The following is a 288,358-nucleotide window of genomic DNA, read 5'->3' as shown; positions in this document are numbered from 1 at the left end:
AGAATCATCATTGGTAATCCCAAGGGTAATAAAAGGCTAGCAAACAAAACTCAAAAATTTTATGTCTACAAGTTAGATAAATCAGAGAAATGGAACAGTTCCTTTAAAAACAAATCTAACAAAACTCACACAAGAATAAATAGGTAATCTGAATAGCCTTATATTTACTAAACAAATTAAATAATTATTAAACTTTCAAAGAGTAAAATACCAGACCCAGATGAATTTACTGATGCATCCCACTAAATGTTTAAGGAACAAATAATAGCAGTGCTACAAAACAAACTCTTACAGAAAATTCAAGCAGAGGAAAGACTTTCTGTAGGATACTTCATCATGCTGGGAACTCAAGCAGAATTTCTGTTACAGTACTGAGGCAGAGATTCTTTTCTGGGAAGCTTCAGTGCTTGTGCCCTTAGGTTTTCAACTGATTGGATGAGGCCCACCAGGATATGGAGGATAATATGTTTTACTTGAAGTCAATTTAACTGGTGTGTAATTGGACTTCCAGAAGGAAAGATAACGGGAATTTAGCAGCAAAAAATTTAAATAAATAATAGCCAAATATCTTTCAAATATAGTATATTAAGTAGTTCAGTGAAGCCAAGCATAATGGTGCATGCCTGTGATCTCGGAACTGGGGAAGTAGGGCAGAATGATCACAAGTCTGAAGACAGCCTGGACTAAGCAGCAAGACCCAAAAGAAAGAGAAAGAAAGGAGGGAAGGGAGGGAAGGAAGAGGAGGGGGAAGCAGGGGAAGGGAGGGAAAAGGAAGTGAGGAAATTCCTTCCAGGAAATTAAACCTCAAAAATTAAGGTAGAATAAGTATATTTACACATAAATGAGTGCAATAAATGAGTCTCTGGTGCACTTGTGCTGTAAGAAATAGCAGTCAATTCTTCATGTTGAAGGATAAGGGCAACTATCCTAACAAAGAAAGATTATCAGAAATGGTAAAAAGATATTTAATTTTTTTCTGATTTCCTTTAAAAGACACATTTGTTTCAAACATTTATTGATATCTAGGTTTTACAATGTGAGCACAAACTCTTTCATCTTCCAACCTTATTACTAAATGACTAACTGTGAAGAATCAATCTTAAACTTGAAAGTATAGCCTCATTACCTACTTATTTTCTTTATTAAATATTAAATTCTATCTTGCAAAGACAAGCATGAATAGTATAAAAACATGAAAATAAAGTCCACTGTATTTTTAATGTAGTTATATTAACATTTTTCTACAAATTCATAATTAAGATTATGGAATAAAGAAACAGCACATGGACTCTGAGTCCTAAGAAAAACCCTGGGGTTTGAAAAAAGAAGCTATACTATGTGTGAGCACTTTCTAAAATCACTTGAATTTAATAGTTAGATTCTTTTATGGTTTTTTAATGCATTGCCACATATCAACTTTAGAATATACTAAGGCCCAAAATATTGTGGAAAACATTGATTTAAATGTATTACATATTTAACTTGTGGTATTTTATTCATTACTGCTATAGTTTGTTATAGGATTGAATAATTCAGAAACAAATAGCAGTGTGCTCAAGTCCTTGAATCTGTTTCTCTATGCACATGCTTTGAATCGTTACTGAAAATGCTCATAAATTTAAAAAATTTACCAAGCCCAATTTCTGGGAACCATAAAAGTCTCTGATACAGGAGTTGCTGTCCTAGAAGAATTATGTTCCTTCCAGCACTCTCAGAAAGGCTGTACTTTCTCTACCAATTCCTGGAATTCCTTGAGAGATAAATAGCAATTCTTCATAGGAATGAGAATTGAAACAGGATGACAGACAAAAAAGTTAAGGGCATGTTCAAGAAAAGGAGGAAAGTAACAAGTAAGCAAAGGAAGAAGGGAGAAGGAAAAGGAAAACAATAGGGAATCTGACTGCAGTTTTTTACTTGCCTGCTCATTCTCTTCTGCCCCTTAACTGGACAAACTGATAAAAAAGAAAGTCCTGGGAACCAGCTGAATGGTCAAACTGTACAAGCCCCTTCCCACCCCAAGGAACACTCATCCCTGCCCACCATCTACTATAACAACCCCTACCTTATCCCTTCTCCTGTCCTTGTCCCTGTTCTCAAACCATTTTCAGGTCAACTCTCTGTATAAATCTTTTATCTAAGTAATAATTATTTTTCAACCCTCTCAGTATATGTGATGTCATCAGTTGACATTAAAACCAAATTATGGTTAGAGGTCCATCTTGTTCCTGTGGAATGACTACAACAGAAAGGAAATAAAGAATGAAAAAAGAAACCATGAAATAGAGAAGGAGACAAAAAACTTGTGTTTTCTGAATAAACTTTCTTATCTCAGGCAACAGAATGGTCCCAACCATCTTCTGTCCCAAAATATAAGACTTCACCTCAGCCCTACCCATAAGAGCCAAATGAGAAACATGGAAAGTAACTTTTAAATAGTAATAGTATGGAATGTAATGAGTCATACAAAACTAGGCTAAAAGGTAGATAAACTTATATTTGTTATCTTGAGTTTTTATGACCTAAAAGAAACTCAAGTTATGAAATTATCGCATATGTTAGATTTAACTGAGTAAGTTTAATATAATTATTTCCAAAGTAGACATTGCTATTATGGGAGCAAAGTAAATTTCTCCATCCCCTTCTTTTTTTTTTATTGTTTTATTATTCATATGTGCATACAAGGCTTGGGTCATTTCTCCCTCCTGCCCCCACTCCCTCCCTTACCACCCACAACACCCTCTCCCTCTTCTCCCCACCCCCTCAATACCCAGCAGAAACTATTTTGCCCTTATCTCTAATTTTGTTGAAGAGAGAGTATAAGCAATAGTAGGAAGGAACAAGAGTTTTTGCTGGTTGAGATAAGGATAGCCAAACAGGGAGTTGACTCACATTCATTTCCTGTGCGTGTATGTTACCTTCTAGGTTAATTCTTTTTGATCTAACCTTTTCTCTAGTTGCTGGTCCCCTTTTCCTATTGGCCTCAGTTGCTTTTAAGGTATCTGCTTTAGTTTCTCTGCGTTAAGGGCAACAAATGCTAGCTAATTTTTTAGGTGTCTTACCTATCCTCAGCCCTCCCTTGTGTGCTGTCACTTTTATCATGTGCTCAAAGTCCAGTCCCCTTGTGTTTGCCCTTGATCTAATGTCCACATATGAGGGAGAACATATGATTTTTGGTCTTTTGGGACAGGCTAACCTCACCCAGAATGATGTTCTCCAATTCCATCCATTTACTGGCAAATGATAACATTTTGTTCTTCTTCATGGCTGCATAAAATTCCATTGTGTATAGATACCACATTTTCTTAATCCATTTGTCAGTGGTGGGGCATCTTGGCTGTTTCCATAACTTGGCTATTGTGAATAGTGCCGCAATAAACATGGGTGTGCAGGTACCTGGAGTAACCTGTGTCACAGTCTTTTGGGTATATCCCCATGAGTGGTATTGCTGGATCAAATGGTAGATCAATATTTAGCTTTTTAAGTATCCTCCAAATTTTTTTCCAGAGTGGTTGTACTAGTTTACATTCCCACCAACAGTGTAAGAGGGTTCCTTTTTCCCCGCATCCTCACCAACACCTGTTGTTCGTGTCTCCATCTCCTTCTGAAGGTTTAAGTCTTCAAGTCTGCTGAAATAAACTGACAATAGACAAATTAATAGGACAAAAAGCATACAAATGTATTTGTGTGCATTGGGGGCATCACAGAAAGGTGATATATCCTTCTTCAGGAAACTTATTTGTCCTTCTTCAGGAAAGAAAGAGAAATGCAAGGTGTATGTAGGCAATTGAGAGAGGTAAAAAATGATTTTTAAGGTAATTAAACAGACCCTAAGAATAGATAATGGCCTAGAGCAAAGTTCTCTGAAATTTAAGTGTGGTGCTTAATTTCCTCTGTAGTTTGAATTGAATCTTTCTTGGTGAATGAAATTCCCTCAAGAAGACTGAAGGCAATTGTTTCCTCTTTGGTGGATATGGTCTTTAAGTTTAGGAAAAGGAACTTCAGAGAAAAGCCTCCTCCAGTATCTACTGATCCCCAAGTTCCTGAATTTAAAACAATCAGCATACCAAGATGCCACATGTTGGGTTATTGCTTTCTGAACCCCAACTCTATTTTATCTTTATGATACTTTTGGGTATTTTTAAGTAAGCTTTTCCATTAAAAGTTCCCAATTAAAAGCTGGGCACCAATGGTCCATGCCTGTAATCCTAGCTACTTGGGAGGCTGAGATAGGAAGATCATGGTTCTAGGGGAGAACAGGCAACTAGTTCACAAGACTCACATCTCCAAAACAACTAGAGCAAAATAGACTACAGGTGTAGCTCAAGGGGTAGAGTACTTGCTTTGCAAGCATGAAGCCTTGAGTTCCAACCCCAGTTCCACAAAAGAAAAATTACCCATTAAAAATTCCATCAGTGTGTTGGAGGTATCTGATAATATATATATTTTGATTACACAGAATTGATACCTAAATGGAAATAAGCAAAGTTGCTTGTAACATTGTCTCAATCTTTGCCTTTGCAAATAGCAAATAAATCTTTCTCTGCAATGTCTATCATAATGCCTTGCACTTTTGGAATTAAGTGTATTTGTTGAAATGATCACTCATTGTTCTCTGTAAATTTTCTTTCAACTTTGACTACATTGTCTCAGTAACCCCACAAGCTCCTGAAACAAATCTTGTTCAATTTTATTTTGATTTTAATATAGTTTAAGCTTTTATCATAGTTCATAGGAAATAGTCAAAAAAACAGAAGATTCTTAAAATCAACTGTTATAAATAAACAATTTTCTAGTATCTAAATTAGAAGTATATATATATATAATACATTAATTTACATTTTCATTCATTGAGTATTTCTGGAGCACCTATTTACTGTTTCCTTCATCCTTGGAAAATTTAGTATAAAATCCTCTACACAGCTGACCTTCTGTGGAGTCAACCAACCAGTGAACAAAAATATTCAAAAAAAGAACAAAAACGAATACAATAAAATAATGCAAATTAAAAATATAGTATATAATATAACAACTGTTTACATAATGCTTACATTGTATTAGTTATTCTTATGACATGGAGATGATTTAAAGTGTATGGGAAGATATGCATAGTTCATATAAAAATGCTATGCCACTCTATCTAAGAGACTTAGCACCTGTGGAATTCGGGTTCTGTGAGTAATCCTGGATATTAATGAACAACTGTTTGTTGATGGGTTTTACAATGCCAGTTCTCTCCCTTCTTTGGAATTGGTAGAAGAGGAAGAAAGAGAAGGTTAGTGTGAAAGAAAGGGAAGGGAGAAAGAAGAAATAAAAAAATGGTAAAGTTAACATCACCTCATTAGGAGAAATACAAAGGTAATAATAAATGGTCCTAACACGTGTTTAATTCATTTACATACTAGAGCTGAATTTGTCTTCTGCCATTTATACTGTAAGGTAGCTGAAGCACTGAAGAATTAAACTTGGGGTAGAAACATGCTACATCATTGATTCATAGATTAAAGGGAGCCTCAAAGAACCAAATTTAAGAAAGAACTCAACACTCTCTTCCAAGAGAAAAGATCTAAATACTTAGAAACTTAAAACTTCTTATAATCGAGTAACCTTCAGCTTGACTGGCAAATGAAATGTAAGATTTAATATACTGCCATGATATGAGTGGCTGGAAAATTAAATAATGTCCACATTTGCATAACAAAATTTATTATCTGTAATTAACTAACCTCTTGAAAATTTATTTTTAATTTCCTCCTGTCCACATATCTGGAAAATGCCACATTAGCAAGTGTTAGCATAAAAGCAACTACATTAATATAGATACTATGGCAAGCATTGGATGGATGAAGCAGTCAGGTCCTAAGTTAATTAAAGAGATGTCATTCTATCACAATGTTCAATTGAAAACATATGGAGAAATACTTTATATCATTGTTAAGTGACAACAAGATCATAAGACACCATTTTGTATACACTAATCAGCTGAAGCAATCTATTAATCAACTCTGTTTACTTGTAATTATTTTACATTTTATAACACTGATTCAGACTATAGCAAAATATAAATCTGAAAATACAGTTGCTTTGATGCTAATTGTTTGAATGCCTGTCCCAATAATAATTCTTGATAGTACATAATTTTTCCTGTTTCACTAGTGTGATTGTTTCTCTGCAACTTTCATTTATAAAGGTTTAAATAAAAACTTTAGGTAAATGATAGAAACTGATGTAATATGTATATATTTCCATGTAATTTGTACATATTCTGTTATTGACGTTCAAAAGCAATAATTTTGCAGTAATTTTTAAAATTTTCAATGATATTGTAGAAATTCATACTTACCTCATACCATTCCTCATATAAGAATTGATACTAGAGAAACAAGACATATATTCAGCTCCACAAAATCTGGTTTCTTAGTCCTCAAGAAATAAAGACAGCAATGATAAATAGATAGATGATAGATAGATAGATAGATAGATAGATAGGTTGTTTTACTCAATATACCACAATTTTAGCCACAAAGCCTTCTGTTTTCCCTAGAGTTTACCAAGTTCTGCTAAATGCTTTATCTAGTCATTACAATTCATAGAAAGAATAGCAGTAGGTGGTACTGCAAATTTAAATTAGATCCAATGTGCAGAAGGACAGCAGAAGTTCTTCTATACCAGTTTCCGGAATGCATGAAACCAGAAATCTTATGTTTGCTGAACTAGTCAGTCTATTAGTATTCTACAATTTTTCCATTTCAGTGGAGTGCTTTATTTCCCTTAAGATGCTAGTGTGTTCACTCATCAGACATAAGAAATCTGGAGTATTGATGATGAGGGATGTAAAGTGAAACTAAGTAAAACACATGATGTTTAAGTCTTGTTAGAAGGGCAAGCCATCTTATGACATCCACATATAGAGAGGGACCCCTGTTTCAAAAAATATACATTATAGAGGAAAACAGGACCAGAACCAATTTTTATATAGTACTGGCAATTATACTTAGGGCCTCACACACTACTTGAGCCACCCTCCTAGTCATTTAAATTTTAGTATATTTCCCATAAGGTTTTGGTAACTTTGCCTAAGCCAGCCTTGAACCACAGTTCTCCTACCTCTGCCTCAGAGTAGCCACCAGACCTGGCCCAGGAATAATTCTTTATATCATATAATTTTTCCTGTTTCACTAGTGTGATATTTCTCCTGTTTCATTAGTGTGATTCTTTCTTACCCAGCAGCTTTCACTTATGAAAGTTTTAAGCAAAATGATAGAAACTGATGAAATACTTTCTAATATGCATAATCAGGATTTATCTCTGCTTTCCCTGCTGATTTCTTTTTCCTAATACCTCATCCATTTGGTGGTAGCACTAACAAAAGGACATTATGGCCAATTAATGTTATTAAAGACTGCTATAGACTCAATGTTTATAACTCACAAAATTGATATGTTGAAATATAATTCCCAGAGCAGGATTTACCCTTGCTTACCATTTTCCTAGAGTTTCTGCAAAGTAATATATAAAAGAATATGAAACAATTTTTGGAAAGTAGAGAGAAATTAGTACCATTCATAATATTTTGATTTTATAACTAAAAATCTAGAGAAACATCAAATGTAAAAGCAAGAAAGGTTGAACCCAGCAATGATCAAGGTGTTAGATATTTATGAAGAAAACTATATAATTTTGTAACACATGAAAACTAAAAACAGGCATGTATTAAACCTAAAAAGATCAGTTGCTTTTAAATTAATAAAAAGTTTCAATATAAACATATCAGAATATAATTTCATGAGGTTTTATCTTTCTGTCTCCTTTATTTATTTCAGAATGTGAATATTTAATATAAAAGACTGGATCATCTTATATAGTACAGTCTAAGACACTAGGGACAATAATACAGGAGAATATTTTTCCTCAACCAAAGTGGTCCAGTAACAAAATAAAGACAATTAAGCAGAAATTAAAGTGAGCCCAAAGATAGAAATACCCATGTATGTACATATGCATGTGTAGTTATAGATTCCTTTTTTCAAATAACAGTAAGAAAAGGTGAACAAAAGCATGACAACTTGAAAAGTACCTAAGATGTGTTTTTAAAAAGATTCAAAAGAAACTTTTTTTTTAAATTTTTTATTTTTTTTTCATTTTTTTTTATTATTCATATGTGCATACAAGGCTTGGTTCATTTCTCCCCCCCGCCCCCACCCCCTCCCTTACCACCCACTCCACCACCTCCCTCTCCCCCCCACCATACCCAGCAGAAACTATTTTGCCCTTATTTCTAATTTTGTTGTAGAGAGAGTATAAGCAATAATAGGAAGGAACAAGGGTTTTTGCTGGTTGAGATAAGGGTAGCTATACAGGGCATTGACTCACATTGATTTCCTGTGCGTGGGTGTTACCTTCTAGGTTAATTCTTTTTGATCTAACCTTTTCTCTAGTTCCTGGTCCCCTTTTTCTATTGGCCTCAGTTGCTTTAAGGTATCTGCTTTAGTTTCTCTGCATTAAGGGCAACAAATGCTAGCTAGTTTCTTAGGTGTCTTACCTATCCTCACCCCTCCCTTGTGTGCTCTTGCTTTTATCATGTGCTCATAGTCCAATCCCCTTGTTGTGTTTGCCCTTGATCTAATGTCCACATATGAGGGAGAACATACAATTTTTGGTCTTTTGGGCCAGGCTAACCTCACTCAGAATGATGTTCTCCAATTCCATCCATTTACCAGCGAATGATAACATTTCGTTCTTCTTCATGGCTGCATAAAATTCCATTGTGTATAGATACCACATTTTCTTAATCCATTCGTCAGTGCTGGGGCATCTTGGCTGTTTCCATAACTTGGCTATTGTGAATAGTGCCGCAATAAACATGGATGTACAGGTGCCTCTGGAGTAACAGTCTTTTGGGTATATCCCCAAGAGTGGTATTGCTGGATCAAATGGTAGATCGATGTCCAGCTTTTTAAGTAGCCTCCAAATTTTTTTCCAGAGTGGTTGTACTAGTCTACATTCCCACCAACAGTGTAAGAGGGTTCCTTTTTCCCCGCATCCTCGCCAACACCTGTTGTTGGTGGTGTTGCTGATGATGGCTATTCTAACAGGGGTGAGGTGGAATCTTAGTGTGGTTTTAATTTGCATTTCCTTTATTGCTAGAGATGGTGAGCATTTTTTCATGTGTTTTCTGTCCATTTGAATTTCTTCTTTTGAGAAAGTTCTGTTTAGTTCACATGCCCATTTCTTTATTGGCTCATTAGTTTTGGGAGAATTTAGTTTTTTAAGTTCCCTGTATATTCTGGTTATCAGTCCTTTGTCTGATGTATAATTGGCAAATATTTTCTCCCACTCTGTGGGTGTTCTCTTCAGTTTAGAGACCATTTCTTTTGATGAACAGAAGCTTTTTAGTTTTATGAGGTCCCATTTATCTATGCTATCTCTTAGTTGCTGTTCTGCTGGGGTTTCATTGAGAAAGTTCTTACCTATACCTACTAACTCCAGAGTATTTCCTACTCTTTCTTGTATCAACTTAAGAGTTTGGGGTCTGATATTAAGATCCTTGATCCATTTTGAGTTAATCTTGGTATAGGGTGATATACATGGATCTAGTTTCAGTTTTTTGCAGACTGCTAACCAGTTTTCCCAGCAGTTTTTGTTGAAGAGGCTGCTATTTCTCCATCGTATATTTTTAGCTCCTTTGTCAAAGATAAGTTGCTCATAGTTGTGTGGCTTCATATCTGGATCCTCTATTCTGTTCCACTGGTCTTCATGTCTGTTTTTGTGCCAGTACCATGCTGTTTTTATTGTTATTGCTTTGTAATATAGTTTGAAGTCAGGTATTGTGATACCTCCTGCATTGTTCTTTTGACTGAGTATTGCCTTGGCTATTCGTGGCCTCTTGTGTTTCCATATAAATTTCACAATAGATTTTTCAATCTCTTTAATGAATGTCATTGGAATTTTGATGGGAATTGCATTAAACATGTAGATTACTTTTGGGAGTATCGACATTTTTACTATGTTGATTCTACCAATCCATGAGCATGGGAGATCTCTCCACTTTCTATAGTCTTCCTCAATCTCTTTCTTCAGAAGTGTATAGTTTTCCTTGTAGAGGTCTTTCACATCTTTTGTTAGGTTTACACCTAGGTATTTGATTTTGTTTGAGGCTATTGTAAATGGAATTGTTTTCATACATTCTTTTTCCGTTTGCTCATTGTTAGTGTATAGAAATGCTAATGATTTTTCTATGTTGATTTTATATCCTGCTACCTTGCTATAGCTATTGATGATGTCTAGAAGCTTCTCAGTAGAGTTTTTTGGGTCTTTAAGGTATAGCATCATGTCGTCTGCAAATAGGGATATTTTGACAGTTTCTTTACCTATTTGTATTCCTTTTATTCCTTCTTCTTGCCTAATTGCTCTGGCTAGGAATTCCAGTACTATGTTGAATAGGAGTGGAGATAGTGGGCATCCTTGTCTGGTTCCTGATTTTAGAGGGAATGGTTTTAATTTTTCTCCGTTAAGTATAATGCTGGCTGTAGGTTTGTCATATATAGCTTTTATAATGTTGAGGAACTTTCCTTCTATTCCTAGTTTTCTTAGAGCTTTTATCATGAAATGATGTTGGATCTTATCAAAGGCTTTTTCTGCATCTATTGAGATGATCAAGTGGTTTTTGTCTTTGCTTCTGTTAATGTGGTTTATTACGTTTATTGATTTTTGTATGTTGAACCACCCCTGCACTCCTGGGATGAAGCCTACTTGGTCGTGGTGAATAATCTTTTTGATGTGTTGCTGAATTCGGTTTGCCATTATTTTGTTGAGGATTTTTGCATCAATGTTCATTAAGGAGATTGGCCTATAGTTCTCCTTTTTGGAGGTGTCTTTGCCTGGTTTTGGGATAAGTGTAATACTGGCTTCATAAAATGTGTTTGGCAGTTTTCCTTCCCTTTCTATTTCATGGAACAGTTTAAGAAGGGTTGGTATCAGTTCTTCTTTAAAGGTCTGATAGAATTCAGCAGAGAATCCATCAGGTCCTGGACTTTTCTTTTTGGGGAGACTCTTGATTGCTGCTTCAATTTCATTTTGTGTTATAGGTCTATTCAGGTGATTAATTTCCTCTTGGTTCAGTTTTGGATGATCATATGTATCTAGAAATCTGTCCATTTCTTTAAGATTTTCAAATTTATTTGAATATAGGTTCTCAAAGTAGTCTCTGATGATTTCCTGGACTTCCATGGTGTTTGTTGTTATCTCCCCTTTTGCATTCCTAATTCTACTAATTTGGGTTTTTTCTCTCCTCATTTTAGTCAGGTTTGCCAGGGGTCTATCGATCTTGTTTATTTTTTCAAAGAACCAACTTTTTGTTTCATTAATTCTTTGTATGGTTTTTTTGGTTTCTATTTCGTTGATTTCAGCTCTTATTTTTATTATTTCTCTCCTTCTATTTGTTCTGGGATTTGCTTGTTCTTGTTTTTCTAGGAGTTTGAGATGTATCATTAGGTCATTGATTTGGGATCTTTCAATCTTTTTAATATATGCACTCATGGCTATAAACTTTCCTCTCAAGACTGCCTTAACTGTGTCCCATAGGTTCCGATAGGTTGTGTTTTCATTTTCATTGACTTCTAGGAACTTTTTAATTTCCTCTTTTATTGCATCGATGATCCTTTCTTCATTAAGTAATGAGTTATTTAGTTTCCAGCTGTTTGCATGTTTTTTGTCTTTACTTTTGTTGTTGAGTTCTACTTTTACTGCATTGTGGTCAGATAGTATGCATGGTATTATTTCTATTTTCTTATATTTGCTGAGGCTTGCTTTGTGTCCTAGGATATGATCTATTTTGGAGAACTTTCCATGGGCTGCTGAGAAGAATGTAGATTGTGTAGAGGTTGGATGAAATGTTCTGTAGACATATACTAGGTCCACTTGATCTATTGCATATTTTAGATCTTGGATTTCTTTATTGAGTTTTTGTTTGGATGACCTATCTATTGATGATAATGGAGTGTTAAAGTCTCCCACAACCACTGTGTTGGTGTTTATATATGCTTTTAGGTCTTTCAGGGTATGTTTGATGAAATTGGGTGCGTTGACATTGGGTGCGTACAGATTGATGATTATTATTTCCTTTTGGTCTATTTCCCCTTTTATTAGTATGGAATGTCCTTCTTTATCTCGTTTGATCAATGTAGGTTTGAAGTCTACTTTGTCAGAGATAAGTATTGCTACTCCTGCTTGTTTTTGGGGGCCATTGGCTTGGTAAATCTTCTTCCAGCCTTTCATCCTAAGCATATGCTTATTTCTGTTAGTGAGATGAGTCTCCTGTAAGCAACAAATTGTTGGATCTTCTTTTTTAATCCATTTTGTCAAACGGTGTCTTTTGATGGGTGAATTAAGTCCATTAACATTAAGTGTTAGTACTGAGAGGTATGTGGTGATTCCTGCCATTTAGTTATCTTAGTTGTTTGAAGGTTTGATTGTGTGTACCTAACTTGATGTTACTCTCTACTGTCTTGCTTTTTCTTATCCTGTGGTTTGGTGCTGCCTGCCTTTTCATAGTTAAGTTGGGTGTCACTTTCTGTGTGCAGGATCCCTTGAAGAATCTTTTGTAATGGTGGCTTTGTGGTCACATATTGTTTTAGTTTCTGCTTATCATGGAAGACTTTTATTGCTCCATCTATTTTGAATGATAGCTTTGCTGGGTAGAGTATCCTGGGGTTGAAGTTATTTTCATTCAGTGCCCGGAAGATCTCACCCCATGCTCTTCTTGCTTTTAACGTTTCTGTTGAGGAGTCTGCTGTTATTTTGATGGGTTTACCTTGTATGTTACTTGTTTTTTCTCTCTTATAGCCTTCAATATTCTTTCCTTAGTTTCTGAACTTGTTGTTTTAATGATGATATGTCGTGGAGTAGTTCTATTTTGATCTGGTCTGTTTGGTGTCCTGGAGGCCTCTTGCATTTGTATGGGAATATCTTTCTCTAGATTTGGGAAATTTTCCGTTATTATTTTGTTGAATATATTACGCATTCCCTTCGCTTGCACCTCTTCTCCTTCTTCGATGCCCATGATTCTCAAGTTTGGTCTTTTGATGGAGTCAGTGAGTTCTTGCATTTTCTTTTCACAGGTCTTGAGTTGTTTAATTAATAGTTCTTCAGTTTTTCCTTTAATTACCATTTCATCTTCAAGTTCTGAGATTCTGCCTTCTGTTTGTTCTATTCTGCTGGATTGGCCTTCCGTTTTGTTTTGCAGTTCTGTTTTGTTCTTTTTTCTGAGGTTTTCCATATCCTGGCTGTTTTCTTCTTTATTGTTGTCTATTTTTGTCCTGAGTTCATTTATCCATTTATTCATTGTGTTCTCTCTTTCACTTTGGTGTTTATACAGTGCTTCTATGGTTTCCTTTATTTCTTCTTTTGCTTTTTCAAATTCTCTATTTTTATTGTCTTGGAATTTCTTGAGTGTCTCCTGTACATTTTGGTTGACCCTATCCAGTATCATCTCTATAAAATTCTCATTGAGTACTTGTAGTATGTCTTCTTTTAAATTATTCTTGTGGGCTTCATTGGGTCCTTTGGCATAGTTTATCTTCATTTTGTTGGAGTCTGGATCTGAGTTTCTGTTCTCTTCATTCCCCTCTGGTTCCTGTACTAATTTTTTGCTGTGGGGAGACTGGTTTCCCTGTTTTTTCTGTCTTCCCGTCATTGTCCTTGGTGTTGTTACTGTCCCTGTACTGTGTGTAATTAAGTATTTTCTAGCTTGTAATAATAACAATGGTAATATTGAGAATGGAAGAGTGAGCTGAGATGGAAAGCAAGAAGTTAAAGAAAAGGGGAAAACAAATATACAGACAAGAGGGAGAAAGCAGAACAAGGTATCAGACAAGAGAGTTTCAAAGGTATAAACAGGGAGTGTTAGTGTACTAATCGACAGTAAGCTGAACAGACATTAGAGAGACAGAGAGAGGATTGAAAATCAAAGATAAAAAAAAAGTAAATGAAAGTAATACCTATATATAAAAATGAATTAAAATAAAATGGAAAATAGAAAATTAAAAAAAAAAAAAACCAAAAAACTTCCAAGTTTATATGCAATGCAGTTTCAGTCTTAATAATTTGGGTTTCCGTCTCAATCTCCAGTCCTGGAGTCGGTGCCTCAATGTTGTTCTGTAGTTGTCTCATCAAAGGGGATGCATAAAGTAGAACAAAACTACACACTCACACACACACACACACACACACACACACACACACACACAAAAGCCCCACCAAGTGTCCCCAGTTCAAATGCAATACAGTTTCAGTAAGTTTTTCAGCTTGCAGGTGTAATTCGGTTGTTCTCTCATCAAAGGTAGGGAGAAAAAGAAAAAAAAGCGTCTGGAGGCAGTTCTGAGAGTGGTATCTGCAACTGTGGCTTGCCTGCCTGCTGCTCTCAGCCTGTAGCTGGCGGCGTTATTTATGCAGATCTCTGGGGTGAGCTTAGCACTCACCTGGTCCCACAGGCTTTGTTTGCTCAGAGTTCTCCTGTGCAGGAGCCTCTGCTACAGGCTTTCCCCTTTCCAAGCACTGGGAAAGGTGACACTGCCCCCGCGTTGTCAGGCCTGCGTGTTTATTTACAGTTCATGTGGGAGGTGGGTCTTCCCCCTCTCCTCTGAAGTTTTCCTCCCACTGCCACTTTCAGAAGCTTTCCTGCTCCTGCTTACTGGGCGGTGCTGCTGCTCCTGCCGGCCGCCATGCTTGTTTACAGTTCACATGGGAAGTGGGTCTTCCCTCCTTCACTCTCACAAGCTTCCCTGCTCCTGGTTGCTGGGCACGTGCCCCGCTCCCGCCAGAGCCTCTCCGGCCCGCCTGGCTTGTTTATTTACAGTCCCGGGAAGGATTACCTTCCCCCAATCTTCAGCGCTCAGGGCGCCCCACCCTCTTTCCAGCATGTCTTAACTGTTCTTATTGCTTATTACTCAGTTTCTCTTTTTTTTTCCCCGGGTGGAGGTCGGTCTGTCCAGGGGGCTATGCTGCTCTGGCCCAGGCTTGTCTGTGGGGGTACCGCGGTACTGCGAAGCTCACCTGGTCCGCATCTTCCCAAGCCATATGGGCGCCGGCCACTGGCGGCCCGGGGGCCCTCCTCGGTTCTCCGTTTAATGTGAAGTGGAGATTCTCTGCACCGGCTGGAGATGTGGAGGGGTCAAAGTTATGCCTTTTCTCGGTGATTATGCCTGCAAAGTGTGTCTCTCCAAGATTTCACTGTAGGAGGGTCGCTTTCTGCTTCCTACCTCTAGCCACCATCTTGGAATCCTCCTCAAAAGAAACTTGACAAACTGTTTCTAAATATCCAACCTGGAAAAAAGGCAAAAATAGGTAGAAAATGGTTGAAAAGAAAAGGAAAGCCTGTGATGAATCATTGACAGTGTCATATATAAAAGATATGGATATATCCTTATGGTACCAATGCTATGCTTGCTTCCTGTGAAGAACTAAAATCCTTGGAAGAAACATATACCTTAGTCTTTGAGAACACAAAAGAAGGAAGTCTAGAAGTGACCTATAAGCTGCGATGGCAGGTATATGTAAAATATTCAGCAGGAGAAATTTTTCTATAGAGAATTCTAGACACAGGAAATGAAATGGACACAAACTCAGAGAGGAGTCAGGGGGTAGCTCAGTGCTAAAATGCTTGCTTAGAATATGCAAAACCCTGGGATCAATCCCCAGTACCCCCAAAAAAGCCCAGAGATAGAGAAAGCCTGATGCATTGGGAAACTGAAAATCATTCCAAATGAATGAAGCATAGTATGGGAATATGGAAAGATAAGACTGGAGAGTCAAGCTGGAACAGCATCTGAAGGTCATTCTAAATGCAATGAACTGAATTGTGTTCTCAAAATTGACACATTGAAATTCTAATCTCGAAAAAAAAAAAAGAAAAGAAATTCTAATCTCAAAGTGATGGTATTTGGAGGTGGGGACTTTCGGTGGTAATCAGGTCATGAGGCCATGACCTCATGAATAGGATTCATGCCCTTGGAAAAAGAGGACAGAGGATCTCTAGCTCTAATTCTATCATATGAAGAGACAGTGGGAAGTCCCCAGTTTGCAACTTGGAGAAAGGCCTTCATCATATACATCTGCCAACACCTTGATCTTGGACTTCCAAGCCTCCAGAACCATAAGAAATAAACTTCCAGTGTTTATAATCCACCAGTCTATGGTAATTATGGCAGCCTTAAATGACAATATACTAAGACATTCTGGTGTTTACCCTGAAGGCAAGGAATCACGGAATTATCTGAAGTCTAGACAGTATCAAATTAAGTTTTTCTTTTGAAAGATTCCACTTTTTTTTCAATGCTAAGGATTGAACCCAAGACTTTAAGCGTGGTAGGCTAGTCTCCAGCCCAAGATTGTCATTTTTTAAATTTATTGTTTGATGGAATATTTTGAATATGTTTAATTATTAACTGACATGAATCTGCAAACAGGAAAGATTAACCGTAGAAGGTAAATGACGAAATCTCCAACTGTGGAATGTAATACCAGATGATGGGCTTAAGTTTAGAAGAAATACTCTATCTACAATATTGTTAATACACTTGAAGAGAATTTCTGTGTCCCCTTGAGATCTGATTAAACAAAATTTTAAAAAAAAAAGAAAGTCACTTGGGTTATTAAGGACCTAGCAAGCTCCATACATTGCTGCTTTATGATCATTGTCACAGTGACTAAGGAAATTATCCAGGGAATTATGTGGTATTTGCAAGAGCAGAAAGGTATGATACCTTTTCTTACCCCCATGAGACTCATGTGCTGAAGCTGCTATGACAAAAATTGATTATCAAGATGAAAGCATAACAAATTTATGTAAAGTTTTATGTGACATAGGAGACTTCAGAAATTAAGAACCGAAGACTCAGAGAACACTGTCTGTTATATTCTTAGATTTAATGAAACATGAATAGATTTAATGCAGAAATGTGACTGAAGATAAGAGTATAATCTAATACTGAGTGGGGAAACCAGACTGAGTTGGGAAATCAGCAAGTCCTGTCTGTTTGGATACTTCTTGACCTCTATATATAAATGTTAGAACCTGTTTGAAATGAGGGTCTTGTGACATACTATCAGACCAAGTAGGTCAGAGAATTTCTACATAGACAGCTCCTACAGAGAAAGTCAGGGAGGACATAGAAGTTTCTAAATTGCTATGACTCATCCTAAGGAAGAGGAATTCTGGTCTCTGACTGTTACGGAGAGAAATACAGAAAAGAGACAGGAAGGCAAGAGGGCATAGACTTACTGTGCTCACAAGCAAATGAGGCCTTCCAAGCTCCTTTAAAATTTGGCATGCCAAAACACCATATTATAGGATATCATTTTCTAAAGTCCAAAATATGCTATACTTTAAATTTCATTAATGTCCTTACAAAACCCAAGAGTCTATAAGAATGTATTGCCAGCATACATTGCACAGAAAGTTGACAGGACAATTGTTCAGTAACTTGCTTCTTTTCTATCTCTATCTGGCATTTTCCAACGGATTTTGTCTCACTACCATTATCCAAGATGGCCAGTAAGCTGGATTCAAGCATTATAGAGATAAATGGTCCCAGACCACTTCATTCAAACAATATTTAGTAGGACTATTCCCTAATCATCCCACACTCTGGTCAGCTATTTCTTATCCTTTCTTCCAAAAGAAGCTTTGCTATAATATATTACATCTTAGTAAGATATAATGCCAGTGTGACGTCATAGGTAGTGTAGAGTTGTTCACCATCTCTCCTCCATCTGCAGCTTCCATTTCACTAACTCCTCACTCTAGCTGCTATCTGGATTCCTCAGACTCCAATATTTTCTCCAAGATAACCTTTGCTTATCTGTCTGTGCACTTTCATAATCAGTATATTTTCAGATGTTTATTTCACACTCTATACTGCAAATTCCAGGCATCATGACTATGTCATATTCTTTTATTTCTAAGGATTTGTGCTTAGAAATTTGAGCTTAGTTAAATATTGAATAAATCCATAAATTACCACTTCGTGTCACTTTTGACACAAAAGAAATTGTACTAAAGTTGCTTACAATTTCTTTTCTTAATTAAAATTGAATGCAATTATAAACACAACTAACATGTATTTTTTTAATTCTTTAGGGATATAAGATGTTGTATTTTACCTTCCCAAAACAAATATGTAGTAACTTTTCCAATATCAATTTCCACTATTCTCACATTAACTGGGTGACCAATAATTCAATTCAATTCTGACACTAAGTACCCAGAATTCACAGTAGCTCCCACAGATTAAGTACTCAGTTGCTCAACATTGCACCTACTACACGTCAGTCATAAATGGAGGCACACAGGCTGCCATGTTTCCACCCAGGTGATGGCTAATTTCAGATTTCTCAGAATCCCCCTTACTATAATTTTGACCTGGAATGCCACTCCTTCACAAAAAAAAGCCCATGTGTAATTTGGTCCACAGTCTGTGGTGCTATTGGGAGGTGCTAGAAGTTTTCAGAGGTGGAGGCTGTAAGGAGAAACTCAGGGCATATTGGAACTCTAATCCTTTCAGTCTGTTTGCTTCCTGCCTTCCATATTCTAACCACAATGTAATGCCTCACCACAGGCCAAAAGGCAATGGGGTCAATGGACTAAAAATTCCAGAACTATGAGCCAAATAAATACTCCAACACTTTGATGTGTTCACCAACCTAAAAGCTTCCTGAGTCCTATCCTTTAGGAATTTTGTGGGGGCTTCATCAAGTAAGCATGATTGATTAAATCATTGGCCATTAAAGATTCAGTTCAATCTTCAGTATCTATGCCCCACTTCCTGGAGGTAAAGCAGAGGAAGCAGAGACTAAAAATTCCTGTAATCATGACTGGTCTTTCTGATGATAATTTCCCATTCTTATGCTTTCTAGGGACCTGCCATAAGTTACCTCAATACTATTAATTTAGTATGGTTGAAAGGATCTCATTATAAATGAAAAAGATATTCCTGTTACTTAGGAAACTTCAACATGTTTAGGTGCTTTGTAAAAGGAACTTGAGACAGAGACTACTGCAGATATAAAAATCTCTTTCACACAAAATTCCCTCTATCCAGGTTCTTTTATTGTTATGATTCCCCACTTTTGTTTTCTATGTTTCTTCTTCCTTATTCCATATTTTTCCTCCTTTGTAGTTATAACTCCTAAAAGATAAATAATTATGTCATAACAGATACGTGGAAGACTTATAGGTAAAGTTTTTAAAAGAAAAATAAATCTATGAAATGATTATGTTCATAGATCAAATTATTGTTTTTGATTAACTATCTTGAATGGTCATGGTTCTTTAATAAAGTGCTAAAACAGCATTAAAAAGAGAGTTGAGGCTAGGACAAAATAAATGTAATGTGAATGTCAGCTAACTGTGGAGGCTGTTTTATCAAGAATTTATGTATAGTACATACCAAAGGCCATGGTATAAAAAATAGTTCTGGGTCATTTAATGATGGGGATATAGTCTGTGAATTATGTTTTCATGCAGTTTCATTGTTGTGTGAACATTAATGTGTGCTATCACAAACCTAGATGGCACATATCAATCACTCAATATGACGTCTTGATGCAAACAAGAGAGGTGGTAAACAGGAGCCTACTGCCAGCTTAACACAGAACATTGTTTTAGAGTCAAATTTTATTAAGTAGAAGTAGTATATTCTAAAATAACAATAAAATGTGCAGTATAGATAATACATTAACCAGTAACAAAATTGTTTATTATTGAGTAGTATTTGTACTGTACATAATTGTATTCCTACACCTGTATATGACTGGCAGTGCAGTATGTTTGTGTACACCAACATCACCATAAACAGCACGAGTAGTACACTGTCATATTATGATGACAGTAACGTCACTAGGCAACAGGAATTTTTCAACGTCATTCTAATCTTGTGGATGACTACTGCATATGCAGTCCACCATTGACTAAAATATTGTGTTGCACTTAATAAATGCTAATAAAATAAATGAATGCATTTAAATCTTAAGCAAACTTTTAAATATGTTTATATCATTTAGATCCAAATGTTCTGCATTTCTATTTTTTTAGGCATATGGGAAAGTTCCATTTCTGTGTAGTTGGTGTTATCTCAAGACCATATGATTAAATAGATATTCATAGAGTATGGGCAAACATGGCAAGCATCATCTCTAGGCCTGGCCTCTTAAAAGTTTCCCATGGTCTTCCATTATCTACTTTTGCACCAGGCTCAGTGACTGAAAACTGAGAATTTAAAGACAATAGAGACTTATGATCAGAAAGCACCAGATCCTTGAGTCACTTCACGGAGGTAGGAAAACTTAAGAAAGTTCCATGACCTGCCTCAGAACATGACTCCCAAGAAATATGTGCATTGTATTAACCATGGCACTAAGGTACCTGGTTGGATGATAACACATAACTTAATAAATACTGATTAAATAAATAAATGTATTTCAAATTTAAGCATATTTTTAAATATAATTACATAATTTAGCTATAACTGTTCTCCGTAATCATTTCCTAGGCTTATGGGAAAGTTCCTTGACTTTCCTGAGCAACGGCCAATAGGATCAAAGAGATTATAAACACAGAAAAAGACACCTAACACTATCCAGGAACGGTTTAGTTGAAAACGCATTTATGCATTCATATTTCCCCTTAAGAAGGTTTCATTGTTGTTCTGTAGGAATCCTTAATATGTAAATTCTTAGTATTTAAGAGTCTCAGAGTTTATGTTGCTTAGTCACTATCTCTGCAGCAATCACCTCTGTAGCATTCTGGTATGTGGCCATCCAAATGCAATAATGCAACTCAAAATTCATTGAACACAGCAATTTTCTATCTGTGTATTCTAATAGGCCTGCTGGTAGCCATTAAAGAAAAGAGATATAGTTGATACATGATAGGTAAATAGACAGATAGATAGGCAGATTGATATAGACAGATGATAGATATAGAGAGATAGATGATAGATGATAGATAGATGATAGATAATCTAAGAGAAAAGTTGTTAAACAGATAACTCACAAACATTACAAATTTTTATCTCTAAGTGTTAAGATTATGTAAAATCTTGTAATGTCATGTTTTACATTTCAGTTTTTTATTTCCTGCATTTGGTAGCTATATACATACATATTTCCCATAAGAACAAAAATCTATACTCACAGTTATGAAAATATAACAATGAAATCCCTTTCTATAATTAACATATACTAATAAAAATATAAAAAAATAATTTTCTGGAAAAATAGAAATTGATCAAAATATTTTTTTAATTACATACATTATTCCCCAGGAACAAAAGATAGAATCTGAGTCTATTATCTGTATGAAGAGTCTACTAATATTAAGGTATAACAATTATTGCATAGCCCCTTAGATTTCTATTCAAGTTAATTGTGATGTTTTCCTTGTCTATCTATACATTGGTTTACAGAGGGAATTTTGATATGACATGACATGAAATGGCCAGGATTGTCTTATGGGCTACTCATCAACTCTTTGGAAAACACTGAGTGTGTGTGTGTGTGTGTGTGTGTGTGTGTGTGTGTGTGTGTGTGCGTGTGCACGCGTGTGTTTAAAATACAAGGATTAAAGCATAAAATCCAAATAAATTATCCATGATTACACATTTTTACAATGTAAATGGCCTGGTTCTTAGTTAGGTATTTAATTTTGCTCATGATTATTGGCAGAGATATTTAATAGAAAAGAACAACTGATAGATATAACTATTTCTATAAATGTGGTTTTCAAGGTAAGATTTCAAAGGTAAAATAAAGAGAAACAATTAACCTAGTCATTAAAAAGGGCCTTGATTTGACAATTTGAGAAAAGACACTTATTTCCTATAATATATTCTCACTCAAAAAAATTTTATGAAGGGCTAGTGAATTGTCTTAAGTGGTAGAGCTACTAGCAAGTATGAGGCCCTGATTCAAACTCCAGTACCACTTAAAAATATTTTGTAAAAACATAGAAGAAATCTACATCCTTGTAAGTGTACAAATAATAAAGTTCACAAATTCATGTGAAACTCAATGACACGTCTTCCTGTAAATAATACAACTGAGGCATAAATGAGCAACAGAGTTTGGTTTTGATCATAAAAAATATACTATTGGCTGTAATTAATAAATATGACACTATTTAACTAACTGGAAAGTAGTTGTTTGAGATATCTGGCACAGCCATTGACACTGAAAGAGATTACCAAGATACTGCATGTTATTACTTAACGTACTGCTGTCTAATGTAGTATGGCAAGCCAGTGTAACCTTCTTCTTTGAAAATGGACTGTCTTTGTGTATATGTGAATTATTTCTTATTTATTCTTGTATTTACTTAGTTCATATGACAGAGTTGATTTGCAGTATTTTTCTTGTCACTAAATTAAATCTGCCCAGATGAGAAAGAATCAGAGAAGCTACAGCTAATGAATAGCTAATGCTGTTTACCATGCAATTATCTTGCCTGAAATAACAAGGTTGTGTACAGAAGTTGATAAGATAATTTATCAGATATTATCCCTCTTTTTAAAGATTTCATTTGAAATCATGCAAAATACACTCTGACAGCATCTTTAAGTTTCTAATTAATTTACAAAGAACTTTTGAAATATCTTTTCTCATACATCACTTTACCATATTTTCCTCCAATTGCTATTTGCTTCTTTTCTTCTTAAAACACGGTGTTAATTATCTTAAATTTTTTTTGAAAATTACTTAGATTGAGGAAACTTTAGTTATATGCAAGAATAAGACATGGTGAAGCACATCTCATATGGCTTCTCCTGTTCCTATGTATTCAGACTATGTGTAAAAATTCGACTAAAAAGTTACCTACTAATACTAATAAAAATATTCTTGCTGTTCACATTTTTATACATTTTGTTCACATTTCCTGAGTCTTCATTTGGACTTCATTCTGTTCCATGCTTTTAACATTGATTACTTTTTATATTGATTTAATTACAAATCAATTATCTAGCAGAATATCTGGTTTGAAATGATTTGATATAATACAATTAAACACCTTTCAGTGCTTAAGACAACCAAATAAGATTGCTAACCTGGAGGGAAGTTTCAATACTTGAACAAATTACCACTTTAAAGGAGTACTAGAAATACTGAGCTACTTATGGCACAAATCTGAAGGTAAAGGAGTAGCATATTGTTCCTTTTACTTTAAAGAATTTATTTACATATTATTTTAGATCGGATCCTTAAAATACCAGTGTAGGCTCCTCAGTAACATTAATTAATTTGTGCAAGCTGTAATTTCTCCTTGTTTCTGAAAACTCTATTCATTACCAATATGTACAAAATAATACACATTCAAAATAAGATTAGGGCACAGGGACTCATTCTGAATGATATGACGCAGGTTTGCTTACCCAGAAAACTCCCCCAGTGCTTGTTTTTGCTTTTTATCAGTTAAGATTTTGTTAATGCATTAAGCCTGTTCAATTTTTCATCCCTGTTCCTAAGCAGTCAGAGGACAATAGAAGGGAGAAGGAGCACATCAGCAAAACATGTGCATCTAAAGGAAACACTTGTTTCTGTATCTTATAAAATAATAGCTCAGAGCTATGATGAGAACTGCTCAGAGCAAGCTGAACACCTTGATTTGTTTGACCTCCCAAGGAATCAGAATATTTTCTTTTATACTTGGAGGAAATGAATCACTAGAAATACATTTATAAAGATGCAGCAAGAAGTTTTCTTTACAATTTTTTCTAAAACTTTTTGCTGTGCTTTTCCCCTCTACTAGAAAATATATCAAAATGTATCATTTATTGAGCCTAAAATCTTAAGCAATTAAGAACTCCACTATAAGTGGCACATATGTTAGTAAACTTTCCAAAATACTGTCATTATTTTAAAATTACTTTGGCCCATGTATTTCCATAAGATTTCATCTCATAATCTCATCCTTCTTTAGTTTACTGTGACTTCAATTTTCCTTCACAGTTGATAGTCATTCTTCTCAAGAAGAGAAATGATTTGGGAAATGATGTGGAATAAGTTTCCCCTGCTGCTTTCAATCCAGAAGATGCTATGGGGTGAAACCCATCTGGGGGTCCCTGCTGATCTGAACTGTTCCATCAACATTACCAAAATGTTGCTCTTAACTAGCAGTCTTATCTATTTTTTCTCTATATAGGAAATATGATTATTGTCTCAAGGTGAGATTTTCATAGTATTCTATGAATTAAGACTATACCCTAGACTTTCTGAAAATCATGATTAAGAAATTCATTAATTCTTATACACTCACACATATGGAGAAGTATAAATACAATTATCATGACTTTACTAGGACCTGTATTAAAATGGCAACAATGATTTTTAATGAGACTGACTACTTTCACAGAACACTGAAAATGTGATTTTAGCTACTATGGTTGTAATAGTTCATACTCAATTTGGAATGGACATAAGATTAATGGCCAAATCAAAGGCTACATCAAACACATTGCATTCAACCTATTTTTTGAAATTCTATCTTGCCTTTGGAGCAAGTCTGCTTCTTTTCATTGACAGTACATATTAACATATTTTAAGAAACCATTGCATAAAAATTACATGTTAGCATATATATTTAGCGATGCTGAGATATTACTTTTAATTTCTAATGGTTTCTGCATGTGTTAAGTAAAGTGAAGAAATTTTTTTTTACCACTGCTTCTTCCCTTCATTTCAATTTTTCCCAGACTCCCCTTGTCATCAACATTCCCCACATTATTTGACAATTATTTTATATTAATTTGAACTTAGTTATTAATGCTAGTGTATTTTGCTTTATTGAAGTACTTGCATTTTAAAAAAGAGATTCCTAATGGAAAATCAAGATATATGGCACCTTTTAGGGTCAATATTTCAGAGAAAGAACAATATTTCAAATAGGTCACAAGAAATTACTTGTCCCACCCACAGCAAGCTAATAGTAAGACTAATGTAAGCAAGTCTCTGCATAAAAGCAAATGAGCTCATAAAGAAATGATTGCACGCATGAAGGACACATCACTCAATGAGAAAACGGAAGGCAAATAATTCTGGCCCTAATTGACTGAGCCTTAGAGTAAGTCCAATTTTGTCTAGCTCTCTCATCGCAAACAATTAAGTCTCTTTCCTCAGTTTTCTCACATAGCTGCCAACTGTAGACCAAAATCCAAATTTTAGACACCACCTGTTAGTAAATAAAAAGTTTTATTAGAGCACAAACATATTCACACATATGTCTTCTCTATAACTTCTCATATGCTACAATGACATGGTTGAGTAGTTACAGCAGGTAAGACCTATAACATTTCCTGTTGGGTGCTTTACAAGAGAAGTTTGCTCAGCTCAACTGGAGAAAGTGCCAAATCCAGAGAGAATTTCTCTGTTCTCACATAACTTGCCCTCCTTTTAACAAATTATGTTATTAATCACTGCCTACATTTGTAGTTTTTCATTTGGTTCTTCGATTCTACTGGATCCTGCACACTTGGTGTCTTTCTTAAGGACTTCTTTTAGTTCTCTCCCTATATTTAAAAAAAATGGTCATCTCTAAAATTTAATGATAGTATTTTCTGATTTTCAATTTCTCATTTGTATATATAATTTCTTTTACCTCTTAACCTTAGAACAATCCTTGACTGACTTACATACATCATTCTTCTCTCAGGATACTCAATATATTGCAAACAATGATACTGAGATTTTTTAAGCCTTTTCCCCACTTATCTGTATTCCTAGTACATGATCTACAACCCAATGTTCATGAAGCATTTTTGGAACAAGTAAAGTTGATTCTCACTCTCAGACACCCTGTTGGAATTTATTAGACTTCTCTTTCTTCCAATTTTGAGTGGTTATTAGTGTTGAGTACCATAAGACAAATTAAAATATCCTAAATGAACTAAGCTCCCAACACACTGGAACTATGAGTATATTAAGGGTCTTTTTCATTAGGAAAATAAATATAGCAGTGATACCAATATATCATACCAAAGTGAAGTTAAAATATCATAAGAACAAAAGAAGAAATAGAGAGATCACCATGCAGTAGCAGAAGTGAAGAAATATGCTATCTGGATCATGGAAAGGAAGAAACATTAACCAAAACAAGTTAGACCTCTGCCCCTCTTCTTCAACAAGGAAAACTACACAATTCTCATAGTGATGATTGGAAGCTGCTTTGATAGAAATAAACTATCGAATACATAGTAATGAGATACTTCAATTTCCACCCTCCTTCTGCAATATATACATGACCATAGGTCTACATATTTCCTTTCTGAAGAATCCTCTACTTCCTGAAACCATAAAAATTATGTTTCTTGTTATACAAAAAACAGCTTCCTGACAAAAATCTCTCAAGAATGATTGCCAAATGTCTGAAAGACCTTCTGGCAATGGTGAAGAGACTAAACACTTTTTGGAGAGGATCAGGAGGAAGGAGGTTTTTTGTTTGTTTTTGTTTTGTTTATTTTATTAGCATGTAATATTTGTACAAGGGAATACATTGTGATAACTACATATGTGTTTGCAGCATATATTAGTTAGATTTACCTCCTACATTATTCTCTCTCTTCCCCCCACCTTCTTAGAACCATTTCAACAGTCTCCATTCTTCTATTTTCATATATGATACAAAATACATCTACCATATTCACCCTTTCTTTATGTCCACCCTCCTCCCACTCGCACCCACTCCTAGAAGAGACCTATTTTACCTTTATGCCCTTTATTTTTTAAGTGTATACTGATAGTTCAAGGGGGTTTCACTTTAGTACTTCAGGTATGTATATTATGTGCTTTAATCAAATTAGCCAACCCCTGTTACTCATTCTCTATTACCATGCTTCCCTAATATTCAACAGCCTACTGTACAGTGCATTCATATATAGATGATTTGTTTCAATATTGTTCTCACTATGTTTATAGTATGCATGTACATATGTATATGATCATATGTTTATCTATATATTTGCATTTAACTTATAGGTCTACCTTCCACATATGAGGGAAAACATGTGACCTTTGGTTGAGCCTGGCTTACTTAACATGAAGTTCTCTGGTTCCATCCATTTACCTGTAAATAACATAATTTCATTTTTCTTTATGACTGAATAAAACTCCATTGTGTATATATGCCACATTTTCTTAATCCATTCATCAGTTGTGGAGTATCAGGGCTGCTTCCAAAGCTTGGCTACTGCAAATAATGCTACAGTAAACATGTATGTAAAAGTGTCCCTGTCTATCACATCCTGGAGTATATTCCTTTGGATATAGGCCTAGGAGTGGTATCGCTGGATTGTATGGTAGTTTCATTTTTAGTTTTTTGAGGGACTTCTGCATTGATTTCCATTGATTTCCATTCCCACCAACAGTGTAGAAGGTTCCTTTTTCCCCACATCTTCACCGCATTTGTTGTTGTTTGTGTTACTGATGATAGCCATTTTGAGTGGGATGAGATGGAATCTCAATGTCGTTTAGTCTTGCATTTCCATTTATGGTCTAAGATGCTGAGCATTTGTCATATGTTTATTGGCCATTTGTACTTCTGCTTTTGAGAATTGTCTGTTCAGTTCATTTGCCCATTTATTCAGTGGGTTGTTGTTTGAAAGGTTGGTTTTTTGAGTTCTCCATATATTGTGGGTATTAATTCCTTAGCACATGTATAGCTGGCAAAGAAGGAAACTAAATCTGAGGTATGGATCAAGATTGCAGCCAGAATTTGAAATAAAGTTACGTTTTTTTGCTTTCCTTTTTATTGAATAAATTCACAGAGCCTGGATTATGAGTGATATGCCTGTCTTGGAAACATCAGCTAACTTGGAATTACAGCTTGTACTGCTGGGTTTCTTTGCAAATAAAATAAAAGCAAGGATGAAAGCAGAGACATAATTATGAAAGACACTAGAATGGGGGAAAGAGATTAAACCTTATTAAAATATCATTCCTAGGCATTAGCAACACTTCTATAATTAATAATATAACAGTTGACTGCACTAAGCACCATAACAGAAATTAAATTTTCATTTATGATCAGTAATAATGAGGTAATATAAAAAAGATTGGGTTTGGATTTTTCTGCTATTGAAGATTAATAATTGCCTAAGGTCTACATGCAGAATTAAGACACACATTTGGTTGTACAGAAGATAACTCACTGGATGTGCAAATATCCTTTAACCCTAGACTGCAGGCCTGACATGAAAGGATGCATTTTTCCATTTCATCATTGTTGAAGTCAGACATTCTACAATTGTCTATATCATTAAGACTGCTAGAGAGAGGTAGAACTGTCTTTTTCAGGAAAATAATGCAACATAAATGAACAAAAATTCAAAAGATGCTTTTTAAATAGAAGCCATTGGCAACACAAATATCCAATATATTGTTTTTATGGCAGCTGATGACTGATGTTAACATTTATAAGGGAATTTAGGGTTTTTTTTAAATAATGACAACCAAGAATAAGCAACATATGTGAAATTTCTTTTAGAAACTATTCAAGGATTGCTGCAATGCTTTCCTTTGTCTTATTTTGCAACCATTTTTATATGAAATTTTAGTACTTGAATTCTGTATATGCAAACTAGATATACTTATATTACTATTCACATAGCTTATCACATCCATGCACAAAAATTTGAGAAAGCTATAAAAAAGTTGTTTACATTATAATTACAGTGTTTATAAAATAAAGCAAATTTGCTAATTATATAAAAGTTTGAGAATAGAAATTACAATTTTATCAAATCTTCATTAGTAAGTTCCTGAATGCTGCTTGCTAGAATTCTATAAACTTGTTTATCTATTTTGGGTAAATGACTCAATAAGTCAAGGAACAGACAGGAATTGTCATTTCATGTCAAATATTCAGCAAACTCCTCGATGGAATATCTATTTCTATATTTTGGATATTTTCATTTCCTGTTTATAGGTGAAGAAAGCCAATTCAAATGAAATTTAGTATAAAAAGAATTTGATCCAGGTGCTGGTGGCTCACGCCTGTAATCCTAACAACTCAGGAGGCAGAGATCAGGAGGATCATGGTTCAAAGCCAGCCTGGACAAATAGTTCACAAGAGACCCTATCTTGAAAAAACCCATCACAAAAAAGGGGCTGGTAGAGTGACTTGAGGTATAGGCACTGTGTTCAAGCCTCAGTAATGCAAAAAAAAAAAGAATTTTTGGAGATCTTTTGCAATGCACACACACACACACACGCATCCTAGACCCTAGCATATTGAGGAATATATGGCAATTATATTTTATTATAATTATTATATATCTTAGTTCATTTTGTGCTGCTATAACAAAATATTTTATAGACAACAGAGCTTTATTTTCATAGTTCTGCAAATTAGGAAGCATAATACCAAGGCACAGTCAGATTAGGACCCAGATTTTCTGTTTTCAGCAAGGCACCTGAATGAATCATACTTTTTGTCACTTTGATGAAATACCTGAGAAAAACAACTAAAGGGAGGAAAGATTTATTTTGGCTCATGTTTCAGAGGTTCCAGTCCTTCATGGTGAAGAGGCAGTTGTGAAGCAAAGCAGCTCAAATTATGCCAGTCAGCAGAAAGAATGCCTATAAAGGGATAGCAGAGTCCGATCAATTCCTGCAGTACCCTCAAGACATCTTTCCTATTGCCTCAATGTAAAGTATTTTGCTTCCTTAGTCCCAACTTCACATAGGCTTTTCTGATCAACTGCATGTTTTTCCAGTCCTTCTGCTGTACTTTTCGCTCCTGATTCTTACTCTAAATCTGACTAAACGCAGCTAGCAAAAACCATGCATAGCCTGAATGCTGGGCTGCCTTGAAATTTCCTCAACCAGGTTAATTAGTCCATCAGTTTTCCTCAAAGTCCCAGAACATGGCCCAGTCTTTTGCCAGCATATATTATAAATTGCTTCTTGTTCAACTCCCAATACAGCCCTCATTTGTATCTGAAACCTCATTTACCCTTTGAATTCTAATCAACATTCTGATCTTCTGAGCTCCCTCAAGAATTGTCCATTAAGCTCTGCTTACAGCATTCTAAGCTTTCTCTAGTGCACTTCTCCAACCTTTTTCCAAATTCCTCCCTCAAACAGTTCCAGAGGCTTAAAAACCTCATAATTATGTTTAACTACAGCAATGTCCCTACTTTAAGTGCCAATTTCTTGTATTAAGAAGACTTTTAATCACTGTGACACAATACCTGACAGAAATAGCTTAAGGGAGGAAGAATTTATTTTGCTCATAGTTTCAGAGGCTTTAGTCCAGTGTGGTGGAGATGGTGTGGCAGAGCAGAATAGCTCACATATTGGTGGCCAGGAAGTAGAGAGAGAGAACATCTGCACTCCAGATTTTTACTTTTTTTCTTTGTATTCTTTCCAGGGCCTCGGTCAATGGGGTGGTGCTTCCCACAATCAGGGTAGATCTTGCCTCCTTAGTGAGTCCTCTCTGGAAACACCCTCACAGTCACACCCAGAAGGATCTTTCACTAATTTCATAGGTGCTTCAAAATCCAATTAAGTTGACAATCAAGATTAACCATCAGAGTGCCTCAGACACTATGTTGTCTAGAGAGCACACAAGGCAAACTAGGAGAGAGAGGGAAAGAAAGAAAGAACGAGAGAGAGCCACTCCCACTCCCAAGATATCTTTAATAACAGCAGTAATCCACCCAAGACAACAGAGTTCTTGAGACCTAAATGCCTCCCATTGGGCCTCATCTCCCAATACTGTTGCATTGGAAATTAAGTTTCCAATACCTGGATTTGGAACACACACATCCAAACCACAGAATTTTGAATTAGCATCTTAGAGACCTTGATGGAAGGAAATATGGATGCTCTACTGGCCAGTTCTATTTCCTCCTAGTCCCTGTCCTAAAATAACTTTACTTGAGATCATTTAGTACGAACTCTTAAAAACTCCTGGGAAAAGGCCACCTTGGAAGATAGAATGCTGTAACCTAATTGTTTAGTATGTTATTTTCAACTAATTTAACTTTTTCTTTCTTACCTTTCATCTTGTCTTTTTGAAATTCATGATGCCCTCAATTTCTGAATTTGCCAGGTCTTTAAGATGAATAATCAAGGTATTTTTTGTCATCCCTTCTGAAGACAGTGAGATTTCCATGCCTTCCACTCTGCCAAATCCGGTTTCAGCATTTTCTCATCAATGTCTGACCCCAAAAAGCTGATTCATGTTCTTTGTTACTATTATTTTATGATTTATAAAATTTCTTCTACTGTCATTTTAACTTTGTCTAAAAAGGAAATGAAGTTAAATACATGTATTTAAGCTATTATGTGTGAATCACTCTGCTCTTCTATCTATATTACTATTGCTTTTTTCCCTCTGAATCTTGGTATTGTATTAGCCATATCAAAATACATGAGAGAATCAATTTACAAAAAGATTTGTTTTGTCTCACAGTTTCAAAGGTTTCAGTTCATGGTCACTTGACCTCATTGACTTTAGGCCTGTGGCAAAGAGGTACACCATGACAGGAGCACATGATAGAGAAAAGTGCTACATCACAGATGATGAAACATGAAAGAGTTGGAAGGACCAGGGTCACAATATCTTCCTAAAAAGAAAGCCCCTCTCCAATGACTTCCTTCTAATATGCCCCAAATTCTAAAGGTTCCACCATCTCCCCTACAGACTAGGTATTAAGCCTGAAATATATGGGCTTTTCAGGGACTAAAGGTCCAAACTATAACACTTACCAAGGTCATCAGCAAATTCCATGCTGCTAAAAGTACTGTGTATATTTCTATCCTCACCTTACTTACCTTCTGATTCAGTGTAATTTATTACTGCCTTTATCTTAAGAGATGTCTGTCTTTGAAATTTAGTAGAACCACACTGTTCAAGTTTTTCTCTCACATCTCTAGCTGCTCCTTCTCATTCTCCCTGCTGGATCCACAATGAAGAAGAATCAGCAAACATAATAATCAGAAAATGCTCCAGACTGAAAAACTCAAGAGAAACTAGTTATGTTTTAAATGATGAAAAATATAGAAGTAAAAAAAAAAAGCAATCTGTAAACTTTTTAGTTGGTAAATAAAAAGTAGGACATGGTTGTTTAAAATTCTGCAATTGTTAACTGACCTTTTGTTAATCGTTTCACATATTTTATTTCCTGATTCCTTTATTAGCATTTTTACTTAGTCCCTTAGTAATAATTTTTAGTCTTTGTTTATCTGAAAATGTCTTTATATCACTTACTTAAAAGCGATAGTTTAGCTGGAAGAACAATGTGTTATTTTCCCCAAAGCTGTTAATTCTTAATTCACTGGCTTCTATTTTTTTTAAAGACAATGACAATTTCAATTTTTTTCTATTCTAATTAAAATACCTGTTTTCTCATGGCCATAAGATACTGCCTTTGTCTTTGATGACTAGAAAATGAAGGTACATGTCATAATCCATAAAAAGTTTGACTACAATGCTTTAGACTGTGTGTGAATTACTCATTCTCCCATTTGTTTATCATGCACTTGTGCACCAGCATCCAAGCCATGAGTGATGGAGGAGAGTAAGGAAAAGCACATGGTCCTGACTTGTCAGTTCCTAATTGTCCCAATCTGGACTTTCAGTATTTTTAAAAGGTTAATTGAGCCTGCCTTTCAAAGGAAATTTGTAAGGCTTGAAAATGATATCCAAGTCCCAGACAAGGAAGCTATAATTAAAATAAAGGTCATCAAAAATTGTCTCTTTTCTTCAACAAAACTAGTGATACAGACAGAACAGGACCTGCCTGGAACTGAGGGGGGAAGCAGGGAGAGGGTGGGAGAGGGGGGCAGGAGGGAGAAATGACCCAAACAATGTATGTACATGTGAATAAAAGAATAAAAATAAATAAATAAATAAAATCAGAAAAAAATAATGATGCATATTAATTCTTTTTATTTTCCAATTTTCATATATCAATAATATGAAGGAATTTCATTGTGATAATTCCATACATATATACAATGTACCTTGAACAGGCTCACTTCCTCCACTATATTGCCATTCTCCCCCAACCTCTTCTCTCCTTTTCAAACAGCGTTTGGTGGGTTTCATTGTGCTGCATTCGTATTTATATCTGCAGTATACTTCTATCCTCATCACCACTCAGTATCCTTTTCATTCCCTTTCCACTTCCTTCTTCCCACTGATCCCTTCCCATGCGATCTCCCATATACATTCATGTCCTATTATCATCATCAACAACATCCTTTTTAGGTCCAGATTACACAAAGGAGCAAGAACATGCAATATTTGAGCTTCGCTTATCTCAATGAGTTCCATCCATTTTCCTGAAAATTACATAAGTTCATTTTTCCTTATGGCTGAGTAATATTCCACGAATATGTATATATGTATATATGAACACACACACACATATACAGAGAGCTGTAAACAAACATGGGTGTGCAGGTATCTCTCCTGTATATTATTTTACACTCCTTCAGATATACGTCTAACAGTAGTATGGCAGAGTCATAAGTAAGATTATTTTTAGTTTTTTGAGGAACTTCCATACCGATTTCCATAAAGGTTTTACTAGATTACATTCCCATTAACAGTGCGTGATTTCACATTTTTCCTGCATCTACACTAACATTTGGTGTTGTTTGTTTTCTTGATAATTGCCAATCAGACTGGGATGAGATGGAATCTTAGTGTAGTTTTGACTTGCATTTCCTTTATGCCTAAAGATGTTTAGCATTTCTTCATGTATATATTGGCCATTTGGATTTCTTCTTCTGCGAACTGTTTGTTCAATTTGTTTGCCCATTTATTATTGGGTTATTTGTTATTTTCCTGTTTAGTTTTTTGAGATCTTTGTACATTCAGCATATTAATCTCTTATCTGTTGAATAGCTAGCATAGACTTTCTCTAATTCTGTATATTATCTCTTGATTCTGACAACTGTTTCATTTGATGTGCAGAATCTTTTAAATTTGATGCAGTCCCATTTGTCAATTGTTGCTTTTATTTCCTGGGCAATTGAAGTTCTATTTAATAAAGCAATTACCTATGTCTTCTATTCTGTTCCATTCATCTTCATGTCTGTTTTTGTGCCAGTACCATGCTGCTTTTCTTACTATGGCTTTGTAGTATAATCTCAAATTTGGAACTGTGATACCGCCAGTGTTGCTCTTTTTCCTCAGGATTGTTTTGCTATTTGTGGTCTTCTATGTTTTCATATAAATTTTTATATTAATTTTTCTAATGTCATTGGACCATTGATGGGCATTGCATTGAATCTGTAGATATCTTTCAGATTATAGCCATTTTGTGGTATTAATTCTTTCTTTCCATAAACATGGAAGGTCTTTCCAACTTCTAGTGTCTTCTTAAATTGCTTTCTTCAAGGTTTTATAGTTTTCATTATAAGAGGTCTGTCACCTCCTTGGTTAAGTTTATGTGCAGCTATTTTTTCTTTTCTCCTTTTGAGGATATTGAGAATGGGGTTGTTCTCCCGATTTCTTATTCATTGTTGGTATATTAAAAAACTACTAATTTTTATATGCTAATTTTTAAATCTTTGTATGCTGATTCTATATTGTATTACATTGCCAAAAGTATTTATCAGCTCTTAGTGTTTTGGGGCTTTTTTAAGTAAAGAGTTATATTATCTGCAAATAGGGATAATATTATTTTTTCTTTCCTATTTGAATCTTGATTTCTTGCTCAAGGTAAGAGTTTTACTACTATATTGAGTAAGAATGGGGAAAGTAAACACTTGTCTCATTCCTCACTTTAAAGGAAATGATTTCAATTTTTCCCTATTATTATGGTGCTGGCTATAGATTTGTTATATATAGCTTTTATTATGTCAAGGTACATTCCTTCTATTCCTAGTTTCTTCCAGATATTTTATCATGAAAGGATGTTGAATTTTGCCAAGGACTTTTTCTGCATCTGTGGAGATGACTATGTGATTTTTGTCCTTCATTCTGTTTATATTCTGTATTTCACTTACTGATTTACATATACTGAACCATTTTTACATCCCTGGAATGAAACCAACTGATGATAGTACATAATCTCTTTAATGTGTGTTGAATTCAATTTGCATGATTTTATTGAAAATTTCTGCATCTATATTCATTAAAGAATTTGGTCTATAATTCTCTTTTTTGTTGTGTCCTTGTCTTATTTTGGAATGAGTGTAATCCTGGCTTCATAGAATGAGTTTAGGGAATGTACCTTCCCTTTCTATTTCAATAGAAAAGTTTGAAAAGTGTTAGTGTTAGTTCTTTTTTAAAGATCTAATTACTGCTAGTGAGTCTCTTGGGCCCTGGGCTTTTCTTTCTTGGGAGACTCATTATTATTGCTTTGATATCATTGCTTGCTATTGCTCTATTTAAATGATTTATATCTTCTTGATTCAATTTTGGTAGGTCAAATGCATTTGGAAATTTATCCATTTCTTCTAGATTTTTCAGTTTGTTTGAATATAGGTTTTCAAAATATTACCATATTATCCTCTGGATTTTGTTATTATTTGTTGTAATTTCCTCCCTTTTCATCTGTTTTCTCCTTTTAGTCAGATTGTCTAAAGGTATATCAATCTTATTTATCTTTTCAAAGGACCAACTTTATGTTTCATTGATGCTTTGTATGATTTTTTGGTCCTTATTTAATTTCTGCCCTAGTTTTTTATTGTTTCTTCCCATCTGGTAATTTGGAATTTGGCCTGTTTTTGTTTTTGTGGGAGACTGCAGTATATCATTAGGCTACTTATTTGAGATTGCTGTCTTTTTTTTATGTTAGTGCTTGTACCTATCAGGTTTCCTATTAAGAGCGCCTTTGTTGAATCCCACTGATTCCATTAGGCTGTTTTCATGTTCACTAGAATCTAGGAATTTTTGGATTTCCTCCTTTATGTATCTTGAATGACTGATTATTTGGTTTGAACATTTTTTGTATTTTACTTTGCTGTTAAGTTCAAGTTTTATTCCATATGGACTGATAGAATACAGGGAGTTATTACAATTTTCTTATATCGGCTAAGACTTGCTTTGGTTCCTAAGATAAGATCTATTTTGATGAAAGTTTCATGGACTACTGAGAAAAATGTGCATTATGCAACTGCTAGATGAAATACTATGTAGATAATCTGTGAATCTGTTTGGTCTACAATGCTGTTTAATTCTCCTTTTTGTTTATTTGTTTGTTTTTGTTTTTGTTTTAGTCTGGATGACCTATGTATTGGTGAGAGTGGGATATTGAGACTCCTATTCGCTTTGTGTTGAGGTCTATCTGTGCTTTTAAGTACAGTAGTATTCGTTTAAAGAAGTTGGGTGCCCTGACATTTGGCACATATATTACCAATTGCTATTCCCTCTTGACTGGTTGTTCCCTTTATTAATTTAAAGTGACTTTCTTTATTAATATAAAGTATCTCTTTTACCTAATTTTGGTTCAAAGTCCACTTTATTGGATATGTGAATAACTACTCTTGACTGTTTTCAGGGTCCATTTGCTTTGAAGATCTTTCTCCACCATTTAACACTATGCCAATGTTTGTTTTTGTCAGTGAGATGTGTTTCTTGCAGGCAACAAATGATTGGGTCTTGCTTTTTGATCCAATAACTACTCTTTGTCTTTTGTTTGGAGAATTGAGACAGCTAACATTCAGTGTTAATATAGAAATATGTGTCGTAATTCTTACCATTTTGCTTCTTTTGTAGTGTCTTATTGATTAATATTTTTATTTGCTTATGTACTCATCTGGTATGACTTTTTTCCCCATAATTTCGTGGTTACATTTATCTACTCTTCTGTGTGTAGTATTCCTTTGAGTATCTCCTGCAGTTCTGGTTTAGTGGACATAAGTTGCTTTAGTTTTCTTTTTTTTTTTTTTTTTTTGTCATGGGAATGTTTTATTTCCCCCCTCAATTTTGAATGAAAATTTGGCTGGGTAGAGTAATCTAGGTTGGCAGTTATTTTCTATCAGTGCCTAAAATACATATTTTCATGATCTTCTTGCTTTTAAGGTTTAAAACCTTATTCTGATGGGTGTGCCTTTATATGTAACTTGTCACTTCTATCTTACAGCTTTCAATATTCTTTCCCTGTGCTGACACTTAACACTTTAATTATATATGTCTTGGAGTGATTCTTTTCTAGTCTTGTCTACAGGATTTCTTAAAAGCCTCCTGTTCCTGACTGGCTGTCTTTTTCTCAGAATTGGTGAATGTGCTCTGATTATTCTATTGAATATGTACTCTATAGAATTTGCATCTCTTCTCTTTCTTCTGTGTGCATAGTTCATAGGTTTGATCTTTTTAAATGTCCCTGATGTCTTGCATGTTCTATTGGTACTTCTTCATTTATTTTTCCTTTTCTTCAACTGACTGTTCTAATTCATATATCTGTCTTCAAGCCCTCATATTCCGTCTTCAATTTAATCCCCTTTGCTGGAGAGAGTTTCCATTGAATTTTTAACTTAACTTTTTGAACTTTTCATTTCCAGAAATTCAGTTTGCTTCTTTTTTCAAAATTTCTGTATCCTTATTGAATTCCTCATTTATGTCTTACTTCTGTTTTCCTAATTTCATTTGGCAGTTTATTTATATTCTCTTTAGTTCCTTTACCTGCTTATTTGTGTCTTCTTTGAATTCATTCATCTTTTTACACATGCCTTCTTTTATTTTATCATTCTTATAACCATACTTTTGAGCTCCGACCTTTCTTCCTCTTCACTATCCTTTGTGTCTATTATTTAGAGTTGTTTACCTTTGGAAATGTCAGGTTGCTTTTTTTGTTTTCTCACTTTTTATTTTTGCATTGATATTTATGTATCTGAGGCCAAATTCATTTGTTGGAAGTCCTAATCACCAACTAGGTCTGTGGTCTTGCAGTTGAAGTATTCTCAGTGTTCAGGCAGCACTGCGCAGTGGGAGGATTATAGTGTAGTTTCTCAGCACTGACCTCAGGATAGCTCGATTGGCAAGCTTTTGCCCACATGTCCAAGTCACCATGCCTGGTCCCCAGCACCATACTGATAGAGATGGAACTGGAAACTCCCATATTTCCTTGTGAATGGATTGGTATTATATGTGGGTTGAAAGCAGGACTGGTCAAGGACCATTTGTCCACTTCCATGCTATTTCTACCTAAAAAGTTTCCTTTTTTTGTGCACTGAAAATCACTCTTGGCCACTTGGCATTTTTTAATCTACAAACCTAACAAGTTCCCACTTGTACACAGGTCCCTCCATTTATGATCCCTGTGACAATATATGTGCAACTCTCAGAATGTCTCCTACATGTGCCTGATGGTTGGGGGCAAGAAATAGTATACTGAGCTCCCTTGGTGGAGAACAGAGGGATTTAGTTACTCTGTATGCTGGTCTCAGTTCTTTCATACCATAACCAGCAGTTTGCCACCTTGTGGAAGAGATGAGACTCAGAAATATTGCATAAGTCTAGGGTTCTGTGCTCAGAAGTCTCAGCAACGGGGCAACAAACCCCCAAAGCTCCCACATAGTCCCTGGTTGCTAAGCACTGAGCCAGCATGGGCTCAGTGCTGTTTCTGCAGTGATCCTTTGGTTTGTTTTAGCCAGGGAGGACAGAGTCACCGGATTCTTAACTGCCTGAACACCTCAAGCCGCTTTAATTTCTCAGCTCATCCATGTCAGAGCCCCTCCCTTTCATCAACCGCTTGTCATGCCTGTCTCTCTCTCAGAGATACCTGTGACCAGGTATCCCAAAACTCTTTTCCCCTGGCTGACTCGGTCTCAAAACCCACTTGGTCACCAGCAACTTGTGGAGCTTCTGTAACCTGAAATCTCTGCCAATGGAGGCTAGGTGCTTTGATTTTGAAATTGCTCTCAGACAATGGATCTACTCTTTCTGGGCAGGGCTGGGCTACCAACATCTGGGCCTTTAGCTGCTTCACAAGCTCATGCCAGAAGCTCTCAACTTGCTCTAGTCAAAACCTCTCTCTCTTTCTACATCTGCCTCTGGTGGAAGTCTCCCACCTGAACACTGTGGCTGGGAGTCCTAGAACTCTCTGAGCTGAGATTTTTCAAATCTCACAGGTTGCTTAGTCTCAAAGCTTGCCTGCCTGTAGGTTATTCGTAGGCAGCTTCTCTAACCTGAGCTACTGCAAACAGAGGCTAGGTGCTTTCTTTTTCAGATGGTTCACAGGCAGTGGAACTACTTTCATTGGATAAAGCCAACCATTGCATCTTTCCCTTTCCAAGATCCCTTTAACATCTCAGCTTGCCCTTAGTAGAAGCCTCTCCCTCTCCACTAGCCCCTCATAGCTGTTTCCTCTCTTGCCAGGTGTCTCAAGATGCTCTGAGCTGCAATTACTTCTTGTTTTCAAAACCACCACCACACCAGTAACTCAGTCTCAAGCAGATGGCCCTTGCTGCCTTGCCACAGCTGTCTGAGGTATGGCGAATAAAAGTTGTCTTGTCTAATGTTGGCCTGTTATGCTCAGGAAGTCACTCCCCCCCATCAAATTCCAGGACTCCATTGTTTATTCTTATGATCTATTCTACACACAGTACCTACAATTATCCTTTAATTGCCAATCTGACCACTTTATTCTCTCTGTTCTAAACTCCCCAATGATTTTCCTCTAAGTCAAAGCTAAAGTACTATTTTAATTCCTACATGATGTTCATTGCTGCTGTTCAACCTCTCCTTCCTCACTGCTATAATCATCAATTTTCTGAACTCTCTTTCCATTCTTCACATCTTTTCTGCCCCAACCTTTCTGGCTACCAGCATGCTTGCAGAAACTCAAGCATTTTAAGTACATAGGTCCCATGCAAGCTTTGTATTTTCAGTCCCTCTCCTGGATACATTTTCCCTATTATTTGTATGGTTTGTTCCCAGATTTCCTTTGTGTCCTTGCTCAAGAGGATTTTCCTGTCTGCTCTACAGAAGACTCTGGTCCTGCTATTTACACTCTCCAGTACCATCTCTCTTGTCCTGCTGTATTTTTCTCTGCAATTCTAATTCAGGATTATGTGACATGTTTATATAATTTTGTTTATTGTTACTCTTCCATTTATCATGAAATAGAGACTTCTTAGGATCATGTAAGTTATTGTTTTCACTGTGACAATCAAATAATGTTTTTAAATGAGATCTAGCCTTCATTAGCTTATTACTAAATGTTCACCTGGAAGATTGTGGAGTAGTAGACGATTTCTCCAACAGTCTACGAGAAAGAGAAGTGTCTGCATAACAATGGAGAGACTATATGAGAAGAGCAAAAGAGAGGAAGTACATGAAGAACTATGAAATAAGGGCAAGACAGTTTTAAAAAATGCTGCAAAACAGAAAGGTGACATAATAAGTTAAGGAACAGTTTACAGCACCAACCCTGTTTTCTCCAGGGGGAGGGAAAGCCAAAGCCTCCAGCACAAGTTAAGCCAGGAGGTTCTTCAGCAGACTGGCAGAATGTAAGGGGATAAGTCTGTGATCATCCAGGTTGATTTGGCATAGAAACATCAATTCTTTTTTTTATATGTATATATATATATACATTATACTTTCTTCAACCTTCACTACCGAAGTTGGAATTGACACAATAGCTAAGAAGAGTGAAGACAGAGGATAGAAGAACGGTCAACTTCATTGAGTCAGAACTAGAAAGCTACTAGGTAAAAAGGCCTGGAAACCATCCTATCATAGAGGGTAATCCATTTATAGTTAGCTATATACTAGTTAGAATAGATTTATTCCAGTATGATTTCAGGGATCCACAAAAGAATATCTCATCAACAGCTAAAGTTTTAAAAAAATTGTTTCTAACTTTCATATAAAATTTTCCCTTTACTCTGAAGTCTATTTACAAATTAAATATGCAAGAGTAGAGTAGAATAAAGCTGCCTAACTGAATGTATTTTTTCAGCAAGAGAGGAGATTTATAAAGAACTTTTGAAATCAATGATAAGATAAACCAATTTGAAAACAGGTAATAGATTTAACAACTATTTCACCATGGAAGGTATATGGATAGCATATAAACACAGGAAAAGGTGCTCAGAACCACTCGTCGTAATGAAAGTATCAGTTAAAGCCACAGACAGATAGTATTCCATACCTAGTAGAATTCCTAAACTTAAAAGGAATGCTCACACAAACTGTTAATGAGCATGTGGATGAACTGGAACTCTCATATACTGATAATTGGAATGTATAGTGGAAAAACTACTTGGGAAACCAAATTGGAATTTTCTCAAAATTTATTTAAAATGGGGTGGGGGAAGTGATGGGGAAAGGAAGTAGGAGGGTGAATATGAAACAAAAAAAGGTGTACACATGTGTACAAACGCAAAAAATATACCTGTTGAAGCCATTCCAGGAATGAGGGGAGGGGAAATAAAGGAGAGTGTATAATATATTTGATACATTGTAAGAACTTTTATAAATGCCACAATGTACCCCCACCCAGCACAACAATAAAAAAAAGTTATTTTCCAAAGAGAAAAGAAAACATTTGTTCATAGCAGTTATGAATCTTGTAAAAAAAAACTCGTAATAAAAAAAATCAGAAACAACCCAAATGTACATCAGCAGGGGAATGGATAAACAAATCATGGTTTATCCTCACAATGGAATACTACACAGCAATAAAAATAAATGAAATCACAAAGGGCCATATAATGAATTATTTCATTTATGTTAAATTTGCAGAACAAACAAATTCATGGATACAAAAGATGTATTATCGGTAATTATAATCTGGAGGAAGGGGGAATGGAAGATGACTATGAGAATGTGGTGATGAAAATGTTCTAAATCTGATACTGTTAACAACTATACAACAGTATAAAAATGCTATAGAATCCTGAAATGTACACTTTGAAAACCCGATCTCCAAAATAACTAGAGTAAAACGGACTGGAGGTGTGGATCAAGCTGTAGAGCACCTGCTGTGCAAGTGTGAAGCCCTTAATTCAATGTCCAGTCCCATCAAAAACTAAAAAAGAATTATTCAGCTAAGACTTGCTTGCGGAAGATGGAAGCAGACAGGGGCTAGAGGAAAGATTGTGAGGGGGAAAAAAGAAATTTACAGGCATATGGACATGTTCCTTACCCTGGTTACAGTGATGGCTTATGAGGGTCCACCTGAATCAAAGCAATCACAGAATGCAATTTAAATATGTTTATTTTTGATATGTCAATCACATTTAAACAACTGTGTTTCCACACAGTTGAAGTAAGTCAAATTCAACTTTATCTGTTTCACAATTTTGCCAAATACTGGTCAGAAAAGCAGTGATTGATTTTGATTGATCAAAAGTCAAATGGACCATTTTTTTCCTTTCTTGTTGTGCTGGGTAGAGGAACTTTGTGGCATTTACACAGGTTCTTACAATGTATCAAACATATCATATATGAATTTATCTCCTCAACCATTCTCCTTCATCTCCCCCTCCTGATTCCTGGAGTAGTTTCAACAGGTATCATTTTTGCATTTACTCACGTGTATACATTTTTTTTGCACTGTATTCGCCCTCCTACCCCTCTCCCCTACACCCCCCCATTCCAACTGCTGCCAACCCTCCCCTCTGGTCAGAATTTGTTCTGATTTCTTGTTCTCTGATTTTGTGGAAGAAAAAAAAGAAAAAGCAAAAAACAAAAACATGACATTTTAGCTTGTTTGGGATAAAGATAGCTACACAGGGAGTTTCCTTGTGATATTTCTATGTCTGTATGTGTTATAACCCCAATTGGTTTATCTCCTCTAATTTTCTTCATTCTACCTTATTCCCATTCTTATTGTAATTTTAGTCAATTTAAGATTTCTATATTTATTCTTGCATAGTGAGTATATCAATCCTATTCAAGATCTTAAGTTTCCTTACCCTCCTCATGCATGACTTTCCAATAGTGAGAGCAGTGTTTCATAACATTCCTATATTCAACAAATGAGAGAAAACATGCAGCTTTTGGCCTTCTGAACCTGGCTAACTTCACTTAAGATGATGTTCTCCAGTTCCATCCATTTACCTGCGAATGACAAAATTTCATTCTTCTTTTCACCTGGGTAAAATTCCATACTGTTTTCCACAGTGATTGTACTAGCTTACATTCCCACCAGCAGTCTATGAGAGTTCCCTTTCCCTCACATCCTTGCCAACATTTGTTGTCATTTGTGTTCTTCATGGTAGCAATTCTAACAGGAGTGAGGTAGAATCTTAGTACGATTTTGATTTCCATTTCCTTTATGGCCAGGGATGGTGAGCATTTTTTCATGTGGCTTTTAGCCATTTGAACTTCCTCCTTTGAAAAGCCTCTATTCAGCTCATTTGCCTATTTCTTCATTGTGTCATTGATTTTGGGGGGAGTTTAGCTTTTTGAGCTCCCTGAATATTCTGGTTATCAACCCCCTGTCAGATGTGTAGCTAGCAAAGATATTCTTCCATTCTGTGGATAGCCTCTTCAATTTAGAGATCATTTATTTTGTTGTGAAGAAGATTTTTATTTTCATATAGTCCCGTTTGTCAATCTTTTCTCTTAGTTGCTGAGCCACTTGAGTTCTTCTAAGGAATGCCTTGCCTATGCCTATTGCAGTGTATTTCCTGCTCTTTCCTATATTAGCTTCAAGTTTTCAGGTCTTATATTAAGGTCCTTAATCCTCTTTGAGTTGATACTTGTACAAGGTGATAAACATGGATCAAGTTTCAGTTTTCTGCAGACAAGTAACCAGTTTTCCCAGGAACATTTGTTGAACAGGATGTCTTTTCTCCATTGCATGTTTTTGGCACCTTTGTCAAAAGTTGGGTGAACATAGCTGCATGGATTTATAGTTGGGTCTTCTATACCATTCCACTGGTCTTCATATCTGTTTTTGTGCCAGTACCATGCTGTTTGTATTGCTATGGCTCTGTAATAGAGTTTGAATTCAGGTATTGTGATACCTCCAGCATTGCTCTTTTTGCTCAATATTGCCTTGGCAATTCACAGTCTTTTTTGCTTCCAGATGAACTTTAGGGTTGATTTTTCGATCTCTGGGATGAATGTCATTGGGGAATGTCATTCCCCAATGATGGGAATTACGTTAAACATGTAAATTGGTTTTGGTAATATAGCCATTTTTACTATGTTAACAAATGGACAGATTTTATCTATAAATCTGGCTTAGGGTAGCAAATGGAAATTTGTCTTAAAAATACCTACAGTGAAAGTACAAAATATTTTAACAGAGTTTTGCCAAAGAATAAAAACAGCCAATTTTCATCAAGAACTGTGTCACTGAATTTATAAGCATTTTCTATATATTTGATCAGTTAACCTTCCCAATGACCTTATGGGGTGCAGTTCTGAATTTATATATGTGGAAACAGAGGACCAGGACTCTTCAGTAACTTTTACAAGTTTACTCAGGTGGTAGGTGAGAAAATCAGGAGTTAAATCTAATATCAGAGCTTATTGTGCAATACACTGTATTATCTACCACTCAGCAGAGAAGCCATAGACCACATGTGACTACTGAGCACTCAGAGTGGTGAATGAGCTGGGTGTCATGCCTATAATCCTAGGGATTTGGGAGGCTGAGATTGGGGGATTGAAGTTCAAGTCTGTCCCTTGGCAAAAATCTTTGTTTGGCCCTATTTCAGTGGAAAAAAGCTAGTGTGATGGCACACACCTGTCATCCCAGTGACAGTGTGAAGCATAAAATAGGGTGATCATGATCCAAGCTGACCCAGGCAAAAAATTTTGACCTTATCTCCAAAATAACCAGAGCAAAAAGGCTAGAGGCATGATTCAAGGGGTAGAGTGCCTACCTAGTAAGTGCAAAGCCCTGAAATTCACAAAATATGTCACACAAAAACAAGAACTACCTAATGAGACTAAGAAGCTGAACTTTGACTTTGAACTTTAAATTTTAAATTTTTTTAGCTTATAATTTAAAAAATAAAAATATATGATTATGAGTATGCCAAGAGCACAGAGTAGCATAGGGACCAACTGAAAGTACCTCCCAAAGGTCAAAGTTGGAACACTTTGAAAAAAATGAAAAGAATTGATGGCAATCCAGAGCATAAAAGAGATGTTTATTAGTCTATAACTGATGTAATTCACAAATGAAGAAAAAATTCCTTTGCAGAAGATTCCCAATAATTTAGACAGGTAATTCTCTGCCAAAGAATGGGAGCGTTATCCCTCACATCTTAAGTGTGGGCTACTACATGTAGTGTACTTCCAAAGAGTACAGTGTGAAAAGGAGGAGAAAGGAATAATTTTACAGTAGATGGTATAATTGGATCTTTTACTGAAGTCTTGGTCCCCTACACATAGCACTATTAAGAACTATAGGAAGCCTTAGGAAGTGGAGTCTAGTGGAAAGAAGTTAGGACATTTGGAACACATCCTTGAAAGGGATATTGAGAACCAGTCTCTTTTCTTTCTCTGCATCTGCTTCCTGGCCATCACTAGGTTACCAGTTTCTTCTGCCACACGCTCCCACTACGATGTAGTGCCTCAAAGACCTAAAATGAACAGGCAAATCAACAATGGACTGAAACCTCCAGAATTCTGAGCCAAAGTAAAACTTTTCCTCTTATAATTTGGTTATCTGATAGGTATTTTATCACAGTGATGGAAAACTGACTAATGACTTTTACAGTGAAGAAACCTGGCAAGCCTTGCCTTAACAAAGTGGTCAAAATTAAAATCTGCAATAATGTCAAATTACTAACTATATTCTTGACATGACAGGAAATTTGATCTCAGTAGTCTTCCTTCCAAAGAATAAACATAACAATCATATAATAACTAGAAAAAACATCAGGCAAATTCCAATTGGAATATTCTACAAAATCAATATTTGTGAAGATAATCAAAAACAAAGAAAGTTGGAAAAATTTTCAGAACCAGGAAGAATTTATGGAGGCATGATGACAGAACTCAATGTGATATACTGGATGAAATAGTGAAAGAAAGTCCCATAGGTAAAACTAGCCAAATCTGACTAACATATTTGCTTAATAACAATATTGATTCACTACTTTTGACCAATAACATACATTAATGTAAAATGTTGAAAGAGGAAACAATGTGAGTTACATGAGTTATAGAATGTTTACTCTATACTATCTTTGCAACTTCTCTGTTAATCAAATCTCTTCAAAAAGAATTTATTTGAAATGTCTAAGCAATTGTCCAAACTGAGCTCCCAACACCAGGTAATCAGTCTTCTCCTTCAGTGGCACTCAGGATGCTCCAGTTTCAAAAAGCTCTTCATAGAATCTAATAAACACCCTGGTTTGAGACCAATTGTTTAAAAGAAGGGATTCTTTTATTACCAAATGATGTAAATGTTAAATGTTAGTATAAAATATTAAAAACCAGTACCTAAACATTTTAGCATTTTGGAGCAATGTGGATAAGAGGAATCTAATCTCATCTAAATTTTATGAAATCTAAATTTAGTATTCAAATTGAGATATACTGTAAGTATAATGAACACGCCACATTTTGAATACTTTGCATGGAAAAATACTTTGTGTGAAAAATGTTAGGGTTGGGGATATGGCTCCTATGGTAGAGCACTTGCCTAGCAAAGCCCTGAGTTCAAATCCCACTGCTACAAAAAAAGATAAAAACAAATAAACATAAATATAGTATCTTATTAAGAATTATTCATGTTGAAATTATATCTTGGATATACACTTTTTAAAAATTTATTATGAAAATAATTTCACCTATTTCTTTCTACTTTTTTAATATGACACTAGAAAACATTAAATTGCATATGCAGCTTACTGTATGTTTTAATTGGCCATTGTTGGTCTAAACTACTATGTTGTGTGACATAAGGTGAAAACCATAACTAATTGTTGCCGGCAATTACTGGAACTTTCTATTTCCTGCTGACACATTAATTATCCAGATAAAATTTTAAATAACCCTATAAAAATCATAAATATAAAATGTTCCCAGCTCCTTCTAACTCCCAGGAATCAGTGAAAGGAAAACTTTATCATACCTTTTAGAAATGAACCTGTAATTTCAAACTTCATCAACATTGGAAATGACCCAGTGCAAAGAAAAAAGAGCATGTGTCTTTGAAGAAAGCTAATGGTATTTGTCTAACTACCTAAGCTCTATGCCTTTAAGAAGCCTTATTCTCTCATTCACATTGTCTTCAATCATTAAATTGGAATAATAATACCTATCTTGTGTTATTGTATAAAATATAAGTAATACATATAAATAACCTGGTACTTTATAACAAACAATGATAATTATTTTTACCAAGTTTAAATAAATATTTACTCTATGCAAACTGTTTTTTGTTTTTTACAGTGCTGGTGACTAATTCCAGGACTCTGAGTGTGCCAGGTGAGTGCTAAACAACTAAGACATACCTTTAGCTATGAACTGCTTTTCAGGTGAAACTGATACCCTTTGGAACCAGATGTTTAAATTCCTAATTTTGTTCACTAATGATAGATGGCAAGTTTTCATGTGTTACTGTTCCTTGTGAGAGCCTAAATATTAGTTTGATAATTTTTGGCTCTCCTATACAATGGAGAAATGAGCAACTAGCCTGAATAGTGTACTGCCTTTATAGCTCATTCAGCTCCTTTCATCTATAATAGACCACATGGAAAACAACACAGAACCACTGAAATCCCTAAATGATGACTACACAGATGACTCTCAATAACTCTTTTTGTACTATAAATACCACATAAAATAATTACACTGTTACTTTAATATATTCAATTGTTGAATGAAAGCAGGATCAGGCTCTAAGAGAAATGAATTTCTTGGCAGTTAGAGTCTACATTATCAAACTCAAAATTAAAAAGCAATTTTCCTACAAGCCAATCGCACATTAGGGAGACCATCACTGTTATAAATTATGTAACAGGGACAGAAAAAAGTGCTTCCAAGAAGGTTCTAACTGCTTCATTTGAAATAAAAGTTGAAAATCACTTGAATTTTAAGTGGTTGATATAGACTTGGAAGATAACAAAATAGTTCTAAAGTTCTGATCACACATAACTGTTGTTACCTAAATGTTTGACTTGGGAAATAGAAGAGTGAAATGAAGTTCTACCATTGTTTTTATTTAAATCTACCATATTCATTTCACAATAGTGACTTCACTGCCATCATTTGCATTTATTTCTGCTTTAAAATTCAAAAGTAGCAACCATGTTCTCTTTTTATGATTAACATCAACTTCTGTATGAGATTATGATAATCCATACCTTTTGTAGGAATGAATGCATTACACACTGTTAGCTTAGTACTTACCCAGTAGAGTAAGGAACAATGCAACAAGTGCCAAGTTTATATCTAAAGACACCGTATAGATGTATAGAATGGGATGAAGTAAATAATCTTTTGTGAAATCGACCCTGTTGGCATAATTTAAACTTTTTTTCCTAATTGAATATTTTGCATAAACCTTTAATAAGCTGTATTTGATATACTGTAAGAACTTTTATAAATGTCACAATGTTCCCCCAGCACAGCAATAAAAATAATTAATTAATTTAAAAAGAAGCTATGACTATTTGATTACTGACTTATAAAATCAAAAGAGTGGAGATTCATAAAGTTTTTGTGGTTTTTTGCATCTATAAGAAATTAAACCTTAATTACTAACCAGTGAAGTTAAGCTTAACATTTCTGTCAAACCTGCATAATTTGATTTTTAATAGAATTCAATCTAGACCCCAATGTTGAAATTATGAGATTTACTTTGGTTTTCTTGTTAGTTTTTACTTTTGCTATTTTTTTCACTTTGATTTTCTGCTGTCTCTTCCCTAAATAATAAATTTCTGACGTTTTAAAGGAAGGTCACACATATTTGCAAGTTTCTTGAACAGTCTTTGTGAAATGCATACTTCACAAGCCTTTTACAATTTTTCATTTGTAATTGTAAAACAGATTACAATTAACCATCTCCCAGCTTGCTCAACCATGAAAATGCTTGTTATTTTTGTTGATTATATAAAACAGACTTTTTATTGTTTTGACAAACAAGATACAGAGACTATAAACTAAGCACCAGAATGTGCCATAACATTCTCCTGTTAAATCAAACCCCATTGCTGGTGTGAGAATAAACATACAATGTAGATTAGATATGTTTTTGAAAATATGATACCAATTTCAATGCATTTTCTTTCCTTTAATAAAAAGTATGTGCCAGATATATGGAATTCAACCTATAACTAATAGCCATTGCCAACCAGACTTCATTCAATGTGCCCTTCAGGTCAATGGAGCAGCATGTAACAAGTCTTCAACAAACAAAACTTTCTAATATTTTACCAAGAAATTTTCACCAGCTTCATCCAGCACTTGCTATGGTTAGGTAAATAATACTAATGGAAATATCACTGATCAAGAAAATGTATCTATGTAGATAGCAGAGTTAAATAAATCAGGATAAATCTAATTTATTTAAACTATTTATTGACTAGATGAGAAAAATTGCCTAGTTTGTCAAATATTTCTTAACCACTAGCAAATTTCAATCATTAGACTTGAATCATCAAGTTCACTGTTTCTATGGACAAAATAATGGAGAGATATTTGGAGGTTAAATTTTCTAATTTAGAAGTTAATTCTGATTGTATTATTTCCTATCATTCTACTCCCTTTGATTTGTGTTGACCAAGACTTAATTCCTCTTAGCTGCTTTATGTTGGATGATAGGAAAATTAACTTAAAAGCAGTGATTGTTGCCATGCCAGTGCCCCAACTGCCATTCAGAAAGTTCCAGACCAATTTTACCTAAGAACAAAAATGCTATTAAGCACAACCTTATATGAATAAGCCAGGTAAACATTTACCATCTTTTGATGACTGATGTAATTTGACTTACATAGCACATGGCGGAAAAGATATAAACATCATGAGCATAATATATATTTTATTTCTACTTGGACATTAGTTGTCATAGCAATTTTTAAGGTGTGGTGCTTTCTATCTTAGCAGATGAACTGTTGCAGCATATTCAAGCAGAGAAATGGGGAACCAAGACTTTTCGGGAAATAATAGTTATTAGCGTGCCAGCAGCAGCTCAATGGATTCACATTCAAAGGCTGAATCCTGAGTACAAAGGGGCCTTGCCTTACATATCCTTCCAAACAGGTTACAGAAGTGAGAAGCAAAGTTTAACCCATATATGGTTACTTGTAATTTCATAAGCTACTTCATCCTCAGTGCTACATGACCATTTTCAGGTACAGTTTCTTTAAGTTTCAGTTTCCTGCCATGTCTTCCCCTCCTCCCAACTGCATCATTTCCCCCTTTGATGCTCAGATCCATCTAGGGCCAAAGAGCATCATCCTGATTTAGGGGTTTGTATTTTCACAGCTTCATTACATAGGCTGCTGTTTTCTTTTCTATAGTGGCCCCCATGATGGTCCTGATAGACCGCAAAACCAAGGGAACCCGGCAGGATAACATCAAATAGGCTCCCAAGACAAGAGACATTACCCCTATCAAGGTCTTGAATTTACCCAAGGCAAAGAACCAACCTCCAAACAGACTGTTTGGGTACCACCCTTTCCATACCTGCATAGGTACATGTGTCATCTTTCTAATATTGGTGGCAATTTCCGTTACTGCTTGACCGTTGTCATCTATGTGGAGGCAGCAGTCTGATCAGTTGAACTTGCCACTTTGCCACATACTCCCCCTTCCTCAGCTAAAAGATAGTCCAAGGTCAGGTGATTTTGATATATAGTGGCTTGCATTTGGGTCTGGTACTTGGCCGGTAGCTCCAGGGCAAAGGCAGTCTGGTTGGTAGTAATTTCTATGAATTCCTGTAACCTAATGATTCTGTTAAGCATATAAATAGGGGTCTGGTAGCCCTAGCTCCAATCTTGTGCCCAGGTGGCTGATCCACAAGTCTCGATGATCCTCTAGGGAGGCCATTCATCTTCTTTCCATCTCTGTTGAACCCCCACCTCAAGTCCCTTTTTATTCTAGGCCTCAGAATTTCAAAAAGGGGGACCCCCAGCTATTTCCCTTAGTGGTTGGGCAAAAGGAAAAGCCTGGGCTGTATAATTCCTGTAGTACAGCTTCCCTTCCAAGTCCCAGGGAGTTTGGTATAAGCTCACTTCCCACATATCCAGAATAACCCATCCAGTGCCCTCCACCACCCTGGATCAGTATTGGTGATGTTATCCCAATATTTGCCAATCTCAGCGATGCCTCAAAATGTGTTTGCCTTGCCAATAGTAGAACAATTTAAGAGGCTGCCATTGGGTGGAGAATCATGACATTGGGAACCGTTTTCCAATGGAGGCAATGTCCAATACCATTTAGGTTCATCAGGCCATCAGGTTACATTAGTTCCATTCCAAGAGAGTACCCTTTTACAAGGGGTCTCCCCCACCCACTTTTCATATTCTGGCCCAATTCTTTTGATATATTCTTTCCCAACTACCTCTGATATGAGAGCCCAGATCTGAGGTGGGCTACTCTTTTGTCTAGTTATAGATTGATTCTACAATAAAAGTTGGTAAGCATTTAAATTGGTCCCTTTCCAAGGCCATTCCTCACTCATGAGGGCGCCTCTGCACATCAAGCAATTTGAGACATCTAGTTCTTTGACAATTCTTTCTGCTATGTCTACAAAAAGATTTTTTCCTATTGTTGGGAGGTCTAATCTTCTGCCTAATTCACTTCTTATCTCATTACACAGTGGCCCAGTGCCTTCATTGGCAGCCAGCCTTGGTCTGGGTGAGAGTACCTCTGACACTTGTGTGCTGTCTCTCTAACAAGTTGTTCCCAAACTAGGTGCTGAACTCCCCAACCATCAGAACTTTCCCAGTGTCCCAAATAAGTCCAACAGACCCAACTCTTCTCACTTTCCATTGCAAATGTAGCCTGCATTGTTGCCCTTACTCCAGGAATTCTAATATCGTTTATCGGCAACCTCACAAACCTGAGGAGTATATGAGCCAATGTAACAACTGACCTGTTGGTGAGTGTATGATACTAAGTATGTCTGTGCGGAAGTCCCAAATCTCTTATAACTTTCAGCACATGGGGGACACTTTGCAAGAGTCAACCCAAAATGGAAGACTCAGAAGTATGTAGAGGAGAGCAAGGGTGTGTCCCATGTTCGAGCTACTGCCATGCATAGACTTGTCAGCTTCCAGAGTGACCAAAGCAGGGCTGTTGTCCTGTTGCTTGTGGTCCCCTGTTCTTTCCCAGGAAGCAGGTTCCTGCCAAGGAAGGGTGCAGGCATTCCGGAGGGTGATCTTGCACTGTGAGGCTGTGTCAGGGATGCACTCCCACTCAAGAAAGGCTGGCTTCACTTTCACTGTGGTGGACCCAAAGAGTAATTTCTTCTACCTTAACTGCAGTGGGGGTAGACAAAATAACAACAAAAGGGCCCCTCCAATGGGATTTTAAAAGTTGGGCATTCAATTCCTTTCTTCAGATAGCATCCCTTGGTTTGTAAGGATGTGTAAGGCCATGTTTGGCATCTCTTTCGGCTCTCAGACTAACAGGAAGTCTCTCCCAGAGCCAGTCATTGATTTTCGGGAGAGTCCACCCAAAAGCCTGCATCTCTTGTCTCAAGGTGAGGTCACCTATTTCTTTGAGGTCCCCTCATATACCCTTGATTAAGTGGGATGAGTATCCATAAAGAACTTCAAAGGCAAAAGCCCTGTCCACTTCATGGGGCTTGACTTGATCCTTACTAATGATATAGGTAGTAACTGATCCCACTATATGGGTCTCTTGACATAGTTTTCCCAGCTGTAATTTCAGGGTTCTATTCATATGTTCCACTTTTCCTGAACTTTGGGGGCAATAGGCCAAGTGCAACTTCCAGGTGATCCCTAAGCCCTTAGCTACCAGTTGCACCACCTCGGCCACAAAGGCTGGCCCATTATCCAACCCAATAGACATAGATATCCCAAACTGAGGAATGATCTCTTTTATCAAGCATCAGGCCACCTTCTGGGACTTCTCAGTTCATGTGAGGAAGGCTTCTCCCACCCTGAGAAGGTACAGACAAACAGCAGTAGAAACTTGTATCCTTGAGCTCCTGGCATTTCTTTGAAGTCCAGGATCAAGTTTTCAAGAGGAGTTCTGCCAATGCTCTACACTATGGTGGCACCCTTGGCCCTTGCCAGGAGTTGTTTTTGGCAAGTAGGCTACATCTTTCACACACTGCTTTGCTTATGCTGGAGAGCTTGGAGACATAGAAATGCTGGGCAAAGGTGACCTTGAGGGTTGTTCACCCAGAATGGGTTCCTCCATGGAGCTGCTTGACAAATGTGGGAGCCAGTGACCCAGGAAAGGCAATGAAATCATTGGCAAACTTCCACCATCCTTATTGCAGAAAGTTTCCCTTCTCAGTCTTGAACCAGGCCTGTTCTAATGGTGTGTCCCATGGGTCCCATTCAGCCAAGGGACACAGGAAAAGGCAGCTGTCAGAGCAGTTGAGGCCTGTCCCCTCATGAGGGCTGCATGTTTGGCCTCTCTGTCAGCTCTCCAGTTTCCTCAAGCAATTGTTGCATCTCCCTTTTGGTGCCCTCAGCAGTGTTTAACTGCTACCCATTTAGGGGCCCATACAGCATCTAGCAGTTTGAGGATCTCTTACCCATACTTAATACTTTTTCCTCCTGAGTTAATGAGTGTCCTCTCTTTATCTAAGGCCATATGGACATGAATAGTTGTGAAAAGCACATTTAGAGTCAGTGTAGATGTTTATCCATACTGCTGCAGCAAGCTGGAGCACCCATGTAAGGGTGACAGGTTTAGACTTATGCAGAGTTTAGCCTTAAGCACAGAAGTTCCAACCAGTAGTAGGCGTGCTTCAGTGGTCCAGAGTTACCACTGCATACCCAGCAAAGCACGTGCCATCCTGAACAAAGCTGCTGCCATCTGTGAAACATTCAATGTCCGGGTGGCCCACAGGCCGATGGGTTAGATTTGGTCAGCTTGAGAAAACTTATCAATAACCTCTAAGCAATCATGTTCCAGGGGACCCGATTCAACCAGCAATAGGGTAGCCAGATTCAGAGTCTTAACAACCTCCAGCTGAATGTGAGGGTTTTTGCATGGCATACTCTGGTTTGACCACCTGTGAGTTGGTCAGCCAATAATTTCCCTTATATTCCATAAGAGTCAAGACAGAGTGGGGAACCTGGACAGTGAGTTCTTGATCTAGGGTCTGCTTCTACTACTAGGTCTGTGGTGGCTGCCAGGGCACACAAGCAAGATGGCCAGCCTTGGGAAATGGCATCAAGTTGTTTTGAAAAGTAAGTTACTGAACAATGCCAGGAACCTAGTAACTGGGTCAGGACCCTAACAGCTGTCCCGTTTCACTCATGGACATACAAGAAAAAGGTCTTCATCACATCCAGCAGGCCTGGAGCAGAAGCATTTGTGAGTGCCCTCTTAATTTCTCTAAAGGTTTTCCCTTGTTCCTCTCCCCTAACAAGGGTTCCCGTTCTCCCTGCTTTGTGACTTCACAAAGAGGGGCTTAACCAAAAGAGAGTAGTGAGGGATCCAGATTCAGCATAAACCCATGGCTCTCAAAAACTCTGATTTGTCAATGGGTCTTGGGGGCCAGAATTGAACAGAGAGCTTGTTTTCTCCCAGGGTCGAGCCTGTGTTGTCCCTGTGACAGGTGAAAGCCAAGGTATTTGATGGTGTTTTGGCAAATCTGGGCCTTCTTCCAAGACACTTTGTACCTGCCTCCCATAAAAGAGAAAGAAATAGACAAGTCCCTTTCATACAGTCCTCCCAAGTTGGTCCAACTAACAGGAGGTCATCCATGTACTGGAGGAGTGCACAGCCATACTGGTCAGCTGAGAAAACTTTGAGATCAGATGCCAAGGCAGTTCGGAAGATAGTCGGGGACTTTTTGAAGTGTTATGGCAATAGAGTCCAAGTATTGGGATTTTCCCACTGGATGGCAAAACTAGGCTGGCTCTGTGGGGCTAGGCAGATACAGAAAAATGTGTCCCTAAGATCTAGATAGGTAAAAAACTTTACCTCAGCTGGGACAAGGCCTAAGAGCATGTAGGGATTCAGGACCACGGAGTGCAGCACGAAAGTTTCTGAGTGGTAAAGGGGTGTTCCAGCATGACTGGCATGGTTGAAGGATCCCATACTTTAAGAGTCTGTCAAGGTGTTTTTGAATTCCAACCTGGGCCTTGAGGGGAATGAAGTAATGCTTTTGGCTAACAGGGGTGGCCCCTGGCTTTAATTCCACCACTACTGGGGGCATGTTTCAGGCCTGCCCTGGGGGCTTATCTTCAGGTCATACACTTGGAATCTTGAGGGGAATCTTAGGAGGCTGTCTCTCGGAGGCAGAGTCACCATTCCTCTTCTTGTGTGATCACAAGAGTTAGAGTCTTTGCCTCAGGTCCTCTCAGTTTTAAGGCTGCCGTGCCATCAGATCCCTGAGGTTATATAATAAGTCCCTGCCTGTCAGGGCCACAGGACAATTGGGGAGATAGAGGAATTCATACCTTACTTCATGGTTCCCAAAATTGCTAGACACTAAGAAGGGGCATTGGGCCCAATTCCCTGTAGCTCTGATAACAGTTGTACACTTTTATGAAATGTGGTCCACTGGTTGGGTTACAACTGAGTGTTCTGTGCCCCTGTCTACCATGAGGTTGATGGGATGGGCACCTATCCTCATTCAAAAACAGGCTCCCAGGGGCCTAGTAAAATGTCTTATTCCTCCTCATAGACTTCCTGAGCTGCCAGTCTGACAATGTTTACCTCCCAGGGTCTGGCTCCCCTGCTGGTGAGCTGATACTTTCCCTCAATAACTTGGCCTCTGCCTCTGGTATGGGGAGCCTTTTGGGAGTCCCTGTCCTATTGAGGACATTCATTCTTCCAGTGCCCGTCCTGGTGACAATAGGCATATTGGTCTCACCCTAGTTCCTCCCTGGAGCAGGGGCATCCTGAGGGCACTGATCACGGTCTTCAGTGATTGCCCCTGCCTCTGCTCTGACCAGTCCATCAGGGTCAGACCAACAAAAGCAGTATTAATCATCCACTGGTTTTCAGCAGCTTCCAGGTCAAAAGAGGTGTATGGGCAGAAAACCTCATACAAATGCCACAGAACTGGCTGGGACTCTCATCTGGTCCTTGGAGGACTTCTGTTGTTTTGCTCATGTTCATGAACTTTTTCCATCCTTCCTTCATGCCTCCCAATAATGCCCCCTGTTATAATTCAAGCTGTTGGGGTCCCAATGGGGTCTTCCTCAGGGACCTGAGCCTGAGCATAGACTTGGGCATTTAAGGTGCCTGCAGGAACATGATCTTCCAACCACTTTAGAGCCACCAACATGGCACTGTTCTTCAGTATTGAGTAGAGTCAGAAGAAGCTGTCAGCAGTCTGCCCAGGTGGATTTATTAGTTGGGATGATGGATTGTATTAAATCAATCAGAGCTTGAGGTTTTTCCATGAAGGAGGGAGTATGTTTCCAATTTAGGAGGTCTGTGGTGGTAAAGGGCTGGTAGATGAATGTCCGTCCTCCTCCTTTTATTTGACCATTCTGGTCATAATACATTGGGCCTTGGACCTCCCTCAAGGGCATCTGCAGGGCAGTGGGAGTCTAAAGACAGGAAGGGTCCTTGCAGAGATTGGTTGAATGCCCCTGATTGAATGGGAGATATGGAGTGAGAACTGGTGGACTCAGAGTGGGTTGGGGATCCACAGGACTCAGGGAAGTCAGGAGTGTTGAGGCCCCAGAAGCTTCCAGTCCAGATTTTACAGGTGTGATTCTCAAGCTTCCCCATCTGATGTCAAAGGTGAGAGTGCAGAACTGGGTGCTGGTGGCAGGGGTAGATAAAGCAGCACATAGGGTGGTGGCATTTCCTAGTGCTCCTTGGCCAGTACAGGCTCCTTTGATTTCTCCCTACACTTGGAAGTTGTGGCCACTTTAGCTACCATTATCCTACAGGTCTCTTCTAGGCAAGGTTTTAGTCATGCAGGCCAGCTGAGAACAGCATCCTGCCAGCAATCAATGTAGGGAAACTGATCTGGGTGCCCAGGATTCTCTACAATTACCCTATAAACTGCATTGACTACAATTTTGTCTATCAACCCTTCTGGGGGCCACCCTATACCAAAAGTAGTCCAGTCTAATTCACAAAGGATCCTAAGCTTGTTAGGAGTTAACTTGACTCCATAGTATCCATTAAATCCCTTTTTAAAGTTTTTAAGCATACACTCCAAGGGGGTGCCTTTACTTTGATTTCCACCCATTTCCTCCTGTTACCAGATGTCAAGATAGACACAGAGGGGTAGGGGTTTTGGAGGAGAGGTAAGGGGTCGACTTCTCAGACACACAGGGAAGAAAAATATGTGCCCCTTATCAATGACCTGGACATGGTCACCTGGCCAGGAACTGCACCTACACAGGGTTCATAGCAAGGCTGCATCTCAGACTCACACTCATACACACAATTCTGCCCTGCTCCCTTAACCAGAGAGACATGGTTTCACCTGGGATAGGACTACTTGGATGTCTCTGGGAGGTGATCAGTCTTCCCTTCTGTCTCCCAAAGGCAGGCCTCATATTTGAACCTAGGTTCTTACCAATGTGACAGGCAGGGCTCCCAATTGGTTCCCAAAACTCCTCCACGTTCTTTTGTGCAACCAAGACTCATGCTCTAGTTCACTGGGAGAGGCAAGTCCCTCTGTCAGATCAACAGTTCCACTGGCACCTGGCAAGATGCTCTCCTGACAGGCCAGGGATGCCAAGTCCCAGTGACAAGGAGGTGAAAACCCATCTCTGAATCCTGGACTGAGCCCTCAGAAATATTGAGGGATATTCAAGTAGGGAAACTGGGCACCAAGGGTTTTCAGGAAGTAATATTTATTAGCATGCTGGCAGTGGCTCAGCAGAGTCACATCCAAACGCTAAGCCAGAGAACAAAGGGGCCTTGCTTTATATAACCTTTCAAGCAGGTTGTAGAAGTGAAAAACAAAGTTTAACCCATGTATGGTTACATGAAATTTCATTGGCTACTTCATCCTCGGTGCTACTGACCATTTTCAGGTTTCGTTTCTTTAAATTTCAGTTTCCTGCCATGTCTTCCCCTCCTCCACACTACAGAACTTCACCTACTCCACCCATTGGAATTGTATTTCGATTTACTTTTGTTGTAAGGACAACAAATTCTGAATTTACTCCTTGGCAAATAGAAGGATATAGAAATGTGGTTAGTGGCTAGAGAATATTAAATCCCCTTCTATGATAACCATACAAACTTCTTTGCAACCTGATTGAGGACTGGGGATAACAGAGGATTATGACTAGACTTAAAAATCTGTATGATCTATAATCATACATTATATCTACATTTAAAAGTCTATACTATATCTCTTATTACTTCCAGAAATTGTTGAAGAGAAATATAACTCCTGATAAGCCTTTGTACAAGCATCAATGAAACTGGTTTTTGATTTTGGCAAAACAGTGTATCTGGTCACAAAATTTTAAGAAATATAGAGTACTTTTTGGAGTTTGTCTGAAAATAGAAGGAAGAAAAACAAAAAATGCTATTTCCTTCAGCCTAGAAATGTCCTAGAATATAAAATTATATCCAATGGATAACTAATTATTTCCCTAAATCTATAATTAAATCATACTGACTCATATTAATGCTGTTGCATGAGAGAGAGAATGTTATTTGTTGCCACAAATAACAGAGGGACAGTTTAAGGAAAGAAATACTTATTCTGGCTCATGGCTTCAGACATTTCAATTCACAGTCTGTTCACTCCATTTTTCTGGGTCATGGAGAGACAGAGCACCATGGTGGAGTGGGAATAGTGAATCAGAACTTCTCACATAATGGCAACCAGAAAACAGACGTAATAGGAAAAGGCTAGAGCCAAGATATACCCTTCAAAGATCTATTCCCAGGAATTGACTTTCTCCAACTAGTCCCCACCTTATCACCTCCCAATAGTCTTTTCAAGTTTTAAAACCAAAAATTGGTGAAAGTATTGATTAAATTAGAGCTTTCATGATCTAACTACATCTGAAAATATCTTCAGAGACACATCCAAAGGTGTGTTTTATTAATCTCCTAAGTGTTTCACAATCCAATCAAGTTGACCCTCAAGGTTACCTGATAAAGAAAGAAAAAGAGGCAAAGAGAGTTTTCTATGATTTACATGCTAGATACTTACCAGCACAAAGACAAGACATCTGTATCCTGGAAAAGTAGCCAATTGCTGATAGAACTTTAATTTAAATGAGTTTAGAAATCCCCCACAGTTTCATTGTCAACAGAGCTGTCCTCTCTGAAATGTCACTTTCCTGTGCTATTTTGGCTATTTTTATTTTAAATTGACATTGTGTCAAGAAGAAATGGATAAGATGAAATTACATCCTATCAGTAACAGGTAGGAATCATCAAAAGGAGTTGGAGATTTCCCTTTTATGGTTGGAAGAATGAGAGGGAAGACGTTGAAGCGTGCAAATAAAATTAGGTTTCGTGTGTGTGTGTGTGTGTGTGTGTGCTCATGTGTGTACTTTTTCCTTAGACTACCAAAACATGTATGATCTCATGTTTTCCTCCAGTTTCAAAATTTTATCTTCCCATAAGCCTTCAGTCAAGTGTACTATGCAGCTATAATGCCTGTGTTGTTGGAAATGTGAACCCTTTGGTAGTGAGATGGGACATAGAGTTTTGATACAAGTGTCCTGGTAATGGCACCTTGTGAAGTGAACAACTCAGAGCCATAAGCAGTCATCAGCAAAAAAGATAAAGAATTGAACACAAGATGAGAGCAGTAATTAAATAACTCAGGACTATAAGTAAAAAATATCCTCTGGAGCAAGAAGGTCTTGGAGGCTTGTTCAGTAATGGCAACCCATGAGAAAGATAGAGCTACTGGCACAAACTGTACATAAGGAACAGTGCCTAAAGGAGAGGGCAGATATCTTTTCAAATGCTCTCTTATTCTTTTCCAGATTCCCAGATTAATCTACTTTGGATACTGTCAAATAGAGAAATTGGAAAACATGGCTGTAAATCACTGTTTGCTGTAGGTTTCTTCACTTCCTTCACATGCTAATCATGAGGATTACTCAAAGATTTATCTACTTCAAGGTGTACCCAGTGCCTTAAGACTAGGAGGCTTTCTTGGTGAAATTAAGTTGCACTTTCTTCATATAATCTTTCTTCATGTTGCTTATTGGCTAATGGGTTAGCAAAATGCTGCAATGATGAGATATCAATATTCATTTATGAATCTCAGTGAGATGCCTTGAATGAACACAAGCAGCAGAAAACAATTTGTATTTAGAATGCTTATTGCCTAATCAGACTCATAAATATGGCTGAACTTTTAATCAATGAGATTTGCTTAATTCATGAGACATTTAAAAGTTTGTCTTATGATATAAAATGCAGAATAAATAATAGTTCATAGTTAGGAATTTTCCAAATAAACTCACAGTGAAAATTTGTTACACTTAAAAGGGAACATGAATCTAATGAAAAGCAATATAGTGAGACATATTCTATTTCTAAACACATTTTTCCAATATTATAAATTATAAGATGATGTGTAAAAGATAATGAACTGTGCTACTCCTAGTAAAGACATTCACATTTTATCATTTCTGTCCAGTAGAAGGTGGCCATTGCAACTGAATTTCCTAATTAATGCACTGTACACACATTTGATTAAAATGCAATGAGTGTAAGTATTCTGTGAAACATTTATATGACTGATCTAATTGGCCACTTGTGTATCAATTAAATGCAGCTTAATATTCTTGGAATAATTATAGCAAATATAGCTTTTAATGGATTTCTAACTTTAGTGGAAATAACAGACTTTATCAAAGGGATACAACAAACTACTTGGCTAATAAAAGAGTAAGAAACATAAAGATGAAAGAAAAGTGTCACTAGGGGACCAGAAGTGGTTGTAAGATATGATTAAAAAAATAAGCCAGAGACAAAATAAATGTTCAGGGTCTTTCTCAGATACTTACATTAAACCAAGACTACTGAAAGAAGCCAACCAGATCCCAGGAGAACAGAGGTTCTAGCTCTAGCAGACAGACTCAAATGCTTCTTGGATGAAGAAGTTGCACTTTTGTTTCTCAAAATTTCCACAAATTATATACAGTTAAATGTATGCATATGTATATAAACATATGTTATATTTATGTGATTATATATACATGACATATGAGGATGTATGTATGTCAAACACACAAGGGAATAAAATTCAATGAATGATAATCAGAAAGGAAAAAAAAAGACTACAAACTTAACATTTCCCAGGCCTTGAACAATAGACTATAAAATTACTATGTATAACATATTCAAAGGGATAAAGGATGACATTATAAAATAAAGGATTATCAATATTGGCTAGGTTGCTTAAAATTTTCACAATTATAACCTGGATGTGATGGCTAAATTATGCCTGTAATCCTAGCTATTTGGAGAGAAAAATTAGATCATGGTTTGAGGCCAGTCCAGGCAAAAACAAATTTATGAGCTCTGGCCAAAAAAAAAAAAAAAAAAAAAAGTGTAGGAGACCCCCATCTCAATGGAAAAAATCTGGACATGGTGTGGGCACCTGTCAATCTAGCAATGATGGGAAATATAAAATAAAAGGATTATGATCCAGGCCCACCTGGGTAAAGAGTCGGACTCTATTTCCAGAATAGCCAGAGCAAAAAGGGCTATAGGGATAGCTCAAGTGGTATAGTGCATGCCTGGCAAGCATTAAGACCTGAGTTCAAACCCCAGTACCACCAAAAAAATTAAAAACTTTGTGAGACCCCATCTCAATCAATAAAAACCTGAGCATGGTGTCAAGTGCCTGTCATCCCAGGTAGGTGGGAAGTATAAATAAGAGGATCTAGGTCCAGGATAGCTTGGGCATAAATGTAGTATTTGAAAATAACTAATGCAAAAAATGGCTGGAGGCATAGCTCAAGTAGTAGAGTGTCTTTCTAGCAAGGGCAAGACTCTAAATTCAAACACAAATTCCACCAAAACATTTTTTAAATTCACAACTATAAAAGAAGAATTTTTAGACATGAAAAAGTTATTGACAGTGAGTGCGCTAAACACACATCAGCTAAAGATAAAAATTATAAATTGGGGGCTTAGGATGTGACTCAAGTGGTAGAGCACTTTCCTAGCAAGCACGAGGCCATGAATTCACAACCCAGTACTGCCAAAACAAGAAAGAAAAAATATATATATATATATAAATTTGAAAGGATTTAAAGAAATCACAAGAAATTCACACAGATAATAAAAGGTTACCCCTTGCTTTAATACAAATAATATAAATCTTCATACGAACAATAGAGATAAAAAATCTTAATACAAATAATGTATAAAATCCTACAGAATCACATGAAAATGGTGAAAGTTTAGACACACACTTTCTAAGGTCAGGGACATAATAAGGACATTATTTATCACTGTATTCAACACTGAATAGGAAATTCTCCACTGTGAGATGGAGAAGAAATAAAAAGTGTGTAGAATTGAATATAAACACTTTGCAGATGAGAACTTGGTACAAGAAAATCTGAAAACTTTATAGATATGCAGACAAGTTATTAGAATTAATATAAAACACAGGAAGGTGTCTCAATAAAAGCAATTTTTATAAAATAAATTTCATTTTCACTTATCAGACTTAAATATTTGTAAAGTGGTGTCCAAAAGTATGCCATCTACAAAAGCAAAAAAGTAACAGAATATATTCATTTTTAATAATATGATTAAAAATTCCTCAGTACCCATTGAAGAAAATAAAGAAAAATGAAATCCAAGTATCTACATATAATTTCTTTAGGAAACATGGCATGTCAAGACACTTTCAGTATAGGTTATGATAACCAATAAAAGCTTCAATAGCTAATTTATTTGAAGCTTAACATGGTACTTACTAATGAAGAAAAAGTTAGACAAGCAGATCCATAAGCGATAGCCTGTAAACCTTTCCTTTAGAGATTAAAATGTTTTAATCTCAGGTTCTATTTCAAATGCACCAGTTTATTCAGGTGTATCCCTCTCCTCTTCATTTGCAATTCTCACCTTCATTTCTAAGCTTATGCACAAATTTTATTACTACTTCACCAAGGGATTTGGCTTCACAACCCCTTTAATTTACTCAGATCCCATCCCTCTAGACTCTCAAAGGTCAATCCTTTCATTTCCATCCCTTGATTATATTCTACGTCCACCCCAGGTCTAGTACTGAAATAGCTATTTCCATAACCTTACCACAGGCCTTGAATGCAGCATTATGCTTTCTTCTTTTAAAACCATTGATTGCTTCTGTTCTACGTAGTTTCTGCCTTCCCAGTATGTATCAGGATATTTCCTAATGAATTTGCTAGCTAGTCCTTTGAATTCTATTCTTGCAGGATGGCAATATGCCTCAGGTGGTAGACTACGTCCCTAGCAAGTGTGAGTTCCTGAGTTCAATGCCCAGCACTGCCAAAAAAATAAAAAAAGAGAATTATACTCTTACTTCCTGGTCCATTTAGCTTCTCTCCCAGTCACTATTTCTGCAGTTCTGCAATGACAGCCCCTCAAATTTTAGGACTTCGCTTCTTCATTTTTTAAACTAACATGTGCATGCATAATTGGCACAAAATAAGCATTCAATATTTGCCTATTGAGTGGATGAATGAATTTCCTGCCTCCCAAAGGTATAGACTGGAAGTCAGAAACCAATTATATTTTTCATGCATTTTTCTTTGCAACTAGCACAGTGCTAAATATAAAAGATATGTCAGTATAAATTATTAGAATAAATGAATGTGTGAATTTTTGTGTAGAAAGGTGAATATATTTGTAAAAGAGAGTTTATGTGAGAGAGACAAAAATAAAGACAGGAGGAATTGTTCACTTTTGAAAACATCAATACAGTGTTCAAAATTATAAGTTTTCTTCTAGAATATGCAATACCAACATATTTAACTTATTTCTTTTTTCTGCGCTACTTAGATGAAAGTTAGTATTTCACTTACAAAAGTTGCTTTATATTTAACTTTTGAACATTGATTTCCTTGACTTTTTCAAGATGTGTAGTTCAGAACAACTCTCACAAAGTTTGAGAATTGATGTTTTTATTGTCTGAAAATTAAACCTCAATGTACAAAATTGTATCCAAACAATTTCATGGTTTTTTATGTAAGTGACGTAGACATTTCTATAGGATAAAGCTATCCTCAGAGAAATTATTGCAATGCACAAAGTAAAAGCATGTCACAAATGATCTATCAGAGGTATATTACCTCTGCAGCTTTTAAGAAGTGTGTAAAGGTGCCTCACCCTTGTCCTCTGTAGCAGTGGCAATGATGATTTCTTTTGTCCAAGTTAGACAACATACAAGTTCCCTGCTGTACCATGTATGCACAGGTGTCTTACCTCATTAGATGGGTACTCCTGTGCCATCACTGAGTGGCTACTCCCATGTCATCACTAAGTGGTCCCTGGGAGAACACCTGGACCTCTCCTCTTCACTTTCCTCTCTGTGTCAAAACAGAACTTGAGAATTTCAAAGCCCAGATTTTCCTTGGCAAACTCACCCTGACCAGGAAACTCCCAGAACTATATGGTTTTCCAAGAAATGATGGTGCCCTGTGATAGAGCTAAGAATAAAAGAGATGACAACCATAGACAAGTGACAAGGGAAAGGAAGATGTTTCCTTGTTAGTCATTTGCTAGCTTTGGCATGCACTGATGTGTGGCATACAATAGATGCACCCATGCATTTGTTAGATGAATGAAGACCTTGCATGAGGTAGAACTTTGAATATGATGCATATGCAAATAGTCTTGGGGAAGTATTTGGTAAGAAGAGGGAATAATTAATCAGTTAGTGCCCCTTATTTTTCCAAGATCTATGGTATAGTAAATGACAGTGTACAATTGCTAAACTAAACAAGAACATGCAAACATAAAGAGTTACTATTTTGATATAAACTTCGTATTACTTTTTAGTTGGTTAGTCAAATGCCCTACAACTCTTTTCTTAACATCTTCTTGACCACATTGTATTTTTCACCTTTAATAGTGTCAAGATGTTTCACAGTAGGGTTATACTTGATTTTGGCACACAATGGACAATTCTTAAGGCAACCTATAATTCCAATCCATTAGGCTGATGGATTGCAGCTGTTGTCAGCAGTGAGCATGCCATCTTTTGGTGATAAAGTCTAGTAAGACATGAAGTATAAAAATAAATAAACTGAAAAAATGACCACATTTAACTAACAGATGGTTATTTTCTTTTTATCCTTCTGAAAATGTACTATTTGGGCAGAGTCGATAGAAGTTTTAGAAATTCATATGAATACACGTGAATAATTGCCTTGTAAAATACTGAAAAAATTCTGAGTGATATATTTTGGTTGGAGAAGTCTTGGTTAATCAATATTCTTTATTTCCTTTCAGTTTTTTATTTTTAAAAACCCATTATTATTACATGACTTTGCTTATTTATTACACCATTTGTCATTATAGATTTTTCAAGTGGATATTATTAAACTGCATTCTAGAGGATTTCTTAATATAAGGACCTACTCATGTGGGAAGCAGAAGTGCCATGGAAGAAGATAAAGCATCACTGGAGAGAGCTGGTATTTTTAATTTTAATTTCTCTGAATTATTCTTCTGAATTTCATGAAAACAAATGTCTCATTAAATCAATTTCAAAAAATTTAAAAAGGAAACTTTATGCTCTTAAGACACACCTGGTATCTCAGAACACTAAAATTCTATCTCTTGCCAAAGGCAGGGAGAAAATGTGGAATCCAAAGCCCGCCTGGTCTATCTAACTAATGAGTTATTCCTTTAGTAACTAAACATCTATGCTTTGTTTGTGTCATCTGCATTAGAACCTAAATTCCTTCAAAGAAATGCTCATTCTCCTGTTCCTATATTTTAAAAAACAGTGCTGATAAAATATATTACATATTGATAATATCTATAAATCTCTTCATGATGAATAAATGTGAAAGATTATTTCTGATGTTTATTCAGAAAGGTTTCACCATAAAAGTAATTTTCTTTGTGCTTCATCCATGTTGGTATATACTTTGCTTTGTTTAAGGAAGAAGTAGAGGTTTTAAATAGAATATGGGGGTAGAATAAAGGGGAAAAGGATTAAAGAGAAGAGAAGAAAAGAAGACAAAACAGAGGATATATGAGGAGAAGGGATGGAAGAAGGGGATAAGATGGAAGAGGAGAGAGAGGATGAGACAAAAGGTAAAGGGTGAGTAGAGAGGGAAGGCGAGAACAGAGAAAATGAGAGGAGATGACAGGAGGGAGGAAAGGAGACAAGGAGAGGACAGGAAAGAAGAAATTGCTTTCCTAAGGAAGGACTAGTGGAAGTCATGATTTTGACACAAGACTCATTTGCATATTAAATCCCAGTTTAGAGTAGTGGGGAATTATATAAGAAACTAGAATTAAAGAAGCCTTAGGATTGAAGCCTTAGCTGCATGAGTCTTCAGTTAAAGGATGGAGAGGCAGTCATCATTACAAAGTCAATGTGAGTAGGATGTATTCATGAAGTGAACAAAGATGTTGAGACATCATGAGTCTAATTAGCTTTCCTCTTGAGACCAAGTTAAGGATATGCATTTTCATAAAATGTTTGCTCCAAGCCAGTTCTAAGCAAGGCTCATGGGGGGCAAGAGGACAGTTGAAATGCCTCCTCCACCACCATACCAAGTGGGCAAGAACTTAGAAAAGGGTTCCTATGCCTTCAGGTACTGCAAGGCATCACTGGCGACTTCCCTTCTCAGGCAGCCACTGAGTAGCCCACACATGTGTTGGACTTTTGTTAGTTCCACGTGAAAGAGGTTAAGCAACTTGGGGAGGTAAGCCCAGATGAAGACCATTTGGTTAGCTTCCTGGTTAAAGAGTGCAAGTAACCCACACAGAGAACTTTGCCTGCCTCAGCTCTTGGGTGTGAAGGGGACTGGCCGTTGCACTCTGTAGGCAAGAGGTCAGAAATAAACCTGCCCTTGGAATACAGTTTCCTGATAGGGAAATCAATGAAGAGGGTTCTTATGTATACTTTCTCGTTCATATAAGAGAAGACAAACTTCCAAGTGGCAAAGCAGAAAAGACTTAAAGACTGCTGCTAACTTCTTTCAAGGAAAAATGGCCTAAAGGCACAGGTGAAAGTTATGGGTACTTAAAATGGAAGGATTTAAGTCTAGATTTTTTTTTCTTTTTTCTTTTATTATTCATATGTGCATACAAGGCTTGGTTCATTTCTCCCCCCTGCCCCCACCCCCTCCCTTACCACCCACTCCACCCCCTCCCTCTGCCCCCCCTCAATACCCAGCAGAAACTATTTTGCCCTTATCTCTAATTTTGTTGTAGAGAGAGTATAAGCAATAATAGGAAGGAACAAGGGTTTTTGCTGGTTGAGATAAGGATAGCTATACAGGGCATTGACTCACATTGATTTCCTGTGCATGGGTGTTACCTTCTAGGTTAATTCTTTTTGATCTCACCTTTTCTCTAGTACCTGTTCCCCTTTTCCTATTGGCCTCAGTTGCTTTAAGGTATCTGCTTTAGTTTCTCTGCGTTAAGGGCAACAAATGCTAGCTAGTTTTTTAGGTGTCTTACCTATCCTCACCCCTCCCTTGTGTGTCTGGCCCTCCTTAGTCTAAGGAGCAATGTGAAGTTACTTGGAGCAGGTACGTGGTCACTGGCAGCAATGTCTGATGAAGTAGCTCAGATGCCACCCAGATCTAGGGATGGTATCAGCTTCTCAGGGCCGGTGAGCATATGGATAGGATGGGTAGAGTGCATATTCAACTGAACAGCATTGTTTAGCCCCTGAAACTTCTGATTAGGGCTCTGTTGGAATCATAGCATGGTTCTAAGAGCTCTTTAGGGAATTTAAAACAATGTATATCTGGAACACGTTTTTCTCTCAATGAGCCAGTGCTGTCACAACGCATAAAATCAAAAGAAAATAGACTGGATTGTTACTCTTCCATTAAATGTTTTGACAACTTAGAGAAATACTGTCAATCATTAACCACCCCTTCTTTCAAATTCTCCTCACTATTGCAAATAAAGAATATTTTTCATTCAGTGGGCCTCTGAGAGAAGCTATTTCTCATACTAGAAATTGAAAATTGATGACTATATCTGTATGCAGCAGCTAACTTTCCCTAAATGCGTTTACCTTAATGTAGTAATATTCATAACTTTTTACATAATCCCTAAAATAGCATAAGCATTTCAAGGAAGGTTGAATTTTAACACTCTACCTGATCCAATTATCTTTTGAAGTCTATGTGTAGCACAAAAAAAAATTGCCACAGCAGCACTGAATCTGATAAAATTACAAATCCTTGAAAACTTTTAGATTTTAGTAATGGCTCTTCACTTATATATTTAATAAAATTATAATAGGATCCTTCATCATATGTCTAGTTATAGGGTACTGTTAAGTTAGTTTGAAATGACTTTATTCAAAATTTGAAAATCATTTATTCAAATTTAAAGTGATTAAAGTCACTTTTACATACTACATATTAAATTTTAGTTGTGTTGTCATCATATTCCTTTTAATGATAATAGAATCCAATAGAAAATACTGTATATTTCAAGTATGCTACAATTTTTACAGAAAACTTTGATCTTTTTAATATATTATTTTTAGATAATATATAATCATTAATAAGCTAATGACTTTTAGAGCAATGAAACTAAATTTTAAAATGTTTTATGGCTGGGCTTGGACATCAGTGATATTGCTCTTGCCTACCATTCAGAAGGTCTTGAGTTTAATTTCTAATACTGCAAAAAAATAAATAAAATAAAAAGCTAAAAAGAATTTTTCAACCAGCACGAATTTATAAAATGACCTAAATCTTCAGTGAAGCTTTCTAAAAGTATACAACTTAAAAATCATCTTACACTATTGAATAGTCAATTGACATGGGAGTCTTTTAACAATTTCAAAAGTGCCTTTAAAATAGGTGCTAAAATCATCTCTACTGAGAAAAACTGGTTAGAGAATGGTGAAGCCATCACTTATGCTTAAAAATACTAATGAAACTGCTTTGAAAACACTTGGCATTCACTAAAATCCTCTGTTCTTAAAACTGGGAAATGTGCATTCCATTTGATGTCATGTCTCAGTGGTGCTTTGTGGATAAACAAAAGACATAAGCTATTATAGTCGCTAAATATTTCACAAATTGAATTGATCATGTCTAATAAACTTAGAATAAGATCTTCATGAAAGCACAATTAAACAAATCTAAATTTAAATATACACCACTACAAGCATTTCACCTGCTTTTCAGTGAATTTAATTTCACTTTCTTTCACTTTATTCATCTTTGTGGGCTCCCTACTCCTACTTTTCTCTTTTCAGTTAATATGTGTTCTACAAATTCAACAATTCAAGAACTAGTGCATAGTATAAAATCAACTGGTAAATTTCAACTATAAATTTCATTTCTGGCATCTTTTTAAGGCACATCTACCCAAGCTATAATGGGCTGTCTTTAGAAAATGACAATATGGTGTAGACTAAAACATTCCACATGGGCATGACTGTCCTCCACCCCCATTCTAATAATAGAAGATTACAGGTACATATAATGTGTAGCTGCATAAATACCCCACTTTAACTGAAATTCAAGTGCCTGAGAAGAAAGCTATAAGATTAATTCTTAGAATCTTTGCAAATCCATTTATTGATAGCCAACATTTAAAATGTCCTCTATTAATTAGGACAAAAATGGAGATACACCTTGTCAATGTGAAATATTTTGTTGTGTATATACACAAAAGTGTTTCTTTTGGAATTATATCCTAGCAGAAATTATTTGTAATTAAAATATGCCTGACTTGAAAATAAACACTTTTAAAATGCAAATTTTTTTGCAGCCTCTAGCTCTGACAATTCATGTAGAGCTATTAAAACAATCCAGTCTTCTCCAAACATAGTCATCCATTATGTTGAGGGAGGACAGCACCTTCTAGTGGAATGTATAAACAAATGTTTTTCTTGGGCTTGTATCTAAGATAATGTAACATTTTAAAATGTCTTCATCCCCAGCTACCATGCCAATGGGATGCTCCCTGCTGTTAGAAGCTATCATGACTCCCACCTCCTTTCATAAGTTATCAGGCAGACTTGGCATGAAGGTGACAACTTAAGCTAAAAATCTGTCAAAACAAAGAATAATAGCTAACAGGCATCTCTAAGGCTGATGTAAAAATGGAACATGTGCCAACTAGAATGATATATGCTATATAGATGCTTGTTCAGAAAATAGGAATATTTGTGTTTATTGAACTGAACACATATTTCTGTGCAACCACTTATTTTCCAGGGACAGAGCAATGTTCTTTGGATCTATAAATGAAGACATTCCCTTTCTTTAAGGACAAAAGGTAAGAATGGCTAAGATTATGTTTCTCTCAGTGTCCTGTGAACTTTTCCAAATGTTTTCATATTCCACAGTCCATCTACAGTGTGTATGTGCCAAGATCCTCCAAATATACAAGGTTTTCCCTATGCATATGCACATATAAAGTTGAAGTTATATTTGGGTACAGTAAGATGGTAACAGCAATAATAAAATTGAATAGTTTATAGCCATGAACTATAACGTAAGTTATATGAATATGGTCTCTCTCTCAAAATTTACTACCCTGTATTCATCCTTGTTGGCTACATTATGAGTTGAGGTGAGATGAATAACATAGGCATTGCAGTATAACATTTGGCTTCTCCTTAAGAGTTACTTGAATGCAAGCCCTTCAATTCCATTGATACCTTGCCAATCAATCTAATAACCAAGATGGGCACTAGGTGACTAATAATAAATAGTTTATACAGCATATATATGCTGAACAATCAGAGAGTTAAATCTTTGATAAGATGGAGATTTCATCATGCTATTAGAATGGTGCATTTTTAACTAATGAATTGTCTATTTATAAAATTATCCATTTAGTTTTTCAGACTGTGTAAATTGTCCACAGGTAACTGAAACCATGGAAAATAAAACAGCTGGATAAGAGGAAAACATTATATTAACTATTATCAACATAATTCTCAGAACAATACTATATGAGAGGTGAATAATTTCACACTCATATAGATGAGAAACTGAGATATAGAAAGTTAAAGAAACTTTCCCAGATCTCACAGATAGCATAGTAGGAGGTGGACCAGGTCTCAGCTGCAGCTAACTAAACCACAGTTTCCACTCTTATCTAGTCTCCGGTACTGTCTCTTTGGTGATATTTTTAGGGAAACACACATGTAAGTGTGTAATTCCAATACGGTGACATCATTGTTAATTAATTGTGAAAAAAAGAGTATTTGCAGTTGTGGTGCAGAGTGAATATGGAGATGAATGCATCAAGAGCATGAAAAAAAAGATTATGATATAACACACTGTACTGTAAGTTGGTGAATATTAGGGGAGCATAGTGATAGAGAATAAATAATGGGGGGATTAATTCGATTAAAGCATAATATATACTGGTCCTTAGTATCAAGGCAAAACTCCCTTGGACTATCAGTATACACTTAAAAATGAGGGGCAAAAAGGAAAAATAGGACTTTTCAAAGGATGGTTACCAGTGGAAGGTGGGTAGGCACAAGGAAAGGGGGAATGGGGGTGAATATGGTGGATGTATTTTGTATCCATTTATAAACGTAGAAGAATAAAACCTGTTAAATTTTCTAAGGGAGGGGGAACAAGGGAGAACAATGCAGGGGATAAATCTAACCAAGATGTATTATAAGCACATGTGTAAATATCACGATGTCCCCCTGTACAACTATTATATGCTAATAAAATAATTTTTAAAAGAAAAGATTCTCATAGATACAGTTTTGGGTTTTTGTTTTGGGGTTTTTTTGGTGGTGCTGGAGTTTAATCTCAGAGCTTAATATTTGCTAGGCAGGTGCTCTACTACTTAAGCCATACCTTGAGGTTTTGTTTCAGCAAAACCTTGAATGAGCTGAGTTTACTTAACCCATAAAACAGGAAAGCACATGCATCCCAGAACAGAAGAGTATCTGCAATGGTGTTGAATATTTTGCAAATCAAAACACGCCCTAAACTAACTGTTCTTGAGATTTCACTCATTCTAGAAAAACAGTAAGCTGGGCAGTTTAAACATCATTGTTGCAGTTTATACTTTATTGAATGTACTGCAAGATGAATTAGTCTACATGAGGTGGTGATTAAAATTTGTCTCATATCTTGGCCACAGCTATAAATAAGTCAAATCTTAATGACTCTCTATTTTAAAATGTCATCGAGCTATTTTCTATCACCTAGATTCAATGCATAGGAATGTAAGTCGTCCACCATGATTGTATTTTGGCAGCTTTTTCCAGTAAATGTCACTTGAATGAGGGATTTATTTTGACCATGGTAAGAGGTAATTTATTATTTTGTGTCATAAATAGATAGCCAAAGAGGGGGTTAAAATGAAAATTTACTGAAAGCCAGGTGGTAGCTTTTTGCAATTCAGACAGATGGAAGACCTACAGCAAAGTTATCTTTTGTCCTGTTAAAAAAACCGAAGTATGACATGTTCTTTTTTCTGCCTGATTTCTGCTTTGTGTACAATTAAGTACTAAAAAACTATTTTTCTGTTGGATAAAATTCAGCATTGTGTGTATCGATTTCCTTTGAAGTCACTGCAATTGCCTAAGCTATTTCAAGTTTTTATAGCACCATAATGTCCATTTTAAATGACCAAAAGAGAGTAAGGATCCTAGGCAAATATAATTATAAAGGTTTATACCAATAATATAATAAACTTTTCCTTTAGGAGAATTTTCTAAAATTGCCTTTCTATATATACTACAGGCAACATAAATGCCATAACAATGATATTAATTTCCCTAGGACATTTCAGCCTATTTGCCTGGAATTTTATGGTTGACCATGTTGCTAAATATTCACTAGGAGGAGTCTTTGCTCTGGTATCTCCCAAATTTACTCTTCTAAGTGGCTCATTACTGCCTATTTTGTTAGCTTTTGCCTGTATACCCTGCAGTGATAGTTGAGAAAAGATAAATAAATGAAAGCAATAGAGAGTCTTGGTTCATATATTTTAATTATTTGAGTTGTAAGCTACAGCTGCCCTTACAATTTTATAGAAATAGAGAATCTCAGTACTGTAAAGGAACTTCAAATAAATATCAAGAGGAATTCAAATGTTGTACTTTCACTAATTCCAAAATGCAACGTCTCTGTTGACTTCCTGCCTTCTAACACTGAATAGTTACCACATATCCCCAACCCTATATCCTGCACAGGTCACGGTAGTAGTGGCAGGACTGGCATTTGATCAGGAGCAGCCTGTGTGGGCCCTAGTACAGTCCCAGCCCATGTGGCAGAAAGGGATCCATGTAATGCTGTGACCGGAGATCTTTTAAGGAGCCAAAGTCATCTTGAAGTATACTGCTCTTTTTTTAACCTATAAAACTTTTAAAAATGGATTTCCAGAGGCTGGGAATGTGGCTTAAGAGAGAGAGAGCACCTGCCTGGCAAGCACAAGGCCCTGAGATCAAAGCTCAATGCTGCCAAAAACAGTGGGTTTCCAGGTATACTATAAGACATTTGTGTATATTTCTTAACACTGATCTTTCTTTTCCCCTCTGCGGTTCTAATATCGAGATACAGTAGTTTGGTAGGATACTCAAACAATTCACTCTTCTAACTCCTTGGGAAATGGCAAATTAATGTTTTTCATAAGTAAACAGTAGCTTTATGTGAACAGCAAAAGCATAATTCATCTCCAAGCTTTATTCAACATATATTCTCTTATTTCCTATCTCTTTAACCACTGGAAAGCAGACTATAATCTGTATAACCTGATATAATGAACTTTATTACCAGTCTTATATTAGAGTTTATGCAAATTTAGAATATCAAATCCTCAAATTGGGACTCCTCATCTGCATTATACATATTAAAAATAAGTTTTATAATTTTTAAAGTTATTTTATAAAACAAATATAGGACTTTGCCTCAATTGAGCTTTATCCTTAGCTAAATTTATGTTTAGAAGATGAAAGTCAAGTCACTTTCTTTTTGCATTTTTCCTGCTTTATTTTATAATGAAACTTACCTTGCTTTACCCATCTACTCAGAGTCTAACATATTTCCCTTTTAAAAGATTCATAATAAAATTCTAGAACGTCATCCTGATTCATCATGAGGTTAAGATTCAAAAGTAATGTTGCCTTGGGGGAAATTTCTGCCTTCCTTTTTAAAATGGAGCATTATCCAACGAGAGAGAAGAGCATTCTTGAAAAAATACCCATCAAAGCTTTTCCAGCAAAACCTTTTCCCCTGCTGTGTCTTTATTGATCTTTTTAAGCCTCACATCTTTGTTCGATATATCTGTAGATATTAATGAGAAAGAACATGCAGCCCAAAAGAGTTACACATTTTTAAGAAGTCTTAAGCTAATCAATTCACTAAATAGAGAAATGTTATATTTCTAAAATGGCTTTACATGAAATAAGACATTTAAGAAGTATTATTAAGACGTGCACACTCAAAAAGGTTAATATATCTTTTTAAAAGTTGAATGCTACCTGAGATATATTTTTATTAATTGTAATTTGAAATATATCTCTCTTCAATACAAGAACATGTGAAATGAAATCTAAGAGGTTTAATAGAGAGGAGATAAATAATTTTTAACAAGGAGAATATATGTGATTGAATAAAATATAATGACTACCTTCTATGGGAAATTGTAGGGCATTTGACAATTCATACAAGATTTCAAATTGGGAAACAAAATAAAACTAATTATTGTGCTTCTCCTCTCTGGACCTTTTCACTTGGAATTTCCTTGAAAATTATGTGCTCTGTACACATATGAACATGGTATGAAAAAAACATAATAAGAAGTATATCCACAAAGAAGAGTTTAAATAAGCTAGGCAACATATCAGAAATAATCAATAAAAATCTTCACACTCAGCTATCAACCTTCAGCATTGACTTTAAGATGTGAGTAGGAAGCTAAGAATCCAGGTTCTCATTGTGGAGGGCTGCTGCAAGGAGACTAGAAAACTAAGGGAGAGCTTTGGCAGAAACATGGTAGGTAGGGCGAACTGTAAAGATGCACTTAGGAGATAAAAAATACATAAGGAGACTCACATGCTGCACTCTGTATAGTAACCAATAAAAATAGTAAGAAAGCACATAACTAACAAGTTAATACAGAGGAAAAATGGAATAATGAAAAGATGTGCAACTTTCCTTTTTTTAAAAATGGGACAGCAGAGATTTATTTACCATAGGAAGACAAAGCAGGGTGCAAGGAAAGAGGGAGAAAAAACTAGCGGTATTCTCTGACAGCTGTCAGAAGGTGAGAGCCTTTGCTGTGCAATTTTCTACGTAAGCATTACATTGAAATAAGGAATTAACTGTTCAAAAAATAAAAATAAAATAACATCATACATTATCACAAATGTATCTTATATGGGTTATACATTTGTACATCAAAATAAAGTGATAAATGTAAAAGAAGGTAATGTTGTTGAATATTTATATATTATGAAGGAGCTTCTGCGCAAGAGAATGAAGTTATTCTAAATTTTTATTTAATAAAATCTTTAAACTTCCTTTTACAAATTGATATTTAAATGTCTACAAAGCAAATCAGAAATTTGTTAAACTGTGATGGAAAGAAAACAAGACAGGTTATACAAAAATTTATTGAGAATATTGTTAAGTCTTTTACTAGAGGATAGATAGATATGGCTAATAAGATTTCAATTTATTATTCTAAAAATAAATATTGAATGAATAGACACCAGTTATTATATATCCAATCATGAAATACAGAGAATTGATAATAGACATGAGGTAGAGGGTTTTTGTAAGACTATGGGGAACTTATAAAATTACTGGAGAACTATAAAAGGGCACCAGTTTTCTGGAAACCAATTTGATATTATAGATCTGAAATTAGAAATTCTGTTTATCTTAAGGGCATAATAGGACATATACCCAAGATGACATAAAAATTGATTATAATAATGAAAAATTGGAAACTCCAATAATTAATATAATAGTATTAGGAAAACTATCATATATCTTTCCAATGAAATATTACATAAGAATGTAACCATATTAACCTAGAAAGACAATTTGTTGTTTATTGGGAACCTTCATTAACAGTTTTGGAGCCAAAGTCTATTTTGAACAAGAGTGTTTACATGTCTAATTGCATATACATACACACATACACATTTTTAAATGTCAGGGAATCTATACATTACATGGTAACTAAAGAAATACAGCCAGTGGAAATTTTGTCATTTTTTTGCTTATATATTTTTTATATTTTTCTCATAAGTATGCATTATGTATATAATAAATAATGAAAATGTTACTCTCCATCCCAGGGTAGAAGAACTACAGAATTCAGTTCACCTATCCAAGGTTCTTTCTTCTCTGAATGTGGCCTGCCAGGTGTCCACAGTTTTCAGTCCATGATTTCTCTAGCTTATGTGGCTTCTCTAATGCATTTCCTTCAGCAAAATAAATCAAGCTCTAATTGTATAGAATTTTCATTGACCCTATTTTTAGAAATCTACCTACTGTATCCATGGAGTATTGGGTTTTATAAAATGTTTGTTATTCTTCAGTAACCTCTATGACATGACTATCCTACTCTGCAGTATGACAGTGATATATTGCAAAACTGGTCTCCCAACCCTGTCCTTTCCTGTATTTCTCTAATCAGCCTTCTGTCTCCCTGATCCCCCAATTAACATGTTTTTAAAGTGCTTAGCTATTGCTCAGGAGAATATAGCTAACAGTTTTAGAACTACATCATTGTTCATAAACTCTTACTTGTCCACTTCATTGTGATCCTAGCATTTCCTCTAGCTTCCGTGCACAACATGATCTGCCAGAATAACAAGGCAGTATCACAAGACAAACCTCACCATTAAGTCTTTAGTTAGGACCAGAGCTTAGTGATTTTCAGGTTTTGCCATCATTTTTTAATGAACCCATCTTAGAGATTTACTTGAATCACTCAAATGAATAAAAGGAAATTGAGTTGTAATACAAAAAGCAAAGAAATCTGGTTTGCAAATGCATGCTATAATATTTTGCTACTTCACAGAAGATAAAAGTTCTCCAACATGTTTAGCTGTTATTAACCATGAAACCTTTCATCATAGAGAAAGCTTACTTAGAAATTTGATGAATAATGGGTGGTAAGAAGGCTAAGAGCTAAAGCTGTTATGAATAATCCATAGATAACTAGAAATTCCATAAATATGCCATTACCATCATGTGATTTTAAATTTACTTCTGAACAACAGGAGATGTTTATTGGAAAAATATCTTATGACAAACTAAACTGTAACTCACATTTGAAATATAAGTTTTCAATTTTAAAACATGCATAAAATTTTATGAAAATCATTGAATTTCCTCTACTTTAGCATAGAATAGTAATGAGAAGTAAAATTCCAGGGGAGCAAAGTGAAACAATATTTTGGTTCATTTTACTACCTGAAATTTTGCATTTAGGAAAAGTTTTAAAATATTTATATAATTGCAAACATATCGTTGGCATGTTGTTGGTCTTATAAAATTTTGACATTTGGTCATCATCATGACTCAACATCAATGAGAAGATAAAAAAGTTTTCTCTGAGAAGACATGCATTCAGAAAAGAGAACAGATAGCTCCTGTTAGCAGAAAACAGACTCAGAAATGAAAAGAATGAAAAGAATGGTTTAATTGCAGAAAGCCTAAGCTTTGGAAGGTGGATTTGGTCAGAAATACAAACATGAGTAATTAACAGGACAACTAATACTAGTGGAGGGATTTGTTGTTGTTTTGATGCAGGATCTTACTCTGCAGCTGGCCTTAAACTGGTGATTCTAAAGCCTCAACTTCCCATGTGCTGGGCTAACAGGTATGCACTGCCATATCTGTTATTGGTGGATTTTTGAAGAAGCACTAAAGGTATCTGAAAATTGAACAAAAGCAAGAAAAGAGAAATTCTGAAAAATCAACTTCAAATACAATTAAAACTTTGGAGAGATAAATTAATAAAATGTGTTTTAATTTTCGTCTACATCATGCAATGTTTATCTTTGCACTTCACATTTGGCTACAACCATCTATGTATTGCCTTGATGCTTATATGGATTTCTTTTTAAAGGATCTTATGCTGAGATGAACCAGAGTGGCTCGCCTTTAATACATTTGTCATTGATATTTACAGCAGATATATAAAAATAAATTGCATAATCATTTAATACCAACAGATTCCACATAGACAGACACCATACATAGTCAATGAAAACACGTGATGTGAAAACATTTCAAGTTGTTTAATGTGGATTGTTCAATACCATTAAATAAACTGAAAATTGTTGGTTTAATGACAACCACATCATCAATGTATGCATTTTTTGTTTTGATACAATAAATAATTTTTAATTTAATTTTTATACTGAGTGAAGGAACTGCAGAAAATACAAAGGTAATTATTATGCAAAAATGTGTAAAAAGGATAACTAAAAACCATGAAATTGTATACTGTACACTGTTTATTTTGTAGCTTAGGTATTTTAAGAAATTGAACCTTATTATTTTGGGAGGTCAATAAGAAAAGACAACAAAAATAAAATAATAACATGCAAAAATTAAGCTAAATGTTATGATATTAATAACATATATAATTGACATTGACTACACAGAAAATGAGGCATTCATCCCATAAGCCATACAGGACATAATATATTTTTATATCAACCAAAAAAATCAGTAAATTAAAACAAGTTGTAATTAAGTAGGTCATATATTTCCAATCAATTTAATTGCCATTTATTTATTCATTCATTTATGCCATTTATATATGATTTATACACATTAGATAGATGGTTTCTGCATAAGCTTGGGGGAGGGAAGAGAGAGAGAGAAGATATTTCCTACTACCAGGTGCTGGACAATGTGATAATACCTAATGACTGCAATTATCACCCAAATTGGTAAAAAGTCATGTTCAGATACTGGACAAAGGAAAGACTTTTCAAGGTCATTAGAAAGGTGAAAAACCTCAAGAGTAGGAATAATATATGCAGTGACAAAATGTGTTTTATCACATCTTGAGAAGTTGAAGAATACCATATTTATTCACAAAATATGTAATGTAATAACTCACATATTTCCTAAAAGAGGAAGAAAGAAGGAAGGGAGGGAGGGAGGGAAAGAGGGAAGGAGGGAGAGAGGTTGGGAGAGAAAGGAGGGAGTGAAGGAGGGGAAGGGAGTGAGGAAGAACGAGAGTGAGGAAGGAAGGAAGGAAGGGTGGGAGGGAGGTAGGGAGGGAAGGAGAGAGGGAGATTGTTAATCCCAAACAAGCAAATAGAGCACAGATGTCAACACTGTGTTCCAAATGGCAAGAGAAAGCCATTACTTCCTAAACTCCATCCCAACTACCACTAGTGGTCTCCCAGGATTAAGCAATTGATTTTTAACCCATTGGAGGATGAGTACTGGGTGACTCCAGGCAGAGGTGGTTGAGGTTAATTCAAGAGTGGAGAAAAACAACATTGAGGACACTGAAGGTGGGGGATATGGTGTGAGTAGTAGAGACCTAAGCCCTATCAATCTTCTGTGCTCCAGAAGGGGGTCTAGAAGGTAAGTTAGGCACTGCACAAAGCTTAGAAGACAACAGCCAGGATCTCTGTTAGGATAGCTGAGCTCAGGAATGAACTGCCAGAAATAAAGCCCACTTTGTCCACCAAAGCAGAATATGCCACTCAGCAATGATGTCTAGTAGTCAAGAAGATAAAAGCATAAGGAGCAATTGCTCTGTCCAAGCCTACATAGACTTTACTATCTGTGTGAGTCCCTGGGTTCTGTGTTTGATAATTCAAGAGAAGATGATTCAAATAATTATCTCTAGTCCTAAATATACTATTTATTTTAAATATACTCTTTCATTTTGATTGGGTTAAACTATTGCCATTAAAATTATTTTTCTAGAATTCTTTAATATGTTCTTATTAAAAATAAAGTTGTTGAGTTTGTGTCTAGCTATCCACATACAAAATTAATTTACCTTAAGAAAAACTATAGCCAAATTATATTTCAAGTGGTTTAGTTACACATTAATGGGCTATAAATAAAAATGCACTGAATGTTTTTATTCATAGAAAGTTCATTTTGTATCACACAATTACATACAAAGTTATTGTACATAATTCATCTAAGAAAAATGTTTACACCCATGAATCTGGAGATTAAATCTCATTCAAAGACTTGGAACATTGCAGGAATGTGCTATAAGGGCCAGGCTCATGCTCTGTGGTGAGATAAACAAATTGTGACTTTATAGACTCACTTGGAGTGGGAAGGAGCCATTCAGGGCATTTGATGTTAAATCCCCTCTCAAGTACCCTATAACACTCCTGCCGATGCAAGAATTAGAATGATTATATCCCAGGGGAAGTCAGAATTGTCTTTAAAGAAGTTTCATTAGTACAAAAATATTCCTTACATTAATCTAAAATAATTCTCTTGGAATTTTCCTCTCTGATTTTCATTCTAAACTAAAACTAACAATCCATAAGGAAAAAATTGCATATCTTTTTTTATAGGAAAACTCTTGGTTTATACAAATTCCTCTGTAGGCTTTACTTCAGTAGATTAAAGTCTCAATTCCTTTGAGACAGCCTCATCTGCTGTGATTTCAATTTCCTTTACATTTCTGGCCCCCTCATCTCTGAACATCTTCCAGTTTATCAATACCGCTTTTAAAGTCTAATGGTAAACAAAATGTCTAAGACAAGATGCAACCAAATAAGAAGAAAACAGAACCATCACTTTCCTTATTCTATGCATTGGTTCATGTAGCCAAGACATGATTCACTATATACATGTCAGTATTTTTCAGAATAGCTTTAAAACTGAAGGAAGAAGTGATACCATTTATTTTTCCTTAAGCCTTCAAATACAGAAATAAATCCTTGCCATGCTATTTGGAAAGGCTGAAATTTCCAGAAGGAAAATGCACAGTCTTTAAAATATCCCACCATCTACTGGGACTCATATAGTCACCTTGTCTCAGTGCAAAAGAAAAAGAGCAGCTCTAAGGCTTACCAAATATACAATTCAAACACATGCTGCAGAGAAGAGAGCTAGCATGAAAGTTGGCACTGAGAAACACTGCATCTCCTCCTTTCTTGGTTGTCTCCCTAATAGGTCCAGCACATCATGATTACCATCTGCAAAAGTGTTGAGCACTAGATATCAAAATGTTTTTTCTATAAATTACCCAAAATTCAACTTCATAAGTCAGATATTCTTGGAAAATGATGTTCATTTTACTATTCAGGTATCACTCCCAGAGTCATTTGAATGCCAGATGTTTTTTCACAAACAGGATTTTAAAAGAGTGACATAAATAGAATCTTAAAAGCTAAGCTACTGGGGGCTTCAAGCAGGATGGCAACTGAGTAAGATTCTCTAGTGGGGCTGGGTGTGGTAGTGTATGAATATAATCTAAGTTACCCCAGCACAGGTAAGAGTATCATGATCAGAGACTGAGTAGTGAAAAAACATTCAGACCTATCTAAAAAACAACTAAAAGCAAAAGGACTGGTGGCATAGATCAAGTGAGAACACATGCTCAGCATACACAAGGCCCTGAGATCAATTCCCAGTATTGAAAAAAAGAAAATCCACTAATGATCATCTCCCTAGAGACACATCAGTTTGAATATTCACATACTGACCTACTTTCACAAGAGTTAAGGAAACTAAATGATAAGCTAAGGAAACTAAATGATAAGCTATAGTGCCTGGTTGGGGGGGTGGGCAGTATATGATAAAAATGCATTGAAACCAACAGGAAGAAAGTAGTGCCCATGCCACACACCACATTAAGATGCATAACTTAAAGAAGAGCTTCTCTCATTGGGGAGGAAAAAGAAATTAAGTCCAGATCTCATACTTGCCACCCAGTACAAGGCCCACCATGGTGAATGCTGGTGCCAGGCAGAGCCCCACAGCCCCTACCCCAGAGCAATAATCATGGACTGAGCTGTTGGGACCGCATCAGCCAGGTAGGCTGCCTACATCATCCTCCTCCAGCCTTGGGAATCAAAGGGGTGAGCAAGAATCCACCTTCTGGGAGAGGACTCAAAAGCTATCAGCTTGCTTAGAATTTATGAAGACAGGCACAAAGAAAGTCACATGATGAAGATGAAAATAAGCACCTAATCTTTTGATGCCCACATGACATCATACAACATTAATCAAAAGCTTTCAGGAAGCCATGACCTCATGTGTTAGCCAAATAAGACATGAGAGGAGATCCAAAATGGTGGCTAGGATTGGTAATCAGAAATCCTAAACTCTGTGACCCCAGAAACCTCCTTGAGACGTCAGAGCTACACTTGGGTAATTCTGATTGCTTCTAGCCAAAATAATAACCACCATCACATTAAGTGCAGATAAAATTCAAAGACTGACTCTTAAATCTGCCTTTAATTGAACCTAATGGCCACAAAATTCTGGTGTAGCACAGTCAGCAAGGTATATCCAGCCCTGGAGAAAAAGCCCCCTGGCTGTTTCTCTTTTCTGTTTTCTGTTTTGTTTCTTTCTCCAACAAGCAGAAGTCAGAGCATCAATCAGAATCAAACTCCATTCCATCCTGAACACCTAGCCCATGGAAAGCTTCCCTATGCCACGCCACACTGAAAAAAAAAAGCAGAGCCAATTCTCCCCACCAGCTGGTTCCAAAGCTGCTTGTATTAAACTGCATGTGCCAAGTGCCACTCCCCTACCCACTCCCCAGGAAAATATTCCAGCAGAGCCCCTGGGCAGACAGAAACCTCCCCCCAGCCAAACTGAAAAAGGTAATCTAACACTGACAGAGGAGGTGGGAGTGGAGTGCTGAACCTGCCCGGGAGAATGGGGATGGGACAAGGAACCAAACTCTCAGTACTGAACTCTCAGTGAGCAAATGCTGGTAAAACAGCAAAAGCTGAGATCAGGAGCAGGGGACAAGCCAATCTCCCAGAGCAGCCACAGGCACCCAGCAGAGATTGGAAGAGGCATAAAGGCTGAGAGCAGGAGTGGGATGACAACCCAACCTCCCAAAGTCGCTGCTAGCACCCAGCAGAGATTGGAAAAGGCACAAAGGCTAAAAGTGGGGGTGGAGCAACAGGCTAACCTCCCAAAACAGGGCAGAGGTGGATCCCAGAGCCAGTCTCTGGGACAGAGGGCAGCATTCAAAACTGAATTGCCCTTCCTTGCTATGGGAGGAGCTGACCAAAGAGAGCTGCAGCGGAAGGGCATCACAGCTGCTGCCTGGTGAAACAGCAGCTCTGACCACCCTGCATGAGCTGGCAGTCTTACCTTATTTCACAATTCTAACTAATCTTGTGGACAGAAGGAACCAAATACTACTCACAAGCCAGTCACCTGGTGAGACCACATCAGAGCTTCTGCTTGAACGCGAATACAAGAATTGAACACCTAAGGAATAACTCCAGAACTTTTACCAAAAGACTGAACTTTCTGTGGTTCCTGAACCTGGTGTTTTTTATTGTGCTTTTTTTTTAATTTTTATTATTCCTGTATTACTAACTTCACCATCACTATTCTCTTATCCCTGTTCTTACCCTCTTCACTTTCCATACTTCTCCTGTGCTACAGTCCATTGCTTTCCCTCCCAAATCCTCTTTATGCACCTTCCAATCCACTCTTTCCCCCATCTTCACCATCCTTCCTATCCTCCCCCAACCTGTCACCACACTACACCTCCCTCCTACACACTCACCACCTGCTAACTAGTCTACTGTACCAACTGTACACAATCTCAGCCCTTGGCAATCCCTGACATAAGCACTTTCCACTACACCAACAGAACTATACCCAAACATACACAAGGGTCACAAAACCCAGAAACTCCCTTAACTCTTTCCCAACATACCCACCTCTTTTCCCATCCTCCCTTTTAGTGCCACCTTTACCAATTCCCCAAAATCTATAACTAGCCTAGTAACAATTACCTGTCGCAATTGAAACTGTTTACAGATATTATTTTCAAGGGGTTTACATATTTTCTTAATATGTAAACAACTAGTCTGGCATTGAACCTGTGAATTTGTTATTGCTAAATTATACCTCCAGGCCAGGGACAGAAAGGGCACATTAACCTAGCTAACAACCAAGTCATTCACAACATAAAAATTAAATCAGGGAAAAAAAATCAGGTAATCAAAACCACGAACTAGCCTATCAAAAACATAGTTGCACAGCACCAAGTAGAGCAATGGGAAAAAGAAAAAGGGATGAAAACCACTCTCTTCAAAAAAATATTCAATAGAGGAATCATTGGGAAATGAAGAAAATGGATACCTAGTTCCTGACCTCAAAAAAAAAATGATAAATGTCACTAAGGAGCCCAGTGACATCCAAATAAAAACCTTCAAAGAAATTTTGGAAGATATCACCAAGAAATTCATGGAGAAGATACTAGACATGGTTAATCAGAATGAACAAGATACACTCAAGAAATTTCAAGACACCAAAAATAAAGAACATGAGAAGACATAGAAACAAATAAAGGAACTCAGAGAGGACTTCAACAAACACCAAAATAAAACAAAGGAAACTACAAAAAGAGAAATATATGAATTAAAGATGACAACACAAAATATTAATGAGGAGCTGAACAAAGATATGGAAAATCTCACAAAAAAGAATCAATCAGAAATCCTGAAAATAAAAAGTTCCTTTAGCAAACAAAAAACACAGTGGAAGGCTACCCCAGCAGATTAGAACAAGTGAAAGACAGAATCTCAGAACTTGAGGATAAAATAGAAATTACAGAAGAAAACTTAGTCAAACAACTCAAGAGCTGTGAAAAAAATATGGATATCCATATTTCTATGGATCTATCCATCTTTGATGGATATCCATCAAAAAAACCTGAGAGTCATGGGCATTGAACAAGGAGAAGATGTGCAAGAAAAGGGATATATAATATATTCAACAAAATAATAACAGAAATGTTCCCAAATCTCAAGAAAGTTTGCCCATTCAGGTACAGGAAGCCTCCAGGACACCAAACAGACTTGACCAAAAATAGAACCTCCCCATGGCCACATCACCATTAAAACAATGAACACAGAGAATGGAGAAAGAATATTGAAGGGTGTAAAAGAGAAAAAACAAATAATACATAAAGGTTAACCCATGAAAATAACAACAGGTTTCTGTACAGAAACATTAAAAGCAAGAAGGTCATGGAGTGAGATATTTCAGACACTGAATGAAAGTAACTTCAGCCCTTGGATACTCTACCCAGAAAAACTATCATTCAAAAATTGATGAAGCAATAAAAATCTTCCACGATAAACAGAAACTAAAACAATACATGATCACCAAGCCACCACTACAGAAGATTCTCCAAGGAATTCTATACACAGAATATGAAAGCAAAAAAAAAACCAAACAAACAAACAAAAAAAACCGAGAGGACAGGAAGTATCAAACCACAGGAAAACAAAAGACAAGTAATCAGAAGTAGCATTGATTCAACTACACACAATCAAATCCTAAACAACAAAAACAACTGAATGGCAGGAATCACCACACACCTATCAATATTAACACTGAATTTCAATGAACTCAACTCCCCATCAAAAGACACTGTTTGGTAAATGGTATTAAAAAGGAAGATCCAACAATCTGTTGTTTACATGAGACCCATCTTATTGACAGAAATAAGCACTGGCTTAGGTTGAAAGGCTAGAAGAAGATTTACCAAGCCAATGGCCCCCCAAAACAGGCAGGAGTAGCAGTACTTATATCAGACAAAGTAGACTTCAAACCTACATTGGTCAAATGAGATAAAAAAGACACTTCATACTCATAAAAGGGACAATACATCAAAAGGAAATAACATTATCAACCTATATGTACCTAATGTCAGTGCACCCAATTTCATCAAACATACACTAAAGGACTTAAAAGCACATATAGACTCCAACACAGTGGTAGTAAGAGGTTTTACTACCCTCCTATCACCAATAGGTAGGTCATCCAAACAAAAAAATCAACAAAGAAATCCAAGAACTAAATAACAACACAAATCAAATGGACCTAACTGATGTCTACAGAATATTTTATCTAAAAGCAAAACAATATACATTCTTCTCAGAAGCCTATGGAACTTTCTACAAAATAGATCATATCTTAGGGCACAAAGCAAGTCTCAACAAATATAAGAAAATAGAAATAACTCCCTGAATTCTATCTGATCACCATGGAATAAAACTAGAACTCAACAATAAAAGCAACAGAGGAAAATAAGCAAATAATTAGATGCTGAACACCATATTGCTGAATGATCAGTGAGTCACAGAAGAAATGAGAGAGGAAATCAAAAGGTTCCTGGAAGCTAATGAAAAGGAAAACACCATCTACCACAGTCTATGGTAGAAGAGACCACTCACAGAGTGGGAGAAAATATTTGCTAGCTATACATCAGACAAAGTACTGATAACTAGAACATATAGGGAGTTCAAAAAACTAAACTCCTCCAAAACCAATGAACCAATAAAGAAGTATGCAATGAACTAAACAGAACTTTTTCAAAGGAAGACGTCCAAGTGGCCAAAGAACACATGAAAAAATGCTCACCATCCCTGGCCATAAAGGAAATGCAAATCAAAACAATACTAAGATTCCACCTCACTGCTGTTAGAATAGCTATCATCAAGAACACCACCAACAAAAAATATTGGTGAGGCTGCTGGGGAAAAAGGAACCCTCATACACTGCTGGTGGGAAGGTAAGCTAGTATAACCACTTTGGAAAAACAATATGGAGACTTCTTTAAAAACTAAACATAGATCTGACATATGATCCAGCAATACTACTCCTAGGGATATATCTGAGGGAATGTGACTCAAGATATTACAAAGGCACCTGCACACCCATGTTTATTGCAGCACTATCTACAATAGCCAAGCTATGGAAATAGCCATGATGCCCCACTACCAACAAATGGATTAAGAAAATGTGGTACTTATTCACAATGGAATTTTGCCCTGCCACAAAGAAGAATGAAATTTTGTCATTCACAAGTAAATGGATGGAACTAGACAACATCATCTTAAGTGAAGTTAGCCAGGCTCAGAAAGCCAAAAATCACATGTTCTTCCACATATGTGGATTATAGACCCAAAACAAATGCAGTAATATTATTGGACATGGGTCACACACTAAGGGGATAGGCATGGGAGAAACAAGGAAAGGGAAGGAAACCTAAAACTTGAATGTGGTTGATATGCTCACTGTACAGGAGCAAATAAAGTAATCTTAAACTGCAGAGGCCACTAAGGGAAGGGGCCTGAAAGTAGTGTAGAGGTCTGGTAAAGATGAACAAATGTGGGTTGCAATACACACGTGCATGGAAGCAAAGCTAGGAATCTCTCTGTATAGCTATCTTTATTTCCAACTCTCAAAAATACTATGTCTTTCTCATTATTTCCTATATTTTCTCTTCAACTAAATTAGAGAACAAGAGGGCGAACAATTTCTTCCTGGAAGTGGTGGGGTGGGGGGCAGTAGAGGTGGCAAGAGGAGTGAGGAGTTGGCCCAAACAATGTATTCATATGTAAGTAAATGTAAAAGTGACAAAAGAAAGAAAAACAAAGATGTTTCATAACCTACCTTTTGTCTTAACCATTACCATACAAAATAGACAACAGATGGATACCGGTTGCCATCTTTGTAAAAGCCATTAATTTACTATACTGTTTCTATGGATGACAGGTGTTTTATGATTCTTCTTTTTTTGTTTATGATTCTTCTTAAAAAAGAAGAATCATACATAAAAAGCATTTTTCTACTTAAAAAAAAATGACATGAAAAACCCTAACAGTAGACAATGTAACTGATCTCTTGCATAGAAAACTTAAAACAGCTATTTTAAAGAAATTCAATGAGCTTTCAGAAAACACAGAGAAATAATTTAATAATTAAACAAATTTTACTGTGAGGTGGAAGTCGTTTCAAAATTAAACAGAAATCCTTAATTGAAAAATACATTAAGCAAGATTTAAAATATGGTAAAAGACATAAAAAGCAGGATTGACTAAAAAAGATTAATTAGCTCAAAGATAGACTATTTGAGGAGAGACTGTTAGTGGAGAAAACAACAAAAAAGAATGAAAAAGCATACAGGAACTTTGGAACAGCATTAAGCAAGTAAGTATTTGTGTTGTTGGGGTTCAAGAGAGTCTTGAGAACACCAAAGGGATAGAAAGCTTATTTATAAAGAGATAACAGAAAACAGGAAAACCTAGATGATACAAATATCCAGGTATATAAGGTCAAAAGTAAGCAGTAAAATTTAACTTAACCAAATATACCTTAAGATATCATGTAATGAAGCTCTCAAATAAAAAGAAGATTCTCAGGGGGAAAAATGAAATAACACATGAGGTTATCCAAACTTACCTGCTATCACATTTCCCTATAGAAACCTTGCAGATCAGGAGACTGTAGCCATGGGATTTTTTATAATACTGAAGAAATTTTTTTAAACAGCCAATTGACCTTATCAGGAAAACTACTTTTTAGAAATGAAAGGGAAATGAATAGATCTCAAACAAATAAAAGCTGAGAGAATACATCTCTACCAGGCCTATCCTACCAAAAAAAAAAAATGCTAAATGGAGTTTTTCAAACTGAAAAAAAAATGTTAACAATTAAGAAGAAAATCCAAAGCTTACTAATATGAATAACTCTATAGATAAAGTCAAAATATTCTAATATCATAAATATGGTATATAAGCTATTCCTATCTTAAACATGAAAACAAGAAAAACAATTAAAAACAGTAATAACTAAATTAATATGTTAAGAGAAAGACAATGTAGAAAGATGCAAAATGAGACATCAAAACTTAAAAATGTGGGAGACATGTTCTACAAGTGTAATTTTTATTATTATGTGCTCTGCTTTTGTTCTTATCTTTACTATCATGTTAAGTTTCTATCATTTCAAAAGAGTTTGTTATAATAAAATATTTTTGTAAGTCTCATGTTAACCACCAAGCGAAAAATTTTGATAAACTAACAAAAAACTATAAAAAATTACAGTGTTTTAGTCCTAACCACAAAGGAAGAATTCAAGAGAGGGTGGGAAAAAAAGAAGCTGCAGTAAGAGTAGAAAGCAAGTTATAAAATAACTACAATGACACCTAACCTCTTAGTAACTATCTTTTTTTTCATGGAATCTTTTTTTTTTCTTTTATTATTCATATGTGCATACAAGGCTTGGTTCATTTCTCCCCCCTGCCCCCACCCCCTCCCTTACCACCCACTCCACCCCCTCCCGCTCCCCCCCTCAATACCCAGCAGAAACTATTTTCCCCTTATCTCTAATTTTGTTGTAGAGACAGTATAAGCATTAATAGGAAGGAACAAGGGGTTTTGCTGGTTGAGATAAGGATAGCTATACAGGGCATTGACTCACATTGATTTCCTGTGTCTTAGTAACTATCTTGAATGCACATGGATTTAATTCTCCAATTAAAAGATATAAAGAGATTAAAAAATAAGGTTCAACTATATGTTGCTTACAAAACTTTACCTCAACTTCAAGGACATGCATAGACGAAGTAAGGAAATAGAATAATATATTCCATGCAAATAGAAGTCAAAAGAAAGCAGGAGTATCCACCCTTATGTCAGATAAAATAGACTCTAAATCAATCCCTGTAACAAGAAATAGAATGTCATTATGTAATATTACAGGGATCAATTCAACAAGAAGAAATAACCATTCTATTTATTCTATTTATTTGTGTGCCAGAGCACACAAATATGTAAAACAAACTTTAATATACCAAACAGGAGTGACAGACTTCTATACAATAACAGCAGGAGGTTGTAACACACCACTTTCAGCAGTAGATAGATGATACAGGGAGAAAATCAGTGAAGAAACAGCAGAGTCAAAATTGTACCCCGGGCCAAATGGACTTAACAGATACCTACAGAACAATCCATTCAAGAGCTGCAGCATATACATTCCTCTCAGCACATGGAGCATTCTCACAGACAGCTCATACAATAGGCCACAAAACAAAACAGAACAAATTTTTTAAAAATTGAAAACATATCGAGTGTGTTTTTCTAACAGCAAGGCAAAACTGAAAATCAATAGGAAAAACTTCTGAAATATAAAAATACAAAGAAGTTAACCATCTTAATCTTGAATAACTAATAGATAAAGGAATAAAAGTAGAAGAAAATTCAACATTTTCTTGAAATAAATGAAAATGTAGACAAAATATACCAAAACCTATGGAACACTGAAAAAGCAGTAGTAAGAGGAAAGTTCATAGCAAATAATACCCACATCAAAAAAAAAAAAAAAGCAGATAGATCTGAAATAAAAAGCCTATCACTGCATCTTGAAAAGCAAGAACAAACCAAACCAAACCATAAATTTGTGGAAGGAAAGAAATAATAATCAGAATAGAAATAAATAAATCACACACACACACACATAAATGAAAGAACTGAAGGGCTGTTCTTTTTGTTCAAAAAGATGAACAAAAATGACAAATCCTAAACTAGACTAACTTTAAAAAGTAAGAAAATACTAGAAGGCTCAAATAAATAAAATCAGGGATAACATGGGAGAGGTTACAACTGCCACCACAGAAACATGAAGGAACTTTATAGACCAGTATGAATAGATATATGCCAAGAAATTTGATAACCTAGAATAAATAGAAAACTTCCGGAAGCATACAACTTACCAAGATTGAATCATGTAGAAGTAGGAGATTTCAACTGACCAATAACTAGTAAAAACAATGAGTCAGTAAAAATGATTTCCCATCAAAGAAAAGCCCAGGACCAAATAGGTTCATTAATGAGTTCTATCAAATAATTCCTCTGAAATTATTCTAAAAACTAGAAGAGGAAGAAATTCTTCCAAACACATTCTAAGAAGCTAACATTACTCTAATAGCAAAGTCAAAGAAGGGCACAACAATAAAGAAAATTACACACCAATATCTTGAAAATATCCTCAACAACAGATTAGCTAACTGAATACAACTGTGCATTAACAAAAATCATTCCCCATGACCAAGTGTGGTTCATACTAGAGATTGAGGATAGTTGAACATATCTACCTCAATATGCATTATATACCACATCAAGAGAATGAATCACAAAGCCATGTGATTATCTCAATTGATTCAGAAATGGCATTTAAAAAATTCAACATCAGTTCCTAATGTACCTCAACACAATAAAGTCCATTGATAATAAACCAGCAGCTAATATCATGTTGAACAGAGAAAAACTGAAAGTTTTCTTCCTAAGATTTGGAACAGAAAAAGAAGGCCCACTCTCACCATTTATTCAACATCCTACTGGAAATCCTAGCTAGAGCCATCAGGCACAAGAAAGAAAGAAAATCCAAATTAGAAAAGAGGAAGTCAAATTGTCACTTTTTGTAGAAGACATGATTGTAGATACAGAAAACCCCAAAAGGCTCTACCAAGAAAAGGATAATGTGAGTTTAACAAAGTTGGAGAATACAAACCATACAAAACAAATATCAGAAGCACTGATAGACATTAATAGTGAATGAATCCCATATATAATAGCTACCAAAAAATGAATATAGTTAACTAAAAATGTATCTATAATGAAAATTATAAAACACTGATTAAATAAATTGGACACAAAGGAACAGAAAACTGTTCTGTGTTCATGAACTGGAAGAAATAATAGTGTGAAAATGCCTACTCCCTAAAAGGACCTACCTATGCAATGTAAGCACCATCAAAATACCATGACATTTTTCACAGAACTAGAAAAAATAATCCTAAAACTTATATAGAACTTCGGAAAATACTCAATAACCAAAGCCACCTTAAAAGCCAAAAGAACAAAGCAAGAGAAATCAAACTACCTGATTTCAAAATACACTACAAAGCAGTAGTAATAAATACAGAATGTTCTTGGCATAAAACATACATACAGACCAACGGAACAAATAAGGAGCCAGTCTATAGACATCTGAAAATGTCTGGTTTTTTCTGTATAGAATTTACTTAAATATTCTCATAATTCAGCACTCCACCCTTTTCTCTACAATCTATATTTTCTTCTTCTAATTAAACGATAGAGTTTTTTTCCCTGAACATTTTACCAGTTGTCACAAATCTAACTCCTGAAATGTCCCTTCTCCCATGTCTACTTTCCTTTTGAACCTATATCTTTTCTTTTTAATTTTATTGTTGTGCTGGGTAGAGATACATTGTGGCATTTACAAAGGTTCTGAATTCAAGTACAATATATTTGATATATTGTAAGAACCTTTGTAACCTGTATTTTAATTTATCATTTTCAAAATTATCAATAATACACTGTTCATCTCATTTTGTACTAACTCCAACTTAATAAATAAATTTGCTAATTTCTGTTTTTTCAAAATCCAAATGCTGACCATATTTTCCTTTTTCTTTTTAATATATTATTTTAGTTTTCCTTTTCTTTTTGGAGTTTTCGGGGGAAGTTACTGGGGTTTGAACTCAGTGCCTTATGCATACTAGGCAAGTAGTCTACCATTTAAGCCCCACTCCCAGGCCTTTCTTTTCCTTTTTTAATGCTTTCCTCTTGATTTTACCTTAAAATTGTATTCCATAAAATGAAATAAGAAAGAATATACTTTATACATGTTATGACACAAACTTACCCTAAATTGTAATCCCATATTTTCAAATATATATATTTCCTGCCCATCTCAAGCTGTTATCAGGATACCTGTGCTTGACAATGAAATGAACATAAGGGTAAATCTATGACACTGTTCTTAAACACAGGTACATAGAATTCATAACTGATGTCTATATCTTTCCCAAATAAAATACATTCAACAGTGAACATCTAAACATGTTTACTATGTCATTTTTTCCATCATTATGACAAAATTATCTGAGAAAAACAACTTAAAGGAGGAAGGATTTATTTTGGCTCACAGTTTCAGGGGTTTCAGTCCATGGTCAATTGGCTTTATTGTTTTTAGGCACATGGCAAGGCAGAAACATCATAGTGAAAGGATCTGGAGGGAGGGCATGGTAAAGCTGCTCATCTAATGACAGTCAGGAAGTACAGAGAGAGTATGACAATAAGGGGCTAGTGACAAGATACACCCTTTAAAGTCAGGCCTCCAGTGATCTACTTACTCTAACCAGCCCCATCTCCTAATAGCCCATTCAGTGCGAATTCCTCAACAGATAATCCCATTGATAAAGTTAGCATTCTCATGATCTAATCACCTCTCAATAGCATCACCAGCTGGGGACCAAGTCATCAATACATGATCCTTTTGGAGTGAGACTTCATATTGAAACTGTATCACCTACTAAAATATGATAGGACCCTATGGCTAAGAAAAGATTCTATGTTATCAGCAGATATGAGTTTGACTGTTGAGGTATGCAATTCTTAATTACATAAAAATCTAAAATTTAGTATGCAAAGAAAACTCTCACCTAATGTTTTTCATGCAGACTTTTCAAAAGTTTTAAGGTTTATTTTTTTAAGGTTACATGGTATCAAATTAGTCTTTCCTTTGTCACATTTATCCTCACCAAACTGAGTTGAACACACTGGGTCATATTTTCTTAGGGGAGTTGTAACACTACAAGAAGTGAGCATATAGATGGAAGAATTTCTGGTATGACTCACACTGTATCATGGTGAATAGTTATGTTAATGTGCAGTAGAATTCAATTAGCTACTCTGTTGTTGAAGATTTTAACATCTATGTTTATTTAAGATATTGACCTGTAGTTTTCCTTCTTGTTGTATCCTTTTTTGGATTTGGTATTAGAGTAATGTTAGCTTCATAGAATGTGTTTAAAAGAATTCTTTCCCCTTTCTTGACTTCATCCCACACCAACATATATGGCCCAAGCCCATGAACCTGAAATTTCACTTGCTCAATCACTTCCCTACAAACGGATTCCTTCTGGAAAGATTTTTGGCCTTTGAATGCAATTTGCTGATATGGGTCACCCTTAAGAAGACTGACTAGAGAAGCAGCCAGTGCAGGGGCTTAAAGCTGGATCAAGTCAATTTGGATAGGGAATGCAGGATGCTATGACTAACACAAAGCCTAGGATGGAATCACAGAGGTTCCAGGTAGGCACTCACACCTGGTTACAGGCACTCCTCACCAATCAGAAGGTGAGGAGAAGGAGAAGCGGATCAGAGTACGATAAAGTTAGCTGTCTTACTTGGGACTGAGAAGGGTAATGGTGTATAAAAAGGATTTAAAGAGTAAAAGTATGTTAGTCCTCTTTCTGCTACTGAAACAAATACTTGAGGTAAATTGACTTAGAGAAAAAAGTGGCTTATTTTGGCTCATATTTTTGAGATTACAGTCTATGATTGTGTAAAAACATTGTTTTGAGTGTTGGACGGGAGGTGAGGAGGTTAGAATATTACAACAGTAGCACTGGGAAGAACAAAGTGATCTAAAGGCTGGGATATGAAAGGGGAGAAGAAACCAGGGTTACTTATTCCCCTTCAAGTACATGCCCCTAATGACTAAAAACTTCCCACTAACCCCCCTTCCCATTCCTAAAGGGCCTATCTTCTCCCAATAGATGGACTAGGAACCAAGCCTTTGACACAGGGGCCTTTGGGAGATATTCCAGGTGTAAACTATAGCAAGAAAACTATGAGAATTTAAATTAAATCCCTAAATAAATAAAGGGACCTATGAAATGTATACTTAAGACATCAGCTTGCTGAAATGAAAGAAAGATTAAAATTAAGTTTAAGGCAAGTCAGGACACTGAATAAGGTTATCCTGCAGACAAATCAACTTTGGGAAACTGAAGTGTCCAAGATAAGAGCCAGAGATAGTATAAACAAGACCTTCAAAAATCAAGTGCCAAAGATTTATTTTTATTTTTTATTGTATTGTTTTTCACTTACTCACATGTGTATACATTGTTTGGGTCACCTCCCCCCTCCCCTGCTTCTGGGAAAAACCTGTTCCACCCTCTTGTTCTTTCATTTTGTTGAAGAGAAAACATAAGAGGTAATAAGAAAGACAGAGCATTTTACTAGTTTGAGATAAAAATAGCTATGCAGAGAGATTCCTAGAGTTGTGTCCATGCACATGTATATTGCAACCCATATTGGTTCATCTCTACCAGATATCTTCACTACCTCCCATAGTGGCCTCTGCCGGTTAAGATTCTATATTCACTCCTCTACAGTGTGCACTTCAACCACATTCAAGTTTTAGGTTTCCTTCCCTTTCCCTATTCCTCCTGTGTGTGTTCTCCCCTTACTGTATGAACCATGTCCAATAATATTAGTGCATTTGTTTGGGGTCTATAATCCGCATATGAGGGAGAACATGTGATTTTTGGCTTTCTGAGCCTGGCTAACTTCACTTAAGATGATGTTCTCCAGTTCCATCCATTTACTTTCGAATGACAAAATTTCATTCTTCTTTGTGGCTAGGTAAAATTCCATTGTGGGTAAATATCAAATTTTCTTAATCCATTTGTCAGCAGTGGGGCATCTTGGCTGTTTCCATAGCCTGGCTATTGTGAATAGTGCCACAATAAACATGAGTATGCAGGTGCCTATGGAGTAACCTGAGTCTCATTCCTTTGGGTATATCCCTGGGAGTGATATTGCTGGCTCATATGGCAGATCTATGTTTAGTTTTTTAAGAAGCATCCAAGATTTTGATGAAAAAACTTAATCATGAAGTTCAAAATAGGGTATAAAAAACAAGAAGCACTGCAGAGTATAGCCAAATGGAAGACTTTTGCATTGGAGATATTTGGATGAAAATGGATGTGAAATTTCTTGGAAGATGCTGTAAAGAGGCACTAAAAGAATGTTGGTACCACATGCTAATGTTACAAAGAACAGAGTACATGAAAACAACCATGTATTGTTTAAAGAAACAAATTTCAGTTAGGACAGATGCTAGAGGAAACAAAGAATGTGAAGCAATAAGAATGGACTAATTTTTTATGGCCCTGTGGTAGCATGTCCATGACCATGTTATTACATCAATAGGGACAAGTATACTGTTAAGTATACTGTGTGAGCTCCAAGATAATGGCTGAATTTGTGAATTACGTTTCGCAGGAGGAAAAGCTTTGTAACAGTTATTTTTTAAGGATTGCCTAAAAATTTCATGGGGATTCTGTATAGCATTGGAAAGGGGATAACATAAGGCATTAGATGCCATTTCAATTCTTTTCCAAAATTATTTGTCTGTCTTGCTGGTTGGATTAGCTGAATTTCAATGTTTCAGTATTTATGACTCAAAGTGAACTTTACACAAACCACATATGTGGAATATGCACATTGCACACAAAATGCTATTTTTCTTATTCTAAGTTGAAATATCCAACCATTTTCAGATTATAAAATATTACAGAGCTCCTGAAGGATTTTAACATGTGGAGCAAAAAGTTAAATGGATGTGACTATCTCCTAATGAATACAATTACTAAAAATATCATTAATTAGGAACAATTTTCATATCAACAGAGCAGTCATAACAGTGTTTCTGAACCTACAGGTTGCAGTTCATTAGCTGCTCATGGCTAGCATGTTTTTAATGAAATATAATATAAAAGAAAACATCTCATGTTGTACATGGCTAATGATTGATTAAACTTATTTTGGGCTTATGAAATATATATCAAAGAGATTTAAATATTTTTAATATATTTTATCTTCTATTGTTTATTTATCATCCAAACATTTATTAAGTGTCTGTTTGCCAATGTTTCAGGGTAGAGCATTAAAAGATATGGAAAGGGGTCCAGTTAAGATGGTAGCCAACACTAGCTACACTAGGGAGTTAATCCAGAGTAGCCACACAGCAGCCACAGCAAAGGCAATGCCAAGAGGAAAGTCTGTAGCTATGAGTGGCTATGCTAAAAGATCAGAGAAATCTCAAATAACTTAATGATGCACCTCAAGCTCTTAGAAAAAGAAGAGCAAAGCAAAACCAAAAGCATCAGATGGAAAGAAATAGTAAAGATAAGGGCAGACATTAACAAACTGGAGATTAAAAGAATAATACGAAAATAATTAATGAAACAGATTTGAAAAAAGTGAGCAAGACTGACAAACCCTTATCTACCCTCACCAGAAGAAAGAGCACAAAGACTCAAATTAACAAAGTTAGAAATGAGAAAGGGTATTTTGCAACAAATGACCACAAAATTCAAAGGATTATTTGGAAATATTTCAAAAACATATAGCTTAATAAATTAGAAAATATAGAAGAAAGAGACAAATTTCTAAATATATATGACCTACCTTAATTGAATCGAAAAATGTAAGCCACCTAATAAGATCTATAACAAGCAATGAAATTGAAGCAGTATTAAAAAGTATCCAACAAAGAAAAACTCAGAACTACATGGGTTTGCTACTGACTGCTACCAGTCCTTTAAAGAACTAATTCCAGTGCTTCTCAAACCATTCCACAAGACAGAAATGGAAGAAACACAATCAAATTCTTCTATGAAGCTTGTATTTACCTGATACCAAAACAGTTAATGGCACAACAAGAAAAAAGAAAATTATAGGCTAATTTCCCTGATGAACATAGACATAAAAGTTCTCAATAAAATACTTGCAAACTGAATCCAACAATACATGTAAAGATCATACATCATAACCAAGTTGGTTTTATTCCAGGGATACAAGGATGGTTTAACATCTACAAATTAGTAAACATAAAACAGTACAAAAACAGAATAAAGGACAAAAATCACATGATTATCTCAATAGATTCACAAAAAGCCTTTGGAAATTTTCAACAGCTCTTCATGATAAATTCCCTGAAAAAACAAGGAATCTAAGGAATGCACATCAACATAATGAAGGCTAGTTATGACAACTTATAGCCAGCATCATACTAAAAGGGGAAAAACTGAAAGCATTTCCTCTGAAGTCAGGAACAAGAGAAGGGTGTCCACTCTTTCCACTCATTCAATATAGTGTTTGAATTCTTAGATCAGTAAGTCAAGAGAATGTAATGAAAGGGATAAAAATAGGAAAGGAAGAAGATAAACTATGCCTATTTGCAGATAATATGATGATATGACCAACTATATGGACTCAACCAAAAAACTCTTAAATCTGATAAACACTTGCAGCAAAGTGGTAGGATACAAAATCAACATACAAAATTTAGTAGCTTTTCTATATACCAATAAAGAACTGGCTGAGAAAGAAATCAATAAAACAACCCTATTCACAATAGCAGAGAAACTAAAGCAGATACCTTAAAAGCAACTGAGGCCAATAGGAAAAGGGGAACAGGAACTAGAGAAAAGGTGAGATCAAAAAGAATTAACCTAGAAGGTAACACACACACACAGTAAGTCAACTCCCTGTATAGCTATCCTTATCTCAACCAGCAAAAACCCTTGTTCCTTCCTATTATTGCTTATACTCTCTCTTCAACAAAATTAGAGATAAGGGCAAAATAGTTTCTGCTGGGTATGGAGGGGGTAGAGGGAAGAGGGAGGGGGGGAGTGGGTGGTAAGGGAGGGGCTAGGGGCAGGGGGGAGAAATGACCCAAGCCTTGTATGCTCATATGAGTAATAAAACAATAAAAAAAAAGAAAGAAAAAAATAGGACTATAAAAATTGAAAAAAAAATAGCCTCAAAAAACTAGGAATAAACCTTTAAAAAGGAGATTAAAGACAGCTATAATGAAAACTATAAAACCTTGAAGAAATTGAAGACACTAGAAGATGGAAAGACCTCCCATGTTCATGAACCAGTAGAATTATTATTGTAAAAATGACTATATTATTGAAAGCAATCTATGGATTCAGCATGATCTCCATTAAAATTCAAATGTCACTTTTCACAGGAATAGAAAAATGAATCCTAAAATTCATACAAATGCACAAATATCCTCAATAAAGCAATCCTGGACAAAAACAGCAATGCTTATAGCAACACTACTCACAACAGCCAAGCTATATAAACAGCCTAGGTATCCATTGACTGATGAATGGATAAAGAAAATGAGATATAGATACACAAAGAGTAATTCAGCTATAAAGAAAAATTAAATTATGTCATTTGCAGGAAAACGATGGAACTGTACATCATAATGTTAAGCAAAATAAGCCAGATTCAGAAAGACAAATAGTGCATGTTTTCTCTCATATGCAGAATCTAGACCTCAAAGATAAAAACAAAACAAAAAAGAAGAAATGAATTAAGTGAGACTCCTGACAGGAGGGGGAGAAGTAAGAAGGCAGGAGAGGCCAAAAGGAGAGGACAATAGGGAGACTAATATAATCAAAGTATATTATATGCATGCATGAAAATAGAATAAGAAACACTTTAAATTGTAAAAAATTATTTTTAAAAGACAAAATTTCTTTACATTGTGTTATAGTTTAATCACAATGAAGGATAAAAACTGCAAGCAATGAATATTAAATTTTTAAATATATGTTTCTAAGGAAAATTATAACTAGAGGGCTGTGTTTAAAAGCTTTAGAGGATTATGCTGTTACCTAAAGATAAAATAAAGTGTCACAGTTCAAATCTGAATAATACACTGAATATCCATATATTAAAGGCTTGGTCCTATGGTATGGTAATATTGAGAGTTGATGGAATGTTGAAGAGGGAAGTCTAAACGTGTTTTCTCCCATATGTGAAAGATAGCTCCAAAAACAAACATGATCATATACACACATGGACATATGGAACATGACTGTAATCGTGGAACTACTCCATAGAACTCAGAGGAACAGTGAAAGAACAAGAGAATGCTAAGTGACAACTTTGAAAGACATCGCATCTATGCAGGTAGATGACATAATGATACATACTGAAAGCTGTTGAATAATAGCAGGTAGGAGGGAAAGGGTAAGGGAGGCTAATGGAGGGTATTGAACTAACCAAAGTAAAGTATATTTGCAGCTAAGATTCATTCTTCAAACACCTTTGAAGGCTGACTTTGAATTAAAAATGGAAGACAGGACTGTAAAATAGGTACAGTGTTCAGGGCTATTTGTGGGAAGGAATATGGTGAATGGAGGAGATGAAGGTGGGTGAATGCAGTTGATGTGCTTTGTAAACATACATGAAATAGAAAAATAAAACCTTTTGTGATTGTTTTAGGTGAGACAGTGGGCAGGGGGTTGAGGCAGGGAAATGGTGAAGGCAACATAATCAATGTAAAAAATTCAGAATTATTACAATGAATCCCCACTCTACAATGGATATATTCTATTAAAATGAATACAATGAAAATTAAAATGAGGTGGAATTTTAAAAAGTTAGGTAATTGGGGGACAATTCTCTTGAAGGGGATATTGGGACCCCGGCCCTTCTGTCTCTTTTGCTTCCTGGCTGGCATGAGATGGACATATCTCCTCAACCACATTTTCCACCATAATGTACTGTGATGCTATAGCCCCAAAGCAACAGGGCCAAGTGACCATGGACTTAAACCTCTGAAATCCTGAGCCAAGATAGACCTTCCCTTTTTTTATGCTGACTATTCCAGATATTTTGTAACAGAAAATTGGTACTGAAAATTGGAGTTATTGCTGTGAATATACTGCTGATGTGCTTCAGAAGCCTTTGGAAATGGTTTGTGGGAGTAATTTGGAAAAGGTTGAAAAGACAGGCTAGAGAAATCCTAGAATACTGTCAGGATCTTTATAGGTGCTTCTGGTGATGACTCAGAAGAACAGAAGGCTGATAAATATGTGAGTAAAATGATCACGCTTACGAGGTGTCAGATGGATATTAAGGCTGCTTTATGAATTGGACTAGAGACCACCACATTACATCATGCCAGTGAATGTGGCTTCCTTTTGTCCTTCCCCTGAAATTTTGTAGAAAGCTGAGTTTAATGGTGATGGACTAGTTTATCTGGTAGAGGAAATTTCAAAGCAGTCCAGCATTCAGGCTACAGAATAAGTTTTGCTGCTACTTTTAACCAGATTTACAGTGAGAATAGGTCATTGTGAGCAAAAAACAGTGTGGGAAGGTTTGAAAACCTTGCAGCTTAACCAGAAGAGGAGCATGTTTAAAGGTGCTTCCAAGGAGAGTAAAGTTGTGAACATTCTTAGTGCCATTAAAAATATTAGTCCTTTGCCTTAGAAGTATCTCAAGAATTGGCAAGACTCCATCCACTACTACCTCACAGGTGTAAATTTATAAACTCATTAGAAAGTTTTTCACTTGAGATCCTTAGGGCACCCCTTTACTTCATAATCACTTAGGACATTATTTCAAAAATACCTCATATTTGTTTCCCGTATGTTAAGAAATCAGACAGATAGAGGCTTCTTCAGCTATGATTTAATAGGACCCATGTACAGTTCACATCTGTGGCAAACCTTGCCATTGCACACATTTTGCAGAAATATAGAATGCAAAATTTATTGGATCATGGAGGCTTCCACCAAGATTTCAGAAGAAAGCTTGGGAGGCAAGGCAATGTGTGGCAGTTTACCCACAAGCAGCTATGAGAGAGAAGCCAAAGCTGCCATGGAGTCACCAGGAAGTTAGAGATGCTAAGGTCATGGATGGTATGCAGAGAGAAGTGATAAGCAGAGAGCAAAGCCAGTCTAATGGACTGGCCATGTGGACTTCTACAAACAAATACATAGGGGAAAGATCTACCTGTTCCCTCAGGGGATCACATCATGTAACACTGTGTGTTACAAATTCTAGACAAGAAGCATAGAATTTAATGTTTACCCTGCTGAGTTTCAGTCTTGCTTTGATCCAATTCCTCTTTATTTTCCTATTCCTCACTTTTTGTAGTAGAGATGTGTACTCTGTATCTTACAAATATGCATCTAATTCTTTTGATGTTTATAGGGTCTCACAGCTGAGTCTGACTTGAGTCTTAGAAAAATCTTTGGACTTGGAATTTTGAGTAAAGCTGATACCTTAAGACTTTGAGAACTCTTGGAGATGAACTGAATACATTTCACATTGTGGGATAAACATGAGTCTTTGAGGACCAGGGGTAGAATACCATTGTTTGTATCTGAAATGTCCCACAAAAGCACATGTGTTAATGTTTCCCAGCCTCTTGTGCTGTTGGGAGTGGTAGAACCTTGAAAAGTTGGGACCTAACTGGAGGAAGTTAGGCTTTTGAGGAGATGCCTGATCTTGAGGACATTATTAGAACCCCTTTCTCTCTCTCGTTTACATCCCAGTCACTATGAAGTGAACATGCCTCTGCCATGTCCTTCCTCAATGTGACACCATAGACCAAAAGCAATAGGGCCAAGCAATCATGGACTGAAACCTCTGAAATCATGAGCCAAATTAATATTTTCTCCTTTTAAGTTGATTACCTTAGGTTTTTCGTCATAGCATTGGAAAGCCAAATATCACAGTTGATATGTTCGTCTTCTACATAGGGCAATGGTGAACACAGTAACTACAATGTTGGACTTAATGACTCATGATCTGTAAGTGATTCAAATTGCACATGGGACATTTCCACTGGGAATATAATTTTCTAAAATTTGAGGAAGTTTTGAATAAACTTCTTAATTATATGCTCCTTCTCAAGTTCCACAGAAGTTTTTATTGTGGAAAGTTCAGGGAATACAAAAGCCATGCAAAGACAAACATACTTCATTCATATTTTGAATAAAAGAACACACATTTATAATTAGGTTTTAGAGTCTCCCTCCACACACCCTAACTTTGATGTGTATCAAGCAGAGCATTTGGAAGTTATGTGGAATCCGGGAAAGTTCTTCACTGTGCCAGTTTTTACATAGATTGTGAAAGATGCCGAGAGTCTCTGATCTACCCCTCTGTTAGGCTTAAAAGGTTATAATGGACTTATGACTTAATTGTCAACTTGATTGGATAGAGAAAGGCCAAGGAGTTTAGTAAAGCACAGCTCTGAGGATGTCTGTGATGGGGTTTCCAGAGACTAGGTCATGAGGACTCTGACATAATGAATGGATTGATTACTTGATGGATTAATAATATGATGACATTATTGGGAGGTAGTGGAACATGGGAGGTGGGGTCTATTTAGAAGAAGTAGATACCTCAGTGTGTCCTTGGGGGCTATTTCGTCCCTTGACCCCTTCCTGTATTCCTTTTCTCTGCTTTCTGAGCTGCTCTGGTCCACCATGCCCTCTTACCATGTTGGACTAACACCTTCGAAACTACAAGCTAAATTAAACTCTTCCTCCTTTAAGTATTTTCTCTCAGGTATTTTATCACAGCAGCAAGGAAAGTAACTAAAATACCTTCTTAATAAGGTTAATACTTGAAGTTTTGCAAAAGTGAAGTACTGAATTTCTAGAGTATTATGTAGAGAGAAACCCCACCACTGATTTAGGAATAGACAATAGAAGGTCAGAGATTTCTACATAGAGATTAAATAGCCAGAATGATAGTTGAAAAAGGATCACTAAATGTGGAATTCCGTTCATTCTTTCTCTTATCCAACACTTTACCAGGATTAATAGTATTGTAACACATTGGGCAATAACTGATAAGGGAAAGCTGTTGACATCCATATAAGAGGAATTTTGTGGGAATATAGGACTAGTTTTTGGAACTTGAAGAATGATAATGCAAACACTATTTACAAAGGTCTACCACATCCAAGGATAGGTTTATTAACTTAGAATTTTGCCTTCTTGGCTATTTTGTTTTATAACTTAAATGAGAAAGACTTTTTAACTACCAATAAATGCCTAAGTAAAAGAATATGTTGATAGGTAAAAAGAATTTAAATATTCAGGAGAGAGGTAAGAATTTTTACCAGAAATGTAGCCAGGGAAAGATGAAGAGATCCAAAGTCTAGAGGAACCTGATTTGCCTATGGATGCAAATAACATCCCAGGTTTGGTATCAGAGTTTTTCTTCCACAAGTTGGCACTTTCTTATTGGAGTCAGAAAAACAGGGATCTAAAAGAATGAGATTATTCCATACATTTCTTGCAAACAAGAAAGTTGGAAGATGTGAAATGTAGAAAGGGAGAATATTTGAAGTACCTATGTGAAAAGTTGCACAGAGAAATATAGTTTAAATGGGGCAGGGGATAGCTATATAAAATGGTATCTAGCATATATTACAAGAGTTTTCTGTAACAGCTGAATGTTTAAAATAAATGTTTTGAAAAACATATGATTCTATTGAAGCAACATAAAAGAATGTTACCTGACTGCTCTGAGGAAAAGACTATTTAATTTCACAGGAGTTGAGTAGCTGATGGAGAACAGAGGGTACTCCAGAGAGCCATTTCCTCTATGTAACGCTTGTAAACTGACAAAACACTTTTTGCTTTCAAAGCAAGAAGTTAAAAACTGCATTAAATCTACATACAGTATATTCAGTCAGGTAAGAATTCACTGATAAAGTTTATCTTTGATATCCATTTGTACCTATCATTATAAGTTGTTTTTCAGATGCTCTCAAAAAGAAAATAAATACCAAAATCAGTTTTAGGCAAATTTGACTCATTCTATAGAATGCTAACCATATGTACACATTATATTTGCCAAAGACTTTTCAGCATTCATGTCTTTGATCATCATTCACCTCTATGTAAAGTAAGCATTCTCACTGGAATAGTATTAGAAACATGAAGAGCCTACCTGCCTCTCCTGTTGCATAAATAGGGAGGGAATCAAGATATCAAGATGGAGGTACTACTCTGTGTACCTTGAAGAGTGATGATTCAAGACTTCTGAAATAACTCAATAACTTAAGTAATTGCTTCACTAGCTCCTAGTGGAAGCAGAAGATTTCTAAGAAAGTCAAATTGTATTCAACAAACATTTAGACAATTGTTTTGCTGTGGATACAGTAAGATAACAAACATAAAGAAGCTCACTAGTTAGCTCTGGAGAAAGACTCCTTTGCATGTAGCTGAGACACAAAATAGGAATCATGACATAGTGGTTAAAACCCTCAACTCTTGAGTCACATGGAGGATTTAACACTGGTGTCGTGACTTAACTGTGTGACTTTGCACAAGTTGCTCCTCTAGACTTCATGTTCCTTTTCTGCCCATACTTATGAGAAACTTCAAAGTGCTTGTAATGATGCCTATTGCACATGAAGCAAAAACAAATAAAAATATTCTATTGAAGCTATTTTTAAGTGATGAAGAGTTAAATTCAGACTGAAAAGTGGTAAAGAATAGAGGGAAAAGAATTCGCCTACCCCATCCCCCAACTTTATTTCAGGCCAGATCTAAAATCCAAAGTCATTTCAACCAAAAGATTCCAGAAAAATAAGTTTATAACTTACAAATTGTCAGCATGAACATATTGAAACATTTCTACCTTGAATAAGGTCATCCCCTGGAGAGAGGCTTTCTATTTTGTGAGCTACATATATTAGATTTTGCTATCAGAAAATCCCCCACTTCCAAACATCTAAATTACATCAGCTATAATCTGATTACTCTGAATTCACTATGACACCACAAAAACTCAAGTTCCATCTTTAGAGGTTATATCATGACCATGACAAATGCCATGGATTATAGTAATAATTGTTCCTCTGGCCTTAGCAAGTCTTTAATAATATCATTTTGGAGATTAATGACACAATATGAAAGTCCTTCATTCTAAATACACACACAAAAATACATTCACCATCTCAACAAACCTTTCAATCAGCGTAAGTCAAATTTAGTTTCATTTAACCTCTTAACCAAGCAAACCTGAATATATCTGAAGTATAGTACATAGCATCTAAATTTATTGAGATTTATATAAAATTCAAGTAATTTTCTGCAATTCTGACTAGCATATCTTAAATTGTATGTAATACGGGATTTCATCTTAACATTTCCATACTATTATACTGTATTTTGACCATGTTTCCACCCTCTGTTGCTCTTTCTTACCCTACCTCTTCCCTCACCCTTTTTCCTCCCCCTTACATCTCTCTAGCATTATCCCTTTTACTTTCATGATCTTGTTTTTGTTGTTTTGGTTTAATGACGCATTAAGTCTTAAATTCTCTTAGGCAATATTACGGAAAACACAAAATTTGTGGATATTGATTAAAATAGTATACAATTAGTATTTTAATATATTATGTCTATTATAAACATTTTTAATATTATCTTCTAAATGTCATAATTCTCATTTTACATAATAGGCCCAAGGTCCCACAGCCAGTGAATGGCAGAGCTAAAACCTTTGTCTGAGTCCAAAGCTTTTAATTTTTCTGTTTTACCTTGACACCTATCAGTCAGAAAAAGTAAAGACTTACCTGTCCAAATATTTCTCTTCTGGAATTTAAGAAGTGTTAAAATCCATATAAGGAGCAAGAAGCTGCAGAAAAGACAAGCAGGACTCACTCCACCTTCAACCCAGCTTCATTCACTGCCCTCTCACCTAACACATAACCCATCACCAGAGCAGGAGAAAAGAACAGTGCTTTGGAGAGTATAAAAACATCCATAATCATCATTTCTTATTAATATGGAAGCAAATACTTACATACCACTTCAACAAATTTAGCAAGTTGCAGAATAATATGTACTGTAGAATCCTAATTTTGAAAAACAATAACATGGTTATATTTATATATGCATTAAAAATAATCTAAAGAATTTTTAATCATAGTTTCCACAGAGGAATGAAAATGAAATGGGGGAGACCTTAATATTTTTACTTTGTACAACTCAAGTGTAAATTGTTTTATAGGTAACACATCACTTTTGTAATAAAAAATGATTTGAAGAAGTCATGATATAAAGGTCAGGATAGTAGTTGTCATTAGGAACAACAAGAAAGCAGAGAAATATTTGAGAAGGGTCGAAAAGGAAGTTTATAAGGGAGACTGGATTTGTTTATTTTCAGTGCTTTGTTTTTTCAGATATGATCCTAAAATAACAGACAGTACCAAATCCCATATATACCATGTATTTTCCTATATGTGCATACATAAAAAGTGTCTTTACATCTTAATTAAGCATTTATCATGCACTGTGGCTGGGAACTTTTGCAGGTGCAACAACAAAGACTAACACAAATTTATTTTTCCTTCTTCACAATTTAAAGGAAAGAATATTTGTTCTTACCATAGATCTTTATAATCAGCATGCATTTTTCCTATTAAATTGAAGACTTTCATCTTTTCTCTTATGGCTTCTATTTGGCATATCTGAATTGCCAGTATCACTGGTCTTATACTTTGGGGCCACTATTAAGGAAAGTAAGCATTTTTGCAATCCTATGACAGTCACTCTGGTAACCAATATGGCTACCAAGGGGCTAATGGGAGGATGGTGTATATGGCCCAGTACGTTAGACAATGAGGGAATTCAATCAAAGGTGGACTGGAGTGGCACTGTCCAAGATTTGATCACACTACTCAAAATGCCATACACTTACGAGTTATTTCTTAAATTTTCCATTTAATATTTTTAGACCACAATTGGCCATTAATAACTGAAACTGTGGAAAGCCAAATAACAGATGGGGCAACTTCATATTTAATTTCACAATAAAACTGCTTTTAAAATGAGTCCTTAAAACCAATAACTAATATAACCAGGTGAATTCTATTTCCTTATTTTCCCCCTATCCCTCAGTGTTACTGCTGGGTAATTCTGACTGGATTCTCAAAAGTATTCCTGTTTGCCTAGTTAATTGCAACATCCATATAAATAACCTACTACATTGTCATACTTTAAAACTGAAAGGGACTTAGGCTTCAGTGAGGGCCCAGTGTTTCCAAAACTCTACCCAAAAAGTATTTTGAAATGTGAGGTAAACTTTTTGATTTCCCAGTGCCAAGAAGGGCTGCTGGTAGTTAGCAACCAGTAGCAAAAGATGTTTATCTCCCTGTAAGGGGTGGGATAGAACTACACTAGGAATAGTGATTACATTCTTGTCTTAAAGATAAAATGTGGAATTCAAAATGTGAAGTGAATTATCGAAGAGCACACTCTTGATAAATGATAGATGTCATGACTAACACCTACAGTCCTTGCCTTTCCTGCCAATCTTGTGTGTCATGAAAGTAAATAAATAAATAAACCTGTTTTCTCCATTTTTCTTTCCTTCCTTTTGATCTTTATCTTTCTCCCTTTTTTTTTCCTTCTCACTTCACTTTAAAACTAAAAGTGTGTTTTCTTTACCTACTAAGCATTGATAATTCCACTTGTTTTATTTATAAACAGTAAAGAATGTAATTTGGCACCAGAAAGCAGGGAACTATTTCTTAGCCAAGTGCAATAAATTACTTGGGGGTAAATCGTTCTGAAATAGAGATATTAAAGCCATAAAATATCGTCTTTTCCAACCCTGCCCTGACTCCTCTAGGTTTCATCCCTCACCACACTGCCAAGTTCAGTTGTTCGTTCCCCAGAACACAAGATACAACATCTGTGTGGCTTCTACTGAGACATTTTTCCAGATTTTCATTAAAATAGTAACTGAATTGAGTCAATAAAATGTTGCTTACCCTAATAAAGCCCTTTAGAGATTTGCAAATTTGTATTTAATACTCTTTAATGTCATTACCACATTAATAAACTGTGCCTAAAGAGCAATAAAAATCTTTACACTTTCTATTTATGGAGGTACCTTCATTACCTTCCATTTTCATGCATCTTGGCTCATAATGTACCTTAAATGGAATCACTGATTGTGACTAAAGGTATTCTTCAGCTAAGATGTTTAGATCCACAGAAAATCCAGACTCACTGATACAGACCCAAGGCCTATAAATCAGGTGCTTGAATGAATTTTTGCGGAAAATAAAAAATGCAGTGTGAAAGCTTTCTAATACCTTCTTCTCTTCTCTCTCTCTCCCTCTCTCTCTATTTATCTCTCTCTCTTTCTCTCTCTCTCTCTCTCTCTCTCTCCATCTTTTTGGATAAGAACAAGTAAAAACAATAGAAAACTTGGAAGTCTTTTTAAATGCACATTTCGCTTAACTACAAAACAACTGTGCTAAGACTATTTAACATTCAGCTGGGTTTGAAAATAAGCAGATAAATGGTAGATCAACAGGTAAGATCCAGGAGTTACAGCCAAAAATATCTTCCAGAACTTTTGTGTATCTTTTCTGGCCTCTGAGTACAATCTGATAGAAGAGTCATTTTTATTTTTCTGTCTTGTTAAAGATTTGTTAGTGAAATCAGTGGGGGAGAGTTGAAAGTGTGGAAAACAAAGAGAGATATGGAAGGGAAAAGATAGCCTGAGCCAGCCTGTTCAGCTGTACTGTCCTGGTTATCTGGACTACACACTAATTAATGTTCACTGTCAGATTTACTCTGTGTCCAAGGCCAATTTCAGTAATTTTTAGATGCCTAATGTAAACAGGGGCACAGTTATTAAGAAAAGTGTAACACACCAAGCAAATGCATATCATAAAATTACACCTAGTATGCTTTACTTTTTAACATTTTTATTATTTGTTTTTTATTTGTATGTAATAGTTGTTCAGGGGGCATATATTATGACATTTACATATGTGCATACAGTATATCTTCATTTGATTCACCCCCCTCCATTGTTCTTCCTCATCTTCCCTCCCCTCATTCTCAGAACAGTTTCAACAAGTTTCATTTTCATACATGAATATGAAATTCACCCACCATATTCATCCTCATCATCCTCTCTGTTAACATCTTCCTACTGGTATGATTTACTTTTTAAAAAGAAAAGGATTAAAGAAATTAAAAATAAGTGTACCAATGCTAAATAAAACAATAAAGTAATGTAATTTAAGATGCAAAAAGTGAGGGAGAGGACAGGGAGAGGAAAATGCCTACTGGAGTTAGACACTGAAAACAATACTCACTGACTTAAAAGATGATATACCTAAGCAAGAATATAAGAGAACAATGCATTTTAAGAATTAAGTACAGGACGGCAGCAGCAACTGTGAGTTTTCAAGATCAAAACTCTTAATTACGAAAATGTTAAGCTTCAGGATGAGTTAGAAACTTTTTACAGACACTTTTTACTTGAAAGAATGAACACAAACTATCAAGTCATGATGCTATGAAATGAAGAGGTCAAAGATCTACTGAATCCTGGGCTCAAATGATCTTCCTGCCTCAGCCTTCCAAGTAGCTAAAACTCAAAAAAAATTTTTTTTATTCATTATTCTTCCCTGAGATAATTGTACGTGGATTTTTATGTGTATGATTGGTAATTGTTCTTTGGAGAATAGGACCACTGCTACACAGAAAGAAAAAGTCATAGTCAACAAACAAAAATGGAAAAATCAGTGATTGCATTTTTTTGTCTATACCTCAATGGTGGCAAAGGCAGAGAAAGAATTTTATGCTGTGCCTTGAGATTCCCCACAGAAAAAAGTATTCTGAAGCAATTTATGTTGTCTTCAGTGGCAATGTTAAAATCAATGGTCAACAGGTACGAGATGATGCCTTCAAGAGATTGATTTGTCCAGTGAAATTTGGTTATCTTAAAGTAATGCTACTTTGTGGAAGATTCGAACTACCTTTACTTCACACTACTGGGCCAAAGTCTTAAGTCCATTTTTCTTGGCTGCGAAGCTCTGATAGTGCTTTTCTGATGCTTGCATTGATTCAATGGTATATGCTTTCACACTCTCTCTGTCTAAGTATACAGGGAGCTGCCAAGTTGGAATCTACATCTGTTGTTTCAGTACCAAATAGTATGTAGATATTTCTGGACATTCTCTTACATGAGAAAAAGATGGTCCCAGAATATTTACAAGTTTACATTGGTCAGTTTAGGTCTGAAAAGAGCCTTTATTAAATTGCTGGTTAAGAAGGCAGCTGAGTCAGCCCCTCCACTTAAATTCATCCTTATTGGTGGCTGTCATAACAACAATATGAATATAAGGTAAAGCAACTGATAAGGCTATTTGAGGATTAAAATTTCAAAAATATGAAGAATTTAATAAATGTTCCATTTGATGAGTTAAAAATTTATCTGAAGCAACAACTGGTCTGCATCCTATGTGGAACGAATATATGGGGATTGGAGTTGTGGAGTATATGGCAGCTGGCACAATAATCCTTGGACACAATTGGGAGGTAGCAAAGGTTAATATTGTCATTCCTCAGAAAGGAGATATAACTGGATCAGCAAGAATGCTGAGACAATGATTCATATTTTCCCCTGTGTGCAGAAAAGAAACTTCAAATAAGGAAAGAAGACTTGTGCATTTATAAGCATATTCTCTTATCAAGAGCTTGAAGTGAAATTCCTATCATCTGTGGAGAAGTTATTTGAATGGTGCCGTATCTATATGAATTAAAGATATTTTATGTTAAATGGTTGGGTTAGGGAACTATAGCTCAGTGGTAGAGTATGTGCTTAGTATGTACGAGGCCCTGAATTCAATTCCCAGCATCAAAAATAAATAAAATAGTTAAACCCTTTAAAAATAATTAGGTACAAAAGAGCAAGAGCTTAAAAGTCAATGTTCTCACTCAGTTAAGATTCTTGACATACAGAAGAAAGATTTAGTCTTGTGACTGATGCAGAAATGAAAAAAAAATCCTGATTTAGAAGAAAGAACCAGCATGATGATGAAAGTATAAGAAATAGAATTTTTTAAAGGAAACTGCAAGATAGAAGACACGATCTAATTGTTTTCAAATATATCTAGACAAGCAACACAATGAAAGAATTCAAAACCCATTTAACAATCTGGAATCGCCAAGCCAATAAATTCTGTACTAGAAGATACAGCCTTATTTATGAATGGCTATAAGGAAGTCTTCATGGGACTTACTTATATGAAGGAAAATGAAAAGTCCTTTTGACCGATTCCCTGGTGCCCTTATAAATTTAATGCCAAACCTGGGAAGGACAGTAGAAGAAAAGGAATCTGAAAAATAACCTCATGTGGATTAGACTCTTGGCAATCAATAAGGAAAGAGTAATCTATAAGTTAGTAAGTGTTCCCTAGCTCTTTATGTAAAAACAGATAAAGTTATAACCACAAATCCTATATATAAGATCATGTGCAGTAAATGGCCATTTTAGAATCTTTTCTTTATAGGTTTACAAATGCTACATGAGGTTTCACTCTTTTGTCCAATAAACTTTCCTTGTATGTCATTTTCTTATATTTTAAATATATGTAAAAGAAAGAGAAAATCAAGACTGTGGCATAATGATAGTTTCAGTGATATGTTTATTTTTAAAGTGCATATAAGAAAATTAAATAATCTAATTTGCAAATATATCAGTTTTTGAACATTTACAGTTTTTGAACAGTTGCATTATTTACTTTATTTAAAGAAATAACCTTTTTTAAAAAAAATGCTTTCATATTTGGCTTGTAATCACACATTAATTGAAGAATAACTTACATTTCTTATAGAGAAAAAGACAAGAAACATTCACTGAACAGCTTCATCTAAAGTCCTGACGTCATTTTCACACACTTAACACTAGGAGTAAGCTTTACAGGGCAAAAAAAAGATTTTTCCACTCCAGTTGGAATATATATATATATATATATATATATATATATATATATATACATTTTTTGCAGAGTAAAGCAAGTGTAGTTCCTCAATTAGCTGCAGTATGAACACAAAAGTTGAAAGAGCAGAAGTTTATCTTTCCATTTTATTTTCTGCACTAACTGTTCTTTGAAATTTCAAAGCCAATTTGTATTTTGTGGAAGTAGAAATAACACCAACCTACTGCAACAGAATCTGGAAAGAGCATGAAATAAAGAATATACAATTGTCCCTTAGCATCCAGAAGGAATATTTTCCCAGAGGATTGGATACCAAAATCTATGAATGCACAAGTCTCACTTAAAACAGTTTTGTATTTGTATATAATCTACACACATTCTTCCATATGTTTTAAGTCATCTCCAGATTGCTTATAATTTCTAATGCCATGTAAATACTTTTTAAGTAGATGGTATAGTGTGGTATGATGAAAATAACATGGAAAATGTCTGTACAATGTAAGTACAGATACAACTTGTTTGTCAATTATTTCAATTAGCAGTTGGTTGAACCACAAATACAGCACCCATAGATACACTGCACCAACTATACCTAAATAACCTGAACAATGTAGTTAATAAGACATACGTGAATACATGAAAATGGCTAAATAGGTTTATATTTATATGTGAACATAAAAATACATATGAATTAGTTAATTCATCTTTGAGAAAGAAAAGATTAAGGTAAAATCTCATACAAAATACAAACCAAATCCATACTTTGCCCAAAAGTAGCCAATTTTATTAACCAAACTATATGTGTGTGTGTCCCTCCAAAAGACATCTTATCTCAGCAGAGGAATCCCTAGGGTAAGAAGAGGATCTATATGATCCTCAGAGAAAAGGAATAGCAAAAAATGTCCACTACCAATCAGCATAGCCAAGTGTGATATAAACAGAAGTGTCAGAAATAATGGGCATGAAACAAAGTAAACCACTTTCAAGCAATAGAATTACTTATTTCAGTCAGGTAGAAGGTTTTTATTGTCTTTTCTCAGCTTTTAAAGGAATAACCCTAGATGTCTAACTTCTGAATGTGGATGAGTATTGATACATAAAACAAGCTAAATTGTTACAACTGACTTTTGCATATTGTATATTTATGTCAAGTTTACGCATGTCTGCATAGAAAATGTTACTTTAAGTTTGGAATTTTAAAACAGAGGGAAAATGTGTAAGTACTATGTTAATATGGAACATAATTGTGATTAATAATTGCTTATATAATTACTCCAGAATTTCTCCTTTGCTTAATTCTGTATAACAGACAAAAATATTATTACTTCCCCCTCCAAGGAAATCTAAAAGCCATTTCTTTTATGCTACTCTCTAAGTGAACTTATCCCTTAATATACATTTGAAAGTTGTATTCCAATTGCCCAGTATTTTCTAGATAGCTATAGAAAGTCAACTTACCAAAAACCCCAGAAGATGGCTATAAAATAATTTATCTGGTTCAACTTAATGAAAAACATCTAAAGTTAATTTTGTGTCTGAAAATGGCTTGCATTATATTTTATTGACTTTTCTTTTTCCCTCACCTGATAATCTGCAACTACCAGAAGACTGGAAACTTTTAAATCACACTAGTGTGCAGTCTAACTTTTATCAGGTCTCTTTGCATATGGATATGTTTAGTCAATGTTTACCTCATTAACAAACCAAATTAAACTTTTTACTTTACTGCAGCATTATTCAAAATTGCTAAGCTATGGAAACAGCCACATTGGCCCATTACTAATAAATGAATTAAGAAAATGTGATATTTATAGACAATGGAATTTTTTTAACCTTTTTTTTGACAATAGAATTTTATTCAGCCATACAGAAGAATGAAATTTTGTTCTTTACAGATAAATGGACGGAATTGGAGAACATCATCTTAAAGTGAAGTTAGCCAGGTTCAGAAAGTCAAATGCCATGTTTTCCCTCATATATGGAATACAGACTCAATACAAATACAGCAATATTATGAAAAATAGGTTATGCTAAGGGAAGGTCACATATGAGAAATGGAGGGTAAAGAAGGAAGCTAAGAAGGTGAGAATGATTGACATGCTCTCTATACAAGAATGAATACAGAATTTTTAAACCTGTTGAAATCACCATAAGGGGACTAAGGAAGAAAGGGAAAACATGGTGGGGTGAATCCATTCAAGTTATAATACATATATACATGGAAATGTCACAATGAAACACCCTGTATACCTATCTTAAACAAACAAAAATGCCCTTTCTTCCTACAAAACTGGAGAAAAGGAATGCAAAACAAGTCCTGTCCAGGGGGTGGAAAGCAGTGGGAGTGGGAGAATGCAAGGGTGTAGGAGGGTGAATATAGTGGAAATGCTATGTACACCTGTGGAAATAGAAAAATGAGATCTGTCAAAACTATTCTAGGAATGGGGAGGAAGTGGGATAAAGAAGAATGATGGAGGGGTGAACTCAATTATGATATACTGTAAGAAATTTTGTAAATGTCACAATGCACCTCCAGAGCAACAATAATAAAAGTAAAGTATAAAAAAAGCCAAGCAACTTCTTAATCTGATCTTTTCTCTTCAGCTTAAGTATTTGTAGTTAAATACCCCTTCTAGTCCAATCAACTCCTGACCACTTGGGAAGGACACACTGCAATCTTTGCTTATCTTGAGACACAAATCTCAGAAATGGTTCTCCTAGTCAGACCATCCCTACTCAGACAACTAAGATTGCAGATGAGTCCTGAACTAATTCTTCTGCCATAAATTTGAGTTTTTCATTTCTAAGTGCCAAGGGAATCTTCAAACTCCGTGAGTTATAATCCTCATTGTGTTGGCCTTGGCCATACACTTAATTTCTTCTTTTCTTCTGCTTCAAATTCCAGTGTGCTGTTATGTGGTTCTTTACAAAGAATCCTTCCCTAGACTGCAGCCTGCCGGGCTAAGTCAGGACACCAAGTCTTGCTCTTTTACTCACTTTCTCTGAAGAGACCAAACAGAGCTTTTCTATTTTTAATCACAAACTCTGCTCACATCTTTAATGCACTGATCACGTGGAGCTACAGCAACGAATTCATAGCCTTTTTCTAGAACATCCCATGGCTGAGTTTCATCCCCACAATTGACTTTTCACATGTAAAAATGTCTGCCTAAATCAAGTTTAACTTTATCATTGGTTTTCAGTCTCTGTACATTAAACACAAGGCTACTTCTAGTAAGGACTCATTCACCCCAGAGTGTCCCCACAAGTTGTCCCAGCAGCATTGACAGTTACTGTTAAGGTCGCTTCTTTAACTAACCCACCTTCATTATGACAATCTGAAAGTTGATCTCCTCTATCATTTATTTAAAAGTTCAATGAAAATTATTGAACCAAGGACACATATAATTTTGATTTGGCTGAAAGTAACAGTGTTTGGATTCTTATCCCACCTGCTGCTTGAAATTTCAGATTAGCCATCTGGTTTCCCTTTGTATTTATGACTAAAATGGTGAATTCAGAGTTTCTGAAAACTAAATTAGAGGATGAGTTTCATAAAAAAAATCCAAGCATTTAGTGTTATTTTTCCAGTTGATATTTTCCAAAGATTTTTTTTCCCAAAAGTATATATTGCAGATACTTTCATCTCATGTTTAGACAAATGGAAGCGTTCATGTAACAATGACTGCTTGAATCTTTTTTAAAAACAAATGACAGGGGATGGCAGAGTGGCTCAAGTGGTAAAAGCACCTGCCTAGCAAGCATGAGACCCTGAGTTCAAACTCCAGTGCTACCAAAAAGAAAAAAGAAAAGAAAAATAAATGACAGGGAAGCAAAATACCTTGGCAATATTTGCCAAATCCAAAAAGAGCTATTCACTGACGCATTGCATTAAGTTGTTACCTGGTACAGGTGTCAGCTCACTTGAAGCTTAGTTATAGTATTCCCCCAATTGAGTCATGGCTTTTGAATATCTAGGTAGAAATCTGCTCTGAGCTCAGTTACTTGAGTCCAGTGTTTTAAATTGTTGATGCCTTTTCCAAAGGAAAAATAATTCTGAAACAAACCAGAGAAGGAAAGCAAATCCAAATAGACTATGATTTTGACTGAAGAATGTATTTGGGATAAAAACAGATATGCCTGACACTCCATTTCATTTTAAATTAAGCCTTAAAGAGTTGGTACAAAGTTTTGATTAGTGAAGAGTCTTGTCCTCTTGTCAGTATAGGTAGGGATATGTGCTTTCCTTCATGTCATGACAGCTTTGCTACCAAGAGAGGAATTGTCTCATACAGAAACTTCTTTCATTCCCTAATTTATCTATCTAAATAGAACATTCATTTGTCAAATTGAATATAATTAGTCAAAATAAGACTCTTTTCTTGGTGAATAGTTTTCTTAATTCAAATGTTCCATACTTAATAATCCCTACAGTACTTACAGAACATGATGTCTATCTAAAACTTGTAAACAATTGATTTGCTTAACACCATGGTCAATGTGTTAAGCAAGCCAAACATTCTTACAGCTTAGATTGTAGCAGCTAGTTCTTGGGTAAGAGGAATAGAACTGGGATTTTCCTTTGGTATCTTGGGCTATGGAGTTCATCTTTCTATCCAGCCAGGAGTTGGTCACTGAAGAGCAATTGACCAAAGGATATACAAGGTTGTAATGGGATGACTGGGGCCCCTCAAATGTCTTTACAAAAGGATCCAAAATGGCAACTAGGATATGGAAGCAGAAAGCCTAACCTCCGTGACTCCAAAACATCCCTGAGAAGTTGAGGCTACACCTGGGTAACTCTGACTGCTTTTAGCCAAAATAATAACTGCTGTCACACCAGGTGCAGGAAAAAATCAAAGACTGACCCACAAATCAGCCTTTAATTGCACCTAACACCTGCAACTCTCTGCACAGCCAGCAAAGCGGGTCCAGACCAAGGAAAATCCTTGTTCCCCACAGTGATTTTTCTTTCTGTCTGTCTGTCTTTTTCTTTCCTTCTGTTCTCCTTCCTCCATCAACTAGAAATAAAGCACCAACAAGAATCAAAACTTTCACACCCTGAACCCTTAGCCCATGGAAAGCCTCTGAATGCCATGTTACACTAGGAAAATTTGGAGCCATTTCTCACTGCTGCTGCTGCTGCCACTGCCACCACCACAGCCTCTGGGTCCAAACCTGTATGCTCATTTGACAGAACAAACAGGTGAGCACCACACACCAGGCAGAACTCCCCACCCACCCCCAAGAACATAAACCAGCACAGCCCCTGAGCAAACTGACCCCTCCCAACAAAACTAAATAACAAATAGTAAACTGTAATCTAGCATAACAGAAGATGGGGCAGGAACACTGAAAGTGCACTGGATGCACTGGAGAAAGGGGGAGAGCAAGGAGCTAATCTCAGCACAAACTATCAGTAAACAAACACAGGAAAGGCAGGAAGGCTGAGACCAGGTGGGCAATAAGCTATTCCTGAAACAGGGCAGGTAGTGAGCCAGAGAGCAACATCCAAAATTGAACTGTCCCACAAATCTGAAAAACAAACAGAAAACCATCATAACATACAGACAGTAGAGGGGGCTGATGGGACACTGAACCTGCCTCAGAAAAAGGGGATAGGGCAAAGAAATAAACCCTCAGCATGGAAATCCCAGTAAACAAATGCAGTGGACAAACCACCTCCAAAGCAGGGCAAGTAGTGGATTGCAGAGCTGATCTCCTGAATCAGAGGGCAGCCCCACCTCACTGGAGGAGAAGTTGACCACACATCTGTAGCTGAAGGATAACTCAACTATCAGCTGGGGAAATCAATAGCTCTGACCACCCTGCATGATCTGACAAACCTACATCACCTCACAATTTCAATTAAACTGGTAGACAAAAGAACAAAACACTACTCTCAAGCCAATAACTTGGTGAGACCATGTCAGAGCCTCTGCTTATATGCCAATACCAGGACTAGATGCTAGACAAGTAACTCCAGAACTTAAACTAAGACTGAAATTCTGTTGTTCCTGAACCTGGTGAATTTCTGTTTTGTTTTAATTATTTTTTTCCTGATTTTTTGTTTGTTTGATTGGTTTATTATTGTGGGTTTTTATTTTTATTTTTATTCCTATTTTATTTTTTCTTTCTATATATCACCTTTACCATGATCATCTTCTAATCCCTACCCTCAACCCCTTTACTCTCCCTCCTTCTCCTGTGCTAAAATCCATTGCTCTCCTTCCCAACAACTCATTCTGCCCTTTCTCACCCACTCTATTCCCCTACCCTCACCTTCTCCTCCTATTCTCCCCCAACCTTTCACCAGACTACCCCTCCTCTTAAACACTCATCATCTGCTGACAAACCTACTATACCAACTTTACACAACCCCAAACCCTGCAATCCATGACACAAGCACCCTAAACTACAACAACAGAAATACACCCAAACACACACAAGGACCACAAAAACCAGCAGCCCCAACATTGCTTGCCCCACTCACCCACCCCACTTCCACCTCCCCTTCTAGTGCTACCTTATCTAACTCCCAAATTTCTATAGTTAGCCTAACAAATATTAACCACCCCCCAGCTCCCACTGCTTATAGATATTACCACCAAAGGGTCTTTTATATAATTTATATAATATATACTGGTCAGGTATTAAAACAGTCAATTAGGTATTGCTACATTACACCCCGACCAAGGGTAGGAATAGCACACCAACCTTTCTAAGAACCAATACAGCCACAAAACAAAAATTAAATCATGGGAAAGAAAACAAGTGACTAAAACTACCAACTAGACTATCAAGAACACAGTTTTACAGTACCAAGTGGAACAATGGGAAGAAGAAAAAGGGATGGAAACCTCTCTCTTCAAAAAAGTCATTTAATGCAGGATTCAGAAGGAAATGAAGAAAATGGATACCCAGTTCATGACCCCAACAAAACAAAGATAAACAACACCAAGGAACAAAGAGATGCCCAAAAAACACCTTCAAAGAAGAAATACTGCAAGTAATCACTGAGAATTTCATGGAGAAGATACTAAATGTGGTTAGCCAAAATGTACAAGATGCACTCAACAAATTTTAAGACACCAACAATAAAGAATATGAGAAGACACAGAAACAAATAAATGAATTCACAGGAGCCCTAAATAAACACCAAAGTGAGAGAACACTATAAATAGAGAGATAAATGAATTAAAGATGAATATAGAAAATATTAAAGAGGAAGTGATGCATGATATGGAAAATCTCAGAAAAAAGAATCAAGCAGAAACACAAAATAGAGTGGAATGCCTCTCAAGCAGACTAGAACAGGTGAAAGAATCTCAGAACTCTAAGATAAAATAGAAATTAAAGAAAAATCTGAAGAACTGTTAGTGAAACAACTCAAGATACCTGTGAAAGGTGAATACAAAAACTAACCAGTTCCATCAAAACACCAAACCTGAGAATCATGGGCATTGAAGAAAGAGAAGAGGTCCAAGAAAAAGGGATCCATAATATATTCAATAAAATAATAACAGAATATTTCCCAAATCTCGAGAAAGATATGCCCATTCAGGTGCAGAAAGAATCCAGAACACCAAACAGACTTGCCCAAAATAGAGCCTCCTATGACATATTATCATTAAAACAACAAGCACAGAGAATAAAGAATGAATATGGAAGGCTGTAAGAGAGAAAAAACAAACAACATACAAAGGTAAGCCCATCAAAATCACAGGAGATTTCTCAACAGAAACCTTAAAAGCAAGAAGGGCATAGAGTGAGGTATTCCAGGCATTGAATGAAAATAACTTCAACCCTAGGATACTATACCCAGTAAAACCATCATTAAAAATAGATGGAGCAAAAAAAAAATCTTCCACAATAAGTAGAAACTAAAACAATATATAACCACCAAGTCACCACCACAAAAGATTCTCCAAGGAATTCTTCACACAGAACATGAAAGCAAATAAAACCACAAGAGGATGGGCAGTATCAACACACAAGAGAAGAAAAGACAAGGATTCAGAGAGTAGCATTGATTCAACTACACACAATCAAATCCTTAAACAACTAAATAGCAGGAATCACCACATACCTATCAATATTAACACTGAATTTCAATGAACTCAACTCCTCCATCAAAAGACACTGTTTGGTAAATGCTATTAAAAAGGAAGATCTGAAAATCTGTTGTTTACAAGAGACCCATCTTATTGATGGAAATAAACACTGGTTAAGGGTGAAAGGCTGAAAAAGATTTACCAAACCACTGGTCCCCTAAAACAGGCAGGAGTAGCAATACTTATATCAGACAAAGTAGACTTTAAACCTACATTGGTCAAATGAGATAAAGAAAGACACTTCATACTAGTAAAAGGGGCAATACATCAAAAGGAAGTAACCATTATCAACCTATATACACACACTGAGAGTATACCCAATTTCATCAAACTCACTTTGAAGAACTTAAAAGCACATATAGACTCCAACACAGTGGTAGTGGGAGACTTCTTTTCCCCAATCACCAATAGGTAGGTCATCCAAACAAAAAATCAATAAAGAAATTCTATAACTAATCATACCATAGATCAAATGGACCTAGCTGATGTCTACAGACTATTTCACCCAACATCTGCACAATATACATTCTTCTCAGCAGTCTATGGAGCTTTCTCCAAAATTGATCATATCTTAGGACACAAAGCAAGCCTCAGCAAATATAAGAAAATAGAAATAATCCCATGCATTCTATCTGATCACAACTCATTAAAACTAGAACTCAACAAAAACAACAGTAAAAACATGCAAACAATTGGAAGCTGAACAACACACTGCTCAATGATCAGTGAGTCATTGAGGCAATAAAAGAGGAAATTAAAAGGTTCATAGAAGTCAATGAAAAGGAAAGCATGACCTACCAGAATCTATGGGACATAGCAAATGCAGTCATAAGAGGAAAGTTTGTTGCCATGAGTGCGTATATTAAAAGGACAGAAAGATCTCAAATAAACGACCTAATGCTACATTTCAAACTCCTAGAAAAACAAGAACAAGCAAGACCCCAAACAGGGAGAAGAAGAAAAATAATAAAAATAAGGGCTAACATTAATGGAATAGAGACCAAACCAACCATACAAAGAATAAACGAAACAGAAAGCTGGTTCTTTGAAAAAATAAACAAGATTGACAGACCCCTGGCAAATCTGACTAAAATAAAGAGAGAAAAAACCCAAATCAGTAAAATCAGACAGGGGAGATAACAACAAACATCACAGAAATCAGAGACTATGTTGAGAACATATATTCCAAGAAATTTGAAGATCTTGAGGAAATGCACAAATTTCTAGATATTTATGACCATACAAACTGAAGCAAGAGGATGTTAACCACTTAAACAGACCTATAACATGAAATGAAATTGAAGAAGCAATAGTCTCCTAAAAAAGAAAAGTCCAGGACCTGACAGATTCTCTGCTGAATTCTATCAGATCTTTAAAGAAGAACTAATACCAACTGTCCTTAAATTTTTCCATGAAACAGTAAGGGAAGAAACACTACTTAACTCATTCTATGAAGCCAGTATTACACTCATCCCAAAACTAGACATAGACACATCCAAAAAGGAGAACTATAGGTCAATCTCCTTAATTAACATCGATGCAAAAATCCTCAATTAAATAATGGCAAACCAAATCCAACAACATATCAGAAAGATCACTCACCATGACCAAGTCAGCTTCATCCCAGGGATGCAGGGATGATTCAACATATGCAAATCTATAAATGTAATACAGCACATTAATAGAACCAAAGACAAAAAACACTTGACCATCTCAATAGATGCAGAGAAAGCCTTTGATAAAATTCAACACCAATTCATGATAAAAGCTCAAAGAAAACTAGGAATAGAAGGAATGTTCCTCAACATTATAGAGGCTACATATGACAAACCTATAGCCAACATCACACTTAATGGAGAAAAACTGAAACCATTTCCCTTAAAATCAGGAACAAGACAAAGGTGCCCACTATCCCCACTCCTATTCAGCATAATCCTGCAATTCCTAGCCAGAGCAATTAGGCAAGAAGAAGAAATAAAAGGAATGCAAATAGGTAAAGAAATTCAAAATATCCCTATTTGCAGACAATATGATCCTATATCTTAAAGACCCAAAAAACTCTACCCAAAAACTCCTAGACACCATAAACAACTTCAGCAATGTGGCAGGATACAAATCAACTTACAAAAATCATTAGCTTTTCTATACACCAACAATGAACAAATTGAGAAAAAAATGTATGGAAACAATTCCATTTGCAACAGCCTAAAAAAAAAAAATCAAATACCTAGGGGTAAACTTAACAAAGGATGCGAATGACCTATATAAGGAGAACTATAAACCTTTGAAGAAAGAGATTGAGGAAAACTACAGAAGTTGGAAAGATCTCCCATGCTCATGGATTGGTAGAATCAACATAGTAAAAATGGCTATACTACCAAACACAATCTACATGTTTGATGCAATTCCCATCAAAATTCCAATTACATTCATCACAGAGATTGAAAAATCTACCCTAAAATTCATTTGGAAACACAAGAGACTGCAAATAGCCAAGGCAATACTCAGCAAAAAGAGCATGCTGGAGGTATCACAATACCCAACTTCAAACTGTATTACAAAGCCATAGCAGTAAAAACAGCATGGTTCTAGCACAAAAACAGACATAAAGACCAGTGGAACAGAATCGAGGACCCAGATATGAATCCACACAGCTATGCCCACCTTATTTCTGACAAAGGTGCCAAAAACATACAATGGAGAATAGACAGCCTCTTCAACAAATGTTGCTGGGAAAAGTGTTTTATCTGCCTCCAGAAAACTGAAACTAGATCCATGTTTATCACCCTGTACTAGTATCAATTCAGAGTGGATTAAGGACCTTAATATCGGACCTGAAACTCTGAAGTTAGTACAGGAAAGAGCAGAGAATACTCTGGAAGTAATAGGTATAGGCAAGGACTTCCTCAATAGAATTCCAGCAGCCCAGCAACTAGGAGAAAGGATGGACAAATGGAACTACATGAAATTAAAAAGCTTCTGCACAATAAAAGAAATGGTCTCTAAACTGAAGAGACCACCCACAGAGTGGGAGAAAATATTTTCTGACTATCCATCAGACAAAGAACTGATAACCAGAATACACAGGGACATCAAAAAACTAAACTCCCCCAAAATCAATGAATCAATAAAGAAATGGGCAACTGAACTAAATAGAACTTTTTCAAAGGAAGAAAACCAAATGGCCAAAAAGGAAATGCAAATCTAAACCACACTAACAATTCATCTCACTCTTGTTTGAGTAGCTATCATCAAAAACATCACCACCAACAAATGTTGGGGAGGATGCGGGGAAATGGAACCCTCATACACTGCTGGTGGGAATGTAAGCTAATACAACCACTTTGGAAAGCAATATGGAGACTTCTTAAAAAAACTAAACATAGATCTGCCATATGATCCAGCAATATCACTCCTAGGGATATACCTGAATGAATGTGACTCAGGTTATTCCATAGACAACTGCACATCCATGTTTATTGCAGCACTATTCACAATGACCAAGTTATGGAAACAGCCAAGATGCCCCACTACTGACAAAAGGATTAAGAAAATGTGGTATTTATACACAATTGAATTTTATTCAGCCATGAAGAAGAATGAAATCTTGTCATTTGCAAGTAAATGGATGGAACTAGAGAACATCATCTTAAGCGAAGTTAGCCAGGCTAAGAAGGCCAAAAATCATATGTTCTCCCTCATATGCAGACTTTAAATCTGAAACAAATGCAGTAATATTATTGGACATGGGTCACAATCTAAGGGGAGAACACATACAGGAGGAAGAGGAAAAGATGGGAAACTCAAAACTTGAAAGCATTTGATGTACCCACTGTAGAGGAACTAATGTAGTAGCCCTAAACGGACAGAGGCCACAGTGGGAAGGTGAACAGGAAGTAGTGAAAAGGTCTGGTAGAGATGAACCAATTCAGGTTGTAATACACATGTGCATGGAAGCAATGCTAGGACTCTCTCTGTATAGCTATCCTTATCTCAACCTAGCAAAAATGCTATGTCTTTCTTATTAATGCTTATGTCTTTTCTTCAATAAAATTGGAGATGAGGGCAGAATAGGTTCTGCCTGGAAGCAAGGGTGGTGGCAGGGAGAGGGAGGGAGCAGGAGGGCAGGGAGAAAGATGACCCAAACAATATATGCACATATGAATAAATGAATAAAACAAAAAGATGTCTTTACAGATACAATTGTCCCCTCTTTTAAATAGGGAATATGTCCCAAGACCTTCTACCAATGTATACCACAGAGAGTATCAAATCCTACATATGCCATGGTTTTTTCTATATAAGCATGCTCATGATGATGTTTAATTTATAAATTAAGTGCAGTAAGAGATTAAAATAATAATTATAAAATAGAATGATTATAAAATATATTTGTGTTCCCCCTTTCTCTCTCTCAAAATATCTTATAAATATGGGCCACTTGAATACAAGCACAGTACTATCTCAACACCTATATGATAACCAAAAGGACTATTAAGTGGCTAACAGGTATCATGCATCTGCTGAACAAAGGGATGATTCACATTCTGGGCAAGACACAGCAGGACAACCAGAGGTTTCATTATAATACTCAGAATGGCACACAGTTTAAAACTTATGGTTTTTTTCTAAAATTTTCCACTTAATATTTTGGGCCACATATGACTGAAACTGGAAAACAAAGCCATTGACAAAGAGGAGGGGCACTACTGTATAAATTTTAGATCCTGAGATGAGGTAATCTAGGATTATCCAGGCTAGCCCTAAGTACCATCATAAGAGTCCTTATAAGAGACAAAAGAGTCCAAAAGACACCAAGGAGATGGTCATGGGAAAACAGAGACATAAACAAGTTAGGCAGCCATCAACCAAAGAACATCAGATACTACAAGAAGCTGGAAGCACCAAGATGAGATTCTTTTCCAGAGTCTTCAAGGGATTGCAACCTTATCAATACCTTGATTTTCAATTTTTAGCCTCTAGAACCATGAGGGAATAATTATCTGTTGTTTTAAGCTACAAACAACTTAAATTTTGGTAAGTTTATGAAAAATTAGGAAACTAATGCAAAAGTATAATCTGAATAAATAGCTTTTAAAAAGAGAAACCCTCACCACATAGATATAGATAATAACTTTATGAATAGAACTCTCACAGCTCGGCAATTAAAAGCAAGAATTGACAAATGGGACTGCATAAAACTAATAAGCTTCTGAACAGCAAAGAAAATGGTCACAAACAAAGAGACAGTCTACAGTATGGGAGAAAAGCTTTGCCAGATATAGATTTTTTTTAAAAAAATTGTTGTGCTGGGGTTATGTTGCAGCATTTACCACTATACATCTGACAAAGGATTAATAACCAGAATATACAGAGAGCTTTAAAAGCTAACCTCGAAAAAATCAACAGCCATAGAGAAATGCAAATCAAAATGACATTGAGATTCTACCTCAGTCCAGTCAAAATGGCTAGCTACCATCAACAACACAAACAACAATGTTGGTGAGGATTTGGGAGGAAAAGGAACACTTCTACACTGCTGGTGGAAATGTAAATTAGTGCAACCACTATGGAAAACCATATGGAGGCTCCTCAAAAACTAAAAATGGAACTGCTAGTACAATCCAGTGATACCACTCCTGGACGTGTATCCAAAAGGATGTGCTGTAGGATACAATAGAGCCACTTACACACTCATACTTATTGCAGCATTATTTACAATAGCCAAGCTTTAGAAGCAGCCCTGATACCCCACGACCATTGAGTGGATTAAGAAAATGTGGTATATACACAATGGAGTTTTACTCAGTCATAAAAAAGAACAAAGTTATGTTGTTTGTAGGTAAATGGATAGAGCTGGATAGCATCATGTTAAGCTAATGAGCCAAGCTCAGAAAAGTCAAAGATTGCATGTTTTCCCTCATATGTGGAAGCTAGACTTATAAGTTAAATGTTTATACACAAACACACACATATACAGTGAGAGAGAGAACAAGATTGCATTGGTGGGTCTGTCTGAGGGAACTACAGGAAGCAGGAGTGGGAAAGAAATGTAAGAGAATGAAAAATATTGAAAAAAACCAACTAAACATGAATATAATATAACATAATACACCATAAGCTGTTGAATATTAGGGGAGCATGGAGATAGAGAAAGAGTAATAATGGAGGGGTGGTTAATTTGACTAAAGCACTATATATACAACCCCGAAGTGTCAAGGCAAAACCCCTTGAACTATCAATATACACTTAAAAAATGAAGGATAGAAGAGTAAAACAAGACTTTTCATGGGGTGGGTACCAGTGTGTGGTGGGGGGGGCACGAGGAAAGGATGAATGAGGGTAAACATGGTGGATGTATTTTGTATTCATATGCAAATAGAAGAATAGGAAATTGTTGAAGTTGTTTTAAGAAGTGGGGGAAAGAGGAAAGAGAATGACAGGGTAAATCTAACTAAATAAATCGTAAGTACATATGTAAATATCACAATGTATCCCTCTGTACAACTATTACATAGTTTTTAAAAAAGCAGCTTTCCTTATGAAAGAGAGAGAGAGAAAGAAAGAAGGAAGGAGGGAGGGAGGGAAGGAAGGAAAGAGAGAGAGAGGAAGGGAGGAAGAGAGGGAACAAAAGAAGGAAGGAAGGAAGGGAGGGAGGGAGGGAGGAAGGGAGGAAGGGGAGGAGGAAGGAAGGAAACTTTTTGCTTCATCAAGGACTTTGGTGATTATCTCACACGAAAAAAAAAAGACCTTACCAGTAGTTTTTCTCTGAGATTTTAGATATAAAACATAGAAAATAATCAAGGTGTATATAACTGAAAGACAATTATATAAACACAAATAAAAGAACTGACAGAGAGTTGATGACTCAGGTTTATGGAGAATCGTAAATGGAAGGGTGGGACAGGATGAAGACAAATGTGGCAACCCAGAGTTCCATACCGCTCACCAGCTCATGTAACAAAGAGCTCAAGTTGTTGCAATTCCTATTTCCCAGCTTAACCTCCCATGACTGTAGTAACTTCTGAGCTTCATAACCAAAGAATTCTTATTAACATAAACATTCTAAAAGGTAACCGTGGGGTTCTGCTGTGGTCAGAGTATGAGTGACGCAAGCTACACTTAAACATATCTGGTCCTAATCAGCCTTGCCTTATTCTCTAAAATAGGACCCCAATGCTTCAAACAAGCATTTGTAGGATTCAAAAGCATTTACTATTTGGAGGAATCCTCAGGACTGAGTACAGATTTACAAGTGTCAAGGTATGGCAGCTTGTTTTTTATCCCTGTAAGAACACCTGTGAGATCTCTCAGCTTTCAAAAGACCTCATTGACAACACTTCCTACAGGTTATAGAATCCAAAAGTATTTACTAATCAAACAATGCTGCCTCCTCAAAAAAAGTTAAGATTAAATTTGATGAGCTTTGCTGGTGAAATTATGTTTTAGAAACTAATCAAGTACTATTCATCCAATCCTTTAAGATTTTCAAGGTCATTTTTATTTCAAATTCAATGACCAGCAGACTGCACTTGTTAACTAACCACCACTCTCCTAAATTACATTTTAAATTATGCTTGTTTGCAAAAAAATGCTAGTAAGAAAGAAAAGGCATGTGAAGAATTGCTCATTAGATTGGGGTTATTAAATATCACTTTTCTCCATAGACAATGTCCTACGTAATTAATTTAGTATCAGAACTTAGTAACAAAATGAATTGTTCCTTTCTTAAAATGTTATGCTTCCTGTTAATAAATAATATATATTATTTTGTCTTGTTTGTCAATTTGATTATCAAGAAGTCTGGAGTTTGACATAATGTTTAATTACACTTATTATTTTAGACTACTTGAAGAGGGATGAATGTTAGAAATGGTTAAGCTCACACACTTCCAGTTCTGACTCTGGCAATTTACAGTTGCATTTCACAGAACAGGTCACTTAAACTCTCTGAACCTCAGCTTCCCCATCAAGAAGTAGAGCTAAAACAGCAGTTATTTCATAAGGTTCTTGTGAGGAATATTAAGATCATATACACAAACTACCTAGAAATAAACTAGAAAGTGTTACCTGTATTGTACACTTACATCTGGTTTTTTTTTATATTTTATTCTAGACAACTTCTTACTATTTTTATTAAGCAGGTAAGATATAAACAAAAATATATGAAGAAAATAGTCAATAACAAAAGTACTAAACAATTTATAGTAGATTAAAGAATAACTATAGAGCTAAAAGGTCTGCATTGAATTTCTGAGTTTTTTTTTTAATTCTCCTTTAAAATACACTCATTAGTGGTTAGGTAAGTTGGAACAAAGACAAGAAAAATGTATCATTTGAAACATCATAAAATAATGTCTTGTCACAAAGAGGATAGCTTTGGCAATCTCCTCAGATTAGTATATAAGGAAATTAATCTTAATAGTTGGTCACCAGGGTGTTATTTGCAGTGTGCCCTCTAGTACTGGTCCACATCCTTTAGCTCCAGCATAGATCTTACTTTTTGAATTATAGTATGACTCCTATAAGTGGAAGAAGAACTGAATCAAAAGACAGCAAAATTAGAGAGATCTAGAGATGAATACCAAAATGATGTACTCATTCATCATGCCTGAATAAATCTAAATGATGATGCATTCTGAATCAGAATAGCAGATACACAGTATACACGAATGCTTATGAATTATAGAGGAAAAGTGTTAGCAAAAAGAAACTTGTAAGCCATCAATAGAAATATTTATAGTGTGAGAAGTATCTTCTATTCTAAAATGCAACCCTAAATGTTGTTGGACTTGGATCACAAGAAAAGGGGAAAGCACATATGAGAGATATAGGAATAGGTAGAAAACCCAAAACATGAAAGCTTTTGATGTCCCCACTCCAGAGGAACTAATACAGAAACCTCAAAATGACAGGTTATCAGTAGCAGGGGATCAGGAGCCAATGTAAAGATCACTTAGAGTTGAATCAACATGGGTCGTAACACATGGGTACATGAGAGCAATAGTAGGAATCTTTCTGTATAGCTATGCTTAATTCAATAGCAAAAATGCTTTGTCTTTCTTATTATGCTTATGTCTTTTCTTCAACAAAATCAGTCACAAGTACAGAATGGGACCTGCCTGAAACTAAGGAGGGGAGGAAGGGAAAGATAGGGGAGGGGGACAGGGTGGAGAAATGACCCAAACAATGTATACACATGTGAATAAATGAACAAAATAGATAAATAAATTAAACTAAATTAAATGCAAACCTAGATCCAATCAGAACTAGGAAACAGTTTTGGAAAACTTAAAAGCTTTATTTTGAACTCTTTGGTTTATTGTTAATTTCTTTAATTCAACATAGTGTCAAGAGCTACAGATTCCAGAACTATTATTTTAGTGCCCTTTCTAAAAAGACATCAAGCTCAAGGAAAAAAACAGAGATGTAAAACTTACAAATCCATCATATCAAAGTCTTCAAATCGAGAGCCTATTGGCACAGGCAAATGACAATAAAAATTTCATGCCAAGTAATTATTGCACTATTAGATGTACTGCCAATCATCTATGCCTCTCCAATACTCCCATTGTCCTAACAAAGCCTTTGCTCAGGATTTATTACATTGATGCAGAGAGGTTATTAATATTACTCATGTGTTTATAAATATGAATGATAAATATTCTAATGTATATAATTAAGTTTATGCTTCAAAATCTCCTACAAAAAGGGCCACAGATTCCGAACTGTTTTTAGGTTATCAACTCAGCAGCAATCTGCAGCATATCTGGGATTCTGCAGATGAAAATAAAATTACATAAATTTCATCTGATTATAAAAATTGTTGCCTTTTCTCATATATCAGTAGTCACAAAAGTTATCTTGCCTTAAAGTCTTTCCATTTGATTCAAACTAAAACTCAAGGATTCTGTTGGAATATTCAGTTATTCATGCATTTTATACTTACTCTCTGCTATAGATTAAGTTTTTATAAACTCACCCCTCTTATGGTTGGGAATTTGTTGTGTAGAGCAGTAAATTGTCATGACAAGCATTTTACTGATATTTGTAACAGTCAAGAATTTTTCTAACCATAGAAAAGACATCCTCAAGTGTGCTGGGCTGCAAAGTGATTCCATAGAGATGTTTCTATGATAATATGCAGAATCTATATTGTTCTCCCTTCTTGGGCAAAAATGGTTTTACAGATATGATTAAGTTAACAATCTTAAAATGAGAAGATATTCTTGGATTATCTGCATGTGCCCAATTTAACCACAAGTGTCCAGGGGCAGTGCAGTTTCATTTTTAAAAAATGTGATGACAGCAAAGTGAGAGAAATCTAAAGATGCAGAACTACTGCCTTTGAAAATGGAAAGTGGGGCCACAAGCCAAGGAATTCATATTGTTTATAAGCTATAAAAGGCTATGAAACAAATCTTCCCTGAGAGCTTGCAGAAGGAAAACACTGCAAAAAACAGGATGTTAAGTCAGTTAAACACACTTTGAACTTCTGACTTCCAGAATTGTAGCAGAATAAATGTGTGCTATTTTAATCCACTAAGATTACAGTTATTTGTCCCATCACCCATAGGCATTTAATGCTCTACGTTAATTCAAATTTACTCTATTTTTATTCCTATTTGTATATGTGGTTCCTGCAGGTGTAACAAACATAACAAAAAACAAAAGCAGAACCTAAGCAGCCTTCATTAGGTGAAACTGCTCTTTACCCATCCTAACTAACTGAAGTAACACAGTCTTGTTTAGTCCAGTTATAGACTGATAAAGATACCTTAAGATTTCCTTCATAAGGATTTCATTCAGAAATTGGAATCCCAGCTACTAGGGAGGTGGAGATAGGATTGCAGTGTGAGGACAGTCCCAGCAAAAGAGACCCTAAAAAATAAACAAAAAGCAAGAAAAGCTGTGAGCATGGCTGAAGTGATAGAGCATTTGGCCCTGAATTCAGAACCCAGTAATACCAAACAAGGTGGAGGAGAAATAGGGAGGAGGAGGAATTGGTATTAAAATTATTTAAGTCATGAAATACAAGAGACCTTTACTAAATAAGTAAATGCAATGAAATTAACATTATAAACTAATTGATAATATTTTGTTATGTAATTTCTATGCCTTTCTCACCAGGTAGTTTATAAAATCATGTTAGAGAGATCATATGTGGTTAAGGGAAATGTATGAATGATTTCTGAGTGAAGTCTGTTCATTTTACCGTTGGTTCTGCATTATCTCCAGGCCTCTTAAATTTTTAAATTCCTTGTATCATTATGGAATGACAATCCATAGATAATTCTGTCTGTGAGAATTTTGTTCAAGATTGAGAATTTCAAGTCTAGGAGTCTTTTTCTAATAACTAGATTTATTCTGATCTTCTACTACCCATTATTTTATATTTTGGGTTTTTTAAATTATTATTATCATTATTGTACTGGTGGTACATTGTGACATTTACAAAAGTTCTTACAATATATCATAATTAAATTCACCCTCTCCACCTTTCTCCTTTATCCTCCTTCCCCCAATTCCTGGAATAGTTTCAGCAGGTCTCATTTTTCCATTTTCATACATGAATACATATTATTTCCACCATATTCACACTCCTACACCTTTTCCTTATATCCTGCTCCCCCACTGAAACCAACCCCCAACCAACCTGTTTTACCTTCCTGCTCTCCAATTTTGAAAAAAGACATTTTTGTTTGTTTAAGATAGCTCTACAGGGAGTTTCATTGTGACATTTGCATGTATACATGTATTACAACCTGAGTTGGTTTGGGACCCAGGTTCTTGATGTACCAGCCATTATTTTAATCAACAAATACTTATTAAGTACTTATTCCTGCCTTATTTTACATTTAGTGAATCTGGCAAATGTGTGAAGAGTCTAATGCTACTTCCTTATAAAATATGTGGCTGAAACCACCTCCAAAAACCAGAGAACAGTTCCTTCTCTTTCACAGATGGCTGATATGAAGTAAGGGAAGGGAGGTGGAGCAGGACATTCCAGACGTGATATTCAGTAACCTACCAACTGAACACACCCACCACACAATTTCCACATGGAGGGTCTTTCTAAAAATGTCTTCACCCATTACTGAAAATTTCAGCTATGATTTATGATTTCCTCTAATGCCCTGCTAAGTTCTCTAACGCCCGAAGTCTTGGTGTTGCTATGGAACTATTCCATGCCCATTGTTCAGTGGCATCTGCACAGCTGAGGAAATGGCCTGTAGGGTTTTCACATCTTAGTCCCTATGGACTGCAACCTGCAGCTGCCTGGCTGAGAAACTAATTTAGCATCATGACATGGAAAGCCTTACCTGTGCATAAAAGGCAGTGGGATACAGCCCACAGGAGCACAGCCTGCAATCCCCAGAGGCACGTAGAGAAAATAGTTTTGTCTAGGCCTCCTTTTCAATGAACAGTCATGCATCTCATAAGGACAGTTTGTTTTTGTCAGCAACAGGTCACGTACACTATGGTGGTCCCATAAGAGTATAATGGAGCTGAAAACTTCCTGTCACCTAGTGATACTCTAGTCACCCTGATGTCCTAATTTATGTATTACTCACCTGTCTGTGGTGATACTGTGTGAACAACCACCACAGTGCTGCCACTACTGCAGGCGTTGTATATCCAAGTGTGCACAGTACATAACACTTCATAATGATAATAAACAACTATGCTACCAGTTTATGTATTTCCTATATTGTACTTTTTATTTTTACTTTAGAGTGAACTCATTCTACTTAGGAAAAACATTTACTGTAAAATAGTATACCATGTTACCTTGGCACAGCCTTCTACGTCTCGTTTACCAAGACTGCATCAAGAGGCCATGTTGAGTGACTTAACTTTAATCTACACTTACATAGAGTATATATGTATATACTCTATGATTTTGCACAAGAATAAATTTGCCTAATGGCACTCTTATAGGTGATCCATGGATTATAAATTGAGAAATTTTCTTGATTTTTATATTCTCTTCTAGCTTTAATGTCTTATGAATATTGAAATTAGATACTCACAAGAGTTAATCTAGAACTTATGTCTATCACTATGGGTAACGTGTTTAATACTGTGTAGGCTGTTGAATCAGTTCAGGATCCCACTCTCTCCTCTAAAGCAAGTAGAGCACAAAAACCCTTCGAAACCTATTGTTCTTAAAGTGCGACTACCACACACACATAGGCATAGGCAATCATGTTTACATTTTCATATTATATGTGTATAGAGTCTGTGTGGTTTAACCTTTTAAATATGTCCCTTCGATCACATTTGTGAAAGAGCAAATAAAAGAATTTTTTTATTTGACATAGTTTAATATTTCTGCATGTTTTATTTACAAATTGTAAAGGATCCTATTTCATTTTTATAAGATGAAACTTCAACTAAGAATCTCAATGTACTATACTATTCAATTGATGAACTCTCTTTCACACATACACACACACACACACACAAATATACATACCAAAGACTGAGTTTAAAAATGTACAATATTTGATAATATTCCAGTAGTCAGGACATATTTAGCATCAGTCCATTGTCTCCATAAATATACCAGTGTTTATGTGGCCCACAGAAAATTCTCAATCACAAAAATTAATATAAATGATAGATGGATCATAGATAAACAGGTAGATAGACACATATGTTTTATATACTATACTACAGTAGCAAAAGGAACTAGAATGCTTGATACTGTTTTCAGATAAAGTCAAAACCAAAAATATAGTTGTTGACTAATATGCAATCTGAAAAGTAAGAAACGTAATATCTAAATTTCTAAATACTCCAGTGTCCAACCTAAAGATATAAACAGCATTTATATTTGTATATTAATATCAAACTATATAGCATTCTAAAAAAACAAAACATATTTCAGGAATACAAAACTTTCAGCAGTAAGAGGCCACAACAATAAAAATAATTCTAGTCAAATCCCCAACTGATGTTCTCTTAAACCCAGAACCTCTTACACATAATTGAGTGTTGCCAAGATCAAACCACATTTTAAAAAGTTCTGCTAGTAATAATTTTGAATGACCTTTAAAAGACCCTGGTGAAGAGCTATAGAATATTCTATGAGTTTTTTAGCATTTGGGCATGATCATGAATATATTTACTATCACCATTTCACGTTTTTTTAAAAATATATTTTCAACACATCTCTGGGCTGTCAAAGGAGCTCTTTGATGAAAGTCATATTCCAAACTATAGTTCTGTGAATATGTGTATAGTTATTGTGAAGCAAAGTGACCCTCAATCACTAAAAAGAGAGATTTACTTCAACAATGACTAGAAGTAGGTTAGCATGTTATTTTCAATCATCAATTTTCTTGAAACACTAACACTGGACAGGCCATGATGTATAGGCCTTTGGATAGATTCTATTAGGATGATAAAGAACAGTTATTCCTCCAGGCAGAACATGCTAAAGAGAATTTTATGTATCTGTAGAAACCCAGAGTGAAAGTATATTTTGCCAAAACTCAGTGTTACTACAAACAAGAAAGGCATATTTGTTTTAACTAAGAAATAATCAAATTATATGCTATAAAAGACAACAAAAAGTAAAATGTGAGTGTGGCAAGCATGAGCGTATTTTAATTAAGATTAGTTCTATCTATGAAAATGCTTCAACCTATTTTATCAAACATATGACCATATTCATTTTCTCAGTATAGAAAATAAAGTACCTTTTGTTGCCCCATAAGTTGCTAAAGGTTATCTATCATTTAGGTATTGAATTTTCAATTTTAATCAGCTTCTCTCTCAAATCCAATGCATTTAGGAATTTCAGAAATGCACATTGGGATTCTGAAGAATATCACATCATCAGAAAAATGACTATAGCACACTGATAACAAAGACTTGCTTTAAATTTAAATAGCACCTCACATAAACAGGTGAGATCCTAGCAATACATGTTAATGAACTGTTTGGTATTGCTAAAGAAGTTTTGAAAGATTTTTTTAAAGTCTGCAAATTTTTTAAAAACTTTTTATGCCTCCCCAAGTTCTGTTAATTTTTAAATATTTCTATCATAAAATCACCTACATGTTTAAATCAATTATCCCTTAAATATAGACTAGAATAAACTAAAACATGCTGACCTATGTGTGTGTTAGGGTTAATGTGACCCTATAAGAAAGATAATGTTACAGAAGACTGTATACCAAGGGTCTACTTCTTAACAGAGCATACCGTTAGTTTCCACAATCTATATCTTAAATTTTTTTCAGTTTCATTTTGTTTCTTGCAGGTGGGAAACAAAAGCAATATTTGTCAAAGCCACTGAAAATTGGAATTGGCTTTAGAGACTGACTCCCACTTAATACCAGGAGGGACCACTTGTGTTATGCACAATGAGTTAATTATGCAGAAGTCTTGAACCAATGATAGATAAATATATCATCAACCCTTGAAACTTTCTAGTTTAGTCCCTGAAGAAGGGAATACTCTTAAGTTCCAAAGGAAAAGGAAGGGAGCAGAGCAACCCACATCAAATAAGGAATCCTGTAGAGGATAATGGATGCTTTCAGAAAAGCAATTATAACTGTTAAAGAGTTGATTCTTTGGGTAGGAGAGATCCTTGCTTATATTTCTTTTGATATTTTGCATTGTTTGTCAGGGTTCTAGAGAAGTAGAACCATTAGAATGCATATAAATATACAAGAAGGATTTCATTATGTGATATGGCTCACCCTATTATGGATACTGAGAAGTTCCAGTGCTACACTGGCTGCATACCAAAGACCCAGGGAAGGCTTGGTATCATTTAGTCCAGTACCAACACCCAAAAGTCAGAGGCATCATAGCATGTGTTTCAGTTTGCATGCAGAGAACCAGCAGCTCCAATATCCCAGGGTGGGAAAAGACAGATGTCCTAGATCAAGAAGAGAGAACTTGCCTCTTTTCTCCCTTTTTGTGTAATCCAATGTCTTTATAGAGGGAAAGATAACAAAAGAGATGAATTAATCATTTAATTCAGTTTAAAAATTACTTTGGTAAATTTTGCCAAAGACAAATTAATAATTTGTCATCCAAAAGTTCTTTCAAAAACTAAAAGTGGAAAGAATATTTCCCAATGTATTTTATAAAGTCAGTGTTATCCCAATACAAAAACCAGACAAAGATTTCACAAGAAAAGAAAACTGCATATATAATTCCTCTTATAAATATAAGTACAAAAATCCTCAAGAGAGTTGGCAGAGTGGCTCAAGAGATAGAGTGCCTGCCTAGCAAGCATGAGGCCCTAACTTCAAACCCCACTAACACACACACACGCACACACACACAAATAAAATAAGATAAAATTAAATTAAATCAAAAAGATTGGAAGAAATTTTTCCATATTGGTGAGGGTAGATGTTTTGCTCAGTCTACCAATTCAAATGCTAATCTCTTGTGGCAACACCATCACCAAAGAAACAAATATTTCACTAGCTCTATGGTATTTCTTAATCCAGCCAATTGACACATGAAGTTAACCATCACACACTGCAGTCTCATTCTGCTCACTCAGGTTTCTGTTTTCAGTGCTACATGGCAATTTTTGCTTTCTTAGCTTTTTGCTTTGGAGAATGAGGTACATGTTTATATTACCAGGGCTGGTGACGGTTGCCACCCTGCATGTAACATAACAGTGTGCAGAGAGGCACGGCCTCGAGAGTACATTTTGACAAGGCAAAAAAAAGTCAATAGAGTGCTCAGAACAGAAAACTAAAGAAGAAGATGACAAGCAACTACTTAGAATGGATTTGTGGTACTCGTAAGGATCCCTAGGCTACTCAAATTTACCAAGGACAGGAACCCATACAAGGCAAATATTTACTCCATCAACAGGGAGATCAGACCAGGTTGTCTAATGTGTTTGCAGCATTACAAAGGAAAGGATGATCTCTAAATATGGGAGAATTTGGGGCATTCAGGATTCATTGTAGAAAGTATGATTTGACAGAAAGAGTAAAATTCAGGCAAGCCATTTGCCCCAGTGTTCTCCTACTACTTGCAATATTTCCTAGGTATTATATAAGCATCATAGAACCCTGTGTTCCTGTTTGAGATTATTATATTATAGAGGCTAGTCACTTGTATATTTGTATTATCAGTTTATTTTATTTACTGACTGATCTGCTAACCTGAAATACCAAAAATTTTAATTGAATTTAAAAGATTTTCAAGAGAGAAACTTTTAAAGCAAGCTCTAAATTCAGTGCTTTTGAGTTGTACTTGTTTTAAATTTTTCATCTGTACTTTTCTTTTTGTCTCTCCCCCCTCTCTCTTGTCTTTTCTTTTCTGTGAGACAGTATCAAGATCAATGGATGACTTGATTTGAACTCTCACTGAAAGTGGCTAGAAGTTCAGAAAACATCATAGAGATAAGAAATTTCTTTTGCTTTGTATAGCACTCTAACTATATCCCATTCTATGCTTTTTATTGTTTTCTTTTTAATTCTGTTTTCTCTGTGATCCTGCCTGACAGTTTAACTTCTCCCAAATCCCTTTTTTTTTTTTTTGACAGCTTTAGTTGGTTATTCCTTGTCACTAGCAAGGAACATGATTGAAAAGAGGGTGTGGGAACAATTGGAACCTGGCAATAAGCTTTGACACCAAATTGTGTTCTTATATATCAATGCAACAATAAAGAAGCATGCTTCCAGAAAGGCAACTTACTCCTTCTGTTCAGTCTAAAAGAATCTTAAATCACCCAAGAAAGGAATTTAGTTTTAATAGATTGGAAAAAACACAAAGCATACTGATTACTTTTTTTTTCAGTTTATAAATTTCCTCCTCCAGTGAGTCATGAGTTAGATCTATAATGTGTTTAAAAACTTTCTGGAGGGGGTGAATTTAAATATGATATATTGTAAGAACTTTTGTAAATGCCACAATGCATCCCCACATAGTACAACAGTAATAAATAAGTAAAAACTTGCAATATGACATGCTAATCATTTATATTTCAATGTTTACCTCCTCCACCTACTTTTAATGTAGCAAGGAAGTAATACCTTTCCTTCCACTGCAAGAACATACCCAAAATAAACCCACTTAAAAATCTGTTTTTAAATATTTAGAATCTGCTTTGGTTTTCTTTTACTTTGAAATGTTATATTTTAATTCACTCAGGATGAAGATAGGAAATACATGATTTACATCAACAGACTCTATACCTCGTTTGCTTACCATTTGTTAAAAGAAGGCAAAGCAAAAATAAAGGAATTAAAAAATGTTAGGACATGTGAGTAACAGAAAGTCAATATTTGTACCAGACATGATTTGTTATCTCCATTAAAGTCTCCCAGGTCTGTTTTTTCCTGGCTCGTGGCGGGGTAAATCAAGTGACCCCCTTCCACCCTCTATTCACTCATGCCAAAGGGAGTTGCTCTTTCCTCCACCCCAATGAAGCCAATACTGGAAATCCCATTCCTGTGAGAATTATTTATCTAAAAGTAGACAATTTTTTTTTGTATTGAAAGAAGCCAGACCAAGAGGTCCTTTGAGTTGGGGGAAAGAAATCAAGAATTCTTTTTCCTGCCGCTGAACATGGCTCTGAGAGGCAGACAGTGCTGCAGTATGGCAACAAAACTGCACCTATGCAATAAAAAGCCCAAGGTTAAAGCCAACATGCTAAGACAGCTGATCCCTAGGTGTTATTGCTTTTATTTATAGATACATACATACATATTCATGAATGTGTACATAGGCATATGTAAATGCAAATAAATGCAAAACATAATATTTGCATGCACAAAATATATATTAAGAATTCAAGGAAACAATATCTGTTATTGTTCCACTTTGAACTGTGACTAGGACAAAATACCTGTGTTCAAAGCAAAGACAGTAAACATAAACATACCTGCAGACAAAATTGCTTTCTACTTAGTTTCCTCAAAATTGTATATTTTCACAAGATCTCTTTAAGTGAAAAGGATTATTCTGAAAACAATATTGAGCTTCAGACAGAGCATTCTCAGTTCAAACATAAACATCTGACTACACTAAAGTACCTACTATCCAGCTGCCATACAATGTGTAATGACCCATTGTTTCTGCTATTGTCCCAGCAGTTTTTAAAGTGTAATATGTTTCAAAATTGTCCTCTTCTTTCTGGAGTGTGCTCAGCACAGTTCCATATGTCTACTGAAAAATCCACTATAGGAAAAAATGCATCTAGTTCAGAGTTTCCTAAAAATATCCATCAAGTGATTAGCTTAAAATCATATTTACTAGACTCACCTATATGCTTTATATGTCTTAACAACTAATCATGTTTAGATTTTTCTTGGCAAAAATTACAGAAGGTAGAAAATGAAGTCATTTCAGACTGAAATGGAAACTTCAGAGGGATTATTGATCTTTTCACATATCATCGCAATCCTATGGATTGTAGACTAGACAAACTCTTAGCAATCAACAGCAAGTTCAGAGTAATCTAGGAAAATAAAAGTTGCTCTAAATCTGGAGAGAGTCAGAACTTCCAAAGACCCTTAAGTGTAACATCTTTGGAACACAATTTCAGAAGCTGTTATACTTGTAGATGTGGCCTGACCCAAATGAGTTCTCCTTGGAAGTCCATAGACTACAGCTCCACAGATGTTTGCTTTTGGTAAAGAGAAATTCACACCACATGTGTCTGCTATGCCAAACGATCTCTTTTTTTTTTTTACAGATTAATAAATAAACCCTATAAGTCTCCAAATTCCCCACAGAACCAATAAGTTGTGTTTCCTAAGATGAATGTAGTAAAATCTGCCTCATCAGCAACGAAAGTTGACCAGTGTTTAGAACACAGTGGTATAAAGCAATCAAATTCCTATGATGATCTGACAAAATGTGCATATTTACTTTAACTACCATCTCAAAAGAGCAAAAAGTTGTCCCTTTTGACTTTTTATATCATTCATTCACTTACTCATTAACTAAACATTATTTATTAACTTTTCCATGTTCCAGGCACCAGTCATATGATAATAATCAAGAAGCAAAACTCTTTCCTTAAAGTTTTGAGTCACTGAGGATAACAAGAATTTGGATTCATGTGAAGACTACTATTTGTTCCATTTTACCATAAAATCCATGCTTTTGTGCAAAAGTAATAGATTTGATACCATTATCCATTCAAATTAAGCAGCAGGGACCAGACATTATAGCAGACACCAAGGAGAAAGTAAAGGAAAAGGCAAGGTCCTTCCACATAGAGCCAACCTTCTTACAGAAAAGACAGATCATTAAGCAAATGAACCCATATACAATTTAGTTCAAAATAGAAAAGACTTATGTAAAACATGTGAAGTAGTATGAGTTCATAGACAGAAGGGAATGGTTTTCAGAAAAATACTCTCTGAAGAAGCAACATAGGAGCAGAGTCATGGATGACTAAAAGGAGAAACCGATACAAAGATGTCAAAGAAGCATATAGAAGGCAGAAAACTGAAAAGTCTGAGGATCATCAAAAGCAGGAGCTGATTACTTTTTTGTACAGGCTATGAGTTAAGATGATTTTTATATTTTAAATGGTTGGGAAAATTTTTAAGCATATAATATTTTGTACCCTGTGAAAATTATGTATAATTCAATTTCAATAACATTAATAAAGTTTTATTGGAGCACAGTCAGGCTCATTTGTTTACATACTACCCATAGCTACTGATATGCAGCAATGGAAGAATGCAGAAGTTGTGATGAAGACCATGTAGCCTAAAAACCCTAAGATCTATCTGTCATTTTCAGAGAAATTTTCTTGACCCTTGATGAAAAAGGCCAATATGAATAAAGGTGACTGCACAGGAGGGAAGAAAGAGAAGACATGAGCAATGTAAGCTCATGTCAGTTCCTGGGGAGTATTTCAAGGTATGGCTAAAAGAGCTGATATGACTGCAGCTGAAAGAAAAGCATTTAGAAAGGGGGAGGGGTTGACAAAATTTTAGTTAGAGATTTGGTTACAGGGAAAAAGTAAGAATGAAAGCAGAGAAAGGCAGGAGGTATTGTTTCTATAAAGGTGAGATGAGGTGGTGTTTTACTCAAGGGCAGTAGCAAAGGAGTCAGGAAGAAGCACCCATTTAGAATAAGTAGGATTTGTTGGTGGATTAGAAATCAGATGTCAGAGGCAGAAAGTAGGAAAGACTCTCAAGTTCCTAGATTTATCAAAGGGATAATCTCTGGGAATTTTTGTCAAGATGGAGGAGACTTCAGAGTAGATAGTTTGAAGAGGAATCAAGAACTTTGTTTTGGACATAATAAATTTGGCATATCTACTAAGCTTCCAACAGTTAATGTCAATTAGTATAAAAAGTAAATGAGTCTAAAATTCAATGAGGAGCTCAGATACATAAGCATTTGTTTGGGAATAATCATATTTCATCACTATGCAGATAAAACTAAAGCTATGGGACTGGATAGGATTTGAAACTGTGGAAAGAGAAGCAGAGCAAGATGGTCCAACATTTAGAATCCTGATGGTCACAAGTGGCCAGTGGCGGAAAGTAAATTAGGACAGTCTAGCCAAGTGAAGTAACTATTTTAAAGGGGAAGAAATTTCAAATACTGCTTATACTGCTTAGAAAATAATGGATGTGATAGTTTTTATACTTTAAAACATGATCTTCTTTTAATTATTGTTCTTTCTTCATGGTGATTTATTTTTCTTTTTCCTAATAAATACTCCTCAGTAATATGTTTTGAAAGATTACTAATAAGCACAATTATCAATTAGCACAAAACTATCAATAAGGCCAGAAAATACCATGCCATGAGTTCAGGAAATTAAGAAATTTTCTTTTAAACCATATTTACAGAGACATAAAAAATAGAACAGGTCTACATTCCACATGACAATCAAATCTTTTCTTGATTAAATGACACTATTAAGAAAATATGATAAGTAAAAAAATGACTCGATTTTCTGTGTAAGTGCAGTACTCTATACAGATAGTCATTACATATCTAGCCTTTTTCACTGGTAGTTTGCTTATTCTAATGAATAAGGAATAACTTAAGAGAAAGATATGAAATTTGCAAGCCCCAGTGGAAAGCCCCCACAGCTATTTATTTACAGGCTTTAGAAGTCAATAACCTCAGTATATGTCACTATTGCTCCTCCAGGGTCCTGTTAAATGTTCTGCTATTGTGTAAGGAACTGAAAGATAGTAAAAATAAATGATCCATGATCCCATGGAAGTTGAAGAAGTTAGCAGCACTGTATTTTAAAGCTCAATAAAAGTGAGACTGAAAAAAAAAAGCTTTTTTCATATAGTTTTGATTGATTTTATGGAGAAAAACACATTAACAAACTGAGTTTTGTCCCATTTTGTCTTGAAAATATTTTCCGTCTTTAAGATCTTTAAATTTCTAATTATAATTTTGAGTGGTTTGCCATGTAAGTTGGCATTACAACTACATTAAAGAGTCTCTGTGGTCTATAACTATTTAATGGAAGAATGATAGCCAGCTTTCATGATTGTTTTACTGTAGCCATGAGACTGGGCAAAGTAATATTTAGTACAGCCCACTGTGCTAAAAGTAATTCTTGAAAGAAATCCTTCACCTCATGTGTTCAACTTACTTTCTATCAGTCACATGCTAATACCAGAAAACACCAGATCAGTTAAAAATAATCTTTCATAAAATAACCACTAAGCAAATGATTATTCAGAAAACCCAAAAATCTACAGTTACTAAGTAAAATAGAAACAACCTTGCTTAAATCAAAATAATGTCCATCTATTATTTTTTCCCATTATAGGAAATGAATTATGTTAGTTGGAAATGATCTGTTCTCTTCAAAATTGTATTTATTATCGTCTAGAAACGTCTATGATCAACAAAGTTGATTAGTGCAGTGGAACTCAGCATTCAACGTTGATTGAAAGATTTCTAAGAGGCACATTCTGTACTAAGTGTTGGCTGACTAGAAACAAAGACAAATTCCCTTCCCCCAAAGAATTTAGATTCCAGTGGAGAAAACATACAAGCAAGCAAAGAGGCCTAACCCAGAATGGAAGTCCACAGAACTTCCCAATGAAGAGGGTTTGGAGCAGAGTTCTTCCATATCCACTGTTAGACAAGTTTATCTTGAGCTAGCAACATACCTAAATTGTAGAGCACTTGCCCAGCATGCCTGAGGCCCTGGGTTCAATGTACAATAAAAAAAAAAAAAGTGGGAGAGGAGGATACACTCATCTCAATGGCTTAAGTAGACAGAAATAACTCTTCTTTTCTTAAGATTCAATTGAAACACCAGGCTTATAGGTTCCTTGCCAAATGTTCTACACACATTAGTGCCAAGCCTTAAACCAGCTTTTTGCTTATATGGGGTCCTTGAGGAATTAGAAATTGAACATCTCACTCAAGGCTGCATACCTGGAATCACAGGTTAGGATTCAACATCTCATCACCCCATCATCAATGTCTGCCTGGCTTCATGACTTTCTCCTCTAAATCATAGCACCCCTCACTGCTGATTCAGGTCTCTAATGAACAGAAGCAATGAAAAGTATATGATCAAAGTATATTGTAAGCATGCATGAAAAGGTTATAATGAAATCCATTTTGAAAAATTGCAAGCATTAAAGGGAGTATAATAAGGGGGATAAGAAAGAGCAATAGAGGGGGTGAATATGATCAAAGAATATTATATACATGTATGGAAATAAGAAAATAATACCCCTCACATTTTACAGTTAACACACACTAATAAAAAAGATATATAAAAATAAACCAAAAAAATCAATGAAGAAAGTTAGATTTAACATACATTAAACACATGTCCAAATGTTTTCTAAGTGTTTAAGTCTCTGCCATTTTTAACATAGCTAGTCTTTCTTTAATTTCTTCTTCATTTTTCTTCTGACCATCTTGAATGTTCAAACATCCTGTGAAAGTAACATTTATACCAGAGGACTGAGTTCAAAACCAGGGTAAATAATAATTAATCTTTAAGCTAGAAATACATTTCTCTGACTTTGGCTCTTTATAATTCTATCAAGACAACTTATAACATAAATTCCATTCGTTGATGAAGTTGGATACCTTTACCTTAATTAAGCTAAATAATAACTTCATGTCATAGAGATAGGTCAAGCCCATGACCCTCCAGGAGATTACCTTGAAACCTGAGCCAACAAGGTTTTGAGAGAGGGAACATAGCAATCTTGACTTTCTCCCTAGGAATCACCAACAGTCAATTACAAACATCCTGTCTCTAATAATACTCAAAGAATCCTCTTTGAAAGATGTGATCATGGTGTCTTCTTTCATGTTTATTGTCTTGACTGTGCCCTATATTAATCAAGTTACTCATTCCTCTAGATACACCTTGAAACACAAAGCAGTGTGCTCACATTCTACATGACCTTCCTACCTGATATTAAGTCTGGCCTCAAAGAGCAAGTTAGTTCTTGTAAGAGCAGGTTATTATAAAGTGAGATCACACCATGCTCCCGGCCCCTTCTGCAAATGGCCCTTTCCATTTTGGCTTCTCTGTTATGTTGTGATGCAGACAAAGGGATCCTCACCAGAGGTTAAACAGATAGAACCACATGATCATGAATTTCTTGCATCTGAAACCTCGAACTATGCAAACCTCTTTTCTTTATAAAGTATCCGGCTTTGGACATTTTTCATAGCAACAGAAAATGCACCAGGTGTCAGCCTCATGTAATTGCCATACTCTCTGTAAGAGATAAGATGACTTCCATTACAGTTTAGAGGAAATGGAGCACAAGTCAGTTACAGAAACTTGCTTGAGATTTTACAGCAATGAAATGTGGAGTCAGGATTTCATCTCAGGAGCCCAGTTTTAGCCCAGAAAAAGGTTGGCTGGGAAATTTTAAATAACTTACCTAATCATATGGGGGTCAAAAATAGAGAGGATCTCCATTCCCACAGAGGAGATTTTGAACAAGCCAGAACTGAAGAATGTCATTATATAGTTGCAGAATTAGTCAAAAGTATTAAATATTAATAAATTAATTAATAGATAAAATTAATAAATATTAATTTTCCACTAATAAATCATTGATGCTATAGTTACATTTTGTGTCATGTCTTTTACAATATTAATGTGTTTTCAGGAACCAAAACTTTATATTCCAACTTGGTATACTGTATAATTTAACAAATGAAGAAGCTGAAGGCCAGCCTTGAACTTGCCTACTTATCTATAGTCTCTTATAAACTACATAAAAAGACTAACAGCTGAGTCCCTTCACAAAACACACAGCATGGTCCTTTTATTGCAGACACTTTCACAATCAATTCAGCCCAATGAGGAAGGGCCCATCAATCAATCAGCCAGACAGTTAATCAAAACACACCCTGAAAGGTCTATCAAGTCAGGGTTCTGAAAGGGATTTAACTTTGATTATTTGAACACTAAGAATGACTAGTTTTTAAGAGTTGGATTGCTTCCAAAGAGAAGATAAAGCTACCTCTTTTTCTGTGAAATAGATGTCCCATGTTATTCAAAATGGGGTCAACCAATCAATCAACTTTCTAAAAAGCAATTCTTTCCAAATGTTTACGAATAACCAAATGTAGGTGAGAGATAACTGTGGAATAACAGTGTTCATTTTGTTCCTTTTAAATTTCTAAGGAAGCATGTTACATATAGAAAGAAAAGAACTTTAAACAACTCCAAACCAAAGATCAATCATTCATCATGGAAGAAATGAAATGAACAAAAATTGTCCCAGCTAAATTGACTTCTCCCTTCTTACTTAACACAAATTGTGGTAGCAAATGGGGAAGGGGCAGCTGCTGGGAGGTGGTCCAAACAATGTGTGTATATATATATATATATATATATATATGCTTTTACCTGAAACCTGAAACTTTTGGGTCTCTTTCCCAAAGCAGTATCAAAACTTGACTATATGTTGCACAGTTGCATATGCACACACACACATACATACATACATATATTCTTCAACTCCATCACCTCTTACAAGCTTATATCACATTATGAATGTTCTTTTGGGACAAGAAATTCTTTTTTTCAATTAATCAGTAAGACCAATGGACACTTTTAGATATGTATCTACATAAGTTCTAAACTTAATTCACATCTAATAGGGATAACTTGCATCTCTAAAATTAACTCGACAGGTGTCTCTAAACTAGGTGAGATTCTTAAAAACTGAGAGGTAGAGGCTATGTATTTCAAAAGGTAATTAATGTGAAAAGCAAATAACACCCATCTATAAACAATTTAATTCCACTTTTTAAAGTGTTTGACACATGGTGGCTCATACCTCTAATCCCAGTTGCTCAGGGGGTGGAGCTTAAAAGAATTGGGATTCAAGTCCAGCTCGGACAAAATGTAGGAAGACCCCATCTCAACAAAGAAACTGGGTATGGTAGTTCATTCCTATAACTCTAGTCTTGCAGAAGGAGGTTATAGGTAGGAGGATTGTGGTATAAAGCCAGTCCCACACAAAAGCAAGATAAAGGACTATGGGTGTGATTCAAGTAGTAAATCACTTGTCTAGCAAGCATAAAGCCCTTAGTCCAAACCTCAGCACTGCCAAATAAATAAATAAATAAAACTATTTAACCCACATTCAACACATACTGGCATCTTTATCTACAAAATATAAATCTCTAGTTGTTTCATAAATTTCCAAATCTGTGTTATTCTGTTACAGCAACACAAAATGCCACATTCAATACTTCAGAGAGCAGAGCGTGTATATATCAAGCAGGTTGCACTCAGCTGCTCTACCCTTAGACCACCAGACAAGATTCAGGGATTTGATTCCCTCACAGTGACATCACCAGGGCTTTGCAGGGTTTTTAAATTCCTTCCCCCAAGAACATCTATCATTGGCTCCCCACTATCACTTATAAGATGCCTCACTCTTCAAGCTACTGATCTCTGTGCCTCAGACACCTCAATGGTAGCAAGAGTACTATCACCAAACTCATAGATGATTTAATGATGTCAAAAAATTGAAACAGGATCATGATATGAAAGATTTAAATATATGTTAGGTATCCTTGATTTCATGCTTTCTTTCAAACCACCCTGTGCACATTTTTAATCTGATTATCACAGTCACTGAAACAAACTAGAGATATCCACCTCCAATACCGTATTAAGGAATTGATACTCAGAAATTTAAGTGACTGCAATTTTCCCCAAGTTAGTCTCACTACCACATGGTAGAACCAAAGCTGAGCCCCAAGTCTTTTCATATTTGATCCAGTATTCTCTCACAATACCATGATGGCTGAGTTAAAGGAAGCATTCCTGGAGCTACCTAGGAAGACCAGTCTGTGAGATGCCCCAGTTTCATGCTCTTAACTCTAAGAGGTCGGGGTGACAGAAAGAGAAGAGGTATAAATTCTCCAGTACCTAGTTGTGTATTATTGTATTGATGATGGTGATGATGATCACGAATATTAATAGCAACCATTACCTATCACATGAGGAAATCCAATCACTTCTCAGTTTGTATAATTAAGAGATATTTCTTATTATCTGTTTATTTATTTTTAGTGGTTGTTGTCTTACACCACTAAATTTTAATGTGAACTATTATATTGAAATAGATAAAAGAAACCTCCAGCATCTTTAATGATTCTATCTAATCTTATAACATTCTATCAAGGAACTGAATGTCAAGGAAACAAATGAGTGGGACTAACACCACACCAAGGGAGATACCAACATGAGACAGAAAATATAAACATGAGCATATGAAGGCAGAAAGAAATGTCAATAAGTTTCATTACTTTGCAGGAAGCATGGGCCAGCTCTGCAAGATGAAAAAGATGTGGCTACATTTACGTAGACCTCTGGTAGGAGTCTGTTCTCTTACAGACGACATTTCCCTGAAAGATCTACCTAAATGTATTTTTTTTGGCAGTACTGGGGTTTGAACTTAGGTTTTCACACTTGCAACACAGGATATCTACCACTTGAGCCATGCTTCCAGCCTTTTGCTCTGGTAAGAAGATAAGATCTCACTTTTTGTCGAGGACAGCCTGGACCACAATCCTCCCAGTCTTATCCTCTACACAGCTTGGAATGACAGAAGCCTACCACCATATTCAGCTATTTGTTGAAATGTGTTCTTGAGAACTTTTTGCCCCAGCTGGCCTTAAACCTTCATCCTGCTGATGTTAGCCTCCGGAGTAGCTAGGATTACAGGTGTGAGCTACCAGCACCCAGCTGCTCGAATCTAATTATCTTGGTTGAATCTTATCATAATGTGTACATGAATAAAAACATCGCAATGTACCCTAAAAGTGTATACAATTATTTGTCAAAAAAATAAGTAAAAAATTTAAAATTCAAAAAATGATAATGTATTGTGCATTTCAAAGATGCTGAAAGAGTATGTTTTATGTTTTTACCACAAGAAATAAGTTTGTGAGGTGATAGATACGTTAATTAGCCTGACTTGATCATTCCACAATGTACACATGCATCAAAGCATCACACCATATCCTGTCAATATATACAATTATTATTTGTCAATTGAAAATTAATCACTTTAAAAAATCCTGTCAAAGAAAAACTGAACTTTCTGTCACTTAGCAGATCATTTAATGCACTAACATCATGCAGAATATTGACTGGGTGAAAGCATTAGCTCTGGAGTTGGAAATCTGAATTCTATGTCACATTTCACCATTTGCAAGCTGTGAAATACAAATTCTCTGTGTATCTGGAAAAACAGAGATATTAATAGCTATTATTGCATATGAATAATAAATCCATTAAACCTTGTGGCACACTTAGAAGAGTGCCTACCACTTAGTAATGCTCAGGAAGTGTTATATTAATATAAATGCAGACTTTTAAGCAGCCATTCTATCGTCAGTCTACTCCAACATCTGGCAACCTGATTCAACCTTACAGCATCACAACAGCAGCCCCAGTTGAACTTGTTAAAGACTAACAATCTTTTTAGCTCACCGTTAAATCTACACAACAGTATGACATTTTCTCTGTGCCCCCATCCATCTCTCAAACTCCTGCCTGTTTATCGCTCATTTTCAAACATACTAAGACAAATATATCCATATAAACACACAGCCCTTCCTCCATTCTTTCTTGCCAAATTCAAGTTTTTATGTGACTCCACTGTACTTATTAAAAAACATATTCTATACTTTTTCCCAGTTATTTCCTTTAATTTTCCTGTTCACAGTGCCTCCTGGAGCTGCCATATAATAATGAATATATTAACCTTTATCCTTTATGTTTCCTTAAATGTTCCATTTTTCTTACTTTCTGAAATGATGCCTTTACACACATTTCTCATGTTCAAGCTTTTTATACAGTGTTTTGTTCCAACAGATCACAAAGTCCTCATCTTCCCACCCTAAGAACATTCACTCAAATCTGTTAGTTAATTTTATACTGCCACATTTTTTAAACATTTAGTCTACTCTCTACTTCCACTTCCTAACCTTCAAATGCTTTTACCTCTCATTTCTGTTGCCATATTTTAAGTGTTTCCTTCAAAACACAAAGTGTAAAACTGAGAGTATGTGAGTATATGTAAGTGTGTGTGTGTGTGTGTGTGTGTGTGTGTAGTGTAGGCATGATATGTGTGAGTATGCATGTGTGTTCATATCGGTATGTGTGACTAATAACATTTTCAAGAGGAATGAATGTGCCTCTATCAGAACTGGGGCAGAAGCCAAGTCAGTAGCACATGTTTGCTTCTTTAAGTCAGTCTGGATGCCTCATAGTCAAATCCAATTGCTTTAGCTTCCTGGGCTTGTGATCATGAGCAGTGTGGTCATGCTCAGACCAGACTGCCACCTGCGGATCATTAGATCCCAAATACCAAAAGTAAATTTGGGTTTATCTAAGAATATCAGTCACTTTATTCTTCCTTATATCCTTGAAAAATATTCTGGCTTAACTCTGAGGAATCCTAGTTAGTTACAGAGATACTATCTGATTAATGATACCAATGTGTTATAGCTAATAGAATAGTCATTGAAAATATCCACTGAGCGTAAATGCTAAGAGGAGGATAAATAGAACATAAAAGAGGTAACCACTTGTTTAAAAAAAAACTATCTACTCTAAATGGATTTTAAAAAGCTCTTGCAATTCCAGTGTTTGCCAAACAGCAGGAAGTAGATTAGATAACTTTCTTTGACAAAATATGTTGTGTCTTCATATGTAATAGTTATAAATATTAAAACAGTATTATAAATATTTTCCCAGTTAAGGAGTCTTTTCAAACAAATATCAAAAAGAGCACTATCACTGGCAGTAATATTCCTCTTTCACCCTTTCCCAAGTATTCCACTTGCAACAAGAGTAATAATTTGTGCTTGAATATTTGTGTCACTTAGGTTTTTGTTGCTGTGACAAATACCTGAGAGAATGATTTAGAGGGAGGAAAAATACTTTTGGCTTACGTTTCAGATGTTTCAATCCATAACCCTTGGTTCCATTTCTGTGGGCCTGTGGTGAGGGGATCATGTGGTAGAGGGAAGCAGCTCACCTCATGATGGACAGGGGACAGAAAGAATTAACAGGAAAGAGCCAGGAACAAGGTATATATTCCTAGGGCACACCCCCAGTGACCCACTTCCCCCAACGAGACTGCACCTTGCATAGTTCTACCATCTTCCAATACAAGTGCATTAATCCATTAATAAAATAAAGCCCTCATGGTGTAATCGCTCCCCAAAGTCTCTCCTCTGAACACTGCTTACATCAGAGACCAAGGCTTCAATACATGAGCCTTTTGGGGAGATGCTTCATATCCAAATTATAACAGTATTCTTCTTAAAGTTGAACCCTGCTTAGATTAGAAAATGGATCAAATTATTCTCAGTTCTACAGCTGGTTGCTTGAGAGTATCTGAATAAACAAATCTATGGATTTACCTAGAATGGCAAATAAATTCTTTTTTTTTTATTATTCATATGTGCATACAAGGCTTGGTTCATTTCTCCCCCCGCCCCCACCCCCTCCCTTACCACCCACTCCGCCCCCTCCCTCTCCCCCCCTCAATACCCAGCAGAAACTATTTTGCCCTTATTTCTAATTTTGTTGTAGAGAAAATTCTTAATACACTTTTGTAAAGCTGTAGTATGAGGGATAAAAACTAATCCTCAGGATCAGACATTGGAATTCATAACAAAATTATTTTCTCCAGTAGTAATGCAGCTATAACCAAAATAGTAAAAAAGAAAAAATACATTGTTAAGAAGACTGTTCTTAGTGGGGGCCCATATTTTAGTTTGATTGGAAATTTTTATACCTTTGGAAAGCAAATAATTCATTATTCAGATGAATAACATACATATTCAAATTGTAGAAAGATATTTTACTTAAACTATTCATTTGTCAAACAATTGGGGATTAGTACATTATAGTATATCTATTATAAAACATTATTAACTAATTCATAATAATTGTTATAATATATGCAAGTGTTGACTACAGAAATGTTTACTCTTTCTTGTTAAGTAAAACAAACAAACAAAAAATAAGATTCCAATCTCATATTATTGATGGCTAACTCTAGGGACAAAAGACGATTATTCTTTATGTTCTAAATCTACTAAAATGGGTATATATTATTAATATAATCACAATTAAGCCCAGCATTATAACATAACAATCAAACAGTTTGTATTTTGTTAATGCCAGTGCAGTAATTCGATTTGCAGTGTCCCCCAAAGACCCATCCTATGACTCAATGGGGAAGTGATGGAACCCTTTGGAGGTAAGGCCAGTTGGAAGAAACTTAGCTCATTAGGGGCATGACATTGAAGAGGAATCTGGGATCCAGGCCCCCTTCATCTCTTTCTTTTTGCTTCCTGGCCACCACCATGATATACTGTACTACCACAGGCCCAAACCAATAAGGCCAAGTGACCTTGGACTAAAACCTCTAAAATCATTTTGTCAAAGTAAGAAAAGCTGACTAAAAGCAAGTTTATAACAGTTTTCAATCCACTCATCAGATATTTTCTTTCAGAAATGGACCCTACATCAATTAATCTAGAGATTGTGATTTACATAAGACTGAACATGATGTGTGGCTGCAAAACAGTGTCCAACTTAGAACATTGCAGCATAAATCTACCATGTGTTGTGTTTAAAACTGTACATAAATGGGGTTTCATCTTCCGCATAAAGGAGGTATGTCACTTGGGGGCATGGCTCAAGTAGTAGAGCCCTCCTACCATGCATGAGGCCCTGGATTCAGATCCCAGTATCAGCAAAAAAATGAAAGTAAATAAAAAGAGGTAAATAAAAAGTAAATAATAAGAAGTGACATGTGCTAACAAAGATCTTAGCAAACGAGTTTTTGATTGGAATGGTACTTTTCTTTCTGAGCAGTGTACATTAAACAATTTATATAAGGCAAAAGCCCGTGCCTAAACTAGAATTTCTAATTTGGAGACAGTGAGGCTAACAGATGAAGTTGACTTGGCCTCTGAATATGGTGCTAGGTTATGGTGCTAGGTTGCTATGATGAAAGGTATTAGATGGGAAAACATGGTTTTTGAGTGGTTTGCCAACTGCATATCAAGACTAACCTATGAGCTTAACTGGCAAAGCCAACATCTAGGAGACAGACAGAGGAAGCTCCAGAATGGGACACAATGATATAATACAACCAAGTTTACCAAAATTCATACAAGTGCACCAAGCCTAAGAAAGTACTTTTAATCAAACATGTGTTTATATAGAGACATTGCTCTTTGAAAATAAAGAAGGAATAAATATTTTAAAGAATTCTACCTGCAATGTTCAAAACTGTTCTTTGATATTGGTTATCTAATATGTAGAAAAGAAGACATTTATTTGATAACACATGTCAAAACATATGCATTTTCAGATAGTATCTGCAAATGTTCTAAAATAAGATTATGTATTCCAGTAGGTAAGAGTTGAGAAGTATTAGGAATGGATAAAATTGAACCATTTTTTTTCTTCCTGTAATGGTTCAGCCAGTTTTGGAGAGATGTGTTTTCAAATTTTATAAAATTTAGTTATAAAATATTTTAATTTACTCTCCAATATAATAAATAGAAGTGTTTTTAAAATAAACAAAAAACAATGTTTAACATTCTGTGCAGAATGCAATGAAACTATCAACCATAGTCCCAATGTATAGGGAGAGTCTTAATGAAAATTATATTTGTAATGAAAATTATGAATTATATTAAAACATCCCTTATGTGTAAATCTTACCAATCCAATCTTTCTATATCATTTTTATACTTATTATAAGAATTTTTTCATAGTATTTTCAACCACAGCTTGAATGATGTGGTGAGGAGGGCAGTAGGCACCAATATACTTATTTCCAATTTGTCTACTTTTTTTTCAGAATTTTCAATTACACACAACACAAAATGTTACATGCTGTCCCAAAGTACACTATACTTCTTTTTTACTAAAGCACCAGCTTCACAGTATGTATAAATAAACATTGATTAGAAGGTGTTTCACTTACCATCTGGAATTCTATGTCTGCCTTCATTGAATAACCTTTCACAATCTGCAAGCTGTAACATTCTGGCACCCAGTGATAATATTCAAAAGGCAAAACCTAGTTCTTATTTCTCTTCTGACTGTATAAAACTTGCAATTTTTATTTCAATTGACCTGCAAAGTGTATAAAAGTGAAAATACTGCAGTGAGATTTAACAAGTTAATGGTAAATTAATGCACTTTCTCTTTTATTAGGCAAATTTGCAATGCTGTGGATGGAACATTAGCACTCTCTCCTGGATAGCATCCAACATTCTACATGCACATGATTCAATAAGTACTTTAGTGAACTTTTACCTAAGCTATGCCTTAATACACAAAACAAGCAGTGAAATTTTTCCAATTGCTCAACCTATCTGTATGTAGGGGAAAAGCCAACTTGCTAGTTCATATGAAATAATAATTCTAGTCTTGTCACTCAGGGTTTTCCTATGAAAAAGATGACTACTGTCAAGGGTGAGCAATGAAATGCTCATTTTGATTTCAAATTAAAATGTTTAATGCATTCAATTAATTCTTCAAATGAAAAGTGACTGTGATCTCTGAGCAACAAATGAGTACAGTTTTCTTGTCATTATTAATGGATAACATTTTCTTATCTTGCAATATTTTCCATTCATCTGCATTAATCCTAGTCAAGTCAAAAGACAAGAATCATTGTCCAATTTTTTAAAAGTTGAAACCTGCCAAATGAAAACCATTGCAAAATAATTCATTTGTTACAAAATATATTTTCTTTTGATTTATAGGTCAAGATCCACAACCATATTATATGTGAGGATCAATTTGAAACTATACTTCTTAGTTGCAGTAAACATACAACTTTAACTTTTTCCACACTAAGGACTTAATTATTACACTTCAAAGTTTGCCTTCTTTGTAGTTGATTCAAATATCTTGAATGTATAACAGAATAGTGTATGTCAAGATAAGAGAAGACAAAATTTCTCTTTTCAAAAAATGGTTAAAAGAAAAATTAAAAAAACAGAGAGAGAGGGAGACATCAGACTCTTTCAATGCTACTCTCAACAATAATGTTATTCTAGCTTATTCCAGGACTTCAGTTCCCCTAAATTCATTGAATGTCCTAAAGTCCATTCCCAATTTTTTTATTTTTAGCTATTTCACTTTCTTCATGCTTCCCATCTCTGTTCCTTCTACCCTTGGTCACTGCAGCACCTCCTCGGGCTCCAAATGTATTCATCACCACTCCTGCTCCTGCCTCTCCTCCCCTCATTCTTGCCTTGCAGCTCTTCCAGGTGAAGATCTGTGGAAGCCTCTATCCATCACTTTGAAATAAGGACCTGATTAAGAATTGCATCACCTACAAGTCAAGATACGAGGGTAAAAGTCTGTACATGCCTATTATTCTCTTCCTGTGTTTGTTGATCTGTGAAAAGCAAGATTCTTCAAGCTTCTACTTGTCGATAAAGAAATATATCAAAGATAAGAATGCAAAATGCCAACAGTATTCTTATTTCCAAAGACATCATGTATCATTTCTGTCTACTTCCTTATAATTTTTAAGGCCTTGCTAACATATATAAACACCTTTTGTACTGGGGAAAATATATCAATATTTCTAAGAGAAAAAATGGCAAGTGTCAGGATGAGATTTCTTCAGATGTAATTCAAACAGGATTTTTTTTTAAAAAAGAATTAGCCAATTTACATCACATCCAGATTTAACTTTCTAAACTGTATAAGGAAAAAGTGACCAAGGAGGGGAAAAAAATCTGAAATTGTTTTAAGCAAAGAGTGGGGTTTTTTGGTTTGTGTTCCTGGCTGAATACAAATAATGTAATAAAGATCTTGCTTCATATCATTTTCATGTGCCACATCAGCTAAGCTCCTAGGTCTCAGATCCTTCTCTTACAAGATGGCAGCCAACTGATTTTCAAGCAAGAGATAAGGTAGAAACTTCCTCATAGAGAGCTTCTGCACAGGTCATATGATTCCTTATTAAAGCTTAGTTGTAGGCATGTGCTCACCTCCAAACAAAATGGCTTTGTCTAACATCATTTTTGCAACCTTTAGAGATAGAGCCTAAACTACACTGAATAGAATGAGGGGCAGGGCAATCCCTGAACCAAATACAGGTGATGTTAGGGTAGCAACAACACATGATACTACTTACTACAACCATTGAGTACTTCTGCTAAAGCCAGAGAGGAAAGTAAAATGCTTACTTCTGATCATAATTTTTAAATGCCAACATTTTAAATAATTTTTATCTAATCCTTTTAATCTAATAAATCCAAGATAACTGCAATATCAACTAATTTTTTCATTTTGAAATAGTTTTAAAAATAGACTTATTATGTATAATATTGCAAATTTTTGGAAAACTATAAATGTTGCCCTACCTTTGCCATTCTTACATTGCATACTCAATGTAGTACATGCTTTAGGGACCAGAAGGGAACACAGTTAATTCTGATTGCTTCCTTATAAGTTATATTCTAATATACAGTTATGCCAGTATGCTATATTTAACCAATGTGAGAAAAGTCAGAGAGAAAGACACTAGTATAGCATAGCTTCTTATTTGAGCATCTGAAACTGTACCCAGGTTGCTCTAGGCATGCATGCACATACACACACACACACACACACACACACACACACATACTCACACACACACACACACACACACACACACACACACACACACACACATACTCCTGTATTTCTGTCATAGTATAAAAAGCACGTCTGTCGGTTGGAAATAAACTTGAATTGGATACTTAGAAGTGTCTGTATTTAAGCCCTTTAACTACATAGCAGTGACTCTAGGATAATTTTCAAGCCATTGTCTACTTTGGACACTTACTAATTTTTATACTGGCAAACATTTATTTAGCATGTGTTCTTTCCTTCTTAACCTATTTTGCTCCCTGGTTGTATTCCTGGAGAGCAGGAAGAGGGAACTTTCCACTTACACATGCCTCTGAATGCAAATGGCTGTTATTCTCTCAGGTGACAAATTCTGTAGAGGATGCTAATAATTTAACATTTTTTCAATAACACAAGCCTAACTTACCCTGAGGAAAAGAAATATTGAAGTAGAAGATGAATTGGATCATTTTAGGAGCACTCATTAGGATGTGCCTGGAAGTCCTTGTGTTCATTCTCCTGCTTTATTGCTATGTTCTGCTCAGAGCTTTAAATATGAAAGAAAAAGACTTGGTTGAAAAATATAATAAATTGAATATCACTAATTCATTTACTGTGTGAAGTAAATTTTATACAGATGGTATATACAAATATATATATATATGGAGAGAGAGAAATTTAAATTTCATTCTTTCCTTTGTGGATCACTATAGTAGGTTGAAATACATGGACATATTTTTTTAAAGTAGCTGAAAATATTAAATCTGAAATATTAAAATACTTCAGATTAAAAAATAATAATATAAATATCTATAAATACTGCATGCAGATGATGTGTATGCATATGCATTTATACAACTGCATGCTGTCCATATACATATACAGTATATGTGTGCTTATTTGTGTGAAAATATTTATATGTGCATAATGTTCCTAGTAGATCATAATGTTCACCTTTCCTGGTCTTAGATCAAAGGCTGTTGCAGCCAAACAGAAGATGCTCCAAACAAAGCCAGAATTAGGATCCACTCGCATGGCTCTAGCTATTTCCTCCAACCAGATACATCTTGTCTAATTTGCTTGCATCTTGTAGGAAGTATGCTCACATTAAAAATATTTTAATGCCACACAAATTGAAGGCCAGTTGCTTTTACTAACGTTACTATTATGAATTTTAAGTCTTTCTTGAGATAGAATTTACAGTCCATGCAATTCAACTACTTAAAGTACATAATTCAATGATATTTCATTTATTCACATAGTTGTGCTACTATCAACATAATCAATTTACTCCCTATCCCTCACCTTCACCTTATCCAATCCTTCCTAACCCTCATCATCCACTTATCTACTTTCTGACTCTATAATCCTACAGTACATGGTTTTTTGCAATTGGCTTCTTTCACTGAGCATAGTGTTTTCAAGGTGTATCAATGTTGCAGCACATATCAATACTTCATTTCTTTTTACTGCCAAATAATATTCCACTCTGTGAATATACCACATTTTTTACTCATTTATCATATATGTTTGAGTTCTTTGCTATTGTGAAAAATGCTAGAAAGAATTATGCTGACTCTGTTGATCCATTTGGGAATATTGTCATCTGAACAACATCAGTTCTTCCCGTCATGAAAATGTTTTTCCATTTATTCATGTCCTCTTTTTTTTCATTTCAACTATGCTTTATAGTTTTCAGAGCATAAGTTTTGCATTTCTTTCATTAAATTTATGTGTCCTATATATTATAAATACAATATTTTTCTTAATTTCACTTAAAATGTTCATTGCAAATGTGTAGAAATAAAATTTTTGCATGCTGAAGCAGTATTCTGCAAACTTGCTAAATTTGCTTATATTCCATTGGCTTTTACTGAATTCCTTAGGATATTTGCATACAATATTATATCACCTCTAAATGAAGACTCTGTCACCTCTTCCTTTCCAAACTGGCTGCCCTTCTTTTCCTCATTTTATTGCCTGCTTATCCTACCTAGTATCTGAAGTGTTGAACTAAACACAGTTGTCTTCACTTAGATTTTAGAGAAAGAATTCAGTGTTTTGCCATTAAGTGTAGTTATTCATGTGGTTTCTGTAGTGGTAGCTGCCAATTCCCAGTTTAAGAAAGTTTATGAAGTGATTAAAAAGGTGAAACATATGCTGACGGACAAAAGTCCAATCAACAGTTCTCCAGTTCAAATAACAAGCTAAGAGAATCCGTACACTTTAAACCTAGTATCACTGGGATTTTTCGTGTATGGTGAGTGATACTTCTCTCTGTGTTTGAAGTAAATCAGAGTCATTACTTAAAAAATAAATCAAATCTCAGAGATTTTGTACAATTTTCCAAAAATCATGAATAATATAGAAATGCCAGGATTTAACCAGAGACACTTAGTGTCTAAGAGAAAAACATAACAATGTGAAAGAGATATGAGCTTGGTGAAAAATAGTTTTGATTAAAAAAAAAAAACAACTCTTCCTTTTATCCCAGATAATTTAAAGAAAACTTGCTCTTTGGCTATTGTTCTCTAAAGAGAACAGCCTGAAATTTTTCCATTGCACTAATACCTCATTAAGAGACAGCTTTAATTTTTACTGTTATGTTATAAATATATAGTTTTTTCAATCTTTAGCTTCATTTCTTTCTACTTTGAACATGTGAGGATATTCAGTTTTGAATCAAATGAGGTAAAAATATGTTTTCTAACCTGAAACATTGACTTTTTATGGTATCTTCTTTAACAGATTTTATCTTCTCTAATTAGAAGCTATAGTTAATCTTAGTTGTGCTAGCAATTTCTTGCAACTAATAGACATACATATACCTCGTTATTTGGCTTTATCCTTATTGAGTTCAGACACAATGCTCTGAAGCAGAAGATAGTGTTGAGTCATTTATGGGAAAACAATGATTTTATTCCTACCAAAAGGATAATTTTAAGTCAATGTTTATATCTATGCTACTACTTGTGTCTTTGTGATGTCTTTTTGAGTCTTAGAATGTAATTTGAAGTTATAGCATCTAAATGAAGATAAATTCATCTGGTAGGACCAATTATTCTGAATCACTTTGAATTTTTCCAAAATGATATTTGGAAAATATTGAGAATTAAGCACGTCTGAAGGCAAAGAATTTATCCTAACATACAAACAATGCAAATACAATGAATGAAAAGCAATCTATATGTGTTCCGTTTTAGCTGCCAGCTGTTCATTACCTAACAAAATCACACAGATATTTCAATCTTGCTTGTTCATTCTATATTTGGCAGTTTGTCTCTCACCAAGAGTCTCCTAACCAGAACTGTAACATGATGAGGCTCCCTTATAACTATTTTTAAAATATATTTTATTTCACTATGTTCAGCTATCACTGCAATAAATGAAACTTAGATACCTCATATCTGATTAAACTACAAATATATCCCAAAATTTATCCCTTTATACTTGCAATTCCATTAAATAAGCTGCAGAACATCCTGACTCACCTAAAACTTATGCTTCAGGAAACAATAACCTTTGATTTATATTTTTGAAATTACATTGCATTCCTGTTTCTTAAATCAAGTATTGAGTTTCTTTCTTACTTTAATCCTGCACTGAACATTCATTATATTCTCATGAAGCTACAGCCACAGTCTTTTATGGTGATTCAAAGTGACTGTAACAAAAGTCTCACATGTTCAACCAATATTAAGGACACACTCAAGAATTAATCAATTGTTATCTGATTCACATCTGGAAGATATGAATTTTTCTGTTTTTCCTTACTTTTCAGAAGTGAATGCTAGAAGACAGTTTTGTGAGAAAAGCATGAACCCATATTATAGGGAAAATAGCACACTGCATCCTATAGGATGGATGTAAAACCAATTATTGGGAATTTTTTCAAGGTATGAAAATTCCATCACTCAATTCAATGCTCTCAGACAAACGGGACCTATCTCACATAATTACTGGAATTCTACCATATATGGAGTCGAACACACATTGGATGAGAACAAATGTCTATTGAGTTGAACTGAAGTTACTGGAGATTCCCTGTATTTAGAAACGATAAGAGTATCAAAAGCGTTAACAGTCTGTCCTTGGAAAGTTATGCTAAACAAAGCATTGCTGCTTATCGTAAACACAGTTTAAATACTCCCTTATAAACATTTACTTCAAAAATGCAACAGTCACAGAATGGAAAATCAAATACATGCAGAAGTTTTGTCATTCCAACAATTTTATTTACCACCACAGATCTCTTACCTAAAGGAATAAGATAAATGAACAGTGTTAGAGACAATGTTGCTTTTCCACAGGGTCACTACTAAATAATATCTTTCACAATAACAATATAAAGATGAAAGTGAATCTAAGAACCAACTTACTATCTTTAAAACAGAGTACTAGTTGTGAGAGTACAGTTTCTTCAACAAATGATGATGGGTAAACTAGATATGTAAACCAGCAGAATAAGATAAGGTCCTTATCTAACCCCATGTAAAAAATCATGCACAATGTCTTAAGACTTAAATATAAGACCTGAGAAATAAAACAACAGTGTTTACAGTGATTTGTACGATTTAATTATGAAAGATTCATATATGTCTGTAATCAGAAGATGTATGATAAAAATATCAATTTTTTTCACTACAAAACAAATTATGTAAGATGTTAAAAAAATATTTTATGAATTAATATAATATATGGGTCACTTCATAATAAAATGGAGCTCTCAGTTCTTTTCTACCAGAATTGCCTTAAGTTTAGTTTTACTTGTTATGAAGGTTCCCACCATGTCACAACATATCTGTCCTCATCATTGGAAAAAATAATGAAAACACCAGGGTCTCCAACTTGTACTTATTTAAATGTTTATTCTTCTAAAATATAAGAGAAATGCAGTTCATCTTGGCCTAATTTAAATTGAGAAATGATATCTTGTGAAAAGTGTACATTTTAGTCAAGTATGAACTAAAACACTTGGTGTATATTGAATTCATGGTTTGTCTCTTCAGCTGCCCTTTCTAAAAGTAACTATCATATTTGTGTGATCTTAGATAGTAATTTAATAAACTTATACCATGGCCATCTATGTATAAATAAAAGTAATAAACACACACACACACACATACACACATTTTTCCTGAGTGGTTTGGATGAAACACACAAATGGTCCCTATCATTTAAATGAAACAACATAAGTAGCATAATGCTATTATAATACCAACTATACATCCAGAAGAATTAACTTATATTCTCAACGATTTCCATTCAAGGAATATTTTAAATAATATTTTGCTCATTGTAACATAACATCTTTGTAAAGCATAAGAGGCTACTAGATATATTTTTATATCTACAATTTGAAGCAATGTCTGCAGGAGCAAAAGGAAACATGAATATGATTTATTGAAAAATGGGCAAGCTAAAGGAAACTGACCTAGTTATACCTGAATTACTACAGTAGCTGTTCTTCACAGAATATCTGACATCACTGAAAAACAAACCTCTCAGCTGTAGGCACCGGACGATGCTCACTGAAGCTCAATTTAAGCCAAAAAGCTTTGTGTGGTAAGCAAAACCCTATAGATGAAACACACACGCTTCAAGCTACTTCAGAAAACTTAGGCATTGCTGTCTCCAAAGGAAGAAAAGAATAAGAAAAAGAGAGTTCTTACACTAGTAAGAAACTAGTTCAGCCAGTACAGTACAGAAAAGAGCCTTTTTGTTACCTGATTCTATAAACTCTCTATCGGTCATGAGAATTTACAGAAGAGAAAAAGGGAAATCACAACTCTTTGGAAACAAAAGGAATGTCCTCTTAAATTTTTCTACTTCTTGATAAACTTCAGTAACATATAAGGAAAAGAATAAGAGAAGGAGCACAGTTACTATTGTGAGGCTACAGCTCTGATCTCTTCCTCTGACAAACTCCTTTTATCTTTTTAATTTATTCTTTAAAATGAGAATTGGAGTCTTACCAGCTCAATCACAGTATCTGCAAATTAAAGATCTATAGGATTGTCAACTTCATATTTTCTTCAAGAACAAAGGAAGTCTCTATTTCACAGTAAAATTCTCCAGAGGACAGAAGCTATTTAAATCAGAGTCATTATTATTATCCCCTACACCACGGTTTCAAAATTTGTTCATTTATTCACTTATTTATCCAACAAATATTTTTAAAGTGCCTATAACATGCTAAAACATGCAGAACACATCCTGCACTTACAATACAGTAGTTAAAAATACCTGGAGTTATGGATTTTGCATGGTAAAGTAAACCAAAACTAAAGATAATGCTACACAGTACATTATAAGGGGTAAATGTGGCTTTTTAAGTACAAAGATAAATCAGAGGGTCCAGTTGGAATATTAAACAGAAACGACCGTGATAATACTCATTGAGAACATGTTTGGATAAGACAATGAAAGGAGAGAGAGAGTGTGCCCTGTAACTGTCTGATAGAAAAAGCATTTCTGACCAGAGAAACAGCTAACACAATTTTATAATATGGACATATGCTGGCACTTTGAAAGAAAAAAAATAGTGGCTGTACTAATTTACAATCCCACCACCGGGAGAGTTCCCTCTTTCTCCACATCCTCGCCTACATTTTTTATATTTTGTCTTTCTAATAACAGCTATTCTGACTGGGATAGGATGCTACATCATTGTGTTTTTGACTTGCATATATCTGATGCCTAATGGAGTGAAACATTTTCTCATAAATTTATTGACCATTTGAATCTCTTCTCTTGATAAGTGTCTATTTATATTCTTTGCTTCTTTTTCATTTGGATTATTTAGGGTGGAGATTGCTACTAAACTGTTATATATTCTGCTAATTAATCCCTTGCCAGACGAATAGTTTGTAAAATTTTGGTCCAGTTATGCAGGTCATCTCCTCACTCTGCTGATTGCTTTCTTTGCTCCCCAGAGCTTCTTAGTTTGGTATCTCTTCTCCTTCTGCTTTTAGAATTTCTTTCAATATATATTCTACTGCAAGACTCTGGCAATGAATACTTTTTGACTTTATTGGTTTGAAAAGGTATTTATTATGCCTTCAGCTTTGGAAGTTACTTTCATTAGATATAGATATATGAGTTGACTTCTTGTTTCAGTGTTTTAAGGATGTCTTTTCATTTGTCTCTGTCTTGTATAATTTTTATAAGAAGTCTGACGAATTCCTAACCTTGTTTCTCTCAATATAACGTTTCATTCACCCAACCTTTGGATGTCTTCAAGGTTTTTTCTTGTCTTGGGCTTTTAGCAGTTTGACTATGGTATGGCTAAGTGTATGTAGTTGTTTTTATTGTTGCTTATGTTTTTCTTGTTTTAATAATTTTTCTTCTTAGCATAATTTAGTCTTTTTTGGACTTGGTGGTTTCTTGTCCATTAATTTAGGGGGGAAAATGACTTAGATCTTTTCTCTTATCCCTTCTCTGACCCCACTGATTGATTTCATTTCTTTGTATCAATTTTCTGGCTTGATTCCCAGCATTTCTTGAAGTGCAGGCCCAAGACTGGATTCACAAGTCTAAATACCACCTCTGCTTAGGTTTTCCAACTTCACCCTTCATAGCTGTTTTGAGAATCTCAGTGGCTGTGACACACAAGTTCTCAGAGAATTAATTGGCCTTAAAGAAGGGCCATATCTACATAATAATATTCCTGAAAAAAAATTACAATGGTGGAGGGGGTGAATTCAAGTATAATATATTTAATAGATTGTAAGAATTTTTGCAAATGCCACAATGCACCCCCCCACCCAGCACAACAATAAAAATAAATAAATAAGCAAATAAAATGAACTAGTAAAAAAAAAAGAAATAGATAAATCTGAGACCCTATAAGAAGTACTAAAGGGAGTCCTTCAGTTGAAATTAAAGTCCACTATACAGTAACAAATACACATGAAGAAAAAATGCTCCCTGGTAAATGTAACAACACAGGTAAAAATAAAAGACATAATAAATGAAAAAATATTACATTCTCCAGTCTTGTCTGTTTATTTGCATTGGCCAAATCCCCTTGTGTAGAATTCTATATAATTGCTAACTATATTGTAAAAAGCCTGTGAATAGAGAAATCAGTGGCTTTCCTGTGAGTGCCCTGATATTATTGTCAAATATTTACACTTATGAGGGGCCAATTTATGCATGGCAATAAACAACCTCAAACTCAGTGACTTAGAATTGCAACAGTTTTTCTACACCCTGCTTTGCTTTGCATAATCCTTACTCAGGATCCTACACTGAATCTCAGTGTTTCTACAATTGCCAAACTTTAAAAAGATACATAGAGAACGATGTTGTGGGTGTTAAGTTTTCCCTCTGCAAGTGACACCCATTTCCATAACCAAAGTCACATGACCATGCCTTATCTTCAAAGTATGCCTGGAAGAGAAATTTTTGTTAAAAAGCACTAATAAATATAATATTATCTGTTTTCTACAAGTTAAAATACTACTCATTAAAACTTTCATCATTAATCTTATAGAAACAATTAGTAAATACATATGGTATTATATTTTTCAGGGTTTCATAGAGAATTAAGTTACCTCTGGGAACTGTATTTTTTCTGTTTGTCATTTTTCTTTTCTGTGGGAAACCAGAGAAAAAAATGCCATCTGGACATAGAATTTTATCATCAGATGTTTTAATTTTTTGATCATCTGTTCTGGCAAGATACAGTTCTCCTTCAATGTTTATTTTGCCTGCCCTGAAAACTGATTGTTTCTGGCATCTGTTCCTCTGCCATCCCCTCTGAACACAGAGGAAAGCAAAGGTTTGGGAGTTTGGCAGTGCCTCCATCTGGTACAAATCCATTGCTTTTATCATGTTTCATTGCTAAGGCCCCTGAAAAATAATGTTTCAAAGAGCAATGCACTTACTGGGATTAAATGTCCTGACTTCCCTAGATGTTGAGGAAAGTAGTACACTGCTTGGCATCTGGAACCTATTTTTGACAAACTCCTAAAGAAGAAAATTTCAGAATTTAAAAGTTTGCTGGAGATTTGTGCACTCTTAGGGGTTAAAGATCTATTATACTTCATCAGCTTCAGTCTTAGACTACATTTTAGCATTTACAGGACTCATTTTATCATAACCAGCTCTTCATTGCACACTCACCTCACTTCAAATATGTGCACCATCCACCCTACATGTTGTATGTATATTGGCCTCTCTCTTCTGTTACCATTTTTCAAGTGGTAACTTATAACACCCAGCCGAATGTTTTTCTGCCCCTGTATAAATAGATAACAAACTTAACCTTTGAGAATTATTTAACGTCATTTATCTTATTAGACTTTCCATCTTCTGTCTGCATATTTTCTCCACATCATTTGGTTTTCTATTTAAAACTAAAAGAAAACATGACACTTTCATTTTTTTAGTTCCTTCTCATGAAGCCATTTGAACTGATTTTTCAGAGTACACTAATCCTGAATCTAAAAGTAATCTAGTGGCTTTGTTTTCTATTTAAAATTTTAAAACTGGAATAAAGGAGAAAAATTCAAATGTATTCCATTCTAATTACTTACAACTATTACACTGCATTTTTTCAGCATTTATCTTCAGAAGTGCTGGAGAGCTATTACAGAATTTCATACAAATTTTGACTCCCTCTAAGACAACTGTTCATCTCATTTAAAAAAAAACACATGGAAAGTCATTTTCACTGCATTGTTCCCTTCCTAAGTCAAGACTTCATTAAAGTGGTATGTGGTAAGCAATACAATTAATCCTGACTCCACATCCTAAGAACTATCACTTCCTTGGTGTTGCAGAGACTCATGAAATCATCCTTCTTCCATCGAGACTTTTTTTCTTTTTTTTTTTCTGAGATTTTTTCAATAAATCACAGCTTACTGCCTTCTTCCATTATCCTGGAACCGCACATGGGTCTCACGTACCTTTTCAGGATGGTGTTGTAGCATTTCATGGGAGAAAACAGATATAAGGGCCATTTCACCAGAAATTCCCTACATATCCATGTGAACACTCCTTTTTCTTTTAAGGTTTTGCTTAAAAGTTGACTTCTCAGCAGAGCACTCACACCTGTAATCTGAACTACTCAGGAGGAAGAGATCAGGAAGATCATGGTTTGAAGCCAACCTGGGTAAATCCCTATCTCGAAAAAGTCCTTCACAAATAAAAGGGTTGGTGGAGTGGCTTAAGGTGTAGGCCCTGAGTTCAAAAAAGAAAAAAAAGGCAACTTCTCAGGGAGACCTTTCTTATCATACTTTATTTTTACTTACTTTTCCCTTTCCCACAATGTAAAACTCTTTCTCCCATGCAGACTTTCTAAAAATTATACTGACCATTCCCTGCAACAGTGTAGATCTTTCTGAAAGCAGGCACCAATACAGAGTTAAAAGTACAATAAATTAACTTGGGAATCTTGCCTGTGAAGATAAAGGGGAGAGGAGCCAAGAGCAGGCCAGGAAAGTCTTCAGACCACAAGGCAGGTCTGAGGACTATGTTAGGAAAAAAGGAATAAAGAAAGGTTGAGCAAGAGCTACAGAACTGCAGCTAAAATGCAACTCAAGAATTGAAATGCACCACATCTGTATAAGAACAAGACACAGGAAACACACTGAAAACTGTCGAACAATATGAAGTAAGGGAAAAGAGGGAAGGAAGAATAATAGAGGGGATTACTGATTAAAATATAATATATTTATAGGAAAAATACTAAGACAAAACTTCACTGAACAATGAACAGACCAACAATGAAGGACAGGACTATAAAACAGGTCATGGAAAGGGAAAGGTATTAGTAACAGGGAGAGAGTAAATGAAGAAGGTAAAGGAGGGTGAATAAGGTTGATGCATTTTTGATACATGTATGAATATGTTACATTGAAAACTGTCAAAATCATTTTAAGAAGTGGGGAAAGGGAGAATAAAGAGGAGGAAGAACCAAACCAGGGCACATTATATGCATATATGGAAATGTCACAATGAAACCCCCTGTACAACTATTATATGCTAATAAAAATGTTTAAAAAAAAAAGAAAGAAATTCTCAATCAGCAAACAGCAAGCTCCAGAGCAAAGGCCAGCTATTAGAGGAATCCTGTATTGAACAGAAATGAATTCACCCTGCTGCCCAGGACTGCCAGCCATTGAGTGGAATTGCACATCTGTAGTTCCAGAGCTGATGTAGATTCCAAAGACACTGTGAAGCCAGAGAGCTAACTATAGTACGTTCCAGGTTTCCTCTTGAAGGGAGATCTGACTGACAAACACTAGGCTTGCTGTATTGTCTAAGTGTACAGTATGCTTGTATTAAAATGTTTTATATGTCTTTCCCACTAGCTCTAAATAGTGTTCCAAAACTACCTATTAAATAAATAAGTGAAAGAATAAATAAATTGAATCCATTTTAATTCTTCAGTGAAATATGTCATACTATAAAGTGGTTGCATGTATAATGATTCATTTGACCCTTAGTTATTTTATGAATAAAATAAATGTTGAAGGAATAGTAATTAATGAGATCAACAGATTTTGACTCTCCTTAGAACAAATATCTAACCATCATTATAGTAGTTTCACTGCTTTGCACATTGCTTGATATAAATTCAATAAAGTTGACAAATGTTGAAATTAACAAATAATATTTCAGCATGGGAATGAAAATGTTCTTCCCTTCAAGATGCAAACAACAGCAGTAACTTTGGAGGTTTTTACTCCTGTAAAATATGCCTTTCTATGGGTGTTGTCATAATATTTCACAGCTTCAGGTATAGAGTGAATCAACTGTGGAAGTCTTCTTTCCAAAAGAGATGTAGAGATGTAATACTACCCCAGGAAGATAAATCACATCTTATCTAACATGTAATTGAGGGGGAAAAGAGCAACTTCCCTCTTAGAGAAAAATGAAATCTCTGAGGGATAATGTACTTAAATGGACCAAACTTATGAAGAGGGTTAAATCATACAGCATGTGGATTATATGACAAAGAAAGATTGCTGATAGGATTCAAGGTCTCCTACCTTCAGGCCAACTGTGTTCAATTAAATCAGGCTTCATCGAAAAGAAAAGAGATTTCAGTAAGAAGGGGAGGTTTAGTGTCACAGCCCTGGGAATTCACTGATAAATAATGCACTGGGCTTAACACATAAGATAAGGATTAAGAGTAGACCTGAAAATTATGTTTGTGGACCGGGCATTGCCTGGCTGAACAATATAGAGTCATGTGCAGTAGAACTGATTCTGAAGCCAGGGACACAAAGCCTATAAGACTGGAACACTAGGGTCTGTGATAGTAAACTAATTTATCATCCTAAGAAAGGAATCTATTAATCACATCTTAAGTGACCTGTGCTTCTGCCTCTATGTTCAGTAGTGAAGAAATTGGGAATGCATGTGGAAAATTTTTATTGGCATGTTTAAATCTCCTGTAAACACTTCTTTGTACACTTATGTAACTCTTAGCTTGTAAAATGTTATTTTCCTGATGATTCAAGAGTTCTAAGACTGAGTTTATAATGAAAATTGCAATTCTCCCACATGATTGATTGCATAAGTTAATTTAAATCCACATTTAAGAAATTCACCTTTTTTGAAAAAAAGCTTTAAAATATTGATGTACCAAACTGTGAACATTTATAAACTATATTGTACTCTCAAGGCTCATAATGATTTGTTAAAAATAAAACAGAAAGTTTCTCCTCAAACCTGAAGACACAAATAATCTTAATTCATCTTATTTGCATTTTATAATGACTTTAGTAGAAATCCTAAAATGGAAAGTTTCTCCCACTAAAATGAATTCTTTTTCTCATGACATTCTTAATATACAACTTAAAGAATATAACTGAGATTTTCAGCTTACTTTACCATGAAAATAATAGTACCAGGTGAATTCAGTACTATCTCTGCCTCAGGCAAACTGTGAATTTGAAGTTCTTGCAATTTCCCATTCTCTTTAAGTTAAAAATGGACTTGAAATGTCATAAGAATTTAAAATTGTATAGAAACTGTCTAGCCCAGCAACTCTGGTACCACTGTGTCCTATGTAAGAGTCATCTGGAGAAACCTTACAAATAATTTTTATAGATCTGGAGTTTAAAAATAGTATACTCTAAAATAATAAAAATTATGAGTTGAAAATTTCAGAAAATCCTTGTTACCCATTGCCAATATTATCTTTACCCATCTTCATTTTGGGTAGATGTAGGTAAGAGAAGAAAATTTTAAATATTTAAAATTGTATATCTATTATTCAAATAACTTTGCATTACAAATATTTTAGAAAATTATTATTCCTGAAATATCAAAAAATTATGGAGGAAATATTTATATTAAAAGGTTACAAGTTAACCAATATAGTCTCCTATAACAAGCCTATAAAAACAATAAAAAAAATCTAAAACCCCCGCATAAAAATGGTTAAAACATTAATACAAAGTAAGAAATGTAGGTTGAAACAAATGACTGTGTTTAGTATACCTGATAACCATATAAGTGCAAGTGAGAGCAATGTGTTGTATTTTATCCACATAATTCAAATAGGTAGAATTCTGGACCCAAAAGTTGATGCCAGAGAGGATAGGATAAAACACTACACTTCTGGGGAACAAATTGGTATATTCATTTTGTAAACAAAAATTTGCACAATATCAAGTGGAAAAGACAGCAAACTTTGTATTCTATCTTCTCTAAGTCAAGTGATTATATTTTTTAAATACTCAAGAATATGTGTGGTTAGCACTTAATAGCCAGTCTAAAATTTAATCTATAACCCAACCCTATGAAGTAAGTCTATCATAATTATCTCCATTTCATAAGAAACTTTGCTTCGGAGAGATTTAGTAATTTGTCCTGGAATGTCCAGGAGGTGGAAAGAACAAGTCTTAGGATAAAATCCAAACAAGTCTGACCCTGGAGCTGGGGTTGACCTAGGTTTTCTCTCCTTGTGTTACATTTTCCTTGTCACTGCTCTTGCCTGTGGATGCTTCACCCTTCCTCTTTCAATAAATAGAATGTCTATAAAGTACCCTCAAAAGAGCACCCACTCACTTATTTCTCCAAGTAAAAATTGATTTAATTTAAAACAAAATCTTCTCCCTTTCTCAAGCTAAGTGTCTCTCCTAGCTTGAACTATCCTATTTGAGTACAGATGGGTGAGCCTGTTTATCTTCCCAATTTACTTTTACACTCTGCTTCCTCCTACAGTCATCAGCTCAGCTTCGGACCCATCAGGCTTCAGGCAAAGAAGTGAGAGGATCTGAGCAGAGTGATTACAAATTTGAGGACTGGTGCTGTAGGGTTTTGTGAGGCTGTCCTCCAGGGTTGGCAGACACTTAAGTATGGGTCTTTCTTTCTCAAGTGTTGGGTAAATTTCTAGTTCTCTCATTAGGAACTTCCAATTGCAATAAGAAGAGTCAATATTGCTCTCTGGACTAGCTGCTTTCTTCTTCTATCTCAGCCCCTGGTCTTCTTTTGGCAGTTCAGTTTGTGGATTACTCCCTAAAGTCCTCCTAGAAGATCCTTCAGTGTGGGCACAAAAAAGATAGTCATTTAATTTACCACCAGCAGCAGTCATCTCCAGTACAATATATTCTGTCTCTTTCCTCTGCCTCTGGCAGACCTGAACACAATTCCTGCTCCTCTGCAGCCCTCAGACTCCCCTAACCTAGACGACACGTACAAACTCCCCAACTCTCTTAGTGACTTTCCTCATCACCTCTACCTTAGCCTGAGTTGGATATTTCTTTCTCCTTACCCAGGTTGTCCACAGAGAAGAGAGTCAGCAACAGCACATAGCACATAGCGTTTCAACAGCTCTGTAAATAGTTCTATGATTACACATGGCTTTCAATGCTAGTTGTTTGTGACCCCTAACATTGGCATAAACAGTTAACCATTCCTATCTTAGCCAAGAATTCATGTCCTTATGATAAGTGAGTGCTCTATGCTTATTATATTATTCTTGCCTTTTTGGCTCTAAGGACACTGAGACACTAAATCCTATTTTAACAACCTAATACAGGAACTTATTCCTTTCTAGTAACCTTTGTCCATTATCAGCTTGCTATGTGCCCCTGGGTCCTGACATTTCTTCTACTCACTTGGAATAGAAAGCACAAAGATGGGAATTTATTTGTTTGTTTTGATGCATTCCCAGTGCCTGGACCAATTCTTACACACTCACGGTGAATATTAGAACTAAAAAAAAAACTCCCTCAAAGAAAGAAGTGAGCTTAACTCAATTATCCTTTATTCAATTTCATTCTAACCTTTACCTCATTGCCTTCTGTATCCTGATCTGTGGTTTCAAATATTTCTTGTAAATGTCAAAAGTGCATTAATAGGCTCAATCTTCTAATGCTTCTTTGAGAAACTGAGAAAAAAAGAGATTTCTATACAATCCTAGCAGCCCAGGAACAGAAGTGATGTCTTCATTATCAATGAGTTATCTCTTACTAGATATCCTTAAGCAACATTTAACGATCATGTGCTAATTTTACTTTAGAACTAAATGAGTCTGTAAGGCAATAAAAACTATTACTTGCTTTCAATAACCATCTCAACTGGACTGAGAAATGAATTAATGCATTATGTGGTAAACAACCTCAAAAATGGCTTTCAACATTTCCTGTTTCCTATATTCATGCTTTTTCTTGCATAAGGTAATGAATAGCTTTCCAAAGAATAGGATATGACAAAAATAAGACGATGTCATTTCTGAGATAATGTTACAAAAAGAATGGAACTTACATCCTCAGCTCTATTTTTCCTTCTCTTGCTGTCTTTGAAGGGAACTGTCTTCCATGTTGGGAACAGCAGTATGAGGAAATACACATGTCAAAAAACTAAAATGCTTAGTTAGGGGTGATCTCATACTATGAGCAAGAAAATGAGGACCTCTGGTCAATGTCCTATAACAAACAAAATCTTGCCAACAACGATTCAAGTTGGTTTAGAAGCAAATCATTTGCCCTACTTCCACCTACCAGCATAGCACTCAGAAGAGACCTTCACCCTGACTACAACCTCATAAGAGACCCCAAATGAGAGGTACTAAACTAAGTCCCGTTTCAATTCCTGATCCACAGAAAATGTGGTGAAGCAATAAATGTCTTAAGCTGTCATATTTGGAGGTAATTTGCTATGCAGCAATAAAAATTAATAAACTCTTGCTCATAAATATGTGAATAATTTGTGATCCATGTATTTTGTTTAGAGGTTAAACTATATATATATTCCTTCCTAACTTATTAATACATATTTTGAATAAGAACTGAAACAAAAGGATATTATATTTAGTTTTCAGTCCACCAGAAACTTTCTATAAACAGAAGATTCAATTAAATGAGTGTTTGTATCAAGTATTGTACAGTTTCCACAGGTTTTTACATGTGCATTTCTAGTGGGGATGGTATTGCTGCTGTGGGATGATATACTTTTGGATACAAAGGTGAAAAAAGTCACATATAGCATACAAAGTAAATAATTATGGAAATATTACAATCCATAAGCAGATACACAGAATATCTGTGAAATTAAAATTTCAAAGTGACTGAGCTAATTAGGAAAAAATTGCTGAAAAAGCAGCTTCTTAGAAACACGAGAATGGGAAAAGGTTAAAATACCAACTGTATAAATCACAGAGACAGGATATGAGCACAATTTTCTGAGTTTAACACTTTATTTTATGCCATAATTTTTCTTTAGCACCTAAAAGAAAACAAGACAAACAGAAATTTTATAAACATATTTTCTTGAACACAAAGGTAAGTTGGAAACTATGCTTACATGAAGATATGTCTGTATATTTTGTTAGTTTGTTTTATTTGATTGCCCTACTTAAAACATCATTCAAAATTTACTCAACTTTTTTGCTATATGAATCCACACATATGCACTCACATACTCAATACATAGATCCTAAGGACAAAGTTAATTCACTTCACACAATGAACAAGCTAATGTTAAGTTCATCTGTACTTTTATATAATCATGATTTTAAGTAGAATTATGTAGTACAAAGTTTTCAGATATCTGTTTTGCTATTCAGGGAGTTGACCATGGTAGTTACCCAACTTGCCCTAGCAAAGTTGCTTATATGGAGTCTTTCCAGCCTGTTTACAATAACCCACAGTTCCAGTGCAAATGGAACTCCTGCTGTCAAATGGGATTAACACTTTCTTTGGCTTTTTAGAATCATTCCATGACAAAAAAATCAATTGGTGGAACTGCATTACAGCTGTCTGTCATCCATTTGAATCAGCTTCATCATGACCATTTGTCAAAACTAGTGCCAAATACCTTAGAAAATTTGTCAAAATAATGGCAATAGCTGTTCAACATTCAGTATACAGGAGATTTGTGTGGCAGTCTCTGTCATAAAAAAATCAACACCTCTGAACACCTGTTGTGAATTATATTTGTAAAAGGCAGAAGTGGATATGTGCTATCTGGATTCTAAAAATATGCTCTTCTACTGAACAATGAGAGAGAACACTGAGATCCAATTTTTAGGGGAGGGAGGCAAAGGCACAGTGAACATACATATTTATGACAATGAACTTCAATAATTTTTTCAAGCCTACACCACTAACTAACCCTATCAAACCAATTTCTAGGCAGTTTCAAACATCTAATGACATTTTATACTTTTTTTGTCTTATGACATATTTTTAATGACTGACAAATATTTTAGACTGAAAAAGTCATTTTCGTTAAACATATCTTTGCTGAACTATTTACCCTTTCCTCTGAAAATGACATGTTCTGGTTTGAAAAGCTCAGAAATCATTTATCTCATTTTAATAAAGTATTTCTTTACCAGTAACTAAGTAGAAGGGTGGTGATTTAAAAAAAAATAAATAAATCAATGTGTTAAGTATTTCAGGATTGCAACTTCGTGCAAGAAAGCATAATTCAATGTGTCTTTCCCCTCACATACCAACCAGTATACTGAAGTAGACAGCTACAAATGCATAGTCTCTGTTCTCTTAATAAATTTCTGAATATTAACCAATGTACTTTTTTGTGGCAATGTCTCCACTCCTACACCTGCTCTACCCACGGTACCCTGCCCACTCTTCAAATGCATTTTAATCTGCCTCTTCCTTCCCATCTAGGCTGCTTTTGTGTCAGGGAAAAGATGACATATAAAAAGAAGAAACAACATTTTCCATGTTTTTGAATGTATAAAATTCCTCCTTTGGAAGAAACCAAAAGGACTTCTGTGTTTGAACAACACATAGAAGAAGAAAACAGTGCGAGAATGTGAGGGAAAGATTCTGAACGCCACGGATATGATTAACATTTCCTGGAATGTTTCCTGGAAGGAAAATTATAAATAAAAAATGAGCAGGCATTACAAGTCACTGAGAAAGAGACACCTGCGTGCCTAGCCTTCTATCTGAGTATGGGAAGGGGCTGGGCAAAAAGTGTTTGGAGTATTTGCAAGTAGAAAGTATTTATCTTAAATCATTTAAGCTATACTAAAAATGCCATCAGCGACAGTTTATAAACAACAGAAATTCATTCTCATGGTTCTAGAGGCTGAGAGGTACAAAATTAATGTGAATGGCAGATTTGGTATCTGGCAAGGTCCCACTTCCTGCTTCATACATGGTGGCTTTTCACTGTGTTCTCACATGGTGGAAGGGAAACAGCAGCTCTCTGGAGCATCTTTTATACAAATAGGAATTCCATTCATTATGTCTCTTTGCCCATGGCCTAATCACTTTCCAAAAGCTCCACCTCTTAACACATCATATTGGTGATTAGATTTCAACAAGTGAATCATAAGGAAAGTGAACATTTAAGCTATAGAAGTATTTTTATCTGTCTCCTGCCTAGGGTAAACCCTGTTGAAGCAAAAAAAACTCAAAGTAAAAATGTCTGCAGAATATAGAGTGAGACACTCAGAGAATCCTTAATGCATCAGCAGGACCTGCAGACACAAAATATTTCACCTGCCCCAGAGTTTAGCACGAAATATATACAGATGCTAGGTAATGACCCACTGGGTCTTCAAGTCAGTGTAGGACAAGGAAGCATGGGAATGATCTCCTTGAATTAACAAGGAGCCCAAAGAGCCCTTACAACTAAACCAGAAGAAGAATACAGTAGTAACTTGCGTGGATGACTGTTCACAATCTATGTGGGACAATGGATTCAAGGAAGAGCAGGTGATGACAGAGGACTGGATGTTCTGTCTGTGCCTCCTATCTGTCCTTCCCTGCTTCCTTGTCAATTAAAAATGAATCTCTTCCTTGACAAGAATTTTTGCAAATATTTCACTCTTTTCTTTCCTCCCCAGGAGCAACCCTATGAATGAAACCTGGGCTCTTTCCTCTTTTCAGTGCCCAGTGTAAAGGGGGAGCTTCCGCTCCAATCAATCTTATCCACAGCAAATGTTCTCAACTTTAATAAAAATAGATGTCTTACCATTGTCCAGGTGCTGAACAGTGATTCAGAAGGGAAAAAATAGGAAAAAGAAAGGTTAACACTGGGCGATGCTTTTTAGGCATATTCTATACATTGATCATACTCAAGTTGTGCTATTTGTACAACCTCCTCACCACTTATGGGAAAATTCACACTCAGCATATTTCTTCACCCAGTCATTTGCCACTCTCATGTCTCCACCTGACTTATATCCATTTCTCCATAGATAAAGATAAACAGTATGAGCTAGATGGCTGGAGATGATTCTGTAGGACTCCCAGCAGCTAGGGTGGCAAAGAAAATACAGAACAAAGGTAAGGGCAGAGCAACTCTGATGCTGCTCTGGTATTCCCCAAAGTAAAAGAGCTCATAAGTGAGTTATAAAATTGGAATTCAGAGTCATGATCTGAAAGATGAGAACAAATCAGGAACAAATGAGGTAGAGAGAGCGGCCAGTAATGAATTGCTTAGAACAATTGTCAATATTTGAAGTTTGATTTTGTGGATAGTTGTTGTCCTTTGATGTGACTAGGACTTGATTTTTAAGATTTCATTTTTTTAAACTTTAAAAAATATTGTATTTTCTTCTTTTCTTATTCAGCATGTGGGCATCTTTTTTTGAGATTTCATTTTTAACTCAGTACTAGTTTCTAGAAAGTGAGCAACAAGTTGGAATTTTATAATTTCTGATAATAGTATCCAAGTCTCTACATCTTTGGATCTCATAGTAGTTACTACAATAATTTGGACAAAATACAAATACTAAAGGATTTATTTTAATCATAAATAGTTTTGAAAAGAATAAGATACTGAATTTTTTTTCAGACAGGGTATTTCTATATAACTCAGTCTGGCTTTGAACTTGTAATCCTCTTGCCTCTGTCACCAGGGTACTAGATTATAGGTGTGTACCACTCCATCTGACAGAAATTTCTTAACCTTCCCAAATAAATGCATGAGATCACAAATTAAATCTCTAATTCTCTGCTCAACTCTAATGATCAACATCAACAATTTTAATTAGGCAATTTCTCATTTGTAGATATATTTATTTCATTAATTCCAATGTATTGATCTAACTGGCCTAATTTATAGAAGTTCATTTTTAACAAAAAATAGGATTTTAGTAATAGTTTAATGTATTGATCCCCCATAATAACTTTAAAAAATTAATCTAAAAAGAAAGTTTACCTGATTTTATTCTTTTCTGTTTTCAATAAATGCCACTTTATTAAGAACTGGTTCAAGAATAATATAATTAAATTGGCAAACATTTGAATTATTAGAGCTCTCTTAAACTCTTATTCTCTTTACAAAATCATCATTTACCTGCCAAGGATTTGGGGTAAAGTCGGAATATGATTCTGCACTAAGGCAGTATTTGGAATTTTAAAAAAATAAAAGAAAAAGAAAAACTCAGTCTTTTACATATCACAAGAAACTTGGAATCAGAAATATATATATGGAAATCTACTTTTTCCCAAAAATGAATCATTTATAAAGATGAATATAAATGCTAATGCAAAGATGAAGCTTTTGCCTTTGAAATCTCACTGAATACTGAACATTTAGGATAGATGATTAAGTAGTTCCTGAAATATGTGCTTTAACTAAACTAGTTCATAATGTATGTTCACATTTATCATATTGAAACAAATCCCTATATCCTCCAAAATAATTATTTGCTCCATTAAATCCCAACTATATAGAATAATTTCTATTTAGACATTAATTTTTTTCTATGGAAATATAAAGTACTCTAAACCACAAATGCCATAAATTTTCCTGGCCAAACATTTAACCCTAAGATTTATGCATTTCTGAAATCTATAATTTCCTAATATATCCAGTATTACCAAGATTCATTTCATTAAATTCCCAAAAGAGCTCAAGTTACTGCAAGACAGGAATTTCCAAAATGAGTTATAACCAGCAAAATATCATAGAGGAGTAAAAAGGTCAAAATAATTGATGTTGTAAGTAGTCATATAATTTGGAGTGAAAATAAAAACTGTTTTCATTTAAGAACAAAAGGATAATCACATTTGGACCGATTCCTTATTTTCCTATTTAACTTATTTAATTAATATTTAGGTATTTTTCAAATATCACTCCTCAAATATATTTAAATATCACCTTTTTATGTGAAATTAATGTGTTAGAATAAACTCTTTTCATTACCAGAAGTGACTCATTTTAAAAGATGATATGTTGACTTATAAAATACTCTTTTTTTAATTCCAGAGCTTTTCAACTATCACATTGTGGTTTAAAAACATAGATCATGGTATTCATAAGAATGTTACTACCAAGTAATATATTCTAAATCTTTAAAACATAGAGCTCTTGATGGAGAAATAGCAGCCTCTTCAACAAAAACTGCTGGGAAAACTGGTTAGCAGTCTGCAAAAAACTGAAACTAGATCCATGTATATCACCCTATACCAAGATTAACTCAAAATGGATCAAGGATCTTAATATCAGACCACAAAATATAAAGTTGATACAGGAAAGAGTAGGAAATACTCTGGAGTTAGTAGGTATAGGTAAGAACTTTCTCAACAAAACCCCAGCAGCACAGCAACTAAGAGATAGCATAGATAAATGGAACCTCATAAAGCTAAAAAGCTTCTGTTCATCAAAAGAAATGGTCTCTAAACTGAAGAGAACACCCACAGAGTGGGAGAAAATATTTGCCAGCTATACATCAGACAAAGGACTGATAACCAGAATATATAGGGAACTTAAAAAACTAAATTCTCCCAAAATTAATGAACCAATAAAGAAATGGGCAAGTGAACTAAACAGAACTTTCTCAAAAGAAGAAATTCAAATGGCCAAAAAACACATGTAAAAATGCTCACCATTTCTAGCAATAAAGGAAATGCAAATTAAAACCACACTAAGATTCCACCTCACCCCTGTTAGAATAGCCATCATCAGCAACACCACCAACAACAGGTGTTGGCGAGGATGCAGGGAAAAAGGAACCCTCTTACACTGTTGGTGGGAATGTAAACTAGTACAACCACTCTGGAAAAAAATTTGAAGGCTACTTAAAAAGCTAGACATTGGTCTACCATTTGATCCAGCAATACCACTCTTGGGGATATACCCAAAAGACTTTGACACAGGTTACTCCAGAGGCACCTGCACACCCATGTTTATTGCGGCACTATTCACAATAGCCAAGTTATGGAAACAGCTAAGATGCCCCACCACTGACGAATGGATTAAGAAAATGTGGTATCTATACACAATGGAATTTTATGCAGCCATGAAGAAGAACAAAATGTTATCATTCACTGGTAAATGGATGGAAATGGAGAACATCATTCTGAGTGAGGTTAGCCTGGTCCAAAAGACCAAAAATCGTATGTTCTCCCTCATATGTGGACATTAGATCAAGGGCAAACACAACAATGGGATTGGACTTTGAGCACATGATAAAAGCGAGAGCACACAAGGGAGGGGTGAAGATAGGTAAGACACCTAAAAAATTAGCTAGCATTTGTTGCCCTTAACACAGAGAAATTAAAGCAGATACCTTAAAAGCAACTGAGGCCAATAGGAGAAGAGGACCAGGAACTAGAGAAAAGGTGAGATCAAAAAGAATTAACCTAGAAGGTAACATACACGCACAGAAAATTAACGTGAGTCAACTCCCTGTATAGCTATCCTTATCTCAACCTGCAAAAACCCTTGTTCCTTCCTATTATGGCTTATACTCTCTCTACAACAAAATTAGAAATAAGGGCAAAATAGTTTCTGCTGGGTATTGAGGGGGTGTGGGGGGAGGGAGGTGACCGAGTGGGTGGTAAGGGAGGGGGTGGGGGCAGGGGGGAGAAATGACCCAAGCCTTGTATGCACATATGAGTAATAAAATAATTTTAAAAAATGAAAAAGAAAAAAAAACATAGAGCTCTTAAAGGGTACCCTTATTTCACAAAAATGAATGAATATAGCAAGTGTGGTATAGATTCACAATGGAGTAGTATTTGGTCATAAAGAAAAATGAAAATAATCAGACACCTGGAGGCTTATACTTGTAATCCTAGCAACTTACGAGGCTGAGATCAGAAGGGTCATGGTCCCGGGCCAGCCTGGGCAAAAAGTTCAGGAGACCATATTTCAACTGATAGCTGGGCACAGTAGGGCACCTATTTGTTATTTCAAACTAGACAGGAGGCTGAGATCAGAAGTATCAAAGTTCAAGGCCAGCCAGGGCAAAACGCTTGTGAGATCCCATCTCAACAGAAAAAAACAGGGCATGCTGACAATCGCCATCCCATTAACAGAGGAAATGTGGTCAAGGCCAACCTGGTGAAAAGCAAGACCCTGTCTCCAAAATAACCAGAGCAAAAACAGCGAGAAACATGGCTCAAGAAGTTGCATGCCTTCATAGCAAGCACAAAGCTCTAAGTTTAAAACCCCACTGCTTCAAAAGAAGAGAAGTAGGAGGAGAAGATGGAGGAGGAAGAGGAAGGAGGAGAAAAGGGGCTTCATCAAGCACCAGAGTTTTATTCTAGCAGTCCTGTTTTGCTTATTTGTAATTTTTTTGTCCTATCGTGAGAAAAATGCCTGTCATTATTGACAATATATTTACTTTTGTTCAGTCCTAGTATCTATATGAAGTACTTTCAGAATTGTTAATGTATACCACTGTGAGAAGTAACTTACCAACTAGAATACCATGTTTGTGCAGTTATTTTTGTCTTTAGACTTAACATTATCTACACAAAACACTATTTTTAAAGTAACTTAGGAAATTGTTCATCCCTTTAACCAGAATATGTCATGCACTTTAATACTATCATATTCACTGGTCACAGTCAGCATTTTTTTCCTGTATGTCCTGACATCTCATTAAATTGGTATTTTAAGAATTTTCATGTTTAAAATATGTGAAATTCACTCTTTGTGATATGTGGGTGTTCTACAGGTTTGATGAATGCAGAGCCTTACATCCACCATTCTAGGGCCATACAGAGCTGTTCTAAGAAAGTGCTATGTGGACCATTTAATACAACGTCCAACCCCTGGCATCTAATGATCTATATTCTGTTCTTTCAGCTTCGCACTTTCTGGAATGTCATGCATATTCTCCCCCTTAGTGGGTGACTCATGTCCGATAATAGTACTGCATTTGTTTTAGGTCTATAATCCACACATGAGGGAGAACATTTGACTTTTGGCCGTCTGAGTCTGGTTAACTTTGCTTAAGATGGTGTTCTCCAGTTCCATCCATTTACTTTGCAGATGAGAAAATTTCATTCTTCTTTGTGGCTGAATAAAATTCCATTAAGGGTAAATACCACATTTTCTTAACCCATTCATCTGTAGTGGGGCATCTTGGCTGTTTCTATAACTTGGCTATTGTGAATAGTGCTGCAATAAACATGGATGTGCAGGTGCTTTATAATTACCTGGGTCACATTTCTTCAGATATATCCTTAAGAGTGGGATTGCTGGATCATATGGCGATTTATGTTTAGTTTTTAAGAAGTCTCCATATTGTTTACCAAGGTGATTGTACTAGCTTACATTCCCACCAGCAGTGAATGAGGGTTCCTTTTCCCCTACATCCTCATCAACATTTTTTGTGGTAGTGTTCTTGATGTTAGTTATTCTAACAAGAGTGAGGTGGAATCTTAGTGTGGTTTTGATTTGCATTTCCTTTATGGCCAGAGATGGCCATGTGTTTTTTTGGCCATTTGGACTTCTTCCTTTGAAAAAGTTCTGTTTAGTTCAATTGTTTACTTATTTATTGGTTCATTGATTTGGGGGAAGTTTAGCTTCTTGTGCTCTCCATATATTGTGGTTATCAGTCCTTTGTCTAATGTATAGCTAGCTTATTTTAATAAATAAATTGCTATAGAAATGAATGCAATTATATGCCTGTGCATGGATTTGTAAACATACATTTCCTAGCTCTGTCCACTGAAAGAACCCAAAAGCAGTGCACTGCAGTAAGATACAACTAACTCCCAGTTATAAGTTTCTGAATGCTATTCTCCAAAAAAGAAAACTGAATAATTTATGGAGAAATTGCTGCCTCTGTTACTGGGGCAGGAAAAAAAAGCAATATGCACCAGGAATATCTAGTAGTATCAGAATTTAAGAAAGTGCTCAACACACAAAAGAAGAGGACATGCAAAAAAGACAAAACTTAGAAGAACTCTCAATGGCAAAAACTATAACAATGTAAAAATTAAAGTAATATTGGATGATGTCTCAAGAATCATTCAAACACAACCATAGTGATTGCTTCAGACATGATTCAATGCTAAGATTAGTGGCATAAACTTTAAAAAATAAGAGTATATTTGTGTAGAATCAAATTAGCCCCCTAAAATATTTATTAATTAGTATTGGTACTTTTAATTTATATCCACACTGTTTTTTAAGAGTCCTTTCTCCAGAAGATGAAGTTTAATTCTCTTCCCCTTACATGCAATTGTACTTAGTGATTCCCTTCTATTGAACAATGTAGGGTTCATCTAATTTTATTGAAACACACATTGGAGTGCGTTTATGTTGTCTGTTTCTAATTTCCTTTTCAATAGTCATAGTTAAGAAGTTGTTACGGAGACCATATGGCTCAGAAAGCTTAAGTTATTTGTGATCTGGTTTTTACAGATTTTGCTCACAGATCTCTAGAACAGAATATGGAAAGAGAAAAAGCATAGCTTCACAATGGTTAATTCTAGCAGACCCTATATTAGCCAGGTGATCAAGGTCGGCATCACCAGTCTTTTTTTTTTCTTTCTTTTTTTTTTTCAAACATAACATGATCTTTAATTCTGGTGATTACAGTTATATAGCAAATGAAACTTTAGTGTGTACTGTATACTTTATCTGGGAAAATATTTACAATGATCACAACAGTGTTAACTTTGAATATTGGTTTAACAAAACAGTATGATATAATTACATTGGAAGAATGGGAGGGAACAATAATGCTAGCTTTTCACAGTTCAGAGGAGGAAGTTAAGGGTTCGTATTAAATCTGAGAAGTCAACACGTGGAGGAAACTGCCAAGAAAGCAGCTGAGCTGGGTGAAAGTGAGTTTCTTTTTTTTTTTTTTTCATTTTTCTTTTATTATTCATATGTGCATACAAGGCTTGGTTCATTTCTCCCCCCTGCCCCCGCCCCCTCCCTTACCACCCACTCCGCCCCCTCCCTCTCCCCCCCACCCCCTCAATACCCAGCAGAAACTATTTTGCCCTTATTTCTAATTTTGTTGTAGAGAGTGTATAAGCAATAATAGGAAGGAACAAGGGTTTTTGCTGGTTGAAATAAGGATAGCTATACAGGGCATTGACTCACATTGATTTCCTGTGCGTGGGTGTTACCTTCTAGGTTAATTCTTTTTGATCTCACCTTTTCTCTAGTTCCTGGTCCCCCCATCCCATTGGCCTCAGTTGCTTTTAAGATATCTGCTTTAGTTTCTCTGTGTTAAGGGCAACAAATGCTAGCTAATTTTTTAGGTGTCTTACCTATCCTCACCCCTCCCTTGTGTGCTCTCACTTTATCATGTGCTCAAAGTCCAATCCCATTGTTGTGTTTGCCCTTGATCTAATGTCCACATATGAGGGAGAACATATGATTTTTGGTCTTTTGGGCCAGGCTAACCTCACTCAGAATGATGTTCTCCAATTCCATCCATTTACCAGTGAATGATAACATTTCATTCTTCTTCATGGCTGCATAAAATTCCATTGTGTATAGATACCACATTTTCTTAATCCATTCGTCAGTGGTGGGGCATCTTGGCTGTTTCCATGACTTGGCTATTGTGAATAGTGCCGCAATAAACATGGGTGTGCAGGTGCCTCTGGAGTAACCTGTGTCACAGTCTTTTGGGTATATCCCCAAGAGTGGTATTGCTGGATAAAATGGTAGGTCGATGTCTAGCTTTTTAAGTAGCCTCCAAATTTTTTTCCAGAGTGGTTGCACTAGTTTACATTCCCACCAACAGTGTAAGAGGGTTCCTTTTTCCCTGCATCCTCGCCAACATCTGTTGGTGGTGGTGTTGCTGATGACACCAGTCTTAAGTCAAGTTGATGCAGTATACCCTCTGACATGATAAAAGGAAAAACACTCATCACCTCTCTCCCATTCTCCCCCAAAATCCACAAGCAGTGGCCTTCAAAGTGTCAAGATTATGAAAAACAAAGGAATATGGAGAAACTGTCACAGATTAGAGAACAACAAAAGTAGAGTATTAAAACCAATATGGAATCAGATTGATTTCTGGGACAAAATGGAAAAACAATTTTGAATAAAGTCTGTACTTCTATTAATAATATTATATGATTGTTAATTTCTTAGTTCTGATATATGTGATAATAATACCATCAGAAGCTGAGAAAAAGGTATTTGGTGACTATGTTGTATCTTAAGAACATTTCTATAAGTAAAAACTTATTTTTAAATGAACAATTTTTAAAAAGGTATGGCCTTTCCACATTCTCACAGAATTGCTGTGGGAACAAGAGCTTAAAACTTTTTAAGTACCAAGCAGGAAATAGCCATGTGGTTACTTTTGGAGGATGATCATATATTGGAGTAAAGAGAATTTTCCTTCTGTGTTATGGAGTCATAGTGCAGGGATGTTAAAATCTTCAGGTGTAAGTGTCTATCTTATACCTATAAAAGGAAATAGATTTCTAAAAATTAAGGAAAGACAGAAGATCAAATTTGATGCCATTATTTAACTCAAATGCAAATCCCTGGATTTCCAACTTTATAAGCCAAAGAATTTACTTTTATTACTTAAAAGGAAATAAACAAGGTAGTACAAGCTCCACTTTTAGTCTTTTATCACAATGACAAGCTATTCAAAACTGCTTTCTCAATTTGTTAATTGGCTGTCATCACTCAACTATTTTCCATATTTTAAGCTTTTATTGTAGCTATTTGAGGACACAGATGCAAAAAGGATCTTAATACTAATAAATAATTCTATTGATGAGACGAGTTCAATGCCAGGTTGAGGGTGTAAGAAAGAGAAACTCGTCTGCATGAACATACTTGTGGGTAGAACTGCATGTACATCTAGCACTATAAATTTGAGAAGTCTCTTGAATCCTCTGAATTTCTTTATCTGGAATATGAATATAATAAACTTGTTCTCAGAGATTACATGAACAAAATACTAATGAAATGACAGATATAAAAGCACTTGGAAAATTTAAAAATACTGTGTGAACATAAGAGTTTGAGTATTTGAGTATTCCTTATGTAATTACTTGGCCGTGTACTAATATATGAAGACTTCAGAATGTCCCACTCATCTAGTTGGAGAGAACAAATACACATAAGGAACAAATCATAGTGCCACTGGGGTATACAGGCAGGAGCTATGAACATCTGAGCTATGTCAGCACATAAAGCAGCCAAATAGATTGGAATGAAGAATACAGGTTATCTATTATAGCTCAGTGGCTGTTTAAACAGTTTTATTGAAGTATAATTGACAATAAACTGAAGATACCAAAAATATATAATTTGAGGTTGGGTATAAGTTCACCACAATCAAGACTTGGGCATATCCATAATCCCCCAAATGTCCTCACATCCTTTTGGAATCTTTTCCTCTTCTCATTTCCTGCTCCTTACTCTCATTTTCAAGAAAGCAATGACCCTACTTGATATAGTATTGATTCAAAACATGGAAGTACCATGCAAATACATCCTTAAGAAAAATTAAAGTTCTTTCATTGAATTTAAATTCCCTGTTTTGATTTTTAACATAAAAAACTGTTCCTATAATATAAATTGATGTGTGTGTGTCAGATTCCACAGATAATAATAAAGTGTGCCTTCCCTATTCTAATAGCTAATGGAGTTCAGAACTAGTCTGAGGTTTCCTGGGCTCGAGTAATATGTGTGCAGCTTAGGTAATAATTCAGTTTGTTAGCCTGGCAACTTGAGATAAGTGCACCTGAAACAGAACCCTGGATGTCTCTCATCCTATCACTATATTAATATTGTCAGAACTATGACATCATGACACTTCATCTCCCAATCTCAGCTTCTTTCAAGTTTTTCTTTTATCGGTCAAGAAAATACAATGGGATTTCTGCTTGTGAAAGGAATGACCTTTCATTTTAGATTCAACATTGATAGAAGAAAATATAATTTCTACTCTTCCAGTTGAAATTACTTTTCTATTCTTATAGAAAAATAAAATGAGCCTGATAATGATTTAGAAAGCAAACATTAAGTACAAAATAGAAGACATTTAGAATGTTTTCACCTTTAAAAACTTTTTGGACCATAAACAATATGTTTAGATTCTTATAATTGCTTTAAATTGCATGTTTTACTTTTGTATTTTTGCAAAATATAATTAAGGGTTGCTCTCTCATGACTCTGTAATTTATAATGTCATGTCACGAGCCTGGCATGGTGTAGCTCACCTGGAATCCCAAGAAGATCTCTAACTTCAAGGAAAGCCTGAGCAACACAGCAAGACCTTATCTCAAAAAAAAAAAAAAAAATCATGTGAGGCAAACTGGAGTACACCTCCAAAAGGGAGAATTACAGGCCAATCTCCTTAATGAACATTGATGCAAAAAGCCTCAATAAAATGATGGCAAACTAGATTCAGCAATATATAAGAAAGACCATATGCCATGACAAAGTCAACTTCATCTCAGGAATGCAGAGATGGCTCAACATATGCAAATCATTAAATGTAACATAGCACATTAACAGAAACAAAGACAAAAATCACTCGATCATCTCAATAGATGCAGAAAAAGCCTTCAATAAGTTTCAACACCATTTCATGATAAAAGCTCTGACGAAACTAAAAACAAAAGGAATGTACCTTAATGTTATACTTAATGGGGAAAATTGAAACCATTTCTCCTAAAGTCAGGAATGAGACAAAGGTGCCTACTCTCCCCTCTCCTATTCAACACAACATAGTTCTGGCCAGAGCAATAAGGCAAGAAGAAGAAATAAAAGGAATACAAATATGGTAAAGAAGTATTCAATCTAACCCTATTCACAGATGACATGATCTTAAGCCTTAAAAACCTGAAAATCTCCACCCCAAAACTCCTAGATACCATAAACAGCTTCAGCAATGTAGCAAGACACAAAATCAACTTGCAAAACTCAGTAGTCTTTCTATACACCAACAATGAGCAGATTGAGAAAGAATATGGGAAAACAATTCCATTTACAATACCCTCAAAAAAAATCAAATGCAAAGGAATAGCCTTACCAAGGATGTAAATGACCTCTATAAGGAGAACTACAAACCACTGAAGAAAGAGATCAAAGAAGACTACAGAAAATGGAAAGATCTCCCACACTCATGGATCAGCAGAATCAACATAGTAAAAATGATGAAAGCGAGAGCACACAAGGAAGGTGGAAGGATAGGTAAGACACCTAAAAAATTAGCTAGCATTTGTTGCCCTTAATGCAGAGAAACTAAAGCAGATACCTTAAAAGCAACTGAGGCCAATAGGAAAAGGGGACCAGGAACTAGAGAAAAGGTTAGATCAAAAAGAATTAACCTAGAAGATAACACACACGCACAGGAAATTAATGTGAGTCAACTCCCTGTATAGCTATCCTTATCTCAACCAGCAAAAAACCTTTTTCCTTCCTATTATTGCTTATACTCTCTCTTCAACAAAATTAGAGATAAGGGCAAAATAGCTTCTGCCGGGTATCGAGGGGGTGGGAGGAAGAGGGAGGGGACAGAGTGGGTAGTAAGGAGGGGGTGGGGGCAGGGGGGAGAAATGACCCAAGCATTGTATGCACATATGAATAATAAAACAATTTAAAAAAAAAGAAAAAGAAATAAAATAAAACATAGTAAAAATGGCTATATTACCAAAAGCAATCTACATGTTCAACACAATTTCCATTAAAATCTCAATGGCATTCATCACAGCAAATGAAAAATCTACCCTAAAGTTTATTTGAAAACACAAAAGACCATGAATAGCCAAGGTAATACTGATCAAAAAGAGCAACACTGGAGGTATAACAATATCCAACTTCAAACTATACTACAGAGCCATAGCAATAAAAACAGCATAGTACTGGCACAAAAACAGATATGAAGACCAGTAGAACAGAATAGAGGACCTGGATATGAATCCACACATCTATGCCCACCTAGTTTTTTACAAAGGTGCCCAAAACATACAATCAAGAAAAGACAGTCTCTTCAACAAATGTTGTTGGGAAAACTGGATATTCACCTGCAGAAAATGAATCTGTGTTTGACATCTGTACAAGTATCAACTCAAAGTGAATTAAGGACCTTAATGTCAGACCTGAAACTTTGAAGATCATACAGGAAAGAACAGGAAATACACCAGAAGCAATAGGTATAGGAAAGGACTTCCTCAGTAGAACTCCAGCAGCCTAGCAACTAAGAGAAAGGATGGATAAATGGGACTACATGAAACTAAAAAGCTTCTGCACAACAAAAGAAATAGTCTCTAAATTGAAGAGGCCATCCACAAAATGGGAGAAAATCTTTTCTAGTTATACATCAGATAAGGAACTTATAACCCGAATATACAGGGAGCTCAAAATGCTAAACTCCCAAAGAATCAATGACCCAATAAAGAAATGGGCAACCAAAGTAAACAGAAATTTTTCAAAAGAAAATCTCCAAGTGGCCAAAACACACATGAAAAAATGCTTACCATCCCTGGCCATAAAGCAAATGCAAATTCCACCTCACTCCTGTCAAGAATACCAACAACAACAAATGTTGTTTGTTGTTGAGGAAAAGGAGCACTCATATGCAGCTGGTGGGAATGTAACCTAGTACAATCACTATGGAAAAGAGTGTGGAAGCTCCTTAAAAAACTGAAAATAGATCTGCCATATGATCCAGCAATACCACGCTTAGAGATATACTCGAAGGAATACGAGTCTGGTTACTACTGCACACCCATGTTTATGGCAGCACTATTTATACTAGCCAAGCTATGGAAATAGCCAAGATGCCCCACTACTGATAAATGGATTAAGAAAATGGAATTTTACCCAGCCACAAAGGACAATGAAATCTTATCACTCGCAGGTAAATGGATGGAACTGGAGAACATCATCTCAAGTGAAGTTAGTCAGGTTCAGAAGGCCAAAAATCGCATGTTCTCCCTCATATGCAGATTATAGGCCTAAAAAATGCAGCAATATTATTGGACACTGGTCACACCAAGGAGAGACTACAAACGAGAGGGGTAGTGCCAAAGAAGGAAACCAAAACCTTGAATGTGGTTGATGTGCCCACTGTATCGTAACAAATATAGCAATCTCAAAACTGGCCAAGGCCCCTGTGGGAAGGAGAAGAGGGAGGAGTGAAGACAACTGTGGATTTTTATACACATATGCATGGAAACAACACAAGGAGTCTCCCTGTATAGCTATCTTTATCTCAAATTAGCAAAAATACCATGTTTTGTTATTATCTTTTATGTTTTTCTTCTATAAAATCAGAGAACAGGAGGGTGGAACAAGTAGGTTCTGCCCAGAGTCGGGAAGGGGGAGGTAGTGATGAAGGGGGTAAGAGGATGAATATGACGCAAATAATGTGTACCCGTGTGTAAATGCAAAAATGATATCTGTGAAACTGTTATAGGAATCAGGGGAGGCAGAATGAAAGAGCAGTGGAAGGGGTGAATTCAAGTATGCTACATTTGATACACTGTAAGAACCTTTGTAAATATGCCAATGTAACCCCACCCAGCACAATAAATAATAAATAAATATTTTAAAAATTAATGAAAATACAATGACTGTTAATTTTAAAAATCATGGAAAATACTGAATCAGTACCTCCAGAGCTGGAGCTCCTTCACCAGTGTATGGAAAGGTGGTAGGAGGATGAAAAGCCTTTCATCTTTCTTAATGCCAATGCTGCTTTTGCCAATGTACCTGAGTCAAGCTTGTAACCAAATATTCTCTCATCTGTCCTACTTTCATCTTCTAGGTTTTGTAAGTATGATTTCATGAATTTTACTTTCACAATTTTCACCTTTTTAGGAATTCTTATTACACAGGCAATATAGTTTTATAGCAAAGGCTTCAACATGATAAACTTGGGAGAAAGTGTTTATAAACTACACATCCTATAAGGAATTAAAATTCAAATATATTAAAGAACAGATGTAACTCAGTAGGAAAGAAAAAATAATAACCCAATAAAAATGGATAAAAGATCTGAATAAATATTTTCCAAACAAATACAAATGGCCAATGGGTGTATAAAAAGGTGATCAACATCACTAATCATCAAGAAAATGCAAACTAAAGTCATAGTAAGCTATTACTATGTTAGACTGTTATCAAAAAGAAGTTAGCAGGTATTGGTGAAGATACAGAGAAAAGGAAATCCTGTACACTTTTCATGGGAATGTAAATTGGTATAAGGAATATAAAAAACAATATTGAGATTTCTCAAACTATTAAAAATACAAAGATCATATGGTTCAGCAATATGACTTGTGGGTAGATAGTCAAAGGAAATAAAATTATTGTCTTGAAGAGATACCTATGTATACTCCCATTCTTATTGCAGTATTAGTCACAATAACTAAGATAAAGAAATAAGCTGAATGGATAAAGAAATGTTTATATCTGTGTGTGAATATTATTCAACCTTTAAAAAGAATAAAACACTGCCATTTGCAATATCTTAAATGAAATTTAGAACATTATGCTAAATGAAATAAGTCAGACAAAGAAAAATCCATACTGCACACTCACTTACATGTTGAATCTAAAGAAAAAGCCACAATTATGGAGAATAGAGTGGCAGTTATGGAGCAAAGGGAAGAAAAGCAGAGATATTATTGGTCACAGGATACCAACCATCATTTATAAGATGAATGAATCATGGAGATCTAATGTACTGCATGGTAACTATAGTTAATAATTATTGTTACTTGAAATTTCTTGAGAGATCTCAAATGTTCTAGGCTCCTAATATGATAACAACATAATATGGGTATGTTAACTAGCTCAAACATCTCATCTACACTCCAAATGCATATTATTTTTCTCAATCATACATCAACAAAACTGCAGGAAAAAGCTTGGGTTCAAATTTCATCTGCACCATTTACTGGATTTTGAACTTTGACCAAATGCTTAATACCTCTGTACTTTAACTTTCTCTCCTGAAATTGTGAAACATTAGAGATTAGTTGTGAAATTTAAGTGATAAACACATAGCAAATGATCAGCAAATGTAAGTGCCACTATTACCCTAATCATAACTACTGTTACAATTGCTTGTTATGATTTGGATAAAGAAAAGAACTTGATTTGTAATAACAATGCTCTTCTCCAAAGCAGAGACAAAAATATAGCCAATATTGTATTTTACTTCTTCCAAATACAGCATTTAAAATGTTACAGTGAAAGAATATAAAATAGAAAATTTCACATGTGGATCTTTTTTTTAAGTTTTAAAAGAAGTCAGCAAATATTTATCCCAATGGACTAATAGAAGAAACCACATGAATGAGTTTCTGAGTCATGCACCATTTTTAAACATGGTGCTGAAGGAAAAGTAGCAATACAGTCTATGCGCTCACTCACCTGCTGTGATGGATAATAATGAGTGGGCACAAGAAAATATCAAATAATTATAAGTCTTCAAGATCTGACTTCTTATTCATTTCTAACAGATGGGTTATCTGAAAGTATAATTTCTATGCCACCTACCGTGCAGCAGCTGAGTATTTCTGGCTTTAGAGGTAGGAATCTCACAGCTCACACCATACTGAGCCTGCCCCTCTGGAGTTATGGGGAATTGAACTACAACATTCCATGTCAAGAATAAAATGCTGTGCAGTGAATTCTTTAGTTTTCTACTTTAAGAAAGGTGGCTGTACTAACTTCAAATACGTTGCCTCATATTTGATGGAGAAGAACTTATCAGCAAAGAAGGAGACTTTGGTTCACATTGAGTAAGAATGTAAGTGTTATGGAGACACAGACATACCCTCATAGCTCATCACTTGTGCAAACATAAAATTATTTGAAACGCCTCAGCAGGCGTTTCAATTATCATCTAAGATTGGAAGTCAAATCTTGTTTAGGGCTAATGAAATTAGTCATCAAAACAAACATCAAAATTAGCCATAAAGTTAATTCACAAGTTATTTGGAAAGAGTCTGGCTCAAAATCTCAAGAAAAATTAAAATATTTTCCATTAAGTAATTTTTAAAACATTGCTGGCAGTGTTGGTGTTTTTACACGTAAAGGCTGGAGTTTATGAAAGCATCTTATTTTAAAAACTACCATAAAGAATGGTTTTATAATGATGCTTTTTAAACCTTATTTTCCACACAATCTAAGAGCAAATAGGGTCTATATATCAATGGAAAATTGTGTATTGATTTTAGCCAATAAAATAAATATCAATTCCTTTGCATTCTTATTTTTTCAGATAATAGTTTTATTTCAAAGATCAGAGATTCAGCATCAATTCTATTGATAAAGACGTGTAATATGAAGCATTCAAAAGAGAGAACAATCAAATTTTTATTTTACTTTACTACATTTACATTTTTGAGAGATTTGTAAGGTTTCTAAGTATTTACAATGCTTGTAAACTAATAAAATTCTTGCTTTTCTCTGTACATGAATACATCAGAAGAGAAACTAAGAATTTTCAACTTCCCTGATTTTAGAAGCTGTGTTCAGGGGTTTTCTCTCCATTTAAAAGACTTTTATTGCTGCTGGGTCTGAGTTTGTTAAGAGAACTTCCTGGCTTTCTAACAAAAGATTACATGCAACATAAAAGGAAAGAAAATTACTTAATATTTCTCCCAAAATTTAGGAAATTGGGAAGAAATATAGAGTTAAATTACATTAACTCCTATCAAATTTTATGAGAACTTGAGTGTTTGCAAAAAATAAGTTGCTATGGAAATTGTAGTGTCAGCATTGAACATCATCTTCATTACAAACAAAAAGTTGAGCACATGTAGTTGTTATATCACACAGATATATTTAATCTGTTTAATATTACTCTTTCATAACTAAAGTTCCAGACTGTTGCTATATATTTCCTTAAAATTGATCACACCTGCTAAATGCTTGTGTGTCAAAACTCAAAACCTAAACAGACAAAAAATATGGTTTCAGAATATTTGGGATGCCAACAAGTACTAACAATCCAAAAATTCAATTTAGAATTTGCTACTACATAAAATTATCTCCTGGTCAATGTGATTTAAAGAATCAGTTTTTTTTTTAATTCCACCAGACTATATTTAGCAAAACTACAGACACCTGTTTAATTTATTTTGCAAATAATTTATTTTTTTTCAAGTTAAAAATTCTTTCAATTATACTCCTGCATGAAAATAGTGTCCCAAATGCAAAGACAGCTGTTATTATAAAAATTCAACGGTAAAGAATTTTACATTATTTTTCCTCTATTTTACTTATTTTCGATCTAGTTCATCATGCTAACTTACATAGTGCTAAAGTACAAATAAAACTATGGATTTGGACATAGAAAAAGATTTTGGGGGGTGGGGAGGGGACATGTGGCCCAAATAATGTATACACATGTAAGTAAATGTAAAAATGATTTTAAAACTTCTTAAAAGTCAAATAGCCCAGTTCTAAGTGGACAAAGGACTTGAATAGATTTCTCCAAAAGAAGATATGCAAATTTCCAGTTAGCCATGGATAGAATGCTCAACATCAAGTCATTACAGAACTGCAAACAAAAACCACAATGAGATACTGTTTATACATTAGAACGGCTGGTGGGGTTGTAAATTGGTGACATCATCATAGGAAACATTCCAAAAAAATTTGTGCATCAAATTGGCAGATATCTGAGGAATCCCATTCCTAGGTGTATCCCAAAAGAATTGAAAACATGTTCAAACAAAACTTTCACATAAATGTTACCAGTACTATTCCCAATCTCCAAAAGGTGTAACATTACAAACATCCATCAATTGATAAATGAATAAACAAGAAGGCTAGCTATACAGTGAACTAATATACAGGCATAAAAAGAAATAATGTAGTGATTCACACAACATCATGAACTTTGAAGGCATGTTAAGTGAAAGAATCCAAACACAAAAGGTCATATGTATGATTCTATGCATACAAAATATAGGAACCATATAAATCTGCAGAGACAGAAAGCTGGTTGAGTTGCTGAGTGACAGGAAAGGATAGAGGGTAGCTGCTTAAGTGTGTGTTTCTCTTTAAAATAATACAAGTATTTTTGAACTAGACAGAGATAATCATTGTACAACCTTGTATGCATACTAAATCACACTGAATTGTACATGTTCAATGGTTCATTTTGTGATGTGAATTTTCTCTCAATAAATAAAACATCCCCAAGGGCATGTAGTTAATTTACTGTAATATCACTACACCATTTAATATAAAGCTTATCTTTAAATAGCCTCAGTTCACAAAAGTAAAAATTAAATCTAGCAAACCATGCTTTTTCTACTGGGTTGTTCATGTCAATACCCCATCTCTGGTTGTGCATTGTATTTTAGTGACTGAAGCAATGACATACACCATCAATTGGATAGACTGGGCATGGGAGGTGCTAGGACAGACCTCAGACTGCAAGTGCATTTCTGAGAAAATGCAACTGGTAATTTATGTTTGTGTGTCAACAAGTTTGTACCTACAGTTTCTATTTTGCTGTACCTGATTTTCGTTGACTACATAATTCATTTATCTTACACTGTGTGAGATGGTTTATAGAAACAATATTTATGCTCTGCTTGAAAAGAGATTATTTAATGATGACCTTTTTATCATATTTCCAGTTAGAAGAATAATACTTAATAAGAAAACCTACCAGGAAAAGACATAGAGTGACTCTGAATTCATATTGGCAAGGAAAATAAGCCAATGTAAAAAGGTTACATGCTGTATGATTTCCAGCTCTAATTAAATTCTAGAAAAGACAAATCTGTGGATACAGTAAAAGCATCAGTAGTGCGAGGGACTCTGGAGTGGGCAGAAAAAATGAGTAAAGGGCTTTTTAGGACAGTAAAACCCTTTTTTTTTTGACAAATATATTCTAATAGTTGTTTTTTTTTTATTTACTTTTATTATTCATGTGTGCATACAAGGCTTGGGTCATTTCTCCCCCCTGCCCCCACCCCCTCCCTTACCACCCACTCCGCCCCCTCCCTCTCCCTCCTACCCTCTCAATACCCAGCAGAAACTATTTTGCCCTTATTTCTAATTTTGTTGTAGAGAGAGTATAAGCAATAATAGGAAGGAACAAGGGTTTTAATAATACTGTATCAGTTAAATTTTGTCCTTATACATTTTTTCAAAACCCATAAAATGTACAACACAAAGAGCAAGCCCTAATGAAAACTATAGACATTGGTTAGTAACAATGTATGAACATTGGCTTATCAATTACAACAAATGTGTCACACTAATGTAAGATGTATTAGAAAAAATCAGATGTGGAGGGGGATAAGGCACATGTGTCAAATGTATTTTCTGTACATTGCTCTCTACACCTAAAATCGCTTAAAATAAATTTTAAGCAAAATAAATACAAATAACATTGTTTAAAAAAAAAAGAGAGAGAGATTTTTTACAGATCAGAGACAACATAGTATCACTTCTTCCTACAGGAAATGTCTAGTCTCTGGACCTTAGTTCTAAAGCTAGGTGTGTGTGTGTGTATATTCCATTCCTAAACTAATGTTCATACACAGAGCTCAATCTGTTTTTTACTAGCTTTGCTTTATAGCTAAATTCTTATAGCATTCTGAACAGAATGGCAGAGGTAACCTGGATTTCACATTAATATTCAAGCCCAAGGATAATAACAAACGTATATTAGGTATTGACCAGCAATCAGAAAAGATAGGTCATGTGCAAATATACTTGCTAATATAAGGATTATGCACAAAGCTAAAAGGAGATGTGTTACACATGTTGTTCCTCACAGAAGATCCCACAGGAAGAAGAATGGTAAACTTATGTGTTAACTTGTAGTGGCAATCGAATGCCCAGATATTCAATTTAAACATTATTTTGTATGTGTCCGTCAGATATTTCTTAAACATTATTCTGTATGTGTTTGTCAGATATTTCTGGATCAGATTATCATTTGAATTATTAGACAGTAAAACAGGTTACCTTCCCACCTCATTCAATCTGATGAAGGAAAAGAAGTCTTTCTATCTGACTATCTTTTAAATTGGGGCATCAGTTTTTCTCTTACCTTCTAATTCAGACTGGAATTTTCTCCACTTTCGTCACTAGGTCTTTTGGTTCTCAGGATTTTGGACTCACACTTAATACTATCAGCTCTTGTGAAACATTCTTTCTCTCTCTATCTCTCTCTCTCTCTCTCTCTCTCTCTCTCTCTCTCTCTCTCTCTCTCCATCTGCCATAGCAAAAGACCACAGACTAGGGTGCTTTACCAACAGACATTTATGTTCTCACAGATCTGGAGACTAGAGGTCTAAGATTATGATGTTAGCATGGGGTTCTTCATGAGGATCCTCTTCCTGATTTGCAGACAACCACCTTCTCAGGGTCTTTGCATGACAGACAGAGAGAGCCTTGTCCTTTCTTCCTCCTTTGAAAGGACATTGAACCCATCATGGGCCCCAAACTTATCTATATTCGATTATTCATCAAAGTCCCTACCCCCAAAAACAATTACAATGGGGATTAGGGCTTCAGCATAAAAATTCTGACAAAACATGAACATTCAGTCTGTTTAACAACGAGAATTTTCTAAAGGTAGAATTGGAAGGTGCCTAAAGAATAAGAAAATTCCACACAAAAGAAAATCATGGCATTGTCAATTTTTAAAGAAAGGGTTTGGTAAGATTGGGGAAGAACAAGATTGTTTGAAAAAGAAAAGGCAGTTTAGAAACAATTATCCAACTACAGAAAACGACTATTAAACTTGGAAATTGAGTTGTAGTATTAGAATGATTTTTAAAAAGGAAGGCCTTGTCAAATACTTGACTAATTGGACCTGTGGGGTGATAGAAAGTAGAGAGTCCAGATGAGGGTAACATTTTGAGTCCAAGTCACTGCAAGAATGTGAACTATTCATTAGTATCAGTTCACCAAGTTAATAAAAAATGTTCATAATAGTAAGATTTGCGTCTTTTTTTGTATTCATGAAAAGCATATAGAACCATCTCTAATTATCACATAGACCATAACAGAGCTAGAATTCATGATCTTTGAGATCATTGCTGTCACCTACAATCATTAACCTATATTCACCATTAACTAATGTACTTCTTATCAGCCAATTAGGAGATGGTAGAAAAACAGTTACTTTCTTTTTCCTTTTTATTTTGGATAACAAAAATGATGAAAAGAGAGAAATCTTAAACCAAGTGTTAGTCTTTGCATCCAGTTTTCCCTAGATAAAGACATTTATTTAATAAAGTCAGAATGACCATGGAAGTGAAGTAAATGACTATTCTTCATGAAAGATCCATAGAAAAAGAGTACTGTGCCAGAATATATGTTTCTGCTTGAATTAATAGCTCAACTCTTACCCATCACTTTGGCTTCAGCCAACTCCTTCAGGCTACTCCACAAGATGTTGCCTTTCCAGAAAGGTGTCCAAAATCAGATCAGTATTCTGGGATATCATGTCTTTAATGTTTAATCTTTTAAAATATTTCAGAATTGACAGACATACACACATTTGATATTCTTGCAAATTTTCCAGCTATTCTCAATCCTCTGCACCTAACTAATCCTGTCTAACAAACACTGCCAATCAGTAGATTAATCTATGCCATATGAATCCTGAGCATACAATATGAAAAGTTTCTCTATTTGCCTCTTACATTTTACTTAATCTCTTTCCAGCCCAGTGTCCCACAATCAACCCATCCAATCTTCCATCTGAACCTGAAGGGGAATGAGAAGACCCAAGTAGAACTATTCCACAGACATTTCTTGCCCAGCCTATGTTGTTCTCTTTTAGCCATCATTTCTACATATATGATTCCAGTCCCACCATATTCCTATCCTCTTCTCTTCTACCTATTTAAATATCATCCAGAATCCATCTCTTCTGGAAATCTCTGACATCACTACAGCTGAAAACAACTATCTCACATCTTGCCATTTTTATTGTTTGTATTTTATTTCATACAGCTTTCTTCTCTTTTGCATTAACAGCTGTCTCTTTTCTGGTTTTAGACTTCACATGTCAACATGTAAGATTATTAGAAGAGAGGTACCATGTTGTTCTTGTTGTAGCAGTTAATAGTATGGAATTCCTGCTCATAAGAAAATTCAAGCCCATCCCATCAACACTTTAAGGCATAAATCAGGTTGCTACACCATTTTATACAAGAAAATGGAGCATCTACAGAATTTTGTAAACTTAGAAGGTACTAGGACCTTTCCTACCCCACAACAGCACCTCGCTAACTCTTTCTCATCATTCAAGTTTAGCCCAATGTTCCACTCTTGCCATTTAAAGTCGCCAGTTCTTACACACAAATTACTTCCCATTTTACCACCCTCACTTTTTTTAAGTGAGTCTTACAATTTAAAATGAACTTGTATTTATGTTGGGGTCTCTGTATTAGAATACAGTCAGCCATCTGTGGGTTATATACCTCTGGATTAAACCTTGCATTGTATTGAACATGTACAGAATTTCTTGTCATTATTCTCTAAACAATATAGTATAAACAATGGTTTTATAGCATTTACATTGTATTAGGTAATCTAGACAAGATTTAAAGTTTACTGGAGCATATACATATGCTCCAGTTTATATGCAAATACCATATCATTTATATAAGAAACCTGAGCATCTATAGATTTTTGTATGCTTGGAAGATTCTGTGATCAATCCTTCATGGATTCTGAGAGAAAATAGTATAAGCTTCTCGAGATCAAGTTTTCTTCTTGGTTTCTCAGTCTCTAGAGTCTGGAAGAAAATCTAGTCTACACTAAGTATCCAATCAAGCATTTATAAATAAATAAATGAATAACTTATTTGGAAATTACCTCAAGTAGTACTGGGAGATTACTCTTTGCAACTATCCCATATTTCTGGACATCTTATAGGCAGAGACACTGCTTTTGTGCAGGACTAGCTCTGAAGGCATATTTGTATAAGAACAGCCTTGAAAAGGTAAAGATAGTCTCTTCGTGTGGAACCAAGGCCAAGTTTGCTGACAGCCATGGAAGATGGAGATAATAATAGTCTATTTTTCAAATAATTTGAAGTAAACATTAGACACTCCTATTATCTAGTATAATAGTGAATCTGTCAGAGAAAACCTTAAGTAGACCATTATAAAAAATTCATAATCCCTAATTTTAGGATTCCTCCCCTGAGCACACCCAAGCAGGTATCATCTGTTGTTCTTTGTGCTACCCAGCAGGAATTAGGAATCAGGGACTGGTGCAAATTTATATACTCTGGCTACTACCATTGATTTGAATAAAAAGTTCTTTATCTCTCACCTAGCAGTCCTGGTTCCAGAGAATCTCCAGGGCAACTGTTCACCACACATAAGCTCTACGCTCTGGTTGCCTGAGTCTTGGATATCATCTGTCTAAACTTCTACTACAACAATTTCTGAGGAATAGCTGGTTGAGAAATTGAGCACTAAAATCAAATGTTTTCCCCCATGAGTGTCACATTAGAAAGTTTTCATCATAGCTAATATTAAGGAGCACAAAGAGACGGCCCAAACAATGTATATACATGTGAATAAATGAATAAACAATAAAAAATATTAAGGAGCACAGAAGTGCAATCTTGCCATGTAGCTAGAAGAAGAGGAAAAAGATATTTATGAGAGAAAAATAGATAGATATACATACACACATATGCATATACATGTATATATCCTTAAATATATGTACAAATTTATATAAATATAGATAGATGAAAGGTAGATAGATAGATGATTAGATAGATAGATAGAAAGATAGATAGACCAAAAATCATATGTTCTCCCTTATATGCAGACATTAGATTAAGGGCAAACACAACAAGGGGATTGGACTTTGATCACATGATAAAGCTAGAGGACAAAAGGGAGGTATGAGGATAAGTAAGACACCTAAAAAACTAGATAGCATTTGTTGCCCTCAATGCAGAGAAACTAAAGCAGATACTTTAAAGCAACTGAGTCCAATAGGAAAAGGGGACCAGGAACTAGAGAAAAGGTTAGATCAAGAAGAATTAGCTTAGAAGGTAACACACATGCACAGGAAATCAATGCAAGTCAACTCCCTGTATAGCTATCCTTATCTCAGCTAGCAAAAGCCCTTGGTCCTTCCTATTATTGCTTATACTCTCTCTTCAACAAAATTAGAGATAAGGGCAAAATAGTTTCTTCCAGGTAGCGAGGGGTAAGGGGGGGTAAGGGAAGGAGCAGGGGGGTAACCTTCTAGGTTAATTCTTTTTGATCTAACCTTTTCTCTAGTTGCTGGTCCCCTTTTCCTATTGTCCTCAGTTGCTTTTAAGGTATCTGCTTTAGTTTCTCTGCATTAAGTACAACAAATGCTAGCTAATTTTTTAGGTGTCTTACCTATCCTCACACCTCCCTTGTGTGCTCTCGCTTTTATCATGTGCTCAAAGTCCAATCCCCTTGTTGTGTTTGCCCTTAATCTAATGTCCGCATATGAGGGAGAACATATGATTTTTGGTCTTTTGGGCCAGGCTAACCTCACTCAGAATGATGTTCTCCAATTCCATCCATTTACCAGCAAATGATAACATTTCATTCTTCAAATAAAGGAAACCACAGAAGCACTGTATAAACACATATATTTTTAATAAAATGCTGGGCTTCATTTTTCAGAGATCATCTTATAGAACTGTTTTGGGGAAAACTAAGTTGCCTCTTCTATAAATTAACAGTAACCTCAACTACCATGTAAGTTGAAGATGAAACAAAATATATAATACAGCTACTGATCCTCTTAAATATAAAAGGATACTTTTTTAAATGACTAAGAGAGTAGATAGCATACTAAATGTTCTTCCCCCCCCCACACACACACACAATAGAAATAAAAGGGATCCAAGAAATTCTCAGAGATATTTGCTCTCAATTATCTTAATTACATTGATTGGATTAGTGATCAGTGCATATGTCCAAATTCATAAACTATATACATTAAATATATGATTTTTTATTAAAATTATGAATATGGACAGAGTAGCAAGTACACTGATGTTTTTCAGAAATTTTATTTTTCCAAATAATTCTGAATATAACCCAAAAGATAAAGATATGTTCTGAATCAAAATAGACTTGGGACAGTAATATGAATCTTCATAGAATTTGAAAGCAGATAAAGTTGCAAAGAAACTTCTAATTTAACTTCTACCAACACTGGCTGTCATAAAACATTTTTATTTATGATAAAATGCCATATGATCCATTTGTTTTTACAAATAATACCTTATTTTCCATTAAAAAAAAGCCTCACATCCTCATTTCTTAGGTTTTTACATTGTAATAAATTCATGAAATCTATTAAGATTATTATTACTTTCAAAAATGTAACACCTGTAGCTCAATTAAAAGCAAGACTACAGTAGCCCAATTGAACAATGCAAACATTCTCAAGTTGTATACACAATAGTAAACATCCATTAAGTAATCAGCACATCAGAGGCATGCTACAAGGGGAAAGAAGGAAACAATAATCAAGAAAAGCAATTTAAAATGAAAGCAAATGATAAGATAGAAAATTGACTTCTAACACTCTAGGGTAAAAAGCGCTTTTTGGCTTGTTTTTCCATGCATATATTTGAAATCCTTATCATTGACTTTTCCTACACCTTTGATCTAAAAAAGTTTTTCCTTAATTGTTCAAATTATTTTTCTCCAAGGTATTACATTGATATATTGTTTCTTTTTTAATGAACTTTGCCATTGAATCAGGTTACAAATGATGGGAAAAAAAAAAAAACAAGACCACCATTGATTATGTAACCTTGGATGGTGTCTTGCTGGTTCAGAGGGCTATGGAAATGCCAGATGGAAAGGTGTTACATGAAAGCAATTCACGATGTGAAAACTGCAGGTCGAATACTTTCCTGCAGTAGTAATATTTTGTTTCCTTGTTCTTACTAGATTTTATTCAGGGTGTAAGAGGTGCTTAAACTGCTGAAAAGCACCTGCTTCTTACTCAGGCCCATAATTAACTAAAAGCAGAAAAAAAAAAATACTTGACATCTCTACCATCAATTTGTATTTGTCTCTCCCTTAAGCCATGCTCTTTGCAGTCACTTTGCAATCATATCCAATTCCAAAACTCATAACATCTTTATGACAAGGAATGGAAACTATCCATAACAGCAGAGCCTCCTCAGGAGGGACCACCTGCCAGGAAGCAGTGACTCTGGATAAAAATTCTCCAGAATCCCTAAGAAACAAGACTGAGATAAGAACTGGGTATATTTAATTATGCATATTGTTGTCCCCTGCCCTAATTCTTTGTCTTTTTAAAGCTAAAGTTCATGTCTGTACTCCAAAGATGGCTAAAAATGGGCTGTTTATTTTGCTTCTCCTGAAGGTATGTAATAAATCTCATTTCTCTGCCCTTCACCATGTGTCTTTATTTGCATAAAAGCACAAGTGGCTGAAACTCTGATTTCAATGGCTTTGAATCGCAAACTTTACATTTTTTAACTCTAAAGTCCAATACATTCCTTACTTTAACCTCTGGACAAATATACACTTGATCATGGGCTTGTTTTCCCTATCCAAATCTATCATATGCATTAACAACATCTCACCACATTCACTGACAGCAAACACAACAGACTCTAAAATGTAAGTTTTAGAAACATATTTAACTGAATTTTTCAAAATGCTAATTTTTAACACTACTGTTACATTTAGTATTGTTCACCATAATCAACAAATACTCTCATTAAAGAAAAATCACACTAGACAAGATGAGCAAACAGAATTTGGTTTTTCTCCCAGGCTATTTCCAATGAAAGGAAAGAACTCAGACTAAGTCCTGATACTCAGTTCTTCTAAAATAAAGGGTGAGAAAGTTTGTAAGAGCTGGGGAAGTGTTAGACTTTCTCCGTTTGCTAATTAGTTTACCCAAAGGCAAAGTCAACTTTCTCCTTACAACTTCGAATAAGAAGCATAAAAGTTAAGCCCCTAACCTAAACTCCCACAGAGACTGGGAGGTAAGGGCACTATGTTCCCTGGTGATTACACTTCAAAGGGATCCTAGAGGAAAACAATCCTAAACTTTAAAAATGACAAGAGAATTTTTTAAATGATTTACATCTCAAAGAGGCACAGTAAAAATTTACAATTGCAAGTTTCCTAAAATAAATGCTCTATGAATAGGTAGGGCCTAGAATAAGGAAGAAAAGTGTCTAAGGGTTACTGAAGCTGAGAGAAGGAGAAAATTGAAGCCATATTGGTTTCTACCAATGTACAAAACTTTCAACCAGATTTATTTCTTGCCCTCCAATAGCTATAGAGTTACATGGAAGGAAAGAAAAACAATAAGAATACAAAGCACTTCATTACCTTTCTTTAATTCTACTAAATTTTGTGAGTAGGTAGGAAGAAGAAATGAAGCCCTGAAAGAATAGAAAGGCTAGGTGCATAAGCTCTCACAACTAGTCATCCAAAGCACCATTTCAAGACAAAGCTCCCACTGAGGACCAGTACTGGGAATGAAACATAAACTAAGCAGAACAGAAACAGTAGATGCAAAAGAAAAGAATGTCCAGAAGTTGAAAGAATAGGTAGATTCAAAATTTCCTGTGAAATACAATGCAATGTCTGTTTTTTTGTATTGTTAAATTCTAGGATATATTTGTTAATTCCTTATCAGGATGTTCTATCCATTGGAGTGAGTGGGGTGTTGAGATCTCCCACTATTATTGTTACTGGACCTATCTGTACCTCTTTTTCGGGACTGTTTGTTTAATGAATTTGGGTGTAGCCATGTTCACTATACATATAATTGTTTTTTCTTCTTGCTGTATTGTTCACTTTATTAGTATGTAATGACCTTCTTTGTCTCTTCAGACTGATTTTTGCTTAAAATTTGCTTTCATTATTGTCAGAATAAGTACTCCTGCTTGCTTTCAATTTCCACATACCTGGTATGTGTATTTGGTTGTAAGGTTGTTTCCTGTAGACAATAGACTGTTGGATCTTGCTTTTTGATCCAATCAATCATGTCTTTTGATTAAAGAGTTTAATCCATTCACATTTAGGATTGTGATTGAGAGGTAGTTACTGATACCTGAGTTTCTATGGCTTTTTTCCAGGTTGAGTCTTGTGTTGGTTATTCTTACTTTTTGCATTGTTCATCTTTGGGTTTTGTTGGTTTACCGAGTTGATCATATTTGATAATATCCCAGCTCTCATCAATTCCCTTTTTGAGTTTTATTCTTTCCTGATCTCTCCCGTTTGTGATCATTTTTCTTCCTCCTCTCTGTAAACTATTCCCTTGAGTATCATTTGTAATAAAGCTTCATGGATGTGAACTGATTTAGCTTATCCTTATGTTGGAAAGTCTTTATTTCTCCATCAAGATTAAAGGACAGCTTTTCTGGATAAAGTATTTTTGGTTGGTAGTTATTCTCTCTCAGAGCTTGAGTTATGTTGCTCCATGCCTTCTTGCCTGTAACATTCATTCTGAGAGACCTGAGATGATTCTTACATGTTGACATTTGTATGTAAGCTGCCAATTTTCTCTTGCAGCTCTCAGTATCTTTTCTTTGTTCATTAATTTGGACATATTAATAAGATGTTAGAGTTGTTCCTTCTGTGCATGTCTATTTGGAATTTGAAATGCCTCCTGTGCATGGGTGTCTGCTGATACTATCCACTGTGGTTTTCACTTGATTTACTGAGGTTTTCATTTCTGACATTTCTACTTGGTTATTTTTTACAATTTCCATTTCTTTGCTGAACTTCTCTTCCATGTTGTTAGCTTTCTTGTCTAGATCTTGAAATTCATTTCCTAACTTCATTTATCTGTTTATTTGAATCTTCTTTGAGGTTACTGATCATTTTTAACAGCAGGCTTTTGAATTCTCTCTCAAGCATTATATGGAATTCTCTCTAAGATTATATGGAAGCAAACTCTAATTTCTAGGGGATAATCTGGAATCTTACCCTTATACTCTTTGAAAGGTATAAGGATTGGAAATTGAGTAATATAGAGGATGGGCATGGGGAAGAGAAGTGAGTGGGAAGATAAATAGTGTAGGAGATAATAGTATGAGAGAGCTCTATATACTTAGAGAAATAGAGAATTGTTTGGGAGATATAGAGAAAAAAGAAATAATTGAAAAAAAAACAATTAGAAAACATCTTGAAAGGAAAAGAAAAGAAATGGATAAAATAGATGAAGAGAAAAAAAGGAAAAAATGCTTGTATTTCTTAAAGAGAAGTGTTGTTATTCCCTGTGATTTAGCCAAGTTAGTCCCTTTTTTTGTCCTGTTTTTTATGAGAACAGCTACAAGAGGTTGGTGTTGCAGATGCATTCAGGGGCCTCAGGAAGGGATCTTGGACAGCCTGGTTGACACACTCCAGGGCAATTCACTTAAAGTACCTTGTCCTCAATGTTCTTTTGGGACTGAATGGTCTCCATAGCTTCAACTATGCTACAGAGGCATAGCAATAAAAACAGCATGGTACTGGCACAAAAACAGATATGAAGATCAGTGGAACAAAATAGAGGACCTAGATATGAATACACACAGCTATGCCCACCTTATTTTTGACAAAGGCACCAAAAACATATGATAGAGAAAAGAAAACCTCTTCAACAAATGTTGCTGGGAAAAGTGGCTATCTGCCTATAGAAAGCTGAAACTATATCCATGCCTTTCACCCTGTACTAGTATCAACTCAAAGTGAAATAAGACTTTATATCAGACCTGAAATCTTGCAGTTTGTACACAAAAAAGCAGGGAATATCCTGGAAACAATAGGTATAGGAAAGGACCTCCTCAGCAGAACTCTAATAACCCAGCAACTAAGAGAAAGGATGGAAAAATAGGACTACATAAAATTAAAAATGGTCTCTAAACTGAAGAGACCACCCACAGAGTGGGAGAAAATATTTGTTAGTTATACATCAGTCAAACTAGAATATATAAGGAGTTCAAAAAACTAAACTCCCCCAAAATCAATGAACCAATAAAGAAGTTAAACAGAACTTTTTCAAAAGAAGAAGTCCAAATGGCCAAAAAACACATGAAAAAATGCTTACAGTCCCTGGCCATAAAGGAAATGCAAATCAAAAGCACACTAAGATTCCACCTCACTCCTGTTAGAATGGCTATCATCAAGAACGGCACCAACAACAAATGTTGGCAAGGATGTGAGAAAAGGAACCCTCATACACTGCTGTTGGGAATGTAAGCTAATACAACCACTTTGAAAAACAATAGGGAGGCTTTTTACAAAACTAAACATAGATCTGAAATACAATCCAGCAATACCACTCCTAGTGATATACCCAAAGAATACAACTCAGATTGCTCCAGAGGCATCTGTATACCCATGTTTATTGCAGCACTATTCACAATAGCCAAGCTATGGAAACAGCCAAGATGCCCCACTACCAATGAATGGATTAGTAAAATGTGGTATTTATACACAACGGAATTTTATTCAACCACAAAGAAGAATGAAATTTTGTCATTCGCAAGTAAATGGATGTAACTGCAGAACATCACCTTAAGTGAAGTTAGCCAGACTCAGAAAGCCAAAAATCACATGTTCTCCCTCATATCTGGATTATAGACCCAAAACAAATGCAGTAATATTATTGGACATGGGTCACACACTAAGGGGAGAATGTGCATGGGAGGAATAGGGAAAGGGAAGGAAACCTAAAACTTGTATGTGGTTGATGTGCTTACCAAAGAGAAGCAAATAAAGTAATCTTAAACTCCCCAAGGCCACTATGGGAAGGAAACTAGGAAGTAGTTAAGAGGTCTGGTAGAGATCAACCAATGTGGGTTGTAATACACAAGAAGCAACTCCAGGAATCTCTCTGTATAGCTATCTTTATCTCAAACTAGCAAAAATGCTATGTCTTTCTTCTTACATCTTTTATGTTTTCTCTTCAACAAAATCTGAGAACAAGTGGGCAGAACATGTTCTGTCCAGAAGCAGGGGGTGGGGAGGGCAGTGGCCCAAACAATGTACACACATATGTGTAAATGTAAAAAGGATCAAAAAAAAAAAAGGTAAGAGCAGGACTGTCAACTTTTGGGACTTTGCTGCCTTGCAGATTGCCCCATTCAAAACTTCTCCCTCTCTCTGTTTTTCTCTGGTGGCATTCTCCCATGCATACATGGTGGTTCTGAGACCAGGAACTCCCTGAACTATGAAACTTTAAATCCCTAGGATTTCTCAGTTTCAAAGCCTAGCAGTTACATGCAGGTAGCTACTCTAACTTGAGCTTCCAGTAAGTGTGGGATTGGTACTACGTTTTTTGTTTTTTTTTCCATTTTTCTTTTATTATTCATATGTGCATACAAGGCTTGGTTCATTTCTCCCCCCTGCCCCCACCCCTCACATACCACCCACTCGGTCACCTCCCTCCCCCCACACCCCCTCAATACCCAGCAGAAACTATTTTGCCCTTATCTCTAATTTTGTTGTAGAGAGAGTATAAGCAATAATAAAAAGGAACAAGGGGTTTTGCTGGTTGAGATAAGGATAGCTATACAGGGCATTGACTCACATTGATTTCCTGTACGTGGGTGTTACCTTCTAGGTTAATTCTTTTTGATCTAACCTTTTCTCTAGTTCCTGGTCCCCTTTTCCTATTGGCCTCAGTTGCTTTAAGGTATCTGCTTTAGTTTCTCTGCATTAAGGGCAACAAATGCTAGCTAGTTTTTTAGGTGTCTTACCTATCCTCACCCCTCCCTTGTGTGCTCTCGCTTTTATCATGTGCTCATAGTCTGATCCCCTTGTTGTGTTTGCCCTTGATCTAATGTCCACATATGAGGGAGAACATATGATTTTTGGTCTTTTGGGCCAGGCTAACCTCACTCAGAATGATGTTCTCCAATTCCATCCATCTACCAACGAATGATAACATTTCGTTCTTCTTCATGGCTGCATAAAATTCCACTGTGTATAGATACCACATTTTCTTAATCCATTCGTCAGTGCTGGGGCATCTTGGCTGTTTCCATAACTTGGCTATTGTGAATAGTGCCGCAATAAACATGGATGTGCAGGTGCCTCTGGAGTAACAGTCTTTTGGGTATATCCCCAAAAGTGGCATTGCTGGATCAAATGGTAGATCGATGTCCAGCTTTTTAAGTAGCCTCCAAATTTTTTTCCAGAGTGGTTGTACTAGTCTACATTCCCACCAACAGTGTAAGAGGGTTCCTTTTTCCCCCGCATCAACAGGTGTTGACCTGTTGTTGATGGTGTTGCTGATGATGGCTATTCTAACAGGGGTGAGGTGGAATCTTAGTGTGGTTTTAATTTTCACTTCCTTTATTGCTAGAGATGGTGAGCATTTTTTCATGTGTTTTCTGGCCATTTGAATTTCTTCTTTTGAGAAAGTTCTGTTTAGTTCACATGCCCATTTCTTTATTGGTTCATTAGTTTTGGGAGAATTTAGTTTTTTAAGTTCCATGTATATTCTGGTTATCAGTCCTTTGTCTGATGTATAGTTGGCAAATATTTTCTCCCACTCTGTGGGTGTTCTCTTCAGTTTAGAGACCATTTCTTTTGATGTACAGAAACTTTTTAGTTTTATAAGGTCCCATTTATCTATGCTATCTCTTAGTTGCTGTGCTGCTGGGGTTTCATTGAGAAAGTTCTTACCTATATCTACTAACTCCAGAGTATTTCCTACTCTTTCTTGTATCAACTTAAGAGTTTGGGGTCTGATATTAAGATCCTTGATCCATTTTGAGTTAATCTTGGTATAGGGTGATATACATGCATCTAGTTTCAGTTTTTTGCAGACTGCCAACCAGTTTTCCCAGCAGTTTTTGATGAAGAGGCTGCTATTTCTCCATCGTATATTTTTAGCTCCTTTGTCAAAGATAAGTTGCTCATAGTTGTGTGGCTTCATATCTGGATCCTCTATTCTGTTCCACTGGTCTTCATGTCTGTTTTTGTGCCAGTACCATGCTGTTTTTATTGTTATTGCTCTGTAATATAGTTTGAAGTCAGGTATTGTGACACCTCCTGCATTGTTCTTTTGACTGACTATTGCCTTGGCTATTCGTGGCCTCTTGTGTTTCCATATAAATTTAACAGTAGATTTTTCAATCTCTTTAATGAATGTCATTGGAATTTTGATGGGAATTGCATTAAACATGTAGATTACTTTGGGGAGTATCGACATTTTTACTATGTTGATTCTACCAATCCATGAGCATGGGAGATCTCTCCACTTTCTATAGTCTTCCTCAATCTCTTTCTTCAGAAGTGTATAGTTTTCCTTGTAGAGGTCTTTCACATCTTTTGTTAGGTTTACACCTAGGTATTTGATTTTTTTTGAGGCTATTGTAAATGGAATTGTTTTCATACATTCTTTTTCCGTTTGCTCATTGTTAGTGTATAGAAATGCTAATGATTTTTCTATGTTGATTTTATATCCTGCTACCTTGCTATAGCTATTGATGATGTCTAGAAGCTTCTGAGTAGAGTTTTTTGGGTCTTTAAGGTATAGGATCATGTCGTCTGCAAATAGGGATATTTTGACAGTTTCTTTACCTATTTGTATTCCTTTTATTCCTTCTTCTTGCCTAATTGCTCTGGCTAGGAATTCCAGTACTATGTTGAATAGGAGTGGAGATAGTGGGCATCCTTGTCTGGTTCCTGTTTTTAGAGGGAATGGTTTTAATTTTTCTCCGTTAAGTATAATGCTGGCTATAGGTTTGTCATATATAGCTTTTATAATGTTGAGGAACTTTCCTTCTATTCCTAGTTTTCTTAGAGCTTTTATCATGAAATGATGTTGGATCTTATCAAAGGCTTTTTCTGCATCTATTGAGATGATCAAGTGGTTTTTGTCTTTGCTTCTGTTAATGTGGTTTATTACGTTTATTGATTTTTGTATGTTGAACCACCCCTGCACTCCTGGGATGAAGCCTACTTGGTCGTGGTGAATAATCTTTTTGATGTGTTGCTGAATTCGGTTTGCCATTATTTTGTTGAGGATTTTTGCATCAATGTTCATTAAGGAGATTGGCCTATAGTTCTCCTTTTTGGAGGTGTCTTTGCCTGGTTTTGGGATAAGTGTAATACTGGCTTCATAAAATGTGTTTGGCAGTTTTCCTTCCCTTTCTATTTCATGGAACAGTTTAAGGAGGGTTGGTATCAATTCTTCTTTAAAGGTCTGATAGAATTCAGCAGAGAATCCATCAGGTCCTGGACTTTTCTTTTTGGGGAGACTCTTGATTGCTGCTTCAATTTCATTTTGTGTTATAGGTCTATTCAGGTGATTAATTTCCTCTTGGTTCAGTTTTGGATGATCATATGTATCTAGAAATCTGTCCATTTCTTTTAGATTTTCAAATTTATTTGAATATAGGTTCTCAAAGTAGTCTCTGATGATTTCCTGGACTTCCATGGTGTTTGTTGTTATCTCCCCTTTGACATTTCTAATTCTACTAATTTGGGTTTTTTCTCTCCTCATTTTAGTCAGGTTTGCCAGGGGTCTATCGATCTTGTTTATTTTTTCAAAGAACCAACTTTTTGTTTCATTAATTCTTTGTATGGTTTTTTTGGTTTCTATTTCGTTGATTTCAGCTCTTATTTTTATTATTTCTCTCCTTCTATTTGTTTTGGGATTTGCTTGTTCTTGTTTTTCTAGGAGTTTGAGATGTATCATTAGGTCATTGATTTGGGATCTTTCAATCTTTTTAATATATGCACTCATGGCTATAAACTTTCCTCTCAAGACTGCCTTAGCTGTGTCCCATAGGTTCCGGTAGGTTGTGTTTTCATTTTCATTGACTTCTAGGAACTTTTTAATTTCCTCTTTTATTGCATCGATGATCCATTCTTCATTAAGTAATGAGTTATTTAGTTTCCAGCTGTTTGCATGTTTTTTGTCTTTACTTTTGTTGTTGAGTTCTACTTTTACTGCATTGTGGTCAGATAGTATGCATGGTATTATTTCTATTTTCTTATATTTGCTGAGGCTTGCTTTGTGCCCTAGGATATGATCTATTTTGGAGAAGGTTCCATGGGCTGCTGAGAAGAATGTATATTGTGTAGAGGTTGGATGAAATGTTCTGTAGACATCTACTAGGTCCACTTGATCTATTGCATATTTTAGATCTTGGATTTCTTTATTGAGTTTTTGTTTGGATGACCTATCTATTGATGATAATGGAGTGTTAAAGTCTCCCACAACCACTGTGTTGGCGTTTATATATGCTTTTAGGTCTTTCAGGGTATGTTTGATGAAATTGGGTGCGTTGACATTGGGTGCGTACAGATTGATGATTATTATTTCCTTTTGGTCTATTTCCCCTTTTATTAGTATGGAATGTCCTTCTTTATCTCGTTTGATCAATGTAGGTTTGAAGTCTACTTTGTCAGAGATAAGTATTGCTACTCCTGCTTGTTTTCGGGGGCCATTGGTTTGGTAAATCTTCTTCCAGCCTTTCATCCTAAGCATATGCTTATTTCTGTCGGTGAGATGAGTCTCCTGTAAGCAACAAATTGTTCGATCTTCTTTTTTAATCCATTTTGTCAAACGGTGTCTTTTGATGGGTGAATTAAGTCCATTAACATTAAGTGTTAGTACTGAGAGGTATGTGGTGATTCCTGCCATTTAGTTATCTTAGTTGTTTGAAGGTTTGATTGTGTGTACCTAACTTGATGTTACTCTCTACTGTCTTGCTTTTTCTTATCCTGTGGTTTGGTGCTGCCTGCCTTTTCATGGTTAAGTTGGGTGTCACTTTCTGTGTGCAGGATCCCTTGCAGAATCTTTTGTAATGGTGGCTTTGTGGTCACATATTGTTTTAGTTTCTGCTTACCATGGAAGACTTTTATTGCTCCATCTATTTTGAATGATAGCTTTGCTGGGTAGAGTATCCTGGGGTTGAAGTTATTTTCAGTCAGTGCCTGGAAGATCTCACCCCACGCTCTTCTTGCTTTTAATGTTTCTGTTGAGAAGTCTGCTGTGATTTTGATGGGTTTACCTTTGTATGTTACTTGTTTTTTCTCTCTTGCAGCCTTCAATATTCTTTCCTTAGTTTCTGAACTTGTTGTTTTAATGATGATATGTCGTGGAGTAGTTCTATTTTGATCTGGTCTGTTTGGTGTCCTGGAGGCCTCTTGCATCTGTATGGGAATATCTTTCTCTAGATTTGGGAAATTTTCCATTATTATTTTGTTGAATATATTACGCATTCCCTTCGCTTGCACCTCTTCTCCTTCTTCGATGCCCATGATTCTCAAGTTTGGTCTTTTGATGGAGTCAGTGAGTTCTTGCATTTTCTTTTCACAGGTCTTGAGTTGTTTAATTAATAGTTCTTCAGTTTTTCCTTTAATTACCATTTCATCTTCAAGTTCTGAGATTCTGTCTTCTGTTTGTTCTATTCTGCTGGATTGGCCTTCTGTTTTGTTTTGCAGTTCTGTTTCATTCTTTTTTCTGAGGTTTTCCATATCCTGGCTGTTTTCTTCTTTATTGTTGTCTATTTTTGTCCTGAGTTCATTTATCCATTTATTCATTGTGTTCTCTCTTTCACTTTGGTGTTTATACAGTGCTTCTATGGTTTCCTTTATTTCTTCTTTTGCTTTTTCAAATTCTCTATTTTTATTGTCTTGGAATTTCTTGAGTGTCTCCTGTACATTTTGGTTGACCCTATCCAGTATCATCTCTATAAAATTCTCATTGAGTACTTGTAGTATGTCTTCTTTTAAATTATTCTTGTGGGCTTCATTGGGTCCTTTGGCATAGTTTATCTTCATTTTGTTGGAGTCTGGATCTGAGTTTCTGTTCTCTTCATTCCCCTCTGGTTCCTGTACTAATTTTTTGCTGTGGGGAAACTGGTTTCCTTGTTTTTTCTGTCTTCCTGTCATTGTCCTTGGTGTTGTTACTGTCCCTGTACTGTGTGTAATTAAGTATTTTCTAGCTTGTAATAATAACAATGGTAATATTGAGAATGGAAGAGTGAGCTGAGATGGAAAGCAAGAAGTTAAAGAAAAGGGGAAAACAAATATACAGACAAGAGGGAGAAAGCAGAACAAGGTATCAGACAAGAGAGTTTCAAAGGTATAAACAAGAAGTGTTAGTGTACTAATCGACAGTAAGCTGAACAGACAATAGAGAGACAGAGAGAGGATTGAAAATCAAAGATAAAAAAATAAAAAATAAGTATATGAAAGTAATATCTATTTATAAAAATGAATTAAAATAAAATGGAAAATAGAAAATTAAAAAAAAAAAAACTTCCAAGTTTATATGCAATGCAATTTCAGTCTTAATAATTTGGATGTCCGTCTCAATCTCCAGTCCTGGAGTTGGTGCCTCAGATGTTGTTCTGTAGTTGTCTCATCAAAGGGGATGCATAAAGTAGAACAAAACTACACTCACACACACACAGAAGAAAAAAAAAAAAAAAAAAAGCCCCACCAAGTGTCCCCAGTTCAAATGCAATACAGTTTCAGTAAGTTTTTTGGCTTGCAGGTGTAATTCGGTTGTTCTCTCATCAAAGGTAGGGAGAAAAAGAAAAAAAAGCGTCTGGAGGCAGTTCTGAGAGTGGTATCTGCAACTGTGGCTTGCCTGCCTGCTGCTCTCAGCCTGTTGCTGGTGGCATTATTTATGCAGATCTCTGGGGTGAGCTAGCACTCACCTGGTCCCACAGGCTTTGTTTGCTCAGAGTTCTCCTGTGCAGGGGGGCCTCTGCTACAGGCTTTCCCCTTTCCAAGCACTGGGAAAGGTGACACTGCCCCACGTTGTCAGGCCTGCGTGTTTATTTACAGTTCACGTGGGAAGTGGGTCTTCCCTCCTCTCACAAGCTTCCCCGCTCCTGGTTGCTGGGCGCGCCCCGCTTCCACCAGAGCCTCTCCGGCCCGCCCAGCTTGTTTATTTACAGTCCCGGGAAGGGTTCCCTTCCCCCAATCTTCAGCGCTCCGGGCGCCCCACCCTCTTTCCAGCGTGTCTTAACTGTTCTTATTGCTTAGTACTCAGTTTCTCTTTTTTTCCCGGGTGGAGGTCAGTCTGTCCAGGGGGCTATACTGCTCTGGACCAGGCTTGTCTGTGGGGCTACCGCGGTACCGCCAAGCTCACCTGGTCCGCGTCTTCCCAAGCCGTATGGGCGCCGGCCACTGGCGGCCCTGGGGGCCCTCCTCGTTTCTCCATTTAACGTGAAGTGGAGATTCTCTGCGCCGGCTGGAGATGTGGAGGAGTCAAAGTTATGCCTTTTCTCGGTGATTATGCCTGCAAAGTGTGTCTCCAGCGTCTGTCCAAGATTTCACTATAGGAAGGTCGCTTTCTGCTTCCTACCTCTAGCCGCCATCTTGGAATTCCCCCGGTACTATGTTTTTTAAATTGACCTTATTCAATGGAACTGTTGTGGCAGAATTGGGCAAGGCCACTGACCTCTGGGCATTTTGCTGCTTCCTTGGCTCCTTTCAGGAACTCTCAAATTGTCCCTATCAAACGTTTTCCCTCTATGAAACCTTTGGTGTCAGACTCCCACTTGGATAATGTGACTAGTAGTTTCAGAAGTCTCTGGACTATAGTTTTTAAAAAAACCCAGATTGCTCAGTTTCTAAACTCACCTGCCTGCAAGGAGCTTCAGAAGTCTGATCTCTCTGCCAGTGAAGGCTCATTGCTTTCTTTTGGAAATTTCCCATGGGCAGTTAGGCAGGACTGCCAACATTGTGTATTTCCCTTCTCCAGCTTACTTTAACTTCTCAGCGTTTTTAAGTCAAGGTCTCTCCCTCTCCACAAGTCTCTCATGGTCTTTTCCTCTCACACACTGAAGCCAGGTGTTCCAAGACATCCTGAGTAGTGATTGTTCCTTGTTTTCAAGAGCCCCCCCAAGTACCTCAGTCTTGACCAGGAGGCCAGCTCTCAAATGGTACCTTGCCACAGCTCTCTTTCAGGGAATGAGGGTTATCTTGTCCGATGCTGGCCTGTCATTCTGGGGAAGTCACTGTCCCACAAAATCTCAGCACTGGGATTAGGGTTTGTAGGCAGTATAGTTTTTGTTCCACAGTGAGGGCTGCTGCTTATCTCACTTTGAGGTGGAGGCTTATCTTCCCCTCCCCTCCAGGGTGCTGGAGATGGAACCACAAACTGTTTCTTTCTTTTTTTTTTTTTAATTTTTATTTTATTCATGTGTGCATACAATGTTTGGGTCATTTCTCCCCCCTTCCCCCCACCCCTTCCCTTACCCCCCTCCCTCCTTTACCTCCCCTTACCCCTCGCTACCCAGCAGAAACTATTCTGCCCTTATCTCTAATTTTGTTGAAGAGAGAGTATAAGCAATAATAGGAAGGACCAAGGGTTTTTGCTAGTTGTACTCTGTTCCCTTACTGTTTCACTGTTTTTCAGCTGTCCTGTCCCTCTCTTGTGGTTCTCAGCATTCTCCCTCTATTTTGCCATTTGGCACATAGCTTCTTCTTTGTTACCCAACTCTTTTTCTTGGGGTACAATGGAGACTCCACGATAGTGAACCAATTCCAAGTAACAGAATTTTTCATGAATTGAGATATCAGTATGCATTCCTAACTAGTCTTATGCTTAAAAACTCAAAATGTTTAGAAAAAAATGGCCAAATAGCAGCTAATATCCCTAGATCATGGTCTTCTAATACTATTTCCCAATGAAAATATCAGGGCTTCTTAGAGAAAAGAAAGATTCCAAGAGAACAAAAGATAAAACATCTTGCCATTCCAGATTGGAAGGACACAGTTAAAGGTTATTGAGGTAGTGCCCAGAAGATTCAAGAACCAACTTGAAGAGCTTCTACTGCCAAAGGTGGAGCAACATAATCAATAAAGATTATATCTTCAGTGAGTCAAAACACACCAAAAATGTTTACAAAGTCACCTGTAGAAAATGCTGATGAATCACTTCTTTATTTTGAAAATTAGTAAGAAGAAAGAATCTGACATTATTTTGCCTTTCCTATTACAACTATACATTTTAAAAATTACCACAGAGCTAATGAAACTTTTTTAATTATGGAAAAATTCAAAGTAATAAATGAAGAAGAAAGAAACCAGTCATCATTTTCTAACCCTGATGATTTAATGGTTTTAGTCACTGAGTATCAATGGATGTTAACGTGATAAAAAATCAAAAGAGATACATCCAATCATTAATTTTCTCCTGATGGAAGAAAATGCTGACATCTATGAAGTAGGCTTCTCAAATACTATACCTGAATCTCATTAAAATTCTAGTTCATCTTGTCAATAAATAGGAAATCCAAAGGACAGAGGTCAATCTGTCAGTTAATAAGAAAACCAGAGGACAGACACACATGAAAAATTGCAAACTACGTGTACAAGTACATTATACTTGTACATATGTGTACATATATTCATATACACAATAAATGTGTGTCAATATATTTATATATAATATACACAATGAATGTTTGTGTGTGAGAATATATATGTAAACACAAAGCTAAGTTATAGCACATTTATGTAGGAAAGAAGCATAAGAAATAAATTACCAGAGAAGCCCATACAGTGGTCACTTTTGGTGGGGGATGGAAGTGGTAAGGTTTGAGGGGAAACAAAGAAGGCATGTAAAATGGGCTGGGAATGTTTCATCTCTTGACCTGGATCATCATTACAAGAGTGTACATCTTCTAATTCATTAAGCTGAACATTTATGTATGGTTTTCTCCATTTATGTAATACTTTACCACTGAGATGATTAAGTCTCAAAAAGAAGATTAGAAACTATCAGGTTAATAGTTTTTGTGAAACAGTTTTCTTACTTCAGTTGTTCTCAGAGCCTTTAAAACACTAGTGCATATTGCAAATCATTAGGATGGTGATTTTTCTTGCAACATTTAACAATCTAATTTGGCCCAGGACCCCTTTTTCCCCCAAACACCTTTTAACACTCCTCAAGACACTAGTTTTCTCTGAAGCACAGCTCAAGAAATGTTCACCTATTTAATACATCAGTGTAGAAAACTAGCATCCTGGGTCCTTTAGGCATATGCATATGCACATATGTGTGCATGAGCACACAACATACCCCTATCACCAAAAATGCCAGTGATGTAACAGATCATTTTAAACACTTCATGCTTTCCAATAAGAAGTTGTACTGAGGCTGAGACTGTTCAATTCTTATCTGGTAGTCATTGCCTTGGATAGGAAATAAAGTTTCAATGACTAGTTTCTGCGAATACCCATTGCTTTCTTGGTCACTAAAATACAATAATTCTTTATATTAAAAACAGTGATTATATGGCTTAGTAGGAAAATATAAAATTAAGGTCACCAAAATTAAAATCTCACAATTATTGTAGTTTTACATAATAGTTTTGTTATGTGCTATAAAAACAGTAGCCACAAAAGAACTCTCTTATTCTACTTGCTCCTATTAATTATGCTTATCATACTGTATCATTATGCAAGTTTAAAAGGTTTTAAATGAAACTTTAAAGGATGCAGGAACTCAGGTTTACTCTCTGATATGAAACCAAAACACCTGTCTGTGTGTTGGGTGTTCTACCAGGTATGTGTAGGAAAGAAGATAATCCCAGTATACATCAAGAATGTTAAAGTACAAAGTACAGAAAATATGCAAATGGATAGAAATGCTAAGAGAGTCTCAGTATATTCTGAGGATACTAATGTCATGCAATATGCAGCAGATGACAATGGACATGTTCCCTGTGGTCCTAAGGAACAGGATTCCACAAGTAAAGGCAGACATATTCATGTAGTTATTTTTCAACTGAGTATAGACCTTTTGTTCTTATTTGCCCAAAAGATAAGGGCAAATAAGTATTAAGAATTTTCAGGCTTAGGTTCTTTTCCATAAAATAAAATTATTTGGAAAACTAATTTTTCTTTTAGAATTAAGAATTTAATATAAGTATGTTCATGTCAACAGAGTTCCATTAAGTGTAAAATTATGTTATGAATACCAAAGTGGTTTTTAACACAGTTTCCTACTGTGCCACAGAATGATAGACTTCTTAAATCCCTCTTTTAAAAATCTGCATAAAAATGTCTATTTTCTCTATTACAAAAGAAATTCATATAATGAAAATGATAATAAAATTCTTATTTTTAAAATGTGATTCATTTTATCTATTATAAGCCTTATATTTTAGTGAAGAAAGCTGTGCTCTATTACCCTGCTTAAGAAGCCTAGTGAGGGATTGCTTTGGGTAATGAGATCCCATGGATATATTTAAGTAACTAGATCCTTAGTGTCAAACCACAATTGTGAGCAAATTATAATGAGGTGTCATCTTGCTTTGCTCATTTAATATTGCTTACTTATCTTAGGCAAGTGGGAGAGGTGGACTGAGTATTTTTCTTTCTTTCTTAAGTTCAAAAAAAAAAACCCAGAATTAGTCATAATCTTGATTTGTAAAAAAAAAAAAAGACATGAAATACAAGAGGCACTATTTGGAAGGGACCAGAAGGGAGGACAAGAGAGGGTAATGGAGAAAGTGAATATGATCAAAGCATATTATATGCACGTAGCAAAATATCACAATGAAACCCATTACCTTGTACAATTAATTTATGTATTAATAAAGACAGCATTAGTGAGCCACTTAAAAAGTTTCTAAAAGAGATATGTATCTTCTAAGTCCATCATTAGTAAGCATAATTATGGAAATTGCTGAGTGTTTTATCAATCTGAACTACCTGTCCATGTAACTGTCACTGAAGCCTTCTTAGAAGAAAACCTAGGTAGCTACGACGGGTTGAAAGCATTCAATCAATAATTCATTCAAGAAAAATTCATTGAATGCCTTCTAAATGTAGACACTGAGTGTGCTTGCTACAGGAGAGATAATCAAAACTAAAGGAAGACATCAAGTGAGAAAGTTAGGAGTAAAGGGACAAATAGGAGTCAATCTAGAAGTCCTTCATCTGATGTATAGATAAAGAAAACAGTATTACTCAGTCATAAAGAAGAATGAAATTATATCATTTTCAGGAAAATGGATGGAACTGGAGATTCAGATTCAGAAGGAAAAGGGTCACATGTTTTCTCTCATTTGTGAACTCTAGATCTAAAACATATGCATATAATACATACTTATTTGTACACATATATATGAAATTAAATTAAATCCACGAAATTGTAGCAATGTTTGTTCAAAATGCTTATATCAGGCTGGGGCAGTGGCTCAAGTGGCCTAGCAAGCAGGAGGCCATGAGTTCAAAAAAAAAAATGACCAAATGCTTATATAACTAAATGAAATATTAACAAAAATAGTTCTGCATATAAATGAGTAAGATCCTTACTATGTCTATGGGTTTCATACTTTATGTTCATCAACCCTTCCTATTTTAAGCTTACCGTTATTCTTTTTCTCATAAAACAAATGTTTCATTCATGCCTCTTTTTGTTTGCAAGTATATAGCAAGAGGTACAACAACTTTAGAGCTGTACTTGAAACCATGTGTTCGGTGAAAACAAATAACCATTAGGTCTATGAAATGACTATTTGAATTCAAAGGAAAATGAGACTAAGCCCTTGTCATTTAAAGCTTCAGGAGCTCTTTGGGTGAACGTCAAACATTCAGTGAGTCCCACCCTTTCTTCTGCTCATCTCTTTTCCCTCCTCTCTACAATCCCCTTCTATTTGGGCTTCAGCTAACTGACCCATTCTGAACTATTTTCTCATTGCTCTGGTGTCCTATGCTTTCTTTCCCCCTTGGGCATTTGTACATGCTTCCCTTCCCTGGAGTACTTCTATCACATTTTTACTCATTCTTATCCTTGAGGTCTCAACCTAGAAGACCCTTTCTCCAGCACTCTCCTGTCATCTGCAAATCCCTGGTTAGGTATCCTTTTGGCAGGTCCTCCTAGGTGTAGTGTGTTTGGAGATAGATCTAAGAATAGAAACAAAATAACAAAGAATCTAATAAGCTAAGAAACAGATCTAACCCTTTTTGATATGACAATTTTGAGAAATGATTTGTTGAATTTATTTACTAACATTCTAAGAACCCTAAAATCTTTCTAGACTTTTGACAAACCATATACACAATTTGTTGAAATATGTTAAAATCCAATATCTTCATTGCTAAGATTTATCTTCTAAGCATAAAATTTCCAGTCTATATTGGAACAGAATGAACAGTTTTTATACTGCTGACAATACCTACCCAATACTAAAATATTAAATATTAGCTAATCAAACTTTCAAACCCCACTATTTGCAAGCTCTGTGACAGGTAGAGATTTTTAAAAAATGAAAAAGATTCAACCTCTGCCCTTCAGGTAGGTGAAGTGATGTCAACAGATATAATGTGGTCTCACAGTCAGAAGTATGCATGAGGTGACATGAAAGCAATGTGCAGAGGTAATTTATGCATCTCACCCTCCATTAATGCTAAATCCGCACAGCATTTCTTCTATAATTTGCTTAATTTTTAAAAAAATTAAATTACTTGGCTCATATTTTAAAATACACTTATTTGAAAATGGAAAGTTACTCCATTGCAAGTAGGAAACCTCATCACTTGGCATTAAAATAAGTACTGCAGTCATATATGAGTAAGTAGATGGACACTTAGAAAATTTTTTCATCTCCAAAATTTCTAAAATTACCTTATTTCCTACATCCTAAAATCTGTAGGCAGGACTGGATGTGGTACCTCATGGTTGTAATCCCAGCTACTTAGGAGGTAGAAATTAAGAGGATCGTAGTTGGAGGCTAACAGAAGCAAATATAATGTAATCTCCACCATGGGGAAGCAAAGGATGATCCCAGGCAAAACATGAGACCTAGTCAAAAACTAACTAAAGCAAAAAGGGATGGGGGCATGGCTCAAGTGGTAGAGTGCCTGTCTACCAAGTGTACAAACAACAGTACCACCAAAAAGTGTTTTAAAAATTGTATAAACAGGCTTCCTCTCTTAAATGATAAAAATTAAATTCAAGATTTAAGAACCAGTAAGAAAATAGAAAATTTACAAACATTGACTGCTTTTTGGCCCCACAGCAATAATGATAGACTGCATTTGTCTGTCTGGTCCTTGTGGGGAAATTTGAATACAGAAAAAAGAAGTTTGTATTGCTGCAAGCCCAGTCCATCTTCAGGACTAATTCTCCTGTCAGTCCTCATGTTAGAAATGGAAAGGCAATCATGCCTATCAGTAATACACAAAATGTTCAAAAGATAGGGAAATATTTTTTCCATGATAAAGATTAATAGGAGAGGATTGCTACACACAAATCCTTCAAGCTCTCCTCTTAATCTTTAATGACATTTGAATTCTTTTATTTTTTCTTTTAGTGGGGATAGGCAGGTGCTCTACCACTTGCACCCTTCCAGCACTTTTGCTTTGGTTACACAGGATCTCACTTTATGTGCAGCCAGTCTGGACCATGATCCTATCTGTGCTTCCCCATGTAGCTGTGATGACAGGCACACACCACTACTAATTCAGTAAGAACTGAATGTGAATGAAAATATACACAATTTCTTTACATGAATTATGTAGGTGCTCAATACTGTCTTCAATATTCCATTTCACTTCTCCATTCAGTTCACTCTCAGATTTCCAGGTAATTAACACCTACACTTTACAGTTCTTGGGTGATAACTGTAAGCCATATTGCAATGAGAAAAAAGGAGCAATAAGAACAAAGTTTCCATCATTATAAAGTATCTATTAAACTACTTTCAGCTACACCCGAATATACCTGTGTCCACTCATTTTCATTCTGCTCTTTTCTTGAAGCTACAATAACCAGATTTTCATCCTCACCCCTGTATTGAAATAACTCTCATCAAGAACTTTCCTAAGGGGAGAGCACATATGGGAGGTATGGGGTAGGTAGAAAACCCAAAACATAAAAGCATTTAATGTCCCCTCTCCAGAGGAACTAATACAGAAACCTTAAAGAGACAGAGGTCAACACAAAAAGGAGATCAGGAACCAGTGTGAAGATCAGTTAGAGATGAATCAACTTGGGTTGTAACACATTTGTACATGAAAGCAATGCTAGGAATCTCTCTGTATAGCTATCCTTAACTCAACTAGCAAAAACGCTTTGTCTTCCTTATTATGCTTTTGTCTTCTCTTCAACAAAATTAGAAATAAGGGCAGAACAGGTTCTGCCTGGAAGTGAGGGGGGAAGGGGGAAGAGGATGGGGGAAGGGGGAATAGGATGGGGGAAGGGGGCAGGAGGGAGAAATGACCCAAACAATGTACACACATGTAAGTAAATGAATAAAAAAAAAAAAAACCTTCCTGGCTTAAAGCTGGACAGTCAGATCTCAGGCCTCTCCTTTCTTGACCTTCAGCAGCATTCCTCAGTTGAATGCTTCCTCCTTCTTTGCCCATTGTCTCTACTTCACACAGACCCCTACTCTCCACACTTTCCTTCTCCCTGCCTGGCCTCTCCTTGCCTGTCCCCTTCACTGCTCCCTCCTTCTCCCAGTCCTCTAAGTGCCAGAGTCTGCAGAAAGAATTGTCAGCCCTCCTCACTTTCCTCTCTTTTTGTAGATGATGGATCTCACACAGTCCTTGTGCTTTAAATACCTACATTTATATCTTCAACCCCAACTCCTCCCTCAAGGTACAGAATTATATATGCAATTATTTGCCTTATACCTACACTTGTATGCCTAATTAATAGCCAAACCTAAGCTATCCAAAACAGAACTCTAAATTACTTTCCCAAGTGTGTGTGCATGTGTGCATAAAAAATACATATATAATATAATAAAGTTGTATGTATGTATAAAATACATGTTTATTTACATATTTATGCTGCTTATATTATATATAATACACATATATGTGTACATATATACATACAGGCATATATGTGTACACATTTATTTATTTTCCCTCATCACTCCTTCTACCACCACCTCTACTCTTATTCAAAAACTTCCTAATTGGTCTTCCTGCTTCTACTCTTTTCTTCCTATAGCAGCCAGTGTGGTATTTTAATAACACAAATAAAATCATATTATGTCCTGGCTCTGTCATTCCTGTTAAAGATGAAGCCCAGCCTTTCTATGGACTATAATGACCCCATGGTCTGCTCTTTCCCCTACCCTCTACCTCACTAAGCTCAGTTACGACAGTCCCTCTCTTGCTCACTGTGCTCTGCTTACACTGACTCCACTGCCACTTGTAGATACACAGTGCACTCCTGATTCTAGGCCTCTGTATTTAACATCTCTTCTGCCTGGGGAATGATTCCCAGTCATACTTATTTATGCTGAACTGTCACATCTGAGAGAAACCCTTTCTGATCACCCCATCTAAAATATATTCCGTATACCACCATGCTGCATTACTTTTATCCTTGGCCCTTATCACCACTTAAGTCACTCATTTTTATTTCCTAACATTCTCTCCTTTGTAAAGTATAAGTTCTACGAGAATAGGAATTACACCTGTCTTGGTCACCATGGCAACCTCATCATTAAGACTACTCAATGGCACATATTAGTCAATCAGTACAGGTGTGTGGTTAGAATGAGTGGATGTTTTAAACTAAGTTGAATAAAATAGTTAATAAAACACACCATTTTTTGTTAATTCTAATAAAATTAGTCTTGCTTTTTTAAATTCCTATTTAATTTAAAATATATTTTAGTAATAATCTTGCTCTAGTCAGTTAATTTTCATCAAATACTTTTGTGTCCTCTAGTCATATAATAAGATTAGTTTTCTCCTTTTCCCTCATAATTATGCTGAGAATATTTGTTATTATCTTTACATTGTAGGAACAAGTTGTTCTTGTCCAGTGTCTACTATTTCTTTATAAAATTGATGTTTGGCTTCTTAATGTTTACTATAGGATCTTTCACATATATTCAAACATGGATTTGTTCTATAGTTTTCATTTTCATGCAGTTTCTCAGGTTTTTTCATTCAGTAGTTTTTTGGTCTTTTTAAATTTTGTAAATGTTTTCCCAGAGATATCCAAAGTTGTTGCTTGAGAGCCTCAGGTAATTTGAGTCTATACCATGTGAATTCACTGAGTGAAACCTAACAATTCAGCTAGATATTTTTAGACATATGAGATGTCTAAAAATCAGATATAAATATCCACTGAAATTTTTCAACAATGAAATGTGAATCAATAAATTTAGATGCACTTGATCATTTACTGTCTGTAAATGATTTATTCAGTATAGAAAACAAGCAGAGGTCCAACCTCCGGGAGCTCATTGCACCATAGACTCACTTTAGAGTAAACAAAAGAATATGCAGGAAGGACAATTCTGTATTTAATTTTTTTTTAAATCTTAATCTTTTACCTCATGTATACCTATATTGATCTTTTTGGAATCTGGCTTTATTGCCATGTTTACCGTTGATATCATTTTCTTTCTAATCTTCTTCATAAGAGCTATTAAATATGCAAATAAGGCATCCTGGTTTTAAGAGGGTACTTAGGGGTGCTGATGCTTAAGAGTTGCATTCATTTCAGTGAAACTAATAGATCTGGAACCTGAAACATTCATATAAATATCAATGCATTAAATATGTAACCTCAAATATTCACATATCTAAATTGGTCATATAAATAATTTCACTCATTAGACAATATCCTTTCCAGATCACTGGGTCTGATCTGGGATTAAAAAAAAAAACACAGATGTCACTGTAAATTGGTCAGATGTTGCAACTATACCACATCAACTAGTGAGCTTTCATGCCTTTCCTATTTGGAAGGAGCTCAACTTTTGGTTCTAAGATGTACTGAAGACTATGGATCTGAGTCTTTTGTAACATGTTTTGTTAATTTGAAGTGTTATTTTTATATTATGAAACACCATATTTTCTTTTTTGTAAATACACCATAAGTTATACTTAAAGAAAGGTACACAAAGCTAGGTGAATCCTTACAAGAGCCCTTTGCGTTAAATTTAAATTATTAGCCTTTGTGCTGTATGCTTATAAGTGAAGCATAGCACAACATAATAGCCAGATCAACCATAATTAAGACCCTAAATTAAAGGCAAGAAATGAGACGTTTTGACAGCTCTGGAACATTGCATTTCATGGGGCTCAGCACACAACGAGGTAACACAGGTGTTCCTGTAATTGCAATACAACGGGAAAATTCAGGGCTCACTAGTCTTCAAATTCTCTCATGCAGTGAGATGTGAAGATCAGGTGCTGTATTGTGTCCTTGTCATTAAGTGAAACACAACTGAAAACATTTTGGAGTTTTCACTGCCCTAAACCAAACAGGGTATATTTTGAGTTTCATTTGCATGTATTCATAATTTCTATAACTGTGTACCTGCCTTTTAGCAAACAGAAAAAATATTTTATGAACTCTTGTTGACAAATGTCTCGAAAATATTTTAAGAGCCCTTCTTTACATTGTCAGCAATATCTTCCCCCTCTCATATTAAAATGATATACCCAAATTGCTGTTTCCTTAGCTACCCTGAAAAAATTATTTTAATCATGTGCTGTAATGAAAAGGAGTGTGGTTACTTTTAGTGTTTCTTTCACTAGAAGAAGGAAGATGAGGAAGAAGAAAAGTTAAAAGGAAAATGGTGCATTCTGTAGCAGATTGCAGCAACATGTTTGCAAAGTACACACCACTTGATGTTCTATGATAGAGAGCAGTTGTTGCGCAGGGATCTCTGGGAATATGGACTGAATCCCAAGAGTAAGGCTCTGGAAAGTACTGAGAAAACAGCAGATGAAAGTTACTACTGTGGGGAGAAAGCAGATGAAATAATGAAAGCAGCAGATGTAGACAAACCTGCCATCATGGAAAACATTGTGTGGGGAAATGATGGGGAATAGCAGTTGAACGCAGTGAGGCAGAGATTAAAGTCCGTACTTGGTTCTCTTCCAGTTGGTATTACTCAGGGAAACTCAAGGTTGGAGTCCACAAAGCTGTCTGCATCTCTCCAACAGAGTAAGAGGCACCCTCAAGACTAATTTCATGTAAGAGTCCCTTGGCTTTTATTGTTCACACTAACACACCCCAAGTATTAAGAAGAACATTTTTAATTCCTTGGGGAAAATAATACCAAATATACTCAACACTGTCTTAAAATCTATAGGTAATGAATGTATTATCCTGATGATTTACTGAAACATGCAAGACAGTTCTCCATCTGGCCTTGGACCCACCCATTTGACTCCCTTTCCAGTCTGTACTTCTCCAAAATGAGTGAAGAATGTGCTGAAAATGCAACTCCAGAGAAAGAAAGGAACCAGGCACAACAATCCAAACTCTGTTCCAGTCTCTCTTCTCTCCACAACAAACTTTAGCCCAGCAGTTCACACAACCCTGAGTATAACTCCAAACAAGCTGTTTTTCAGGTCTCTTAATAAAATGTGCAAGTGAGGCATGCCCAGTAAAGATTCTATCCACCCTAGGTAGCCTTCTTTTGCCTAGAGAGACTGGCTCCCAATGCATTCAACACTTCTTTTGTCCTTTGCTGCATATCTCTGTGTAATAAACCTACTTCATTAGAGAGGGTATGGATGCTCTGTCTCTCTGGACTCAAATGAGTTGGTAACCAGTGCACGGTGAACCTGCTTCACAGAACATGAAGAGTCAAAGCCTTGGGAGTGATGTTTAGGTTGCCATAAAACACAGGAAATTGTCCATGGCAATAAAGACTACATCTTAACATTTTCGAGTTATTATAGTTATATACTGGTACAGAACTTTTATCTGACTTTAAGGGACACCTCCATGCAGACATTGCTGCTGACAGGGCAGCCTTATAACTTTAACCAAAAAATTGTAGTGTATATCCTTTTCCTTTCATTTCTAGAGGCACCATCGTTTTTCTACTCAGCTGCTCTACCCTGAAAGCATCATCCATGCTTCTGATCTGTGAACTGTATAGAAAGGCAAATTGAATTTGCTGTAGAACCATCTCTTCTCAGACAGGAAGGTTGATGATAACCAAAATAGTAATGATTTCATTTGGTGCAAGAGGCACCCTGTCACCTCACACTAAGCAATAAATTAGTAATTTTATTACTTTGTCTGAGGCTACTGACTGTTCATAATTCTGAACCATGGTTTTAGAATAATTTCCATGGTGGAATTATTTCACAGCTAATTTTTCTTTCATTGATTTTGGCCCATAGAAGCAGAGCATAGTGGGATACAGAAAGTCATCTAGAGGAAGGAGCCAGCCCAAGAAAAACTAAAGCTGTTACTTTAGACTTTGTATCATCTCTGTTGACTTGCAATTTAACAAACTGAGCAGTCAAGAGGGACAACTACAATATGAAAGAGATGGAAGTCTTTTGCTGCTTCTTCGCTGCTCAGGAACCACCAGAGGCTTCCAAAAGAGAAGCTGATATTTTGTGCGTGTGTGTGTGTGTGTGTGTGTGTGTGTGTGTGTGAGAGAGAGAGAGAGAGAGAGAGAGAGAGAGAGAGAGAGATAATGAAGAAGGCCCACAATTCAGCCATCCAAAAATTCCCAACACAATCCTTAACCAGCAAGTCTTTTCTCTATTCCTCAGCCTAACCTGTAGTATGAGGTAATTGCTTATTCCTACTCTTGATTTTGTATCTACCATTGGAAAACACTTCTAGCTAAAAGGATGCTAGCCTTTCCTCATCCTCAACAGCAAGGAATAATTTCATTTCTGAAGATAGAAGGAGGAATAAGCCATGCACAATCAGGCTCCTTTTTCCTACCTTTGGAACACATACGTATTCCCATGCCTTAAACTTTCAAGGGCCCCTACGTGAAGCAGTAGTGAAATAAGCTAGCATAGAGTGGGAACACTTATCTTTGGTGAGTCATTTAGGGATGTTAGTTTAAAAAAAAAAAACTTGACCACAGAAAGGGCATTTTTGTTCCTCTCTACTTTAGTCTCATATTTTTCACTTGGTTCACAGCACAGTGAGAGCAGAGAAGCTATTTGGGGTCACATCAAAGACCACAGAACTATATTTGTTCACAGCTTCATATTCCAGTGGTTTCTGCCATCTGGAAGGCACTTCCTCACTCTTTTCACCCTTTCCAAGTCTATGCATCATTCAAGCTCTTTTCTGAGTCTTCAACCACAAAACGTTCCACACCACAGCTGTGGTATTTAAATAATGTAATATGTGTGAAACTTTTGTGCCAGGAGCAGTCAATACATGCTAGTTGTAACTTTCTTTTTTCCTTTTTAGTCACACAGGTCTATGTTAATCTTTACAGCACACTGTTGATTTGAATATTAAGTGGTGCAAATTTATAGAAATCAGTGTGATGATATTGCTAAAAAGCCATAAAATTAATCAATTAATTTTGCTTCTGAGAATCTATGCTGACTTCAAGTGTAAACTAATAAATACTTACACACCATGATATGTGTTTGATGATCAATAAGGAAATGACTAAGCAAATGTTGGTATAGCCATGGATTGTATTATTGTATAATATTTAAAATCATAATAATAAGTTTTTAAAGATGAAACAAAGTATTTCTATACTTCTTGATCTTACCTCAATGGTTATCATTTCTTCTCTTGCAAAATTATGTATAACTAAGCTTTTTGCATTCATCATTTTTCCTTTTTGGGGGGTGATACTGGGATTTGAACTCAGGGCATCATGCTTATTAAGCAGGTGCTCTACGACTTGAGCCATCCCCCTGTCCTTTTTGCTTTAGGTATTTTTCCAGTAGAGTCTTGATTTTTTTTGCCTGAGGCTGGCCTCGAACTGTGATACTGGAGCTGGTATTATAGGCAAGCACCACCAAAACTGGCCATTCCTTTTTCAACATTACATTTCAAAAGTATTTTTAAGATATATTCTGAGCTGGACATCAGTGGCGGCTCGCACCTATAATCTTAGTTACTCAGGAGACAGAGATTAGGAGGATTGTGGCTCAAAGCCAGCCAGGGCAAATCGTTCATGAGACCCTATCTTGTAAAAACCCATTACAAAAAGAGGGCTGGTAGAGTGGCTTAAGGTGGAGACTCTGAGTTCAAATCCCAGTACCACAAAAAAAAAAGAGAGAGAGAGGGATTCTGTTTTCATAATCATTACTGTCATCATCTTAAAATGCAATGCTACACCTGTTGAGGTTATGGGCATTGTGTGATGAGGATTCTTCCATAAGCTTACAACCCGAGGTGTATGACCACATCACATAGTTAGAGCTTGATACGCATTTGTGGAGCTATGGAGGGAATATTCTGGGTTGGTGTACAGAGCAAAGATCTAGGTATCATGTTCATATTCATTTGCTATCTAAATAAATAATTGACTAATCATCTCTTCTGTAATTATATATTAATTTTCTATTTTGTTTTTCCCTTCATTCCAGGACCTGCCAATTCTCCAGGACACTTCCCCAACACATTCCACATGTTCATTTCAGGAAGTAATCACCCCCTCACCATTCATGATGCCCTGGGCATCACCAGCTCTGAAGAATGAGATTGAACATAATTTCAGAATGAAGCAGGCAATTAAAAAAACATCAGATCACAGGCATGGAAAACGTTCATCTTCCACTTCAGTTTAGAGACACCTCAGCATTTGTATGGATCCAACACAAAACTTTTTTCTCTTTTTTGATGCTTTCTCAGAAACTGATAGATCATTTGCCTCCAAAAATTTTACACAATTCTGTTTACAAGCCAAGGTATTAGACAAACTAGACAACCAGTATCTTTCATTTCTTAGAGTTAAGATAGACAAAATAGTCACCGCAACTGACCAATTCTTGGGTATATTATGAAATTAATCAAATTTGCCAGAGACCTTCCTGTTTGAAAAGTTTCAACACTTTCATGATTCATTTCAACTATAGTGGTATCAAGTTGACATTGTTCCCAGAACCTTTTACCTTTCTTCATGTTAACCTACATGATTACCAATATGTATAAAGAATCAAACCATGTTGTAAGAACATGTAGGAAAATAAATTTTATTCATTTTATTAACCAAGAGCCAATTATATTTTTAAATTTTATTTGAACCTATTTATATCATTGGAAAATATTCTTGAATGTTATGATCACCACTAACCACATAATTCAGATCTCAGGTTTATATGATGTGGACTAGAGCTCTCTGCTACTGTACAAGTGTCATAGTGTTAGGCTCCCTACTTTACCCCACAGCTAATCTGTTCTTGGAATTTCTCACACTCCCCTCTCTAGAAACCCATTAGTCACTAACATACAACCCTCTTTGTAGAGTTTTTCAGGTAAAGGGTATTTCCCAGGAAATCAGAGCATTAGACTGAGCTAATATTGTCTACCTGTGTAGAGTTTTTTGCATCCTTAGACAACTGACAAATCACCTGAATATTTATTGTTGAATTACATGGAAATTCAGTAAATTTGAAAAATGCCTCCCAAATTTTAATCCAATCAGTTAATCCACTAAAATACATTCAAATCCTGAAGCCCCTTCAAAATCTGAGGAGCTAACAGTGATAAATTTTATACATACTTAAAAACTTTATACATACTTTATAGCTTTAAAAAAGTTATTTGTATGAATTTCTTGGTGAACAGTTTTGCCAAGAGCTGCCTTTGTCCCATTGAGGACAGCTCCCTGCAAGGGAAAAAGATGGTCTTCACCCTTTCTGTGTTTTATTCAGAGCAGAATATTTGCTCATGGTGACTTACTCTCTTGGGACTATAAGAAGCAGGAGGACAGATTTCACCCTATTTTATATAAAAATAGAGGCAAGCATCATGATCTCTAAACAGAGATACTTAAAACAGTCAACAAACAGCATATGTTCACCTCCTTTGTTGTGGTGATGCAGCCAGGTTATAGAAAGAGCAGAGGCTTTGATGTACCTTCTTCTGGAAAAATCCTAACTGTTACCATCCCCTTTACCTCTGAGGAAATGCTAGTTTCTCATCTCCAGGCCCAGCTAGGAGACTTTTCCCTGGTCTCCCACAAGAGCACTCCCTTGTGTAAGTTGATTTTTAATTTCATACGGACAGTAGACATAGTTTCAAATGTGGGGAATACCTTATTAGTATCCTTACACTTCCTTTCTTTTTTTAAAAAAATACTGGTGATAAATGAGCATGTCACCTTTTAATTTTTTAAATGTCTAATTTCAACATTGTTAAAAGAATAACTTTCAGAAGCCTCATATCACTCAAGGAAGTAATCAAATATATCTTTATCACTCTTAAAATAAAGTAAAATTAAAATTCACAATAAAACACAACAAAGAAAAGCCTTAGTGATGAGCATATATATATAGGGCAATGAGATATATTTGTACACTATCTGTAAATACACTTTAGAGGACTATGTATGGATTTCTTTTGTGTGTTTCCTATCAAACTCTTACTATTTACATATATGGTTTTATACTGGAGTGCATTTGATAGCTTGTAGTTACATCTCTCTATCTGTTTGCCTGTTAATTCTGTCTCCACTCTTTCTTCTCCAGAGTTCATTTCCATTCCACATTTTCACTGGGTCTGACTTGTCATCTATTTTAAATTTTATTTGCTTCTCTTCCTTTTAACCTAGGAGACCTAGCATTCTTTAGAAGAACTCAAGCCTTATTCAGCACACAACAACTTTTTGTTTGGGATTCTTTTCTATTTTTTTGCCTATATATCTAATAGCTTGAGCTAGAAGAAATTGTCAGTTTTAGGTAAAACATAGTCAAGTGTTGATGATCTATCATTTGTTATGTATATTGGGAAATATTAGGGAAATTTGTGAGATAAGTGCGGGCAAAATCCTTTACCCATAATATCTTTTCCATGCTATCTTTGTTATTATCATTATTATTTAAAATAATTTAATGCCTTCTCTGAAGTCTCACTCAGTGTGTCTGAAGTAACAGTTCAGATATTCTTCTCAAGTGTATGTGTGCAATGGTTGCATAACTGCTGGCATATAATTTCATAATTATAAACTTATTTTTTATGTTGCCAGGTTTTGAGTATTTATCATCTTCAGTCTACTTGTGGTATTATATCTGTATCTGGTCTTTTGTCACCTACCGGTGTTATCCTCTCTACAATAACATCCCTGGGAAGGTATCAGTTCTCAAGAAAATAACTCAGCAGGAAATGTAAAGACCTAGAATTATTTATTATCTTCTGAACATATCAACTACTCTAACTTATTATTATTTCTGTCCAAATGACATGGATCCACTGTATAGGCCAAATCCTCCTTAAACTCCTTTTGAATTATCCCCATATTCTTAACCTACCTCAATGTCATTGCCATAAAATTAATTTCAAAACAAAATGCAGAGGAGAAGCAGAATAGCTGGCTTTCTTATTGGACTTAGGATCATTTCCCCCATTGTGATAAGTTTCAGGTTTCAACTTCATAATCAGTACTCATGTTTGGAGTTGAGTTAAGCAAAATTTCATTCAAAGGATAAACTAATTAAAAACTAAATGAAAGGGCTTACTAAATAGATTATGTGCTCATTTTTTATTTGGAACTTTAATGATTGCTTCTCTTATTGCAACATTGTCACAAAGCATGTGTGGCTTTGGTAGCACTTTTGTCATTGCCGCAATCACTCCTCACTTGGAACAAGCACAACGTTCATCGCATTTTAGATGATGCTCCAGCATACTGTGTCAGAACAGAAGGAGGGCGGTGATTGACAAAATGTTTATGTGACAGATACCCTCACCATATAAATACACATCTGATGAACTCGAAAATTAGCTTGTTGTTTGGAACAGTGGTGCATATTTTAAAAGACTTAACTTCACAGAAATGCCATTTTCCACTGCTCATTTCAGCTAAACAGAGAGTAGTAACATAAACTCAAATACCAAAACAAAATGATTTACTTTATTCAGCCATTTCAAACAACTTATGGCAGGAAATAGCAGAAAGCTTAAGGCTAGACCACTTAAATTCCAATAATAGGCAAGGAGTAGATTTTGTTTCAACCAAGGGAGAAAGCCAAACATTTACATCTAATACTAATATCCTGTGATGCTTTTTATTGAATCTTAGATATTAGTTTCTGCTTACCAACTTAGATATGCATACATATTTTAACTTAGTGTTCAGAAATAATGATGCACACATACTAATTAATTGAACTATATTTCATCTACTCCATAGTTTCCAGTCCTAATTTCTCTGTTCCTCCTGCTTTCCATGGAATTATTCCACTTTCTTACTACTATTTTTTGCAATGCTTGGTTGCCTTGCTCCTTTGTACTCATCATCATTTAACTCTTGGTGTAATAATTCTAGAAATAAGAGGCTTCAAATAATGAACACTTATTGTTCATAAATGTACAGGTTTGCTGAGTCATGTTTATTTGCTCTCAGCTGAGCTTATTTATGTGCGCATAGATCAGCTGGAGCCTGATGTTTCTAAGATAGCCTCACTCACATATCTGGTGCATGACTAGAGTAAAAAGGGTAACTGAGCCCCATGTCTCTTGGTATTCAGCCACCAGGCTGGGACTCTTTATCATAGCAGCTGGGCAGGAAAAGAGCAGTTTGCAAGATCTGTTGAGGACTACACCTAGAATTGACCCAAAAAAAATCCTGCCATATTCTTTTTAGTTAAATCCAGTTCAAGAAGAAGGGAAACAAACCCAGACAACAGGAGTTGCAATGTCCCACTAAGGAAGAATGACACCATGTGGTTTGAAGGTAAATGAATGCAATTGGAGGGCATTATGTTAAGTGAATTAAGGCGGGTACAAAAAGATAAAGGCCACATGTTTTTTCTCATTTGTGGAAGATAGATCCAAAAGATAAACATATACACAAAAACAAACATGATTATATACAAACTGGTATATAAAACATGTTTGTATTAGTGGAACTACTCTATGGAACTCAGGGGATGACAGAAAGGAAAAGAGAATGATAGAAAGTCAACAATATTTAAATACATAATATCTGTGAAGGTAGAGGGTATAACAATACGTATTGAAAGCTGTTGAATAATGGAGGTGGGAAGGGAGGGGTAAGGGAGAATAATGGAAGGAGTTGAACTGACCAATGTAAAGTATACTCACAGTGGGGATACATTGAGAAACCCCTTTGAACATTGACTTTGGAATTTATAATGAAAGACAGGACTGTAAAATAGGTACAGTCTGTGGGGGATACTTGTGGGGGGGTGAAAAGAGAAAATGAAGATGAAAGAATGTGGCCGATGGGCTCATATACATATACAAAATAGAACAATGAAACCTCTTGCAATTGTGTTAAGTGGGTAGGGAGGGGATTGAGAGGACGAGAAGGTGAGGGTGACCTAACCGATGTACAATGTAAGCCTATTAAGACTGGTCACAATGATTCTGCCTGTACAACAAATATATTCTAATAAAAATATTAAAAAATCAATAATAAAAAAAAATGTAGACAACTAGGGACACTTTTGCAATCATTCAACCAATTATCCCAAAAATATATTTTCAGCAATTTCTTTTTAATATTCATATTTCTAAAAACAAAAACCCCACATAGCTTAGAAGAGACATAGAAAGCCAGATTAAAAAGCAAAGTCATAGAACAAAGCCAGGATAGAGGTTGTCATATTATTCATTTACTATGTGTGTCTTTAATGTGAAAAATCCAAAGTAAAGCCATCTCCATACTACCAGCTTTGAAATGACTCCACATCATTTGGTTGATTGGGACATGACTTTGGGTCTTGGGAATATTTTAAATTCAATAGACATTTTAAATTCAATCAATCTTTATTTTATAAAATACTTTTACTTTTTAAAGGATTTATTGGTCAATGGAATTGAGCATAAGAAGTGTAATGTAGAAGAGATCATACAGTATCAGACAAACCCAAGTGGAAATTTTACTTCTGCAACTTACTGCCATGTGACTTTAACCTAATTGTTTGGCCACTCCAACTTCACTTCCAACTTCCCTTATAGACTCATTGTGAGAATTTCATATGGTATTGTTTGTAAAGTGAACACACACACCAAATATCAATCAAATTTTCTTTTAATATAGTAACACATTTTGATAAATGAGGAAATGAAGAAAATAGAGAAAACCCTGGGGAGATTCAGAACAGACCTCTCCCATCAAGTAGAGATTCTTATGTCTGTATGTTAGGCTTCTGAGAAAAATATTTCATTAAAAGTAGAATTTCAAAAATTAACATTTTTCATTGAAATTTTATACTCTCAACAAGTTGTGTTAAATAACATCCTTTCTACAAACATGGTTTTATGGATGAACTCCTGAAGCATTCTTTTGGATCCAAGTACCTTCTTTGATCTACCATAAAGAAAATATGTCTAAGCAAATATAGTCCTTCAATCAAACCTGTCTAATAAATAGGTAGTTTGTACTTTTGCTTTTATTAAAATCTGTATCTCTTAGCCATGGGATGCAAAATCCCTTGAAAAGCTGTGATCAAAATAAATATACTGTATCCATACCGTATATGCTAAAAATAAATAAGTAGATAAGTAAGCAAGGCTTTAGTGTTTCCAAAAGACTTTTTGTTATAAAGGAGACAGGAGCCAATCACAGGCCATTCAAAGGAAAGTTTGAGTCTTCAATACCTAAAAGAAGCAATCATTGCTTTATGTATTTGGAAGGCATCGTCTACCATTTCATAGACATCTCAAGCAGGCACATCCCTAGAGTTATAGTTAAAGTCATGTAGTTCATACATACTTTGATCTGTAAGCCTTTTTTCATTTATTTCAAAAGATTAATTTGCATATGCTTGCCTCCTTTGTCAAGTTCAGCAATATACTATTATGCTTTTATTCCTTCTGTGCAGAGAAAATGCGTCCGTGGAGAAATAGTGGTTTAGAACTCCAGTTTTCAGGATGGCATTCCCCAAGAGGAAAATTGCCTAGAAAGGATCAACAATCTTTAATTCTATCAGAAATTTAATCTTGTAATGAAGCTTAAAATTCTCTTTTTGTTAATAGAAAGAGAACCAGATGAAATTTGATGAACGAACTATTTTCTCTGGCTGCTAACATAGTCACACTGAGTCATCACAGACTCAACATAATAAAATTGATTTAATTATATTGAGGAGAAGAGGGTGAGAAAGAACTGAATTGGCACAGTCAGCCAAACACAAACAAGGCACACAACTCAAACTTGCTATTGGGAAAGTAAGGCACTTTAATTGTTAATCTGACATGATCATCTCTGACTGTGCTATTATCTGGTGTCCTGATAGGTAGCAATGCCAGTATTACTGAAAAGCAGTACTGTATCTTATACATTTTCCTTACGATTTTTCTAAAACAATCTCAGTTGTGCCAACAGAGAAATCAATTAATTGGTGTGCTCATTCCTTTAGGTCACTTATTAATTGTCCTAGAAATCAACTAGCTATGATCTGAATGTTTATGTCCCCTAAAAACTCCTATGTTGAAAGTCTAACCTACAAGAAAATGCCATTAAGAAGTGGTGGCTTTGGGAGGTGATTATGTAAGGAAGACATAGACTCCATGAGTGCAGTTAGTGCGATTATAAAGGAGACCCAAGGGAGATTGCTTGCTTTTTCTACCATGTGTGAACACCGTAACAGCTCACCCTTATGAATCAGCAGGGAGTTAGAGAGACTCTCTTTCAAAGAGAGTCTCAACCACAGTGTGTGGCACATGTCTGTTATCCCAGTTTAGGGGGTAGGTGTAGATAGGAATATCACAGTCCAAGGCTGACATGGGCAAAAAACCTAAGATCTTATATGAAAAATAACTACAGATAAAAATGCTGGGGGTATGGCTCAAGTGCTTGGCTAGCAAGTACATGGCCCTGAGTTCAACCCCTAGTACTGCCAAAAGATTAGATGAAGATATAAATAAATGAGAAAATATCCCACATTCATAGAATGAAAAAATATTACTAAAATGTTCATACTGTTCAAAATTATCTGCTTCAATGTAACCCCTATTGAAATTCCCATAACATCTTTCACAGAAAGAGAAATATTGCTAAAATTCAAATGGAACTAAATAGAGCCTTAGAAAGCAAAGCAATCTTATGGAGAAAGAGCGAGTTTAGAAGCATCATGCTATTGACTTCAAAATACATTACACAGATATCATAATCAGAACAGTATGGTACTGGCATTTTAAAAAGTCACAACAAGGAACAGAATAGAGAACCTAGAAATATATCTGCACATTTATGAATTGATTTTTGTAAAGGTACCAGGAACACCTAATGGAAAAAGGACAGTTTCTTTAATTAGTTGTGTTGGGAAAGCTGTATATTCACATTCAGAAGAGTGAAATTAAACTCTAATCTCATACCATACATAAAAATCAATTCAAAATGGATTAAAGATTTACCAGGAACACCCAATGGAAAAAGGACAGTTTCTTCAATTAGTTGTGTTGGGAAAGCTGTATATTCACATTCAGAAGAGTGAAATTAAACTCTAATTTCATACCATATATAAAAATCAATTCAAAATGGATTAAAGATTTAAAGGTTTAACTTAAAACTGTAAATTCTATAAAAGAAAGCATAATGAAAAAATCTATGGCATTGCTTCAGCAGTGATTTTTTTTTTTGGATAAGACCCAAAGAGATAACAAAAGCAAAAAAAAAAAAAAAAAAAAGACAAATAGGATTATACCAAAGTAGAAGTCTTTTGCACAATCAAGGAATGCTCAGGGAAATGAAATAACAATCTACAGAATGGAAGAATAAGGGGCTAATAATCTAAATATATCAGGAACTCAAACAACTCCATAGCAAGAAAATAAATAACCTAATTTAAAAATGGGCAGTGTTCCTAAATAGATATTCTTCAAAGGAAGACATGCAAATGTCCAACAGGTATATGGAAAAATGCTTAGCATCACGAATCATCAGAGGAATGCATATTAAAACTACAATGAAATATTATGACATACCTATTAGAAAGACTGTTATCAAAAAGAAGGAGTTGGAGAGTGTGGGGGGGGTAAAGAGGACAAGTGCACTCTGCTGGTGGGAATGTAAAATGAAACAGCTGTTAGGGAACACAGTATAGAGGTCTCTCAAAAACTTAAAACTAGAAGAAAAATATGGTCCAGTAATCCACTATGGCAAATGCATCCAAAAGAAAGGAAATAAGTATACCAGAAGTATACCAGAAGTTATTTGCACTCCTATGTTCACTGAAGCATTATTCATAAGTCAAAATATAGACTCAACCTAAGTGTCCATCAACAGATGAATGGATAAAGAAATTGTACATGTACACAATGGAATAGTATTCAGCTTAAAAAAAAAAAGAAGAAGGAAATCCTGTCACATGTGCCAACATATATGAACTTAGAGGACATTAAGTGAAATAAGCCAAAGACACAAAGACAAGTATTGTCTACTGTTATTTATGCATAATCTACCAGAGTTGAACTCACACAAGTAGAAAGTAGTAGAATGGAGTATTGGTCAAAAAATACAAAATTTCAGTTAGACAAAAGGAATAAGTTCAAAAGATCTATTTACAACATGGTGACTATAGCTAACAACAATGGATTATATTCTTGAACATCATGTTGAGTAGATTTTAAGGCTCTCACAACAAAAAATTATAAGTTTGTGAGACAATGAATTAATCAGTTTGATTTAGCCATTCCACAATGTACACATATTTCAAAATGTCATATTGTATGTGATAAAGATTTTTGATTTGGCCATTTTATAAAAAAAACAATAAAATATGTAGAGAAAGGGAAAAAAGAAAGAAAGGCAGCCTGTCAAAGACCAGATTGGAGTCAAGAAACGTGAAACTCATTGTCAGTTCAGCTACCATGGTAGGTAGATCAGATAAGAAAACTTTATTCATGACCTTTCTGTAGCTACAGTTCTCTCATGTATAAAATTAGAAGATTGGTACAATCAGTGGCAAACCTTTTCCCAGGTCTACAGTTCTATGGTCTAAGCTCATTCACCAGGAATTTACAAGTTACTTAAAACCACAGCCTGGATAATCCAAAGCTAAGCCTATATTCTTAAGTTATATATTTTAAAATAATATGTAAATACAAATAAAAGTACAGGCAAAAACACATGGCCATATCCATTAAAGAACCCTATATATATAAATATATATATACATATATGTTATAATGTATTATACCGTCACAAAAGTATACTTCAAGGGTATTCCACTTATAGTTCATACTTTCTCTCACTCTTACTACATCTGAATGAAAGAAGGCATATAAAAATTGATTAGTATTTTTCAATCCTTTCCTAGTTTATATATCTTAATTTTTTTGACTTGCCCATGTCTCGTGTGAATATAAACATTACTACCTTACCCTTGGACTTCCGTGGAATTAATGAAGTGTTTCAATACCCAATCATAATTTGTGTTTATAGTTTAGCACCCTGTCGGGCTTATAATTATTTTTAGTACAGATCTACTAGTTCAGTAAATGCTTCCATTATTCTTAACACTGAAGAAGCTGTTGTTATGCAGAGCTTGTCTTGTCCCTCCACCTTCCTTCTTGACCACTGCTTGTAGTAAACATCCTTTTCCTCCATTTTAATAGAGCTGCCTGCAGAAGGTCATTTATTAGGTAATCACTTGTCTGTGAAAAATCCTAATTACTTACTCTATGTTTGTCAAAGAGAGGAAAACAGAATTGCATTTGAATGCTGAATGAGAACCAAACAAGAATGCAGATAAGGAGAACTGAAAGTTTTTTTAAATTGACAGATTAAAAAAGTGTTAAATGCTTCTACACTTTGAGGGTTAAAAAGAACAGATATGCTATAGGCTATAATAAAGATTAAAAAACAGAGCTATGATATTATCAACTTGGAGTTAAAGTAAAAGAAAAAATAATTATGAATGTTGCAGGAATATGTTTTTCTTGCGGAATCTTAGTGCCCCCTGCTGATTCTCAAAAAAAATTGTTTTTTCTGCTTTTTTCATTCTCAATGGTTCCTGCTTCACTTCTTAGAAGGGTATTTCTCTATTACAGTCTTTCCTTCTCAGCAGAGAATCTTTTCCCTGTGATGCTTTGCTTTGACAGTACTATCACATTTTAGTATCTGCAGCTTTTCATAGAAAAAAATGTATTCAAAAAATGCATATTCACAAGCTTTAAAAAATAAGGGCAAAGAATTTGAAATTACTGTTGGGTTTCATGACCAAACTGGTTAAACTTGCTAGTTAAAACAAAGAAAAAATTAACCACACTTAGAAAGAAGCCCTTGACATCCTCTTTTCTGCCTCTACCTCCTGACCCACTGGAGTGCCTCCTGTGTGACCCCTCATCCATACAGACCTAATCATAGAAATTCTAAATCATTGGGAAATTCAAGCCCAAAGAATTATTTCAAAGGTAGAATAAGCCTTCCTCATGGAACAAAAATAGTGAATATCAGTTACTTCACATAGTTAAATGGTTTCATTGACATTCTTGAGTGTCAAAAAGTTAATTTCCCAAACCATTAAACCCCACAACATTCCTGAGCCACACTAACCCCAAGAAATCCACTACAACAAAGAAGTCAGACTTTAACAATTTAGGATGGTTTTCAGAGTAAAAGATATCCTAAAGTCAGTAAGTCCATTTCATGAGAGGCAAAAATTTAGACATTCAAATTTCTGTGTAGCTGACTTGAATCCAATAAGATTTTCATGACTACAAGACAAGAAGACACCATAGAAGTTTTCCACTGAGGTTATTTTGTTGAATACTCACCATCATGATATAAATTAGAGTTAAATTATCATAACATCACAGATATCAAATTCAAGACTCTGGGATAGTAAGAACTTTGTCCATCTTATCTCAAACTTTGTTTGAATTTCATCCATCATGATTTTTTTTCCTCTAAACCTCAACAGATCCACAAATAACTCAAACTTTAACCAAAGCTATATCACTGAGTAAAGTAACTCCTATATTTCAAATAAGTATGTAGTATTAGACATAGCATGATTTTTAATAATAAAAAATTTTAAATTTGAGTTAAGTTTTAGGGACTTTCAAGTACAAAAACCCAATTTAATTTTCAGCTCATACCAGCTTCAAAATCAGTAGAAAGCGGTAAATTTCCAGCATCTCCATGAAGTATCTTTTCCATATCCCTACAAGACAACAAGGCAGTGCTTATATTCACCTTATCATACAACCCTCCTCAGATAGTCTATTCCAGAACCAAGATCCAACCCAGCTCTAAGACATCTTGAGCCCTGAATGGATTAACCAGACAGAAGGGGAAGGGAGGTATGAAGGACTCTCCAGTGAAATTTGAATTCCAGATAAGCGGCGAACGATATTTACTGAAACTGCTCTGTACATATTAACACCAAAAAAAAAAAGTATTTGCTATTTGTTAGAAATACACATTCAGCATTTACTATTTATTAGAAATATACACTTAGTTGTCTTGTACTTTATCTGACAATCCTAGCCCAAAATCTTCCAGAGAATCTGAAGAATGTCTGTTGTCACATCAGTAGGAGGCTCTAAACTGAGAAAAAAGGCTAAGCCCAGAACCTAGCTTCACACATTCTTTGAAATACAAAAATGCAACAAAACTCCTCTAGATCACATCTGCAAGTATTTTTACTCCCGCAACACATCCTGATTAGACTAAAACATTGCTGGTACAATCTTGAACCAGATAAGCAAGATAGCATGTTTGTTTTCTTCATGATCTCATTCCTTCTCTCTATAAGCCCCACTGAATCTCAGGTTTGGCATTTAATGACTGCATATGAAGATACAAGAACTGTAAGATAAGTAAGAGAAGGATAATTGTTATAAATAAATCCAGAAATCAGTAAGTTCTGTATGATGCCATCTTTAATACATCAAAAAGGACTTTATGGTATATTTTCCCTATTTTTAAATTATACTTCCAATAATAAACAGTTATCTTCACAAAAGTGGCCTTTCTATTTCAGACTGATTGGAACAGACATATTCATCCTCCATAATATTTCTAAATTCTCCTTGTGGTGGTTTTGTTAGCTAATTTCAGTTTTAACTTCTTGGTAAATCAGGATTTCCTGGACTCACTAAATATGGAGATATTCATTTTGTTGATGTTTTCCTATAAGATAATTCATTTTTAAAGAAAAATAAAATTTACCAAACATCAGACTGTGACTGTTGCATATTACCTGCAAATGTTTCATGAGGTTTCTTTTTTAGAAAAAAAAAAAACTGTGCAAACTCACAACTTGGTTCAGTGAGAGTGAAAGCTTTGACTAAAAGATGAAAGTGACAAGGACAGTCTCACACAGAGTGTTAAAAAGGGTTCTGACTTGGGGGAATACTGGCGGTTTGGTGACATCCATCTTGGTATATATTTCTAGAGAAGTGAAAATCACATTGTTCCATTTGCCAAAATGTCATAAATTTAAAGCTAGCCTCAGAAAATACCATCAATGCTAGCTGTGAAATTTCTTTTGACTTAAGTGGAAGAATAATATTACATGCTCTCTTTTGTGCAAGGACTGTTATTATTAAGGCAATTTAAATCAATGTCAGTTTTTCTGGGCCAGACATATACTCAGAATGCCTGATTACAGACTCCAAACTAGTTGAATCCAGGAAGACACTTAAAAAGACTTTAAAAGGGAGAATTTACAAAGTGTTATTACTTACTTTTTAATACCTAATATTAGCACCCCATTCCAAGAAGATCTTAGTCCAAGATCCTTCCATACATAAGATAAGCAGAACAAGTGGCTGATAGAAATATTGGGGTTGCACTTACTATGAAAACCAACAATAAAGTAGGAACACTTAACAATGGAAAATAGATACAAGACATTCAGCCAAGAACCTTAAATTTGGTAGTGATGTCATCATAGAAGATAATAAGCAGGGACAGGAAATGCTATTTGGAAGGGATTATATGCTAGGACTTAAGCAACTCAGCCTTATTTGGACAAGATAACCTTGAAGGCTATTTCTAATCCTTGCATTTCAAATACTCTGATTATTAGAAAACTTATCAAATTTTCAGGATTTATGAGTTAATGACAGGAAAAGTATTTATACCTGTGAAGAAATGCTTCTTATAGCTGATATCTTTTTAACTTATGCATATACATTTTATGTGTTGTTTATGCCAATATTTTGTTTCAGAAACTATTTGAGATTCAAATATTTTTTATTAATGTGAATGACTTTACAAAAATTTAAGTCAATTAGGGATATGCTATTATAATTATTTAATGCATGATACTATTTTCCAAGTTTTATTATCCTAGTTCACTGGGTACAAATTTCATCACCTCATCATTATACATTCTATTTCAATGGGTACAAATTTCAACGTGCTTAATTACTGCCAAGTAAATTTAATGAATAAAGCCACATTGAGTCACATCAATAATTAACCAGTTCAGTAAAAGTTGTTTTAAAAGCAGAAAAAGAAAGTAACATATCACATAAAGGTTAAGAACGAATCAACTGTAAGGAACAATGTAGATCAGAAGCAAGTAGAATGAAATTTTCAAGGTGCTGATAGAAAAAAGCCCATTAATAAGACTTCTCTAGCCAGTGAAAACACATTTCAAACATAAGGGCACATCTTTAAAAAAAATAGAGGAAAATCCTGCCAATTTTGACAAGTAGGACCCTAGAACACATTTTGTTTAGAGAAATAAGCCAGATTCCAAAATAAAAATACTGTATCATCTTACTTATTTATGGAATCTAAAACAGTCAAACATGGAGATTATATTGTTTGAGAACTCTAATTTTCTGATATGGGAGTCATGACTATAAATTTCCCTCTTAAGATTGCCTTTGCAGTGTCCCTCAGATTCTGGTAAGTAGTATTCTCATTTTCTTTACAATCTAGGAATTTCTTAATTTCTCCAGTGACCCATTGGTCACTCAGAAGTGTGTTGTTCAAACTCCATGAATTTGATGGTTTTTGTGGTTTTCTTTGTCATTGACTTCTAATGTTATTCCATTGTGGTCTGTTACAATACAGAGGATTATTTCAATTTATTGTATTTGTTGAGATTTGCTTTATGACCTAGCATGTGAACTATTTTGGAGAGGGTTCAGTGGGCTGCTAAGAAAAATGTGTAATCTGCTGCTGTAGGATGGAATAGTCAGCCAATGTCTGTTGAGTCAATTTCATCGGTGATATTATTTAGTTCTAGGACATATTTGTTAATTATCTGCCTAAATGTTCTGTCTGTTAATGAGAGTAGGGTGTTGATATCTCCCACTCTTATTGTAACTGGACCTATCTGTTTCTTTATGAGCCAAAGTGTTTGTTTTATGAACATCGGTGCACATATATTTAAAGATGCCCCACTACTAAGGAATGGATTAAGAAAATGTTGCCTTTATACACAGTGGAATTTTATTCAGCCACAAAGAATGAAATTTTGTCATTCACAAGTAAATGGATGGAACTGGAGAACAACATCTTAAGCGAAATTAGCCAGGCTCAGAAGGCCAAGAATCATATGCTCTCCCACATGTACAGATTATAGACATAAAACAAATGCAGTACTATTATTACATGGGTCACACACTAAAGGGAGAACGCACATGGGAAAAAATAAGGAAAGGGAAGGAAACCTAAGACTGGAATGTGGTTGATGTACTCACTGTAGAGGAGCCAATAAAGTAATCTTAAACCGGCAGAGGCCACTATGGGAAGGTGACCAGGAAGTAGTGATGAGGTCTGGTAGAGATGAACCAATGTGGGGTGTAATACACATGTGCATGGAAGCAATGCTAGGAATCTCTCTGTACAGCTATCTTTATCTCAAACTAGCAAAAATACTAGTCTTTCTTATTGTCTCTTATGTTTTCTCTTCAACAAAATTGAAGAACAAGAGGGCAGAACAGGTTTTGCCTGTAAGTGAGGGGGGGGCTAGGTGAGTGGGGAGAGGTGCTCCAAACAATGTACACTCATATGAATAAATGTAAAGCATTTAAAAAAATTGTTATATCTTCTTCCTAGATTGTTCTTTTTATCTTTTCTGACTGATTTTTTCTTAAAATCTGCTTTGTATCATATAAAAATAGCTACTTCTGCTTGCTTTCAATTTCTGCATTCCTGTGTATCTTTTTTGAACCTTTTACTTTTTTTTTTCTTTTCAACACTGGGGTTTGAACCCAGGTCCTCACACTTGCTAGGCAAGTATTCTTACTGCTTGAGCCACTCTGTCAGTACAAATCTTTTACTTTCAGTTTGTGTATATCTTTGGTTGTGAGCTATGTTTCTTGTTAACAGATTGTTGGGTCCTGCTTTTTGATCCAGTCAGACCATCTGTGTCTTTTGATTAGAGAGTTAAAGTCACTTACATTTAGGATTATGATTAAGAAGTATTTATTGATTTCTGAATTTTTGTTGCTTTTTTTCCAGGTTGAGTCTCGTGTTGATTTTTCTTTACTTTTGACATGGTTCATCCTCAGGTTTTGCTGGTTTCCTTAGTTGATCATGCTTGATACTTTCCCCTTTTGTTTTATTCTTTCCTAGTTTTTCATATTTATGATTGTTTTTCTTCCTCTCTCCGTGAGAAATATTCTCTGAGTATCTTCTATAATGCAGGCTTAATGAACATAAATCATTTTAATTTATCCTTATCCTAGAAGATCTTTATTTCTTCATCAACATTGAAGGACAGCTTTGCTGCATATATCAATTCTTGGTTGGATATCTTCCTGCTGGATATATTTTTCTCTCTCAGAGCTTGAATTGTATTGTTCCATGCTTTCCTGACTTGTAGGTTTGTGGTTACAAATCTGAGGTGATTATTATGTGTTGACCTTTGTATATAAGCTGGTGTTTTTCTCTTGTAGTTTTCAGTATCCTTTCTTTGTTCTCTAGTTTTTGGCACTTTAATTTTGATATGATGTGGAGTTGCTCTTTTCTGGTCATGTCTATTTGGACTTAGAAATGCTTCCTGTACATGGGTGTCTATATCATTATGTAAACTTGGGAAATTTTCTACTGTGATTTCATTGAAAAGTTTCCTATACCTTTAGTTTGTATTTCAGCTCCCTCTTCCAGCCCATGAATTCCTAAGTTTAGTCTTTAGATCACGTCCCAGAGTTCTTGTACATTGTAATCATGGGTGTTCTTTTTTTTACTTTGTCATGGTCTACATGCAATATATCCTTATCTTGTCCTCCTTCTCCAAAATTCTTCAGTTTGATCTTATGTGTTGATAACAATATTCACTGTGGCTTTTATTTGCTTTATTGGGGTTTTCATTTCTAACATTTGTACTTGGGTTTTTTCATAATTTCCATTTCCTTGCTGAATTTCTCTTACATGTTGCTAGCTTTCTTATCTAGGCCTTGAATTCATTTCCTAACTTCATTTATCTGTTTATTTGAATCCTCTTTGAGGTCACTGATCACTTTTAATAACTGGCTTCTGAATTCTGTCTCGGACATTTTGGCCAAATCCTTTTCTTTGGTTCTGTGACAAGATCAACAATTCAGTAGTACACCAAATATTCGAATAAGTAAGAAACAACTGGGATCCTTATCTGTCTCTTCTCTAAGATTCTGTGGGAGCAAAACTCTGGTTTCTTGGGGGAATGATCTGAGAACTTAACACTGGTTCAAAGTGATAAGGATTGAAATTGAAGAATATAGCATATGAGCATGGGGAAGGCAGGAAAGTAGGAAAATAAATTGAGGAGATAGGTATAGGAGATAGTAGTAGGATAGAGCACTACATAGTTATGATAGAAAAATGGAGAGTGGTTTGGAAAATAAGGAGAAGAAAAATAGGAAACAAAAAAGATATTCTGACAATTTGAAACCAAAATTACAAGAAAAGAGAAACATCCAAATGAAAACAAGGAAGGGCAGGAGGAGGAGTGATAGTTCTCACTGAAGAGAAGTGCTGCTATTCCCAAGTTGGTCCCTCATGCCACATTATTATGAGAACAGCTTCAGGAGGGCAAGGTTGCATCTGTGGTAGGTTTTGGCCTGCCAGGCCCATTTTTCCAGTAAAGAGATTTTTTTAATTTAATTTAATTCTTATTTCTTCCACAGAAAACACTAGAAAAACTTTGAGCCAAAAATACATGCTGACTGACTTTTTACAGTATTTTTAGGCAAAATTATTAAATGTCAATAAATTATTTAATAATTTTACCAGCAATTTGCTACATGTTTTGATTGGTTCACTGCACATCAAGGGCATCTCCAGTAAAGAGATTTTTGCAGGGAGAGGAAATTCCTATCTTGAGGTGGGGCAGATGGCAGGCAGCAGCTGGAACCCTGCATTGACATACTCCAGTGCAATTCTCCTAACAAAGCACTTTGGTAACAGGGTTGTTTATAGACTGCATGGCCTCTGCAGATAAGTGGTGTGAATTCCTGTGAAGGGATTTGAGGAGACAGTGAGTAGGGTTGTAGCCATAACCTGTGAGTGGCAGCTGAGAACCCATGAGTGGCACCCTCTACCTAAGACTCCTGTTGCCTTCTCTCAATTTCACCATCTGGGTCCTTCAGTCATATGGAGAGCATGACTCTCACCTTGCACTCATATAAATCAGCATCCGCGACCATTAGTCAACTGTATCCACGCTGAGCATCAATTGTATCTGTTTCACAAGCCCCCATGCAGGCTTAACACTGGGCATCATTAGTCCACCCACCTTGCCAGAGGTTTTTCCAAAGTCAGATGAATTTGCTGATCTGGCCCGTGCTAAGTAATCCTACAACTGAAAACTTCTCGCCCACCTGATTGGTTTAGGATCTCTTCTGTAGACACCAGTTGGTTTGCCAATCTGCTCCTAGCCTTCTGTGTAGTTGTGGCCCCAGAGATGACTCTTGAGAGAAACAATTCAGGTCTAGGCAAGAAGAAAAGATACATATGATCATCCAAAACTGAACCAAGAGGAAATTAATCAACTGAATAGACCTATAACACAAAATGAAATTGAAGCAGCAATCAAGAGTCTCCCCAAAAAGAAAAGTCCAGGACCTGATGGATTCTCTGCTGAATTCTATCAGACCTTTAAAGAAGAACTGATACCAACCCTCCTTAAACTGTTCCACGAAATAGAAAGGGAAGGAAAACTGCCAAACACATTTTACGAAGCCAGTATAACACTTATCCCAAAACCAGGCAAAGACACCTCCAAAAAGGAGAACTATAGGCCAATCTCCTTAATGAACATTGATGCAAAAATCCTCAACAAAATAATGGCAAACCGAATTCAGCAACACATCAAAAAGATTATTCACCACGACCAAGTAGGCTTCATCCCAGGAGTGCAGGGGTGGTTCAACATACGAAAATCAATAAATGTAATAAACCACATTAACAGAAGCAAAGACAAAAACCACTTGATCATCCCAATAGATGCAGAAAAAGCCTTTGATAAGATCCAACACCATTTCATGATAAAAGCTCTAAAAAAACTAGGAATAGAAGGAAAGTTCCTCAACATTATAAAAGCTATATATGACAAACCTAAAGCCAGCATTATACTTAACGGAGAAGAACTGAAACCATTCCCTCTAAAATCAGGAACCAGACAAGGATGCCCACTATCTCCACTCCTATTCAACATAGTACTGGAATTCCTAGCCAGAGCAATTAGGCAAGAAGAAGGAATAAAAGGAATACAAATAGGTAAAGAAACTGTCAAAATATCCCTATTTGCAGACGATATTGTCCTATACCTTAAAGACCCAAAAGACTCTACTCAGAAGCTTCTAGACATCATCAATAGCTATAGCAAGGTAGCAGGATATAAAATCAACATAGAAAAATCATTAGCATTTCTATACACTAACAATGAGCAAACGGAAAAAGAATGTATAAAAACAATTCCATTTACAATAGCCTCAAAAAAAATCAAATACCTAGGTGTAAACCTAACAAAAGATGTGAAAGACCTCTACAAGGAAAACTATACACTTCTGAAGAAAGAGATTGAGGAAGACTATAGAAAGTGGAGAGATCTCCCATGCTCATGGATTGGTAGAATCAACATAGTAAAAATGTCTATACTCCCTAAAGTAATCTACATGTTTAATGCAATTCCCATCAAAATTCCAATGACATTCATTAAAGAGATTGAAAAATCTACTGTTAAATTTATATGGAAACACAAGAGGCCACGAATAGCCAAGGCAATACTCAGTCAAAAGAACAATGCAGGAGGTATCACAATACCTGACTTCAAACTATATTACAAAGCAATAACAATAAAAACAGCATGGTACTGGCACAAAAACAGACATGAAGACCAGTGGAACAGAATAGAGGATCCAGATATGAAGCCACACAACTATGAGCAACTTATCTTTGACAAAGGAGCTAAAAATATACGATGGAGAAATAGCAGCCTCTTCAACAAAAACTGCTGGGAAAACTGGTTAGCAGTCTGCAAAAAACTGAAACTAGATCCATGTATATCACCCTATACCAAGATTAACTCAAAATGGATCAAGGATCTTAATATCAGACCCCAAACTCTTAAGTTGATACAGGAAAGAGTAGGAAATACTCTGGAGTTAGTAGGTATAGGTAAGAACTTTCTCAATGAAACCCCAGCAACACAGCAACTAAGAGATAGCATAGATAAATGGGACCTCATAAAACTAAAAAGCTTCTGTTCATCAAAAGAAATGGTCTCTAAACTGAAGAGAACACTCACAGAGTGGGAGAAAATATTTGCCAGCTATACATCAGACAAAGGACTGATAACCAGAATATATAGGGAACTTAAAAAACTAAATTCTCCCAAAACTAATGAACCAATAAAGAAATGGGCAAGTGAACTAAACAGAACTTTCTCAAAAGAAGAAATTCAAATGGCTAGAAAACACATGAAAAAATGCTCACCATCTCTAGCAATAAAGGAAATGCAAATTAAAACCACGCTAAGATTCCACCTCACCCCTGTTAGAATAGCCATCATCAGCAACACCACCAACAACAGGTGTTGGTGAGGATGAGGGGAAAAAGGAACCCTCTTACACTGTTGGTGGGAATGTAGACTAGTACAACCACTCTGGAAAAAAAATTGGAGGCTACTTAAAAAGCTAGACACGATCTACCATTTGATCCAGTAATAACACTCTTGGGGGTATACCCAAAAGACTGTTACTCCAGAGGCACCCGCACACCCATGTTTATTGCGGCACTATTCACAATAGCCAAGTTATGGAAACAGACAAGATGCCCCACCACTGACGAATGGATTAAGAAAATGTGGTATCTATACACAATGGAATTCTATGCAGCCATGAAGAAGAACAAAATGTTATCATTCGTTGGTAAATGGATGGAATTGGAGAACATCATTTTGAGTGAGGTTAGCCTGGCCCAAAAGACCAAAAATCGTATGTTCTCCCTCATATGTGGACATTAGATCAAGGGCAAACACAACAATGGGATTGGACTTTGAGCACATGATAAAAGCGAGAGCACACAAGGGAGGGGTGAAGATAGGTAAGACACCTAAAAAATTAGCTAGCATTTGTTGCCCTTAACGCAGAGAAACTAAAGCAGATACCTTAAAGCAACTGAGGCCAATAGGAAAAGGGGACCAGGAACTAGAGAAAAGGTTAGATCAAAAAGAATTAACCTAGAAGGTAACACCCACGCACAGGAAATCAATGTGAGTCAATGCCCTGTATAGCGATCCTTATCTCAACCAGCAAAAACCCTTGTTCCTTCCTATTATTGCTTATACTCTCTCTACAACAAAATTAGAAATAAGGGCAAAATAGTTTCTGCTGGGTATTTGGGGGGGGAGAGGGAGAGGGCAGAGTGGGTGGTAAGGGAGGGGGTGGGGGCAGGGGGGAGAAATGACCCAAGCCTTGTATGCACATATGAATAATAATAAAAAAAAAAAGCTATTTTAACAAAAAAAGAAAAAAGCATAATGATTTAGGCTTTTTGGCATTGCCTTATGTGGTGCTGCCTCCTTATTGCAATAATCCAAGAAGTTAGAGATTCAACTCTCCACAATGAGAAGACTGGAGCCACATGACCTCAGGTGGTCCAAACTGATGAATAAAGTCATGAAAAGTAAAAAAATATATAAAAATAAAAAGAACACTAGCTTTGAGATCTGATGAACTTAAGTAAAATCCCTGCTCTGACTCTCCCTAGTTACATACCCTGGGGTGTATTACTTACTCTCCTACAATCTGTCACTTTTTGTTCCAAAAGTGAAGCCAATGATAGTTCATACCTCATTGAGTTAATCAGGATATCAACATCAGAGTGTTATCCCTGCCACTGTATCATTATCAAAAACAGGAGCCAACTTTGCTTTATATCTCAGTAAATAAATACATTTTGATTTGGAAAGTCCAGATCAATCAAACTTGTGATGATCACAAGGAGCCTTTGAACCTTGTTGAAGTCACTGGAGGTTTATCGTGCAAAGCCACTGAGATCAGATCGAAAAGTTCAAATCATTACAACAAAGCTGAACCCCTATGGTTCAGGAGTCTTTGCTGAAAATATATATGCCTGAGTAAAGTTTCCAATTTGTTCTTTTTTTGAAATTCATACAGTTTCCCCTCCAATGCCCAAATATTTCTTATTTCCTTTTCCCGGTTGACAAACAATATTGATTTTGATGGAAAGAGAGTTCTTTCCAGAGAGGTCAGAAAAGCTTATCACTTTTTTTTCCTTCTTGATATTGTCTGCTTTAAAAATGTCACTTAAGCTGGTTGCTTTTCTGGGTACTAAATTTAAAAAATTACCTGTAGCCAGCAAGAGAACCTATAAAATTGACATAAGACCACCTGCCTCATGATAGAACTGAAGTTGAAGGTTTTTCTCTTCTTTCTGTTAATCTTTTAATCAGAACATGTCTAATTTTTAAGTAACTTCCACAAGAATCCTGGATGTTTTTCCATAGATTTTTCCAAACTCACAAAATTTGGAGGAAGAGCTGTCTCTATTTTTGGTACAATTTTTTCCACTGATAATAACCAAGAAAGTCTTCTTAAATGAGATACATCTTTTTTATTATTGTTGTGCTGGGTGGGGGCACATTGTGGCATTTACAAATGTTCTTACAATATATCAGATGACATACATCTTTAGGATATTTTTCTTATCTAGTATGTTCTTATAATGAGCTCATCAAAGAAAATATTCAACTTCAACTTTCAGAGGGAAAAATATAATTAAATATGTTCAATGACTTGAAGTTGTCCTCACACCATATAAAACAGTAACCTCTACAAATACCTCTTTCTCATTACAAATAAACTTATTTAGCAAAATTTCAAACGCAGAGAATTGATTTTCATTTTATGAACACTCATGTTAATACTAAAAGAACATTTACCAAAGACATAGAGTGCTGCTCCACAATAATTTGTGTACTCCCAAGGTAAAATAAAAATGAAGACAACTGAAGTCTGGAAATTTTTCTTCATAATCTAACACTCAATATGTCATGTGTTTGCCTTGATTCAGGGAAATGACTGTGCTGAAGACAGAAGCTGAGTTTCATATCATTATGCAGGCAGAGTTTGAAGTCTGTGTAATATGTCCATTGGGATTGTCTATCTTTTTTTTTCTCTTGTTTTACTATAAATTTCAAAACTATTTACTACCTTCTAAATCCATTGTAGCTAAACCACAATTATAATGATGAAAGCAATTGTAAAATGTTGATGGACTTGAACATTGCCTCAAAATACTGTAAGCAGTTACGAAAACCACATAAGTGGAGGTAATAGGCTTCTGATTGTCATTTACTCTTGATTTGCTATTATACCATCTTGCAAGGTATGGCCCAGATGTTACTTTGGATGCTTGCCAAGTTAAAACTAAGCTATTTCTAATAGTGTCTCACATATGTTAATAAAAGACCTAAGAGTAAAACCTGCATTTGTAAGCTGAGAAACATCTATATTTAACTTCAGTATGTAGAATATATTAATATTAATGTATGTTAACTACTAAAAAAACCAAAAAAGCACTATAACATGGTATATATAATATATATATTATATAATTTTGGTATATTTCAGTTCTTATTAAATGAAAAAGGGTGTCAAATATCCATGATGAATTACTTAAAAATGAAAGGCTCATCTCTCTGCCCCAGTGATGTATTTTGTTCCATCCTAGATTTCACAGGCTAAACTGATTAGCAGCTCACCAAGAACTGTGAGAATTATTCAGAAGAACTAGAAAAGGGAAAACAGGATGTTGTGAGAAAGTCAATGCATTGTACTCAGGGACTTTGCATCCTAGAGCTCATAAAGTGAAAAAAGAAATCCACTACTTTTCTCTTAGCTCAATGAGAGGGATACTTTATCAAACATTTCTGAAAGTAAGGCATCCTACTGGTTTTATTTTATTAAACAGGGAACAAAACACATTGCTTTATTAGAGTTGTTTCAAGAATGCATCAAAGCTGTAGACTCTCAACACAGGAATCAAAGAACTGAAAAAAAAAATCACAACTGAAGTATCTCCCCCCTCCCAAATATAACTGATTATAATTAATGTAGAGTTGAAAGACAACTAGTAGAAATATGACTAAATTGCATGTCAAAGTGATTACAGATCTAAACTTCCTACAGCCAAAATTTCATGATATTTTGGTCATTGAAGAATTTATCTTTCTCATTATATAATAGCATGATAATTATCAGGAAAAAACATGGGAATTTTAAGAGTGCTCAGTGAATCATATATTCCATGTAGGTGATATTTCCCATTAGAATTTACTATATGAAATCTATATTATAATCATTTTTTTCAGTCAGGTTGTACATGTCAATTCAACGAAGAATAAATTCAGCCTCTCTTTCTTCATGAAGAAATGAGGAGGAGTTTTGAGTAGGCAGCAGTTCACACACTGGGCTTTGGAGACCAATCAGATTACATACTCCAGAGGTAACTGATTCAGCCCCATGGCTATGACTGCCCAGGAGTTTCCACTGCTCCTGGCCCAGTGCTACCCTAGTGAGACTGATGCTGGGTGTGGGAATTAATCCCCCATTTCCTGAGCTCATCTGTGCTAGATATGTGTGGGCATTTTGGTTCTGCACATAAAAGTAATAAAATAAGAGAAATAAATAGCTTTTACTGTTCACATATTTTCCCTTAATCTTGGGAGAGTGACCAGGACATGGCTATAAATAACTCATTAATAGGACTGGCAAGGCAATCCTGTGATTAACAGTGTAGGCTCTGAAGTCAAACAAATCTTAGAATCCCCTCTGTCACTTAGTAACTATGAGATTTATGTCAAGCACATTAACCTCTTTGCACTCAGTTTTGTAACTTACGAAATGAGAAAGGCCATCTTTTTAGAGATCTTCCCATCATATTCCCCAAACATTTACCCTGCTATAGTCTGCTCCCAATTCTTTCAGGGAAACAGAGTTGAAGAGAGGAGAGAAATTATGCTTTATCCCCTCAATACCACCAACTCTTTCTTGCTCTCTGTTATGCTTTGGATCTTAAACATTCCCCAAAAACTCAGGTGTCCCCAGTGCAGCAGCATTCACAGGTAGGGCTTTTGGGTGGTGACTAGGTCACAAAGGCTCTGAGTTCATGAGTAGATTTATCCATTTAGATATTTATAGCGTAATGATTCTGGAAGAGAAGCTTTGTTATGAGTTCTCTCCTTGCTTCCTGGCTGCCATGAGTTTGGCAGCCTCCTCTACCACATGTTCCTGCTACCATGATGTTCTGCCTCACCACAGGCCCCCAAATGACTTGCTAACCATTGGCTGAATCCACTGAAACTGAGCCAAAAATAAATCTTTCCTCCTTTTAAATTGATTTCTTCATCTACTGTGTCACAGAAACAGAAAGCTAACTTACACTCAAACACCAAAAAATTAAGAAATGGGCTGATACAGTTTCTGCTAAATTTGGCTACTCTTTTTACTCCTGTAATATGTGTTCTGTATTGTTCTTTCTCTAACTGATTGTTTTCATTCAGAAACCTACTACAGCCTCCTAAAAAGAAATGAATACACATTCACAAGTCATATTCGGTTAAGATATATTGGCAACATGACATATGTTGGACTATGGACATCCCAATTCTCAAATGAGTCAGAACGTATAACTTTACAGCCTCAAAAACATCATGAAGTTAAAACTCTAAAACCCACAGGGGCTGGAGTAGTGGTGGTACTTGATTCAGATTGTAATTTCCCCCACGGAATAATAAACCTTAACTCAAGCTTGTAAACAAATACTTGCCAAGATGGCCATGCAGTGGCCCCAGTGGCCAACTGAAGCATTATCTGGGGGCTCCAATGGATCATGGAAAATGAAGAATGCTTCATCAGCCACATGGACTAGTTCAAGTGTAGCTACATGAGCTAGTTCAAGCACAGCAGCAACAAATAAGTGACAAACATAGCTCCAAAAAAAAAAAAAAACTGCATCTACTCAATTAGGTCAATATCAAACTGTTTCATATCATAAATGCTATTATTTAAAAACCTACAGAGTGACTGTAATCATAATTCCAATAATGAATGACACAGGAAGCATACTAATAATACCTTAAAGTTCTAATGCTTTTCATGGTAATTTTTTTTCCTAAATCTTTAATTCTCTTTGCTTCATTGAGCAACTTTCAAATTTATAACTTCTATATTTAATTCCCCATCTAACTTAGAATTAAGAAAAAAAGAATAATAATATTACTGCATTTGTTTTAGGTCTATAATCCTAATATGAAAGAGAACATGCTAAGGGGAGACCACACACAAGAAGGATAGCACAAGGGAAGGAAACCAAAAACTTGAATGTGGCTAATATGCTCACTGCACAGGAATGAATATAGTGATCTTAAACTGGCAGAGGCCACTGTGGGAAGGGGACTAGAGAGTAGTGAAGAGGTCTGGTAGAGATGAACCAGTTTGGGTTGTAATACATATATGCATAGAAACAACACAAGGACTCTCCCCATACAGTTACCTTTATCTCAAACTAGCAAAACCACCATGTTTTTCTTATTGTCTTTTATGTTTTTCTCCTACAAAATTGGAGAACAGGGGGACAGAACAGGTTCTGCCCTGAGGCGGGGATGGGGGGCTTGGTCCAAATAATGTATACACATATAAGTAAATGCAAAATGATACCTGCTGAGACTGTTCTGGGAATCAGGGGAGGGGGCTGAAAGAGAGCAGCAGAAGGGGTGAATTCAAATATGATATAGTTGATACATTATAAGAACCTTTGCAAATTCTCCAGCATACCGCCACTCAGCACTACAACAATAATTTAAAAAAAGAAAAGAAAAGAAAAGAAAAAACAATCGACAGAGCATGGTGGTACATGCCATTAATTCCAGCATGCTGGAGGCTGACCAGGAAGATTGTGAGTTCATAGTTCAATCTGGCTATCTCAAAAACAAACAAAAAGTATCATGTTTGAGGCCAACCTAAGCAAACAGTTATGTATTGAGACCCCTTCTCAACAAACAATACTAAGTGTGGTAGCACAAGTCGCCCCAGCTATGGAGGAGGCATAAGAAGGAGAATTGTAGTCCAGTCCAATGCAGTCAAAAGAAACATGAGACCCTACCTGAAAACAAACTAAAGCAGAAAGAACTGGGGGTGTAGCTCAAGGTAGAGCACCTACCTAGCAAGCGCAAGTCCCTAAGCCCAAACCCCAATACTGCCAAAATAGGGAAAAAATAAATCGAACACAGATATTGACCACTTATACTTGTTTCAACTCAAGGTAGTTAGCATTAGCGGGCATGACAATTTACTTCATACCAGATTTCACCTGAAAAAAAGAAGGAGTACAAGCAGTCACATACATACACTGCATGACCTTTCAAGCTGTCCTATGTTTTGGCCCAGTATTCTTTTCAACATCACTTTGTTAAATAAAATTTATATGAGGCCATTGTTTCAGACTAGCTTCCTGCACTAGATCCTTGCAGATTAGACCGAGGCAGAATAGTCACTTATGCTAGGTACCATGTAACCAAACGAACTGTAGAAAAAAGACCAGTTTTCAAAAATACCCAGGAGACTCAAAGCAATCAATCAAAAAAGGCCCAGTTTACTTGATCCAGTCTAAGCCTATTAAGGAAATCTCCTCTGTTTTAAAGCTATAAGGAAGTAACTTTGAAACTATCAAACTGCTTTTATTCTCTATTTCTGCTTTCTCCAACTCTTTTCTGTCTATAAAGCCAAGCTTCACTACTCAGCTAAATGGAACAATTATTCTATTTCATAGATAAGGTTTAGCTCAATTCTGGAATTGCAAATAAAAGCCAATTAAGGTATTTTAACTAAATATGTTGTTATTTTGGTTTTTTGACAACTGTGATATGTGAAATAATAAGTATATTACTTCAATCATCATATGCTTAATGATACTAAGAAATCATTAAAGAGATGATAAAATCTTGTACTGGGGGCATGTTCATAGCAAAAATAGTCAGCTACTGGGTGAAGAATGCTCTTCTCTAGACAAGAGTTTAGATCATTCAACACAATGTATGATTATAACAAAGTCTGGATGATTTTGTGTCATACAGCTATCTTTAGGTATATAAACATCTATTGACCTGAAACCTAACTTGGAACTAAATAGCACAAAAATACAACCTGACTAAGTAGGGTAAGCTTGGATGCTTAGTATGCAAAAAATAAATAAAATGGAATAATTATAGAGATAAAAATGTTTTCTCACTCACTGCCAACCAAGAACAAATTTATAAATTGTGAGCAGGAATGCCAAGGTGAGAAATTCTGATAATTAAGGTAGTGCTTATCTTCCCCTCTGCACAAAGCTTTTCCTACCAGAAGCAGCAAGCATGAGAAATGCATACTATACAGAGAGAGAAACCCAGCAGAAGAGGGGCTCCCAGCAGAACTCACATAAAAAGAAACTGTGGAAACAATACCACCATGAATGCTTAAAAGCACATTTGCTTTCCCATTCTCTTCCCCCCATTCCTATACCTCCCACTCCCACCTCTCATGCCAACATCTTCATCAGCTTTTGTTTTCATTTTGTGCAACAAAAGCCAAGGAAGAATAGTGGAAATGATTACATAAATGTGAAAATGTCTATTTTTGACCAGAAGTGACATTACTCTCCACATTCCAACTGGATCTGATTCAAAAAGCAAGAGAAGAAGGAGGGAAAATGAGCTTAATTGAAACATAAAATGAGGAAAGGATATAAATTATACCTTTTCTTTTCAACAGAGACTAAATTTATGGGGTTTTTAAATTTTTTTTAATCAAAACAGCTAGCATTTCAGTAAACAAGCTGTTTCTGTTTTTACCCAACCATCATGAAAAGCAAGGCAATGCAGAGGCTGCTTTCTATATGAAATATGGTGGACTGGGAAATGTCTACCATCTGAATTTAAGAATTCTCAGCTCTCTTCTCTGCTTTTCTACTACCATTGACCAGAATCTTCTACATTGCTGAACCATTAGTTAGACATTCTTTGAAGCTTCATTAACTCTGACAGGCCACCAACAAAGGCACAGTGTCTTTCCCATTAACTTTTTAAGAGGCAGCATATCTTAGTGCTTCAGATCTGTTATGTTGGAGTTAAGGATATCTATACTTGTATTTTAGTCCTATCACTTATTAGCTGTATATAGACACACCTTCAAGTCTCCATCTGTAAAATTAAGAATGTTATTTTATCAGTTTAATTCTATGTGGACTTATTTTTAAAAATTAATGAATTGCTTCTGCATGATAGGACCTATTCTAAACAGTTAAAATACAGTGATAAAAAAAATGTCAGTCCTTGCCTCATAAACTGATTTTCTAACAAACTAAGAAGTAAACAAGATACTTTTCATGATATGAGGTGTCCTGTGAGGAATACAAGGGGAATGGTATATACAAAAATATGACTGAAGGGGACACTGTAGGTAGATGGCATGGTCAGAGATGGCCTCTCAAAGAGGCAACCATTGAGACCTGGCATAAATGGATGGGGAAAGCCAAATACTCCACAGTTCTAGAGTAGAGCATTCTGGGCATGTGGATCAGAAAGTTCAAAAGTCCTGGGATTGAGGGACATTGAATTGTAGAGAAATATGAAAATCAGAGCAAAGGTAGCAGTGGAACAAGCAATAGGTAAAGTGAGCCAAGCCCTAGGCCTGGGCCTTATAGACTGAGTGACATATAGACTGTGCTTGGAAAGCTTGAAGATTATGAAGGTGCCTTCTTTTCATTTGCCTCTCCAAATCTCCTCTCCACCCTATTTCTTCTTGCAATGAGGGGGCTGACTTCTCCTCCAATGAAAGGATGCTTTTCCCTTGGATTGGCCAGGACAGGCTGTTAGCAGGAGATCTAAAAGTTGGAGGAAAGTGAGGAAGGGGTGTGTAGTCCCTCGGCTGCTTTCCTTTTCAGTAGCTTTCTTCTATGAAAACCACAGCTCCCATTAGTGTCCTTTCTCTCCATATTCTTATAAACTGTTCCTTCCCCTTACTCTTTCAGCCCTTAAGGTATGAATGGCTTCCCACCTTTGCTAGCCTCAGAGTTTTGTACCACACAATACAATACCACTTATTTTCCTAACCTGGCCTACAGGTCCCTTAACTAATCAGCCCGTTTCTAAGTTTCCATCAAATTACTCAGAATGAATGTGCCGATCTGGTTGCTGCCAGCCCTGACTAATGTGTACAATGGGGTAATGATTTGGGGTTTGGTATTAAAGGACATAATATATGTAAGATGACTAAAAGTATGCATAGAAAGTGCTTTGCATATGCTAATCACCATTATGATTATTATGTTTAGGAAAAATGATTGGCTTATCAATGTACTTGAGTATCACATTAATGGTATCGGAGCTGGACTAAACAATACTTTTTTTTTTGCTTTCTTGGATAGTGGTGAATAGCAACCAAGATGTAGATTTGTGACTTTAAATAAAATACTTGACTGTCTGACTCATCTTCCTCATATGAAAATGCAGAATGACATGACATAAATACAGGAGTGAGATTTACCAAGACGCTCTGCTTATGTTAAGAAAAAGTGTAACTTCATGTTTAAAAATATAAGAAGCTAAAGAAAGCCATGATGTAGAATTAGTTTTGACATCATTTGAATCATCTTGATAAATCTTATGAACAGAAAAGAAGCATCAATTACCTGAAAAACTATAAGGTAGTCACAAAATGGACAAATAGAATGACTGAATTACTATATATAACGTGTTGCTTGCAATAAAGCATTAAATTCTTGTTTCTTCTCCTAAAAGGAGGATATGTTGAAATTTGTGAGACAAAATATTAGATCTAAATATACACTGCTCTTTTGATAAATACATATTATTTTTTCTAAGACTATTTAGATGCAATTTCTGGTTTCTTCAATGTAAGATATAAATAAAAAGACATTTAATCAAAGTTTACATTTTATAGAAACATAAAATAAATGTATATACTATTCTCTAAGGCACTAGCAATTTCTTCTTATAGGATTTCCTCCCAGATAATAAATTTTATGTTTATCTAGGCAGATTGCAGCAGAAGTCCAAGCAAAAATCTTGTGACTTTGATGAGTAGACACAAGCAGCACTGAGACACCAATCCAAAGTCTCACTCCATTCCACATGAGTTTTAGCCATTACTTTTTAGTTATTTTTTTTTTTTTGACAACTAAAGCAAAATAATCATCTGGTAAAATGGAAGCTTGACAATTTCCATTTGGCCTTGTCATATGTGGGAAAATTAATAATCCTTATTAAATTGAATTATTCAGTCTTGAAATCAGTATGGTGCCAAGGATAAAGTTGAAAATTACACAGCAGAGAACTGCATACAATTCTTTAAAAAGTCCCCCAAAGTCAAACTTTGTCATTTTTCCTTTTGAAGAAAGAATATTTTTATTTGTAAAATAAAAGTTTCCTTTGGCGATGAATGCAATGAAGCCAGTGCATAAGGGTATTGAAGGATTTTTCAAATGTGAAGCATCAGAAGAGATCTTCTGGGGGAAGAAGTCTAGATAGTATAAACAGTGCTGGGGAAAAAGAAAAGATTGAACTTACATTGTTCATCCTGAGGCTCCTAAATTTGAGGCAGAAAATTTTCAATAAATCACTTTATTTTCATTCTACTATATTGGATGCTGATTGAAGTTGTGAAGAGTAAAAAATACTTTCTGCTCATGCTATTAGACTATGCTTAAATAAACCCTAGATTTTCCTATTTATAAACTTTCTTCTTTAGGCTGACAACTAGCTAATCTTCCCTTTCAAACCTACAATTTGCTTATTCTTTTTGCATTCATCTATTAAAGAGATATTTAAAGAATGCCTGAGTGCTAGAAATAATTCCAAGTAAAAGTCTATGAAAATTTATTAAATAGACATGGTTCTTTCCATGAAGAGTGTTACTAACCTCTAACTATAAGGTACTGACTCAATTTTCACAAGCTATACAGAACAGCCATCTGCTCACAGTTAAACTAGGATTTTGCAAAACAATTATGAAAATAAAAGGAAGAAAGGGATGAAGAGGCAGCCTTACCACACTTTTAGAGGAGCATCAAAAATAAAAAGCCTAGAGAGCACCATGTGCTGATATCGGGTTTAATCTATTGCAAAATTTGTCGTACCTGGGAGGTTAAATCAATTGTAGCACTGCAGGGCAAGTCTTCACAAAAGGAATTTGACAAGGGTATTTTCTTTTTCTGTGCAAGGGCATTGTTTGCCGTGGGTAAACTCATGTCCCTTATAAATGTACTAAATTTTTCATTCATCTCTAAATACATCTGAAATACTCACAATTTTTAACTTTAATTTTTAACATTTACTTTCAAAACACTTGTGTCATTCAGGGTTAACTTTTCAGCAAATGACAGTTCTTAATGACCCACTTTCTAAATGGAAAGTTAAAAAAAAAATTCACAACAAATTCTCAAAGTACAAAAGCAATGACACTTCTAAATAAACTCCCATTCAGCTCCAAGGTATCCTTAATACTCACAGATCTCGTCTACTTACGGATTTAACAACTGTGCTTTAATCTGCTTGAGTTCTGGTACTCATATCTTCCACTATTCCTTTTGATAAAACTAAATAAGCTTATAGAGTCAGTGCTGTCCCTGAGCTTGCAAATTAAAGAGTTATGCATCAAAAGAAGAAGATCGAGACAAGATGTGACATTGGCAATGCTTTTAAATGGCCATTCTGGACTTGTTCAAAGTCAAAGATTGAATGTCATGAAAGAGGAATATGCAACCTTTTAACTCTCCATTCTGGCTAGATGCCAGAAAGTGGGAAGTTAGGGAAAATAAAAGAGGTTGCTCTGCTTTCAGCCAGAGCAGGGCACATTTGGGCACTACACCTCTCCCTATTTTCCCTCCAGCATGGCTGCCCACCAGTCATGTCTTTGATCACCATCCCCTTTATTCTCAGTCTTTCAACACAATGATCGCTATTAAATGAATACTTTTATAGTCTTGGTAAATATTTGCATTGGTAAAGACAAAAATCACATTATTCACATTAGAGGTTAGAAGAGACATAGCAGCTAATATAAATACAAGTGTATTTTCCTTAATATAATTTATAATTATTTAATGCATGTTTCAACAATCAGAATTTTATTTCTGAAAATATATTAAAAGTCACACTTAAAATAATTGAGTCACATTAAAATAAAAATATCATAATGTTCCAAAATTTGTTCAACATTTCTTATTGGTCTGTGCATCATTTCAAAGTTTAAAAAAAAATTATAATAGAAACAAACCCAACAAGCTTTGGAAATTAATACTAAAACTGAAGGCAGTAAGACTGTTATATAGGATCATTGTGCTATTTCCAGTGTCACGCAAATCTGTGAAAAATCAGGATTTTGAAAAGGTATGGCAGCTTCTTGGTGCAAACAGCATACTCTTCTGATAACAATTGAACACAATTTGTTGACAGGCAACAGGTGTAAATAATAGAAGCTATATGCCTATTCCAATCCACTTTCCTTGAGATACATATGTACCAGAGAATCTAAAATGCATCTTTATTAGTAACTGTTAAGTGTTCATTAGGTGTCCAGGACTTTGAAAGGCCTCAATTGCTGTATTTTTCCAATAAGGTGACTACCAGCTGCAGGTAGCCATCCATGCATAAGTGTAAATTAATTAAAGTGCCCATTTATGACATGTGGCTAGTGTCTGTTGTGTAGGACAGTGCAGATTTAGAGCCCTGCCATCATCACATTCCATTCTATGCTATTGCTCTACTCAAAAATGTGGTCAAGGGTTCAAAAACATCAGGCTAATATGGTGTATGTTTGAACCCTTAAATTGCAAAACATGATTCTGAGGTAAATTGTATTCACATTAAGGTTGCAGACATAATGCTGGTATTTGAGAACTTTATTAAAATGAAGATTCTGATTCAGAATGTCTGAAGTGGGGCCCAAGATTCTGTATTTCTAATAAGCTCCCAGTTGACACTAATGTTGGTCCATGACAATACTTGGAGTAGCAAGGATTGAAAGACAATGAAAATGTTTCAAAACATGTAGACCTATCTGATATATCAGAACCCATGTCCACCTGTGAAATAGCCTATCTGAAAGACACAATAGAAAAATTTAAAACCTCTTATTTTCATTGTCCTTGAAATTTGAAAAATCAGAGCATTCATAAATCAGAACAACCTGGAGTAAGAAAAAATGCTTCCAGATTGAAACTGTTTCCAAATATTGATCAATGGAGGCATGAACAACAGATTAGTTGCTATAGAAAATAGAAATTTGACCCCAAGAGATATTCATAGGACTGAGAAGAAAATAGTTGAGACTCATACAGTAAGTGAAAAGATAACAGGAAGATGAATCATTGATCCAGAAGTTCCTTCTATGGTTCATAATAAGAATTCCAAGTGCAACAATTTTGTGAAGAATAGATCTCAGCAGAACATGAAGGAAAAGTGGCAGGTAAAATAGAGATTAAGGCGCATTCACTGAGCTGAAAGGAGCTGAGAATTTAAATCAAAAGAGGCTACCAGAATACCATTCAAAAATAATGAGAAATAATAGATTAAATGATTTTTAAAAATCAGATCTCGATAATTACAAGAATAAAAGAAAAAAAAATCAACCTGGCGGAAAACCAGACAATATACAAAAGGGAAAAGGTAAAGATCATAATTCAAAACCAAACTGTTCAATGTCTGTAAAGTTGAGATTATTGTCAATTTGGACTCAAGAAATCTACGGTCAGACAAACTATCATTCATGCTTAGAGGCAATAAAGATATTTTCATATTAAAGAACTTATCCTCCATGTGCATATTTTATTTAAAATTAGACACTAGGGCAAACCAAAATAAATCAAAGCAAATGCATTGTTGGTAAACAGTATAATTTGAAATTATTAGAATTATTACCTAAGTAATTGTTAATTTAGTCACAACAGCAGTGAAAGAATTTTCTAACGATATAGCATTCAACATAAAAGAAAGAGTATGAAAAGATAAAAAGGAAAGAAAAAAAAAGAAAGTAGGGAATGAAGGAAGGGAGGAAGGGAGGAAGGACAGAAGGGAGAACACTATTCTCTCATATTGTACAGAAGTTCTAGTCTGTGACTATTTTAAAAACAGTTTATAGGAGATGCTTTATTTTATAGCAGTTTAAAGATAGTTATATCTAAGACATTATAAAAGTAGTGAGAAATATTAAACAGTATATCAGAATGAGAGATATGACATTGAAGATAAAAGAAAAATGCAATTCTAAAAATCCATAGGAAAAATCTTCAGAAGTCAATACTTTAGGAAGAAACAATTGATAGATTCACCCCACAACCAAGTATAGTCATTTATGCAGTTATTTTCAATCCTTACCTTACGCTAACATTAAGAACACAAGTGTACTACCCTGAGTATATTTTATTCCATAGTGCTGACTTGTACATTCTCAGCAAATTTCTCAGTGTCACCTTTTGCTGTCCACTTGACATTCGTTTATACCCACACACACTCATGCAGTTCAGAAGAAGATGCCTCTGTCCACCCTAGCCCAGCTGCAGGTATGGACTCTTTGTAGCTCAAGCCAAACAATTTGCAATGCTCTCTGAACATTAAATATTTCTAAATGGTCAGATTCAGATTGCGTTGAAGGAATCTGGCATGGAATAGATATGCTCACCACCTTCTTCTGAATTATGTAATGTAATTTATCAAAACTATAAAATCCTCTTCAGTAATGCTACCATCCAATGAATAGAGCCAAAAAAAAAGGCAACCGAAACTACTGGATTGCTAGAGTGGTTATATGAGCCAATAAACTTTCTCAACCTTTCAGCACTTTGAAATGAGTTTTCTTTTGATTGTTCCGAAGGCATCCTAACTGAAACAAGCTCTTTTTGTTGCCCCTTTAAAAGTTTGAACTTCAAAGAACTCTTCTGAGATGTTAAGAAGCTCTTGATACATTGGATTCAATCATCTTTTCTCCCTTCATTCTGGTGCCTTGATGGGGAAAGACCATTTGTGAATAGATATTCCAAGACAACGATTTAAATTTTGCTTAAGCTTCAAGTTTTCAATACATAAAAAATTCCTGGTTATATAATCTTGAATGCCACCAAGATTTTGCAACTTCCCAAGACCACAAAACATTTGAACATCAGAACATTCTCCCTATGGGGAGAAACTTTTCATAACTATACTATGAGAAGTTGCATTATTTTAAATATCTTATTGGGATGGCTTAAATAATAAAATTAAGTAAGAATAAACACACCCATGACTAAAAATAAAAGGCTTCATTTAATCTGCATATTGAAACAGGAAGACATATCAATTTTGTAGCTTCTTCTATTTTTTCAAATATTTTAGTCATTAGAACTAAGATATATATTTCCTTGAATTCTAAATACGGTGCTATTTTTTTTTCTGTGTTCAGAAACACAGAAAAAAATTTGAGGACTAGCTTTTCAGATTACTTTCTCTAGAGTATGCTTGTTGTATGGTGCCTTAGTCCACGTGGGCTGCTATTAACAAAAATACCACAGACTGAGCAATTTATAAACAACAGAAATTAATTGCTCATAGTACTAGAAGCTGGTCAGCCTAAGATCAAGGTACCAACTGATTCCCTGCCTGGTAAGGGCTCATTCTTTGCTTCATTCATAGCACCTTGTTGCTTTCTTTTTAAATGGTCAAAGGGCCAAGCAAGATCCCTTAAGTCTATTTTAAAAGTACCTCCCTTAGGTACTATCTCCCTCATAAGAACTCTACTCTCTTTCAAGGCCTAGTCACCTCCCAAAGGCACCACTTCTCAATGACAGTTGAAATTGAGGATTAGAACAGGTGTTGGCGAGGATGCGGGGAAAAAGGAACCCTCTTACACTGTTGGTGGGAATGTAGACTAGTACAACCACTCTGGAAAAAAATTTGGAGGCTACTTAAAAAGCTGGACATCGATCTACCATTTGATCCAGCAATAACACTCTTGGGGATATACCCAAAAGACTGTTACTCCAGAGGCACCTGCACATCCATGTTTATTGCGGCACTATTCACAATAGCCAAGTTATGGAAACAGCTAAGATGCCCCACCACTGACGAATGGATTAAGAAAATGTGGTATCTATACACAATGGAATTTTATGCAGCCATGAAGAAGAATGAAATGTTATCATTCGCTGGTAAATGGATGGAATTGGAGAACATCATTCTGAGTGAGGTTAGCCTGGCTCAAAAAACCAAAAATCGTATGTTCTCCCTCATATGTGGACATTAGATCAAGGGCAAACACAACAAGGGGATTGGACTATGAGCACATGATAAAAGCGAGAGCACACAAGGGAGGGGTGAAGATAGGTAAGACACCTAAAAAACTAGCTAGCATTTGTTGCCCTTAACGCAGAGAAACTAAAGCAGATACCTTAAAGCAACTGAGGCCAATAGGAAAAGGAGAACAGGTACTAGAGAAAAGGTTAGATCAAAAAGAATTAACCTAGAAGGTAACACCCACGCACAGGAAATCAATGTGAGTCAATGCCCTGTATAGCTATCCTTATCTCAACCAGCAAAAACTCTTGTTCCTTCCTATTATTGCTTATACTCTCTCTACAACAAAATTAGAAATAAGGGCAAAATAGTTTCTGCTGGGTATTGGGGCGGGGAGAGGGAGGGGGCGGAGTGGGTGGTAAGGGAGGGGGTGGGGGCAGTGGGGAGAAATGAACCAATCCTTGTATGCACATATGAATAATAAAAGAAAAATGAAAAAAAAAAGAAATTGAGGATTAGACATTGGGGATTAGATTTCAACACGAATTCTGCAGAAATATAAGTGTTCATACCCCAGCAAATGGCAACCTATGCTTGACCGTTAAATTCAAAGAAAGCTACTTTACCAGACTATGTATTTCTCTAACCTACACATCCTGGATTACACAGCTTTTCACCCACCTAACAACTGGTCACAAGGCAGTTGGATTTACAAAAATTTCTGCAATTCTCATCTAGAGATGTAAGGGCAACAGAAATTGCCCCTGCTGTGCTCTGGTTGCCATAATCAGGGAGAATCAGGAAAGGGGAAAAATCACCGTGTGAGCAAAAGTAATACGTGGCAAGGAAATACTGGAAAAGAATAAAGGCACCTGAATTTTAGTACCAGGTATTCCTATTCTCTTCTTTCAAAACATGCTACAGAATTTCTAGTAATCTAGTAAATAGGATTATTAAGGGTCAAATGTGATAAAGTATAAATGGTTTACTTTCTTCAGGTCAGTGACTTCTGTCTCCAACATTTACTTTAGTGCTAATGTTTCACTATCTCACAGACACAATATTTTTCTATTAATCTGTTACCTCCAACCTTAAGTAATTTGTGAAAGGATGCTTTTAAGTGTAGAAATGATCCACCAAAGATTTTGAAGAGTTTACTTGGAATTAGCATCAGAGAGTCTCTTCTGGATTTTCCTAACAAATAATAACATGATTCATGAGAAGAGAGGCTTCTGAATCTTGGCAATGGGCTCCAAGTTATATCTCAGAGAGCTAAGTTGACAGTACCATAGGTGTCTCAAAATGAGCATTCCTGTATAGTTTCTGAACTGTTACTGAAACAGGCTCCACAATAACCAGGGGCTCACAAAGCAAAGTATAAAATACTTATGAATGTGGCCAAATGTATGTGACTGCTTCCTAAAGTAGCTAACGTTCAGCATAAAATAGCTAATGTTCTTTAGGGAGGAGCAGCAAATATACAACATGTGGTAAACAGTAAGACAACTTTTCATGAACACAATCTGCATTCTGCCATTTTCAAGTTTTTAACAAGAGGCTTACAATGCAGAGGTGTGGAGAATTGACAGATTTTGCACATTTTAGTGCTTTTTCACAATGTTTGCTATGTTCAGCAGAATATAAGCTTTCAGATTTAAAATATGTTTTCTAGCTTATCCCACTGTGTAAATCAGGACATTAAGCAAGCCTAGCAGAAAACCATAAGTAGACAGACAGAAAAGCTGTGAGAGCTTTTCTATCAAATGTGATGGGAAATACGATATAAATATTGGTTTGCCCACCAGTGTATAAGCCAGAAGTCACAGTCCAAATACCAAAAAAGTAAAACTCACAAAACAAGGTCAGCAGAGACACAATAGATTATAAAACTTGGAAGAACTCACTTTAAATAATTCACATTAAAAGCTACTAGACTAAGCATGCTATATTAAACACACTGTATTAAAACATACTGCTAATATAGAACAAACTGCAATAACAAATAAACCCATGGAGGGCATGGGTCTTCCACTCCATAATAGTCCAGGCAGGTGTTTCTGACTGGCAGCCAGCTCTCTTCCATGCAAAGTCCCCCCTGCCATACTGCCATAATTTGGGGGAATTGTCACTGTCCATTGTTATGGTTTGGATATGAAGTGTCCACTAAAGTCCATGTGTTGAAGACTTGATTCCCAATGCAGTAGTGTTCAGAGATGATTGAATCATGAGAGCTCTAACCACATCCGTGAATTAATTCCTTGGCAGATTTGTAGCTAATAAACTATTAGGAGGTGGAGGAAAGTGGCGTGCCTTTGAGCTCTATTTCCTTTCTCTGTTCTCTCTCTCTGTCTCTGTGTCTCTTACACACACACACACACACACACACACACACACACACACACACACACACACCCCTTCTGCTTCCAGGCCACATTGTGGTGAACCACTTTCCTCCACAATTTCCTTCTACCACGCTCTTCTTCCATGCTGTTTCTGTCTTACGATAGACCTAAAAGCCATGGAGCTGACCAACCATGGACTGAACCTTCTGAAACTGTGACACAAAATAAACTTTTTCTCCTTTAGTTTTATTTTTTTTCTTTTCCTTTTCAGGTATTTTGTTTCAGCAGCACAAAGCTGACAAGAAACATCCTTATTGAATGCAACATGGAGGAGGCACAGCCACTGAGATAAAAACCCATCCTGAAAGTGAAAGGTCTTTCCACTGTCATTCCACAAAGAACTCAGTCAAAGGATCACACTGACTGCAAGGGAGTCAGGAAAATAGAGTTTCATAGAGTGCCCAAGAAGAAAAGGGATTTTGTTGCCCAATAAATAATGGAAATAAGAGAGTGTGTATAATGTTCTCCACATGCCCAAAAATTCATGATCAAACAATCATTCTAAAAATTGAATTGTTGGGAAATATAAATTAAATAATCAATATGTTAAATGTTAAATAAATACTAGTATGTTTATAATATAAATAAATATTATATTTATATATATATATATTTGCAGTACTGAGGTGTTAACTCAGGGCTCACACTTGCTACACAGACACTATCACTTGAGCAATGCCCATAGTCCTTTTGCTTTAGGTATTTTTTTAAAAGAATCTGGTGTTTATGCACAGGTCAGTCCGGACCTGGGTCCTCCTATTTATACTTCCCACATTGCTGGAATGACAAGTGCATGCCACCAGACCCAGCCTTTTATTGGTTGAGATGGGTCTTGCTAACTTTTTGCCAGAATTGTTATCAAACCACAATCCTCCTGATCTTAGCCTCCAACCATCTAGTATTATAGGCATGAGCCAAACCACCTGACTGGAAAAATATTTTAAATCATCAAAAAGAAATTAGACTGATCATGATAGAAATTAGCAAATGTGTAAAGATGATTACAATTAATCATTTGATGTCACATAAAAATGACATTAAAATAACAAAAATTTTGGGATAGAAATTTTGTGATCTTGAGGGACCATCACCCAAATGTGACATCAATGTGACTTAAAACTATCCAGAGACTTAATGGAAAATAGAAAATAGATAAGTTTTTACGACTTGAAGGCAAGTCTCATTATGAAGAATATGAGATTGAGTAGCATCCTCTGAATAATCTGACTTATGTTCTTTAAAGTGGTACTGACCACATTTTCCACTTACTGATCAGGATTTCTGTGATAAATAGAATTAAAATGAAATAAAATAGAGAAAATACTTTGAAATGTTATCAAGTTATCTGTACTCTACTCACTAATCCTTTGCTGGGCTCAGTTTTTAAGATTCTAAAAACTAATAGGATTGTATGATCTATAAATTCAGTATTTAAATTTTTAAACTTTGCAAAATCTATTCAACAATTTGTTTCATAAAGAATAACTCCATTAATACTTTTCCTCAGGGTTTGTATTGAAAAACAAGTATCATGTCACTTGCCTAAATATTACTATTTTGTAGCTTGTTTAAAAAGAAAGGCTACCTTCAATTTTATTCCAGAGTTTAAAGAGGAATTTCCTCTTTTTTGAAATACTGCAACTTTATCAGTAAAAGTTTCTAAGCTTATATTTTTATGTATGTGTGTATATAAATCCACATATAATTTACATACTTTCATTATTAAATAATAGTGTTTTATGTTGTAAAGCTTAAAACATAAAATCTTAGAAAATATAAAAAATAAAAAATATATTTTAAATTAGAGAAACTTTTCATTCTTACTAAATATTTGAAAATGTTTAATAACTTTATTATATAAGAAATTATAGTGATTCAATAATATTTTAGTGAAAGCTAGTTGAATTTACTTGTTTGACACTAAAGTCCAGCTAATCAAAGGGGTAGTTTTCAGTTCATTTACTTTTATGCTGATTGTAACTCACTTTTTTTTTTTTTTTTTTTTTTGGTAGTAATGAGGTTTAAACTCAAGGTCTCAGGCTTCCTAGGCAAGTGCTCTACCACTTCAGCCCCACTCCAACCTTGTACTGATTTTAACGTGTGTCAAATTGAAAAAGATAGTTCACCATCCAGACACCAGTGGCTCACCTCTGTAATCCTAGCCAATCAAGAGGCAGAGATGAGGAGGATTGAAGTCTGAACCAGCTCAGACAAACAGTTCTGTAGACCCTATCTACAAAAACAGGGCTGAGGGAATAAATAGCTCAAGTGCTGGAGCGCCTGCATAGCAAGCGTGAGGCCCTGAGTACAAACCCCAATACCACCAAAAAAAGAAAAGAAAAAAAAGCTAGTTCACAAAAGTATAATATTCACAACATGCAAGCATGTAATGAGAGGACAGGACCATCATCACTAATGTCACGGATGGACATCCATGTATCACTAGTAACGATTCCTATTTTTACTGATGTGTTGTAAGATTTGAGTAAATCACTGTGTGCTTCTGCTGGACTAGAATTCTCTTTTTGCTAAGATAGAGTCTGTGTCCGCTGCTCAAGCCGGCCTCCAACTCTTGGGCTTGGGCTAGACTCCTGCCTTAGCCTTCCTACTGGCTGGGCCCCAGGGACTGGGAGAATTAATAACCCTGAAACGCTGTTCATTTCTACTTGTATTTCAGTATGACCTTTGGGACAATGTTTTAAAGTTTGTCCACTTGGAGAGGATTCATTACGCTAAGCAACATGTGTCTCCTCACAGAGATTCAGAGAAATCATACTTCATAGCGAAACACGGAAGGCACATGATCTCCTAGAAACCACTGTGCATCCTGGCTACCTCATATCAGACCACGTGGGGGCGCCAGAGTCAGCCAATATTGTAAATACTCATTAAATTCTATTTTTAAATTCAATTCTATTTTTGCATGTTTTCAATAAGATTTAAAGTGTACCTCGTGGACGCCTTCCACCACCCTGGATGTGTTCCCCCTTACTTTGAGATACTGTTTGAGGATGCTTGATTCAAGTAACCTGGAGATTTCTTTAAAGAAAGTACAGTTTCTGGTTCAACAGATCTGGGGTTGGGGCCTTAGACTGCATTTCTAACTAGTTTCCAGGTGCAGAACATTCTTTTGATACAGTGACTTCATGATGGGTTGTAGAAACTTAGAATACAGATGGTTTACAAGTCTGATTACAGGTGGTATATATATTGTACAGGCCTATGAGGTACGCTTTCGGAAACCTGAAAAGTGGAAGGGGTGTGGAGAACCAAGACACGGTAAAAATACTTTTATCCTAACCAGTATTATCTTGGGATATAGTTCCATTGTACTATTTCACAGATATTTGGACATGCTTTATACAATGTTGGTAACAGGGTAAAGATTGTCACATGTTGTCTTGAGTTTCTTAAGATTTCAGGTGAGTTTAATAGCATTGACAAACGCAATAATTTTACAAACTTCTTGCTCACATAGTGTTTGCTTTCTCATTTTTATCAGTGCAGTGATAATAATACTGACATGGCAGAGGTGTTGAACTACAGAAGACAATGTGATCAGTGGTATCTAGTGAGATCTGTTCCTACAAATCCTCTACGTGCTGTTATGATTAAAAACCTCTAAGGATTTGTCAGTGCTTCCTTCTAGTCTCAAGCTAACCAAAAATATCTTATCTGTCTCAGAAGCACTCTAGAATATTTTAGCATAATTTGGATGAGATAATTGTGGTGGGGAAGGAAAAAACAGTGAATAATGCCCAAGCATTGTATGGAATAGTAAAAACAAAACAGAAACTCACAGCATAACTGCTTTTATATGCATCCTCAAAGTTCAAGAGTACTTATTCTGAATTTATTGTGCTTGCAGAAAAAAATAACAAGCCTTACCAAAAAGTTCCTAATGTTTACTGAAGAATACTATAAAAAAGAAAAACCTAACAATTAACAGGGCCATTTTATTTTAAAGGAGTAACTCAGCCTAAAGAAGAGATCAAAATGGAATAAAAATGTGTTCTTACTAGAGTTTTGAAAGACAAAGAAAAACTTCTGACCTTTCCTTACATTCCCTCAAAAATCATACTTCAGGATTAAGTTATATATAAGTAGCCAAAGTCTAAGCATTCAATCAACTGAGTGTTTTCATGATTTTGCAAATGAAAATTTCTTAAGAACAAAACTTTTCATATGATATTGTAATAAAACCCTGAAATGGGTATTTTAGATTTTATTACGGGAGAGAAAGATAACAAAAAAAATTCTAAAATAACTAAATATTTCTGTCATTTTTAAAGCAAGTTTTAGAAACATTCGTCTCTGAGTTCTGTGTAAATGATAAGGAGCTTAATAAACTCATATGTGCATGTCCTTTTATCTTGCAAAAACTGTACATTAAAAGATAAAGCAACCAACAAGATTTTCCTTTTTGAAGTTACTAAAGCAAAGTGTAGCTTTACTATTTGAATAAATGTTATCAGCCCTGAAGATCCACCATTGTGAAGTGATAATGAAGGGTCCAAAAGGAATTCTTATTGAAGTAAATGATGTCAAGCTTTGAGAACAAGAGTGAAGAGAACTGTATTAATACAATGCCTCTCTCTATTATATTATCAAATAAAATTTACAGACATTTCCTCTGTCTAGTAACATAAAAGTATGAAACACCAGTACAATAATAATAAACAGATAAATAAAAGTATAAAACAATCTGTTATAGTCTCTTTAATATATTATCTCAACACGGGAAGAAGAATGGACACTGGTAAAGTGTCTAATATGCAGTAGACATTGGGTAAATGTCTCAGATTCATGTCTTATTTAACATTTTCAAAAACTGTAGGATAAAGGTATAACTTCTCCAACCTTTCATGGTATGCAATATTTAATCTATACCAAAGGTAAATTACAGTTGTTAAGGGCTCATAATGGATTTGTTTTAAAATGTTGTGAAACTTTTAGTGTAAAGATCAAATAAGAGTCAAAATTCACTTCCTCTGCTTGTTTTTTCTTCCCCTCAATGTAGATGAAAGACTGAGGAGGATCAGAGAAGGTACAAGAAAGCCATTGCTATCTTTAAAGTTTAGAACACACCTTAGTAGAAGAGGGCAAAAGTCACCTGAGCAACTGGGCCCTGGGCTAGGGCTTCCCATTGTTTAAGAACCACAGATCTGGTTCTCCTTGCCTGAAATGTTCTCAGTTTTCTCCTCTCACTTCAACTAGTCAGTCCTGCTCAGCCTTCAGATCTCTGTCCACATGCTGTTTCTGGGAGTCTTTCTTCAACCTACACCAGATCTGCTCCAGTCAGCATATCCTTGCCTTTTCATATGTGAAAGTTTGTATGTATTTTATTAAGTGCCTTTTATTCATGATATATGGTGATTTTTATTAAGGTTTGCTAAATTCTAACCTTATGAAGGCAGGGCAAATGTCTATATTTACATTATTTTAGCCCCAGTTGTTAGCAGAGTTCCTGGCACACTATAAGTACTAAGTAATACTTTCCAGTGCTTAAGACCAGTAGACTTCCAAAGCCACCATTCCTATCAAATGTGTGATTCCAAGATAAAGGTTTTTATTTATTTCTTGTGCTGCTGGGCATCAAACCTAGGACCTTGTAAATACTAGGTAACCCTCTACCACTGAGTTATATTCCTACCCCTTGTTTTATTGAGACAGGACTCACTGACGTTGCCTGGGCTGGCTTCAAACTCACAATCCTCCTTGTATTGACTGAACACATTTCAGGTTTTCTAGTCTATATTATTCCTTCTAAAATTAATGTACTTTTCCACCTTTGTTTAAGTTTTTATTTTTGTTTCAGTGGCATTTAATTTTTTAAAAAACATTTTGTTTCTGCCTGATTGTAAAATAATTTTTAAATCAATGCTACCTAGTTGTCATTCATCATGAAGTCTGTTTTTTTTCCTTTCTGAATGAATATCTTGCCTTTAATTTTATAATAGTTAAGGTGATCTTCTGTGTCAGGAATTTAATATTTCGGTGGTGACTAGCAAGTGTTGCTCTGCTCCTCTCTACCCCGAGGTCTTTATTTCAATTAATATAATATGTTCATTAAATTAAGACATCTATTATGATGCCAGCATGCATATAACAGACAGAAAAATGTCTCATATGGGTCAATTGGAATCATTTTGCTAAATTAACACTGTAGCCTTTTAGAAGAGGGTCTTGATAGCTACTGTTATTAACAGAGATAGGGCACAAATTGAAATGAGGTTTTTATGCTTTGCATACTCTGAGTAGACTTTCAATTGACAAGTCTGTATAGATAGCAGCTGAGCCTTCAAAATATACCTTACTTGTTTACCCATATACCCATTTGCCAACTTGTATGTTATTAAGGATCATGACTGTTTAACTGACTCAGTATATAATAAGAAACATAAACATATGGCCAGTTGAGAAATAAATACTACCTGATATTATTTTATCTGAATTTCTTGAACATTCTCCACATCTTTTGTGTCAAAGATATCCTTGAACAAAAGGCCTCTGGTATGGTCTTAACATTTGCATCTTCCCAAAATGTATCTGTTGCATCCTAACTCTCAAGGTAACAAAATCAAGAGCTAGGACCTTTGACAGATCATCAGGTCTTGAGAACTCCACCCTTGTGAATGGGATTAATGCTATTAGAATGAGGCCCAAGAGAGTGCCTTCAGTTCTTCCATCACATGAGGTCACTGCTAGAAGGTACTATCTCGAGGAACAGGTCCTCACCAGACATTGAATCTGCTCATACCTTGATTTTGGACTCCATCCTCCAGAACTGTGACCAATAAATTTCTATCACATTACCTGGTCCAAGTTATTCTGGCATAGCAGCCCAAGGAGAGTAAGTCTGTCTTTATTCTACCTTTCAGAACTATCCTGACTCTGTACAATTCAGCTCTTTCCCAAAACAACTAGTTTTTCCATTCTGCAGTGACCAACAAAGTGTGTCCTTTTCTATTAGCTCATTGTTCAAGTATTAATAACAGAAATAAAATTAATTGATAATGAGGGTTAGCTACTGCCTGTGTTCTAGCTCCTGTTCTACTTTCTTACTAGATTTATGACTTTGAGGAAGTCGTATGATCTCTTATCTCTTGATTTCCCAATGTTAAAAGCTACCCTAGATTATTAGGCTATTATGTATTTAATGTATTCATGCAATGAGGTTTTCTATAGTGAAGGCATGTGACAAATAGAAGATGTCACTAGCGTAGCCAGTATGTACTTCCAATCACTAGTCAATTTGAGTTCTTGGGACCACTTGTGTCTGCCCTATAGTCTTCCCTCCCAGATGTTTCCAGTTCTTTAGCCCTCCCCAAAGCACTGCTCAAGCCTTATCATTCATCAATGCAAACCATTCAAAGATGCTCCATAACCTCACAAATGAGTTTAAATCCTGCACTCCCACAAGCAAGGTCCCTACCCAGCCCCATTCTCTTGTATTTCAATGGTGACAAATGTCTTGATGCTAAGGGTGAGGATAATCACTAGTACTAGTTGGGAAGAGACTTGAGAAAGCTATTTCACAACTGGTCATTTTCTTAATACTTCTCTGTTTTGATGGCTTTTTTTCATCTTTCATTTGCTGTCTTCTTAAGAAACAACTGGGAGTGGGACCCAAGGAAATGTCCAAAGGATCTGATGAAAGATTATCAAAAAGTAGAAACAAAATGCTTTGTCTGAGAATCCCCATTCCTTCCACATATAGTATATTTTTACTGTGAAATCTTAAAATTACTCCTGTTAAGCTTATTGAACTGAGGCACCATTTTGTATTTTTCAACCAATGTGAACTAACCTAACTGGCCAGTGAGAAGATAAGAGATGAGCACCAAGGCCTCCTAAGGACAATGACTGAGGGAAAAACTCTGTGGCCCATAGAAGTGGACAGTGCCTTAGCATAGATCCATACAGGAGCATACTCCAGATTATCACTTAGAAATCAAAACCAAAGGAAGGAGCCCATGTTTCATCAGATAGGGACCTCACAGAGAGTCTGTGTCTCTACCTGGGCTGGAAAACACTTGAATGTACCCGCAGCTCAGGGAAGAAGAGATCACAGAGGAAACAAGTCATACTGATCAGTAGTGCTTTCATCACCTGATTTTCCTTTCCACAGTCAATTAGCACAAGTTGTCCACTCACATAGTACAGGCTCTTATAAGCTATCAGCCTTGCCCTTCTTAGAAATAAAAAGGCCCATATTTATTCATTCTCCCTACAAAATTTATTGAAGACCTGCTATGTGTCGAACACCGTACTAGGAGTTAAAGTTATGATCATAAGCAAAATATCTTCTTGAAAAGAGGATATATATAGTCCATAGCAATGAAACACATCAATGATATGTACATTTATTGTAGGTTCTTTGTTTTCTAAAAATCTGAATTTACATAGCAATTAGCAGAATGACTAAGTCATTTCATATATTTCCACTTCATTGTTTGATTAATATTATAAAATGTCAGAGCTAAAAATAAATGTAGCTGGGTGAGATGGAGAAGACAGTCAGAGGGAGTTTTTAAGATGTGGTAGCAGAAAACTTGGAACTTTCCATGAAACTGTCAAAAAATTGGTCACTTATTGTGTGATCCCACTTAGAAAGCATTCTTGAAATGACAAAATTATAGTGATAGAAAACAAATTAGTGGGTCTGAGGAGTTAGAAATGGTGGAGTTGGAGAGGGCAAGGGGAATGACTGCTTTAAAGTGACAGCTCAAGGAGGGTCTTCTTTAATGGTAGAGTAATCCTGTATTTTGATTGTGGTGGGTTTTACATCACTGTGCATATGTAATAAAATGGGATCCCACTGTGTAAACATATTGTACCAACGTCAAATTCTTGAATTTGGGATGTTCTACAGTTATATACGATGTAGTTATGGAAGAAACTGGATGAAAGGTGCACAAGATTTCTACTATTTTACAACTTCCTGCGAATCTACAATTATTTCAAAGTTAAGAGTTTTTTAAACAAACAAAAAAGGAAGTAAGCAGTAGGTACTTTCCAGGAAGCCATCATTAAATGTTTGCATAGAAACCAAATCTGCTTTTAACTGAAAGCAGAAGTGGCTCTTCCGTGTTGCACACTAAGCAGTGTGCCTCAGTCTCCTCAATGCTGACCAGGGATATAATCACATCCATAAAGGAAAGCCTGGTCAACTACTTGGTGCTATATTTCTATGACTTGATATTATGGGACTAGGGCTAATACTTAGAAAAGAAAGCAAAAAGCACAGAGCCATCTATCTAGCAATTATATTGCTTCTAATTTCTATCACTTAATTGCTGGTTATTACCTTAGGTAAAATGCGAAACATCTCAATTAAAAATTCAAAAACTTTTCTTCAGAAATTATTAAAAGCAGTATCATTAAGTCATAGGAATTAGAATTGATACAAGTAGCTTAAGATGTGTAGCAATTTTTCATGCTAATGGACTAAAAGTACCTCTTGGGTCTTTCTTATCATTGATGTCTATGGTTACATTATTTCTGTTGAAGTAAAATTATCTACATAATGTCTTACCAAGGTCCCCTGTGTGTAAGGATAATGGAGAGTACTTCCACACTTTGCAAATGTATTACATTATGAAAGAATATTAACTTTTTATCTTACATAAGTTTCTAATGGGAACATTTCTAAAACACTAAAATAATTACTAAAAATGGCTTTCTACTTATAATTGCAACAACTTTTGTAAAATTAAAGATTTTGAAAGATATTACTATGTCTGCATTATCAGACACTAGACATTCTGATTCCATTCAAATATCCATAAAGTTCATCTATAAATTGTATAATATCTATGATTTAGAGATGAGGAGGACATGACAATAAACATCATTGACTAGAATAGCTAGTCCACTCCATGACAGGTTTTTGCTGCTATGTTTCAAGTTAAAGTTATAATACATCTGGTTTTATCCTGTAATTTGCTTATACAATTCTGGACTATTCGCGGATCCCTTTTTATAAGCTATGGCCTAAAAACCCAACCTCTAGCAACTTCCATAAGTAAAAATTTAGAACTAGAGCAAGAAAAGAAATACAACAATGTCTCTAGTATTGTAAACATGGGGCATGTGGCAGAGCATTAGAACATTTTATTTTAGCATCAGGAACAAACCACTTTCTCCAACATATTTAGAAAATACCTTATATTTTGAGACTAAGAAAAGTTAACTTTATATTTCCTCACCATGCCATTCTAGTATCTGTTTCTCTAATAGGAAGCATAGTAAAGTACTTAACAAAGTATCTGAGGCTGCATAACTTTTTTTAAGTGCAGAGATTTGCATGCTTACTATTGTGATGGCTGAAGAATCCAAAAAAGCACGGATCTGGCATTTCTGGTGATGTCCCCCTGGCTGTGTCTCAAGGTGAAACAGCAACAAGGGGACAGTCTGCATACATCTGAGTGAGTTGGATGGCTTAGCTTCTTAACAACCTCCTCTCTAAGAAGTAACTCCATGAGACCAGTAGTAATCCCTTCCAAGGCAGTGCCCCACGCCCTACTCATCTCCCACTAGGCCCACCACCTCCCAACACTGCCACACTGGACCAATCTTCCAGCCATGAACTTTTGGGAGACATATGCAGACCACATCCTAAACCATAGCACATGTCTTATTATGTTAAAACTCTCAAAAATGGTAATTCCTATATATAGCATAGGTAAAAGTTCTTATTTAACCAAGCTATTTATTACTAAACATCATCGTATACATGGCCTAGTTCTGAAGACTATTTTTAATTGATGAATAAAAATGTATACAACTAGGATGTACAGCATGGTGCTTTGATATATGCATATATAATTAAGATAATTAACAGATCTATTACCTCATCTATTACATATCTTTTACTTATTCTTCTGGAAGGAGTACATTCAAAATCTATTCTCATCTATTTTCAAGTATACAATGCTTTATTAATACATGAACCATAATCACTATATTATACAAAAAAATTCAATTAAGTGGAATATTTTTTAAATGTCCCATCACTGGGGAAATTGATAGATAAAACTGTGACATATTGTCTAATAGACTTTCTTTTCAGCACAGTTAAAAAGTAAAAGATCAATATCTGGGTGAGGCTGTAGCACAGTGGTAAAGCACTTGCTTAAGCAAGGCCCTGGTTCAACTCCTGGCACTATCAAAACACAAAAATATCTCTATTTGCATGTACGTGACCTCAAAATATGGCATGTAGAGAAAATGTATTTCAGAATATGTTGAAATGTGCTGTAATTTGCATAAAGTTTTAAATCATATCAAAATAATATTTTATACTGCTCATAAGTATTGTATTTCTGTAAAGCAATGAAAAATATCCCAGCAGGATAAGTGTTAAAGTTATGACAGAAGTTTCCTAAACAGAAGGGGGAAGGAATAAATGAGAGGAGAGGATTTAAAGACACTTCAGATTTATCTATTATGTCATATTTATTTTAGCAATTGAAACCTATAAACCAAAGATAAATGAATGAAGAGGGTGCTTTGTAAACCATACAAAAAAAGACTGCTCTTAATCTGTATTTCTCATGAGAACACAATGACTAATTGGACAATACATGAAGTTTAAGAAGAACTATCTTGTTGTTGCTATGTCTACCATTCTTTCCTTATTCTTAATAGCCTTGCTGAGCTGGGTACAATGGCTCACACCTGTAATCCCAGCTACTCGGGAGGCAGAGATCCAATATGCAGTCTAAGCCCAGCTCAGGGGAAAAGTTAGGAAGATACCATGTCAAAGAACAGGCCTGTTGGCCCAGCTACTCAGGAGGTACAGGTAGCAGGTTGCAGCCAGTCACAGAACAAAAAGTGTAAGATTCTGCCTCAAAAATAAGTAAAAACAAAAAGGGCCTGGAGATATGGCTCACGTGAGAGAGCTTGCTCAGCAAGCTCATGGGCTTGAGTTTAAAGCTCCAATACCACCAAAAAGAAAAAAAATTGAAATTATCTGGATGAATGAAATCCTTCCCACTAAACTTCTATAAGTCAAAAATGAATATATTATCCAGAAAAACAGCAGCTGGTGAGTCTGTCTCTTCCTTTATCCCCTGGGAGGATTCAAGTTTAACCCATAGTATTATACAACTTGTTGCCTCTCTCAGCAGGAGTCATGGATGAAGGTCTGAAAATAAGAATACCAAACCAAGGACTGAGCATGGTAGCTCACATTTGTAATCCCAGCTACTCAAGAGGCAGAGATTGGCCAGATCTCAGTTTGATTAGCCTAGGAAAATAGTTAATAAGACCCCCATCTCAACAAACAAGCCAGGTATGTTGGTTCATGCCTATAATTCCAGCTATGAGGGAATCAGAGGTAAGAGAATCACTATCTAAGACCAGCCATGGGCAAAAAATGGTAGAACACTGAGGGTCTGAGTCAAAACCCCAGTACCAAAAAGTAAAAACAAAAGTTAAGAGTACCAAACCCATCACTGAAGGCATTTCATTTGTAGACCTTCCACCTTGGAAACAACTCACCATGGTTGTCTATGTAATGCTGTCTGTCAAGAGGCTGGCATCCATTCCATGGGTAGCACTAGCTGCTGAGTCTGCACTGAACTCTGGGTCTCCAATGTCTTTTCTGGCTTGCCCTTTCAGTCTAGACTACACAAATGTAGAATGCCAAAAAATTCTAAATTTCCAAATCTCCAACAATAAAATAAATTCCAAACAACTCCTATATCATGTATATTTTACTGTGCTATCATTCCCTGAATACTCACTGCATTGTAAAATGTGTAAGAAAATTCTCCCTTAACCAAGTTGTTTTGGCAAAACATTGCACGCACTTTCTACAAAATACCACCCACATTAATGCTCTATGAATAGTAACTGAATAATAAGCAAGATGTAGGTATAGCTTACCCAGCCAGATAAATCACATCCCTCCCCAAGTGTCCTTCTTTTGCCCTGTTTGCTTTGAATCCAGCCTTGGACATGACCCCAATTCTGTGCTCTGTTCTGATATCTCCAGTTTCTCTCATATGTCTTGCAGTTTGAGAGAGAGAGGGAGAGAGACACAGACAGAGAGAGATTCTAAGTATATATCTTCTGATGTAACAAAAGTACTTTCAGTCTTCAGTTGAATATTTAAATAAAACTAAAATTGGCATCTATTCATATCCAACACATATAAAAGGTACTGTACATATTAAAATATATTTTATATTAAAGGCCCTTTAGACTGAAAGCATTTAGTCACCCTCAATAAAACAGACAAAGATTTCTAAAACCACAAGACTGCTTGGCCACATATCCCTTTCCTTACATAAGAAAGGTTTAGACCACATGAGTCAGTGAGACCCTAATACTCATCTATCCCAAGAGGCATAACTGATCATAAAAAATAGCATGCAGAAAGGATAGCACATGCATACCCATTTTTAGAATCTTGGCAATGGTTCTGAAAGGTGCATAGAAGTTCCCAGCTCAAACATTCACCCATGTCTCATCCATTTCTCAGACTCATAGTTCTTGCTCTTTAATAAAAATCCTATAGACAAAAAACATTTATAGAAGAATGTTAACATAAATTTTAAATCCTTAATTACCACCATGACAGATGCAGAGATGTGTCACCAGAGCCCAACAGCAAGAAAGGCTCTGCTGCCCAGCTATGGGAAGTGACCATTGCCTGCTGTTATCTCCTTCAGCACTGAAGAGAAGATCGCACTGTGCGAGGTGGGAGCAGCCACTCAGCAAGGTGGTGATAGCCATGGTCATGTTCTTCGCAGGACACTCTCAGCCAATGACCAAGTAGAAGGGCTATAAAGGACCTTGCCCATTTCTACCAATGACTCCACTAAAAGACAATCTCTGTTCTCGAGCTCCCTAGTGGGATGGCAGAGACCACTCAATACTGTTTTCTTTCTTTCACAGGCAATAACTCTTTTGTTCTCCAAACTCTTATCTCAGCCTCTGCTTCCTGAAATACTCAGTCTGAAGCAAATACTGAAGTGTCAGCTTGGAGTTATTACAGTGAGGAAAAGCTGAGAAGAGACCATGCAGGGTGGACAGGTAAAACTTAAAACTGTTGGTACACATAAGGAACAAAGGATAATCTGCCATTGTCAGGAACAGAAACAAGATCCAAAATTTGAGTACCTGTTATGTCCCAGGAACTTTACAGATGTTATTATCATTGGTGTTATCACTGGATTTTGAAATAGACACCACAATCCATATTTTGTGAACCAGAGTTTGTTGTTGTTGCTGTTGGCAGTACAGGGGATTGAACTCATGGCCTCATGCTTTCTAGGCAAACACCCCATCACTTAAGCCATACCCTCAGCCTTTTTGCTTTTAGTTAGTGTTCCAGATAGTGTCTCAGGCTTTTGCCTAGCTGGCCTTGGACAATAATCCTCCTACTTCTGCCTCCTGAGTAGTTGGGCTTACAAACACACCTAGCCCCTGTAGTCCAAGTTTTTCACAAATATTAATTTATACTTAACTGTGCTGTATCACAAAGTTACCCACCTTGAAAGATAAAATAAGTGTGCAGATAACTAGATAGGTAATTAAGGTAAAATTTGATGAGTGATATGAAGTATAGAGAAAGGTGGCTGTCACTGTCTAATTTGAAAATTGAGAATAGGTTTTTAAGAAGAATTAACATCAGAGCTGTCTCTTGAAGTTTAAGGACCCACGTGGCTGGGATTAGCCAGATGAGAAAAAAAAAAAAACATAGTAAAGGCAGCCTAGGAACTCCATGTACTAATGTGAGAAGTGCACAAAGTTTATGTCTCAGGTTCTGTACAAAAGTTGCGATCAGGATTCAAACTCAGCTTCAACTCCAAAGATTGTCTTTATTCAATCTCTAACAAAATTAGAACTGAAAATGATAGTAAATGGATCTAAAACTGTCTCTCCATCCTTCACAAATGTGTCTAGAGCCATTCCTCCACCACTGATTTTCAGGGCATGGATCATTTGTCCTCTTGTTCCCATTGAGAATGAAACGAACAAGCTAACAACAGTAGCAGAGCTGTGCAGGTCTTTTTTTTTTTTAACTGCAAAGATACCCTGATGGGAGCTGGCAGCAAAATACTTTCTGAGCTGTAAAATCACTAAGTAGAGACCTCTAGAAGGTTATGCTTAACCTGGATCTGCCATTGCTCACACTACCCATGAATGAAGCAAAAAGAAATGTTTTGGCTAATAACTGAGTACTCTTTGAATACAAAATTTCAGTCCTCATGCTTTTAACAATTGTTACTTTTATCATTTTGAAATGCTAATTTTAAATGATTGTTTAAAACTCATAGAGTAAAAAATGTTTCACCTCACCATAATAATGGGAATAGTTTTGATTTAGTGTTTAGTTAATGCAAATTGCCTCCCCAAGACTCACCCCAAATGTTGTAGAGAGAAATCCAAACAATTTTTATTAGGGAATGACAACTAACTAAAATGTAAAATTAAGGAACCTACAATAAGCAACATTCAGTGCAATTACTTATTCAACAGGTGATGGATTCTATTAGCAGAGTCATTTTGGCACTGGCTTCCAAGTAGGCATGATTAATCATGACTCCTGCAAGGCACTAATTCATCATCAACCAAGTAAATAAATATTTTTACATCTGCAATTTCAACCAGAAGGAAATTAGTCTATTTGCTTGAGAGTAAGAAATTGCTTCTATAGAACTAAAGGTAGATTTTGACCAGGAAAAAAATGCAGGTACCAGGTGAGGAACATAGTGTAGGAGTAAGTGCTGAGAGAAGCAAGCACAAGAAACAGCCACAAGAACTCCCCATGTCCACTGAGGCTCACTCAGGACTCTGAATGGGAGCACTGGTGAAGAAGGAGCCAAGCCATCATGGAACATGAACTGGATGAAAATGGGCTGTTTTGTCAATGCTACTTCATGTGATGTGTTGAAAGTACATGGCCTTCCTGGAAAAATGCTGGATCCAGACATAGGGGGGAAGTCCTCAGCTTTATCAAATTTTGACAGGGTTAGGTATGCCACCACCAACCAGAAGCCACATGTAGTTCGGTGGTCGTCACACTTGTGCATGGGTCAGAATGAATGGTCTGCTGGCTAAAAATTCAACTTCCCTGGTCCAGCCCTGGCAGGGCTGATTCAATAAGGCAGGAATATAACTCAGAAATCTGCCTTTTTAAAACTCGAAATTTGTATTTCAAAAGCTTACCACACAATTCTTACATAGATTTCTGGTAAAACTCCATGGATTAAAAGGAATAAATTAATTGATTTCACAGTTGGGAAATAAATAAGATTAAGTTGAGCTGACCTTGGTACTCAGGAGGCTAAGGCAGGAGGATAGTGAGTTCAAGGTCAGCCTAGGCTCTGTATCAAGTCCCTGTCCCCACCCCCAAAAAAGTTATCTTCTATCTGGCAGGATGGACCACAAAAAATGTGACTTAATGGCATAATCAAAGCCATAATTTTACTGTTACTACCTTCTCTCACTCTGGATACATGATAGGTAAATGTAACAGTCTCATTTTTCCTCCAATTTTCAGAGGCCGTTAAGAAATTATTAAAAATCTCTTTTTTAAAAAATCAAAACATTTCAATTCTCTTTAGCACATCTATTGAGTATATAACAAGCAGTTGTGTTACAATGGGAAGGGTACTAGATAATAAAGGAAAATATAAAAGAGATACAAACCCATGTTCCATTTCTGACCAAATTTATCATATTGACATGTTATTAACAGGTCCAGCATCTCAATTTTCTTGATTGAAAACTTGGAATAACAATAATATCTGTGGAGAATGCTTGCTATGAGAGTGAAATGAGAAACATATGCAAGCCCTGAGCTCAGTACGTGATACAGAGCAGTTTCTGTAATGGTTTTTGGCTAGATGAGTGAAAGAACAAACACACATTTGAGTGAACAGGAAACTTTTATGAAATTAAGTGAGTGCTGAGATGTTGACAAACATGAAGTGTTAGCTTTCAAGTTCATGACAAGTAACCGAAGTTTTTTAATTCCTTTTAGTTACCCATTTTCCAATGTGCTTTTACCCACGAGGCTCAAAAGTGCAATTGTTGTTTATTTTTGTCCTGCCTTGCTTTGATTTCTTATACAGCCTTGATACAAATCATTCAAAATACCATTTCAACCAGAGACCAGCAGAGCGTAGCAGCCTTTGGACTCAGTGCTGTTGAACTATACAGGAAAACTAATTCATTCGTTTGGATTTCATTTTGTATATCCTTCCCATCATCTTCAGTACTTTTATTAATTTCTAGCACATGGTCTGTGAGTAGCTCTGCAGAAGTTCATAATTTCGTGGTGCCTTCTTCCATGTTAACTCCTCAAATGGCTTCATTTATAGGCACAGCTGTCTCATCGTGACTTCACTGGGAGTGAGGCAGAACTGGCATTTCCTGTCTCACAGCTCATTTATTCTCAGGCACGTGTTGCCGCATACATTAAGTTAAATTTCTCTCGAGTTGTTATTGAGGTGTAGAACCATGCACAGTTGGATGGCATTGTGCCCTCCAAATGGGACAAAGATGAATAATGCAGGCGAAAGGACAGGCAAAGGAAAAGTAAATTTTCCAATCTGTGACATCTATCTCATGCTGTGGAGATTTCCAAGCTTTCCCCAGTAAAAGAAGAAGCTGCATGAATTAAAGATGGATGGCACTTTTCTGTTTATATATAACTTCGCACATATCATTTGATATTCTACTCTATGACGTGGGTATTATCATAGTCCTTATTTTAGAGATGAGGATGAGGTTACACAAATCCAAGTCACACAGTTGGCAAACTATACGAGAACAGGAAATCACTTTTTGCTAACACCAAATCCCAGATTCCTTCCAAAATGAAAATATTTTTCTGCATTCAGACAATAGTAGTATTAAGAGTCCTTAAAAAGGGGTAAAGGGAACCATATCCAAAGAAAGTGCAGTTTTCCGGAGTCAACCTCGATAATATGATTCACATAAACTCCCTATCATACTCTGCCCAAAAATATTCCAGGGATCTAACTTATTAATTTATTTTCAGTCAATAACCACAGGAGATGCACTTTCTCAGATGGTCACTGTTACTTCCATTCTTCAGTTTAGCCACACACATCTGACAGCTGCCCAAATTAACAGACAGTGCTGTGGGCTCATCTGCTGATCCAAACACTCCTTAGTCCTGCTTGGTTGAATTCCCTGGAACCTGAATGTTCTGAACTTCATTAGTTTGCTGGAATTATTTTTCACAGAGGAGTGCTGTACACAAATGAGATTTTACTTAGTACATAATGGCATCTATCTAAGTAAATTTTGAATAATTTCCAGGTCAAAGTATTCTGCTGATAAAATGTTCCACAAACATAATCTTGTCCCTCCCCATAAAAAGGCTAAAATAATTCATTTTTATCTTGTACATTATGCAAGTAATACATATGTGCTGAAATAGGAACTTGTTTGTGTGAAGGGTTTTTGTGCTCTGCATTCTTGTGTAAATTGCAAGAGTCTTGTTTACCTTGTTTTATTGTGGTCTAGCAACATCTTCCTGTAAGTGAACTACAGATATCTCTGCCTTGTGCTAGGAATCTGATATTGAACACCTGATGAACTGCTTTAGAATACATTTTCTCTGCTCAGAAAACTCCTAAACATGCCAGATATGATGAGCTCAGGCCAGAGACTAAGCAGAACTCTTCACTTCTTCCTGGTCCCCTTCCTATAGTAGCTTCTGCCAGTTTAAGATTACTTTATTCACTCCTCCACAGGGAGAACATCAACCACATTCAAAGTTTAGGTTTCCTTTCTCTATTTCTCCTGTGTGTGTTCTCCCCTTAGAGTGTGACCCATGTGCAATAATATTACTGCATTTGTTTTGGGTCTATAATCCACAGACAAGGGAGAACATGCTATTTTTGGCCTTCTGAGCCTGGCTAACTTCACTTAAGATGCTGTTCTCTAGTTCCATTCATTTACTTGCTAATGACAAAATTTTATTCTTCTTTTAGGCTGAGTAAAATTCCATTGTGTATAAATACT

At 35.6% G+C, this 288,358-nt stretch overlaps 1 long non-coding RNA gene and 2 pseudogenes across 1 annotated transcript; 2 read left to right on the top strand and 1 right to left on the bottom strand.

The window, feature by feature from the left end:
• The first annotated feature begins 109,109 nt into the window (after positions 1–109,109).
• On the top strand, positions 109,110–110,761 carry LOC141410432 (GDP-Man:Man(3)GlcNAc(2)-PP-Dol alpha-1,2-mannosyltransferase pseudogene; annotated as a pseudogene).
• Positions 110,762–110,771: 10 nt separating this feature from the next.
• On the top strand, positions 110,772–111,369 carry LOC109677961 (GDP-Man:Man(3)GlcNAc(2)-PP-Dol alpha-1,2-mannosyltransferase pseudogene; annotated as a pseudogene).
• Positions 111,370–131,254: 19,885 nt separating this feature from the next.
• Positions 131,255–248,070, bottom strand: LOC141423036 (uncharacterized). Its single transcript, XR_012447698.1, has 6 exons — positions 247,972–248,070; positions 165,916–166,031; positions 165,678–165,759; positions 157,214–157,333; positions 154,133–154,284; positions 131,255–131,543 (listed from the first exon to the last, which is right to left on the bottom strand). It is a non-coding gene; the product is annotated as an uncharacterized lncRNA (long non-coding RNA).
• Positions 248,071–288,358: the final 40,288 nt, after the last annotated feature.

Source organism: Castor canadensis, chromosome 5 (assembly GCF_047511655.1).
Source record: "Castor canadensis chromosome 5, mCasCan1.hap1v2, whole genome shotgun sequence".
In the NCBI taxonomy this organism is placed as follows: domain Eukaryota; kingdom Metazoa; phylum Chordata; class Mammalia; order Rodentia; family Castoridae; genus Castor; species Castor canadensis.
This window is presented reverse-complemented; position numbering and strand designations above follow the sequence as displayed.